This window comes from Podarcis gaigeae (assembly GCF_964106915.1).
Source record: "Podarcis gaigeae genome assembly, chromosome: 3".
Classification (NCBI taxonomy): Eukaryota; Metazoa; Chordata; class Lepidosauria; order Squamata; family Lacertidae; genus Podarcis; species Podarcis gaigeae.
In genome coordinates, this window is record NC_139680.1 from 101,879,767 (window position 1) to 102,081,701 (window position 201,935).

Below are 201,935 nucleotides of genomic sequence, written 5' to 3' on the forward strand. Positions count from 1 at the left end.
CAAAGTATTAGTGGGGGTTGCGATGATAAGAGGGCTCCATGTGATGAAACATGCCAGATGAACAACTCTGCTCTGAATAGTGTTTTAAAGCTGGGCTCCCAGCTCCCATCAACCCCAACCCTTGGCTGCCCTGGCTGAGGCTGATGGGAGTTGGAGTCCAACAACATCCATGTTTTTTTACGCTGATCCAGCAAGACTCTTCTTATGTTCTTTTTTCTTTTTAAAAGTCACTTAATGGATTTGCAATTGAAACATGTAGACCAATGAGTGGGTAAGATCGCACAGTCATATTTACTCACAGTTGGAGCCAAGGAAACAAAAATGGTAGCAAACGAGGGGGGCGGGAGAGAGAGAGAGAGAAAGAAAGCTACCTAATTTCAAACTGAACACCACAGCTTGGAAGAAAAGAAAAACACATTGAGAAACAATAAGTCAGCAAAAGCAGATTGGGGGCAGCCAGTGGTACCTGGCCAAGCTTCTGAAGAGGAAAAGCTTTGAAGTTGCAGACGGCCAATAAAAATGCAGCTGGCACTCAAAGCTTTAACATCTCCAGTGCCGTGTATCTGTGTGTGTGTGTGTGTGTGTGTGTGCGCTCGCGAGCGCGCATAGCCAATCATCACCAAGCTCCAACCCTGGTGTTGTGTTTTGCCCTTACTATTAATAACATAGGAGGAAACACTTTATATGAGTGAGACTAGGTCTAATATTTACTAAGAGTGTAGCACTTTTCCTTGTAGGTCAATGGACCGTTTTGAATAGACGTGTAATTTTATTTTATGTCCGGAGTATGCCCATTTATGCTTTACTTATGCTTTGTGTTAACTTTCTTTTTAAAAAAGAAGAAGAATATCATAAATAGCTTCCTTCCTGTTCCTGGTAATTGTTTCATTACGAAACTGTCGTATGACATAACATATAGAATGCATTTACAGACAGTGTCTGCTTTAATGCTGAGAGCAAATTCAGCACATCAAGCATCCTTTCCGACTCATCTCATTTAGTCCTTAATGATGCAACATCATTGGAGCCTATAGGCAAATACAGCATATTTTTCTGTATCCAACTGGCAAAGAGGCATGTCCCATGTTAATGGACCCAGGCCCAGGGAAAGTAGCGACGCCTGCTCTTTCTACTTTCATCTTCATATGTACAAAATTTCAGTGTTCCCTACAGATCTGACAGAACACTTCCTGCTGAAGAAATAAATGTGTCAAATGGTTTCTCGATTTAACGTGATGGATCACAGTGGTTTCTTTGGGACAGATGGGGTTCTATTTCTCATAAACGGCATGCACCCTTCATTACCAGAACGCAAGTTTGTTTGCCCCCCCCCCCTGCCAAATTTGCTCTTACAGAAATTTATTCAGCTGCAGCTTCAGAATGCAAATCTCTTATTTGCGTACAGTGGCACCTCGGGTTACATATGCTTCAGGTTACATATGCTTCAGGTTACAGACTCCGCTAACCCAGAAATAGCACCTCAGGTTAAGAACTTTGCTTCAGGATGAGAACAGAAATTGCGTGGCGGCAGCAGCAGGAGGCCCCATTAGCTAAAGTGGTGCTTCAGGTTAAGAACAGTTTCAGGTTAAGAATGGACCTCTGGAACAAATTAAGTACGTAACCAGAGGTACTACTGTACTGCCAAAAATAGAGAAAGAAAGCTAATCAAGAAACAAGCTCTTAAAACAAGAGAACAAACATTTGTGGTGCTTATGTTGAAAAGAAAAAAAATCCCTCTGTGGATGACAAGCAAACTCCCCTAGGGGAACATTTCATAGCCAAGGGGCAGATAGATAGAGGGCAGGCACATGGTAAAGATATATACAGGAGGAGGCATTCTGTTAAGCACCAAACTCTCAATTCATTTAGTGCTTTTAGCATAAATTTAGCATAAATTGGGCCCTTCAAATAAAAAATTAGTAGAATTGGAAGGGACCAATCTAGTCCAACCCTCTGCAATGCAGGAATATTTTGTCCAACGTGGGGCTCGAACGTAGGAGCCAGCTCCTAGGGGTCAAAGTCCCCCTAAAATATTTGAGGGGGCGAGGTCTCCCCTCCAAAGTTGGTGGGCATTGCCATTGTGGTCGATTATGTGGTTGGGCTTACCTGTCTCTCCCCCAATATTTTCTTCAAGTTGGCACCTTGGGCTTGAACCCATGACCCTGATATTAAGAGTCTCATGACTGAGCTATCCCAGCCCAGTAAAAGCGTCTGTGTACCATGAATGCTTGCATACACCTTTACCTGCAGAAGTTTAGAAGTGAAGCTAATGAGGAGTGATGGGGTACTTGGCTGGAAAGATCAAGGTTGCAAAAGAAGCAACAATAATCATGTAATATAATATAATAAGTTGTCATGCTTTTAGTAAGGAATAATAAGACCAGGGCTGTACGGAAGTGAGAGCTGGACCATAAAGAAGGCTGATCGCCGAAGAATTGATGCTTTTGAATTATGGTGCTGGAGGAGACTCTTGAGAGTCCCATGGACTGCAAGAAGATTAACCCTATCCATTCTGAAGGAAATCAGCCCTGAGTGCTCACTGGAAGGACAGATCCTGAAGCTGAGGCTCCAGTACTTTGGCCACCTCATGAGAAGAGAAGACTCTCTGGAAAAGACCCTGATGTTGGGAAAGATGGAGGGCACAAGGAGAAGGGGTCAACAGAGGACGAGATGGTTGGATAGTAATAATGTTCTCGAAGCTACCAGCATGAGTTTGACCAAACTGCAGGAGGCAGTGTAAGAAGTGCCTGGTGTGCTCTTGTCCATGGGGTCACGAAGAGTCAGACACGACTAAACGACCAAACAACAACAGTAAGACCAGGGAGCTTTTCACTAGCCCGCTGCCTGCAGCCTAACACAGTGGAGCACATTCAGCCACTGAATACTTTGGGTACTCTCCGCAGTGTAATTCCTTCCAGGGAGCAGAGGAATCAAGAATCAGCTCAGGACATAGAAATAACTCAATTATGGCATTGCCAAAAATAGCTTAATTACAAAAGATGGTGGCATACCTATTTGAGATAATGAACTAGTCTACTTAGTAGTGTGAATCCCTTTTACGCAGATTGTCTGTTGAAATGTCCGGCCCTGCAGTCCATGAGAATTAAGGGCCTGACTCAAAACGCTCTCCCCACCAGTTCTGTGATATTTGCAGAAAACAGCATCTGTAGCACAGCTGGAGCAGCTGTGTTGGAAAATCAATCATTTTCTGGCAACTGAATAACTGATTTTCCATCAATCACTACATGAGGCTTTCTGTTCGCTTTATAAAACACATAAATTCTGCAAATGCAATAAGTGGGCTCAAACTGCTGCAGCAAGAGATAAAAGACAACTCTGAAAGCTGCTATCAGAGTTCATTTGAAATACGCTGTATTTATACACACCTGAAATTCTGCATTACAATAATAAACAGATGAACAGCTCGCTGTGATTAGGATTTCTGTATTTTTTCTTTTTAAAAAAAATAATGTTATGGGATAGGCAGTGCCAAGAGAGAACCAGAAACGAAGGCTTTTCTCCTCCATTACAAACATCTTGTGCTACATGACTATGTAATTTCTCTTCCTGATAAAACAGCCATTCATGGAAACAGTTGTTTCTGAGCGTGCCAAGTTCTCATAAATTGCCCTGCAAATTCCTCCAGCTTAGGCTGTTTCTAGTGTTTTATTGGCCTATCTCATCCCATCAAACTACACTGCAAATCTTATCATTCTGTTGAGATTACACCCGCTAATGTAATAATTTCAGATGTCTTCTTTTTCCTTCTCCTCCTCCTTCCCCTTAAAAGGAAAATAAATGGTTTCTTGTTGCACAGACTTAAAACGAGGATACCCAACTAAGTCAATATCAGTGTAGACCCTTAGATTTCAATGGGTTGACCAACATTGGCCATCACCCAATAGTTTAAATCAGTTGGTGCTGTACGTCTGCATAAGAGACAATGTAGGATTTCAGCCTTTGGGTCACACTGGACTTCCAGAATGTTCCGAAATCCTCAAGATGGCCAAGGGACAGAGAAGCAACACTGGAATCACCTCTTCACACTTCCCAACCTCAGTGAGCCAGTGTTTGCTAAGGTTCAATTCCGTAGTTCAATTCTTGACATCTTCAGGTAGGGCTGGGAAAGACTTGTGACTAAAACCCTTAAACTACTCCCAGGCAGTGGGGAGCAGGAATTAGGAGCCAGGTTTTCCTGATGTGAGCACCATCGCCCATCAGCCCCAGGCTTCATGGCCAATGGAGATGGCTGATGGGATTTGTAGTCCAACAAAGACTGGGCATAGAGGACCCTGAACTAGCTGCACTGATAGTATGACTTGAAATTGCTCTCCTTTCCTATTTTTCATTTGTGATATTGTAGGATATATCTAATGAAAGTTAGCAGACAAATGTAAAATGAACATTGACAGGAGTATAAAAACTCAGGCTGTATTCAGGCAGAACTTTGTTCCGCGTACCTATATTTTGATATAGTTCCAGAAGTGGCTTACATCATGTGAAAGCTCAGATATAATGCAGAAATTGACAGTTGGAGAAACATTGGGGAAATGGAATAACTTGCCATTTGAATGCAGCCAAAGAAAGGCCCCAGGAACAACCTCTGCCATTAAAAGTAGCACTTGGGAATGAGAGCTTCTGTGAGTCACAGTAGACCAGAGGCAGTACATCCAGCCAGAGGCAAGCACATTTGAGGAGATGACTTTGTGGCAGCCCCAAGGGCCAAATATTGGCAGTCATATCTTGTTCAAACTTCAATTTTCTTTCTTAAAAAAACCCCACAGCCCCACAGTCTGTCTCCAGTCTTGGAATATGGTGGAGATGAATGATGGAATAATGAAATCTAAGGCCTCAAATAGGGACGCAGGTGGCGCTGTGGGTAAAACCTCAGTGCCTAGGACTTGCCGATCGTATGGTCGGTGGTTCGAATCCCTGCGGCGGGGTAAGCTCCCGTCGTTCGGTCCCAGCTCTTGCCCACCTAGCAGTTCGAAAGCACTCTTAAGTGCAAGTAGATAAATAGGGACCGCTTTCTAGCGGGAAGGTAAACGGCTTTTCCGTGTGCTGCGCTGGTGCTGGCTCGCCAGCTGCAGCTTCGTCATGCTGGCCACGTGACCCGGAAGCGTCTTCGGACGGCACTGGCTCACGGCCTCTAGAGCATGCAACCCCAGAGTCGGACACGACTGGCCAGTACAGGCAGGGGTACCTTTACCTTTACCTTTAAGGCCTCAAATGCTGAACACGATGCACTTTTCCCATTGAGTGCAGATCTCCATTTGCAATGGCACAGCCCAGAAGGAGAAACTGCTGCCTTAGTGACTAACTGTAGCTTTCAGAAATTCAGATAGCAGGTCCTTCCTGCTCTGCAGAAGACACACAGAACTGTAAGGGCACATTTTAATTACCTGTCAGGGACTAAATAAAAGATTGGTTTTATGGAATTCTCCCTGGGTGCGTAACACAACTATGGAAACAATCTGAAAACCAATTGCCTCTTTATTTACAGGCTCCTAAAGAGCTATTAAAACATAAAAGTGAACTATATAAAACCTTTTTGAAGTTTTAATTTTCTCTAATGTTGGGGGATTTCTCCTCACCTGCTTGACAATGGTTTGTGTAAATAGATATTCACTGCAGCTTGATGAACTGTGACATTTGGGACCTGTTTTTCTTTCTTCCTAGGTAATATTTAAAATTATAATGTAACAACAATTTGCACCAATGATGGCTCTTGGCTAGAAGAGGCCTGTGAGCTAACAAGGGCAGGTCCCTTTTAGAGGTATTCATTCCCTGACACTGGTATTTTTTTCATGTATTTGTTAACTTTGCCTCTTGATCCACCTGTCAATCCTATCAAACATGGTGTCACCATGATTTTTAAAAATTTAATTTTGCAAATTGCAATACAATGAAAAGCAAAAAAAAAACACCAACCCCAAATAGTTATAGATCTTTCATGCATCAACATTATCATCATCATCATCATCATGATAATCTTTGAGGGCCCCTTCACACATTACATTTTCTAGAATATATAAGCACAACAACAAACAATACGACTGTGTTATCCTACTGCTGTGTTATCCTACTGCAGTCCAATAGTCCTTCATTTATGAAAGAGTCTTTGGTTTATGGGAAACTTCCATTGACAGAGGAGTAGAGGACAATGTCCACTGGTTCCCCTTTCTTCCTGCAACCCATCATATCCTCCCAGGGGAAAAATTGCTCCAGACGGTTAGGAGACCTTCCAGAAAAGGCTTCCTCAACCTCGGCTCTCCAGATGTTTTTGGCCTACAACTCCCATGATCCCTAGCTAGCAAGACCAGTGGTCAGGCATAATGGGAATTGGAGTCTCAAAACATCTGGAGACCCAAGATTGAGGAAGCCTGCTCCAGAACAATGCTGAAGACAACAAAAGGGTGGTTGAATCAGCAAAACCCGCAACCCTTGTCTTTCACTAGCTAGTGTCCATGAACAGAAGACAACAACTGAATTCAAAATCATTGTGGCTTTTTTCAGTCGGAACTTTCCGGAACCTCTCAGTTCCACCACTCAGTTCTCAGGTTGGCACCTCTTTTTTCTAGAAAAATAGCACCGGTCATCATCATCATCACATAGAAAACATAATTTGTGAAGAAATCCTAACAGAGTTACTAGCTTGAAAACCCAAAATGTACTTCTTGACCACCCTAAGAAAACATTGCCCCTTACTTGGCTTGAAAATTTCCCTCTCCCTCCCTGCCTCAGCTGCACAATTGCAAAATGTACCCAAGGAAATAATTTGCACATCTCCGCGTTCACATGTGAATCGGGCTCCCTCCCCCACCCCGCCCGCTGTGCATAGGTAAATACGTTCCCACAGAGACCCTGATTATCAGATTATCTCAAAGATGCCTCGTTTTTAATTTCTCTCCGTTTCTTATAAACTCTGCTAATAAAATCCGCAGCCTGTGGAACCCCCTCTGCTCATTAGCTATTATCCACCCTCCAGCGACAGAAGTCTGTTTACATTACAAAAGAGATGATAAAATATGCTCGTTGTCAGCCAGCCTACCCCGGTGGGAGATATACCAGGAGACTGTCTAAGTATCTCTTCACCTGACTCCCAGCTGCCCCGGGATAGGTTTCCTTCATTTAGCTCGTTCGGACTTCTAACAAACCACTACAACTACCTTAGATCAATTTCTTAAATCACGGTTTAATTATTTAAAGGGAGCCGAGCTATTGCTATCACAATCCCTACCCCCCACAGAACAACATTAAATCATTGTTTAATCCTTATTACAGCCTTAGGGCTCCTTTGCCTACTGCCGCACTACAGAAACTTAATTTCAATATTTACCACTTAGATCACTTAAGGGCTGTCAGCTTTAATAACATTTTATCAATTGGATACTTATATTATTCACAGTTTCATAAAAATAACAAGGCTGGGCTCTGCATTTCAATCACATCCGGGCTAACTTTGTTGACTGCTCGGGGAATTTATTAACGTTTGTCTGTTAACGTGAGTGTTTTTCTTAAGCAATCTGTGTAGGACAGGATTTACCAGAGAGTAAATTAGTGTTGTGGTTTAAGACGACAATGGCAAAACACAAGTACAAACTCAATCATTTCTGCAAAGATTAATCAAGGCTGTATTGTTATGTCATGAGCCGAGTACCATTCAAAGGTATAGGATCTACCTTTCCATTTCCGTCTTGATCTAAACACTGCATTCCTCAGTGTTACAGTGCACAAATAGCAAAAATCACCTGGGATACTGTGAAGTCAGGAGAGGCATCTCTGTCCATTCCAGTTGCTACCATTTTCTCATATTTGCTATCTTGTTCAGTTCTCCACATTTACTCAACAGTTTGCAATTTATTTATTTTTTGCTTTAAAGTCCTCATTTTAAAATTATCAGCATTTCACTGCACATTCATCCTTAAATTCATTTTTCTAAGTACCATATTTACGTGAATCTAATGTGCCATCATATTTAATGCACACCCTAATTTTCACGACATAATTTTACCCAAACGGGTGTGCACTAAATACAGTAGTTTTGCCTAATACGCCTTTTTGCAAGCAATGTTGCTTAAGAGAATGCAATTTTGTATTTTATTTTCATTTATATATGCATTTATTTTGCACGCTTCACCATAGTAAAAGGCAAAGGTAAAGGACTAACTGGGTGGTTAAATCCAGTTGAATTTGACTATGGGGTGCTGCGCTCATCTTGCTTCAGGCTGAGGGAGCCAGCTTTTGTCCACAGACAGCTTTCCTGGCCATGTGGCCAGCATGACTAAACCACTATTGGGGCACGGAACACCGTGACGAGTGCCAGAGCTCACGGAAACGCTGTGTACCTTCCTGCCTTAGAGGTACCTATTTATCTACTTGTACTGGTATGCTTTCAAACTGCTAGGTTGGCAGGAGCTGAGCCACAGCAATGGGAGCTCACCCTGTCACACAGATCTGAACGACCAACCTTACAATCAGCAAGCCCAAGAGGTTCAGTGGTTTAGACCAGAGGCACCAGCTCCCTCCCAAAGCCACACCTCCCTCCCAAAGCCAGCAGAAGCTTCCCAGGTTTTGGAAGGGAGGCGACAGGGCTCTGATAGGATGCTAGAGCTTTGCTGCCTCCTCCCCAAAGCTAGGTGGGCTTTGGTAAGATGGCAGAAGGGCTATTGTACCCACCAGAGCATTGTTCTTCCCTCCCTATACTGGGCAGAAGCTTCCTGGGTTTTGGGAAGGAGGCACTGGGGGAACGTTTAGGGAACTAGCCTAGTCTCCCTTACCTCCTCCACTGACCGCATGCCACTGGTTTAGACTCCAGTGCCAGCCGTGTGCATCTTTGTACACATTACTTGACTGGATAATCGCATTGCAAAATTCAGAAGAATGCACATTTTGATGGAGGGCTGGGAATGGTTTGGGTATTGTTTCTGAAAGTAGGAATTAGGTAAGTTTGCTTTTAAATGTGAGCCAGTGCTTTTTTTCTATTAAAAAAATGTTTAGGGGTACTCTCATTTCCCTAATCATATTGAAATATGGCCCCTCAATGAGGTCAAACTTAGATTCACAAAATGTTTAGGGGTATGCGTACCCCAGCGTACACCCAGAAGAAAAAGGACTGAATGTGAACTGATCCCACTTCCTGCTCCATTCTTACTGCAAAGCTTAGCTAGGACAAATTTATTTGCTCCTGGAGAAGGGGGGTGGGAATTAAGTCAGTGGAATACAAACAAAGCGAACCAATACAGTGGTACCTCGGGTTACATACACTTCAGGTTACATACGCTTCAGGTTACAGACTCTGCTAACCCAGAAATAGTACCTCGGGTTAAGAACTTTGCTTCAGGATTAGAACAGAAATTGTGCTCCGGTGGCGCAGCAGCTAAAGTGGTGCTTCAGGTTACGAACAGTTTCAGGTTAAGAACGGACCTCCAGAACGAATTAAGTACTTAACCTGAGGTACCACTGTATCTCCATTGGGGTTTTTTTTTTGCCTGGTATACTCCAGCATGTCCTTGAGATGTTGTTGCGCCGGCTGTCTGCTTTCAGAAAGCTGTGAGTGCACTGTGTACGAAATCTAAGTGCTGAAAACAGTGGTAAAACTACCGTATTTTTCCATGTATAAGACGCCCCCATGTATAACTGAGATACTTCCTTAAGAGTCAGACAGAATTTTGACAATCTGGCAAAACTTTATTGACTACAGCAGAAGTGGGATATTGCCAGTGATGAATTATGGATTTGCATTGTTCTAATTAGCAAAGACTATATGGTATGAGAGTCTCTTTGCAACAGCAGGCTATTTATAATTACCTCTTAAATTGAACTGCATATATTACGGTGTGCATATATATTGTCTTAACTTGTAGTTTTCAAATAAAGTATTTTAAAAAGGTGGTTCTTGTTTCAAAATGGAATTTTATTTTATCCTTTCCTGCTGCTTCTGTCTTTGTGCTGAGCTGCTTTGGACATTGTTCCTTTTTTTCCAATATAATTTTTACTAGTTTTTTTTAACATATCATTTTCAACAGTAATTAAACATACTTTTACATCTTATTCAAATTTTTGACTTCCATCAATCCTGTCTGAAAATTTTCCAATCTAATCTCTCAGTATGCATTTATTATCTTCCCTATTACATTTCAAACTTATAACCAATATCTCTATCTTTTTATACTTTGTAACACTTCGTATATTTCTCCTTACAAAACTTCTTGTAGTCCTACTAGCGTAATTTGTTCATTACAGTTGCTCTTCAAATAATTCATATACCTCTTCCAATCTCTTGTAAATCTGTGGTCCCACAGGTTTTGAATCCTTCCTGTCATTTTGTCCAATTCTGCATAGTCCATTTATTTCGTCTGCCATTCTTCTTTCGTCAGAATTTCTTCTTGTTTCCATTTCTCGGCTAATAATACTCTTGCCGCAGTTGTTGCATATAAAAACAATTCAACATCTTGCCTATTAATGGCTTTGGACATTGTTCCTAACGCATCCCAAGAAGTGCAGCTGGTGAGAAGTCGCACTTCCCAGTAAAAACCAGTAAGCAACCCCTCCCCAGAATACTTCTGCTGCTAACTCAGTAGGCACCCATACTCCCAGCTTCACTCACCTGTCCCTGCAGTTCCAACTTGGGGATAATACTCTCCTGCTTCATAGAGCCGTTGCAAGCATTATTGAGATGATATCTCAACATTCACTGCTGCTGCGCTTCCCCCTTGGGTCCAGGTTGTTTAGGTCTTTGTGAATTAACAGGAGAACCTTGAACAACAGCCTCAAATCAAGTTATTGAACAAGACAGAAAGTAACCTCAGAGATACATTATCTCCTTGATCAGATTCATCTGGGGCAGCATCCTGTTTTGAAAAATGACCATCTAGAGGTGAGATCTTCTAATGTTTTCAATCATTTTCTGTACCCCCGTGGCTCAAGGCACTGTGGTTTGATTAAAATAGATATTTTTTAAAAAAATCCATTGCGCATTTAAGCAAAGGGACTGAACCACATGTCGGTAATAAAGTACTACTGTATCAAACTTTTTAATGGTCAGTCGGACGAAGGAGAGGAGGCGGCTCCATATGTTGGTTCGCAAAGCAACCCGGCCTTTAACAAAAAGCAGGTGCTTCCAGGGGGAAGTCGTGTAATTTGCTGGTTTATTCATGTCATGCTCAATTCCCCTCCATTTTCTCAGAATGCACCTCCAGCAGAGACCGTTCATGTGGCCTAAACTGAATGCAACAATCCAGATGGCACTCTGGCTAGCCTGCCTCCCATCAACCAGAGAGTTCTGTTGCTCAGGTTTCCTGCTTAAGAACATATTAAAAAAGGAGCGCTGTGCTGTGTAGATTGGAGCGCAGAGAGTGACCTCAGAAGTTGACACTGTCCATGGGCGTTCTTTGCAGCCTCCTAAGGAATCTATCTTAAGGATGAAATGAACTCAGCAAGAGCAAATTAAAGGCATCAAATAAATAGGGAATCGGCAGGAGGAGGATGGCGGGTATGCGAGTCTATCAATCTGTTCGGTGTCAGGGCAGAACTCCCATCACAAATATGCTTATGAAACCCTGCAGGTGGAGAAATGTAGTACTGTCTGCACTGTACAGTGGTACCTTGGGTTACATACCCTTCAGGTTACAGACTCCGCTAACCCAGAAAAAGTGCTTCAGGTTAAGAAGTTTGCTTCAGGATGAGAACAGAAATTGTGCTCCAGCGGCGTGGCAGCAGCAGGAGGCCCCATTAGCTAAAGTGGTGCTTCAGGTTAAGAATAGTTTCAGGTTAAGTACAGACCTCCGGAACGAATTAAGTACTTAACCCGAGGTACCACTGTACTGACAGTGACTCTCCAGAGTTTCGGACAAGGGTCTCTCCCAGCCCAACTTGGCAATACCAGTATCTGCACGCAAAGCAGATACTCTCCCACTGCTCAGGGAGCAAAGGCGCACAAAAAAACGCACAGCCAGATACTGGAGGGTATTATAGGCCTGCCCAGGCAGGGCTGGGGGCAGCCGTATCAGACTTCAGCTCTGGCTGACTTCTTACTGCCTGAGAACTAGTTCCCTGGGTGTCTTGAACCCAAAGTTTTGCTCTGCCGTGTTGCTGCACGCTCATCTTGTCAAGCCAAGGGAGGGATGAGAGACATTTGGCAGTCCCAGGTTTGCTTCCAATGTGCATTGCAGAAGAGACACTGGGGCGGGAGGGAAGGGGTTCTGCTCTCCCCCCGTCACTTAATAATAATAATAATAATGATAATGATAATGATAATGATAATGATAATGATAATAATAATAATTTATTTATTTATACCCCGCCCATCTGGCTGGGCCTCCCCAGCCACTCTGGGCGGCTTCCAACAAAATATTAAAATACAATAGTCTATTAAACATTAAAAGCTTCTCTAAACAGGGCTGCCTTCACCCCTAGCCGTTTTCCTCTACTTGAATATGAAACCTCACACTCGGAGCCAGGCTGGAGGAAGGAAGCAATGGTGAAAAACATCAGACTAGGGAAGATTCAAGCACTCCTCTGCCTCCTCCATTCTCCCATGCAAATTTCTTGGTGTTCCCACTTTGCACAAGTGAGCTTCCAAAAACACGGAATTCTGGTTTCACACTATGTTAGTCTGTGTGTGTGTGCGTGTGTGTGTGTGTGTGTGTGTGTGCAGGGCCAGATTTAGGCCTGATGAGGCCCTCAGCTACTGAAGGTAATAGGGCCCTTTATATGTCCAGCTGTCCTTTGTCAACAACAAATTGTTGCTGTTTTTTGTGTTGAATATATGCTATATGGTAATTTATGGACCTAAAGCCATTTGCACATAACAAAATATGTATTTTATCAAAGTAATTGTTGAACCGAAATATAATTACTTACATCATAGGAGCCCACACAACACAAAACACTGTTGCTGTTTGTAGGTTTTATTTTATTTGTTTTTTTATCTTATATTTTGGAAATGTACATCCAGGTTTTTTCCTTTAATTTTTGTGGGGGCCCCCGAGAGAGTGGGGCCCTAAGCTATAGCTTGTTTAGCTTATACGTAAATCCGTGTGTGTAAATTTTGATTCTCATTATTCCCAGAGCTCCTGTAAACCTGATAGCTCGGTTGGTTAGACCATGGTGCTGATAATTCCAAGGTTGCAGGTTCGATCCCCGTATGGGACAACTGCATATCCCTGCATTGCAGGGGGTTGGACTAGATGATCCTCAGGGTCCCTTCCAACTCTACAATGTCGATTCCATGATCTTGCAGAAAACAAACAGAAAGGTCAAATAAAGAAGCCTATGCAGGGGAACACCATTAAAACCCCCGAATCAAATTTATACTCCCTCTCACTTTCTGCACAGACATCTTTAGACGGGTCATTGATGCTTATTTAGCTAAGATGAAGAAAAATGTCTGTTTATGAGCCTGCATCTGATACAGAGGCAGGAGCTCCAAGTAGCTGTCCTATCCTTTGAAGAAGCTAACTCTAAGCCACTTTCAATATGTCTCCTTTTCTTAATTTAATACCCTCGGAAAGACATAATTGGGCTGGAGGGGAGAGTTCCCCCCCTCAAACTGTGAATTTCCTCCATAAAGACGAAACACGAAGGCAAGCTAATACAATGAGGGAATATGGGATTAATTTTGAAATCGTCTGATTAGTGAGTTGCTGCCCATCAATAATTGCCTTACATTTTCCCAAGGCCCCGGCTTTATTGGAATCTGGCAACAGCATCTGCCTACGGACTCACTCAATCAGTCCTTGCAGCTGGGAAGCTCTTTGGAGAAGCCGCAATTGCCAAGCCCACGGGGGCAAGCAGTTACACAAAGCAATATAGACCAGGCCTGCGAATCGGAAGGCGCTGCACGACATGCTGTTGTCGCTAAACTCTTTCTTCCCGGAGACGACGGCAGCCGGGGAGGTTTTCGCCCTCTCTAAACGGAGGGCCGCTATCACTTTTGCAATAAATTAACACCCAAAGTTGTGATCCCGGGGTATCCGGTCACATCCCAGCCTGAACGTACACATCACCGTGAGTTATGGCACGTTCGCTTCTCCCGTGGTCAGACTGATTCCCTTGGGGCGTTGTTATCAGGAGCAAGCAACAGCTAGGATTTTACAAGCTGCGCTGAGGCCAATAGGAGCATAAAACAAAAAGCAACCAGCAAGCCAAGACTCCATGACGTTACAGAACAGCCTGGTTTAAGGGCTAAGCCATGCCCTGGGTGACTTAGAGGAATTGCCCTCTTTTTTTAAAGAAGTTTTGGTTCTGTGCAGGGTGTATTTATTCAGCTCCTGGTCGACTGGGCTACTCTTCCACCAAGGCCCCATTGAAAAGAATGGGAACAAAACACAAGAGTAGGAAGATACACACACACATACACACTAGGCTGTACCCGCTATCTGGCACTGTAGTGCCCTTTTCACTATTAATTTTTAAAGCAACAAATGATCATCTGACAATTGCCTTCCCCACCTGCCACCTTCTCAAAATCACTATCTCCCCTCTTCCTTCTATGACAACATTCATTCATTCATATGGTGCTTAAAAATAAATAAATGTGCAGAACTGGAGTTCACAAAGGAGATCACATTTAAATCTGGGTCCAACTATCTCATTTCATTTCACTTTTAATTTGCATGCCGCCTTTCTATATTACTGTACACAAGATGTTTCACGGCAACAAAATATACAACCAAGATGCATTTTGTTCTTTGCTGTTACCCAAGAGGAGAATCAGGAATAAGTCTGAAGGGGCCCTGGGCTCTGTGTCCTCAGTGACCTCTTTCAGTAATCTCCTGGTGCTCAAAACTGGTCCCCAAAACTGAGCTCACCAAGGTGGGGGAGGGGCACAGCAGCAGTCACAGTGGGGACAGTCAGTAGCATGCTGCCAGACATTTTAAAATAAAACCATCAGGTGAAACGTGAGCAAAGCCACCATTTTATTTCCCCCAGAATGCCTCTGGGCCATATGTCAGGCTTCTTTGTGGCCCTGTTGGAATCCAACGCCCATCATCACCAAACAGATACACCCAGAAGCAAACTAGGGAAATTGGGTCCTCCCTTAAAGAGGGCACGTATTGCAGTGAGACCTGGAAAACTGACACCCTGTGTTGTGGGTAGGATTGGTCAGCCACAACACTGATTGGTAGGTCCCTCGAAGCTGGGTGCAATCTGGCCAATGGGACGCAGTCCAAACGGTTCGAGGGACCTATTTATGCCCATGACCCAGAGCTTCCTCTTTCGGCGCGTGCATTCGGAACACCCGCTCACCTCTCCCTACTTTTAGGGCTTTGCACTTGACCTTGCTATGCTGTTGTGTGTCGTCTGTCATTGGGACAGGGGCACGGCAGGAATTTCCCCACTTGGCTGATTGGTTGTTGAAATTTGGGGTTTGCCTGCTGCGTAGCAAATTGTCACAACTTGTAAAGTTGCAGATAGGCTCTGGTTCAGGTGATAGGGATGGGAGAACGTTCTCGCCATCCCTATGTGAAGGGTATTCTGTTAAAGGAATCCAGGGACTCGATGGTTTGGTCAACCCCTGAGAGGGGGTTGTGCCCGTGCCTGAGTCCAGGGGGACATTTGGGTGGTGGAGTTAGCCCGTTCCCGGCTTTCTGCTTATCCAGGTGTTCACCCTTGGCTGACCTATGCTGGAACCCTGGGTCAGCGCTACCTGTGTGGCAGGGAGCTAGTCAAACCAGAGGCTATGCAACCAGTCACTTGCTGTAATCAATAAAGTTGTGGCCTAAATTCTGCCCAAAACCAAACTTTGAGCCAAGTGTGAATTTATTTAGGGGGGATGTTTCTGGGTCTGAACACACAAATAAAGATGGTGCTCACTGTTGTGACGTGGGGTTTGTGATTTCAGCTCTCTTGACATAATATGCTGGAGACAGTTCTCTAGTAACACTTCTTTATTAAAGCAAACAAGACTGAGACTTGAGGAGGAGAGAGCTACATTTATAGGGACAGGGAACAAGCTAGAAAGGATACATTTTGGAGGGAACAATATCAGGCAATCACAGTCCTGCCTTTTGGAGGCAACCAATAAGACAGAGGATCCAAATACAGCAGCTTAAATGAACCAATAGTAGCTGTACCCTCTGGAACCAAAAGGCAGTTACTTTACCCTAATGCAATACAGACAATAATAATACAGATATAAAATCCTTTGACTCAATACACAACACTCACTCAATGCTTCTCTTCAGAGTTCTGGGTTGTGAAAAAGAAAAAGGAAGCTCAACTTAAATAGAATAAAAGAAAGGACACCAGAGTCAGCTGTGGAAGGCCCTTTTGGGCTGATTAGGCTTAGTATTTTCCCCATTGTGCTGGGTACCAATGCCCAGGCTGGACTTGTAATAGAAAAAAGATGGTCCATTGTCTCCACTTCATGTTCTTTCCCTGAATTGCGCTTGTTGAATGATGTTTTCCAGCCGCTGCTACTACAAGATAATTATACTTTAAAGACAGTAAATAATTATGGAACAAACATTCCTGCTCCTCCTTATAAATGACTTACAATGGATGCAATGTGTATCAAGTAAAGAGCTCTCCCGAAAGAGACAGAAGGAGCAGAGACACACAGAGATGAGCCACATGCATTCCATTTATTTGTTTTAAAAAAGAGGCACAGGCATATGTTTTTCGCTTATGTTAAATGCCCTAAAATAAATGATATCATTACTTGCTTCGCACCATCTCTCCCAGGGGAGGGGGAAACGCCAAAATTCAGCCCTGAGAAAGCTTGCAAAATGTTAAGCTGCAACATATCCTGGCTACTTATTTGCTATCAGCAAATACATCCATATTACAGTGGTACCTCTGGTAGCAAATGCGATCCGTTCCGGAGGCCTGTTTGCAACATGAAAAGAACACAACCCACAGTGGTGTGTCTGCGCGTGCGCGGGTTGCGATTCGCCACTTCTGCGCATGCACATGATGTCATTTTGCGCACCTGCGCATGCGCAAGCAGCAAACCCTTTCCGGTACTTCCAGGTCAACACGGGACGTGTCCTGAAAGAACGTAACATGAAGCAGACATAACATGAGGCATGACTGTATTTGATTTGAAGACTGTATTTGTCGGACACACTTCAAATGTGCTTCTAAGAGTGGAATTGCAATGATCAGCCCATTGGTCCACCTAACTCTGTATTGTCTGCAAACACCAGGGGGTCTTGTCTTTATTTGAGCCTGTGTACACCTTTGCAAACTGGAGAAACTGATGTGGACACCACAAACACCTCTTCATAAGCTATTCTATATTGCCTATAGCTGAATGCTTCTTTCAAGCCGCATTTCAGTTGGGGGAGAGGCCTCTGTGGACACACGTGTGCCCATTGTGGGAATGTTAAGGATAGTAGAAGAGAAGAAGAGTTTGGATTTGATATCCCGCTTTATCACTACCCGAAGGAGTCTCAAAGCGGCTAACATTCTCCTTTCCCTTCCTCCCCCACAACAAACACTCTGTGAGGTGAGTGGGGCTGAGAGACTTCAGAGAAGTGTGACTGGCCCAAGGTCACCCAGCAGCTGCATGTGGAGGAGCAGAGACGCGACCCCGGTTCCCCAGATTACGAGACTACCGCTCTTAACCACTACACCACACTGGCTCTCAGTAGGGAAGGATATATTGAATAAGCATTATCCTTCCTTCCTTTGCTTACGCTAGTAAGTGATGTAGCAGAGCACATTCCCCTCAATACAGCTGCAAGCTAGTTTGTAGATTCATTTGAATCTCTTAGTTAAGATTATTTCCTGGTGTCCCCTTTAATCCCTCTTAAAAGAATAAAGACATGAGAGTCTTTCTGAGTAAAGTAACAAAACGTTTACTCACATTTCAGTTCACGATTTGATCCCTGAAAGGCAGGCTGTGAGTTTATCTTATATGGAAACTGAACTCATGTGCTGCTGGCTGAGATCCAGCAGACAGCAAAATTACATTAAGATAACAAAATGGCTGCATCTCCCAGATCACATGCAGGGGGAGGATGCTCCAGACCAGTGGAACAGGAAGTTACACTGACTGGATGTCCCCCTGCTTGTGCCCACTCTAGGGACACCGTTATGAGTGCCAGAGTGCACGGAAACACTGTTTACCTTCCCGCCACAGTACCTATTTGTGCTGGTATGCTTTTAAACTCCTAGGTTGGCATGAGCTGGGACAGAGCAATGGGAGTCACCCTGCCGCGTGGATTGGAACCTCCGACCTTCCAATCGGCAAGCCCAGAAGGCTCGGTGGTTTAGGCCACAGCACCACCCAATAGCCCTGTATGCATTGGTATATTTATATTGCTGCCATTTCCAGATTGGTACATGGAACTGCTTGCAGGGGAGTGGTTGCGCATCTGCTCTGGGTGCAGAAGGTCCCGGGTTTGACCCTCAGCATCTCCAGGCAGGGAAAAGACCCCTCCTTGCAATGCTAGAGAGCTGCTGTCAGTCACCGCAGAGAATAGTGAGCTGGGTGTGTCCCGCTTCCCCCTCCAGCCCCCAATTTCAGTGCCTCCACATGCTTCATGGATTGGCTGCTCTGTCTCTCATTCAGATCCTATTTGTTCTTCAACGGGTGGTTTTATCCTCTTAACGGCATACTAAATCATTGCCGGGGATGGTGAGCACCAGGCAAATTGATAGAAGCTGTCTGAAATTGCCCGAAGACAAGAATAAAACCAAACCAAATGGCTACTTTCAACTCATGGCTTACATCAGACGGAGTCAGGAATGCAGGTGCCATCCTGTTTGGTCAAAGGCATTGTGGGGGTTGGGTTCCTCCTCCCCCCCCCCACGTGCCCAACTTCAAAAGAAAAAATAAATCTTTGAAAGGTGTTCTTCTCCCCTCTGCCAAACTTGTCCACTGGGACAGCGAGAGATAGCTGGGAGCTCTGCCTTCTGATTTTTCACTGGAAGGGGGATGAATATAAGGGAGGTACCATTTAGGGGCACCTTCCTGGGTCTTAGGCCACATGTGCTCATTCCTCAAGAGCATCCTTTTGCTTCAAAGGCACTGGCTCTGTGTTGGGAAGCATTGAATTAAGGTGGATGCTGTTAAATTTATTACCCGCCCTTCATCAGCAGGTCACCAGGTGGGTTACAATGATTTAAAATTCAGAATTTAATAAAGGCACTTCCCCATTTATGCACATTCAAGGCATGCATGGCCAGACACATGTAAGGTAAAGGTAAAGGGACCCCTGACCATTAGGTCCAGTCGTGACCAACTCTGGGGTTGTGGTGCTCATCTTGCTTTATTGGCCGAGGGAGCTGGCGTACAGTTTCTGGGTCATGTGGCCAGCATGACTAAGCCGCTTCTGGCAAACCAGAGCAGCGCACGGAAACGCCATCTATGTTCCCGCTGGAGTGGTACCTATTTATCTACTTGCACTTTGACGTGCTTTCAAATTGCTAGGTTGGCAGGAGCAGGGACCAAACAACGAGCGCTCACCCCATCGCGGGGATTCGAACCGCTGACCTTCTGATCGGCAAGTCCTAGGCTCTGTGGTTTAACCCACAGCGCCACATCACCGCAAACCCGGAAGTGGCACAAAAAGGGGCAAAAGCGGCCCTAAAAGTGTGCAAAAATGGCATCTTGCAATCCTCTGTGGTTTAACCCACAGCGCCACATCACCGCAAACCCGGAAGTGGCACAAAAAGGGGCAAAAGCGGCCCTAAAAGTGTGCAAAAATGGCATCTTGCAATCCCACAATCCTTTGCAAGTGCAATCCCAGGAGCCCTTGCACTGACCTTTGAGGCCTGTGGAGAGTCAGAGTTTGAGCAAGGAGGTTTGGAGGGAGCAATGGTGATGTTGTCAGGCTTTTTCCATGGTGTTCCCAATATATGCGACTTTACTTAAGCACGTGGTACCTTGGAATGTAACCCAAGCATAAATGGGGAGTTGCCTGTACAGTTAATAAACAGACTGTCACAGAGTGGATGAAATTTAAAAAATATTTAGCCAAATGTTGTAATATAAGATAATTAAGAAGATATGTGAAAGAATTAAACAGGCCTAGGGTTATAATATGAATGTTGTATAGTAAGATGGATTTAAGACAATGAGAAAAGAGATGAAGATAGTAAATGGAAGGAACTGATTGTAATAGAAAGAATGTTTGGGAGAACTGTTACAAGGGAACATAATGAAATTCAGTTAGGGGAGATTTGAGGAAGTCACGTAATAGTGGAATTTAGAAAGAATATTTGTTTTTGTTTTTATTTTTTGTAGTATTGCAGTGTGCGTTTTGTTTTGTATGTTTTATTCATTATAGATGTAAAATTTTTTACATCTAATAAACAGACAGTCGCACACATCTCAGGTGTCAAAGTCCAGAGTAAACAGGTGCATCTTCCGTATTCTCTGAAAGCTGTGTGATGAGGTTGACAGGTGTACCTCTCTTGAGAGACAGTTCCACAGCATAGAGGCGGGCATGAAGAATCCCCTCTCCCGGGCCAACACCACCATCCCTGAGCTTCTGAAGGTGGTGGAGCCACCAAGAGCGCCCCCTCTGCTGATCTTAACAATGAGGGGGTCTGTACGGAGGAGTGAGTCTTTCAGCTATTTGGACCTACGCCGTTTAGGGCTGTGAACGCTAACATGAGCACTTTAAATTGTGCCCTGAAATGAACTGGCAGTCAATGCAGCTGTTTTAGAACATGGTTCGTCTAAGTTCTAAAGGTTAACCGCGTCTGGTAACGTGGCCACTGCCTTTTGGACAAGTTGAAGTTTCCGAGTCGTCTCTAAGGGCAGCCCCATGTAAAATGCATTGCAGTAATCCAGTCTGGATGCTAAAAGCATGGAGCACAGTGGCCATCTCTGTCCAACAGGGGGCATAACTGGTGAATGAGCCATAGCTGCAGATAGGCACTCCTAGTCTCTAAGGCCAGCTGGGCCTCAAGTGATGATGCTGGATCCCAGGGTATCCCAAGCTATGGATCCGCTCATTCCAAGAAAGGGCAACCCCATTCAGAGGGTATCAATAGGGTAACAATGGCTACCAGTAATGGTGGCTTTATATTTTCTCCAGCATCAGAAGCAGTTTGCGTCCCCCTGGGTACTAGGTGCTGAGGAAAGATGCTGAGAGATGGTTCTTGTCCTCATGTTCTGCTTCTGGGCTTCTCAGAGACATCTAGTTGGCCATTGATGGGGGGGAGGGAATGGCAGGATACAGGATGAAAAGCCTTTGGTCTAAGCTGAGAGGCTCTTCAAATGTTCATATGTTCAGAAGGTAAGCATTTATTAAGTATGAAACAGCTAATGCTCTTAACACACACATTTATTTTGTCACAGGGAGCCGAATTTTCTATCATTAAAGCAGGGATATTTAAGAGACTCCTTCCAACAAGGAAAAAGCATTGTTGTTTTTTCCAAATCCACACCACAAGGGACCACACAATGGAAGGAGCTCCCAGCGCTTATTGGAAAAGCATCTGGTGCAATTGCTCCTTAAAGCAAGAGAGGGAAAGCACAGGCGCACAAGCGACTGTAATAGTCAAACTATGATGTCAGGAACCCAAAACCACAATGCCTAAAGAGGAAATTGATTGTGAAGAGAATAGAAATTTCCCGTTTCCAAACCTTAAGCCAGCATGGAAAAACAAGATGTCTGCTTTGGAGGGTTTAGTGCAGAGAGAAGGGGGGCATTGCCAGGGGATGGGCGACATAAATCATTTTCTGAAGCTCTGAGGTCTATTTTTATGACTAACTGAATGTTTGCTAGGAGAGGAATTGCAGGAAGTTCTCAGGTGAGGGATGTCAGCAAAGCTTGTCATGATTATGTTTGGGGGTGCCCTTCTAGGGTTTGTAAAGCATGCCTCAGAAAAAGAGCTCCTAAGCTCTGCTCCAGCCTGATTAAAATCTCCCCTCCTGGTGTTCCCAACAGCCTACTTCGATCATCCATGCTTCTTCCCACCAGTTCTCCAAACACCGTCCTCCTTAAGGACTAGAATTTGGAGGCAAGGCCTTCTTGGAGAAAACATCTACTTTGCACCGAAATGACCTCTCTGGGCCGCATGCCTGAACAGTGTGTACAGGGGTTCTGGCTGCTCAGACGATAAGACCCCCTCCTCACTGATGTGGTCCAAAGAAAATACATTTTCATGTGGCCCAGGCAATACATTTGGCACCAGCCTGGCTGCAGGAGTTGCTGGAAGGAGGTATACAAGGCGCCATCCAACCATTTTAGGGACGCCACTCTAGATAAGGTTATCCCTTAGCCTTTTGTTCTCCCACAAGGCAGCAGAGGTTTCGGATGGGAGTTTTCCTTCTGAATGGACTACCTTCCCAGGTTGACAAAATTAAAAGATTTTGAGGGCAAAATTACATGGTGTGAAAATATTGGCTGGGTTCTAACCAGGGCTTTTCTTCAGGCAGAACTTACCAAAACTCAGATCCAGCACCTCTCAGGTGGGTGCCTGAACAAGGGTGAGTTGATGGTGAGTTCTGGCACCTCTTTTTCTAGCACTAGTTCTAATGTGCTAATGTAACTACGGTACTTTGCTGCATGGAGGTTTCACCATCAGATTTCTAAATAAGTAAAATCAGGATGTGCTTAGGATGAATTAATTAGGTTAGAGGTCAGGGATAAAAACAAGTTGCATGTTCTTATACTGGCAACATAAAAGGTAAAGGACTCCTGAAGTCCAATCCAAGGCAACTATGGGGTTGCAGTGCTCATCTCGCTTTCAGGCCGAGGGAGCCGGCGTTTGTCCACAGACAGATTTCCGGATCATGTGGCCAGCAGGACTAAACCGCTACTGGTGCAATGGGACATCATGACAGAAAACAGAGCACATAGAAACACCTTTTACCTTCCCACCGCAATGGTAAAAATAATATTTTTTATTAAGATTTTAAAAGAAATTTAAAATATTTAAGAAACTCAAATTACATTTTACATACTCAATATACGACTTCCCTTTCTGGTTTAGAGTGTATTCTTCTTGTTCTGCATATAGTTTTGTATCCCTTCTATGATAAAATAATTTCTTAATCTGTACTTAGTCTCTTAGTCCTTATTTGTATTTACTATTTGTATTTGTCCATTGTAAGTGTTTTACTCAAATATTGCAAGTGAGTTCATTTCAATGTATTGTTTCTGTATATATATCTTAAAAGGTTCCCAATCCTTTCTGAAGTCATTATTGTCTTTATTTTTAAGTCTCTCAGTTAGCTTCACCATTTCCACGTATTCTATTAAACTTTTCTTGCCGTTGTTCTTTTGTTGATATTTCATCGTTTTTCCATCTTTGAGCTAATAGCATTCTCGCAATGGTACCTATTTATCTACTTGCACTGGTGTGCTTTTGAACTGCTAGGTTGGCAGGAGCTGGAACAGAGCAACAGGAGCTCACTCCATTGCAGGGATTCAAACAGCTGACCTTCTGATCAGCAAGCCCAAGAGGCTTAGTGGTTTAGACCACAGCGCCACCTGCGTCCCTCTTATACTGGTACACACATCCCGTGAGACTGTCTAATTTGACAACAGTAAATTCAAATGACGTCTTTGCCCAAGGTACTGGAACAAGGCCCTGTGAGGAAACATTTGGGTCTTTTCAGTTCGGAAAAATAAGGGGGAACATAATGGACATGTATAAAATTCTGCATGGTGTTGATAAGGTGAACAGAGAATGGCTACATTCTTGGTTTTTCAGACAAAGCTTAAAGTTCCACATTCTCCACCCCTCCCACTGTAGTCCCATGGAGAAGTCCCTTACGCCCAGTCCAGATTAAAGATTGCAAAGTACGGGGGTCAGCAGCTGCCAAGGTGGAGTCCCTTAATTTCCAACGGCTTCCTTCCCATGCACAGCACATTTTCAAATAAAGCAAAGGCTGGAAGTTATAAACACTGACTTCACCGTGGCTACTTTTCGCATCTTGCCAGGACGGCTGCAATTTGGCCACGTGAAGTCAGAAAGTGCTTTTAGCAGCTGTAGCTAATTAGGCAGCAGAATCAAAGGCAAATCCGAGAGACTGTGCACAGTCAACCGAGGTGGCGTTGTGGATATAGGCTGTCTAGTGAAAATGATATTGTATTGCCGAGGTCATCACAAATGCACATTATCCCTCTCCCCTCCCCGGGGTTCTTTGTTGTCTGAATTTAGCTCCAGCCAGCTTGTCTTCAGCCAACCGATGATCTCATTCGAGGAAGGAAAGAGGCTCAGCAACGATAACAGCAGGTGATGTCAAGGAGTGTTAAATGTGCTGTCCCTTACGGTCGCAATATCTGTCCCAGATGGAAGGAGTGAGCGAGTTTGCCCCGATAAAATTAGCTGTCGCCCAGAAGCTGGATGAAGCTCCAGCCACCACTAATGGCAGCCCCACAACCTCACGTCCTCTCCCCAGTTGGTGCTTCGCTATGTGTCGCACAATGTCAGGGTGCACCAAGTTTTCCCACCACTGCAAGAAGCTAGGTGAGGAAACAGGAGTGAGGTAATGACATCATGGGATGTTTAGTGACACTAGGCACTGCAAGGTGAGAAAGAAGAGATGAAGGGCTAGTATTTTCACAATTTGTGCTTCGTGTTCAGGATTCTAATCGATCAGATGGTATGGGGATTGAGAAGGAATTATTAGCACCCTGCAACTGACTGGAAGGACCATGGTGGTATTTATTTGTTTATTTTTATTTACCGTATTGTTCGCTCTATAAGACGCACAAGACCATAAGACGCACCTAGTTTTTGGAGGAGGAAAACAAGAAAAAAATATTCTGAATCCCAAAAGCCAGAACAGCAAGAGGGATCACTGCGCAGTGAAAGCAGCGATCCCTCTCACTGTTCTGGCTTCTGGGATAGCTGCCCAGCCTGCATTCGCTCCATAAGACACACACACATTTCCCCTTTTTAGGAGGGAAAAAGTGAGTCTTATAGAGCAAAAAATACGGTATTTCACAAGGTTTATATGCCTCTTGGTTGTAGGGAAAGCTCAACACAATTTGGTAGAGCATCAGCTTTGCATTCAGAAGGTTCCAGGTTCAATCTTCAGCATCCACAGGTAGGGCTGGGAGTGCTTCCTGTCTGAAACCCTGGAGAGTTGCTGCCAATCACAGTGTAGACAATACTGAGCCTGTCTGGCTCAGTGTAAGCCAGCATCTTACTTTAGTTTTCCTCCACTGTGTCCAGGAAACAACAGCACAGTATGCTGGCAATAGAGGAAGCTGACCATCTGGCTCCAATAGTCCCTCTACACCAGAGTTTCCCAAACTTGGGTCTCCAGCTGTTGTTGGACTACAATTCCCATCATACCTAGCTAGCAGGACCAGTAGTCAGGGATGATGGGAATTGTAGTTCAAAAGCAGCTGGAGGCCCAAGTTTGGGAAACCTTGTTCTACACAGACTGACAGAAATTTTCCAGGATATCAGATAAGAGACGTTTCGAGCTCGACCTGGAAACTTTTTTTGCATGCAAAGGATGAGCTCTTCCACTGAAGAGTTGCAACCCTCTGCACACTTGCCTGGGAGTAAGCCCCACCGTGCTTCGGAGTCAACTTGCACAGGACTGAAGCGTTAAAGACAAAGCCAATATTTTATGGCAGAAGCCAATTTTGTTTCTTGCAAAGCCCAAGAAGATGGCTTTATCAAGCTAAATGCTGTTTCAAACACCTTTCTTCCAATAGCTCCAATAAACCGATGCCTAAATACTAAAATACCACTGGCAGATCAAAGGGCAACTATTTCTTCCAAGTTTATCACACGTTCAGATGGCCTCACCGATCAAAATCCAAAAACTTATAATAAGTTCTTCCTGAACTTCTTTTTACTAATCTTCTATGGTGGAGGGAAGAGGAAGGGTTAAGTCTACAGACCGAAGACATAGTCTAGCTCTGACGGAAACAGTTGTTAATTTTGCATCCATTATGGAATAAACATATCAAATTAAGGATTCTGAGATGAGAAGTTAATCATCTGGGTAATGCTCCAAACACACATTTCTTTGTTGTGTTTATATAAACGTTTTATTGCCTGGTATAAATTACACAGAACTCACCTGTCTTCTTATGAAGCAAATCATGTGTTCTCAGGTGCAGTTTTCCATTAGCTCTGAAAGGGCGAAGGACTAGCAGAACCAGTTCTTTTATTAATCTTCAGCACTGGCAGTATGTTTTTCACACTATCCTGCTAATCATGACTGCAACCCTAATCTAAATAGCGTATCCCAAAAATATATGTAGGGTGGAGAGCGAGACATAATTTATACCGCTTTTCCTGCGGCACAGATTTTGGCAGCCATCCCAGTTCATTTAGAAATTTATTTCCACGAGACAAAGTGCTTAAAACAAGTCTCCCTACTACTTAGAAGCCAATTTATTGCACCTTGCTAAAGCCACAGAGGTGTGTGCATGTGTTATGTACAGGAGTTAAGCACTGCCTTTTGATGAGCTTGCATGAATGAAAGGCTTATTGATTATTTGGCTGTCTCGTCTGATAAGTAGGCTGTGCCTTCTGAAAGCACCTGCAGGCCTGCCCTGACTTTCTCTAAGAGGCAGCCTTCTCAACATAGCCATCTGGCAAAGCTGGCCATCTAGAGATGCTGCAATGGTTAGAGCGTTGGACTAGGACCTGGGAGACCAGGTTTCAAATTCAGCTATGATGCTCACTGGTGACTTGGTCAGTCGCCATGTCTCAGCCTTACCTACTTCACAGGGCTATTGTGAGGATGAAATGGGGGGGGGGGGAGAGCCAAGTACACGCCAGGTTGAGCTCCTTGGAAGAAAAATGTGCTATATACCAGTAAATGAAACAAACAAATTGCTGAAGCAGATGGAGGGAAACACTCAAGCAAAGAATAAAGTTTATTTTTTTTTTAATAAAAAGATTTTCAAAAGACATCATTGGACAAAGTTTCTCGTCTTGATGAAAACATTTCCATATTGTTTGTCAACAAAGTAAATTAAAAATTAATTATTATATCCTGCAGCTAAAAATATATACAAAAAAAATAATAAATCTGCATTTGTTGGTTACAAATCCCATTTCAATAGGTTGGCACTGCAGTTCCTACAATTATCCTGGTAAATTTAGACAACCTTCCTTTCGCATAACTTCTTTTTAAAAATTTTAAACTAGCAACCACCCACCCCTTGACATCTTAGAAACAGATCCAGGAAACATTCTTTTTTTGAAGCTGAACAGAAGATCGCAATTTAATCTGCAACAAACCAAGCAAGCCGTTGCTTGGAGCGTACATTTATTTTAAGATTCACCTTACTTATAAGAGGAATCCCAAGTTTAATAGGTGTTTGTTCAAGTCTAGGGCAAGTGCTCACTCTGAAGCCACCAAGGCAACCTACCCAGGAATAAACCTCTGCCAGGGTTGTACTACTTCATGTGTTTATATCGGGGTGTGGAACCTTTTTGGCTCCATGGAACTAATCTTTTATCAGGATCAGCCGTGTGGGCCAAATTTGACAGGTGGGCAGGATAACCCCCTGCCAATCACACGATGTCATTGTCGTGTCACATGATACCGTGGATGAGAGCTAGGATGGCCTTCCGACACGCCTTTTGATTACGAGTAGAAAAGTGACGTTGGCTTGAGGAGCAGAAAAGTGTGGGCGATGGGGAGGGAGACTTAATAAGCCTTCCTAATAGAATTGCCAAGTGGAAAAGTGGGACCTGCCAACCAGTTTCTGGAGCTCAATACATTCCATACATCTAAGGCAGGCTTGCTCAGACTCAGCCCTCCAGATGTTTTGAGACTACAATTCCCATCATCCCTGACCACTGGTCCTGCTAGCTAGGGATCATGGGAGTTGTAGGCCAAAAATATCTGGAGGGCTGAGTTTGAGGTACGGCCTGCTCAATTGTTCCAGCGTTGTATTTCTGTCCGCCTCCGCAAGGAAAGACATGCAAGTACAGGAAAGGTAGATGAAACCATTAGAAATCAAGAATTTCTGCTTTAAATGGCTAGATTTAGTAATTTTTCCTCTGCTGGAGAAACTAAGACTCACTTCAGACATTTAGTGGGCCCCTATAGAATCATGTCTTGGAATTCAAAGGCCCCCAGTGAGTTTGCATCTTGGCCAGGGCTGGGAGGAACCACTGCCCCCCATGGGAGGTTCTCCCCCCACCCATTTGGATTTTTCACAATTTTTTACTGGCTCGTACAAACTGCAGTAGCCACATATATAGCCTCCCCCATAATGAATCAGGGATGGCCCTCCAGATGTTGAACTACAATTCCCATCATCTCTGGCCGCTGCCCGTGCTGGCTGAGATGGAGTCTAACCACATCTGGAGGGCCACAGGTTGCTCAACCCTGCCACAAATCATAGCATTGTTTCATACAGTCGGGAGTCTCTGTGCAAATTTCTGGCCAGATTCTGAGCTTCTAGACTCCCCAACGCAGTCTAGGTTGCCGACAGCCTGAATTGGTCCTCGTTTTTCAGCTGCGCTCTGCTCATCGTGATAAGATGGTAGCCCTTGAAAAGTGCCAACAAACTGCTCACAATACACGTATAAGGTCCAGTGTTATTCTGGATCGTGGAATGTCAATTTCACGTACTCTGACTTCAACTTTTTCTCCCGGGCCCAGGCCAAGACTCCTCCTTTTCTTTTCTTTGGAAAGCTTGTCTTCGGTTATGTTCCGAATGGGAATCAATCCTGCTCTGCCAACGCCGATGTCAACAAAGACTCCAAAGAGAGTAGCATTCACAACTCTTCCTGTCAGGACAGTTCCAACTTTTAAGTCTTCAAGACAAACAATGCTTCTCTTGAAATCAGGTTTATCAAAATCTGTGACGTAAAGAGGAAACATTTTTTAAAAAGTTATTCAGGTAAGGTGCATGATGGACAATCTGCAGATGACCATGTGCTTGATGATGGTGATGATGATAATCACAATAATTTTATTATTCATATGCCACCCACCTGACTAGGCTACCCTAGCCACTCTGAGCAGCTTCTGACAGAATTAGAAAATATACTCAGCATCTCTGTTAAGGGCAATGTTTCTTAGGCAATCTGTACTTGAACTTGGTGGGGTGTTTTGTTTTTAAGTTAATAGTCAGCAGGACAGGGTGAGCTGACCGGTACCATGAAATGGAATTAATTCTTTTTGTAACCTTTTGCCCCACCATGCTCCAGACTGGAGTCACCACCTCTCATGTGTGTTACTTGCAATGAGAGGCAAGCCACCATACCAAAAGAAGATTTCCTTCTGTTGTGAATACCCCAGGCACCCTGGGGTGGTTTCAGGGGTGAGTTTAGGGCAGTGTGAGCGGTGCGGTTTGAGACAAAAGTACAGCAGACTATTGTTTTGCTAAAAGTTGTATTTGGTGCTCAAAGTGGTTCACGTTATATGTTAAAGCTAGCATCAAAAACTATCTGGAACTTGGAAAAAACAGGGGTGCAGTTTGGTCGTCCAGGCATACAGCTCTTGTTTGTTCAAGTGTGTGTGTGTGTGTGTGTGTGTGTGTGTATATACACACACTCCTGCTTATAGATGGCTCAAAATACAGCTGTATAATCATAATTATAATTTTAATTATATTTCAGTGCTTGTGGTCTACATAAACAGGCAGTTCACCTAAAGCACTCTGGTGACATTATAAACCAATGGAACACACACCTATTCATACCCCCCAAAATTCAGAGCTGGTTGGCTGCTGCCATGGCTGTACAGTCTGTACATCTCCAAAACAGAAGGTTCCTTAGGGTTGCAGTCCTCAACAAACCTCCTAGGGAGTAAGCTTCATTCAACACCTATTAACTTTTTGGTATATATACATGGGGATTTTATTAGCCGCAGCACACATATTAAAGCCCTGGACAAAATAGCAAATCCTGTTGCTTTAGTGAATGGGGAATTGTAGCATCAAGTCCTTCGGTTTAAGAAACATTATTATAAAAGACAATGGGAATGCACAACAGATATCCAAAAGGGCTCATTCAAGTGTTGGCATAGGTTTAGAATGTGCTAGGATGGCAACACCCAATGTAAAAATACTGGGAAAGCAGGGCTAGAGGTGAAACAATCGGAGATGAAACAGCTCCATATGATTCCAAAAGAAACAGAATATTACCCTCTGACACAAGAGTAATTTCTGTATAATGAATGAATACCTGATGAATATTACTGTTTTATGTATTGTGTAAAAAAAGAATAATGATGATGGGGTTTTTTTGGAAGCCCAGACATTTTGAAGTCAGCCATGTAAAATATAACCCAGACTTTCTTGGTCCTCAAGACACTATCCAGCCTCATTAGAAAAAAAAGCTTTACTCGATTGCCGAGCCAAAAGACTATTATGGTAGTTAACACATAACTAATTAAAAGCTACAGCTATGTTATATGTTGCAACTTAACAGAGGGGGCAGCAAACAGAGCTTCCCAGAATAATTCACTGCTGGAGATCATAAATAAGCGTGGCAGAATCCAGAATAAGGTCTCACTAGTTCTAAAGTAAAAAAAATTCCTTCCAGTAGCACCTTAAAGACCAACTAAGTCAGTTCTTGGTATGAGCTTTCGTGTGCATGCACACTTCTTCAGATACACTGAAACAGAAGTTTCTAGACCCTTCTATATAGTGAGAAGGTGGGGAGGGGTATTACTCAGAAGGGTGGTGGGAATGGGTGATTGGCAGATAGCTGTGATGAGCCTGTTGACGACTCTTAATGACTGCAATAGGTCTTACAGGAAAAAGCAAGGGGTGAAAAGGTGAAAAATGGCTTTGTCATGTATAATGAGATAAGAATCCAAGGTCTTTGTTCAGACCAGGTTTCTCCATGGTTTTAAGTTTGGTGATAAGTTGCAATTCAGCAGCTTCTCTTTCCAGTCTATTTCTGAAATTCCTTTGTAGTAAAACAGCTACTTTGAGATCTTGTATAGAATGTCCTGGGAGATTGAAGTGTTCTCCTACTGGTTTCTCTGTCTTGTGATTCCTGATGTCCGATTTATGTCCGTTTATTCTTTGGCGTAAGGTCTGGCCTGTTTGTCTGTTTATTCTTATTATTATTATGTCCGTTTATTGTTTGGCGTAAGGTCTGGCCTGTTTGTCCAATATAGAGAGCTGAAGGACACTGTTGGCATTTGATGGCATACACAATGTTAGATGACATAAATCGGACATCAGGAATCACAAGACAGAGAAACCAGTAGGAGAACACTTCAATCTCCCAGGACATTCTATACAAGATCTCAAAGTAGCTGTTTTACTACAAAGGAATTTCAGAAATAGACTGGAAAGAGAAGCTGCTGAACTGCAACTTATCACCAAACTTAAAACCATGGAGAAACCTGATCTGAACAAAGACCTTGGATTCTTATCTCATTATACATGACAAAGCCATTTTTCACCTTTTCACCCCTTGCTTTTTCCTGTAAGACCTATTGCAGTCGTTAAGAGTCGTCAACAGGCTCATCACAGCTATCTGCCAATCACCCATTCCCACCACCCTTCTGAGTAATACCCCTCCCCACCTTCTCACTATATAGAAGGGTCTGGAAACTTCTGTTTCAGTGTATCTGAAGAAGTGTGCATGCACACGAAAGCTCATACCAAGAACTGACTTAGTTGGTCTTTAAGGTGCTACTGGAAGGATTTTTTTTTGTTTTGACTATGGCAGACCAACACGGCTACCTATCTGTAACTAGTTCTAAAGTAGTAAGATTGCTTTCTCCCAACCTAGGGTCCTCTCAGTGTTGGACTATAACTCCCCCTAAGATGCCCCCCCCCCCCCAGAAATGAGGGCAGAGAATGCTCAGAGGGCTTGGACTGCTGACTCACTGTTGGAGTAAATCTTGAAAGTTGGTGAGGGAAATGGATGGAATAGAGTATTCTGGAACTGGGCACAGGTGACTGGGATGCTAAACCGTGCAACATTCTGTCGCAGGACCCACCTGTACAGCACAATAAAACTGTGTTTTTAAGGTGTTGCTCTTCAGTGCAAATGGTATTTCAGAATCACATTTGGAGACTTAGGCACACATTAATCTGCACATTCAGATAAGTCACATGGTAAAGGTAAAGGTAAAGGGACCCCTGAAAGTTAAGTCCAGCCGCGAACGACTCTGGGGTTGCGGTGCTCATCTCACTTTATTGGCCAAGGGAGCCGGCTTACAGCTTCCGGGTCATGTGGCCAGAATGACTAAGCCGCTTCTAGCGAACCAGAGCAGCACACGGAAATGTCATTTACCTTCCCGCTGGGGTGGTACCTATTTATCTACTTGCACTTTTGACATGCTTTCGAACTGCTAGGTTGGCAGGAGCAGGGACCAAACAACAGGAGCTCACCCTGTCGCGGGGATTCAAACCGCCAACCTTGTGATCAGCAAGTCCTAGGCTCTGTGGTTTAACGCACAGCCCCACCCGCGTCCCAAGTCACATGGTACAAGGGTACAATTTCAGACTGCAGGATTCGGGTGTCCTATTTCAAAACCTCCCTTGACATGGGGGCCTAACTCATCCACGATGGGATTCCAACCAAGCCCTCTCCCTTCTGCAAGAAGGGTATTTCTCTTTCTTTTCCAAAACAGTACAATCCCAAGAATTGTATATCGTGTGATTTCACGGTCCCAACTGTATGCTACTTTGAGGAAATGCAGAACTTCGCTTGAGACTCCCTTTGTTCAGTTTCACCAAGTGCTTGTTATTTTTAGACCACAATTTTATGCATCTCCCAACACACTGTCACTGTGGGTTTAGCAGGGACATGTTCAAATTTCCCAGCAGAAAAACAACAACTCAAATCCTAAGTCTTGGAATCAAAAGTGATGCACAAAACATGTATTTATTTTTAAATACAAGGTGGTGGCGTCACCTGAAATCAGTGGGAATGTTTCTAATATTTTTGGAAAGCTTTGTGGAAGAAAGGCGGGCAAGGAGACCATATATAGTCAAGGGTAGCCGTAGACTGCATGACATCAAAGTTTCCAGCGAAGGAATGAACTTAATTACTCAACTCCCAAACAGTTAAGCTTCTTGCAATATTACACTATGCAGTGCAGGCACTTTCCAGTGTTTTTCTCCCCCCAAAATAAAAATAACAAAACCCCTAAACCCTAAGTAAATAGTGTTTAATGGTTGTAGCGGAGATGGGCTTAGGCAGCAACTCAAGAGCCACTTATATATATTTTACAAACTGCTCTTAAAAAACAACAAAAAGCTATTCCTGGCACGTCCGAGAGCCACTGCATCCTCTACCCCTGATTTGCTCCAAATATATGATCAGCTGTTAAACATTTGCACATGAAAAAGGTTGTAGTTTTGCTCAGTCCACTGCCTAATTAAAACATAGACTGCAAGACCATATGCTTTATTCCCCATTAGTTTTATTAGTTCTCTTCACTGATGCTGGCAACCCAAAACGTTTTTACTTTCTTATGTTCGGCTAAGCAGATAATTGAGTGTTTTAAAAATATATGGCTTTTACATAATTATGCACAATTGCTTCTGAACTGGGTTATTGGTGCCTAAATATATACCGTGGCAACAGGAGTCCCATTATAAGGGAGTTTGGTGGGATTGCTATTTTTTTGAGGTGCACGGCGGGGGCAATGACAGACAGAAATTGGGTACGTGGGTTTTTTTATTTTAAAAAGTTTTACCAGTTTCATTGGGTTGGATCCAGACTTCCTGTGAGCAGAGTTTAACTCATGGGACACCCTACCAGAGGCAGGAGGAAGACAATTTTCACTGATTCCTCCTTTCCCCATCAGCTCTCAATACTACCTCCCAGGCTGCACCAGAAAGTCCCCAGAGCATTCGGGGGACGGGGGGGACGGGACAGTGGTCTTTTCATGGATCCAACCCACTGTTTCCCTGTTCTTCAGAGTGCATGCTTCATTCTTTATTTCCTAAACAGATAGCTTTCCATTGTAGGAAAGATCTAAGCTCCTAACCTTCAGGAAACATGCAGCCCAGCCTGCCCACAAAAACAGAACGTTACATTTGAGCACAGCACAAATCATTTGCTTCTCAGTCTCACGTTTTCTGCATTATTCAAGCAGGGAAAAGGGAGAAGATTTACAATCCATCTTCAAAGAAGGTTGGACCACTAGAGCTAGCCCAAGCAGGTTAGGGATCGATAAACTCATCCTGTGTGGAAGCATACTAAAGCACTCTGATTCATGAAGACCTATAGGTCTGTCCTCCTAGGGCCTTCAAGGACCATGATTTAGAGGCAGGATTCAAATTTCTTAATTACAAAACTAACACATGCTACCCAACCCACAGAGTAACACAATGCTTTCTTGCCCCGGACAACTTAAGGGGAGTTGTCCGCTCCATCCATCCATCTAAACACGACACTGGCTTAATAAATAAGAACACAAGCAGACAAGACGGGAAACTGCAGATGCCTTCAAATCTCTTACCTTGTCGGATGTCAAAGCCTTCAGGTTGAGTTAGTCCATCGATTATTATTTGCAGTGTTTGCCCCGTTGTATTCAACTTTTTTGCAGTTCCTTCCAGCCCTTCATTTTTAATTATCACATCCACATTTTGCTGCATGGCTGACTTTCCAATATCGCTGAGGCTTCCTCCAATGAGTGTTAAAAACCTTATACGTAAACATTAAAAATAACGGAAAGCAAAGCAAATATTCTATAGATTAGAAACTTTTTGAAGTTCATAATGTTTCAAGCCTGGGGTGCATAGAAATATATTCAACCCCCCCTCTCAATTTGGATGTCATATTTGTGGTGCCCCAAAAACTCCACACCCAGTGCGACCACATTGGTCATACTCCCCTAGGTGCACCTCTGGGTGGACAAGCTGACCACCTGCCTATCACCCAACACAGTGATGATCACTGGGACTTCAAAGTACCACATAGGCCTTGCACAGAGCCCGCCCTGCCCGTGTTTTGAAGTGCTATTGACCCAGGGCCGGCCCAAGATGCACCTGACATGAACCACAAAATGGCCGCCAGGAAAGAAGGAGTGAGCGAAGATCTACATCAGGAAAAAGGGGGAAATTAAGAACTTCATTGTGAACAAGGGTGCGAAGAGACCAGCAGTGCCTCCTATTCGCCAAGAGGCTGCTGTAGATGCAGCATGGGGAGGGGGCTGCTGCTGAGGAGATGACAGATCCCGCCTCCAAGGATCTTGGTGATTGCTTAGAAGCCAGATCTGCTGCCCCTGTGGATCTTGCCACCTGAGGCAGTCACCTCACCTTGCGCCTCATGGGTGGGCCGGCCCTGTGCTGATCGGCAGACATGAAGTAACATCCTATAAGCTGACAGGTGGTGACTCCAAGCCTGCTTTTTACAGGACCTGGAATGCCTATTCCTACATACAGCTAACTGAGGGAAAAAGCATGGATTTAGGGCCTCTTTTGCCATGACAAAAATCCACTCTGCTGTGCTGTAAACTGGAAAAGTGGGGAGGGGAATTTAATTAAAAAACCCCAACCAGTTTTTGCTTAGGTGGGAAGGAGAGCATTGATTGGTTCAGAATGACGCAGGAAGATTCAGTGTACCAGACTTCCCCAAACCTGGTGCCTCTGGAGCAAACCCTATACATCGTATCTCATGAGCACTTTGCAAGACCATAAGAATCCCAGATTTTGAGGGTGTATCCCACAGCAGAAGAGGATGGGAAAGTCTCTTGCTTGAACAGAACTGCAGCACTGGATACAACCCTATATATCTATGCATACATTTTCAACATTAACAGCTTGCAAGACTATAAGAATTCTAGCAACATCTTAACAACTTCCTGTTCACCCCAGAATTATAAATGAAAAGCTATCTTCAAAGAAACAATGTCATTTTCTTGCTCCCTCATAGAGCCTTGTTCAGTCAAGGAAAAGCACTCATTTCCATGTCAACAGTGTCCTTAGTGATTACAGATGTATTCCCCCCCCTTAAAAGAGAGGCTGTTTAATCTGGTTACATATTTCATAGATCATTTTCACCCAAATAAACGTGCTTGGAGGGCACTTGGAACAGAAATCAATATTAAACAGACAGCTCCATCTCAGCCGTAATGCATATTGACCACCTCTATTTTTAAATGTCATTGCTAAGAACAAAGTGAAATGCTTTTGCGTGTAGAAAAACGTCCTCAAATTTACTGCAAGGTCACAGAAAATGGAGCCAGAATAAATGGGTATTGGATGTTAAAAGAAAGGAAGGAAAACAAACTTTGTCACAAGCAACTTCCTCGTCTCCCTAACTCCATTTGGCTTGTGTTGGACTGAACAAAACACACTGGCACACTACATTTAACACTAGCTTGTTAATGGACAACTGTCGGAATACTAGATATTTATTCTGATATATGGGAAGCAGGAGGGATGGGTATATTGGAACTTGACAATGTTAGGATGCCTGTGATAGTTTGTATGTTTATCTAATGCTGCTTTGTTGGTTTTGAATTTTGGTTTTTTTATGTTTAACACACATATTGAACAACAACTTCCAGTTGACTATATTTGGAAAGCATGCTATAGGGCCTACAATAAATAATCAACCCTTCTCCAAGTATTGCCTTTTATTTGTGTCTGTAATAACTGAGGAGGTGCTTGCTAACGACACATTGCAATTAACTGCTTACTGACCACTTGTATCAACACCAACATATTTTAGGAGTATTTATTTATTTTTTAAGAACCCCTGCATTGATTAGTATTTAAAGTTAGCTGTAAATGAACATGCCCTAAGCTTTGGACAAAAAAGTAAACATATACACAAAAGTTAAGAAAGGAAAAATAAACATATATGTATTTCAGTAGATGGAGATAAATGCAGCAAACCCTCTTTCTCTTCCCCTCTTTAAGAAAATGCCAACTAAAATTACGACCAACATTCAATATGTAAATGCAAATTAATGGAGAGAAGGTCTGAAATACATAAGGAACACTCGTATTCCACTTCTTAGCCTATGCCAATGGATGCTATATTCACATTTAGGTTACTTTAACATCCAACAATGATGTTTTACATCAGGGGTGTAATGAATTTTACACCAGGGGTGCCTAACCTGCAGTCCTACAGGTGTTGCTGGGTTACAGATCCCAGCTTCCTTAACCATTGGTCATGCTGGCTTGGACTAATAGCAGCTGGAGTCCCACTACATCTGGTGGGCCACAGGTTAGCCACCCCTGTTTTAGACACTTCTAGGACAAGCCTATGGATGTCTATTTAGAAGTAAGGCCCATCAAGTTAAATGGGGCTTATTTCATTTATATCAAACCTTTCCTCAGGGACATTCTTTCACCTCTGGTGGACCTGCCCGAAAGTGAAGGCCTTTTGGGAAATGATTCATAATGAACTAAAAAAGGTACTTAGATTTACCTTACCTAAGAAACCAAAGGCCTTCCTCTTGGGCATGGTGGACCAGAGGGTGTTTAAGAAGGATAGAACTTTTTTTATGTACGCCACCACAGCAGCAAGGATTCTGATTGCAAAACATTGGAAGACACAAGATTTACCCACACTGGAGGAATGGCAAACGCAGTTGATGGACTACATGGAATTGGCCGAAATGACTGGCAGAATCCGAGACTTGGGAGAAGAAACAATCGAGGAGGACTGGAAAAAATTTAAGGACTATCTGGAAAAACATTATAAGTTGTATGAATGTTAAAAAATGCACCTTTTAGGAAATTCTCGCTTCAGTAATGTTAACCTAAAGAAATGGAAATTAAGGTACAAGAAGTCAGAGATAGAATAATGAAACAACTTTATTGTGTTTAAATGAAAATGTACATGATTTGGGTTATAATATTTGAAATTGGGTAACATGATAAAATGAAAGATACAACAAGTATTGAAACAAGTTAACAAATTGCTGATGTTATGTATCACAGAGAATGCAGGGTTGGGAGGACGCGGGGAAGTCCAGTAGATTTGGAAAAAAGAACAAGAAAATTTGTAATCTTCTTTTTCTACTCTTATAATATGCTCTTTATTCTTTTTTCTGTATTTTATAAAACTAATAAAAAATATTATAAAATATATATATATATCAAACCTTTCCTCCAAGGAGCTCAAGGTAGGAAAAATAGTTCTCATTTTCTCCTCACAAGAACCCTATGATGTAGGCTATGCTTGAGAGATAGTGACTGGTCTGAGGCCTCCCAATTTACTTCATAGCTATGTGGGAATTTGAACCCTGGGCTCCAAGGCTGTTGTCCAACACTGTACTACAAAACACGGGCTTACTCCAGGTAAGTGGGTATAGGACTGCAGCCTTCCAAGGTTTAACTGGAGCTATCAATGTTCACAAGTCAAAATTCATCATATTTTGGACACTCACTGTAACATATATATTGAGATTGGTTTTCATACTTCATTGAGTTGCCCACGTTCTTAGTCAATTCGTTTGAGTTTAGATCTTAAAATGAAAGGCCAATTCAGGTTATAATATTTTTAATGGCGGGTTTTTTAGAAATGGAATATCCACTGGAATGGATGGAAAGGATCATTTCCAGAGAGGTTTCTGAAGGTTAGAGATCTGCCAGCAATGACCATGTTTGTTGCAGAAAATAGGCAAACGATTCTTGCAGTGTACACATCTGAATGCAATTACTACCACACATGCAGCTGAAATGTTAATAAATGCAAACAACTAAGCACAATCTAAAACTTTAGTTCAATACACAGTTTCTAAAACCTTGTTTTCGAAGAGCTATCCAAAGCACAACGTTGTTCTACTGCAGTGAATTGACCACCCAGTAACAGGGAGAATGCAAATTCCTTTAGCTGCATTCAAAGCTGTCCAAGTGGACTCTTGTTCCACCAGGTAAGTCTGATTATGGGGGCTTTCCCACCCCTTCTTCCCTGCTGCGGTCCCTATGAACAAGAAAAGCCTTCTTTGGGGCAGAGGAGACCCTCACAGAAGGTCTAGGGTATGGCACAAGGAGCTGGCATGGGATGGAGCATTACCTCAAATATGGCAGATGTAGCTTGAACAAGCAAAACTCTTGCCAGCTGCCACCACCCAAGTTTTGGTTATCCTTCCCTCCAAATGCAGTGCCCCAGCGCGACGTACCCCATGCTTTTCTAGAGGGTCTCTCAGTCCCCAGGAGAGGGTTTCCATGAGTCATAATTATGTTTGCACAAGAAGTTAAGGAGACAGATGGCATATCATCTCAGTGCATCTACGAATTAGAAATTTTGCAGTTACCAATTAGCCAGACAACCAAAACAACACAGAATTAACAAACTGAACATGTACTTTCTCCCTCACCCAGTTAAAAAGAATAACAAATGTAAACTTGGAAACTCATGAGCTAATGACTGCAACATTGAGTGATATACAGTGGTACCTTGGTTCCTGAATGGCTTGGCTCCTGAACAAATTGGTTCCTGAACGCTGCAAACCTGGAAGTGAGTGTTCCAGTTTGTGAACGTCTTTCGGAAGCTGAATGTCCAACGCGGCTTCCCCTTGAGTGCAGGAAGTTCCTGCAGCCAATCGGAACCTGCGCCTTGGTTTTCAAATGGTTTCGGGAGTTGAACGGACTCCCAGAACAGATTAAGTTTGAGAACTGTATGCAAACTGTATGCTTTGACAATATGAAGCTTTCAATCAACAAGCACGCTTTGCTTATTACTGAGTTGTACCCAATGGTGCTCCTCTGGTGGCAGAAGGCTCTTTGATCCAACGGAAAGGGGGACGAGAGTTATTTTTGGATACACACCCTTCCCGCATGCAGCCCCCATCTCTCCTCTAGCCCCCCAAATCTGCTCAAGAGAGGGTTGGGAGATAAATTGGAACAGCATGCTAGGGGTTGCAAGGGTGAATCAGTGAAAGCAGCCTCCCTTCCTGTTCTGCTGGATCAAAGAACAGTCTGTGAGTACAAGCGGAACCACTGGATCCAACCAGTATTTATATTGAACCATACATAGGTATGGCACTGCCCCAAAGAGCCCATAACAGAGGAAAATATAAAGGAAATGGAAGGAAATGAAGAGAGGGATAAAACTGGTGAAGTATGGCTGTGGCCATACTTCAAATTCAGGATGAAAGGGAGAAACATGCTAAGAGGAAGGCACACTTGGCAAACCCTCACCATGATCAACTCCTGCCCGGAACCCCATGTCCCCACTGTGGAAGGATGTCCAGATCCAGAATTGGCCTCCACAGTCACTTAGAGACTCAATTTTAAAACCATGTTTATGGAAGACAATCTTACTCGGCTAGGAGTGAAAACCAAAGAAGAAGAATATTCCTTAGGATATAGTGGAGAATAGTGGCATGGGAAGAGAAGGAAATACTCCAACCAGATTAACTGGTATTAATGGCACTTTGAGTTGTGCAAGTTACAAAAGGAGATTCCCATATGTGCAGTACTAAATACTACGTATTTTTTTAATAAAAAAATAAGCTATGGCACAAGACCCCCTAAAATATCAATCTGCATGAAATATAATCCATAAACCAGATGTTGCAATTTTGCCACATAATACACATAATCTGCTTAACATCCTGTCTTAATGAGCATTTTCTCTGGGATTTTCTTTTGGCAAACATCGGCATCTAATTAATGAAAACCACCTTACCCAGTAGACTAATGCAATGCAGCGAAGAAGAAAATTATATTACTCTACCAAGATCCCCAAACAGGGAGCTTGGGTCCATTACCTCACTGTAATTTCTAAACGTTCCCCTGGTTTTTCCAGTGCAATTCTTTTGCAGTACACACACTCTGAAACTGGATAGTTTGCCCATGCTGTAATTAATTGTCATAGGAAGATCTGCCATTGCAGCCTGCTTTTTACATACAGACTTCCTTCGTAATTTTAATATACAATCCTAAAATTCCACGAAAATATACTGCCTTGAAAGTGCTTATGCAGAAATCTTTGCTTAAAAAAGGGTTTTTTTTAAGTTCCAGAAAGATTTGTATTACAGACACTTAAAAAACATTAATATGCTTTATTAGAATTCAGAACTATATTAAGTTTCCACAGTGGGAAAGTATTAATACATTTTGATCATCTAAACACAGTCAAATAGACCACAATATGTTTGCTGCATATTTTTTCAATACATTTAAGGTAAAAGGATTATATTCTGCCTGTTGAAAACGTAACTACTATTTTAGATTCCACTGCAAGCTTCTCACCCCTCTTTTCAGGACTTTCTAATTCAACCACAGAAAGTGCCTGCAGATCAAAGTTGGGTAGAACAAGTCACCACTTGGGAGCAATTTTGTTTAAAACCTAAATTTTAATATAAAGATGCTTGGGCTTTAAAGCAGTAAAATCTGATTCAAGTAGGGGACACAGCACTTTCAAGTATTTGGTGGGCTTTTGATACTTCCAACAGTTCTCAGTCTTTAAAACTGGTATTTTTTGGTATGCAGTACATGTATTATATGCATATTTTTATAGTGGATTTATAGCTCCCAAAGATTTATCATGGAGAAGGCTGAATCGCATTTTGTACTTGTTAAGAGTAAAAGTTTTTGCACCCTCGTACTGCTTTGTGCCACACATTTAAAAGAAAGCCCTGTCGCTCTGTGATGGAGTGGATCCTCCCCGTGTAAAAGGGTGCCAGGTTTCATATCCAGAAAGGGCTAGGAATTGCCTCTTTGTGACCCTGGAGAGCCAATGTTAGTTAAAGTAGAGAATTCTGAACTCAGTGGCTCAGTGGTGTGTCTCAGTATAGGGCAGCTTTCTGTATTCTTTCCTTAACATCAAACAATAGCCTGGTGACCTACGCACAAATATTCCACGCGAACCATTGTTGGCTAATGAACATCAGCGAAATTTGGACACCAATGATATACAGTGGACGCTCTGGTTGCGAATGTGATCCGTGAGGGATGCACATTCGCAACCCGCAGCAATGAGTCTGCACACACGCGGGTTGCAATTTGGCGCTTTTGCGCGTGTGTGACTGCCAAAACCCAGAAGTAACCCGTTCTAGTACTTCCAGGTTTCGGCGGTCCGCAACCCAAAAAAACACAGCCTGAAGCATCTGTAACCCGAGGTATTACTGTAATGTCACATAATGACTGCAATCTACAGAACTGGATTGCACGGACAGAGGTCATTAAATCAAATATATGTCCTCATTTTTGTGTGTGTGTGAATGTTTATTTAAATTTCCCTCACTTGTTGTTAGTCTCAATTGCCCTCACTGGCATCAACATGAAGCCAGATCTCATTGATTGTGTCAACTCACATGATGCATATTAATGAATCGAGAAACATGGTCATGCCAGACAATAAGAATTGCCCAGACTTGAGTTAATGCAAATATAGTTGCGTCAGATCCTATTTTTGAAGTATTTTATGTATTTGGCAATTATTAAATGGATATAACGTTTTCCTCCAAGATGTCTGCTGCAGTGATCTCACATGAAAATTCTGCATATTGAACTCCTGCTGGAATTACAGTTTAGATACAAACAGACAAAAGGTGTGTGGGGAGAAATTGTTAGAAAAATAGAAAGGGAACTGCCTACTTCATGTCTGCAGATATGAATGAACACAATACACCACCAAATGTTTCTTGTGCAAATCCCACTGAAAATAATGGATATTGCACAGCAGAAAATGTATTTATCTCCCTCCCTCCTTCAAGAGGACTAATTCTAGTGTTAGCCCCAAGAAGATGACATTGTAGATCCCATTTTAAATTGGAGCTAGCCAGCTGCACTGGCCCCTAACAAGTGACAGACACATGAACTCTGAAAAACGTTTCGGAGGTCACATACTAAAGGTCACATGCTAAAAGTGAGGTCGTCTATGCGGGAATCTTAATGAACTGCTGTGAACCAGATATTGATGTTTAAGATGCCAAGTAACACTTTTTGGGAACCTAGCATGCATGTATGAGAAGAGCAAGCTGGTGCATTCGCAAACAAGGCTACTTATTTGCATCCGATTAAATGAGACCACATTAAACGATTCCAACATTAAGGGGAAGAAACCCACTACGGTTGCTGATACAAATGCAATTTACACTTTAACATTGGTTGCATATAGTGAAAGTTACAAAGACTTGATAGTTGTAAGTGACAAGGAAGGCATAGACGTTGTTCATCTCTGTTGTCTGGGCTTAAATAGTGGCTGAGGACTGGTTAGGCTGCAATCCCAACCACAAATATTCATGAGTAGAATATATGGAAAACAACAAGCCTTAGGGTGAAACTATGCATGATGTTCAATACATTTTTGCTTTTAGGGGGGGGCGTGCACTGCATCAGATGGGAGGAGCCCCTGAAAAGAAAAAGGGATCAGAGTGGGCATAGGGGGAGAATTGTTACCCTTTCCTCTATGGCCTAGAACAGCATTGGCTTTTTTGCTACTGCATCACACTGTTGACTCATGTTAAGCTTGTGGTTCACAAAGACCCCCAGATCCTTTTCACATTTAAGAATGACATTGCCTAGAAATCAATAAGGTTACATCGTCCAGGCTACCAGACAGTTTAAAAAATATATATAGAATGAGGTATCCAAGACCACTTTCAAGTGCCTTTTAATTAGCACTTTCACAGACTAGGGATTCTCTATTTATTCAGCATTCATCCTAATTTGTTTGCCCAGATATTGGCTATTTAACTCACATGCTTCCCAAAGCATCAAAGCAAGTGTTTCTCCACACTTTCTGCTGCATATCCCTGTCCCTTCCCTTACTGCAAAAAGACAAGACACTTTGGGGGAAGTTGTGCAAGAGCACCAAATCAACTTGAATTGTGCTGCCCAAATTTGCTGGTGTGTAACTGAATCCCAACCCAAAATAGCAACAGCCTGGAATAGCCCTTGATATGCGGTTGTGTGTGTCTGTGAGGAAGCGGGTGCCCTTTATTGAGCTTCTGAAAGCCTCATTCCTCAAGGCAGGCTTTCTGTTGAATATGGACTAACTAGGGAGTTTGGAAACGTGTAACTAGAATGTTGAAACAGTAGCTCTGCTAGCGTTAGTACCAGATGTCTACTGAGCTACACAAAAGTGGAGTTAGTTTCTAGTTAGAAGTGGATTTTGCTCTCTTTGCTTAATCTCAGTGCCTACGCCATTTACACTACTCTGAATCCTTGTAAACCAAAAGGTATGGGAAAGGGTTTTTTGGGGGGGGGAGGGGGGCGTAATCTATTAACCAGGCATAGGCTGCTTGCCAGACGTCAGAAAATTCCTAGTTGGCTGTTTCCCAGGCTCCTATTGACCCAGGGCACATCAGAAACCCAGCGGGTGTTGGCAATGAGATACTTTTAGGATTATGGTGGATACGTTAGTGGAAAGGCTTTTACCCACCCTTTCTGATATAGTTAAAATGCCATGCCCATAATGATGTGTCAGGAAATAAGGGGAACAAATGGTTTCTTAAGGAAACATGCAGCACAATCGTGAGTATATTTACTCAGAAGTAAACACATTTGCTTAAGGGGGAATCTCCCCATAGGCGCTAAGGAGGGACCCCAATGCCAATAGTAGCTTCAGAAAAGATTTTCTCCCAATGCAACCACTAGTTCAGGTGTGGACAACTCCCAAGAGACTGTGATCTACTCACAGAATTAAAAGCTGCCAGTGATCTACCGCCTTTTGGGAGGTTCATGTCAAAATTGTTGAGCTTTTTTTAGAAGGGAGGAGAGATCCTTGTTTTGGGGGGAGGAGGAAAGCCCCATTTTTTGGGGGGTGCAAAGTTGTTGAGCTGATATTTGGGTGGAAGAAGGGGAACAGCCTTCTACCCTAAATAAGGATTTATCATAAAAAGCTGTACAAATAAAGTGGAAAAGAACTGGAATTCAAAACAACAGCAGCAATAATATCCCCAACCTACCTGACTAGATAGGGATGCATATCAACAAAAAAACATGAGTATTGATTATTTCCTTTTCTTTTGCCTCCAACTGACATTCTAACATTCTGTGCCTCCATTGTTCTCAACTATAGACTTACCTTATAGACATGCACAGTCTGCCTGACTTCTGGTTTCTTTAGACCCTCTTTATTTTGCCTCTCTCTATAGCCTCAGCTACCACCAGCATACCGGTAAGTTCTTATCAGGCAATTTTGGGCTTCTTGTTAAAATGTGTGTTGTTGTTTTTCTAAATTCACTTCAGTTGAGCGTGGGACTCTTAATCTTCGAGTCCTGTGTTGGGCAAAAGATGCCTTCATTGAATTGTGTTGGTCCCAGCTCTACAATTCTATGCTTCTATGTACCGAAGAAGTACTTTATGTATGTCGAATCAGGTGGCCCAGATTCTCTTCGAAATAGATAGGCACTCAGCCATAAGAGTTCACTGTTACTGGGAATAAGCCACAAAGCCCAAAATATTGCTTGTCAAACTAATGAGTGTTTTGCCAGATTAAAAATAAAAAGGAGCTTTTAAAGCCTCATGATGTTATAGATTCAGTATACTGGGCTATGTGATCTTCAGTGAATGACATACTAGCATACGGCCTTAAAATACCTCTCCTAACTCTTTCATTTCCAGCTTAAGAGTAAAGTGCTGCTGCAGGCAACAGAATATCAGGGCGGCCTTCTTACACCCAACAGGGATTGTGTGCTTGCTTCAGCACAAATAAACGTGGCAATATCCAGCGGCATTAACACTCCACTTTATTTCCTCATAATTGGTTATAAAGAGTTCTGCACCTACTGCTAGCATCATAAAAGCATAATTTGCAAAGGAAATGTAAACATATGACTGGAAAGAAAAGGGAAGTAATAGAGAACTGCCATTAGGCAGACATTTCATTTGCAAATCCTTGTACATTACTTATTCTGCTTTTATCCTGTTCTTCCTTAGAAGGAGGTCTGGGTGGCTTGCACAGTCCCTTGCTGCCCTCTTACATCTTCCCAACAACCAGGCAAGGTAGCTTGTGCTGAGAGCTGGTGACTGGCCCAAGATCACATGGAAAGTCCAGCTGTTTTGCCTGGCTCCACCCACTTTTGCTTTTGGCCCCTTCTACACTTGATGTATGGGCCCCAGAAGGTTGCCCATAAGAGACTGTGGTCCTCAGGCCACAAAAGTTTACCCACTTGTAAGACAAAACACCACTGAATAAGAAAGGGAAATCAGCAAGACACCAATTGCAGGGGGAGGGGGGGAGGGAGGGAGGGAGGGAGGGAGGGAGGGAGGGAGGGAGGGAGGGAGGAAGGAAGGAAGGAAGGAAGGAAGGAAGGAAGGAAGGAAGGAAGGAGAGAGACTTCTGGGTGCAGGAAATATTTCTGTTGCTTTCGTTTTGAACCGAGTCCTTCCTCAGTGACAGCTAATTTCAGTCCAAGTCTCTTCATTTTGTTGCAAAACTGGGTTCAAGTTTATTTTTCTTCCTTTCTTTTCTTTTAGGCTTTATCCCTGGGATAATAACACCTGACACAGCAGTAACGTGCTATGGCAGGGTGCCATTTCTGCACAGATATTACAATCTATGCTTGACATGGAAACAACACAAGGAGCACACGTGTGTCACCGTCCAGAAAGGTTAGCAAGTTATCACTGCGCAAAACAACTTAACATTTAGGAGCAACTTAACATCCATTAGCCCCAGTGAATGTGACAGTTCCAACATACACAGGGGGATTCATATAAGCAGCAACGGTTTCTTTCGTATGGGTGAAGGAATGCCTTGTGTGTGCCAAAGGACGCGAAAACAGAACTGAAGACTTTTAACTTCGCCGTCATTTTAGTACAAGACTTATTAAAGTCAATGTATTGCTCCCCTGATTTTTCCATTATCTGAGAAAAATGACCATTTCCTAAATGAAAAGTTAATGTGCTAACTGTAGACCCATTGTATTATTGCTTACCTCATTGCGATATTATATGATTCTGGGTGGATGCAAGTTTGATCCAAAGGATTTGGCCGTCGAATGATGTTTATTGCCGCTTTGGTTTTCTTCTTACCCTGCTTCTCGTTTGCAGCTGCTTTATGACCCTCAGCTCCAAGCTCACCCTGTTGACTGATGTCCAAAATCATGGAAGAGAAAGAGAAATGTGGAGTTGCCGTTAAAAAAGAGTGTCCCTGAAATGAGTGTTTACCTCCCCCTGTGCTAGCACTACAAGGGGCCAAAGGAAATGTGATCTTATGAGTGAAAGCGAATTTCATAATTAACAAACCTTTGGAAACCCTGGCTAAAGCAAACCCACAAATGTCCTAATCGCATGGCGGCTATTATGTTAGCCTCACTTGAAAGATGTCTGGTGCAAATCTGGGCAGAAACATCATTTTAGGGGAAGTCCCAGTGGGTGAGATCATGCTTTGAAGGTACAGAACGTCCGAGGTTCAATCTACAGCTAAAGGACTGCACCTAGGTGGGGGAAAACACTGCTTTGTTCAACCCCAAGCACCTCCAGGTAGGACTGAGGAAGACCTCTCTCTGAAACCCTGGAGAGCTGCCATCAGACACTAATGAGTTGCACAGACCAGTGGTCTTAGTCCTATGTTCTTTAAACAAGTTTTAAGGACTGGGAAGCAAGCCCTCCACCTAAGTCCTGAAGAACCACTTCTAGCCGGAGTAAAGGTGAAACCAAAGGACCCCTGGACGGTTAAGTCCGGTCACAGACGATGATGGGGTTGTGGCGCTCATCTTGTTTTCAGGCTGAGGGAGCCGGCAGTTGTCCACAGACAGTCATGTGACCAGCAGGACTAAACCATTTCTGACACAACAGAACACCGTGATGGAAACCAGAGCGCACAGAAATGCCGTTTACCTTTCTGCCACAGTGGTGCCTATTTATCTACTCGCGCTGGTGTGCTTTGAACTGCTAGGTTGGCAGGAGCTAGAACAGAGCAAAGGGAGCTCACCCCATCTAGCCGGAGTAGTCATTATTGGGCTGGTGGGCAAAGGATCTCTAAGAGGACAAGTCAGCTTCATATATTTTTAGCAAGCCTTCTAGATTTACTTATTTATTCACCCATTTCTAATATGCATGTTCATTAAAATATATCAGAGTTGTATACAACATATAAGAATAAAATCAGCAGAAAGCATTCATAAAAACACCAGTAAATACTTGTCAGGACTGCCGCTAGGTCCCAGCTCACAGAGGACCAACGCCCAGTGGATATTATATACAAAAGTCTTTATTGAAGTTTAGTTTCCATTTCCAAGCTCTGGGCGCGCAGACCCACGTCTTAACGCTAGACCGGCTAAGTCCCCTCTGACTCACTGCTCCACCCACACCAGTTTAAGATTCTAGCCCGGCTCCACCTCTTGCGCTGCTCTTTCCTGCGTTGGGTCCTTCTGCCCTCTGGGGTTCCCTCCTTCCTGGACTCCTCTGACGCGGAGCCTCCTGAGTCTTGCCCCTCCCTCCGGCGGGCTTTAGGACCTGGCTCCCTTCCCGGGCTCCCCGCTGTGCTGCGCTCCTGTACATTTGAACTTGGCGCGCGCGCCCAGCCGGTGACTTTCCTTCTGACCGTTTCCCCGCTTCCTGATGTGGGTGTTGCCAAACCTGACTCCTCTCCTCCCTCTGGTGGTGAGGACACTGGTCCCGACTCCTGGGACTCCCCCTCCCCACTGCGCTCTGGTGGAGACGCTGGTCCTGATCTCCAGCTGCTGCTCAGGGACTCCCCGCTGGCCCCTCCCTCTTGAGGTTTCTCCCTTGGAATCTCCCTTGCTCTGGCCACCGGCGCTCCCTTCTGTGAGTCCTCCGATTCGCTAGAGAGGCTTGTGGAATAACTCTGGCCACTGTCACTGCCTGCGCCCCCCTCGTACTCCTCCTCCTCACTCTCCATTTGCTCCCCCTCCTGTGTCTCTCCTTCTGAACCCCTGACAATACTGATTGGTGAAAAAGAGAAAATCTGCGCAGCAGAGGCCTGTCTAAACAATACAGTTTGCAAAAGACACCTTAAAGGCGGGAGGAGTGGTTCCTGCTGAACCTCTATTGGTAAGGAGTTCCTAGTCAATGCCAACCAAACCTCAGGGGTGTAGAGAACCACCAAAAATCCTCTATCAGAGGATCTCAGTGATCGAGTTGGAGCATAAGGAATCAGATGGTCCTTAAGATGGAGAACTTTAGCCCAGTTGGCGTCTGTATTAGACATGAATGGATTTTATATATGTGCTGTTGTTGATTTAAACTGTGTGTTTATATATATCATTGTGTTAGGCGTTTTTTACAAATATATATACTTTATTACATTGTAAATCACTTTGGGGTGACTCATGCAAGTGATTCATACATGAAATTCATAATAATATGTTCTCTTGCACTCCCTCAGGCAGTCCTTTCCCAGGAGGTCCTTAGCCCAAATGGCTCTGGGTTTTGTTCCTTGCTTCTTAGGGAACATTGGAAACTGCCTCGTGCCAAGTTAAGAGCTTTTGCCTGTCTGGTGCAGAATCATCTCCACTGATTGGCAGATTGGATTGATCTTTATTACGGCCATTGGCCCGTTACACGACAGTTTCCCATACCAACATATTATACGTAAACCTCCAAATTTAAAATCACCAAAACTTACAAAAGACAAACAGTAACCAAAGCAAAACAAAAACAAAGACCACCATCATACATTACAATAAATTTGTAACTTATACATCGACTGATTGGCAGAGTGTCTTCAGGGTTTCAAGCCAGGGCTATCTCCAACCCTACCTAGAGATGTTGGGGACTGAACCTGGGACCTTCTGCATGCAAAGCACTATTGCTCTTTTGGTTGATCAAAACCTTTCCTTTCCGCACATTTCTTTTTCAGTCAAATTGTTGGCTTTTTGTCTTGATAGTTTGAACAGCTTTAGGGTGTTCTGGGAGCTTTTTGTCCAGAACAATAGCACAGAAAAGCTTGGCTTACTTGAAGAGAAATGTGTTTGATGGCACCTTGAGATTAACCATTAATCATCTTTTTTTAAAAATTAGAAAACAGCATGAGCTTTTGTAGGTGGTTATCTACTACTTCAGGGACGCGGGTGGAGCTGTGGGTTAAACCACAGAGCCTAGGACTTGCCGATCAGAAGGTTGGCGGTTCGAATCTCCGTGACGGGGTAAGCTCCCATTGTTTGGTCCCTGCTCCTGCCAACCTAGCAGATCAAAAGCACATCAAAGTGCAAGTAGATAAATAGGTACCGCTCCAGCGGGAAGGTAAACGGCGTTTCTGTGCACTGCTCTGGTTCGCCAGAAGCGGCTTAGTCATGCTGGCCACATGATCTGGAAGCTGTACGCCAGCTCCCTCGGCTAATAAAGCGAGATGAGCGCCGCAACACCAGAGTCGGTCACGACTGGACCTAATGGTCAGAGGTCCCTTTACCTTTATCTACTACTTCAGATGCTAAGCTACAATTTGTGTCTGAAGAAGCAGGTTGTGACCTATTAAACCTCATGATATTTTGTAATAAAAAAATATTAACGAACTGTTAATTAAGGTAATGTGCAGCCAAACATATATTTCTTCATGATGAAAGACAAACACAGTTTTTCCTATCGCAGCACTTGATTTTATTTCCTTACTATTACTCTGCTACAACCAATGGGTGTGCAACTATTTCCAACTTGCATCCTTACTTAATTTTTATGGCTTCTCACGCGAGATACAAGTCCAATCTGAGATTGGCAGACATGACTGCGTATATTAAACACATGTGTATCGGTTTGTGGGCCAAAGTGTATAGCTCTGGCCTGGCAGTCCCTTCTCCTGCAGAGACTACTCAAATTGCTCCTCTAACATAGATATGGGCTCATAACACAGACCATTCCATCTATAGCGGGTTAGTGCAGCAAGCTCAAAGGTTTTAACATCTAATCTGTGCACTTTGAAGTTGGCCTTCAAAGTATCTTCATGTCTCAGGGTGGGGTCAGCCTTTGGAGTAAGCCCCAATGCTCAGCTCCAGACCGAGTTCAGCCGAGTTGCTATTGCATTACAGCACTACTTAAAATTTAATTGAACTTTCGTTTGGGGTTTCTTCCACTGGAAGGGACGGGGAAGTTTTATTATGACACACAGTTCCAATTTGCCAGAGAATGTCTGCAGCTGCCAAGATCAAAATAGCATTAGAAGGACAGAGAAAGACCCAGGCGACAGGGCCAACAGCCAGAGATTATGGGAGTTGTAATCCAGCAATATTTGAAGGGCCACATGTTCCCCATACCTTCACCAGGCCCTATGCCATATTGTCATTCTATAAAACATTGGCATACTAGTAACATGGCAGTTTCAAAAGAAACCAGGTTGCCCTCTCTCAGGCCATGGGAAACAAAGACTTCCAACTTACTGTCTTACTTTTTATTTTAATTGTACTAAGCTTCTGCCTCCCATTGGAAGATGAGTGATTCTCTACATTCACTCACCATATTTTTTGCTCCATAAGACGCACCTAGCTTTTGGAGGAAGAAAACAAGAAAAAATATATTCTGAATCCCTCTTGCTGTTCGGGATAGCTGCGCAGCCTGCATTCGCTCTATAAGACGCAGACACATTTCCCCTTACTTTTTAGGAGGGAAAAAGTGTGTCTTATAGAGCAAAAAATACAGTAAATGTTACATAAACAAGTAGGTGGCAAATAAATAACTGTAACCTGTTGTCGACATCACACTTTAATACATTACCTGCAGTGAGTTCTGATGTGCTCCTGGTTAATCCTGATAAAGCCAGCACATTGCTGAAAGGATTTTGGACCCAGTCCTTTAACATCCTTGAGCTGCTCCCGATTAATGAACACTCCATTCTTCTCTCGCCATTCAACTATATTTTTAGCCCTGTTGGCATTCAGTCCTGCAATATGTCTAAGAAGGACGGAGGGAAGAAGGTACCTACACATCAATGCAAGCATTGAATCACCTGTATAAGTATTAAGCAATGACTAATGCAATGCCACAATGTGAATTTGTTGTGCAGATGTCAGGGACTGGCTAGACGACAAAGGAGTGGGAGGAGGCACCAGCCGGGGAAATCCCAGAGAAGTAAAGCTTGGAGCCTGGGGGTTGGTGGTGGGACACTGAAGAGAGGTCGGTGGGGGAGGGGGGAGATTGGGAGGAGGCACTGGATACTGAAGGTCCAACAGGGCCTAGTGAGCAGGAGGAACCTGTGACAGGGAGCAGTTCAGATTCCAGGGCTGAAGAGGGGGTGGAGGGAAGGAAGAGACTGCTGTAGAATCCTGGGAGTCTCCCTTTCGGGATGTGAGAAAATCCCCTCTGGTTTCCAAGAATGCACAGGATAATGAGGAGGGCAGAACAGAGACCTGTTTTTGTTCAAAATAAAAATGGCCAGTTAAAGTGTGTGTGTGTGTGTGTGTGTGTAAAAATCATGTTTACCATAGTGAGAAGTTTGGCTCCATGTGAGAAAATAAATGAGCCACAAGAATAATAATAAATAATAAAATTTTATTTATATCCCGCCTTCCCCAGGGACAATATGTGAAGCGAAAACAGATTCTCCCTCCAAATGCAGGAATCAATATGGAAAATGAGCAAACCCACAATGCTGTTGCTGTTGGCATACATGTGCTCAAGAGACGATGGAATGCACCTCCAGGGATGAAGTCAAACAGCTGCATTGGCATCACCGAAATGACCTCTCCAGGGCGGAAGCCTGGACAGTGAGTATGGGGGTCTTGGATTGCCCAGATGGCAAGACCCTCCTCTCGGCCTCACTAATGTGGTCCAAAGAAAAGCAGAGCAATACTCCAGGAAGGAGGCACACTAGGAGCCATCCAACCGACTTAGGGACTCCACTCTGGATTTGTGTAGCGTTTACTCCTTAGCCTTTTCTACTCCTGAAGATGTCCCTCAAGGCAGTGGATATCAACCCAACCCTATTGTAGCATGCAGAATAAGGGATGTGGTAGTGAGTGCAGTCAGTGGGCTTGGGAAAAAGCTCAGAACTTTATTTTCCTCTGTGTATTTTTAAAACAGTGACCCTTTAGCTAGACACAGGGTTGATATTAAACTAAGCTATCAGAGTAGACCCAATGAAACAAAATAAGCACATCAGTTTCAGTTCTACTCTCTCAATATATCCTTCAGACCTCTCAGAATGCAAGGGAAAACGGTTCGTGAAAGGAGAGTTGCACCCACAGAAGAAGAGAACAACTAACGTTCTGTGGACAACAGAGCCTTTCTCTCTTAAGAGTTAAATGTGAGGATTCAAGCCACTGGTCTCATTTGGGAGCCATGGCAGGTTTGAACCTCTGAACCCATTTGATCCAACTCCATGTGGTTACTGAAACACACAAGTCTTCCAAGCTCACCTTAATAATATTTCTGAGCAGATGTTAATATCAACTCCGACAAAGCTGACACATTCCTCCACCACGCTGTCTAGGGTTGCTTTGAGCAGGGTCTGAGATACGTCATGCTGCAAGATTTGGGGGGGGGGGGGAGAGACAAAAAAAATTTCCAACAATAACTGAGCAATATCAAATTACTGAAATACGGAAACCACACAGAAATGAGAATTCCAGAGAATGGCAATTTTAATAAAACATTTGCTGGTATAATATCAACACGTGAAAGAGCCCAGGAGATGCACATCTGATGTACTGCCGCTGCTCGTACTGCAGAGCTAGCGTTATTCCCTTGAATTTATTTTCAAGCTGTCCTTTCCTTTTAAAAACAGTTTGCGAGAACTCCAGATAGGAGCTATGCACATGACAGACAGCCTATCCTATTTCTTCTCAAAACAAAGACCCATTACTGGGCAAGCACTTGCGTGTTTTTCCTCTAGAAATGATATAATGGAAATGAAGAAAGAAGGAATCATTGCAAGAAGGAATTGCTGCAATGCACTGGTTTTACTTATGCCTCCAAATTTTCTACATACTTGGGTAGCAAAATACTTAGTAGATTATTCATTGCAAAACCAGCCAATAAATAATAATCTGCATCTTGATCCAACGAATGGCTGTACATGTGCTTGGGTCGCTACAAGGGGAATTGCATGTGATACACAAATTATTCCCAGCTAGATCAAGCAGCAGGAGCAACTTTGGGGAAGGAGGAATGGAAGATCGGATGCAGCCTGACAGGTGTGATTCCAGCTTCTTTAAAGGGGTTGGGCCACCTGTAGAGTTCCACATGATGTTGTGCATGTATAGTGCAGGATCGGGATGTTGCCCTTTAGTTAATCAACCTATTACTTTTAAATTTAACTCTGCATATCATCAGGATCACAATACAGATACTTCTTTGCCCTACGGAAGGAAGTAAAAGTAAAGGTAAAGGGACCCCTGACCATTAGGTCCAGTCATGACTGACTCTGGGGTTGCGGCGCTCATCTCGCTTTATTGGCTGAGGGAGCCGGCGTACAGCTTCCGGGTCATGTGGCCAGCATGACTAAGCCGCTTCTGGCGAACCAGAGCAGCGCACGGAAACACCGTTTACCTTCCCGCCGGAGTGGTACCTATTTATCTACCTGCACTTTGACGTGCTTTCGAACTGCTAGGTTGGCAGGAGCTGGGACTGAGCAACGGGAGCTCACCCCGTCGCAGGGATTCGAACCGCCAACCTTCTGATCGGGAAGTCCTAGGCTCTGTGGTTTAACCCACAGTGCCACCCGCGTCCAATATAGGAAAACAAAATGGACTCAGACCTCCTTAATTCACAGCCTGGCCCGTTAAAATGTGACACTCCTCCAATTAAATGCACCCTAGTGATTAAGCTGGACAAAGCTAGGTTTCAGTAGGAATGGTGCAGCATTAATTAGTAAGACAGACATAAAGCAGAAGAATATATTAGTATAACACATAAACCATAGCATTAGTCCCACCCCACCCCTGGCAGCTAATTGTTCCCCCTTAAAAGCTACTCTTGAAGCAGCAACATGCTCTGTGATGTGAGTTGCTATGAGCGCCCCTTCCGTGCAAACAGGCCTCTTTGGATCCCAGCCTTTGTGCCATTTTTCTAACACTGTTACCAATTAAATATATGCTATGTTATTGCTTTAATATGTGAGCCACTCTGAGAGTTCTATGCTGAGGTGTGGCATAGCATTTTACATGACATAAAAGGTGGAGGAGGCAGTAAGGGGCCCATTCTGTGTATCACTGTGAGAAGAAAATGTAAAAACACACAGTGGACAAGATCCAAAAGCCCTATTTGCACTCCCAAATGCATTTCACGGGTATGCAAGGGCTTTTCTGATTTCCTCCACAAACTGATGTTCCTCATTAAGCTCATTATTTTCCCTCTCTCTCCACAACTAGTTTTTAGCACGTATGATTTTGTTCTGTATTAATGCTCAGTATGAGACTAAATGGTTCAAGAAGTTTTTCACTCAAAATGCATAATGACCACTTCCTAAAAACACAATAAATCTGCACAGGTACACGAGAAGAGCCCTTCTGGACCAGACAAAAGGCCTAACCAGAACCCATGGACCAGACTCAAAATCTACACCAGATCCTTCCAAACTTGTCATGGGTTGGTGACACTTTTTAGACATATCGTCTTATTCTTTGGTGATCACTTGTAGCCAAGTAAGATGGTCTTCCATGAATATGGTCTTAACTGTGTGTCCATAAGTGACTGTGGAGGCCAATTCTGGATCCACATATCCTTCCACAGTGGGGACATAGGTTTCCGGGCGGGAGTTGATCACAGTGTGGATTTGCCAAATGTGCCTTCCTCTTAGCTCGTTTCTCGCTTTCATCCTCAGTTCATGCTTCTTTGAAGTCCATGATGCCTTTGGTTGAGGCTATTCTCCAATTGGAGCAGTGTTTCCCATTTTCCGATGTTTATACTGCATCTTTTTTAGATTTCCCATGTAAATCTTAGCCATGTATCATTTCGTGACAGAGTAATTCAGTCTTAAAGGTAAAGGTAAAGGGACCCCTGACCATTAGGTCCAGTCGTGGCCGACTCTGGGGTTGCAGCGCTCATCTCGCTTTACTGGCCGAGGGAGCCAGCATACAGCTTCCGGGGCATGTGGCAAGCATGACTAAGCTGCTTCTGGTAAACCAGAGCAGCGCATGGAAACACCGTTTACCTTCCCGCCGGACCAGTACTTATTTATCTACTTGCATTATGACCTGCTTTCGAACTGCTAGGTTGGCAGGAGCAGGGACCGAGCAACAGGAACTCACCCCATTGCGGGGATTCGAACCAGTGACCTTTTGATGAGCAAGTCCTAGGCTCTGTAGTTTAACCCACAGCACCACCCGCGTCCAATTCAGTCTTACTGGAGGTTAAACTAACCCTTTTCCAGCCCTGGGAGGAGCACTGGGAGCGTTTGGGCAATGCACTAACATATTGTGATGCACAGTTTGGAAAGCTCTGGTCTACATGCTGAATGTGAAGGCACGAGTCCTCTGCTGCTGCTGTTCCCCTGCCTCTGATACTGGAGACAATATATAGCCATCATGATTAGCAGCCACTAATAGCCTTACCTTCCATAAATCTGCCTATCCCCCCCCCCTTTTAAAATGTCTGAGTTAGCAGAAATCACTTCATTCTCTGGTAGCGAATCCCACTGTTGAATTATGTGCTGCAAGGAGAACTACCTCCTCTTGTTTGTCCTGAATCCATCTTCATTGGGTGACCTGGGTTCGTGCTTGCTTGCTGTCCCACCTGAGGGCGCTCTGAAGCAGTCTGTAGGACTTTTTCTTCCAGATAGTATCTGAGAGTTGGATTAGCTGGGGTTTGCTTTTGTATGCTACATTTTTGTCTTCCAAATGAAATTAACTATGTCAAGATTTCAGAATAGGGCCAAATAAAGAAGTTAGTACGTTTGTAAACTGTAAAGGTAAAGGTACCCCTGACAGTTAGGTCCAGTCGCGGACGACTCTGGGGTTGCCCGCTCATCTTGCTCTATAGGCCAGGGGAGCCAGCGTTTGTCTGCAGACAGCTTCCGCGTCATGTGCTTCTGGCAAACCATAGCAGCGCATGGAAATGCCATTTACCTTCCTGCCGGAGTGGTACCTATTTATCTACTTGCACTTCGTGCTTTTGAACTGCTAGGTGGGCAGGAGCTGGGACCAAACAACGGAAGCTCACCCCGTCACAGGGATTCGAACCGCCGATCTTCTGATCGGCAAGCCCTAGGCTCAGTGGTTTAGATCAGAGCACCACCCGCGTCCCTTGTAAACTGTACTTAGGAATAAATATACGTAAGCTACGTTTCAGTCCTGCAGCAACCAAAATCTTCCCAATGAGCAGCACTGGGAAGATCAACTAGGCCTTTTGCTACTGTCTCGGCGCCCACTGCTCAATTTTCAGGGTTTGAGTACTTATTCCTGCTTTTAAAAGTTCACCGTACTTTGAAAAAGTTGAAGCGTTTTAAATTTATCTATACATAGTACATGCACTTGAAGCAACAATAATGTCAACTTTACTGCTTGGGCCCACCAGAGCCAAGAAGCCTGAATGCTTTGTAAATGCAGGAGCTAATTCAATCACCATGTTGGCTTAGCTCAGGGGCTCTTATAAGTCACTCATATAAATCTGGGTTGATCTGCAGTGGTTTTGTGATGCATCTGTTCGGGACATCATGCTGGCTTTGAGCCAAGATCCCAGATTATTTCACCCAATAGTTTGTTTTATCTTGTAAGCCACTGAGCGCTTCCAAAGTTATTTTAACCAAATATGACATGCTACCAGCATCAGCCTCCATCGACTCATATTTGTAATTCATTAAATTGTGGTTAATATCAGATTGGTTCCCTAAACTGCGCTCTAGTGAGCCCTCATTCCTTTATCACAGTTTATCAAACTTAAGCATACAATGACCATGATGAACAGCAACATGAGATGCATAAGATAGGAAAGCTTCCTAAGCTCAAAATAATACCCAACACCATTGATGTTTCAAATGAAGATGATGTCATGCAGGCACCATAATCCTCTTCTGTGTATTCAGCTAGATAATCTGATTGCACGCAATAGATGCTGAAGCACAGACACCAAGAACCTGTTTAAAAAAACCTCCGGACATCAAGTATCTGTATTTTATGAAGTGGTATATATTGCTTAAATGTACAGGGATAGACAATGTCATGCTTTCCAAATGGGCTACCATCATCATCCCTGACCATTTGGTCATGCTGGCTAGAGTGATGCAATGATGTTATACCAGCAGTCTCTGCCAGGAATTGGAACCATGTGCCACCCAGAGAACAGCTGCAAGCCATCTGGACTGCCTGATGAGTTTCGTCTACTCAGGAGTAGTAGCTTCCTCACGGGTAACCCCTTACTCTTGAGGATTCCAGCATCTAGCAGCTGACTGGGTCTGCACCTTCAGGCACCAGTGCTTCCCGCGACTTGGTGGCAGTTTAGCTTCTGACTGCGTGAAAGGGCCCTTTATATCTTGTGGATGAGGTTGAGTTTCCCTGACCCCTGAAGGCTCCAGATCATCCTTCTCTGTTTGTCCACTGCCCACTGACACAGCCTGCTTCACTGTGACATCTACTTTGGGGCGTGCCAGATCCTCCTCTGAAGAGGATTCTCCCATCAGGGATATGCCAGTTACGTTAAGAGCGCAGTTTCAGAAGGTTCAGTCCACTATATTGATTCAAAGTGGTACCCAAACATAGACCTACACTTGTTCCGCAATCTCAGGAGCCATCATGCCAAATTTTGTGATGATACCTTAAGAGATGTCCTAATGGATATCGAATGGATAGGCAAATATTTTCCAAAATATTTATATCATCAATCAATCAATCAATCAATCAATCAATTTCTTGTGCGTAGCCAAAGGCCTTTACAATGTACAGCAGAGGGCAAGAGCAAGACTTTCCTCTGAAATCGCACGATATAGATACAGTGGTACCTCGGTTTAAGAACAGCTCTGTTTACGAACTATTTGGTTTACGAACTCCACAAAACCGGAAGTAATGTCCCGGTTTGCGAACTTTACCACGGTCTAAGAACGGAAGCCAAATGGTGGAAGGACACCGGTGGACGCCTCGTTAGGGAAAGCGTGCCTCAGTTTAAGAATGGTTTCAGTTTAAGAATGGACTTCCGGAATGGATTGAGTTTGTAAACCGAGGTACCACTGTATAGATGTTTGCCTACCATGCATTTTTTAGGGCTGAAGTAAAGCGGCTGTAGGTGGTCAATGTAACCATGGAGAACCAAAGCATATACATGTGGTTTGTGAAAGTGAAGTCGAATTGAGAGGACAAGAAAGTGTTGACCAAAAAGAACTATTAGCTACCAAGCACAGCCAAATTTGGAGATGTCTAAAAAACACAGCTGAGATTTGAGCCCCATCATTCAGAAACATGTATCAAGCAATATTTCCTTTTGATGCCATGGGTTTAAAATATCGACATTCACTTAAGGCTTTCATTAAGAAGATTTGGAATGAAAATGTAAAGTTTTCTTCCACTTCCACCCCCTTAAATGATGACTTGACCTAAATCTGTTTAGAAATGATTCTCAGTCCCCCTCCCCAGATGCAGTTGTCAAATGCTACACCAATGTCTCCAAAGTAAAGAGACTTAAAGCACAGGATTCAAAGCTGTCAATGATTAACACAGGACAAAGCGATGGAGAAATTTCTGGAACAAAAATGGCATACCAGCTCCACCCAATGCGTGACGGATAACAGCAACAATTAGGGGAAAGAAAGACATAGCATCTTACAAGGACAGGAAAAAACACAGTCAGAATAATTGTCACACACAGGAAAAACAAGGATATAGTTTGAGTTCCCCACTTGCAGTTTTATAAATCATTTAATGTGTCAACACAAATAGAAGTTATTAATATTGCAGTTGTTGTATAAGCGATTATTATTATGACCGGAATGTAATTGAAACTAATAAAAATTTTAGATTTTTACAACACAGAAATAAAGAAAATAATCAAATCTAGCACACAGACAAATCTAGTATTTTTAAATTCCTGCAACCTGCCTTGGGAACTCGTGGTGAAGGGCAGGTAAGAAATCCAATTAGTACTGCTAATTAATTAATTATATAACTAAATTATATAATTTGGCATTTGAATGATTGGTAATAATTCTATTATGAATTGGCATTGCTATAATGAGGCTACTATTGGATTGTAATTAAAAATGAAAAAAATATTATTATTATTAATAATACAATAATAACAATAATAATACTGTATGTATAGGACACAGGTGGCGCTGTGGGTTAAAGCCTCAGCGCCTAGGACTTGCCGATCGAAAGGTCAGCGGTTCGAATCCCTGCGGCGGGGTGCGCTCCCACTGCTCGGTCCCAGCGCCTGCCAACCTAGCAGTTCAAAAGCACCTCCGGGTGCAAGTAGATAAATAGGGACCGCTTACCAGCGGGAAGGTAAACGGCGTTTCCGTGTGCAGCTCTGGCTCGCCAGATGCAGCTTTGTCACGCTGGCCACGTGACCCGGAAGTGTCTCCGGACAGCGCTGGCCCCTGGCCTCTTGAGTGAGATGGGCGCACAACCCCAGAGTCTGTCAAGACTGGCCCGTACGGGCAGGGGTACCTTTACCTTTTTATGTATAGACAAAGCTGTCAATGATCTTGCAGAACATTCAGTTCCCTGGAAGCAGAAGATCAAATGCCCAGAGCTAGAACCAATCAATCTTTGGAGGGATCTATGGTGTGATGCCCATCCCTCTAGCCACTTATCTTCAACAGGGCTTATGAAGCAGATACAGTGGTACCTTGGGTTAAGTACTTAATTCGTTCTGGAGGTCCGTACTTAACCTGAAACTGCTCTTAACCTGAAGCACCACTTTAGCTAATGGGGCCTCCTGCTGCTGCTGCGCCGTCAGAACACAATTTCTGTTCTCATCCTGGAGCAAAGTTCTTAACCTGAAGCACTATTTCTGGGTTAGCGGAGTCTGTAACCTGAAGCGTATGTAAGCTGAAGTGTATGTAACCTGAGGTACCGCTGTACATGAAAGCAGCGGAAACTGGAAAAATTAGGACTACTAATTAATTTGTGTGTGTGTGTGTGTGTGTGTGTGTGTGTGTCTGTACATATTTGTGTTTTTGTATGGAATGTTTGGGAGGAAATAAGACGGCAAATAACAAATAACAAACTAAATATTGATGTATGTAATTTTTATTTCTCAATTATATTTAGTGGTAGTATGGTTGTAATGTTTTTTGTAACATAAAATCATTCAATAAAAAAAATCTTTTTTTAAAAAAGGACTACTAATTAATTTTAAATCTTCATTGTGGTTGTCATCATGACCTCATTCTTCCAGCATGCAGCACTCTTTGTTGGCAGTCTAATTCTGTGCTACTAAGATGTCTGCAAACATGCTGGCAACATCAACCCCACCTTTCTGGCACCTCTGGCTATACACTATAGTGCTGAAAACTACTGTTATTTTTTCAAGTTATGAAATGTGCTAGGTAGTAACTAGGTAATGAGAGCCAGTGTGGTGCAGTGGTTAAGAGCGGTAGACTCGTAATCTGGGGAACCGGGTTCGCTTCCCCGCTCCTCCACATGCAGCTGCTGGGTGACCTTGGGCCAGTCACACTTCTCTGAAGTCCTCAGCCTCACTCACCTCACAAAGTGTTTGTTGTGGGGGAGGAAGGGAAAGGAGAATGTTAGCCGCTTTGAGACTCCTTCGGATAGTGATAAAGCAGGATATCAAATCCAAACTCCTCTTCTTCTTCTAATCTCTATTACTGTTTGCTTTAATTACCGGTATTTTAAAATGTTTTTACAGTGGTACCTTGGTTTACGGACTTAATCCGTTCCGGAAGTCCGTTCTTAAACCAAAGTGTTCTTTGGCCAGCTTTCCCATAGCAGCGGGGGACTCAATTTACAAATGGAACACACTCAACATGTGCTTATTCCAAGGCGAAGTTCACAAACCAAAACACCTACTTCCGGGTTTGCAGCAGTGTTCTTAATTCAACGTTCTTAAACCAAGGTACCACTGTAATTGCCTTTAACTGTTGTTTTTAATTGATAATTTTATCATTGATTTTAGACCACTTTGAGGTTTTACTGCAATCAAGTGGTATATAACTTTTTATAAACAAATAAAGTTAGGTAACTTTAGATGCCGGGTTAGGGTTGCCATATCCTGAAGAGCATTTGCCGACTCATGATTCACCAGTCATGTTTTTCCACAGGTGAGTCCATGGCTGTGTATGTCACTAAATGCAGCTACTAGAGAGGGAAGCCTAGTGTGATAAACTGCTGAACCAAGCCTTGTACAATTCTGTGCCTTCTAGATACAGGTGTCAACTCCTAGGGGTCCATGTCCCTTCTTTTCTTTGGGGTGGGCTCCAAACTGCAGCCCTGCTTAGGTTTGCAAATGTGCTAGCAGTTGAAGGAATAAATTGAATTATTATGTTCATAGACCAGAAATACGAACATATACAGCAATAGAGAACATGTAAATATACATAGGTTAAAATTAAACTCTGTAAGCTGGAGCACGGTAAATAATACCGATATAAAACTGTTAAAATATGTAGGTTAAGACCTTAGCTGCTAATTTAAAATACAGCCGTACCTTGGAAGTTGTACAGAATTGGTTGCGGAAGTCCATTCGACTTCCGAAACATTCAGAAACCCAAATGTGGCTTCTGATTAGCTGCAGGAACTTCCTGCAACCAATCGGAAGTCGTGGAAGCCCTGTCAGATGTTTGGCTTCCAAAAATAGTTCGCAAACCGGAACAGTCACTTCCGAGTTTGCAGTGTTCGGTAGCCAAAACATTCAATAACTAAGCTGTTCAAAAACCAAGGTACGACGGCATGCATGTTAAGACACTGGCCATTAGATTCTCCTTAGGGTTGAGAGAGGTGATCCTTTAAGTGACACATTTTAACACATTATCCAACCAAAAGCATTAATATAAACTGCAAAACACTGATAGTCATTGTAAAACTGGAATTTTGCCACTTGTCACAATGTCCATCTGCTATATACACTCCTTTATTCTAGTTTAATTTAAAAACCACCTATGGTCTGAGACAATTAAAATGGAAATGAAAACTGTATTATCAGTTTTAATTTAATTTAATTTAATTTAAATTAATTTAATTAATTTTAATAGATATAATTTAAAACTGTATAATCAGTTTTAAAATTATACAATCGCAAACGTAAATACCTAGATCTCATGGTCCATTTGTCTACCTATTGATCTATCCATCATACACTCTCACGCACATAATCTATTTTCATTATTTATTTTTCCCTTCCTCCTTATAACTCTTGTCCCAGTGGCACCTCCCCTTCAGAAGTGGAGCCTGTCGTCTCAATGTGAGGGCTCCTTGTACCTTTCGACTGTGGATCCAATCTCAATTCCTTCGCACTGCTTGCTCACCCAACTGTTTATTTGTCATGTAATTCCGAGGAGTGACTTGACTGTCTGTACAAACAGTCTGGTGAGCAAAGCATGAGAGAGAAGGAACAAGGAATCCTTTGAAAGGAGTAGCTATGTGTATATTTCTGTCTTGCAAAAAAAGGCTTATTAATTCTCCTTGTCAACGTGCTGCAGCTTTGCCCAACAAACACATGCGGCTTAACACCTGCAAAGAGCAGTGCTCTAAAGCACCCATTAAGGAAGAGGCACCCGCAAGATTCTAATATTCAAAAGATAACAGCTGTACCAGATGAAGCGGACATCTGCTGTGAATCTATGCATGCTAAGGGAAGACACAAAACTTGACATATTTATAGGAAAAATAAAGAATCCCCCCTCCTCTCCCTTGTCATAGAGTATAAGTCTAAACTCTGATCACCGAAGCAGTATTTTTGGTCATCCCTATTATAGTGGTATCTCTGGATGCGAACGGGATCTGTTCCGCAGCCCCGTTCGCACCCTGAAGTGAACCCACCCCGTGTCTGCATGTGCGCGGGTCGCGATTCGCCACTTCCGCACATGTGTGTGACATCATTTTGAGCATCTGTGCATGCGCGAGCGGCAAAACCCCGAAATAACGTGTTCCGTTACTTCTGGGTTGCCGCGGAGCGTGACCCGAAAATGCTCAACAGGAAGCATATTTAACCGGAGGTATGACTGTATCTTTCGATTTCAACGTAAGATCATTGGGGATCAAGTTTGTGAATGGCTCAAAATAGGGACACTAATGTGAGTCTCAAGCTACGTTGACACCAAATCAACTTCAGTTAAAAGCACAGGAATGGCATCATTTCTGTCCACCTGGTTAGATATTATTTGTCTGTTGTTGTTTTTAAAAAGGTTGTTCCTTTAGCAAATTTCTGTGGCTCCTCCATTTCCCCAAGGCAATGAACAACAAAAACTCAATGCCCTTCTGTTCCAATGAAACAGAAAGGAAAGGGGGCTATGCTAACTATTCCATTTTGAAGTGACGTCATGTCACAGGCAGACAATCGCAACAATCTTCCCCAATTCCAGATGTTTTAGACTACAACTCCCAATAGCCCCAGCCAACATGGTGAGGGATGATAGGAGGCAGCAAAGCTTCTGAATAACACATGAGTAGGCAAACTAAGGTGTGGGGGCCGGATCTGGCCCAATCACCTTCTAAATCTGGCCCACGGATGGTCCGGGAATCAGCGTGTTTTTACATGAGTAGAATGTGTGCTTTTCTTTAAAATGCATCTCTGGGTTATTTGTGGGGCATAGGAATTCATTCATTTCTTTTCTCCATAATATAGTCCGGCCCCCCACAAGGTCTGAGGGACAGTGGACCGCCCCCCTGCTGAAAAGGTTTGCTGACCCCTGGGATAACAGCTGCTGGAAACCACAGGAGGGATGAGTGCACTTGTGTTCAGGTCCCGCTCACAGATTTCCCTCAGGCATTTGCTTGGCCACTGTGGGAAAAGGATGCTAGACTAGATGGGCCATTGGTGTGATCCAGCAGCTTCTGCTTATGTTCTTATACAAGTTTTTTACAGATACAGTCATACCTCATGTTACGTTTGCTTCATGTTATGTTCTTTCAGGTTACGTCCCACGGCAACCCGGAAGGACCGGAAAGGGTTACTTCCAGGTTTTGCCGCTCGTGCATGCACAGAAGCGCAAAATGACATCACAAGCATGCGCAGAAGCGGTGAAACGCAACCCGTGTATATGCAGACGCGCCGCTGCGGTTTGCGCTCTTTTCATGTTGCGAACGGGCCTCCGGAACGGATCCCGTTCGCAACCAGAGGTACCACTGTAAAACCCTCTTCTATGAAATAATTCCAACTAAACATCCTTTCCCATCCCTGCTGACGAATGATGCATTGGAAATATTTCACATGATCCTTCTTATAGTGCAGCCGGTTTTTTTAAAAAAAAGACAACGTCATTTAAAGAAGTGGGTATACAGAATAAATCATTTTTGTGGAAATCAAGTTTTTCACATGGGTTCCAAGTGAGACTTTTGGCTCTCACATTTTGAGGTTATCGCCAGCGAAACAGGAAGTGCCACAGGATAAAATTAGATCATTCAAATGTCTGGTTACGACTACAGCAATAAAAAATAAAAGTGTTACACACTGTAATTAACCATCAAAGGAACTTCTGATATTAAAATTACACTTTAACCCTTAAGCTTTATAACCAGCAGCTTGTAAACCTGGTTTATACTCATTTCTCCCTTTGAAGTTATTCACTATTCAGAAAAGGGCCTGTAAGGATTTTTGGTTTCCATGGATATTTTCTTTTGATTATTTCCATGACAAATTTGTCAACTTTACAAGTAAAAGGGAGATTATGGAGGCATGCACGCATACCACAAAGCAAGCAGTCATATGGCAATAGCTACCACTGAAAGACAGATACGTGGACGTTCCAAGCATCTTCAGATAAAGTAAAGTTAAAGGGACGCCTGTCTATTAGGTCCAGTCATGGCCGACTCTGGGGTTGCGGCGCTCATCTCGTTTTATTGGCCAAGGGAGCCGGCGTACAGCTTCCAGGTCATGTGGCCAACATGACTAAGCCGCTTCTGGCGAACCAGAGCAGCGCACGGAAACGCCGTTTACCTTCCCGCCGGAGCTGTACCTATTTATCTACCTGCACTTTGACGTGCTTTTGAACTGCTAGGTTGGCAGGAGCAGGGACCGAGCAACAGGAGCTCACCCCGTCACAGGGATTCGAACTGCCAACCTTCTGATCGACAAGTCATAGGCTCTGTTGTTTAACCCACAGCGTCACCCAGATAAAGTACTAAGATGTAATTAGGTAATTTTGATTCTTTTTCAGGTAGGAAAGGCAAAAGGGGGAACCTGCAAAAAAAATCAGTTTGGGGAGCAAAGGAAAGCCTCAAATTTTAGAACTGATTTGTTTCTATTAACCAAAGTTTACCCTGAGACATTTTTTTTCTTAACTTCATTGATTAGGGGCAGGGGTCAGCAAACTTTTTCAGCAGGTGGCCGGTCCTCTGTCCCTCAGACCTTGTGGGGGGCCAGACTATTTTTTTTGGGGGGGGGGAATGAACGAATTCTTATACCCCACAAAAAACCCAGAGATGCATTTTAAATAAAAGCACACATTCTACTCATGTAAAAACACCAGGCAAGGCCTCACAAATAACCCAGAGATGCATTTCAAATAAAAGGACACATTCAACTCATGTAAAAACATGCTGATTCCCAGACCGTTCGCAGGCCGGATTTAGAAGGCGATTGGGCCAGATCCAGCCCCCGGGCCTTAGTTTGCCTACCCATGATTAGGAGTCTTGGAAAAAGCCTAACAGCAGGAGATGAGGGACTTCACACTCTGTGAGGGACTCAAAACGGTGACCATCTAGGATAGCGGATAGCGAACCTCAGACCCTGGTGTGGGAAATGCAGTCCTCTCTATATGGTCTTTGGGCTTCTCCTCAGACTTATGTTCTCAGGTTCCTGACATTCTCAGGACAACCTGAATGTACCTGACTGTTGTTTCACAGGTACAATACATGATACTGCCTCTCTGCAAAAAGACGAAGGTTATAATCAAAACATACAGAAAGGCGCATGTGAGACACAATGCGTAACATCCTTTCATGTGGAGAATTAAAAGACAATCAACATGAGAAAAACACCTTACATCTCATGTAGAAGCCTCTGAAAGTTCAGACCAGAGGTTTTAATCTTTAGCGTCTCCTTTGGAAAACCCCTTTCAATTAGATTCTAAGAACAGAAGCTTAGTCCTCTGATGTTTGATAAAAGAGCCTTACTTCAAGACTCTCTTTTGAAGATTTTTTTGCATGTGGTTTCTCCCTCTCCTCCCCACTCTGGACACAATTCTGGATATTTTTTGTTCTAGTTTGTACTTTTATTTGGATTCATTTCTTGTCGTTTCAAAGTGAAATGCTGTTTGTTTTTAATAGCAATATGTTACCTCGAAATATCCCCAGAGGCCAAATATATATATCATCCCCAAGCAATCAAAACATTTGAAAAAACTGAAAATACCATTACATTTAAAAGTGCATTTTGGATTATCCATCTGTGTTGAATTTACTTAGTCGTTTTTTAAAAAAATCAACAACAATACCAGCCACTGTTATGACTGTTACAAATGCAATGATGTTGCAAAATTAGCAATGGAGTTTAATTTAATTCATGTATTGATAATGCTGATTCAGCCAGTTTAGGACTTGTCCCTAGGAGCTAAAAGGAAGAGAAACAAACACACAACAATTGGTAGTGATGGGGTGTTATTCAAATACTTGCATCCTCGGTACCACATTTCTACTTATTGTAAATCTTTTGGTAGTGTAAGGTATTTGCACAGGCTTCTCATTTGCTACCTGGCTAGGTTTAAGGATTTTGTGTTGCTATACAATGCCCAGAACCACTTCAGCCAGGATACCTTAAGGACCACCTGAGCCCTCGTATCCCAGTTTGATCACTGAGATCGTCAAGAGGAACATTATCCACTGTTCCCCATGTTACAGAGGCCTATCAAGATATGATAGCCATCTTCAAATATCTAAAGCAGGGGTCGGCAACCTAAGGCCCATGGGCCACAAGCGGCCCATGGGAGGTCATTTAACTGGCCCATGGACCCTGCCCACTCTGTTGGCTCCTGTGCGCCGCGCTAAACAGGCACGGAGCAGAGCGGGGACCGCCTTCCACGACACTAGCCGGCTTCAGCCAAAGGGAAGTTGCACACAGTGTGGTGTAGTGGTTAAGAGCGGTAGACTTGCAATCTGGTGAACAGGGTTGGCGTCTCAGCTCTTCCACATGCAGTTGCTGGGTGACCTTGGGCCAGTCACACTTCTCTGAAGTCTCTCAGCCCCACTCACCTCACAGAGTGTTTGTTGTGGGGGAGGAAGGGAAAGGAGAATGTTAGCCGCTTTGAGACTCCTGAAGGGGAGTGATAAAGCGGGATATCAAATCCAAACTCTTCTTCTTCCTCCAAGCTGGAAATAGCGTTTTCTCACACACACACACACTCCGGCCCACCGCGGCGTCTGCAGGACCGTGAACCAGCCCCAGCCACAAAAACTTTGCTGACCCCTCGTCTACTCTGTGTAATGGGTCTACTCTCTTTAGATGCAACTCAGGGTTTAGACTCAAAGACAGAAAAGTCTTCCAAGGAAAAACACAGGAAAGTTAAAAACTGAAAGGATAAATGCTCATTTTCTCTGCTTGCAGGAAAGCACCCCACTTCCATTTGATTGGCACAGCAGCTCAAAAGAAGCCATCCAGGGTTGCATGTGTTATGTTGAATGACCCGTGAAAGACTGAAGGCTCAAAGAAGATCAGAAAACATTTGACATAACAGAGGAGGTGTGAGTTCAGCACCAGTTTCCCTGTGATTCTCCAAACAGAGTAGATAAACACCCATTGTGTTGCTCACAACTGGTACCAATTTCAGCACTGCTCCTTTCGCCCTCAAATTGCTTATATATAAGCAAAAAGGAAAACAAGAGTCACTTGTTTTATGACTGAAAACTATTTTTAATGAGGCATATCTTTATGAGCAGGCCACCTATATGCATAATTAACACCAAGGAAAAGCACTTCCAGAACACTACTGGGTTTGGAATTAAGAGAGTCACCAAGTTTGCACATATCCTTGTTCAGACGTTACAGTGACAAACACATCTATAAGTGGAATATGTCAGGGATCTTTGATCCGCAATTCATTGACACCGCAGGAGAGACTGCACGGTACCTCTAATCACTTTAATTACTTGGGGAAACTAGCAAGACTCACTTTGGGCTCAAATAAAATAAATGTTTACTTATACACAGCAACAAGGTGGCAGTTTGTGATTAAAATGGTTTAGCAGTCAAATGCAGTGTTTATAGAATAAAATTATTAATGCACATAAAGATTGAAACAGGTTATCCAAACCCACACTGCCTGGAAAACCAGATTACATTTAAGGCTGAGTTACACATCACTTTAAAACACAATTAAGCCTAACTATAGTTAAAAAGTGAATGTTAGGGCAAATAAATTGCAGCTACTTGGCTCCTCTCCTACTCCAGCCAGGCTGCCATGATTTCACTGTAAACTTAGAATCATAGAATCAGAGAGTTGGGATTTAAGGAGAATTTACAGTAAATTTAAGGAGAATTAAAAGTTAACACGGTTCCATTTATGTCTGTTCATTGTTTATTGAGTTATATTTAAAATGCAGTAAGTTGCTTTTTCCCCCTACCAAGAAAAAGGCCGTCAAAACAGCTTACAATACAGCTAATAAAACTGTGTGTTGTATCTGACTAAGTCATACTCAAAGTAGACCCACTGAAATCAAGGGACATTACTAACTCATTAAGTATATTTAAAGGATTGAATATACTGTGAATATTGTATTAAAATTATATTTATGCAATCTTATACTCTATGATATAGAGTATAAGGGTGCAGTGGATTATGATGATAATGATAAACACTGTGATATGATGTACAGATACAGGACTGGCATTTTTCTCTTCCTTTGCTTGTGTATATAAATTATTTTCTGAAATTTAATTGGAAAAAACCATATATATATATGATTTTAAAACCAGCAAGTAATCAACTACAATCCTCAGACGGCTACAAATACAAAAACATGTTGGGACAAAGTTCTGCTGGTTAAGTTAAAAGCCCATCTAAACAGCTGTCTCTGTCATCTCCTTTTCTAGAGTTTTCGAGAGAAAACACGGCTTGGAAAGTGTGAGTTATAAATTCACAAAAGATATTCACAATATTCCAGAAGAGCGATCTGTAAAATAGCTATTTTTATGCCTTAATTCTGAAAGCAATCCACACAGCAATCTTACTTCTCAAACTTCTGCAATTTATTGAAACATCTGCGTGAGAGGACACAGTCCCAATTTCTCCACCCCGGCGTTCCCATGTGTGGCTTATTCATTCCGATGCAAAAACAGAGCAGGAAATTCTGATTGAGCTGCCTTTGCATGCACTTTCCCCCATTGCCATGTACATAGGTGTGAATGACTGCACAAGGTATACAGAAGGAGAGAATTAGATCATCACACCCAGCTAATAACCCACAGTGACTTCAGGATGCTGAAGAGTCAGTGATCTAATTAGGCAATTTGTTTCATGAGCCTAGCTTGTGCGTTCTAGTAACATTTTAATTGCAGCAGTCATTAAGCAATGTAATTGTTTTCTAATGGCTTATTTTCTGTTTTATGGTATAATAACATATTTTCTTTTGCTGGTGGCCCATAGGCCTTAGTGGAACCAGGGTGGGCAACATACCCCCTCCAAGCACTTGTATCTCACCTGGAGATGCATGTGAAAACTGCACAGGGTTTAAATGGAGCTGGAGCTTAATCCACCACCTCCCTAATGGTTAAGAATTGTTGGGACAGCAAACAGACTGCTCTGGGAAGTACTGGACTCTCCTATACTGGGGATATTTAAGCCAAGCCAGGATAGATACCCGACTGTCAGGAATGCCACAGTTGCACTCTGCTTTTCAAAATAATTTTATTTAGACAGCTTAAAGGTAAAGGTACAGGGACCCCTGACCATTAGGTCCAGTCGTGGCCGACTCTGGGGTTGTGCGTTCATCTCGCTTTATTGGCAGAGGGAGCTGGCATACAGCTTCCGGGTCATGTGGCCAGCATGACTAAGCTGCTTCTGGCAAACCAGAGCAGTGTACAGAAATGTTGTTTACCTTCCTGCCAGAGCGGTACCTATTTATCTACTTGCACTTTGACATGCTTTCGAACTGGTAGGTTGGCAGGAGCAGGGACCGAGCAACAGGAGCTCACCCCATCGCAGGGATTCGAACCGCTGACCTTCTGATTGGCAAGTCCTAGGCTTTGTGGTTTAACCCACAGCGCCACCTGCATCCCTTCCTTAGACAGCTTAGGCACCCCTTAATTACAGTCATCACTAAACAGTACACAGTGCTATGAAAATAAAAACTGGTTACAACTATACAATCAGAATCCAGTTAAAATGCAGAGCCTCCAAGTGTCCATTTTCCAGGGACAGTCCCAGATTTACAGAAGCTATCCTGGTTTCTGATTTGATCCTGGAACATCCCACTTTTGTTTAGGACATCTCTATTTTAATTGGAAAAATGTTGGAGGAAATGGAATTAGGCAACTCCTGAGCCAAAGAGAAAAGTAACAATAGAGCCTTTAGAAGACACCTGAAGGCAAGTTTTTTAATGTTTCATGTTTTATTATGTTTTATATATATATATATATATATATATATATATATATATATATATATATATATATTGGAAGCTGCCCAGAGTGGCTGGGGCAACCCATTCAGGTGGAAGGAGTATAAATAATAAAATCAACACTATTATTATTATTATTATTATTATTATTATTATTATTACAGTGGTACCTTGGTTTAAGAACAGCTAAGTTTATGAACAACTTGAATTAAGAACACTGCAAACCCGGAAATAGGTGTTTTGGTTTGTGAACTTTGCCTTGGAATAAGAACATGTTTCGCTTCCTGTTGAGTGCGTTCCATTTGTAAATTGAGTCCCCCGCTGCTATGGGAATTGTCTTTGTTGTATGTTTATATTTTGGAAAATCAAATAAAGAATTATTTTTTTAAAAAAGAAATTTAAAAAGTATTTGGTAAGCACCTAAGTTCAACAGGGAGAAAGCCCTTTTGATTTCAGCAGGAAGCGAATTCCATAAAACAGTACTGAATGCAGGGCTTTCGGTGGATGCATGTCATGCACCTGCGCCATGGGGAACCACTAACAGTGACTCCCCCCCCCAAAAAAAAAACCACCTCATTGATTGGACAGGAATATTATGAGGCAGTCCCTGAGGTATCCTGGCCCCAAGTTGGTTAAGAGCCTTTTAAATTAATCCAGCAGCCTTGAATCTGGCCCGGTAACGTAAGGGCAGCCGGTTCGAGCTATTGAGCACTGGAGTTATGTGCTTGTGATATAGTCTGTCCCCATCAACAGTCTAGCATTGCGCAAGGGGTTGCCCTAGATTACCTCCAGGGTCTAAGATTCTCTTTGGAATGCCATCACGCAACTCTGGGGAAACTCTGGCTTGAATTACAATATGCCACAAGCAGAACAGAGGCCAAAGGGCAAATAAGAGAAAGCAACTGAAAAGTTCTTGGAGGAGAGTACAGTTTTGATCAAAAGTACTCAAGTCACAACATTTAATTAACAACAGTATGTTCAGAACTGCAGCTGGAATGCAATCCTCGTCTTTCCTTTTTGCAGGCTTCTGGGTAAGGTAAGATGCTTATTAACTTGAATATGCAGTTTTTTTAGTTTTTTAGTTTTAAATGACTCTCAGCAGATCAGGGTAAACAGACACACACACCTTCCTGCTTTTCGGGTGGAATCTAACCCTTCCTCATTTTTCTGCAGCGAGTTCCAGTGTCATGTCATAACAACTGATCTGAAAAAAGAGCCGAGTTCAAATAATACATCTGAAGTTTGTGCTCAAGTTCCAGCTTGCTTACTTTCAAGTGCAATCTCCTCAAGAACCTCAAACCGCCCCGCTCCCGCAATAGATGAAGCTGCCTGCAGTTCTTGAGGTTTTCCACATAAAAGGAATATAAAGTTCAAATACATCTTTCACTAATTTTTTTAAAATTACCATGGCCAGGATCCAGCAGAGTGTGTGTATGTACACACACACACACACACACACACACACACTCTTTATCTTCAGAATTCAGATTTTCGAAAGGTATTCTTGCAAAATCGCCAAAACAGCTCTTCAAATAGCTTAGAGGATTTTGCACATGAGTCCTAAACAGCAACCAGAAGGGACATAGCAGTGGCAGTATACAGTGGTACCTCGGGTTAAGAACTTAATTCTTTCTGGAGGTCCGTTCTTAACCTGAAACTGTTCTTAACCTGAGGTACCACTTTAGCTAATGGGGCCTCTCGCTGCTGCCGCATGATTTCTGTTCTCATCCTGAAGCAAAGCTCTTAACCCGAGGTACTATTTCTGGGGTTAGCGGAGTCTGTAACCTGAAGCATCTGTAACCTGAAGTGTCTGTAACCCGAGGTACCACAGTATATGGGTCCCACAGACCCACCTTAAAATCATAGAATTGTAGGAAGGGACCCAAGGGCCATCTAGTCCAACCCTGTGCAATGAAGGAATCACAACTGAAGAATCCCTGACAGGTGGTGATCCAACCCCTGCTTAAAAAAAGATTTAACTTGGGGGGGGGGGGGAATCCACCAGTGGCTATGGATTCTGCATAAAGCATTTACCATAGGCACATGCTAGGTGCATGGCTCTGCATATTTAGAAACAGCTCGCAGGTCACTTGTAGAGCACATTCATTTTAGAGTTCGTTCAGTTGCATGCCCAGCGAAAAGGATATGAACTAGGAGAAGCCGAGAAGGCTCTTTGGAGAGCTACAGCAAGCCTGAATAGTCAGACTTGGCCAAGAAGACAGACTTGGCTGCTTTATAGCAAAACAGACCCTTTGTCTACCTAGCTTAGTACTGTTGACAATTAAAAGCTGCTCAGGGCTCATTCAGGCAGGAGTCTTTCTCAGCCCAACCTGAAGGCACCAGAGGTTGAACCCAGGAGGTTTTGCATGCAAGCTATGTCCCTTACCCAATGGCTAGATGGATGGTCAGGCAAATAATAAGGAAATTGTTTAAAAACACAACCAAAAAAATATATATATGAAGCACTCTAAAAGAAATTATCGTTTTAACAGAACCCCCCTTTTCCCTTTCTGTTTTATTTTACATTTTATTATTCATTTCAAAAAGTAAACTGAAGAAGCAAAACAATCTGAAAATGACATTATGAAATAAAAAGGCAGCAGCTTTCCTAATTAGCAGTGGACATAGCAACAGCTTTGTGGTTCTATCATTCTACTTTTTGTGAAGCCCACACTTTTTTACTTATGGATTTAAATTTCTTTTAATACCCTCATCTAGAGACCCAGGTAGCAACACTGCGCTGGGATGTAACCAAATCACCCAGGCTGTCGATATGATGATTCCTTTTCGAACATTAAGAACATGGCATGAGAAGCAGCCACATCCACTTCAGATATACACATATAAATGGCCAAATCCCTCTTGTAAACAATAGGTTGAATCCAAAGGGAGTCTGTTACTCTGCACCATATCCAATAACATTTCGGAATGCAGACAGTGCACCAACCTCTACCATCAGCTCTGCAAGTAGCACAGGAGGCTGAAGGTCCATTTTGCAATTCCTATTTTGTGAGCAAAGGTCTGTTCATGGATTGTTGGATCCAAGCCAAACTGATACAATTTCATATTTTAGATTAAAGTGGAGTAACTACATTACATTAACCCCCCCCCCCAAAAAAAAACAACCAGGAGATATTTGGTCACATTATCTGATTAGTAGTCTTCCATGTATAGGAAGCTCAAAAGTAAGATGATGACATTGATTATAGATTTTATTGATTTAGACTCACAGGTTTATGTTAAAAAATGACTACCAATTTGCCTTGAAAGTCATAAGAGCAGCTAGGCTAGACTTATATTATGCAGCTTTCTCATAAACAATTAGCTTACCCCACAAGCATCTGATAAAAACAGGTTAGCCAGAAACCCTCTCATCCTCTTCCAATCCTCTCAGTGATAAAATTTATGTTGCATTTTCTACTTTAATGATTTATTTTCTTTCTTGCAGACGATGCCTTCAATTAAGTTATAACTGCGCCATCCCCTTTAGGCTTGCAGGTTTAATGTTCTGGAGAGGGAGAACTATTAAAATAGTATTGCAGAAGTTTAAAGACCTGGCAGCTATAGGATATAAATATCTTCTACATCTGCTTCCAAACTCAAATCTGCTAAACTCCAGTAACAGCAGTGAAATTAAGGTAAAGGTAAAGGTACCCCTGCCCGTATGGGCCAGTCTTGACAGACTCTGGGGTTGTGCGCCCATCTCACTTAAGAGGCCAGGGGCCAGCGCTGTCCGGAGACACTTCCGAGTCACGTGGCCAGCGTGACATCGCTTCTCTGGCGAGCCAGAGCCGCACACGGAAACGCCGTTTACCTTCCCGCTGGTAAGCGGTCCCTATTTATCTACTTGCACCCGGAGGTGCTTTCGAACTGCTAGGTTGGCAGGCGCTGGGACCGAGCAGCGGGAGCGCACCCCGCCGCAGGGATTCGAACCGCCGACCTTTCGATCGGCAAGTCCTAGGCGCTGAGGCTTTAACCCACAGCGCCACCTGCGTCCCTCCGCAGTGAAATTAGCCCACCCTTATAGAAAACATAAGATGAAGCTTTTCTGAAGCTTTGTTCAAGGGTTTTCCTAACGCAGTACCTATAATGATTACAGATTGTCATATTGAGACCCTGGAACTCAATGAACTAGCAAATCAAGTTCAGTCCTAAGCATGGCCAGTCAGAAGAAAGTATTCAGTGGGATTTACTCCCAGGTAAGCATGTGTATGATTGCATGTAAATCCTAGTGGGGAAAAACAACCAGCTATCTCTACGTCACAAGTAGCATGAAGACTCTGCTAGAAACACATGCTCACTAATTCAGGAAACTCATGGGTTGACTTGAGTATTTTCAACATAGAAATGTTGAAATACAGTTTTTTGTTTACATAAGCATCTTCATTCATCTAGTCTGTTAAGGAAAGTATGTATTGGGCACACTGAGATATGAATGGTACACATATTTAATAATAAGTGTTAAGGAAACCTGGCATTTCCTTCAGCATTACACAAATACAGGGGGAAATCTAATACAGTAATCTCTGTTTAAATTTGCAAATGATCTGGAACAAGCAAGCATCAAGAGAATTGCTAATAGTTTGGGCCATTTCAACAACTATCCAGGATTTTAATTCTGCAGCCAGTTCCACACCCCCCCCAACACACACTTCTTTTTCTTTTTTAAAAGGGGGAATGTTTTATCATGGAATTTCTGCATTACTCTTCAGGCCAGCATCCAAAGTCGTTTATTCTTGTATTCCTGAAATTCTGTCTACCTGTAGGCAGCTTCTCTTTCTCCAACTTTCCGCCAAGGAAAGCTGAATTGGCTTGAAGCTCCTGCTTGCTCCACTGTTCCATGGAAACAAGCAGTAAAGAGACTGTACCTTTCCTCCCTTTCTTCCTCTTTTCAGGACTGGCTATCTTGGAAGTCAAAACTTTCCTCTCCGGAAAAACAGCTTCAGAAATGCTGATCGCAGCAATGGCAGGCTGGCCGGCTCACATGACCCATCCGCTGAGAAAGGAACTAGGAGAATACCTCAAGCAAAACTTGAGGTGTTCAGCACAAGCCAAGAAAGCCCTCCTATCATTAATTACGGGGGCTTAGCAAAATAGTGGGAGCTGCCATGGTTCGTTTAATGGAGGGAATGGGCAGGCAGAATGAATCTTGGGCGTCTTGTTCCTTTTCAGCGACTTGGGTTCCAAGACTTGGCTGCCGTTACTGGAGAAATGGCTGTTTCAGTAGCACAACCAAAACACAATCATTTACTTTCCAGAGCATGTGGACTTAATATTATGAATGAAAAAGAAGTGCATGGGGTGGTGTTGTACCTTTTCCATTGGCTACAAAGGGCCCATTCATATGATCATGTTCACAGCATTGTTGAAACTACCAAACAATAGCTTGGTAAGGGAATGCCCATAGATTAAAGTTTTGAAAATAGCTATCCTCTTGAGAGGGAACAGCAGAATTGGCAAGTCCTGAATTGGCAAGATGGGTCTCCTAAGTTTGGCTCCCACTGGCAAGTAATAACAGTTAGGTGGTCCAGGATGAATGATCCCAACTGTAGCTCAATGTGTCAGTTTTATGGGCAAGGTCCGCACAGAAGCGATGCCTTGGTTTTTTTTTATTATTGTTGAATTCACAATATAACATGTGCATAACTTGTAAGCTCCCCAAAGTTCTGTGGCACTTTCAAGACTGATATTTATAGTGCAACACATGCTTTCAATGACCACAGCTCACCCTAGTCCACACAAGTTTGCTTCTCAACCTGGTAACCTCCAGTACCTTTTTGGTTTGCTGCAACTGACTGACACAAGATATACTTCTGGAATTCTTAGCCAAACAAACAAAAGTTCCTATTGCCTGCCCCCTGTTCTAACAAGCACCCAATTTCAACCCAGTGTTTCTTTTAATATTTGCTCTGAACAATTAATATTTGCTCTGAACAGCCAAAGTCTGAAAAGAAGGGCATAAATATTGAGCCCCCTTTTCAGTTTCCCCAAGCCTAGTTAGTTTAGCTCTCTCATTTTACAAGACCCACCGTGACTAATGAGCTAACGCAAATCATTTAAGCCAGCATTACACTGACAGCATCTCACCCAAAGTTTCTTACGTTTTCAACAAGTACAATGCATATTAAGGCTGCGATCCTGAAAACCCCTCTTCAGAGTTATGTTTTCAGGCCTATATATAATCTGATTCTTAAAAAATAAACGTAAAAAATTTGCTGAAGTAACTGTGTAGCAGGTAAAAGTTGCCATTTTAACATGAAGGGGAAATATGGTGAAGGAACACGTGCTTCTCTGAAATCCATCAAAACTGAGTCCAAATTAGAAAACCAATTGCTGCACTGAAGGAATGCACTGTTAAGACAATAACAGCCGCTTTTGTTGGCAGGGGAGCTTGTATATTTTGTTTTCCCAGCTGGTGAGAGGATACAGTACCATTCCTTTGGCTGCCTGGAAACCATTCAGCATTTCTCTAATTTTCAAGCTCTAGTGCACTGTCCCTCATTCTGACCTGAATGTGTGTGTGCGTGGCAAGAACTGTGGTGAAGCAGATGCCTTTTGGAAATTAACAGTAGTACCTCTAGGGAAGAGCTCAGTCTGAAACAGGTTGAAATATTTTGCACAGTTGTCTGTATGCAACATGGTGCTGAAGAAATACCCACAACATGGAGACCTGAAACATGATGTGGATGGCTGTCCATTGCATCAACAAAGCCTACAACAAGGGTGGACAAAAGCTCCTGGAAACAGGCATTAGCCACTGAGATTCACTGGCAAAACAAATCTGACTGGTAATAAACTGATTGGTTTGGACTGGACTGGCATTTCAGAGACCTGATTTCACATCTCTTCCAGAATTCACCATGTGATATCAGGGAAGACTGTAGTTTCCAGTTCTCTGTGTGCATACTTGTAGTAAATGGAGTTCAAAGGTCCTGAATAGGACTTCCGAACTAAATTTAGACAGAAATTGACCTGCAGCACTACTGCTGCAACATCTGGGAATGCTCTACAACAAACTGTTGTCCTGTAGTTCTGTGGCCCATACTCCAGCCTCAATGTGACATGTAGGACAGCCCACAAATGAAAAGGCTCTTGCGTTTCATGCCCTGCTTCTGGGCTTCCCAGGCTACTGTTGGAAACAGGACATTGGCTCTTAATAGGGTCATGCGTGTTGACATGAGTTAGTATCATTCCCTCTATTTCTGATTTTCAAGAGTGAATACTAACAATTACGTAGCCAAAGCAGCAGCACCCACATACAAAAGGATAAGAGAGCTAAGAGGGATGGGACCCCACAAACAGCCAAGTGAGGAATGAGCATGCTCAAGAGACTAGGGCATGCTAACTGTTTGGCGTGGGAGGAATGGAACATTGGGAGGCTGGCTGGCACACTAAAGAGGAGCACTGCCATTGCAATAAACTAGTACATTATTGAAAACTGAAGAGAGCGCACTGAAAGAAGTGTCACTTGTGCTTCCTGGTGGCATGTCTTGCAGCATCGAACACAGTGCTCAAAACTCCCTGAGGTGCATTTGGCGACAGGGGATTTCATTAGCGTGAGTAGTTTCTGAGCTCTGGGTGCAGTACTGCGCCTAAGATTTCAGATTAAAACTGCAGAGTGGAAGGAAAGGGCCTTTTTCTGTTTCCCCACTTCCAGCTACTCTCTGAAGACTGGAGAAGAGACCCTCTTAAGAATATTAGGGGGTGGGCAGGGGAAGGACTAGACCATGTGAAAAATGAACATAATATTTTAGCTGCAGTTCATTAATTTTCAGCTTTCTATTCTTGTTATTAAAAACGCGTGCCTATATATTCTGGTTTTTTTTAAATGGATATTTATTAAAATTTTCCACATAATATAAACAACAAAAACAAAAAACAAAAATTAAAAGAACAAAAAACATCAAAAAAGAAAACAATTAAAAAACACATAATATTTAAAAAACCTTTTTTCTTTCACCTTCTTTCTCAGGCCTCCTCCCCCCTCCCCTTCTTGCATTCCAGTTTAAGTTATCCGCTCAACAAGTTCTTATCTTATTTCTCAACCTTAACTTAATAATTTGTTTAATCATGCTATTGTTTTACTATTCTTCTTTCCTCCGTTCCTCGATTTATTTTTAGAAACCTTATTACTATTTGATTTAAAAAAACAATTTTAACTTATTCTTAAACCTTTTTCCTAAAGTCGACCCAAATTTCCCTTCCACGATTTTCCCACATTCCATAAAAATATTCTGTTGTTACGCCCATAACCTAGGTTTAAGGTGCCATTTAGCTCTTAGCTTTCATATCTCAGTTTCTAACACTGATTTAGCATGTACTTACATACACGCAGGCACACACACAACGCTAAAGGAACAATTAAAACGACTGCCTTTGGCACCACAAATACAGCTACACAGATACTAATTATGTGTCAGTCATATAAAGTACAGTGCTTTAAAGTAAATAAATCAAAAGGCATAGATTATTTTTATTTGCTTGAGCTAACTTTCAACATAAGCAAGCAAAATGAAAGAAAACAGTGGTACATAACAGATATCTTCACTTTAAAAGCAAATATCAAGTCACTTTTTCAATGCTTTGACAGGTGACAGTTTAGATGCTGTCAGAGCCACCCGAGGTCCCAGCTCACAAGAGACCAAAATCCAGTCCAAGTTATATACAAAAGGTTTTATTGAAGAACATTGTTGTCGTTACATCCAAGCTCCGTGGCTCAGCATCTGTTACCCTTAGATGTTAGAAGTCCCCTCTGAGTCAGTCCCGCCCCTGCACCAGCTTAAGAGGCTTGTACTGCTCCACCTTTTCCTCTCTTTCCTTTTCCGCAGGGTCTTCCTGCCCCCCTGTGCTCCCTCCCTCCGGGACTCCCCCGAGGCTGAGTCTTCTGCCGCCTGCTCCCCCCTCCTTCGTGCTTTGGGACCAGGCTCCTCCTCAGGGCTCTCCTCATTTCCGCGCGCCTCCACATTTGAACTTGGCGCACGTACGTTGCCTCTGACCTTCCTTTCGACCGTTACGCTACTCTCGGTACTACACTCCTCCCCTTCCGGCAGGACGTTTTGCTCCGAACTCCTTCCCCTCTCTGCTCCCTGTTCTGCTCTTTCTGACACACTGGCAACTCCACCCCCTTCACTCCGTTCCGACGGAGAGGCCGGTCCCGATCTCCAGCCCCCACTGGGGATTCCCTCTTCGTTCCCCTGCTTCTGACTGCCTCCCTCTCTACTGCCCCTTGGCCTGACCAGGGGGGCTCCCTTTTGGGAATCCTCGGATTCACTTGACGGACTCACTGACAACCTCGGGTCGTCGTCGTCCTCTTCCTCGTCGCCCTGGGACCCCTCCCCCTCGCTCTCTGTCCCTGAAACCCTGACAGATGCGTTTACAGCTTTCTACTAAGTTGTACACCAACCTCTTAATTTAAACTTCAAGAATCAAAGCAAAGTCATGAGAGTTGTGAACGTAGCAGTCCCTGGAAGTCGCTGGTTCTAATCTCACCTTGGCCACAAAATCAGTCAGTGACCTTCGGCAGCCCTCTCTCTTAGCCTCAGCACAAACCCCATGCAATATGGGGACACCAATACAGCTTTTCTTATTAGGAGTATTGCAAATTATATATTTCAAGCACTTGAAGCACTTGAAAGCACTTAGAGAAATGTGGTGATGGTGTTGCTGTTGTTGTTGTTATGTGCCAAAGTGTTTGCCCTTCTTAAACAGTACATTGAAACATTTTCATCATTTCTTAGGGCACGGGTACCTGTGCTATTTCCGGAAGTAAACAAATACTGAACACAATAAATGCACACTTCTACAATTGAGGATTTGAAATGGAAGCATTTTTTACACCCAAGGAGCTAGGTGCTTGTAGAAGAGGGTGGAACTGGGATGAAACAATAGAGCTGTGGTCAATGGATTTTAAAGAAACTAATACACACACACCCCAAACAGGCCTTAGTAGGATTCTAACAGGCCGGAAGCCTTTGCAACTCTTAACGCATACTGACTATATTTATTCATCCTGAGAGCAAATACCTCTTAACATGAAAATTATTACACTGACATGTTATCTTCTCCATCATCAGTGTCAAAGTGGTAGCATTCAGATCTGGAATGTGTACTTGCCAGTTTCATTTGATCAACATGTGTTTTAATACCGCCAAATGCAAGGTCACACATCAAAGAATGTAGGTCACACTTGAAAGAGGGGGTGCTGCATCCTGGCGAGGGCTTGACAAGCACAAGACTCTAGGAGTTGTGCAGCATAACTGCCCAAAGATGAGCTCTCAGTAGGGCCTAGGAAAGCAAAATGCCATCCCTGTGATGGATAAACAGAAAGAAGTCACGCAGGAGCTGGTATTATGGATATGGATGCAGAATACATATTGTACTGAAAGGAGTGCAATGTGATTTATAGAAAACAATTGTCCAGGAGTAGCCAATGTGGGAGGGACGCGGGTGATGCTGTGGGTTAAACCACAGAGCCTAGGACTTGCCGATCAGAAGGTAGGTGGTTCGAATCCCGTGACGGGGTGAACTCCTGTTGCTAGGTCCCAGCTCCTGCCAACCTAGCAGTTCAAAAGCACGTCATGTGCAATAATAGGGACCGCTCCAGCCGGAAGGTAAATGACGTTTCCGTGTGCTGCTCTGATTTGCCGGAAGCAGGTTAGTCATGCTGGCCACATGACCCGGAAGCTGTCTGCGGACAAACGCTGGCTCCCTCGGCCTACAGAGCAAGATGAACGCACAACCTCAGAGTCGGTCACGACTGGACCTAATGGTCAGGGGCCCCTTTACCTTTAGCCAATGTGGTGCCCTCCAGAGATTTTAGACACCAGCTGCCATCAGCCTCAGCTAACCAGGAATGATGGGAATTAAGAGTCCAAAAACATCAGTGGTTGCTGATTATATGGATTACAGCTTCTACTACAAACAAGCAAAACAAAGGAAGACAAGAGGTCAGGGTTTAGTGGTTGAAAAGTGTTGAGGGTGTGTATCTCTCTTGAATCAGGTTCTCCATCAGTCAGCCTCTAGTGCCACAACAGTTTCATTACTCAGAAGGTCAGACAGGCCAATGTTTAGGAAAAAGGGGACTTTAGGCTGAAATTTCAGGCTGAAAACCCTATGGAGTCTATGTAAGCCAGCCCAGCTCTTCAGTTGTGTGCAATTTGTCCCCATGTCTTCTGGTGCATCACCTACTTAAAACTGGTACCTGACTTTGGTTTACTTCTGACATATTTTTTGACCTTCTGGCCCTTCTGATCCTCAACTATCTGACTCCAGAGAGTCTCTGGCCCCGTCTATTGCCTCAGACCCATTTTGGAACTAAGGCCAAGGTCTGTTTGAGTAGAAAGGGAGGTGGCAACATGCTACAAGAAAATAGATGCCAGTGAGCTTTGGGCAGCTTGGTTCAAGGAACACTTTGCTGAAGAAACGGATCTTGAGGAGGGTCTTAAAGAAGATAATGTGAGGGAAGAAGAAAACAGCGCCAGACCCAGGGATCCACAGATATGGATACAGAGTTTGAGGCAAAGCAGGCAGGTGTGTGTGTGTGTGTGTTGAGATTTAATGGGTGAGGGGAGAGTAAACCTCAGGACTCATAATTGACTTAAGAACCCAGAACCATGACTGGCTAATCACCATGTCTTCTGGATCCAACAGAACAGAACTCCTATTTGAGGGAGGCAGGCTAAAGATCACTGGAAGCTGGTCCAACAGGGTAAGGGGAGCAACCAAGCTCAGTTTGGCCTCAACCGGACTCTGCTTGTCTACCTCTTTATTTATGAGTTGGGGGAATGGCACTGGCTGTCTGAGTCCTCCTCTTTAGTCTCAGTGTTACCTCTGCAGAAATCAGCAGGGAAGATGAGGACAAGCCCATAATTAGTTGTCCCTGCCTGGTATTGGCTCTGGTTTTACCTACTTTTGTTCTCCCTGCCTTCTGTCCTGGGAGTCTAAATGGGCACCAGTCTCCACTGCTAAAGAAAGCATGAGCTAAAAACCATTAACGCCCACAGCTGCAGGCTGAAATACGTGCAGGTTGCATGAAGCAAACTCATCACTCGCATTCAGAAAATAAACGCAAACATGCCCAATTTCCATTCACCATAAACTGACCGACTGTCAATTAGAAAATACACACACAGAAGCACAAACTTGACTTGCCGGCAGTTATGAAAAGCAAAGTGAAATGCAGCCACCCAAAACCACGGTATAATTATGACCTCAAACAATATGCCACACAATCCTATTAATTTGGAATTCATAAGCTCAGCCACCGTATTGCATTAACGCTTAAGACGGTGTAATGTTAAACTCTCTGGGAAAGAAAAGTGCATATTGTATATCAGTACAATAAAGATAATATTTGTAGAATTCTACCTTTTAAACATGCACGCAGGGCACTGCTATACATCAAGTAAAGGGGCTTGGGGTGCTTAAATTTCTGTTTTGTTTACTTATTCTTACTTCTTTTGAGCAAATAAGGTCATGAATCTGAGATGTTAAAAATATACTTCCATGCATACTTTATTTTGGAGTATGGTAATAGATGCAGAAAAGGAAACTGAGCGTTTGGATGGAGTCCCTCCTTTATACGCTTGACTTTCAAATAGCTGGCAGGTCATTAAAGGAGTGATTGGCAAAGATTAGGAGAAAATTATGATATATTACTCACTAGGCTCTCAGTTTTCAACTGGAAATTAAAACCTAATCACTGCTATGATGACTGGCTAAGATGATTCCCCCCCCCCCCCCTTTTGGTTAGCACCTCAAAAATAGTGGACTGAATAAACAGACGACAGCAATAGGCTTTTTTATTTTAGATTTAAAGAGTTTTGGTGATGTAGCACATTGTAAAAGTTGAAAAGCGGTTTATATATTGCCAATCCATATATTCCATTGCTCAGGAAAAGCATGGAAGAACTACCTGCTAAGCAAAAGACAAAGAAACAAGAAAACTCCATTAAAATAATGATGCAACAAAAAGTTTTCAGGAAGAATATTCATCGAGTCATGTTCGAAAAGACATCAGAAGCACCACTGTTGGAACTGCAGTCTTTCTGGGCTCGGCAGCACTATTAAATTCAGATGCAAGGTTCTGTTTAGGTTGGACAGGCCCCAACAGTAGAACAAAGTCAGTCTGTCTTAGTACCATAACCAAATTCTACAAGTTAACAGCTTTTCATGAAAAGCTGCCATTTCAGAATGTCAATCAAGATGGAATATAAGTGGGAACTCCTGCAGAAATAACCAGCTGCAGGTTTGAAAAACATTTTTTGTTCTTTCCCCTTTCTTTTTCTTTCCCCTTTTTTCAGAAAGTGGAAACACAAAAGATATGTGAATGGGATCTCTTTTCAGTCATGTAACTGTAGACGGCCATTTTCACAACATCAAGGACAAAAACACAGGACGATGTTGCAAACGATGTCTCGAAAAAGGACCCTTTGTGGGGTGGTGAATGATTCCAGTTACAAATGAAAGAATTATTAGCAAATGGAAACTCATTAATATGAGAAAGGTTTCTCTTTTATGAGATGGTCATTGGAGGCAGAAATTTTTTATTACACCTGAACTACGATGATGTATTGAGTGGGTTCTGAACTGGCCTTACATCTTTTCTCATTTCTGTAAATGCAACGTAGTTCATACTGCGATTACCTTACATGGCACATAAAATCATACACTTCTGGTATATTTGATGCCAAGCAATAGTAAACATGCTCAATTACAGTAAGTCTTCAACTTATGTGGAGGTTTTGTTCCAGAAATCGCACCTCAAGCCAAATTTACATATAGTCAAAACCCATTGGGTTCAATGGTGGATAGGATTGCCAATGTCATTCCTCATAACCTTGCCCCTTTTCTGCCACCCCCTTTTGTTTTTGTTTGCCATGAGCATAAAGCTAAATGTGTGCAAGCTGCGAGCTAACTGTATTATAAAGGCAAAATTTATAAATATCAGTTCATTGGGATAGATTCTAAGAACAGTGAGCAGAGCCCTGGTCATATAATATGAATTTCATGTTTTTCCGTTCACATCTGATTCCCTTACAAAGCCAACCCTAAAAGGGAAGGCCTTCAAGCAGAGACAGATGGGGAGAATCCCTGTTGCTGAAATGAGGTGGGGTGGATGCTTTCTATATCCAAAAGCAGCTTATAGCTGAATTCAGGTGCCCAGAGCTCTCCCCTCTAAAGAGCAGTCATGGTACCAAAGGGATAAAGCTACTAACTTATTTTCCTCAAACCAGCCTTTGCTGACATGGAGCCATCCAGATGTTTTGGGTCACAATTCTCACCACCCTCCAGTCAACAAGGAAGACACCAGGTTGGAGGAGGCTGCCTCAGGGCACAGGGTTCAAGATTGTTGTTGTTGTTATTCAGTCGTTTAGTCGTGTCCAACTCTTCGTGACCCCATGGACCAGAGCACCCCAGGCACTCCTGTCTTCCACTGCCTCCCGCAGTTTGGTCAAACTCATGTTGGTAGCTTTGAGAATACTGTCCAACCATCTCGTCCTCTGTTGTTCCCTTCTCCTTGTGCCTTCAATCTTTCCCAGCATCTGGGTCTTTTCCAGAGAGTCTTCTCTTCTCATGAGGTGGCCAAAGTATTGGAGCCTCAGCTTCAGGATCTGGCCTTCCAGTGAGCACTCAGGGCCAATTTCCTTAAAAATGGATAGGTTGGATCTTCTTGCAGTCCATGGGGCTCTCAAGAGTCTCCTTCAGCACCATAATTCAAAACCATCAATTCTTCGGCGATCAGCCTTCTTTATGGTCCAGCTCTCACTTCCATACATCACTAGCTGGCCCCAAATGCACACAACATTATGGTTTGGGGCCTTGGATTGGCTATATCCTAGGCTAGACAAGCAAGACAGAACATGGCTGACGGAACAGCAAGAAAGATGACAGAAGAGACATCCAGATGCCATTTAAAGTACTGGCACTACCGCATCCAGGGGCAGCAGATGAGTGACGGGAAGCTACAGTGTCACCCGGGGGCCCAAGTGGTAGCAGGTGCCAGGGGCCTGGTAGCAACACTATGCCACAACCCATTCAAGCATGATGGCATCCCTGCATAAAAGTTCAAATATCCAAGGCTTTGGGTACATTGTATACAAAAAAACCTGCAATATTTTGTACTGAAGTATACTCCCAAATTTGTAAATGTTGATGATTCGCATCCTGTCAAATTATGTTACTTATTTTGCTAATTTGTTTTGCAATTTCTACTGGACTTCCCATGTCTAAGCCAATACTCATGGGACCTGCAGTCTAACAACATGTGGAATCCAAAGTTTTCCTACCCCCATATGTTGTTGTTGTCATTTAGTCGTGTCCGACTCTTCATGACCCCATGGACCAGAGCACGCCAGGCACTCCTGTCTTCCACTGCCTCCCGCAGTTTGGTCAAACTCATGCTGGTAGCTTCAAGAACACTATCCAACCATCTCGTCCTCTGTCATCCCCTTCTCCTTGTGCCCTCAATCTTTCCCAACATTAGGGTCTTTTCCAGGGAGTCTTCCCTTCTCATGAGGTAGCGAAGGTATTGGAGCCTCAGCTTCATGATCTGTCTTTCCAGTGAGCACTCAGGGCTGATTTCCTTAAGAATGGATGCGTTTGATCTTCTTGCAGTCCATGGGACTCTCAAGAGTCTCCTCCAGCACCATAATTCAAAAGCATCAATTTTTCGGCAATCAGCCTTCTTTATGGTCCAGCTCTCACTTCCATAAATCACTACTGGGAAAACCATGCCTTTAACTATACAAACCTTTGTTGGCAAGGTGATGTCTCTGCTTTTTACGATGCTGTCTAGGTTTGCCATCGCCTTTCTCCCAAGGAGCAGGCGTCTTTTAATTTCGTGACTGCTGTCACCATCTGCAGTGATCATGGAGCCCAAGAAAGCAAAATCTCTCACTGCCTCCATTTTGTCACCTTCTATTTGCCAGGAGGTGATGGGCCCAATGGCCATGACCTTAATTTCTTTTTGGTGTTGAGCTTCAAACCATATTTTGCGCTCCCCTCTTTCACCCTCATTAAAAGGTTCTTTAATTCCTCCTCACTTTCTGCCATCAAGGTTGTGTCATATGCATATCTGAGGTTGTTGATATTTATTCCGGCAATCCCCCATATAAACAGTACCAGTAATAATATGTACACAACTACTGGCTTATACACAAAATTTTCTGCAGTTACTTTTGTAACTATCACCTTTTGTTTTGCTTTTAAAGGCTACCAATTGGCATATGATGGAAACTAAGCACTTCTCTGTATTGGTAAAATTAGAGTTCAACGTAACTGTGCAAACATGACGTAATAAAAAACTGCAGACTGGCAAGCACTTTCTCTATGGAAAGCTGCCTATCTGATTACTATAAATGCATTCTTTTTTGTAAACAAATATTTTATTATATATACGTCTCACAAGAAATAACATCGAAAGGCACACTTACTCCCTCCCCCTTCCCTTTCTTAAAATGTTGGGAGTTAGCAACCATAAGCCAAGATTACTATTCCATTTACTGGGGTGTTAAGAATGCAAATGGTTAACAGTAGTATAAACTCTCTACTCGGTTTAAGTTTGGATGTCTAAAGCTATTACACACGGCATTCATCTGCATTCCCTGTTTATGGGAATGAAATATGTAGTCATTTGAAGTCCACAATATGTATACTGTGTTTGTAATAACTGCAGATTTTACAAGCACATTATTCTTTCCATTAGGATTAAAACCTCACCGAATAGCAATTTGTGAAAGAATTCTAGCAGAGCCCTGAGCCCAGAACTCTGACCTCTGATGAGATGCTTGGCAGCAAGGAACTCTAAGTCTAGGCTAAACATCTGGTTTCAGTTAGACTTCCTAAAAAAATAGCCCCTGTACTGGGGAAACTGGTATTCACTTAGCTTTGTCTATATACTTTGACTGACTTCAGTGCTGCCGCAGAAAAGGGCAGGGGGGGGGAATACCCAACCAGGATGGCTGTCAATCACCGCAGACTTCTTGGTGGCCCATGCAGAGGCAAACGTTTACATTAATGGACACTGTACGCTATTTGTTCATTTTTCTTCTGCGTTTTCCTTCTATCGGGAGTTTACAGCCCTATTGTTTGTTTCAGAAGTGATTGCCAAATCACTGCCTTGCAGTCCAAAATGCATTTTGGTTTGCAAATCTGTGTCGTTCCATAAAAACCCAGATTTTTATCTATTGTTATGCTTCACTCTCTTTTTTCTACTTGTTTGGAATAACCAAATAAATAAATAAATAAATAAATAAATAAAATCCTATTTAAAAATCTGTGGAAGAACTGTGAGTTTGAGTTTACTGTTGAACGTAATAGTTGAAAAGAAAAAAGAAACCCTGTTCACAAAGAGAGAGACACAGAGCAGTGTTAGAAACTGTGATATGAAGGCTAGGAGCTAAATGACACCTTAACCCTAGGTTATGGGCGCAACAACGGAATGTCTAGGCATGCATTTTTATAACAAGAATACAAAGCTAAAAATGAATGCACTACAGCTAAAATATTATGTTTATTTTTCACACGGTCTAGTCCTTCACCCCCCTAATATTCTTAAGAAGGTCTCTTCTCCAGTCTTCAGAGAGTAGCTGGAAGTGGGGAGCAGAAAAAGGTCCTCCTTTCCTTCCACTCTGCAGTTTTACACTGAAATCTTAGGCGCAGTACTGTGCCCAGAGCTCACAAACCTCTCCACTAATGAAATTCCCCATTGCAAAATGCGCCTAGAACAATGGGAGTTTCAAGCACACAGAGAGATGATGTAAATTAGCGGCTAACATATGAAGCTGTGACTCAGAACTTTCCTGGTTCAAATCTTGCCTCTGCCATGAATATACTTACCCAGGTGTAAGCCCCATTTAACTTAACCTGGGGGTAAGCCCCATCAATACAGTCACTTCTGAGTATCAGTCTGGTTGAGCATGGTGCTGATAATGTCAAGTTTGCAAGTTCAATCCCTGTATGGGAGAGCTGATTATTTCTGCACTGAAGGGGGTTGGTTGGACTATATGATCCTCAGGGTCCCTTCCAACGCTACAATTCTATGATTCGATGTATAGAACTACAGCCTAAGCGCCCATAGGTCAGTGATGGCCAAACTTGGCCCTCCAGCTGTTTTGGGACTAAAACCCCCATCATTCCTAGCTAACATGACCAGTGGTCAGGGATGATGGGAATTGTAATCCCAAACAGCTGGCGGGCCAAGTTTGGCCATCACTGCCATAGGTAATCTAGTCTCTCTCTCAGACTCGACAGTCCCTCCATGACCTGCAAAATGGGGGAGATGAAATATGGACTTTCTTTAAAGTATGGGTGAAGTATTAGCCTGTGGTCCTCCAATAGGCATTATTGAACTCCAACCAGCCTCAGTAAGTCTGGCCAATGGTTAGGGATGATGGGAATTGTAGTCCAACAACATCTGGAGAGCCAATGGTTAGCCATCTTGTGACTCCAAGGATTTCTGTAAGGTTTACAACCAGAAAAATGAGTGTTAAGTACTTTGAACACTTGGAAGTGCTATATAAATGCCAGGCATTATTATTAATATCATTTATCATCATTATCACTTATTATTAAAAGCATTGTTATGAAAATTAGTAAGAAGTTTATGAAAAAAATTAGAAGAGGAACAGGGATATAATCTTAAGGTGCAAGTCACGTTTATTAAATCAAAAAGAATTATACTGTAACAGTGCTGCCAGGGGAACACCAAGAATCAAGTAGCAGCTACCATCTTTAAAACAGGGAGATTTTTTTTAAAATCACTATTTCCTTCTCTTTTGGGGGTTTAGATCGGTCTACAAAGTCCCAAGTGCAACAGAATTTGTTTCTCCAAGTCAGCCATAGAATCTTTATATTCAGGTTTTTTCGGTGCCTGAGAAACACTTTAGCTAAAAAGAAAACATGGCTGAAATCTTGTATATCACATCGGATTGTCAAAAATAACAAGGTTTGAGGCTTTAAATCAGATGTCCATTGCAACTCAGTGATTCAGAGGGAAGAATTCATACATACACCAGATTCACACAAGTTTTCTACAGATACTGAGGCGTTACTCACAGGAGCGAATATGAAGATCATAAATTGGTTTCCAGAGGCCTTCCTTAACCTGCTCAAGGACCGACACCCCACCCCACCTCCCGAATCCATCAGTCAGTATTTTGGCCAGCCGTGACTGGGGACAAGAGAAAAATTTGTTTCAGTTCGCTTTTTACTGCACATCCAGAAAAATTCATACTTCCTGAACCAACAGGTGAAATCATGTTTCAAGCCTTCTTTGAGTTGTCTGAAATAATTTTTATTCTGCAGAGCCACCTCAAGACATGTTTCTGCCTGTAGATGTCATCTCCCTCCCAAAAAAATTCATGTGCAAACAGCACTTTGAATCTTACTTCAACCCTAGGACAAGACGGTGCAGTTGAGGGCCGCAGACTCAATGACGGGCCACAGGGCAGTCACTGATGCACAGGCAGTTTTGTCCTCCAAAATTTCACTCCTTTCCCTTGCTTCCCAACATCTATGACCACCACTCTCTGCCTACTGATAGGGCCGATCCTGTTCTCCAAACTTCAAACACTAATCAGCCTAGCCTAGATATATTTGCTGTAATGTATACGCTGTATCAGGACGCAGGTGGCGCTATGGGTTAAACCACAGAGCCTATGACTTGCCAATCAGAAGGTCGGTGGTTCGAATCCCCGCAACGGGGTGAGCTCCCATTGCTCGGTCCCTGCTCCTGCCAACCTAGCAGTTCAAAACCATGTCAAAGTGTAAGTAGATAAATAGGTACCATTCCGGCGGGAAGGTAAACGGTGTTTCCGTACACTGCTCTGGTTCGCCAGAAGCGGCTTAGTCATGCTGGCCCCATGACCCGGAAGCTGTACGCCAGCTCCCTCGGCCAGTAAAGCAAGATGAACGCCGTAACCCCAGAGTCGGTCACGACTGGACCTAATGGTCAGGGGTCCCTTTACCTTTACTATACGCTCGCTGTATCACCATCTGTGCTTTCTGCCATGCTTTTAGACTTCCATATTATCAGTGTATTACACATTACTCTCAAAAGGATTATTCATGGAGTATTTCTATATGCTCAGAACATTATAAAAAGTAGTGCAAGGCCTTTATTTTCACCATTCATGCTAGCTGGTTGCCCGGGACCTCAAGATGCAAGTGAATCAAATTATTTTTCTTTCTTTCTTTTTCTTTGAGTTTGCCAAGAGGTTGTTAGCCTGGAGAAATCTTTTTCAGGTTCACACAGCTCCATAAAACATATAGTGTTTATTACTTTAGTTTATTTATATTTATTTAAGTCTCCGAGGTGAAACTCCAGTGGCGGCAGTGTTACAGTTCAAACAAGCCAAGGCTTAAGTTATAAATGTGCCTTTGTGAATTGGTGGTTGCGTTTTGCATGAATGCAGGGGGTTACTAATCAAGGTCTTGCTATTTATTCATTTGGGGTGGAGAGGGGCGGAGGCAAAAAAAAAAAAAAATCCAATTTCATTCCAGTATAAAATTTTACTGTTAAGGCACAAAATCCTTACACTGGCAATCAAGATTCAATAAACTGGGAAGAGAACTTTAACAAAACAGTAGCATCATAAAGCTTGGCTTTTTCTTTTTTTAAAAAGTATTATGGCCTCAGGGTGTATATTTAATGTAGGTCTTAATATACACCCTCCTAAAAGATATATTTTAATGAACACTAAAGGTCAAAAAGCCTACCACACTTTAAATGTGTATCATGATATCTAAGCCCATTATAGGAGCCTTTTATATTAACCAGGCTCGTAAGTAACCACTTCGTCTGATCACCTGGAATAATTAACTCAGGGGACCTTTAGCAAAAAACATTTCCTTTTATTTCTTGGTTTTCAATTTGTTTACGAGTCAATTAAGTTATTTTACAGAGACAGAGACCTCCCACTCCCTTCCAGGCTTTGCTATCATCACAGTTTGCCTTTACCTCCTAATCAGATTATTGGTTCTAATCTCAGCTCGTTCCATACAGTGAAGATACCAGGTAGCCTGACATCTGGCTGGTTGATAGGGGATCAAATACTTATTTCACTCATTATAATGCACATCAATCTCTGACTTTTGTCTTCTGGGTTTCTGGGAGTTTTCTTGTTGTTATTCTGTCCCTCACAGCTACAATAAACCTACCATTAAAATTATTCCTTTGTCAGAGGGCAAATCTAGCAAATTTAGCAGGGGATCAAATACTCCCCCCCCCCTCACTGTATTATCAGTTGCATCTTTCTGGCTTTTCTGTTAAGCTATAGGGTGGGAAACTTTTGCTCATGTGATTCACAACATAGAATCTTGGAATTGTTGAGTTGGAAGGGATCCCAAGGGACAGCTAAAGATGATCACATGATGATCACATGATTGTGTGTGTGCATGCATGCACAGATCTCTAAAACACAGTATCGTAACAACATTGTTTTGTTAGCCCAAGGACTGTGCATATCCATAACTTCTTCCAGAGTCCTCCAAATCTTTTCTAGGGTTTCCCCCCACCCTCCAGAGCAGATTTAAGGAGGCTTCAGGGTCACAGGGGAAGAAATGTGAACTCCCACTGCACAAACAGCAATTACTGTGCTAACAGAAAAAAATCCTTCCAGTAGCACCTTAAAGACCAACTAAGTTAGTTCTTGGTATGAGCTTTCGTGTGCATGCACACTTCTTCAGATACACACTGTGTATCTGAAGAAGTGTGCATGCACACGAAAGCTCATACCAAGAACTAACTTAGTTGGTCTTTAAGGTGCTACTGGAAGGAATTTTTTTTGTTTTGACTATGGCAGACCAACACGGCTACATATCTGTAACTGTGCTAACAGAACTACTTTGTTGTACGCAGCCTGGAATCTCATTGTCAAATGAACGTGATACCAAAGGAAAAAACTGCTAGTTAGAAGAAGGCCTAAGGTCCACCATGTACATTTGCATAGAAATCATGTTAATTCTGTAAGGTAAGTATATGCAAGTTGTTCCCCTTGTGCTCTGAAATAGTTCTTATTGGAGCCACTGACATTCATTGTTGGAATGATTTAAATCAGGCATAAGCAAACTTGGCCCTCCAGATGTTTTGGGACTACAACTCCCATTACCCCCTGACCATTGGTCCTGTTAGCTAGGGATGATGGGAGTTGTAGTCCCAAAACATCTGGAGGGCTGAGTTTGCCTATGCCTGATTTAAATCATTCATTTATTTGAATTTATTTATTCATTTAAAAGGTTCTTTTCCAGAATTACTTGCTCAATTTACTTTTATAACCCACAGTATTAGAATGGCAGCACATGGGGGGAAAACCCCAATGAAAAACACAAGGCAATGGGTTATATTCAGAGGTTACCTTCTTCCAACAGAAGGCATCTTCTTTCAACACAGAAAGAACTTTCTATGAAAGGAAGGAAACCTTAGGGTCCAACATGTAACATAAAATGGACATACCTCTGCCAGCTTAACACAAATCCCCTCCAAAACAAGCTAAACATTTATCACCCTTCTCAAAAATCCTGAGGCTGAAGTTTTGGTGAGTTTCCTTGTTTAGTCTTGTAGTGGTCCACCTTGGTTGAACTTAACATTGGAGGAAATGTGAAACAAAACAAAAAGAAGAAATTGGCAAACTGTCCGCAGGCATATGATTTTTGCAAAAGTTTGAATGCAGTTTTCGAATCATCATCTGGATGACAGCAATAAAGACAACATTCATCTTAAATAACCCTGAATGTATGCAGTTGAGTAAATTTGAATTTGTTTTGATTTAAGGTCTTCCAAAGTTGAGGCCAACTTGCTGAAGAAAAACATTAAACTATCTATAATCCTGTGTCAACATATGATGCTACTGGGAATGGTAAGTGAATTAATTTTCCAAGGAAAATTAATTACTTATGACTTACAGTTGTAAAAGCAAACAACGTAACTCTGGATTACGGCACATTTAATTTTTGTTTAGAGTAGCGATTAATTTAATTTCATATAATTCACGGCATGTAATGGAAAGCAGAACAAAGATGAAATTTTAGACAATGACTGACATAGAAAAAAGTGTATATTTTTGTTGGTGATCCAAAAATAAAGGTCAAAGATAATAATCACGGTATAATAAAACAAGATATTAGTTTCTATACAAGAGTGTTGTTTTGAGGAGGAGAGTAGTTGCAAAAAGTTGTTAGACGGATAAAATCTAGAAAGTATGAAATTGTAAAACACAACCAAAAATGCACGCTTTATATACATATCTGTTATAAAAAACAGAAAAGAGAAGAACACAATCCTTTTTAAAAATATTGGCTGCATAAAACTATGTTGCTAAAGTCACAGGATGAAGTGGAATATTGATTAAAATTGGGAACAGTAGAGAAATAAAAAGATTAAAGAAGTTTTAAAAATAATCTTGGCAACTTTTTCATGCTAAATTATACAGCTTCGCAAAAGTTTCAAGGAGTTTTAAAACCTCAGCCAGCATCAAAATAATTGTTCAGCTAGTTCTAGGAGCCCAATGGGCCTCAGAGTTGATTTTGTGCTTCTGGAACTTTTTTTTAAAAAAAAGAATTGTACAATCGTAGAAAAATAGACACTACAACAAAATTGTTTACAACCAGAAAAGCAACAGTATTACACTGTTGAATGAAAGGAGAGAAAGCAGATTTTGATAAGACTTGGAGGTCAGCTGTTAAAAAAAATACAGTAAAAAAAACTGTACCAAGCCAAGCACAAGACAAGCCCTTTTAAATGAGTAGGGAGGGATGCTTGACAAATTCTAACTTTCAAAATTCCTACGTACAATGTAATTCCTATATGTTATGTTGAACTGATGCATGTATCCGAACTTAACAGTCTACCAGATTTCACACTTATTTTAATGCTGAAACCAAATTCTTGGCTATCTGAATGTATAGGAACATAAGAGAGTCATACTGAACCAGGCCAAAGGCCCATCTAGTTTGTAGAGCCCAGCAGTGTATAAGAAGGGATGAAGCAGATTACTGGAGCAGGGAATTTGGTGCATGGATGCAGGAGATGCTTGCAGCTAAAGTAGCAAATTCTATCTTGAGAATGTGCAAAGAGCCCTGCTGTCCCTCTAGTTCAGGGGTAGGCAAACTAAATGGCCTCGGTCCAGTATACCTGAAGGAGCGTCTCCACCCCCATCGTTCAGCCCGGACACTGAGGTCCAGTGCCAAGGGCCTTCTGGCGGTTCCCTCACAGCGAGAAGCCAAGTTACAGGGAACCAGGCAGAGGGCCTTCTCGGTAGTGGCACCCGCCCTGTGGAAAGCCCTCCCACCAGATGTCAAAGAGAACAACAACTACCAAACTTTTAGAAGACATCTGAAGGCAGGCCTGTTTAGGGCTGCCTTCATTAAGCTTTTAATGTTTGATGTATCACTGTATTTTAATATTTGGTTGGAAGCCACCCAGAGTGGCTGGGGAAGCCCAGCCAGATGGGCGGGGTATAAATAATAAATTATTACTACTACTACTACTATTGGGCCTGGGGGCCGGATGCGGCCAAATCGCCTTCTAAATCTGGCCCATGGAAGGTCCGGGAATCAGTGTGTTTTCACATGAGTAGAATGTGTCCTTTTATTTAAAATGCATCTCTGGATTATTTGTGGGGCCTGCCTGGTGTTTTTACATGAGTAGAATGTGTGCTTTTATTTAAAATACACCTCTGGGTTATTTGTGGGGCATAGGAATTCGTTCATTCCCCCCCGCAATATAGTCCGGCCCACCACATGGTCTGAGGGACAGTGGACCGACCCACGGCTGAAAAAGGTTGCTGACCCCTTCTCTAGTTAAGCATCCTGTTCTCACAGTGACCATCTAATGCTTATGGGAAACCTGCAAGCAGAACATGAGCACAACGGGTTTCCAGCAAGTGGTACTCAGAAGCACACCACCTCCAATTAGGGAGGCAGAACATTGTGTTTAGCATTACAATCCTAACATGGATAGGAAATATTAAGGTGAAATCCAATGCCTTGCTTTGTGTTCTCTCAGCTTCTGTCCTTATGAAACATTTTTTAAAAAAACAGCAACCTTATGTTTTATTTTCTGACTCACTAGAAACAATGAGGTGTAAAGACTTACAGACATGCTCAAAAGTGTGTCTATCCCCCCCCCCCCCATTTAAAGGAATGTCAGGGACAGCTTTGGATCCAACCTGCCCTCTCGGATGTCCCCTTTTTCGCCCTACCAACATCAGAATGCCAACATTCGCTGGGCCAGGTTGTCAAAGGAACTGTTGCCATCACAAAGAAGAAAAGAAGAAGAAGGAGAAGGAAAAGAAGAAGAAGAAGAGGAGGAGGAGTTTGGATTTGATATCCCACTTTACCACTACCCCAAGGAGTCTCAAAGTGGCTAACAATCTCCTTTCCCTTCCTCCCCCACAACAAACACTCTGGGAAGTGAGTGGGGCTGAGAGACTTCAAGAAGTGTGACTGGCCCAAGGTCACCCAGCAGCTGCATGTGGAGGAGCGGAGATGCGAACCCGGTTCACCAGATTACGAGTCTACCGCTCTTAACCACTACACCACCACTGGCTCTTAAGGGCGGTACCCGATGCCCTAATTCCATTAGCGCAAGGATTTGAGCTTGCTGAATGGGTTTCTCCCCCCCATCCTCCCCCTGCGGATACCCGCCCCAAAATGCTCTGGGTGGTTGGGGAAACCCCAATAAAAGATTTAGGAGACATATGAGAGGAGGAAGGGGATAAGTTCTGTTTCACAAGGGTAAATCATTGCATAAATGGAACAAGAGACTCTGTGCTAATTTGGAGCACTGTCATCTATGGAGAAGGAGGCTCTGACTGACATCAGATCAAGCTTTCCAGATTCAGAACAGAACTCTGTCTCTTGACAGCAAAGGGGTAGTTCTGATCTATTCTATTGCCCCTGGGACATCCTCCCAAAGACCATATCATTGCACCCTAAATCTGTATTCTAGGCAAACTTAAAAAACAACAACCAACCTGTGGATTGTGGAAACAGAATAAAGATATAGGTAAATACAATCAAAAGTGACATAGACCAGTTTGCCCATTGTTTTAGTTGAGTCCAAGTAGGTATTTGGGATCCTGCTCCTTCCTACATTTTTTTTTTTTTTTGTATTCACTAGTGATTCCAGTTACGATTTTAAATGTTCTCAAAATGTTCATGTAAGCACGTATATTGTATTCAATGTAAGGACAAGTAGACTGATTAAGAAATAACCAAAATCCACACGCCTCATATATAACCTTTATCATATATTCCCTGAAGTAGTCAAGCCAGGCTTCCTCAGCCTTGGCCCTCCATATGTTTTTTGGCATACAACTCCCAAGATTCCTACCTAGCAGGACCAGTGGTCAGGGATGATGGGAATTGTAGTCTCAAAACATCTGGAGGGCCGAGGTTGAGGAAGCCTGAGTTAAGCACTAGCTTGAAGGTCATTTCATAGATGCTGGAGTTGCAATCAGAAAGGTGTTAAGAGTGGGTGACCACCACTAATATTATGATTTGATATAATGCCACTTTGTTAAAAGACAGAAGACCAATTACTTTGGGACAAAGGGGCAAAAATGTAAAATAGCCGTTTGGAAGGGGAGGGACTGCACAGTTTAACGTTGACAGCAAAACCCCACAAATCAGACCGCTGAACAATTGTTTCCCTGCAAAATGTGTGGTTTAAGCACATCTAAGCAAATGGCACTCTGCTCTCTGGAAGTTCTGTTCACCTCATAAATTAACCACCTCATTTCCCTCATCACACACACGAAAAGAATACAAAGTCCCTTCATACATATTTGTTTTAATAAAAGTAATAAAGCAAGTCCAGAAGTTATAGTTGTTATGACATAATCGCACCTCAGAGGTTTAAAAATCACTCAGTGGCACATCATCCCTCAAAATCACTTTTTGCAAGCAACTGTCTCAAGACACCAGCCTTCTATTGTACCTGAAATACCCTGCAGTCCTATTCATATATACATTTCTAAGCACTAAGTGGAAAAACACATAGTTTCTGGAAAAACTGATAGTTTCTACTACTGAAGTAAACACAGGGAATCTATGTACATCTTTGCATTCAAGTGTAAAACAGCAGTAAGTTGTAAAGATGAAAGACACTGAGTATCTATTATATCTATGGGTTTGTGTATGCGGAGTAAACATACACATCTCCCCTCGATCCTTAAAGCACAAGATTTTTAGTGTATGAGTCTTTTAGAGGGAAGCATCTAACCTTGAAAAGCTGCCATATTGTGTGGAAATCTCTAAAGGTTGGAAAATTCATATCCTCCTAATAGATTCCTATTCACTGATACTAAAATTTCGACCATGTGATTATTTTGTGTGAAAAGAGTGTTTGTTAAAACTTCCTCAAATGTGGAAAGCTGTACTTTTAGTTTTTGAAAGCTCCACATCTTATCTCAGATTTGTACTTATCGAAGTGGAAAACATTTGAAGTGAAGTTCAGTGTAAACCCACTGAAAATGATATCATGTAATAAACATATGTCCTCTCCATAACTAAAAATTATGGGTGTTTAGAAGTTTCCATTTTTTATCAATGGAAACTTTCCTAGGCAAGGAGTTTCAAAGCCAGGTTGCCAACACAGAAAAGGCCCTCTCTTCAGAAACCACCTGTCTCATTCCAAAGGCAGGAGAACTCAAAGCCCACATAATTCAAAAATATAGAAGTGTCTTCTGAGATAGGCTTCTCATTCTGTAGTGCCATAAGTTCCTTACCCCAGTGTGCATTCTTAAGAGGGTCACAACTTGCATGATAGAACCTTTTTGAACAGCTGCTAAAGTGCAATTCACTTAACCAGGAGTGATGTTATGCAGTCAGTCCCACAACTATCACAAGAGGGATCCCGATATTCCCTTTCAACAAAGCCTGACTGCATACACTGATCATTGGGCTTGGCCCAAGCATAAAAACTGCATACCGAGAGCAGATAGAAAAACATCCACTCTGCTTGCCAGCAGCGAAGAACTGTTGGCTTCCCCATGGGATCCAACTGAGAAGACCCTGCTACAATTTAATGGGCCTATTCATGGCACTAAATGTCGAAAGAATTAGGTGCAAAAACTTAAAAACCCAGCCTAGATTCATATGACAGCAATACCGACAGGACACTTGAGATTATTAAAGGAAATCTCCCACTGTCAATTAAAGGGGAAGCGACCCTTCGTGAAACAGCGTTCCCTCAACTTCCAATAGGTTATTTTAAGAAAATGGTCTCTAGCTCCTTTCTGTCAATCTTGATTTTTTAATTTTTTTTAAGATACCAAAAAGCTTGACTGTAAAATATCCAGTTTCATTTTGGAATGGAAAAGGCCCCAGAACAAAATGTTTGGGAAGAGGAAAGGGGGTGGGGGAGAAACCCGCTACACATTAAACCACCAAGGGAAGAGGAGAAGGCCAGAACGAGGGCAAGAGGAGAAGGCATGGCGTTAGCCGCATTGTATTTAAACTTCACATTAGGTATTCCAATTATACTTTATAAAATCCCTCTTTGATCAGGACCCTGGAGCAATACATGGAAACTAGGGGGAGAAATTAGTTCAACTGTTTTCCCTTAAGGAGTCTACATATAAAAGCATTATTCGCAGATTTTATTTGACACAAAATGCTGCAGTTACATCTGGAACCAAGTATGCTTCCCTTCTGGGTGCTTGAAAAACTATACACATTATCTCTCATATGCTTAAAGGATGTTAATTTCCCAAATGTGTTAAGGAGAGAAGATTTCAGAGTGTAGAACAAGGAGGAATTTATTACTGAAATGATTTTTTTTAAGCTGCGTTCACAAATATGGCTGGTCAATAAAATCTGCAACATCAAAATGGTGCAGATTTTTTACTAATGTTAAATTTGTGGCAAAGGACCCAGTACAGGGCTAATATTTTCTGCTCTAAAGAAACTTAACGGCCGCTGCAACATAAGAAATCCTGGGCTAGGTAGGAGAAGACTGCGCTGTGACTCCACCTCACAGAAGTCTCAACCCATTGAACTGGGGTAATGCTGGCACTTTGTTACCACAGAGAAACTATTAGCCGAGTGCGTTTACTTTTACCCCTGGGTGGACTTAATCCCAAAGGTCTTCCTCTTCCTCCTCTTCCTTCAGCTGTTCAGCTGAAAACAAACAACTATGTACGCTTAAAGGAAGAAAAGTCACAAAAATTTAATCCGCTCCCCTTAGACTTGTTCTGTTGCCGAAGGATAATAACACTTTTGACACACAAGTTGAACAATTTGTCTCCCTAAGTGGCACTGAATGCTCTGGTGATTCAGAATTCCTTTACATCACTGAGCATGCATCTTATATACCTTCTGGGGTGATATTTTCATTTAAAAACTTCTGACAAGAGGTTTTGTCTACCTAAAGGTATTGTCTACTCTCTGCTGTCACTGGAGGAGCAGGGAGGAACCGGCAAGACACACTTGTCATCTCACCCACGCCAGAGTATTAATTTCAGTACCTGGTCTCCTCAACAGGCCTGTATAGCCTTTAAAACACCAGACAGCGCTCTCAAGGGGGTTCATGCCAATGTTTGATCTAGTGGCAGCAACAACAGATCACATATGTGAGGCCCTCCACTCCTTTGATTTATATGCCCTCACTAGGAATGCTGCCAAATTATTTTGATCATGAATTGAGACCAAGATTTAAAAACAACAACAACAACCAAGGCTCCCCTCCAATGTTTAGTTACTAAACTCACTTATAAAAAATGTGCTTAGACACAATTCCTTTTCGAAATGATTTAATTTGTGCTCTCTGATACAATAAGCACGAGGCGTTTGCTTTTTTCTAGCTTTGTGGAGAAACGTCAAAGATCAGAACATGCATCAATAGAAGACATGTGGGTTCTCAGCATCTGGTAAGTAATAGTATTTTTTTTTTAGTATTTTAATTTTTGTATGGTTGTGATCCCGCCCTGATATTATTGTTTTATCTTTTTGTAAACTGCTTTGAGGGTTTTGTTTTTCTACTTTTACAATCAAGCGGTGTATAGATTTTATGCAACGAACAATCAGTGCACCTGACTCTCAAATATTTAGGAGAACTCTAAGTTTGATAAACTGCCTCCTTAACAGTTTCAGCTTAGTGAGAAGGATCTAGAAAATATGAGATTCACTTCCTGAAGTCTGGACATTTTTGAAGGCCTAGTATAACCTAGCACCCACAAACAAGTTGATAGAATTTTTGTTGTTTGGTATTGTGGCTAAAAACCACAGCTGCTCTTCTGCTTTTAAACCACCGAAGGTGACCACTAACACTACTGTAAAAGAAGGAAATACTATTTCCAGTGTTTCTTCCTGCAACCCTCATGCCACTTTCCACACTACATTGGATGGTCCCCCCCAATGAAGGGAAAAAACCATCAGATTTACAGTTCTGAAAACTGGTTTTCATTGCAACGGATTACATGTTCATGGCCACATAGTATTTACACCACTGCCAATTTCAAAAATACTGGAAATTTCCACCATATGCTAACATACGTATTTGCTCAAATGTAATTTTTAATCATTAAAATGTTTCCACTTCATATTTAATTAATTTTAAAGGTATGGGGAATAAAGGCTCCCGGATCAAATAGCTGAAGAAATGTCATAGACAAGGATATAGCCAATAGCCTCTGAGTGGAGAATCAATATCTTATAGTGTTTTCCCAAGAGGGCTTAAAAAAAAAACACCCAACCCATTGTTGTAGCAATGTGAAAGAGAGAAGGCTTTGCAGATCAGGTTACCAGCCTGATCTGATGTTTTTAATAGACAATAAATCTGGCTGCAGCCATCGCTAAGTCTCAGTCGCAATCGTTAAAGCCAGGGAATTTTTAAAGAAAAAACCTGCACCAGGACTTATAAATATTTATTACCATTCCACAAATCTTTTAAAGCAGACATATAACTAGTTGACACTTAATTACCAAGCACTGTTTCAGTGTTCCTTCATATCAGGTTGGATTATACTTAGATTAAAATGATCTGCACTGCCTTACCTGGTACATTCCAACTCCAATGTGTTTGGGCTCAATTTTCACTAGCTCAGCTAATGGGTCCTGTACTCGTCTCGCAATGGAAACTGGGGGGGAGAAAAGGGGGGGGGAATAAAAAAATAAGAATGGTGTCCTGTGAAATGTAGGACTAAGTAAGTACATTTTGTTGCGTCTGTCCAGTGTTGGTAACTTTCATTCTGTGGAGCAAGAAAAATAAAGTTACAGGATACCAGAGGTGGGCGTGGGCGTGGGGGAGAGTTTCACATGAGAAAATGCCATTTTATTGTAAAAATATGTAGCGCATTTTCATCAAAGCACCTCTAGAAACTAATCCCATCATGTAAACTTTTTTGGGGTCTACTTTTTAAAAATGCAAGTAAGAGATTAAGTAAGAGGAGCCTACATGCCTCCGTATTCAGATATCAACACAAACACACCATTAACCAACTTTTGAAGCAAACATAAAATTAGCTTAGGCAAATTACACAGTTAACAAAATTTATTTTACACCACATTTTGAGCTGGAAATCTGGGTAATTTAGTAATTTAGACAATCCGAACATAAAATATCAGTTTACTGTGATGTGTGTCCCTCTTAATCAGTTGCTCACTTTTCTCAATCTCTTTTTAAAAAGAACACTGTTAATATTTTTTCAGTTTGCTGTACAGTACTTTAGGAATATTTCCTAGGAAACTGTTTATAAATCTTTAAATAAAGAAATAAACAAAACTCTATTTCTCATTCAGTAGAATTAATCAATTAATGGATGCTGTGGATAGATTTTGTTAAGTGAACATTTTAAGAAATATGAATTTCAATTGTAGCTGCCCTGTTCTGTGAAAGTATCTGAAGTTATAATTTTACAAATATTCTAGCTACATATCTTAAGTGAGACAACATGTGCAAAATTTATATATCCGAGCTGAAATGGTTGTTTTCAGTACACAGTTTCAAAACATAAACATTATCATGCATCATACATGCTCTCTTATACTATAGTCATCAGTTAGCTCAGTCACATAAAGATAAAGGTTAAGGTATCCCTGACCGTTAGGTCGTCACGGACGACTCAGGGGTTGCGGTGCTCATCTCACTCTATAGGCCGAGGAGCCAGCATTTGTCTGCCGACAGCTTCCGGGTCATGTGGCCAGCATGACTAAGCCGCTTCTGGCGAACCAAAGCAGCGCACAGAAACACCGTTTACCTTCCTGCCGGAGCGGTACCTATTTATCTACTTGCACTTTGATGTGCTTTCGAACTGCTAGGTTGGCAGGAGCAGGGACCGAGCAATGGGAGCTCACCCCATCATGGGGATTCAAACTGCCGACCTTCTGATCAGCAAGCCCTAGGCTCTGTGGTTTAGAACACAGCGCTACCCGTGTCACATACATTGCACTAATATTCACTAAGCTTGTGCATCAACTGCAATCAGATATCTAACACTGTGTGAATGGTCCAATCTTCCTATTGCATTGTTGTTGCTAGTCCTGGATAGTTTATATTGATATACAGTGGTACCTCTGGTTAAGAACTTAATTCGTTCCGGAGGTCCGTTCTTAACCTGAGGTACCACTTTAGCTAATGGGGCCCCCCACCGCTGCTGTGTGATTTCTGTTCTCATCCTGAAGCAAAGTTCTTAACCCGAGGTACTATTTCTGCGTTAGCGGAGTCTATAACCTGAAGCGTCTGTAACCCGAGGTACCACTGTATTTGCATAGCGTTCATTCAAGCACACAAAAGTATGCACACACTCCTTGGCATGTCCTCAAATGACAATACCATAATATCACTGTAACCAATATCTCAACTCATTTCTCATCAAATAGTAACCTGAGAACAATGTTTTCTTAAAACGGTCTATATATCTCTATCTGTATTTGTTGCAATTCCGCAGAGAACAAACATTATTTATTTTATTATTAGAGCTGCAATAGCTAACAGATGGCCAAGCCAATTAAACACTTTTAGTTGACTAACACAGTGTTTCCCAACCTTGTGCCTCCAGATGTTTTTGGCCTACAACTCCCATCATCCCTAGCTAGCAAGACCAGTGGTCAGGGATGATGGGAGTTGTAGGCCAAAAACATCTGGAGGCACAAGGTTGGGAAACACTGGACTAACATACATCACAGAATCATGGAATTGGAAGGGCCTCCAAGGATTATCCAGTCCAACCCCCCTGTAATGCTGGAATCATAGATTGAGGTAGGTAGGTAGGTAGGTAGGTAGGTAGGTAGAGAGAGAGAGAGAGGAGAGAGAGAGAGAGAGAGAGAGAGAGAGAGAGAGATGATAGATAGATTAGATAGATGATGGATAGATAGATAGATAGATAGATAGATAGATAGATAGATAGAGATAGATAGATGATAGATGATAGATGATAGATAGATAGATAGATAGATAGATAGATAGATAGATAGATGATAGATATAGATGATATAGACAGATAGATAGATGCACACTCATACAGAGTTGTCCAATTAAGTGGAAGCATATTTTGAGCTGGATCAAGATTTCACTGCTGACAATGGAGATTTCAGATTCTACCCCTTCCCTTGCAGCCCTCAGTGTACCACTGCTCTGAAGAGTCACCAACAAATTAAAACTGTTACTCCATAAATTGACCTCCCTCCACCTCTGCCAGCTGGATAGCTCTGCTAGATCAGCGGTCTTCTGGGGGCAGAATGAATTCTTCCCTTGGCTCTGCACCCTGATCACACATAGCCATTTGACTTTTTCAAAGCCCACACTAAGAATATCAATGGAGGGTTTTAAAAGCTTAATTTTTAAACTTTTTATTTATTGCATTTTGGGGTGGGGAAATCCCAAAGCCAGGGAGTTGCAGGCCTTTGTTTCAATAATTTGTGTTAATAGATAGGAAGCTGCCTTATACAGAGACCCATGGTGCGTATAGTCCAATATTCTCTACACTGACTGTAGAACTCTCCATGGTTTCAGACAGAGGTCTTATTCCAGCCCTACCTAGAGATAACTGGGACTTGAATCTGTGAAAAGCATGTGCTCTACCACAGAACTACAGCCCATTCAAAGTGCCTTGAATGAGCTGCACTGCTCACTCTGTAATTCTCAAACTGTGTACTATGAGTAATTAAAGGCTCAATTTTGTCCAAAGCATCCACACACAGAGGGAACAGGCAACTGAATCTCTGGACAATTCCTTGTTCTAGCCTTGAATCTTTCCAATCAGTCATTGTGGGTAATTCTTTTTTGGTGCGATGGGACCATTCAATCGCTCCCAAAGCCTAATTACCCATCAGCAAAAGATTCTCCCTGTCATAGCTGCCCGTCACCAGTGCCGGATTACGTATAAGAAACAAGCTATAGCTTAAATGTAAAGGTAAAGGGACCCCCGACTGTTAAGTCCAGTCGCAGACGACTCTGGGGTTGCGGTGCTCATCTCGCTTTACTGACTAAGGGAGCCGGTGTTTGTCCGCAGACAGCTTCCGGGTCATGTGGCCAGCATGAATAAGCTGCTTCTAGTGAACCAGAGCAGTGCATGGAAACACCGTTTACCTTCCCGCCGGAGCGGTACCTATTTATCTATTTAGCTATAGCTTAGGGCCCCACAATTAATATACTTCTTCTTAATTGTATTTCAAGTTCAACAATTACTTTGATAAAATATGTATTTTGTTATGTGCAAATGGCTTTAGATAGCTATTAGGTCCATAAATTATCATATAGCATATATTCAACACAAAAAACAGCGACAATTTGTTGCTGACAAAGGACAGCTGGACATATAAAGGGCTCCATTACCTTCAGTAGCTGAGGGCCTCATCAAACCTAAATCTGGCCCTGCCCAACACAGTCAGGGTTGAGGACTGCATAGGAACACACAAGAGGCAGAAAGACTTCACTGCTTCAGCAAGGTCACACCCCAAAGAGGAAGACATGAGTCGTCCTTCCTGTTAAGCAAGGTCGAACAGCCAACCCAGGTGGGTAGTGCTATTCTGAAGCCTGAGAGTATGTCACTCCAAGAAGGTGTTTGCAGTGTGTTGGTACGCCTGGCATGCTACACCAGGAAGTGCCCATGTCAGCTTTTGGGCCCTGCGGTCTCAATTTCGAATCTGTATTGCAAGTAACAATCTGCTGCATGCGTTTTCCTTCCAAGCCTTTCAAGTTCTTGTTTATGTATCCGCTGCGTGGGTCCCGTTCGTGATACTTTTCAATATTATGGAATGTTCCGAAATTCATTTCTGATAGCTGGGGAGGGGGGAGAAATTTGATATGGTTTGTACTCAAAGGCGAGCTTACCTAATGCACAGATTCCGAAAGAGGTATGCAAACCAAAACACAGCCATTCTTTGAAGTTCACACTTCACTGAATTTTGCAATCCAGTTCTCCAGCCAAGCAATGTGTACAAAAATACTAGGTTAAAAGTGTGCCTACGTTAGTGAAAACTACAAACAAACTGTGTGTATTAGGATACATTTGCACCAAAATGCTGGTGAATTTTCACAAAGACTTAAAAAAAGAATAATATATTGCACAATGATGTGGAAATGTGAAGGAATGGACATAGGTTTGGAAAAATGAGAAACTGAAATTGGAATATTTGCTCATCCCTACTGACAGCTCACCGCATGAGGTGGCTGCGCACAGAACCAAAGGTTCTCAGTTCAAGACCCTGAAACTCCTGTCAATTGGTACAAAAAATTGGCAGGGGGAAAAAGTAGCAGCGTTTTATGGAAGCAACCAGCCCTAGAAATTGTATCAATGCATGCATGTAAGTATTTCGTGCAATTCATATACTGTTTGTTTCCAAAACCTCTCAAAGTGGTTTTACAAAAAGAATAAAGCAATAAAATCAGTAAAAAAAAAAACCTGTTAAAAGCAACTATTTTAAAAAATCAAATAATAATCAAAATAACGATAAGCTAAAAACAGGTGAAAACATTATATGTATCTGGGTAGGCTGGGTAGGCTTGTCTAAACACAAATGTTTTTAGCAGACGCTGAAAAGAGTACACTGAAGGTAGCTTGCTGGAAGTTAACAGACAAGAAGCTCTAAATCAAGGGTCAGCAAACTTTTTCAGTAGGGGGCCGGTCCACCGTCCCTCAGACCTTGTGCGGGGAGGGGGCAACTATATTTTGAAGAAGAAGAAAAAAATGAATGAATTCCTAAGACCCACAAATAACCCAGAGATGCATTTTAAATAAAAGCACACATTCTACTCATGTAAAAACACGTTGATTCCCGGACTGTCCGCAGGCCGGATTTAGATGGCGAATGGGCCAGATCCGGCTCCCGGGCCTTAGTTTGCCTACCCATGCTCTAAATTGTAGCCACTAGAAGATCAAGAAAATGCAGAATACAAGGCACCTATCCTTCCAAGTGATCTCATGACCATTAGCTACAACAGAGTTTCAGAAAACGATGATGTTTACCTTAGCAAGAGAACAAACCCGATACATAATTGTTTACGTGAGATCTCTCCAGTACCACAACACAAAGGCACGCACCTATGCACACCGCAGAGAGCTGCATTCACGGGTCTACATCCCCACCTTCCGATAAAGATGCATAGTTAAGGTTAAGTTCACTGCTCGGTCACGCACAAGTTTTCACATCCTTTATTACAAGTTTTAACATACACCGACAATGGCAGCTCGCAGGCTTGGCTTAGAAAGAACCACACTGGTGACATCCGATCCGCCAGCTTCTATAACAGAGAACTTGTGAATTCAAAGGCTTTCACATATGCCTTTCTTGTCAAAAACACAAAAGGTTAATCAGTGCAAGCAGTACAGCTTAGGAGAGAAATGCTCTCCTATAATAATCACACATATAATTACCAATTGGAGCTCCAGTGGTAAGAGATCAAGAACAGTCTTTAAAAGGCGGTGTTATTTTACCAAAGAAGAATGGGTGAAGAGGTAACAAAGGGTTGGAGTAGATGGTTTTGCTTTGTTTTTGTTTTTTAAAGGAAGAGGAAGACAGGAAGAAAGTTGTGAAGGGAAGCCCAGTTGCAAACACAGCTTAGAACAAATTTATCTGTGTATGTTCAGAGACGCACATATTTATTTGAAATGCAGCCCACCTTTACATTAGTCACGTTCAGAGAAGCCAACACAAATTAAAATAAAACTGCACAAATAAAATACAAGACTGATTCTAACAGACACAATATATGCCTAACATCAAATAATGTAGTGCCATAATACTCTGACGTAAAAATTAACAGCAAAGTTTGAGTCCTCCTTCGGTAGCCAAAACTTTATTTTTCTCTGAATTTAAAAATGGTAAATAGAGGGGTGTTTTCCTTGGCACCACCCTCTGCTGCCAACAATTAAAATTTTCCATTTATTGTCTTTTTTTTCTTTTTAAAAAAGGATTGCTATTATTTTCATTAAACATTAAGAACAGCAAATATAACCTCACAGAATTATTTAAGTTACAAGCTGGTACAAAGCAAAGCACAGATGTTTTCTAGTCTCAGCTTCTGCTGCCAACCACTGACATCCTTGAAAGCCAGCAATGGAGAATAGAAATATTAGAACAGCCATGCTGAATGATGCCATTGGCCCATGTAGCCCAGTATCCCCTTCTCACAATGGCCAACCTATGGGAAGCCTGCAAGCTGGGCATGAGCGCAATTGTCCACTCTTCCCTCATGATTTCCAGCAACCAGTGTTCAAAGGAATACTGCCTCTGGCAGTGGAGAGAGAACATAGCACCCATGGCTCCTAGCCACCAACAGTCTTACCCACCATGAACAGAACTAATCCTCTTTGACAAATCCCTCACAACATTTCCGTGAGTCAGATTAGGTCAAGAGAGTACCTCTCTTCACAACATCATGGGCCAGGATAGCCTTGACCCTGACCTACATGCACAGCGTTATACACCTCCAGCTCTGTTCATCCATCCCCTCCCTTAGTAGTAGTAGTAGCAATAATAATAATAATAATAATAATAGTAGTAGTAGTAGTAGTAGTAGTAAGGTAAAGGTAAAGGGACCCCTGACCATTAGGTCCAGTCGTGGACGACTCTGGGGTTGCGGCACTCATCTTGTTTTACTGGCTGACGGAGCCGGCATACAGCTTCCCGGTCATGTGGCCAGCATGACTAAACTGCTTCTGGTGAACCAGAGCAGCACACGGAAACGCCGTTTACCTTCCCGCCGGAGCGGTACCTATTTATCTACTTGCACTTCGTGCTTTCGAACTGCTAGGTTGGCAGGAGCAGGGATCGAGCAACAGGAGCTCACCCGGTCACAGGGATTCAAACTGCCGACCTTCTGATCAGAAAGGCCTAGGCTCTGTGGTTTAGACCAAGCACCACCCGCGTCCCAATGCACACATAGATGACCCCTTTTCAGACCTTTGGGGGTCTACCAGAAAGATTAGGGTCAGTGGCCCAGCTTCTCACCCCACTTGGCCACACACAAGTTGAACACACAGAGAAGAAGAGTATTGTGACTGGTGCAAGATGAACCAGAGAGCTTCATAGTGGAGTAGGGATTCGAAACTGGGTATGCCTAGTACTATTTTGACACGCTAACCACTGCACCACACTGCTTCTGAACATCCCCAGAGGGACATGGTTTTCGTTCCACAAAAGCTGATATATTTGTTCGTCTTCATGACACAACAAGATTCTATGTTGTTGTTTCTTGCCACAAACTAACAGGACTTATACCACAGGGATTCTTTCCCTGGGAAAGAATAACATTAATAGTTATTATAGACATTTTGAAATAGTCTAACAAAATATTAAAGTGCCGAGTAGAATTATTTTACAACACATTAAAATTAACTGACTTCTATATCTATTTTTGGGAGCAAAGTAAGAGACACATTTCTTTTTAAATGCTTATACTAATATTGAATAGTGTTTTCATTCACAGATATTGGATTTTTCTTTCCAACAGAAAAATATAAGGAGTTAAAAATAAGTATGATGATGATGAGGCTAGAGATTCTGTTTAAAAAGTTTCTTTTAAAGGTCAGCCGGGACAAACATCAAAGCACATTCATAATCTTTAAAATAGTGTTGTCAAAACAAGACATCTGAAGGCTGGAGGTGTGAAGTGAAACTTGTGAAGTCAGACCATGCTTCTTTTAAAATTAAAAAGAAATAAGAGTGATACAGTGTTTTGACTTCTACATGAGGCTGTTTCAGTTTATTGAGGAAACATAACCTGAAGATTCCTCCTGCGAAGCTGAGGCAAAACCTTTTAGGTCATCAATTAGGAATAAAACACGATTGCAACATCTGGCATGACAACAGCATATTGTGCTGTCATGCAGGAAACCCATGTAAAATTTCATGGCTGGAGGGGAGGGGAGGAGCCAGGTGGCAAAGCGAATCTCATACACACACTTTTCACCTCGGCATCTCTGGCATACAATGCAGATGTTTCAGTACGGATACCATCTTATCATCCAGATAGCTTGGGGCGCCTTGCAAAAGAAGTGATTTAATAACAGTTTGGTGGTCTCAGTCCACCTCCATGCTACATATTTGACATGACAAAACCACCGCACAGTTTTAACATTTTTGCCCATGAGCAGTGAAATGTCTTGACAGTGCTGTTGGGGGGAGAGGGAGGAGGCTCTGAGGAGCTCGTCTGAAGCAAAAACCAGAACAAAACGAAAACCACAAGCGAATAATGTCGACTCCTTGCCTGGCTAACAAACTGAGTTACATTCTTCTTCCTCAAAGCACTGTTAATTCATTCCTTCTCAGGAGTGGTATTTATACCCAATTTTTTACAGTACCTAAAGCAGTGGTGCTACAAACACGTTAGCTCACAACCAAAGGATACGCAAGCAAAAGATGTCCACTTACCCTAATGCAAATACAACTGGAGGGATGGTTTCTAAGGCGAAAAGGAAGGAATAATTTTGTGTTGTGATTTTATCTTGTGAGATCTACAGGTATAGGGTGGTGTACAAATTAACAACAACAATTTTCTCTATTATCTTTCCTTATCCCTCCCACTTTTCTTCATGTGTCTCATCTCTTTCCTAGAAAAGGAAGTCTGTTTCTCGGGGAAGGACCTGCAGGCAGGCAGGTTTGGTCACTGTTATTTTGCTATATGCTGTACAAGAGGAGCAAACAAAGTGATGTGCTCCCAATGTTGCTAGACTGGGCACCATGTTGACTACCCCTTCTTTAGGCCTAATGAAAATGTGCCCTGTAAAGTAAACTGGAAAACTGACTGCTTCCTTGACCAGGAAATAGAACACTAGACCCACAGATGGGGAACCTAGGTCAAATTAGAGGCAATAATACTACAGCATATCATTTTTAGGAGTTTAAGCTATTCTGTTGAGGATGAGGAATCATTCTATAAGTTGAGCAGACACAACCAAGAGGGCGTGAAAACACACCACAACGCTATACTAGTAATGCAGGGGGTATTGGGTGCTCACACAGATTCTTTGAACACTCTCGGACATCAATCGCTGTCCAAAGCACACAGACATTGATCAAGTCAACTACAGCTCCCATCATCCCTGACCTGAGCTGGCAGGAGCCAAGGGGAGCTGAAGTCCAAAAGACTGGAAGTAAGCTGTCTTGTGTGGGTTACACCCAAAAAGCAGCCTGAAAATTCATCCGTAAATAAAAAATGGTAATAAATAATAGTGTTTAAATCCTCCTCACTATGTATGGCATCCAGTTATGCAGCTGCCAGATTCAGGCTCCATAGGGAGATGTGCCGAATAATAATAAAAATGTAAACATTGCCACTTCACGCTGAGCGCTGCCATTGTGGGTGGGGAAAACATTTCAGCATAAAGATGGCAATATCTAAAACAGGCTTGAAATGGTTTGCCCATATTTTCAGAATGCCGGCAAAAAGAAAACCATGACAAATTTTAAAAGATTCATCAGAAGATAGATCACACCTAGGAAAATCTTGCTTGGAATACAGGAATAATTTAGAAAGGGGTCTAAAATTTGCTTACACTTTTTGGGACTCGGGGGGGGGGGAATACATCTGGAAAAGGAACAATGAAGAAAATTGTTACTATAGCAGCAACGAGTCCTCTTGGCTTGTACTTTTAAATAATAATATGCATAATAAACATTAAACATGCTTTTTTCAATTTATGTTGAAAAAGTAATAAAATATTACTTGATTTGGCTCGCTTACATCCCTTTCCTCATATGGGGAGATATTTGTAGTGGCATGGAAAGCACTGTTTCATCATATTAACAGGGGCCGCAATCCAGGGAGTGTTAAAATTAGGCACAGAGTTGTGAAAAGGGAATAGGGAGACACATAACCCCAGTGTTAAAATGTTGGAAGTTGGGAGTCACCCAGTGAATTTGATTGGCAGGAGACAAAGTGAAAGCACTCCATATAATTCTGTGTAATATCTTTGAGGAATACGCTGCCATAAGGTAGTGATGCCCACTAGCTTAGATGACTTTAAGCCACCTATTAAAGGAGGACAGGTCTGTTGATGGTTACTAGTCGTGATGACTATAGACAACCTCCAGGTTCAGAGGCAATATACCTCTGAATATCTGCCTTTGGGGAACAACAATGGGAGAGGGACGCTGTTTGTATGTCCTTACTGAGGGCTTCCCATAGGCATATGGTTGGTCACTGTGCAAAACGGGATGCTGGACTAGACAGGACGTTGGTTTCATCTAGCAGGACTCTTCCTAGGTCTCAGAAAGTGTCCCCTTAGAATCCACAATTCTCTCCCTCTCTCATCATCTGAATTCAAAACACACTGAGAATGTACAGATTGGATTTTTCCAAGGGGGAAATGCCACCAGCACAGAAAAAAATCTGTAATTTCTTGGTGGGTTAATCCCATTAAGTTTTGTGGGGCAATGTATAAGACTGGCAATAAGCAGGCTTGGTGGAGGAGTGGCAAAAGTCTTTCTTGCCAAGAAACAGGGCCACCAAAGGCTGACCTGTTCCTCCAGGCCAACAGTGACAATACACCTTAACACCTATCAGTGAAGAGCTGACAGACACTTTGATGCCAAAATTTAAAAGTGCTGTGCCTCAGGAAACAAACGTGCCCGTGACATTGGGTAGACTAACAGACCGCAAGTAGAATGTCTTAGGGTAGGCATGGGGGCCTTGGAGGTGAAACCAGGTGCCAAATGATGGCCAGTAGTAATCACCTACCGTATCCTATGAGCCACACACCACAGGGCTGGCTTTTGTTGTTTAGTCGTTTAGTTATATCCGACTCTTTGTGACCCCATGGACCAGAGCATGCCAGGCACTCCTGTCTTCCACTGCCTCCCGCATGCTGGTAGCTTCGAGAACACTGTCCAACCATCTCGTCCTCTGTCGTCCCCTTCTCCTTGTGCCCGCCATCTTTCCCAACATCAGGGTCTTTTCCAGGGAGTCTTCTCTTCTCATGAGGTGGCCAAAGTATTGGAGCCTCAGCTTCAGGATCTGTCCTTCCAGTGAGCACTCAGGGCCGATTTCCTTAAGAATGGATAGCTACTACAGTTTACCCTAGGGACATGGAACTGGTCTGCACAATCTGTGACTTGCAAAGCCAAATGCAACCTACTAGCCATGTGTGGTTTCTCACCTGAAGGTCTATAAACCTTCAATTTTTGCTGCTTCAAAAATTGGGAGGGATGCCTGTCAAGCATCTGGTGAACTACAATACAGAACTGATGAGCTGCATTCAACTTAGTAGGTCACAAGTTATGCCCTGCCCCACACCAGTTTTGTATATCATAATGGCAGGCTCCCCACCCCCTTTTTTTGCTGCAGTACCAACCCTTTCTTCACAGGTTTCCCCTCCTTCTTGTGGTATTTAAGGCCAAGATAATAGGGGGGAAATGCCTGAGGAAAATAGTAAGAGGAGGAGGAGGAGAATCAGTTTCTCCCTCTTCTCCTTCTCACAGTCGCGGAACACAGATCAAATGTTTGCAATCAGATATGCAAGCTCTTTGCTGGATTCCGTTCTCTTAAACAAACACTTTGAACATAGTTACCCTATAAACTTAAACCACTTGCCAGGCAACATCAACTGAAATGGCTTCACCGTCCTAAGCCAACAAGAACGGTTGTGTATTGAAATATTATGAGCCTTCCAGATGCTAGTGGAATGGGCACGATTTTACAAAATGACCATATAAACAAACATATGACAACCACAAGCTATTAGATGAGGATTAGCTCAACCTCAATCTTCCCATAAATAAGAACATTCTGCTTTTTTTTTTGTTTGAGCCTTGGTCGTTTCTCCGTGTCGAAATGTGCAAGTACAAAACATATGTTGCATGCCTGCAGATTATATTTGCTTTGCTTTAAAAACCCAACTCAACGTTTTAAAATGGTGTCATTAAAAGAATTCTTAATTAAAGCTATATATATATATATATATATATATATATATATGCAGGTTTTGGTGTCCTCGGGTGTCTTCCCGTGTAAAAGTTGGGGTGTCTAGGCGACGTTTCGACGAGGTCTCACTCGTCATCTTCAGGCTGGTGCTTTCGGCTTCTTGTTACTGGAACAGAGCGGGATCTCAATGTTTGAGTTCCTATAAATACTGTAGAGGGGGTGTGGTGTCTAGCCTCCAATGTTCTGGGCAGAGAGGAAGTTCCCAGGCTAGTGTGCCTTTTCTTCTTTTGTTCCTTAATTACTTAATTACATTTCCAGATGTCTGGCCCTCCCCACAAAATTAGCCCTCCCCACAAAAACTGACACCAGATCCAGAGGCACACAGAACGCCAACACCAATCAACCACACCAGACCCAAACCCAGACCCTCTCCACAGATGAATTACTGACACCATCCAGTAGCCAATCCATGGTGGCACCTCCGGATGCTGCACCCCCCTGCAATCCCTACACAGATCTGGCTGACACAAGCCACAAAACCACAGCTCGCCCCTATACACGAAGCCAAGCCAAAGCACAACTAAGTGCAATACAGCCATCTTCTCAGGAAAACTCTTCACAAAGTTCAAGAGGTCAAGACACAAAGACTTTAGCAACTAATCCACACCTAATGACCCACCTAAGTGGTACTCAGGATATCACTCAAGAAATCACTCAAGGTATCTCTCAAGTAATTAAGGAACAAAAGAAGAAAAGGCACACTAGCCTGGGAACTTCCTCTCTGCCCAGAACATTGGAGGCTAGACACCACACCCCCTCTACAGTATTTATAGGAACTCAAACATTGAGATCCCGCTCTGTTCCAGTAACAAGAAGCCGAAAGCACCAGCCTGAAGATGACGAGTGAGACCTCGTCGAAACGTCGCCTAGACACCCCAACTTTTACACGGGAAGACACCCGAGGACACCAAAACCTGCATTCCTGTACCCGTGAAAATCTACGAAAGCATATATATATATATATATATATACACACACACACACACACACACACACACACACACACATATATTAAGGTATTCTGAGAATAGGGGCAAAGTGTGCAGCTGCCATCCTTTTAGGTAAAGGATTTCAGCACATTATCTAACACAGCAATGGGAATTTTTCAACCTACTTTTTGGGTTTGAGATTAATTCTATGCCATAACAACCTTTATAAAGTTATCAACAAATCACCCTACTCCTTTGACATTCTGCCACTCGTCACAGTGACCAAGGAACAGAATTCAGGAACAGACTGTGTAGGAAGTAGTGTAATGGATCTCAATGGCTAAGGTCCAGAGAATTCCCCGGGCTCCTCGGATTTCTGGGAAAAGGGTCTGATATCTCTAGCAAAAGGTTGCTGAACTTCCCCCACACTCAACCCAAGATCAACTTGCCAGATGAAGCTCTGTTATTTTCTACTTTAAAAAAAATAATATCATTTTGGTCCAGTCTTGGTGCTGTTTCCTGGAATGAACAAAGTACAAATTCGTCTCTGGCTCCTTCCAAACTTTCTGTGTTTTTGTATTGCTGAATCGAAAGGTTATTTTCTGAAAGAAGCTGATTTCTGCCTGATAATATGAAAGAACTATTATGTGTATCAATTATTACTATTATTATTATTAATTAAATTTATGTGCCGCCCGCCATCGGACGATCACAGGGCAATTTATAGTAGAAAAACATGAAAATATGTAACACAATAACAAACTTAACAATGCCCCCCCCCCCGAGAGAGAGAGACCAGAACTACAAATACATAAGAAACAACCAAAAATGAATGCACTGCATTTGGGAAGCAAATTAACAAAACACATAAAATCATGAGAAACAAGAATGATGTAAACGTGGTTGACTCTAATTAAAACTTAAGCATGTAGTAACACCTGGAAACACCTGGTGTCATTTATTTATTTCTATACCACCAAAATGGAGGGAAGAAATACCAAAGCAGTGAAGAGAATAAAATCAACAATAAAATTACATTTGTAAGTGCAAAACTGAGTACAGTCAAAAGACAGCAGTCATACAGTCAGTCTGAATGCATTCTCATTTTGAACCACTATGAGTTTATATTGAGTTGTATTAATTGTGTGATGAATTTGTTTGCTTTTCGCCTCATTTATATGCTATGCTGTCCTGATATCCCTATGGTAATTGTAATGCTTGTTCATTTTTATGCTATTTTGAACCACTTTGGAGGCAACATTGTTGTTGGAAAAGTGAAATACAAATATTAAATCAAACCTCTTTACTTTCTGCAACACAATCAAATGTCTGCCATTCATTCCTATGGGGAAATGTAATGTTTGAACAGCTTAGTTCTCGAACCTTTTGGCTCCCGAACACCGCAAACCCAGAAGTGACAGTTCTGGTTTGCAAACTATTTTTTAAGCCGAACATCCGACGGGTCTTCCGTGGCTTCTGATTGGCTGCAGGAGCTTCCTGCAGCCAATCAGAAGCTGCGCTTTGGTTTCCGAACATTTTGTAAATTGAACAGACTTCCGGAACAGATTCCATTCGACTTCCAAGGTACGGCTGTACTGTGAACATGACTACTGTTGTCCATGAGGGGAGAGGAGGAACAGCAAGGAGAATGGCTCCAGGTCTGGGTAGGGAAGGGAAACTGTTGTATAAAGTGGTGGAACGGAGGCAGCCTCATATTAAACTTAGCTGGTCGCCACAGCAGACAAGGACTTCCACATATGCAAGTGAGTAGACTAGCAGAAAAGGAACAGAACTCTCTGTCCCTTCTCCACCAGACCACTTGATTTCCATGGTGGCCTCAGGCAATGGGAAGCCCAACCCTCCCTCCACCAGTCAGGTTTTTTTGGGAGAAATCCCAATCTCCTACTCCTGATTGTTATTGTTGTTTAGTCGTTTAGTCGTGTCCGACTCTTCGTGACCCCATGGACCAGAGCACGCCAGGCACTTCTGTCTTCCACTGCCACCCGCAGTTTGGTCAAACTCATGTTTGTAGCTTCGAAGACACTATCCAACCATCTCGTCCTCTGTCGTCCCCTTCTCCTTGTGCCCTCCATCTTTCCCAACATCAGGGTCTTTTCCAGGGAGTCTTCTCTTCTCATGAGGTGGCCAAAGTATTGGAGTCTCAGCTTCAGGATCTGTCCTTCCAGTGAGCACTCAGGGCTGATTTCCTTAAGAATGGATCAGTTTGTTCTTCTTGCAGTCCATGGGACTCTCAAGAGTCTCCTCCAGCACCATAATTCAAAAGCATCAATTCTTCGGCGATCTGCCTTCATGGTCCAGCTCTCACTTCCATACATCACTACTGGGAAAACCATAGCTTTTACTATACGGACCTTTGTTGGCAAGGTGATGTCTCTACTTTTTAAGATGCTGTCTAGGTTTGTCATTGCTTTCCTACTCCTGATAGCTGATGCTATCCCAAGTTCCCATGCTCTATGGGAGGGGTCAGCAAACTTTTTCAGCCGTGGGCCAGTCCACTGTCCCTCAGACCTTGTGTGGGGGCCGGACTATATTTTTTTTGGGGGGGGGGGGAGAACGAATTCCTATGCCGCACAAATAACCCAGAGATGCATTTTAAATAAAAGGACACATTCAACTCAAGTGAAAACACACTGATTCCCAGACCGTCCATGGGCCAGATTTAGAAGGTGATTGGGCCGGATCCAGCCCCTGGGCCTTCATTTGCCTACCCCTGCTCTATGGCCAGCATGGAAATGCAGACTACTAGCTTATTAGCAGGCTAGCAAATATTTCTCCTTTTAAAAAATAAATAAATACAAAAACTGCAGTCTGGTAATCTTTGTGGTCTTATTTTCAAGGATGGGTGGAGGAGGGATGAAGTGGGAAGAGGATGAAGGACGGGGATGGAGCCTACCCTCTCCTCCTATCTGTAAGATTTGCCCACGATAATATTTACTCAGTGATCAGTTGTTCAGGTTTCTTGTGCCGCAGGAGATTTCTATCCTGTTGACCTGAATTTCACCTTCTAAGTAAAGGATACAGTAAAATATACAGTAGTCTTTGTGTTGAGAATTTGCTCTCAGTAGGGCAGGATTTGTGGCACAAATTTGATTCCTCATACATCTTCTTGGCGGGGTTAAAATGAGACTCATTTTAAGCAGCTGCTCAACAGCTGTACCTCATCCAAAACTCAATTCTGCAAAAGTTGTCAGGTTTTTGTTTTGAAAAGATTAGAGTGTGGATTACTTCTGACACTATAAAACTGATAACCTGCAACATGGCTATGATTTATAAAAACAAAACGACAGTCTTCTGTTAACAAAAAAGGAGATTTAGAATAACTAATTGAATGAATTAATAAAATGAATAAAATGTGGAAATACTTTTAAAAAAACACAATAAGCAAATATATTGTGTAAGCTAGCGGGGGGTGAGGACAAGAAACATGACTCTACAAATGTGTACGACATACTTAAAAGCTAAAACTAAAACTAATTTTTTTAATTACCTTGGCTTGGTAATGAAGCAATTCTGAAAGTAAATGTACAAATTATAAGCAGGGCAATAAGCAACTCAATTTCTAAAAGCTAAACTGTAATACAGAAACCTCTCCTTTAGTAAAGCCTGCATTACCTGTGCCAATTAAAATATCACCTCATTTTTCTGTACAGCTGTAATCCTAAACACACTTATAGAATTGTAGAGTTGAAAGGGACCCCAAGAGTCATCTAGTCTAACTCCCTGCAATGCAGGAATTTCGGCTAAAGCATCCATGACAGATGGCCATCCAACCTCTGCTTAAAAACCTCCAAGGAAGGAGAGTCCATCACTCTCATGCGAGTCTGTTCCACTGCTGAACAGCTTTTACTGTCAGAAAGTTTTTTCCTGATGTTTAGTCGGAATCTCCTTTCTTGTAACTTGAAGCCATTGGTTCGAGTCCTGTCCCCCCAGAGGAGAAGAAAACAAGCTTGCTCCATTTTCCATGTGACAGCCCTTGAGATATTTGAAGATGGCTATCATATCTCCTCTCATCTCCTCTTTTATAGGCTACACATACCCAGCTCCTTCAACTGTTCCTCATAAGGCCTGGTTTCCAGACAACTGATCATCTTGGTCATCCTTCTCTGCACACTTTCCAGCTTGTCAAAATCCTTCTTAAAGGATGCTCAGGACTGGACACAGAGAACAAAAGTAATCCAAACAATCACCACCACCACCACCACCCCAAAATATCCAGGAGATCCTTTCACAGATAGTGAATTAATCTGAAATTAAAACAAAAAAAATTCCTTCCAGTAGCACCTTAAAGACCAACTAAGTTAGTTCTTGGTATGAGCTTTCGTGTGCATGCACACTTCTTCAGATACACTGAAACAGAAGTGTATCTGAAGTGTTTCAGTGTATCTAAAGAAGTGTGCATGCACACGAAAGCTCATACCAAGAACTAACTTAGTTGGTCTTTAAGGTGCTACTGGAAGGAATTTTTTTTGTTTTGACTATGGCAGACCAACACGGCTACCTATCTGTAATCTGAGATTAATCTGAGATTAATTAATCTGAGATTAATTTAGTGTTTCCCCACCCAATGATTTTTGCCATCGTTAACATTTAACAATATTAATCACAATATTTTCCACGATTGCCTTGCAACTAACTGTTGATTTTAGTACTGATTTGAGTCAGATCACTGATTGTTATCTAGATAAAATAACACAGAAAAATGTGTGCTAGAATTCCGCTTTATAGACTGATATCATGGCCTCAATGAAATCACGTTGCAGACTAAGGTAGTTGCTTACAATGTGAAGTATTCCAATGGTCGTGGAAATCTCTAGTATTCTCCCCTTGTGGAATAAAAATGTAAATTGCAATGGAATATATATTTATACCAGTTGTTTGAGGGGTTTTTATGAGATATGAGACACGAAGGGGCTTGTAAAAGTAATAAAAGCACTTCAGGACATTTTAAACAAAGGATATTGCGCCACACATCATTAAATGTGAAGCATGTGAAAATTACTTGTAAAAGATAATAATAATAATAATAATAATAATAATAATAATAATTTGCGCTGCTTACTATTTATTTTAGGGGTCAAGTTCAACCTTTTAAAATTACTTCTATACATGCTTTAGTATCTCTTAAGGAGGCTTAGTTACTTTCCTTTCACAGATGGTACTGTTTCACTTGCCGTTCCTACCATTGGAGGGTGGTCCATTAGGGCAAATGGGGCACTGCCCCACCAGTGTCACCCTGCCTTTAGCCAGCCCCCACCTGCCTGCCCAGGCTGCGGCACTGCCCCTCAGTCTCCTCCTCCTTAATTTCAGGGTCGCCCTTATAGAACTCAGCAGAGAGAAGGATGAGGAGAAAACTAGAATTAGTTGGCTCTCCCTGTCATTGGTTCTGGCTTCACCTACTGTTGGTCTCTCTGCCTTCTGCCCAGTCAGTCCCAAAGGACAATGGACTACCTCTGGTGCCTTCATTTTATTGATTTAGATCATGCTATCCAATGTGCTCACTTCTTAACTATGGTGTTCTATTAATAATATTGATAACTATTGGTAACCACATGCCAACATGCAAAACATCCAAGGAGAGAAACTCATAACACAGGCATATAAAACAATAAGATAGTAAGGCTCCAAGACAAAAACCAACAGCAAAATTCACCTGGAAATGTCAATCTACATCTAGCATTTAGCCACTTGAGACAGGAAGGGGATGTAAACTCAGTGGAGGGGCATTTGCTGTGCAAGCAGAAGGTCCCAGTGACAATTCTTGGCATCTCCAATAAGTATGGAGAGTTCTCTTGTCTGTCAGTGTAGGCAATACTGAGATAGATGGACCAATGGTCTAATTTGGTATAAGGCAGCTTCCTTATGCTTCCTGTATTCTGTCCAAGTTCCTACAGTTTGTGGCTGAGTGCAATGCTAGGATTTGTGGCACCAGTTAGCTTTGACAAACCACTGAACTTTATGCTGACACAGATTTTTCTCCTTTCCTTTCCCCACCCTGCCTTCATTCTTCCCAGCATCTTGGCTACCTCAGTGGTTTCCCAACCAGACCTTGCCAAACAAACAGAACCAATAGAACAATGCAAAAATTCCAAAGCAATGCAGTTTTAGTCACAATATATTTTGGTTCAAAAGTCTTGTTTTCTACTCTCACAACGGGAGACTTGGATCAGGGTTTTGCTTCAGGACTCACATTTATTCCCCATTAAATTTGTCTGAGGGGAGCCTTCCCTATCAAATTTGCCTCACTCGCTTAGCTTTGTAACCCGGGGTCCTCCAGATGTTGTTGGACTACAGCTCCCATCATTCCTGTGCTCTGGCCATGTTGGCCAGGCTGATGGGAGCTGTAGTCCAGCACTTTCTAGAAGGCTACAGGTTAGCCGCCCCTGTTATATACAAATGTACCACAAGTAACTTGAATATATTGTAATATTCCATGGAGTCTTTATATCCTCTGATGCTACATGAAGAGCCAAAGAAATGTATTTCTAGTACGGCAGAAACCGGACACTTGTTTTGATGATGCAAAACTCCCTCAAATACATTGCAGCTTATATAATAAATATAGTGGCCTGGATCCAGAAAGCTCCTTGAAAACATTTCTGCTTATGCAAGGAGAGGGTTCACCGATTCCCTACGAATCTCCCCACCCACAACTTCAGCTGCTTTCACCACTTCACAAGCACACCTGATGCCCTTTCCAATCTCAGGGACATGTTTTGGAGGGTGCAAAGGGTTGAAAGGGCAAGGTGAAAGGCTATTTTGTGCAAACAAAATTCTATGCATAGTGCTGAGTCCAAACTAGCATTATTTATTTAGATAATTTATATACCACACAACATTTTTAGCAAAATCTCCAAGCAGCTTACACAGATCACAAAATATTACAAATATAATGCAAGTTTATATATATAAATACCACCTGCGCAGGATAACTCTTCTAAACATCAGTGCAACCATATGAGTAATCAAATGGGTTTTTAAGAGATATTTAAAACGTTCAACAAATGATGCTTCCCAAATCTCTTTTGGGAGCATATTCCCAAAGGTATATCCTGAAACCCTAGGAATCTGTGAGATTCCTAGGTGGCAATCTGCTAGCCATGGTTCTCCTCTAATGATCACTAGGAGTGGTTTGGTTTGTTGTCAGGGAGGTAGTCTATTACGGTACATATCCTAAAATGATGCCTGATAGCATCTCAGAATAAATCTTGCCTTCCTCAGAGTAAACCTTGCCCATACCCCAGTAGATTTATCTATTTAGCAGAGTAAATAAAAATGGCTCCATTTTGCAGTCTATTGCCCAGTCTGCACTTCCCAGTAAACCAATATTTAATAGTTTACCATGAACAAGCCAATCATGTATGCTTTGCTTCTCCTTGCTAGCGTGGAACAAACTTTTATCCCTGTCACTGCATTCTGTCTAACCTGGGGGTTATGGCCTATTTCACTCCAAACGAACTAAGATCTGTAACTAAGATTTTCTGCTTTGCCCTATGATGGTTTATCTGGGTGAAATATGCCACAAACCCCAGTTCAGACGTAAGGCTAAGCCTTATGGTTTGCTTCTCCTGCGTTTCAGCCAAATGAGTAAAATTGGCAGGTTCACTAGAAGCCATTACGGTTTATTGTAACACGCGAATTAGGCCTGTATCTCCTCTTATCCTCTCCAAGAAACAGCTAGTTTCACACTTGAGCTGAAAAGGCTTGACAGCATATTACACTGACTAATAATAATGTAGCCTTTTTAAAATATGTTTCTAATCCCGAGTTAATTCACGTTGGCTCTCTGTGGTTAGCTGCAAGTATTTTCCACTTAAAACCACCTCTCTCCAGTGCGCCGTTAAGTGTACGACTTTTCTCTGGCAAAGTTTTCTAAAAGTGACCTTCTCTTCCAAAGCAGCCAAAGGGGAACAGTGCTCTTTTAAAGAAGCCGAAGAAATTAGCTCAAGTAGACATAAAGGCACTATGTCCCACACATCTAATCATCAAATGGTTTTACTTTCCCTGAGATAAAGTCAAAAGAAATTATATTGTCTCTGATCTTTACCTTCCATTTGCTGGGCACTGTGACAGCTCTGAACGGTACATCTCTATCTGTAAAAGCACCCAAGGGTATAAGCCCCTGTAGCATGACAGTCTTAAAAGTCTTAACAAGCCCCAAATGCCTAAAAGGCATTCTCTTGCAATGGGAAGTGCAAGTGGTTTGCTGAACTTTGAATGTACAATAATCCAATGTATTCTGCCCTGTGGAGAGAATACAAGCAGATGGGACTTGACAATGCTAAGCCAAGCTGCGCTGTGTGACCTTTTGCTCTCTTTTTCTTTCCCTTCACTCAGGAGCCATCCTTTTACTTATCCAGGCAGCTCCTTTTACCCATAGTTAGTACCTCCATTCAAACACAGGGACGTAGGCTCACCTCTGATGCACCCTGCAGAATACCTTCCCAACCTCTAACCCAGGGGTCTGCAACCTTTAAGACAAAAAGAGCCACTTGGACCCATTTCCGAAGAAGAAAAAAAAACTGGGAGCCGCAAAACCATTGCGACATTTAAAACAAATATATCTCCAGAGCCGCGATCTGACAGCGGGTGGGAAGGCGACGTCGGGACAGTGCGTGACTAACGCACGCACCGCCCCCATGCGACATCACAGCCAGTACAGCGCCCGTCACAGTGGGGAGTGTCAGGGCGCACAATGCGCCTCCTCCCCTCGCTAGTATCCGCCCCGGAGCCGCGGCAAAGGTGTAAAAGAGCCACATGCGGCTCCGGAGCCGCGGGTTGCAGACCCCTGCTCTAACCCAAGACGCATTCAGGGTAAGTCTACACCAGCGCTGCCCCCTACTGCAGTGGTGAAAGTTAATCATTTTGCAGGGGAACACACAAAACAATCTGCTGGAGATGGAGGGCTGGCCTCCAAAAGAGTCACCAAAAAGAGAGGAGCAAAGAAACAAGAGGAAGGGCTGTAGTTCAGTGGTAGAGCATCTAGCTCTCCTGCAAGTAGTTCAGTCCCTTGCATTTGCAGGTAGGACATGTAGTGCCCTCTGTTACTATCCATGGAAAGGATGCTGCCAGCTCTGTCAATGCAGACAGTACTGAGGTAGGTGGACCAATCGGTCTGACTTGGGTAACCGGTAGATTCCTGCGCTGTTTGCTGGTAAGAATTGCTGGAGACACACAAGGACAGATGCATCTGTGACTAAGAATGATGAGGGGCATTTTTCATTCTACCTGGACACTGAGGTCCAGTGCCGAGGGCTTTCTGGCGGTTCCCTCACTGCGAGAAGCCAAGTTACAGGGAACCAGGCAGAGGGCCTTCTCGGTAGTGGTACCTGCCCTGTGGAACGCCCTCCCACCAGATGTCAAAGAGAACAACAACTACCAGACTTTTAGATGACATCTGAAGGCAGCCCTGTTTAGGGAAGCTTTTAATGTTTCATGCATTACTGTATTTTAATATTGTGTTGGAAGCCGCCAGATGGGCGGGGTATTAATAACTTATTATTATTATTATTATTATTATTATTATTATTATTATTATTATCCAAACTCTAAGAAGAGGCAGGGCAGTAAACACACGGTTGCAGCTTGATGCAGCAGCATCCAAACAAGACCCCCAAATTCTGCATGGAAAGGTACTTCCATGCAGGAATTATTGCAAAGTTTGCCTCTTGAAAGCTTTCATTTTTTCCCCTTTGCAAGGTGCTTTCCAGTGCATGCACAAGCAGTGAAAATCTATTATGCATGACTATCTATGGGGTAGTAGTTAGAGTGCAGGACTAGGATCAGGAAGACCCAGGGTCAAATCTTTACTTAGCAAAGAAGCCCACTGGGTGACCTGGGGCCATCAGCATCTCTCAGCATAATCCACTGCATAAGGTTGTGAGGATGAAATAAGGGGAAGGAGAACTATATGTGCTGCCTGGCGCTCCTTGAAGGAAAAGCAGCGTACATTAACAAGCACCATCTACGTACAACTCTTTTAAATAAATTAAAACCAGGAGCCTCCTACTCAGAATTGATCAGGAATTCTAAGAAATCACTGCAGTTTTGAAATCAGTGCCATTTGAAATGGTCCAGTTCATTCAATTGTATCCACACATAGAGGAATACCTGCTCCTGCATCTCAGGCACCATTAAAAAATTGGTTACTATAGATTAAGAGGTGTCCAGATGCATAGTAAGCAAAGAAAATAGCAGTAGATACATGTTTTGCTTATGGAAATGCCGTTCTTTCAGGAAGGAATAGAAGACTTGCTTCTGAGACAATTGGAACTGGGTAATTCACAAGATCAGGACATGGGATATGGGAGAGATTTTTACTGTGTCAGGCCATTGGTCCATCTACCTCAATATTGTCTACACTGACTGGCAGTAGCTGTCCATGGTTTATGGCAGAGGTCTTTTCAGGCGACATTTCGCATTGAACCTGGGACATTCTGCATGCAAAGCCAATAATCTAACACTGAACTACACTCCATCCCTCAATTTCACTATAAATCAGTCCAAGGGAAATTGGCTTGAAGAGACATTATGCCATGTATGGCACATTCTAACAACTAACTTCTGCCACATGGCAAGACAAGAGACAGCTCTGAAGCTGGACACAGGCTCCCAGGCTGCTCTGACTAGCTTTTGAGCAAAGCGAGTTCATCTTGAAGGCATCGCAGTGTAGGAACAAAACCAGAAAAAAGTGTGCAGTCTCTGCTTTAATAGGTGAAACGGAAATTAAAATGAAAGTGTCCCTCTGTGCTTCGTTGCACTAACTTACAAAAGTAATACAGACAAGCTATACTAAGGAGATCTCTTTTGACATAGGCTAGTATAAATGCGCTTGTCGGTTAAGAGGAAATGCCCTTTCCTATCTTATTCCATGTCAGAAGGAATCTTTGTACTGCGGCCTGTCTATATTTCTTTCTGTGAGTTGACGCAATGAAGCACACCGAGTGGCTAGGCTTGGTAAAAGAAGCCTAAAAAGAAAAGTCGGGGGGAAAGACGACATTTTGAAACTTCGCTGGGTATCCCTAAACAGAACTGAATCAACGTAGCCGGTGCCAAGCAAAATGCACGGAGCCAATCTTCCCAATAACTGTATTTCACTGTAAGAGCTAACGCCAAGCTCAGTTTTAAGGAGGCTTATTCTTTCAAGACTTGGCACTTCCACGGTTGCTTCAGGTTAGAGAGAGAAAGAGACCCATTAATTTCAAAAAGGATTTATCTCCTGCAAATGCACCACTTGATCAGTGGTTGTCTGTATAACACAAACAGCCAAGTTAGTTCAGAATGCTTTTTGTTTGTTTCCAACAACATGTTTTCTCCCACGCCTATCATACAAATCAGCACTGCCCCTTGTTGTGAAAGGAATTTGAACAGTGTAATACAGTTTTTAAAGAACCCTAAGAATTGCCTGTGCAGGATCGGGTCTATCTCAGTCAGCACACTCTCTGTTAACAGTGGCAACCCAGATGATATATTGCATTTGCTATTTCTAAAAAACAGATTTTTTTTATTTTTCGTATTAAGAGATGGAACTGGTGCGATGCTTCAAAGTACCACCAATGCACAATGGAGACAATCCAGGCAAAGTCAAGCATGCTTAAATTACATTGAAATCAGCGAGATGAAATTGCACTATTAAGCACTTGAGCCCTATCAATTTCAATGGGACTTGAGCCTGCTAACTTTCTCTGGATTGCACCCAATGGCTGCTGTCCAGAGAAACACAGTGGCAAATCACAAATAGGGGAGAGTTAAAGACAAGAAGCTCCCTTACAAAACTTGATAGCGCCAAGGGATTTCTGAGGAACTTGGCAACTTGACCTGTCATAGGGAACCAAAACACATATAACACTGAACAATGCTGCACAGAAAGTATCTCTAGGCCAGGGGCAGCCAACATGGTGCCCATCAGATGCCGTGGACCCCAGCTCTCATCAGCCCCAGACAGCATGGCAAATAGGGATGATGGGAGCTGTTGTCTGAGAACATCTGAAGGGGCCTGTGTTGGCTTCCCTTGTTTCACTGGGACTCCTGCAATTGCATTAGGCACCATCTGTACTATGCATTTAAAGCAGTATAATACCATTTTTAAACAGTCATGGCTTCCCCCAGAGAATCCTGGGAAATGTCATTTGTTAAGGGTGCTGAGAGCTGTTAGAAGACCGCTATTTTCCTCACAGGGCTACAGCTTAAAGAGTGACTTAACAATCAAGCCTTTTTTCCAGCTTTTGCTGGTGCACCTCATCAGCTGCCCCAGACTCTCTGCTTTAATGCTTCGGAAATGTACGTCTCTAGCCCTCCTAGAAAGGAAGTTATGGGGCAAAATGGGCAGGTATCTTCTAAGCAAGTTCTGTGAAAGGAGAGTGAGTGTGGTATGATCTCCACAATCTGGGCCAGCAAGACATTGCTGACTTCCCATGATAAGCAAATCTCTCTGATTTTGTGCTGTGCCATGCCCACCTCCATACCAGCTATTTTGCAACTGGTACCTCCATCTCTCTCTCTCAAAATGTGCCCACTGGTCCAGAAAGACTGGTTACTTCTGCCTTGCATCCCAACACCAAAAAGGATTGTCTGAGGAAGTATAGAATGTGCTGTGTTGGGTTGCAATGTGGTCAGTAAAAATTCCCAGAGGATTTCTTAGGCAATGATTTTGGCTCTCATTTCCACCAAGGGACCCTTAAAGGGACCAAAATGGACAACAACAACAACAACACCTCCATGAACCAAGCAATAATACCCTGGACCTTCTTACAATATGCAGTCTGGCTGATTGACTCTGAAGTTATTTGCTCAATAAGCACTTTTCTGCAATGTTTCCTTGGTGTATGAATTGCAGAAGCATAGCTTTCACCCCTCTCCCGAATACTATGACTTTAATTCTGAGCTAAAATCCAGTTACCTGAAAAACAGTCAATTAAATCTGTCTTGTCTCATTTCTATTCTTAAGGGTGGGTAAAACTGCTTCCACGCAGGAATCAACTGATTTGGCTTCTAAGTAGTAGCCATTAAGAATCACCAGTGTTTCTCCAGCATCTGGAAGAAATGTGCTGGTCAAGGTTTTTTGTAAGGCAACACAGAAGCAAAAGAGGGGAGGGAATTCCTTTCCCTCCTTCTCTCAAACAGCTGCTCTGGATTATGACACACTCATCTGTGCGATTTCATATTAGTGGGAGATTTCATTCTTTTTCAGAAGTCTACAAATCTGTGAACAAAAACATTTGGGATACACACTGTACTAAAATAGTCATCCATCAAGCCACAGTTGCCTACCATCGCTCACTGAACTCCTTGGCTCCCCCTTTCCTCCCTTCCCTTTCCCAGCTCTTCATCTATCAAAATGTAGACTGCAAGCTCCTCAGGGCAGAGGACTTGTCCTCTTTGCTTCCAGTACTCTACAAAATGCCAAATAAATAGAATTTGTGCTAAATAATTAACATCTCTAAGGAATTTTATGTATGCTCAGTCTCGAGCAAAAGCGTTGGACAGACAATCTTAGTGATTCAACTCTAAGGAGCCCGCTTCATACCTGCCTGAATACATATCGCTTAATAGCTCATCATATGACTACTCAATGTTTTTGATGAGTGTCACCCTGCCCATTCTGCATTTGCAAGGACTCATTCCTTTAGTGCAGCAGCACCCATGTTTTGTAACTTCCTGTCTCTTGGCACTAGGCAAGTACACGCAATACTGAAAACTTTTTTTAGTTTTGGCAATCCTACGCAAACACACAATTTAAAGGTTTTTTTTAATCTTTGCTTTGATGCAGGCAACTTTCTGAATATCTCTTTTTCTTCTGATTCTGTATTTTAGCTGCATTTTATCTATAATTTTATCTGTGCACCCATTTGGAGAATATTTTGTTCACGTGTTTTATAATATAGGTTTCTATCCCATTCTTAAGGAAATCAGCCCTGAGTGCTCACTGGAAGGACAGATCCTGAAGCTGAGACTCCAATACTTTGGCCACCTGATGAGAAGAGAAGACTCCCTGGAAAAGACCCTGATGTTGGGAAAGATGGAGGGCACAAGGAGAAGGGGACGACAGAGGACGAGATGGTTGGACAGTGTTCTCAAAGCTACAAACATGAGTTTGACCAAACTGCGGGAGGCAGTGGAAGACAGGAGTGTCTGGTGTGCTCTGGTCCTCGGGGTCACGAAGAGTCGGACACGACTAAACGACTAAACAACAGCAACATACAGTGGTGCCCCGCAAGACGAACGCCTCGCAAGACGAAAAACCCGCTAGACGAAAGGGTTTTCCGTTTTGGAGGCGCTTCGCAAAACGAATTCCCCTATGGGGTTGCTTCGCAAGACGAAAAAAATCTTGCATCCCCCCGTGGTTTTTTTCCGCTTTTTCCGCCCTTTTCTTAAGCCGCTAAGCCGCTTATCAGCTGTTCCGCTGATAAGCCGCTTAACAGCTGATCGCTGGAAGCCGCTTGACAGCTGTAGCGCTAATCCGCTAAGCTGTCAATGGGCTTGCTTCGCAAGACGAAAAAACCGCTAGACGAAGAGAATCGCGGAACGAATTCTTTTTGTCTAGCGAGGCACCACTGTATAGGGAAGGCACAGCAGATACAGGCAAATACACCTGTGCTGTAAGAATTATACACACATCATATTTTAAAGGTGGCCTAGAACACTAGTGGCCCCTTGAGACAGCGGGCCCTGGGTTGCAATCCACTCAGCCCATGATCTAATCTGGTCTTGCAGGTAGAACTAGGGGGTGGGAGGAAGCCACCCATCTGAATAAATGTTGCCAATTCCTCCAGACCATTACTAGGCTACATGGACCAATGTAGGCCATCACCCGCTATCTGAATTGACCTGAGGCGATGCACTATCTCTCTGCATCAGCTCCCTACATTCAAAATAGCAATAAGAGCAATCTTATTTGGCTGAAATATACAACAGCCAATGAACCAATCAACAAAGAACCCTTTCCCCTTTTGCTGAGACAATTGGATTTTGGTGGGTTTCATTAAAAAAATATATGATATGCTGAACAAAAGCAGAAGCGGCTTTTAACAGAGATTACAGATCATCGGAATCAGAATTATAGATTGTCAGAATCAGAATGATAGATCTAAAAAGGCTACCAAACAGTGCACAACTTCATTTTACAAAAGCCTCCTCTGACTGAGTTTATGTAACTACTCTTTATTAGCAGATACAGGTCTCTTCACTTTATTTTGTCAGATTAATTCCCCCTTGCTCCTCACTATCTTATTTTGTACTGAGTGAAATGCTAAAGTGGCAAACCGGGTTAGGATCACAGCTATCTTGTGCAACGCCTGCAAAACCTTTTATTTTAATTCCAAATGTCACACTTCATCATGCAGCTGTCAGCTGCTGTTGTTGTCTCAATGTACTGAACTAAATCACGCCGGCACAGAACTTGACGTCGATTAACACAATTAAAACGAAAAGAGAAAAAGTCAGATTTCCTTGATTTAAGTGTGACCTCGTGGCCTACTAAACCAAAATGGAGATCCAGTAAACAAGAAAAAAAACAAAATCACCACAGAAACTAATCTCACCAGACTAGACATCTCGCTAAACCTACATGATGACCAGCCAAGTGCTGTCACTTCTCCTGAGAGAAAGGCATTTAATGCCCCCCTAACTATGTACGAACATTTTATTCATTATAGGCTCCCAAGCAACTTGAACAGATTCTATTATTACTTGCCTATAGTATTAAGTTCAGGGCTTTTTCAAATCAACATTTGTCTGCAAACGTAATGATGAAATTTGTTACTGGAAATTGCATTCTTGTAGAGAGCAAGAAATTACAGGCCTTGTGTGTGTGTGTGTGTGTGTGTGTGTGTGAATGTTCAGCCCTTATAGAGCCCCCCAAGTGCTGCCACCAGTTCTACTTCTGCCACCTGAGGCTACAAGGGGCCGGATTGGCTGGTGCCATTTTTGAGATGCACGTTCAACTCTATCCATCTACCTTTTGCCTTGAATATTTGCAGCCACTGGGAGAGAGGGCAAAGTGTAATGTCTGACATGGTGAGAGCATGCAGCTTCAACCTGGAATCACGAGGCTGAATCCAACGAAGTCCTACTCAGAGTAGACCAACGGGCACGACTAACACGGGTCCATCAATTTCAGAGAGTCTGCTTTGAGTCTGACTGTGTAGGCATTGGACCGGGGAACGAAGTAGCAAAGCCAGTCCCAGAGGACTTGAATTGACCACCTATCATTGGATAGGTGCAGAGTCCAAGCTCCACTTTCTGAAGGCGTCAGTTGCCCTATGGGGTTCCCTGTAGAAACTCTGTAAGGCAACTGATACCAGCAGGCTTGCTCTCACCGATAGCTAACTGACCAGAGGCTAGAGCAAGACTCCTTTTTCAATGAACAAACGAGAGTACACGTTAAGGCTCCCGACCGTGCAATGTAATTAGGCACATATAGCACCAGGAAGGTGTGCTTTGGGGAAATATCCTCGCAGGCCAAAGCAGGACCTGTACGGGGTCTACCGTATTTTTCGCTCTATAAGACACACTTTTTCCCCTCCAAAAATTAAGGGGGAACGTGTGTGCATCTTATGGAGCGAATGCAGGCTCCATGGCTTCAGCAAAAGCAACGCGAAGCCTCCGGAGCTCTCCTGGCTTTGCTTTGCTTTGCTGGAGAGGTGCTGCACAGCTTTCCCTCTCTGCGCAGTGAAGTGGGAGGAGAAATGGAAGTGGCTCTGCTTCTCCTGCCGCTTAGCTGAAGGGGTGCTGTGCAAAGAGGGAGAGATTTTTTTTTTCTTGTTCTCCCCTTCTAAAACTAGGTGCATCTTATGATCGGGTGCGTAATTAGGTCAACAAGCTGAAGGTTCCCCATGCCGGGCTTAGCTGGTTGCAACCCATGGATCCTAGCAAAGTGAAGGAGGTAAGGAATAAGTTTCTCTTTCCTCCCCGAAAACTGGAGAAGGACGCATAGAGAATTGTCTTTCCGAAGACTGCCCCGTGCCCACAGGTCAGGAGAGCTGACGGCAGCAGTAGGAAGTAGAAGCAAAATGGCCTTCTCAGTAGTGATGCCTTCCGTGTGTCAAGGAAATAAACAACTATCTGACTTTTAGGAGAAATCTGAAGGCAATCCTGTTTAGGGACGTTTTTAATGTTCAATCTTTTATTGTGTTTTTAATGTTCTGATGGGAGCCGCCCAGAGTGGCTGGGAAAACCCAGCCACATGGGTGGGGTATAAATAATAACTTATTATTACTTACTAACTTACTATTATTATTATAGGGATGCGGGTGGCGCTGTGGTCTAAACTACTGAGCCTAGGGTTTGCCGATCAGAAGGTATGCGGTTTGAATCCCCACAACGGGGTGAGCTTCCGTTGTTCAGTCCCTGCTCCTGCCAACCTAGCAGTTTGAAAGCATGAAGTGCAGGCAGATAAATAGGTACCGCTCCCGCAGGAAAGTACAGTGGTGCCTCGCAAGACGAAATTAATTCGTTCCGCAAGTTTTTTTGTCTTGCGAGTTTTTCGTCTTGCGAAGCACGGTTTCCCATAGGAATGCATTGAAAATCAATCAATGCGTTCCTATGGAAACTGCCTTCAGACCAGGTCCGGGGACAGTCTGTCCCCCGACCTCTTCTGAAGGCTGGGGGTTTTTTAAAATGCTGGCGGGCGGCAGCGAAGGCTTTGCTGCCGCCCGCCAGCATTTTAAAATCGCCCAGGGACAGCGGAGGACTTCTCCGCTGTCTCGGGGCGATTTAAAAGCCCCCGGGAATGCAGGCAGGGGGGACAAAGACTTTTGCCCCCCGCCGGCCTTCAGAAGAGGTCCAGGACCTCTTCTGAAGGCCGGCGGGGGGCAAAAGTCTTTGCTCCCCCCGCCTGCCTTCAAAAGCCGTCCGGGATAGCGGGAAGCGCTTCCCTGCTATCCTGGGCTGCTTTTAAAATGCTGGCGGTGGGGAGCAAAGCCTTTCGGCCCCTGCCGGCCTTCCTGGACCTCTTCTGAAGGCCGGAGGGGGGGAAAGGCTTTGCTCCCCACCGCCAGCATTTAAAAGAGGTCCCCGGAGATTTCCCTATGGGCTTTCTTCTTGCGAAGCAAGCCCATAGGGAAATTCGTCTTGCGAAGTAACTCGCAAACGGAAAACCCTTTCGTCTTGCGGGTTTTCCGTCTTGCGAGGCATTCGTCTTGCGGGGCACCACTGTAAACAGCGTTTCCGTGTGTTGCTCTCGTTCACCAGAAGCGGCTTTGTCATGCTAGCCACATGACCCAGAAGCTGTATGCCGGCTCCGTCGGCCAGTAAAACGAGATGAGTGCCGCAACCCCAGAGTCGGCCACGACTAGAGCTAATGGTCAGGGGTCCCTTTACCTTTACCTTACTACTACTACTACTACTACTACTACTACTACTACTACTATTATTATTATTATTGCTGCTACTACTTACTAAGGGAGGGGATGGATGAACGGCGCTGGAGGATGTCAACCATCACCTCAGGAACTATCACAGCAAGAGCGATAGTCATTCCTTCTATCGATATGGCTGCAGGACTACATTTTACGTGGCTCTCCAAACCAGACTGTAGCTGGTCATGTGAACTCATCCTTGAATTGCAACCTGCCAAACTTTGCACGCGTGCAGTTGCTATTTATTCATATTTTGCCTCCCACCCACTTGACAAAACACTCTGCACATCTCCATTTTTAAGGAAATACAGTATTGATTTTTGAAGATTCTGGGTGCTAAACAAACAGCAAAGGCCCTGCCTACTTCATATAAAGAGCAGGTTTGTCAAAATAACATGGAATTGAAACTCACAACTGGAGGAGATAGAAGCAAAATCTTTCAATAAATTAGAGTGGTCATTGCAGTTCAATTAAAGGAAAGTTAAGGGTTAAGGTTTCTAAAAAAAGAGAAGAATTTATTGAATAAATATTGGCTGGTAAATGTTTCTATAGATAAGGAGAAATAAAAGGAAAAAGCACAGAGATGTGAGACAGAGGAAGAAACATGATAGATTCTGGCAAACGATGAATGAGAAGCACAAAGTCTGATGAGGAGAGAAATCAGAAATAAAAGATAAGCAGGACCTACAGATGAACACGTGAAAAGCCAAAAGTTCCCAAAATTATTATTACATTTTTCAACTGTAGTACTCAAGAATGGACAGATCAGTTAATTTCTAGTCTGAATCAATTTTCCAAGTGTTCTTACCTAAGTCTGCAAAGTGCAGCTTCTGCATTAATCTGTATTATTATTATTGTTATTGTTATTGTTATTATTATTATTATTATTATTTTAAGAAAACCACACAAAGAGGAAAGTTCATATTTAAACCTCATATTTAAATCTGAGATCTTTTGATGAAGGGTGGTATGTAAATCAAATAATCAATAATAATAATATGCATTTATCACAAATTCACGTTAAAGAACATGTTGTAGCTCAGTGCTCACACTTATTCTAAAATATGCATTTCAATGCATTTTGGTACATTATTTTTTTAGTGATGTATCAAAAAATTTGGGGAAATGAAAAATTCAAATGATAGCATTATCCTGTTCAGCACACTAATCTGGGAAGTGCAGATTTGATCAATTTGCATCAATATTCATAGAAATTAAGTTCTTCAAACATCACTAGCAATAAACATAGTTCGTATTATGCAAGTACAGATATGTTTCAGGTCACCACTGGAAACCACCACTTTCCCTTTACAAAGACTGTTAAATTATTGTTAATGAAACATTCCCACATACAGCCAGTATAAAGCACTTCTCAGTATGCCAAGCTGAGATGGCTTGCAACTCCCACAGCCCATCTGTGTCTGGGCTTGTTTTATGCTGGCCACTGTTATGATGGAAGGATAAAATGTCCCCTTTTTATAAAAAATGTGTTTACCAATATCCTATAACTTCTGGAAGTACCTTTGCAATTCTGATATCCCCTGCAATGAGAAACAGGTTTCTTTATCCAGGGAGAATGTGTTTGGACGTAACACTAAACCACAGTTTAGCACTACATGAATGAGCCCCTCCCACCTATTCACAAGAGGAAGCATTTGGAATATTTTGCTTTTAATGAACTCTGTTTGTCATTTAGTCCTATCTGGGCTTGTGGTTAAACACTAACTATAGTTAATTTCAACAAGCTGGCTTCATAACCCATGGTTTGAAGTTGGCTTCTTTTGAAATTAACCATAGTTAGCATTTAACCACAATCTCCAGTTCAGACGAAACAAGATACTGCGGTTATTTAAAGTTTCTAAATTCTTCCTCTTGGCCACGTAAGACAAGAAGATAGACACACAGGGTGAATAAGAGAGCATGAGGAAGATGAGTACATTTCTTTAGTGTTAAACCAAGGTTTAATCTCATGCCCAAATACAGCCAGAGAGAGATAAATTATGTAAAAGCTATCACATTCAGTCATTCCTCGTTTAATTTTCCTATTGGAGCTATTTCTACCTAAGAAGCAGATACCAAATTATCAAGATACAGCCTTGTCAAGCATATGAGATATATTAGTCAATATGTCACATGCCCGTGGCAGTAAGTATACTACATATGGCATTATATAAACGAAAAAATCTGCTGGTTTCCTATCATGTAAATATGAGGGAGACATATTTACAGTAAGTAGAATTCTCAATTTATAATTTGTTTCAAGGATGATGAAAATATATAATGAAAGGAAATTCATAAAGAGTTACGGGTGACAAGAGTACTATTATCTTCTCTTATTTAAGTGGTTGTACATATATATACATTATGAGTGTCATGAAAATACTGAAATGGCCAATAATTACCTGCACTTCGTAGGTTAGGATCTAAATCAGGCATCTCCTTGGTAGCTTCTGGACTAACACTGTATATTGAGGCTCCTGCTTCGTTGGTAATGCTGCAAAACAGAAAGCAAATCATTAAAACCTTGCAACACAAAATGCATTTTTTTAAAATCTTAATAATGGGTATACAAAATATAAAGATACAGGCTCAACGCTTGTAAAATCTGCATCATGCATTATATGAAAGTACAGTTTGTGTGATCTTGGGCTGTGATCCTAAACATACGTTCTTGAACTGAAATATAAGATATTTATTTCAAAAATTTAGGAGCTGTAATATTCCACATCACCTCTCACCCATGCCACCTTTTCCTTTGATTTCAATATGTCACAGGTAAATGAAAAGGTGCTGTTGTTTTTGTTCCCCCTCCCATCTGAAAATTGTATCTCCCTTCTCCATCTTAGGCTGTTTACATATGAACAGGCTCCACTGTTTTCAACAGGGCTTGTGCAAGACTGCATCCTATCTTTTACACTGGGCTTTGTACTCCTCACAGCAATTGTTATTTCACATAAAGCATTCTGAACACATATAAAAATGTGTGTATCTGTCATAAAAGTATCTACATATGCAACTGAATGAGATATTGAGTTGTAAAGAACTTTGAAAACTGGAAATCACTAAAACTATTTTTTCATTCTTTCCACTATAAACTTTATTTAGGGCACATTTTATAAAAAGCTAAGATAACACGAGTAACGAGACATAACATGGCCCACCCACCAGAACTAGAACCACTCAGTTCCTAATTGTAACGCATTAATTCTAAAATTACAAATTGGAAATTACAGCCAACTGGAGTGTTGTCAGCAGTCTTTTTTTTTTCCTTTCGAATCTCGAAAGCAACTTTACTGAATAAAGCAAAATATATAATGTCAGCTACTTCTCTTCAGAGTTCGGGTGCATTTGATGGGCACACTGATTTATTACACATTTCTGTGAAACAGCAGACACATAATTATCTCCTTTTTATTTTGCACTTATTTAATATTTGTACATGGTTCTGTGTATTATGAAAAGTGGCCCTGGAAATTTTATTCAAGTCAGTTGTCATTCAAATGCAAAAATAACACACACACCAGTTCAGTGTGGGGCTACTTACCCCTCCCTCTCTCACACACTCATATACATGCATTTTTCTGCGTTCCTAAAGCACAAAACCAGCTCACAACATTGGAATAAAACCTATCATTTTTGTTCCTATCCTGACTTAACAGAGAGCCCCCCATCTGCACCCACAACCGTCTTCTCTAAAAAGTACCAGCATCACAACATCACATACAAGGCCAGCTTTAAAACCTGAAGTTGCCAGTCCCCAAAAGGCAGAAGTATCACCTTTCCTTTGCTTAGGCACACTTCAAATGTCCCCAAAGTTTGAATCAGAATGAGATATGAAGGTGAACTGAAATAGCGATCAAGGCTGTATCGTATTTGAAACAGGCCAACGGAGAAATCTTGAGGGGAGGATTGGCTGGGAGAAAACGAACTCGTTCCCACCTACTACCGAAAACCTCCAACTGAATACATTGAGAGAGACAATGAGATTTCTGTTCGTAGCAAAGAACCAGTCCCTTTAAAGATCTACAGGTCAGAGGCAATTGGGCTCAATTTTATTCATATATTCAAAGTCCGCGTTCCATACAGCTGCGGAAGTTGCCAAGAAATCACTTATGGAGAAGGAAGCTTTGAGAAGTAAGTAAATAATGATCAAGAGCCCCACCCCACCATCAAGTGTGTGGGTAACTCTACTAGCTTTAGGATGGACATATTACATGGGTGTACCTGGCTGGAAAGGAAGGCAGGCAGGAACCAGACCAATTAACACACTTTCAGAATGCTCTGAATTATAACACTGATCGCTAACAACGCAACTTGAGAATGCAAGCCTCCTCCTCTGATTCACAGGTTTGAAAAATGGAGAGGGAGGGAAGGGGAGAATTAACTTTAGTAGTAGGTGGATGGTTAGTTTTCTTAGAAGCAAATTTGCTTTTAAATCACCTCTCTAACATTTTCAAGACTCCAATACAAAAGAAAAGCCCAAATTGAAACATATTTATTCTGTTTCAAAAAGTCGTTTTTCAGCATTCCATTCATCATTAATGGCATTTACAAGCAACACTTTCCCAGACAAAAATGAGTTTTTGGAGTCTCATTTGAAAATGCTCCAGATTGCTAAAACTGCTGGTTACTTATTCTAGCTGAAATTCAGTGTGTATATATAGACTTGACTGAGGTCAGGCAATAATGCCAAAAGTTTTGCAGAGAAAAGTTTTAAATCATATTCCTTAGGACGCACAAGAGGAATTGCCTCCCTAGTAATTTATCTCAACACTCTTGTCAAACTGCAAACATTTTCACACTCTTGTCAAACTGCAAACATTTTCAAATGTGTATTTTGTCTCTTAAATAAACCACGTTAAAACACCATCCAAGTTAAACACATTTTACTTCACAGTAGCATAAGAATAGGATCAGAAATCTACACAATGACATGATGCCTGGATTTTCTCAAGACCGTCGTCTGGAAGTAATTTTTATTTATTCATTAATGACATAAAAAGCAACTTAACGGGTATCCAAGATAACCGGTATCTTATTGATTTTCAACCATGAATATTTTAAATCATTTATTAGATCAGTGAAGACTGATTATTTTGCTCCTGGAGCTAACCTTGCTGCACAGCACAAGGAAAACTACCAGCTTCTAAATAAAGGATATTGGAGAAATAAATTGCTTAAAAGTAAACAAAATAACAGAGTCAGAAAGGGGGAGAAGCACTTCTGTGGAAAAATGCATTTGCAAGATCTGCATGCCTTTTTTTACATATGCAAAAAATACTTAAATGATATCAAATACAAATGGAGTATGCTCTCAAGCAAAGCGTACAATGTATTTAAAAATTTACAGATACAGTAAAGTGATTTCCCTGCCTGTATGTCAAGATCTCTTACAACCAGTAGAAACGGCACATAAATATATATGACACAAAATACTATCTTGAAAGTTTGTGCTTTCTTCTTTTTGTGGGGACAAAATATTGCATGCAACTGTCAGAAAAATTAAAGGCATTACTGAGGAGGTATTTTCCAGAGGAAAAATCTACTGTTATAATTTTTGCTGAGAATCAACCACACACACACACACAAGCCCAGATGTAATTACACTTATTGTAACTCAAATTGGAAAACTCCCTCACGAAACAGGAGGCAACATGAACAGAGGGGCACGTTTCACCCACTGTTAAATAATAAGTAAGGCTATAAAATCTTATCTATTTCTGAACTGCATACACATGGTTGCCTGTGCAGATTAGGTGAATCTTGTATATTTTATTCTTGGTCAGTTTTGCTATGCTTCATGCCCCGTATGCTGTACAAGGAGCCACAGATGGGGAACAAGTTGTTCTGGGCGGTGTCTGACACGAGATGGAATAAGGCAAGACATCACCCTGTCTATGTCTGCTCAAAAGGACAACCTAAAAGTTTCCCACTTCTTTTCAAGGATGTAACACAGTCTGGTCTAATTTGCAACAGAGCCTTATCTGTGGCAGCCCCCAAATTGTGGAATTCACTCCCCACAGAGACGCATCAGGCACCATCATTATACAGCTTTTGTAATATGCTGAAGACACACTTCTTTGCCACTTAAGAAATAAATATATTTAGGACCCAGCTCTAGTTGTGACTGTAATTTGTCTGAAACTGTTCTTAATGCTTCATTATACTTTATTGTGACTCGCCCTGGCACCTTGTGGTGAAGGGAGGATAAAAATAAATAAATCTCCCTTTCTTTTCTTTCTCCCACTTCCTTCATGTGGCTCTGAGCCACATGAAGGATGAAGGAAAAGAACAGAAACAAAAGGAAGAGGAATATTAAATGCTACAAAGAGCATGGAGATTTTGAGGTTTGATTGTTGGTGACAATCACACCAGAAATGTCTTTTTAAACATTTGTCTTTTAATTCAGCGTAAACAATATTTAAACGGCTTCTTTAAATGATAACAAAACAAACGTCGGCACCACACATCAAGTGTCGTGGAAGGCTGAAGTCACATATTCCCCCCCGTCTATGAATAATAAGGTTATAATTGGTGAGCTGGACTGCCCAGAATGTTGGACTAGTTCCACAGCCGTTAAAACTCATGGGTGATCCTAGACCAGAGCTCCTTGGAAGGGAACCACAGGATAAATATGAACAAAAGGCAACCTCATAATGGCTGTCCCTAGGCTTCGAAATAGTCTGTTCCTGGCGTCAAGATCCAAGCTCAGAGTCCTCTCACTGCAATGTGCATCATCCTGGCTCTATCGGTACAAACATAAACAGTTCCAGCAGATGACTGGAATGAGATAAAGGTAAAGGCCTTCACACTTTTAACAGATCTGTACAAATGATAAATAAGCAGTACCAAATGGCTCGAAATTTTAAGAGCGCTGTTAGAAACAAATTCAGGGGATAGCGTGAGCAGAGTTAAAGTCATCAGGTTTCTAGGATTAATTTGGTCCATGCATTTTCTTCTTTGAAGTTCAATATATGGAAGACAGTGATATTACATAAATTTAAGAAAAGAATAGGGGAAACAGCGTGTCTCATGTGGATTTTTAATCTATTTCATCCCCCCCCCCTTACTTAAAGTCGGGGGGGGGGCTGAGCATGGATTTGGCCCTCTCTGTACATCTTACTCATAGCTGGTTGTCCTCTCAAAATTAAAATATATAAAACAGGCGAAGGAGAAAGTCTTTTACTCCTATTTGTGAAGAATGCAAAATATTCTGCGGCACACAGAATTCACTCCAAAGTGATTAATTTGTCCTGCTTGATGAACAATTAGGTTAAGTACTTTGTGCAATAAATATGTAAAAACGTAAGGTTTAATTATAGGTGATTGAAGATCCTAATTGCATTATCCTGGGCTCCTTCCAAAGGAAGAGGGGTGTAAATTGAAATAAACAGTAATAATTTTATCCAGTGAAAAATGGCAGCATATGGTGTGCTGGAGAGTCACCCTCCCAACACGAGTCGTGGCAGTTTATCTGGACTGGACTGTGGTGGGGCGGGACAGCAGCAAAGCTGGAGCTGTGGAATAACTTCTTCATACAGTAGTATGGAGTTTGCTACCACCAAATGATGAAGATGATCTTAATTACCCACCCTCCACCCTAAGGCCCCAGGCTAGCTTACAACATTAAAACCAGGCTTCCTCAACCTCGGCCCTCCAGATGTTTTTGGCCTACAGCTCCCATGATCCCTAGCTAGCAGGACCAGTGGTCAAGGATGATGGGAATTGTAGTCTCAAAACATTTGCAGCAGCCTTTCTCAACCTGTGGGTCCCCAGGTGTTGTTGGACTACAACTCCCATGATCCCTAGCTAGCAGGACCAGTGGTCAGGGATGATGGGAATTGTAGTTAGTCTCAAAACATCTAGAGGGCCAAGGTTGAAGAAGCCTGCTTTAAATCAACTTTCAATTACAAAATATACAACTCAGGCGTCAAAGATCAAAGTAAAGGGGTGTCTTTGGGGTATTTGCGCAAATCGGTACAGTGAAGTTACCAGAAGCATACTTTTGGGGAAGGAGATCCACGGTTTGGGATGCAGCACAGAGTCCTGCCAACCAGCGTGGAAAATGTACAACCTTTTATTATTAATCATTAAATCCACTTGGAGACGCTTCGCAGGAAGCAGCTGATAAATGGAACGAAACAAATACAGTGGTATCTCGGGCTAGGAACTTAATTCGCTCTGGAGGTCTGTTCTTAACCAGAAACTGTTCTTAACCTGAATTACCACTTTAGCTAATGGGGCCTCCCACTGCTGGTGCGCCGCCGCCGCACAATTTCTGTTCTCATCCTGAAGCAAAGTTCTTAACCCGAGGTACTATTTCTGGGTTAGCGGAGTCTGTAATCTGAAGCGTCTGTAACCCGAGGTACCACTGTAAATAAATCTATGCTAATTGGTGTGCACATTGGTCGACAGGCATGTAGGCCAAAGCTATAGATGCTGTTGAGAAATAAATGAAAGCAAAAGGGAAGGAGGCTATTTCTCTCCTTCCTCCCCTGCACCCCCCCCCCACTAAAATGGAACTCAGAAAGTGGTCAGATAAAACTCACTTGAACACCAACCAACTATTATTCCTTTCTCGGTTATTCTCAGCAACTTGTTTGCTTTGCAGGTCAAATCAAGGAAACCCTCGCGAACAGTATAAATACCATCAGAGCTTATCAGACAGTAGCAAACAGCATGATGTTCATCACCAGTTCTCTAAATGTGTTGCTTTAGCACCATCTGGTGACCGCTGTGCTTACTGCTAGAAATTCTGCAGGGGAATCTAAATGATAATTTATACTTCTTTTAGTATACTGCAGACACACATACATGCAAAATTAAGCTAATAATGTTTTCTCTTTATTACATGTCAAGAACATTTGGAATTATTATTATTATTGGAAGGGTTAGATTTATTAAGCTGAAACCACCCCCCAGGATGATTATCACATGGAACTATTCTGGAGGGGTGAGGGACCCTCATTGAAAAAGGCACCTCCCCTTCCCCCAGCAACAATCTCTACTGGATTCCAGTCCCTTCCACAAGCATTGAAGGCCTTTTCATTTGCAGAAGAGACACTGAATCCAGCCCAGGGAGCTTTGCAACATGCAATACTCAAACCAGCTTTCTATTTTATTCGCACTCAAGAGATGCATTAACCTATCCACACTTTATAGCAAGAGATCACATTTTCCAGTACTTTGCATGAACCTCATTTTTACTAATTAGGATCCATGCTAAGGTGTGGATGCCAGGGCCAGCCCACACATACAGCAACGTGAGGCAACAGCCTCAGGTGGCAGGATCCAAAGGGGTGGCAGATCCCAATGTCAAAGTTTATCCCCTCCCCCTTTTCCCCAATATAGATCTTCACTCCCCACTTCTTACCTGACAGTGGGGTGTGTGTTGTTTTGTGGTTCACCTCAGGCACCAAAATGTCTTAGTCTGGCTCTGGTGGATGCCCTACCTGAAACTGGGAGTGCCCCAACAACTGGTGACATCCCCACCTTCATAGTCTTCTGAATTACCGGACATTATTACACTGGCCCTTTCAAGTAGACCTGCTTGGGTAGCAGCTACCTCGCTGTGGCACAATTCCAAGCCTCTAGGCAGTTTCATCTGAGTTTACCATGAAATGTTAGAGAAGGTAATTAATTACGTCTTACTTTTTAAACACAGCCAGCCTAGCTCAGTGGTAAACTGCTTTTGCTTCACACCCAGAAGGTACCTGGTTCCATCCTCACTACTTCTTATAGGTCTTTTCCACCTGGCCTGAGAGGTGGGGGCCCTGATTTCAGCTACAAAAGCTGAGGCTGCTGAAGACTCTTGGGCTGGGGTGTTGAGGGTGGCTGACTCTTGTTGAGCGTGGCTGCTGTTGCTATTAGGCTTTTGTATCTGTTTAAAGATTTTGTTGTTATTTATGTGGAAATAATTATTCAGTTTGGTTTTGTTTTTTTTAATGTTTTATTTATTGTTTATGACTACTTAGAATTATGTTGCAGCTATGCATTTTGGTCACGCTGTGAGTCACCTTGAGCACTGTTTGAACTGTGGAAAGTTACAAAACTATGTATGTATGTAGAAGAGCTGCAGCTTTTGGAGTTCTCAGAGATCTTTTTGGAGCTCCTCACAATTCTGTTTTTTGTTGTTTTCATCACCCTGGACAATTTGGTTTCGCCAACAAACTCAGACAGCCCATTCCACTGCTCACCGCTAATTACGGATCATTTATGAACAAGTGAAAAAGGACCAGACTCGATACAGATCCTTGGAGGAATCCATGTATTATATGCCTCCTTTGAGAGAACTTCCCACTTCTTCCCACTCTCAGCTTCCTGCTGTGTAACCAGTTCCTGATCCACAAGAGGACCTCTCCACTTATCCTAAGCTAATTTAGGAGTCTTTAGTGAGGGACTTTATCAAAAGCTTTTTGAAACATCTGGAGAGCTATGGGTTCACTACTCAGGCCATACAACATTCATAATTTTACCATGTTCCTCGCTTTACTCCCATCATAGAATCATAGAGTTGGAAGAGACCACAAGGGCCATCGAGTCCAACCCCCTGCCAAGCAGGAAACACCATCAGAGCACTCCTGACATATGGTTGTCAAGCCTCTGCTTAAAGACCTCCAAAGAAGGAGACTCCACCACACTCCTTGGCAGCAAATTCCACTGTCGAACAGCTCTTACTGTCAGGAAGTTCTTCCTAATGTTTAGGTGGAATCTTCTTTCTTGTAGTTTGGATCCATTGCTCTGTATCCGCTTCTCTGGAGCAGCAGAAAACAACCTTTCTCCCTCCTCTATGTGACATCCTTTTATATACAGTGGTGCCTCGCAAGACGAAATTAATTCGTTCCACGAATTTTTTCGTCTAGCGAATTTTTCGTCTTGCGAAGCACAAAATCCCATAGGAATGCATTGAAAATCAATTAATGCGTTCCTATGGTCAAACAAAGTCCAAACAAAGCCAAATTTGGTACAACAAGAGTTTATTAAGTGCTCTTTAAAGTCACACATACTGCAAAGAGCATTTAAAAATTCAAACCCAGAATTTTTTTAAAAAAACAGCAGAGTGGCACAATGGTCACAGAAAATCATAAAAATGCAGGAAAAAAATCACAAGCTTCCAGATTCTTGCAAACCCCTCCCCAACTGTTCCCCCAGCCACCCAGCACACAGAAATTCAAATCCAGATATTTTTTTAAAAAAACAGCAGAGTGGCCCAATGGTCACAGAAAATCATAAAAATGCAGAAAAAAAATCACAAGCTTCCAGATTCTTGCAAACCCCTCCCCAACTGTTCCCCCAGCCACCCAGCACACAGAAATTCAAATCCAGAATTTTTTTTAAAAAACAGCAGAGTGGCCCAATGGTCACAGAAAATCATAAAAATGCAGAAAAAAACCCACAAGTTTCCAGATTCTTGCAAACCCCTCCCCAACACCAAGTCCTTGAATTCCAAACACCCCAACCCAAAATCCAACCCCCCCCCCAAAAAAAAGTTTTAAAAGCTTAACTTACCAAATGGCTGCAAAAGAAGTTTTGGAAAAGCTTCAAAAATCACCAAAGTCTTTAAAAACCTCAAAAAGGGCTACTATGTACACTGCGTTCTATGAGTTGCTCCTCAAAGTCAAGTCGCAACTGTATTAATGGTGTTAAGAAAAAGGAAACAAACTTGCAAGACGTTTTCGTCTTGCGAAGCAAGCCCATAGGGAAATTCGTCTTGCGAAGCAGCTCAAAAAACAGAAAACCCTTTCGTCTAGCGAGTTTTCCGTCTTGCGAGGCATTCGTCTTGCGGGGCACCACTGTATTTGAACATGGCTATCATATCACCCCTTAACCTCCTCTTCTCCAGGCTAAACATGCCCAGCTCCCTTAGCCGTTCCTCATAAGGCATCGTTTCCAGGCCTTTGACCATTTTGGTTGCCCTCCTCTGGACACGTTCCAGTTTGTCAGTGTCCTTCTTGAACTTTGGTGCCCAGAACTGGACACAGTACTCCAGGTGAGGTCTGACCAGAGCAGAATATAGTGGCACTATTACTTCCCTTGATCTAGATGCTATACTCCTATTGATGCAGCCCAGAATTGCATTGGCTTTTTTAGCTGCCGCATCACACTGTTGCCCCAGTACAAACAAAACATCACCATGATTAGGTGGACAGAGCAAAACCACATGCAGATACACAAATTCTGATACGTCCATGCTACCACCCCACCTACCTCTGTTACCGTTCAACAAAGCAACACTTCACTTTTTCAAAACACTGCCGCCACCCCACTGCCAAATCACCAGATCAAGTACAATGTGCTTATCAAGTCTGCCCTTCTGTCTCTAGACCTTCATCAAACAGACACAAGCTCCAACAATCAAGAGGTCAGGAGCTTAATTCTGCTCTTGAGAAGACTAACCCTTCCTAATTTATTCCTTGCGCTCTTGTAGGCTGTGGCACAATTCTAGAAGCATATTCCATGTGTTTGCCAATACAGATGGAATGTAACTCCACCTTGGTCATCTGTTTTCTTCAAGATAGATTCTCAATACATCAAAGTGTTGTTTTTTAAAAGGGGGGGGGCCTTTCCCTCTTGCGAAACAAATGCACTCCCATCTATCCTCTGCTGGATTTAAATCTTTACTTTAGCTCGCTCAACACTGTTCATTATTCTCCCCATAAATGCAGTACAAACATTTTGTAAACAGATACTTTCAAGGTTATGTCAAAGGAAGCTCTTGTAATGTTTGATGAGTGAAAAGGAGATGAATTTGCAACCGTATTTCTGCATGCATACAAGAGGAGGCCTAGTTTTTTCCTCAAAAAAATGTCAACTGGAAGTAGAAAGAACACGAGCACTTATTTCAAACATTGTGGCCTGTCAATGTGAAGAATTCCCCAAAAATTCAAGATAAAGAAACCCTTTCACTATAAACTGAAGCAACACAGTGTGCTTACAATAAAATGCACCAGGTACAATCAGGATTCAAAACATGCCAAGCAAAGCATCAATGCTAGGCCAACAAGTTGGGTAGAAAGAGAATACTATAAGAACACAGCCGGCACCTAATTATCATAGACTTAAGAACTGAATAAGTTGAACTACTGTCAGCAGCCCATGGCAACAGCTGAATTGTGCATGATTCTAAACCACGAATGCTTCTCAAAGGCAATTTCTTGCCAATTTCTCCCTGACAAAGTCAAACGTGGTGGTTTTCTTTCTTTTTTTTTGTACGCGCCCACATGTGCGCTCAGATAAATAAATAAATTCAACTCCAATTAAGTTAGCGGAATGTTGGATTGACAGTTCGCAGTCCCAGAGCCAAACCCAGCCCTAGCGAGAGAGGACCCTAGAGGCAATGGGGCGGCATTCACTTACACCAGGTCCCCATTTGGCAGCTAAACCTGAGAATGCATTTGGAGGCCAGCTACGGGTCAAGAGAGGTGGCATATGTCTCAAAAATCATGCATTTCAGACGGGGATTGTCAGCCTTGCCGTCTGCCATCATCCTTGGTAAATCCCTGCCATGAAAAAATACACGTATTTTCACTTGTGTGGGAGAAAAGCGTCGTGATTTGACAGCCGATTCAAGGAAGGTTGGATTTATGTCCAATTTTATTATTTTGTTAACCTTAGGATCTTTTGGAATAACTCATGTATCAAATACTGACATATTTAATCATTCTCTCACATTCTACAGAGCTTATTGAAACCCTTCTTCTCAATAAATTTAAAGGAGTCAGGGAAAGTTCATGAAAAACAATGTTTATAAGTGGGGGGGGAGAGAGAAATCACAGTACCCTGAAACATGAGAAATTGAGAATACATCGACATAATACAGTATTTCCCCTTCCCCCATCAGACATACACTTTTGATATTCTCTGAGCTACAACTTTATTTGGTGAAAATCATATCGGTTATTCATCTATGCTTAGACATGGTCCAGCAAAACAGCACTAAAAAGAAAGGGCACAAACAATAGTTAGAAAGCTGAAAACTAGCATATAGGTAGAATAAAATACCAATACTATTATGCTAAAGCTCCTACTACATCCCAGTGGAGTTTAAAGTACCGTGGCCGCCACTTCCCCTTGATGGCATGCGTCTTCTACAGTATTATTCCTGCAATAATATGTCTTTCACCACTTACAATAATATTTATTTGACCTAAATCCAACACAGAATTAGGTGTGCTTGAGACCATTTATTTCAATGGGCTTAAGCAAGCTTAATTGTGCAATGGATTTAGGCCTTTATGTCCCGGGCACATGAATTGAGCCATGACAATGGAAATCCACCTTCAACAGCCCACTCCATCAGATTCATCTACTGTGGACCACTACACATGTTGTTTAATAAAGCTCTAAGCAATGACTAGCCTGCAAACTTGACCAAAAATGGGGGGGGGGGGTTCCTTTGAAACACTCTGTTCAGTATGTTTGGCTCACAATGCAGGGATAGGCCATCAGCTGAAAAGCGTTGGCAGGTTCCCTTTGCGTGCCGACTACAAAAAGTGATGCAAACTTGAGAGTGTACAACAGTGCCTTGGCAGCATCAATATCCGCAGATGGAATTAGAGGCGCAGATTTCTGAGTCATATTTAAGGGCTTCAAATAAGTTATTCATTCATCCTGCCCCGCCCTCATGCTTGGTCCAGAAACTGAAGTTAGTACAGAATTACTGCTGACAAGACAAGAGACTCTGCCGGCATGTTAACACCTTTGCTCAGTGATCTTGAACTGGCTGCCAAATTTCACATGGTAAAATTCAATGTGTTTCTATTAGTACATAAACTCCTTAACAGCTTGGGACCTTAAGGATCACCTAATCTGTGACACTGGCACTTTTAAAAATGCCACATAATGCTCATGCCACACTTTCAAGGAATTATATTTTAATGCGGCAACACCTATTCACTGAAACGCCCTGCCTTTCAATATTAGGCATTGTTTTTGACAAGCCCACCCAGCTACGTAATGTGTGTGTTTTCTTCCCCAAAGCAATATTAATGTGCTATATAATGCCCCATTTTCTTCTATGGCATAATTGATTCATTTTCCATGTATATCACTTGAGACCCTTTGGGCAATAAGCGATTATAAATAATTACTATTATTATTATTTCATCTACGTTTTGCAAACCTTGTTTTGCCTACTATTTTTAATGTCTGTTTCATCACTATTTTCCATAGAATCATAGAGTTGGAAGGGACCCTGAGGAATATCTAATCCAGGGTTCAGCAACCTTTTCCAGCAATGGGCCGGATCACCGTCCCTCAGACCATGTGGTGGGCAGGACTATTTTTTTTTTTGGGGGGGGGGGGAATGAACAAATTCCTATGCCCCACAAATAACCCAAAGGTGCATTTTAAATAAAAGCACACATTCTACTCATGTAAAAACACCAGGCAGGCCCCACAGATAACCCAGGGATGCATTTTAAATAAAAGGACACATTCTACTCATGTAAAAACACGCTGATTCCCGGACCGTCCGCGGGCCGGATTGAGAAGGGCCTTAGGTTGCCTACCTCCGATCTAGTCCAACCTCCTGCAGTGCAGGATCAAACCTGCAACCTTAGTGTTGTCAGCACCACGCTCTTACCAACTGAGCTGTTTTACTTAAAATTATTTGATTAAGTGGTATGTAAGCCTTGCTATTAAAAAAAAAAGTCACAGGAAAGAAACTGTTTCAAGGAGGAGGAATAAGATGTGAAGTTCCAAGTACTCAGACAGAAGGCACAATCAAGATACATGAGGATGCGATTCAGCTAGAGTAGCTGTTCTGGGACCTTAAGGTGAAAGGCATTTTCTAGTCCAGGAACACATTCTACACACAACGGTCAGGCTGAGCACTTGCTAAGCAGAGACTGCACCCCAGAAATGGGGGGGGGGGGATGAGGCCTATATGGCGACACCCAAGCTCTTCTCCCCAACAGGAATAGAGCAGCAGCTCGTTCTGAACTGGCAAAAAATGTTATAATTATCTTTCAACGAAAAACCAGAAGCCTACTTACTGGGGAATCACAGACCCAGATATCCCCAAAAAGGCAAAGGAAATTTTTCTATACGCCACGGTCGCAGCAGGAGTCCTCATTGCGACAAACTGGAAAAGTGATAAAGTCACTTCTAGATTAGAGTGGACTCAAAAAATGCTTGAATATGCAGAATTAGACAATCTATCAGAAAGAATAAAAAATAAATCAAAGGAAGAGCTTATTTCAAAATGGGAAGTCTTTAAAATTTATTTGAAAAATAGTAATGACAGTTTAAACCCTGCAGCAGCATTTGAATAACTTCAGTAGGAGCTTCAAGTCTGAGGGGAAACCCATGATAAAATAAATAATATTAAAACCAAAATATGTTATTATATGAACAATTGTGAACAATTGATGAGAAATAGAAGTAAGGCGCAGACGTCAGAAATCAGGTCTACAGAAAAAAGACCATTTTTATGTCAAAGTATCGTGAACACTATTCAACATTATTCACTATTCAATTGTTTCTTTTTTGTTTTGTTTTGTTGTTGTTTTTAGTTGTCAAGTGGTGATGGATATTTGTTTATTTTCATATTTCTCTTTTTGTGATGTATTAAAGTGAAGAGAGGAAAAAAAGGAATATAGCAGCAGCACTGCCAGCTGCACTCTGGACAGTCAGCAACCGAAGCAGCCAGGAGACAGAAAACAAGCTCTGTCCAAGGGGTGGGGAGGAAAAGCCCCAACAACACCTCATTCTCCAGCACAGCCACACTGCTCTCACTGTCAGCCCCAGCACTGTAGCAATGAACAGCTCCCTGCCTAGGCATGGCTCCAGGAAGATGTTCCTGCACAGATAAGACAGGCAACTGCCATCCCCACAGATCTCATCCTCCTCTCCCAAGGCCCACGCCCTTGTTCCCCGGCCAGATGCATTGTGAGAGAGGTGTCCAAGTCACTACAGAAAATCCGCTGTGGCCTTTTGCCTGACAGAGGGGAGCCACATTCCTATACACCCCTTACTCACTTTGCTTGGCAATGTGGTCTCAAGGAGCTCATCGGCATCTGCTCGGGTGGCGCTGTGGGTTAAACCACACAGCCTAGGGCTTGCCGATCAGAAGGTCGGCGGTTTGAATCCCCGCAATGGGGTGAGCTCGCATTGTTCCGTCCCTGCTCCTGCCAACCTAGCAGTTCAAAAGCACATCAAAGTGCAAGTAGATAAATAGGTACCGCTCTGGCAGGAAGGTAAACAGCGTTTCCGTGCGCTGCTCTGGTTTGTCAGAAGCAGCTTAGTCACGGTGGCCGCATGACCCAGAAGCTGTACGCCGGCTCCCTCGGCCAATAAAGCGAGATGAACGCCACAACCCCAGAGTCGTCCACAACTGGACCTAACGGTCAGGGGTCCCTTTACCTTTTAAAGGAGCTGGACTTGTTGCTTCCCAAAGCCACAAAGGAGTGTTGGGGATTATTGCAGGAGAGACACTCTGGAGTTGTCTACTCCTGCAGGCATGTTTTGCCTCACCTCTCCTACCTGCCCTGGCTGACCCTGAATATGGTGTGCTTTATGCCACCTTAGCTTAATATATGCCAGCTTCCTGTGCTTAGAATTGCTCCCTAAAACAAGAATTGGGATTGTTTTTAAGGTTCTGTATTTATCTCTGTCCTTCAGCAAAGATGCTAAGTTGCCTAGCCTGCCATTCTAGGCAAAAATAAAAAATAAAAATTCCCAACACAATGATGTTGTTGCTTCATATGACAAAATCAACTCTGCCAAGCAGTCTTCTATGCCTGCTGTGTGTGGTGCTCATGCAGAGACTTCGGACGGAGCCCTTCAGAAGATAATTGACTGGAGTGGGGTGAAGGATCTGCGGCAACTTCCCCAACACACAATTGTATGGGACAATTTGGATACATGAGTTTGCATCCAATCAAGTTGTCCTGTTCACACAAGGGCTTTTGCTTCCCCTCCCCACGTGCCCCACAATCTGTCCTGGGGGTTCCCTAAACACACACACACACACACACACACACACCTATAAACAAATTTTCAGGAAGGGGAGAAGATGGAAGGAAAATTCCATGGTGCCAACTGAAGTCCTTGTGCAAACCAGATATCTTCATTTGATATGTCATAATTCTGACTATTTTGCAATTATTATAGAAACATCTTCCCCCAGTCCTGGCTTCTTCTAAGGGCACACACTTTTACAGTCATGATGAATTGGTTCCCAGAAAAATCAGTGGAACAGTAGGACGATTTTAGCCTAATAAAATGAAACCTCTCCTATGTTTCATTTGGAAGAGGATATTCCAATACAAAGCGCTACATCTTCCTCTGGCTTACTAAACCAAACGTAGCAAACTGTGCAATTGTGACACTGGAATCCTTTATCCATTCATCTATGAACCATGCCCTCAGCACATCTCTGGAAAGAGAAGAACGATCAGATATCTGTCTTCATCTTGTCGGAAAACGATGACATTTTTCCGTAAGAAAAGGGTCCAAATGGCAGGTGTCAAAGAGCTTTAGCTTCACACGTGGTGCTAGGAGGCAGAAAAAACAACAGCAGCGTGTGGCCATGTCAGAACTACACAGCAGCTGCCGTAAGAATGCATATCTGAAAAGAGCAAACCTCAGAGTCTGTTAAATCAATCTAGTGCCAGATGCTGTTATCAGAAGAAAGCTGGTGCTGGCAATTCATCCCCCAGCAGAAATACACATCCCAAGTCAGTGGCAGAAAGTGAAGCCCTGAAATGGCAGGTCTTGTGATTAAAAAGGTGACAGTTACCTGCATTTGTCCCCCATTGTTTTCTATTGACAGCATGAGAACAGAGTTTCTGTCTTAAGTCATAAAGCTATTGTGACACAAAGCTCCCCTTACTGAAAATAGCACCATAAACATGAACTTCCATAGTCCACTTCCAAATTAATCATCCAGCTAAAGAAAATTCATTTATGCTTTCAGGCTCTACTAAGCAACATCCCAACCCATAGTTTGTGCTAACCATAGTTTAAAAGCCAAATCACAACTAGAGTATGACAGGCAAGCCGTGGTGTAGAGATGCTTGCCTGTTTTTTGTATTCTGTCCTGTCAGCACTCAGCTACCCAAGGTCACTCCCATCTCCATGGCACAAGCAAGCAGCCACTAGAGGTAAGAGTGGCCAAACATCACACCAAACCACGCTTTGTCAGCTCATCTATTTCTATAAATCAGGGGTGGATAACACATGGGCTCCTGACGTTTCTGAACCACAATGTTCACCATTCCTGGTGACTGGCCATCCGAGCTGGGCTAATCGGAGTTGTAGTTCAGCAACATATTGAAGGACACAATTTAGACATCTCTGCCCTCGACAAACTTCAAGGAAGCTGATATGCGGAACTGGGGCACAAATGGAAATAAATGACAAACTAGTCTCTAACCATATGGCATCCTCACAGAGATTCTGCAGGTGTAGAGCCTGTTCAGATATTCTGCTTTTAAGGTGTTCAATTAAGTGTGGTGACGTAAGAATGAACCAAGTATGTGTTGCAAACCCATGCATCTTTCTGCACTCATTAAAGAGTCTAGATTGGCAACAGCTGCCTGATAAAATGTTGGAAAAGGACTTGTTATTGATGCATTTGACTGCAAAGCACTTTGTGCGGCCATTGTTCTGAAAAGCAGCACAGAAGCCTTTTAAGTAAATTAATTAATGCACATATGGGGAAGCTAACTTTGACAAGTTAGCTTGCCGTGTAATGTTTGGAATGGCCTATGCAGGAAAACAGTCAAATAATCCTTCATATATGGTGCCAAGGTAGAAGAAGTGAACCTGAAGCTGCTATCAAGTTTTCTTTAATACTCATGGGTACAGATTTGGGGAAGATGTCATGGGTATAACATTGTTCCCATTCAAGAAAGCGTGTCGCACAACCAAAGTCCCGCACAACTGGTTCCACTTGCTCAGTGGAGCTTGTCAATCAAACAGCAGGGCCCAACCCTGCCAACAGATATGGCAAACCAAAGCACTTTAATAATAATAATAATAATAATAATAATAATAATAATAATAATTTTTTATTTATACCCCGCCCTCCCCAGCCAAGGCCGGGCTCAGAGCGGCTTACAAGCAATAATAAAAACAAGATGAATGATTACAACTTAAAAACAAAAATAAAATACAACATTAAAATAATGGAACATTAAAATATTAAAATGTAGCCTCATCACAGGAGAAGGAAAAGAAAGAAAGAGGAGGGGGGGAAAAGAGAGAGAGAGAGAGAGAGAGGGGGGGGGGAGGGAATCAAATTGGCTCCAAGCCAAAGGCCAGGCGGAACAACTCTGTCTTACAGGCCCTGCGGAAAGAAATCAGATCCTGCAGGGCCCTGGTCTCATGAGGCAGAGCGTTCCACCAGGCCGGAGCCAGAGTTGAAAAGGCCCTGGCTCTGGTTGAAGCCAATCTAACTTCTTTAGGGCCTGGGACCACTAGGGTGTTATTATGTTATTTTGAAGCTCTGGGGAAATTTAAAAACTGTGTGTGGTGAGACATGGAGGCCATCTGTCCAAAGAAAATAAGATTTAAAATAAAAAGTCGCAGAGGGCGCATGCAAACTCTCAGAGACATGGCTAAAGTAGACCACTGGTCCCATACAAACCCTAACAATGTTTATAAATCAGAGCAGGGATCCAATTTGGCTTCCTTATTCTTCAAGGATGCCTGACACATAATTTGAGATTCCTTGTGATGGTAAAATAAGGTTGCTTTGCTTTTCATTAAATGCTTCTATCATTTTATTTTAATTAAAAGAATACCAACTTCAAGATGTCCGGATACTCAGAGAGAAAGTTGATACTCTTGAGAGACTTGGGCTGTAATCGTATGCATATTCACTTGGAAATTAAGTCACCATTTAAATGAATAGAAATAAATTCCAAGTAAATATGATCAGAAGGCTCAGGGTGTGTGAAACAAAGCTCTTGGCCAGGAGTTGAAGGTGAGAGATGGAAAATATGGCAGAATACATGGCTATTTTTCCCAGTATTAATTTTTATTTCATTAACTTTGCTTACTCTTGTATGTTATTCCATATAAGTCAAAGAAGGGTACAAGTTAGTTGGGATTTATACCATCAAACTCATCAAACTCTTTGACAACTACTTCCACTTTGACAAAATTTACATATATTGGCCTGGTTTGCACATAACACTGACCCATGGTTGATTAAACCATGGCTTTGCCTTACATGCAAACTCTGCTCAGCAGCTTAACTACAGCTTGTTTTGGGCAGAAACCCAATAAAATACCAAGAACTAACTTAGTTGGTCTTTAAAGTGCTACTGGAAGGAATTTTTTTGTTTTGACTATGGCAGACCAACACAGCTACCTATCTGTAACTTGTTCTTTAATTGTTAGATTATTCCTGCTTTTGTTTCTTTTCACTGGAAGCCACTTTGGGCAACTCTACGTGTGTGTCAGGGGTGGGAAGCAGGCTATAAAGTTTTTTTAATGAAGAAAAATAAACAAATCTGATTTTGCATCCCTTATTTGTCTTTGCTTATCAGATGCCAACAGAATGATCCAACAGAGCTTCTATCGCTTACGGTATTTGTATGCCAATAACAGACTGCATGGTTTTTAAGAATCCTGCCCCGTCTGTCATAAAGAATATTGCTGTTTGCTGGGAATCAGTAATGGGACTGGGCAGATCCAGTCAATACATTTAACGTCCAGCAGAACAACAAAAAGAAAAGCAGACTCAAAAATGAAATTGCATGTTCTGCTAGAATATATCATTGTGAAGCTAAAGAAAAAGAGAGAAAAAAGATATGCAAGACTACCATTCAGAGCGGAAGAAGCACAAGAGAGCCAAGCCATCCAGCAAAATATTATATGTAAAAATGTATTCTTAAAAACAATTCCTGAAGTGTTTCTCATCAGCCCTAAAGACCTATAGTCAGGAAAAATTATACTGATAGCCACATAGCAACATGAACGGATACCGTGAAATACTCTGAAATCATGCAGTCGTCTTCCTTCAGGCCTCTTTTTGTGTCTTCTATTCATTGCTCTCATCGTCAAGAGTCCTAAAGATCGTTTGTGCCAGATATCGAACACATCTGCTCAGCATCTGTCATCACAGATGCTGATCTGAATCCAAACCAGCTCCAAATATTGGGACGTCTGATCATCACCACTGCTCCACTCCCTCCAAGACAGAAGAGCAGAGATACAACCCTGCTTTCGGAGATCACACTTACTTCCCATTAGAGCAGTGTTAAATCAGCCCAGGGTGTTCCAGTGACATCGTACATCTAATCACTGTAGATCTTCAGACATTGGTTTAATGCAGCTTAGGAAATGACAAACACGGGACCTAGGCAGAAATCTCCTGGGAAGAGATGAACGCTATATTCGGCCAGATCAGGGCGAAATGTGACAGGACACAGGAAATCCACAATTAGGGAACAATTAGAATCTCTGTGGATTTTCATTTTACCAACCAGCAGTCATCATACACAGCTGCTTTGAAGAAGGTACCAGGGGAAGGGGTACTTAACCCTTCTTCCTATGCCATTTCCCCAATCTAAATCTCCCCCCCCCCCATTTGCTATTAAATCTATGTGGGGAATAGCAGCATTGGAAGTGAATTAGATAAGGGATATAGCATCAGAAGAAAAGGTCTAAATAAAGGCCAATGGAAGCACATAGTATCCTCAGGCAACCAAGAGAGCTTAAGCACCCCAGTCAACACCATTGCTGGTGCCAGTCATAGGCCGCACATCATTAAAAATTTCCCACAATGCCCTGGAGTGCCCATAATGTCATCACTGTAGCAGCACTGTAGAAATTTTTAAATGGCAGCCTTGAGTCCACTGATGGCTGTTGTAGGACCCTGAAGGCAAAGGTGGCTTCAGCAGAGGCATAAATGCCCATCTTGTAATGCCTCATAAACGTGCTGGGAGATGCCCAATGTGGCTGCCCAACAAGTGTCGGCTAGGGTGGAGTTAGTGCAGAATGCAGACGTTTGCTGCTGCCCTGGCAGAATGGGCCGTCAAATTTCCAGGACGTGGCAGATTCAGGGAGTTGTAGGCCAAAGAGATGCACACCCTAAGCTACCTAGATAAAGTGGAAGGGTTATGGTTTTTGCTCAGTGAGATAGGGTATTAGACCTTTAAAATACCCCCTTTTGAGTTGCTTCCAATTTCCCCTCTTCCCTTAACATAGAAAGAAAGCATACTGCTGATAAGTTAAAAATGCTTTACAGTGGTACCTCTGGTTATGAACATAATTTGTTCTGGAGGTCCATTCTTAAGCTGAAACCGTTCTTATCCTGAGGCGCGTTTTCACTAATGGGGCCTCCAGCATGCAATTTCCTGGGGCAAAGTTCGCAACCAGGAGCAGCTACCTCCGGGTTAGCGGAGTCCTTAACCTGAAGCGTTCAAAACCAGAGGTACCACTGTACTTACAAACTCTTCAAAGGTCAGATTCATGTGTTTTTTTCATACAGCAGCAAGAAAAGACAGGCGGTATAACTTGGGTTCCAAAATGGTAAGGGTTTCTAAATTATTAAGCCATGTAGTCTAAGCTTAGAACATCCAATTTGGACCTCCTTAGTGGTAGAGTTCACATGGCAGAAGTGAGAGAACAAAGAGTTTGGTAACCCTTCCCCCCAAGGTGAGGGGAGTGACCTACCGGTATTTAAGCCTGCCAAGACAGCTTGCTCTATGTTCTTGATCCCTTCATGCATTCCCAGTCACTCCAATTCATCTCACTACTACAATTTCCCTTCCCTACCCACTTATAGCAGGGTTGCAGGAATCAAGAGAAACATTGGCTGGCTTCACGGTTTTCCAACACGTGATTTTTGCATAGCGCGCACGCACGCACGCACACACACACACAGACATCATGATTCGTTATATATTTCCAGGTCAAAAATTATGAAACCAATATCACAATTTGGACTTCAAACCAGTTTTGGACGATATATTGCCCAGCCCTACCCAATCTATAAACAATTGTTTGAAATAATGAAACACCAAAATTGATTGAACTTGCCACAGCTGACTGAAGAGGGCAGCATAGCAAAATATGTTTTACATTGTAAATTGCCCTGTGATCTTTGGATGAAGGGTAGTATAGAAAGTTGTTGTTGTTACTGTTATTGTTGTTATTATTACTACTGCTATTAATGTTTCAGCCCTAGCACTGCACGGGTGAAATTATACAGAGTAGACTCACCAAGGGAACTGTTACCATTGGTCTCCCCCAAAATTTCCTTTCCAAAGTTCTTCCACACAGCAGTGAGGCAAGAGTGTTCCAGCGAAGGCACACGTCTAAACCATTTCTCCAAAACGCTTCTTAACAGGTTCAAATGTCAAACTACATTTTATCAAATGCTAATTCTAGCGCATTCCAACCAAAAGTACTAAATAGCTTCCGATTTGCAGGCTGACTAATTTGTTTGCCGAATAATTAATTGCATTTAATTAAATGAGACAATTCAATTGGGCTAGAGAGGGAAAAGGTTGTGTTTGGAGGGGGCACTGCACGTCAACTGCAGGAATAATTTCAGAAACAACGAAATAAGAACAGACACCGACATGGGGCGGGGGGGGGGGGGAGAGAGCTATTTTGAATCAGTTATTCAAACCGGCTTGGCTCCTGAGATCCCACAAGAGTTCCTGAGATTCAAAACATATTAGTTTCATAGTGGAGAGACTCAGTTCAATGATAGGTAGATAGGTAACCATCCATTTTGTTTTCCATTTTGAATTAAAGGCCTCAAGTAATAATATATTACTAGAAAAAGTCAATGCTGGGGAAGGCTGTTACGAAGGTGATATCACACACGTCCATTTATTGAAGCAGTTTTAAAATCCTGCCTGACAAAATGTTTAGTAGGTTCCAGGACTTCCTTTTTCCGCTGACTGTAAATAATATTTGGGAGTATCTCATTTCCAAACCTTTAAAATGTCAAAACCCGTAAGAGCACATTTTTAATGCAGGCCGGTATGTAGGGCTGTAACTGATCTCAGCAATTTGTCAGAAGGTCCATGAGGACTAGGTAAGGATTTGCCTCCTAGATTACAAAAGTTGACATGCTGGATTTGCATTAAGAATATCTAATATAAAAGCTTGCCATGCGAGGTAGAGGAGTCCCAAGTCATTCATGAACATTAAGAGCTGGAAGGGGGTAAGTAAATGTGCAAGAACACCCTAATGAATCAGGCCAATGGCCAGTCTAGTCCAGCATTCTGTTCTCACAGTGGCCAACCAGATGCCTGTGAGAAACCAGCAAGAAGGACTCAAGTACAACAGCAACCTTCCCTTCTGTGGTTTCCACCAACTGGCATTCAGAAGCATTGCTAGCCCTCTCCTCCACGAATTGGTCTAATCCTCTTTTGAAGCCATCTAGGTTGGTGGCCGAGAGGGACGCAGGTGGCGCTGTGGGTTAAACCACAGAGCCTAGGACTTGCTGATCAGAAGGTCGGCGGTTCGAATCCCCATGACGGGGTGAGCTCCCATTACTCGGTCCCTGCTCCTGCCAAACTAGCAGTTCAAAAGCACATCAAAGTGCAAGTAGATAAATAGGTACCACTCTGGCGGGAAGGTAAACGGCGTTTCCAAGCGCTGCTCTGGTTTGCCAGAAGCGGCTTAGTCATGCTGGCCACATGACCCGGAAGCTGTACGCCGGCCATCTTGGTGACAGCACCCAGACTTCTGAATGAACTCCCTGGAGACAGGAATTACTTCTGACCACCTCTTTAAAAAGTATATATGCTTTCTTAAGCTTTCCTGGGCCCCCGCCTTTTAACAGTGTTTTGTTCACTGTGAAGTTTCATCTGCAATATATAGTTTTGTTTTATCTTGTTTTTTGGGGAACTTTAGCAAATGTTATCGCAGTATTTTTATTGTTTTATGTATACCGCACTTTGTGGTGTATATTTTTAATCATAAACAAACAAACCAAGAAACCCACTAGATCTAGTTGACGATGCCTCCTGGGGATCTTCTCATGCCTGCCTGGTGAAAACCTACTTCTTCTTCTTGCACTCATTTAATTATTAATACACCACACTGAGAGCCAGTGTGGTGTAGTGGTTAAGCGGTGGACTTGTAATCTGGTGAACCGGATTCGCGTCTCCGCTCCTCCATATGCAGCTGCTGGGTGACCTTGGGCCAGTCACACTTCTCTGAAGTCTCTCAGCCCCACTCACCTCACAGAGTGTTTGTTGTGGGGGAGGAAGGGAAAGGAGAATGTTAGCCGCTTTGAGACTCCTTCGGGTAGTGATAAAGCAGGATATCAAATCCAAACTCTTCTTCTTATTATTATTATTATCCCACCTTTTTTCCATAATAGAACTCAAAATGGCACATATAGTAAATCCCAAGTGGTCTCCCCTGCATAAACGGACAAAGACCTGTATCTGTGTTGCTTCAACCTTGCTACATCACCCATCTTCCAACCATGTCCTAGGACTTGAGGTTTTGCTGTTATAATTTTCAGTGTAAGAAATTTTCATCTTTCACTTGAGAAAGATGGGCTTTAACTTTTTACAATTTTCTTTAAAAAAACAATTCTTCTAATAACTCCCAACTACCGACAGATGAGATTATCTATTTAAATGCTGTGTTATTCATAACAATTTTTTTAAATCATTTTACTAGTTTTAAGAGTATTACTATTACTATTACTATTATTAACAAGAATCAAGAAAGCACTTGCTTACCTGGAATTTTTGAAAGCCAACTTTTCTAGAGGAAGGCAACTAAGAAAAAATCTAAGCTGCAATCCCAAACACTTACTTGTTAATGAGTCACTTACTTGGGAGTAAGTCCCACTGAATTCATTGCGATTTATTTCTGAGTAGGCATGCATCAGGATTGTGGTGCTAGTATGAGTATTAGTAAGTGACTGTAATAATTGCAAAAGTGAACAAAAAGCAAAACAAAACAAAATAAAAATAATCCTGTTGTTCTCTAACGGCCCCCATCCCAACCTGAAACAAACTGATTTACTGCAGCAAGCAAAAGCTTGTAAAAGGACGCAAGACAGCTGAAACATTTGACAGGCATTATTAAAAGCCAGGGGATTTGTATCAGCCATTTTCCTTTAAAAGGTGCTTTGAAGTTGGCTATCTTTCATGTACTTCTTTCATGGCATGTTAACAAAGAAAACCGAGCGGAGGTAAATCAAGTCCCAAGGTCACCTCTAGAGTTACAGCACCCTGGGTACCCTGATGAATTGAGAATTAATGCTGCATGAGCAGCAAATACAATAATAAAAAAACTATGGGCTGTTAACCAATCAAGTTTTACAAGTGGATCTGAACCCTTTTTATCTGCAACCGGAGCAAATACATCTTAATCCCCCCCACCATGGTCTTGAAATATAATTATCATACTGCGAACCCCAAACGTTAAATCACCCTTCAAACTGAGAGTGCTGTGAAGCAGAAAAGTAAATGTAATTAGGCTGGGTGAAACATTAGAAACAGAGGAGGGCAAGGGGACTTGAAAGTGGCAAAGTCCGGAGAGACTAATGCAGATATTTGGAAATGTAACACACATTAAAGTCGAAAGGGGCACGTAAAGGTTTGCACAGACACATATAAAATACAAAAGAACGAGAACCGTAAGCTAAAACTTTCGCCAGTAAGGGGCCCACTTCAAAGCTAGGAAGCGATTCCATTAGGAAAGACCAAAGCGTTTAATACTGATATTTAAGTTGCTTAAGCAATGGAGTAGAATGCACTGGAAATTAGACGCTCAGTGGATTTTGCTTAATCTCTTTCGGCATAGTTAAATGCTCCCAGATGACCGGTGGCTGCAAATACAGTACTACCAATTTCTCGAAAGCTGGAATAGGGAGAAGTGCTTACCCAAAGTGAATGAATAAGCACATGGCTCAAAAACTAATAATACAGGCAAATTTCAGGGAAGACAAGCAGCAGATACAGAAAATCTGTATGTATTCTTTACTTGGTAACACTGTTTTCATCAGCCAGCAGTCAAGGGTGGTTATAGAAGAAGCACTAAGAACACAATCCTACATATATCAATGCAGCAGAAAGTCCATTGAGCTTCATGGGACAACGTGTAGAGGATTGCAGACTTGGTCCATCAAAATCCATTCCATTTCAACATAAACATTTTCAGAGTCATCCCAGTGAGATAAGCTAGAATTAGGGAAGGGCCATGGCTCAGTGGCAGGACACCTGCAGAAGGCCCCAGCTTCAATCCTTGGTATCTACAGGTAAAACTAGGAATGTTCCATGTCTGAAAATTTGGAGAGTCCCTGCCAGTCATTGCAGACATACTGAGCTAGATGGACCAACAATAAGGCAGCTTCCAATAATCTAATTCCATTCAAGAGACGGTTTCAATCTTAACTCCATTTACCCAGGTGTAAGCCCAGTTGCAAGGGACGCGGGTGGCGCTGTGGGTTAAACCACAGAGCCTAGGACTTGCCGATCAGAAGGTCGGAGGTTCGAATCCCCGCGACAGGGTGAGCTCCCATTGCTCGGTCCCTGCTCCTGCCAACCTAGCAGTTCGAAAGCACGTCAAAGTGCAAGTAGATAAATAGCTACCGCTCTGGCGGGAAGGTAAACAGCGTTTCCGTGCGCTGCTCTGGTTCGCCAGAAGCGGCTTTGTCATGCTGGCCACATGACCCGGAAGCTGTACGCTGGCTCCCTCGGCCAATAAAGCGAGATGAGCGCCGCAACCCCAGAGTTGGTCACGACTGGACCTAATGGTCAGGGGTCCCTTTACCTTTACGCCCAGTTGGGTTCAATAGCACTTACAGGAAATGGTTAGGATTTCACTGTTGGGCAATTGACCTCAGTGGGATTTATCAACGTAAACACACAGAAGATTTCAGCCTGAAGCACTTCACTTTCTATTATTAAGATAGGCTGTGGTGCATCTGCAGTGGCACGCCTTCCTCTGCCCCAGCTGCAACAAATCATGTCTCTCCATTATAGGTCTCTACAGCCACAGCAGGCACTACAATCTCCCAACAGTTTTGCTTCAACCCCAAAGATGCACTCCTCCATTGCCTCCCGAGACAGGTGGATGATGACAAAAACATGTCACCTAGAGAATCGTAATTTGTGGTGCATTGCCCAGTCCAGTCAGGAACTATGGGACGCGGGTGGCGCTGTGGTCTAAACCACTGAGCCTCCTAGGCTTGCCAATCAGAAGGTTGGCGGTGTGAATCAACGATACAGGGTGAGCTCCCGTTGCTCTGTTTCGAACCTAGCAGTTCGAAAGCATGCCACTGCAAGTAGATAAATAGGTACTGCTGTGGTGGGGAGGTAAACGGCATTTCCATGCACTCTGGTTTCTGTCACAGTGTCCCGTTGCACCAGAAGCAGTATAGTTATGCTGGCCATATGACCCGGAAAGCTGTCTGTGGACAAACACCGGCCTCACCCAGCTGAAAAGTGTTCCCCATTCCTGTGCTGTGCCGTGACCATAATTAATGGGACTATCAATGAACTGTTTCCTTCAGTTTGTTTCTACAGGCCCTCTGGAGACTAATAATGATGATGATGACGTTCAATGTCTCTTTTTGTTTTGAGGTTTTGCCTGAAAACAGCTGGACCGAGCAGAAGGAGATACATGGGGAAATAGCCATCTCAAAAAAAAAAATTAAAAAAAATTCTTATAGAAGCTACATTTCTACAAAAGCAAAGACCACGCTTCACATATTTTCTTACCAGTAAGTGACATCCAAAGGCGCGAAGTATTTCTTCGTAATCAAGTCAGCAAAGTAAGCTTCTGTTTCCCTACACGCCGTTCCATTCCCAATCACAACAGTGCCGCAGCTTTCAGAGGGAGGGGAAAAAAGAATTATTAAGGTTGAGAAAGTATGACGTCATCATGGCACCATCTGTCCCAGGAGGGGGCACTGTTGCTTCCTCCACCAAGGAGAGAAGGAGATGCACCTGGCTCAACAATATGGTCAACCTACCTGAGTTAACATGAAAAGGCCACCTAACATAGTACATTGTTTCAGATAGTGGAGATGCAAAGAGCTGGTGTTTGTCTGTCTGTCTGTCTGTTTGTTTATAAGTTCATATACTGTATCACCTTAAGCAAACTGTCCTGGAAAACTAACGCCAATTTTTACATATGAAATAAATAAATGAATACAAATGAAATAAAATAAAAGTATTTTTGAATGAAAAAATGTGCAGTTAATTGTGAACTTCTCCTTCAACTCTTTATCCTGCTTCCATTCATGTATATCTATTTTTATCACTTGATTGGATCAGAAAATGCAATGGGAAACTGTAATAACACAGGCTACCGTAAATATTTCATGGGCTGAGAATGTGGTGAGTATCTTCTCACAAGACAATGTTGCACGATTAACATCGATAAGGGGAAGGGCAGCCCTGTTAACCCGAAATGAATTAATGCACAATGCATCTCCCATACATTCCTGAACAAAGAGAGAACTCTGAAAACTCCTTTTCTGTGAATGGAGATGGAAGTGCTGCACACATCCATTAATGAAGAAAGAGGAATGATGCTCCCTGGTCCAGTTGAGGTATCTCAGCTTCACAGCATACCTGAATGCAGCGTGGAAGTATCCCACTAACCATGGTTTCCCATTTCATTCAAACAGGGAAACAATGGAACAAGCCAGACCTTAAACTACAGTTTGAAGCTGGTTTAAGATGAAGTGGGAACCTATGGGTAAAGGAAGGTAATTTCATAATGCATTCAAGTATCCAGAGAAGGAAGCAAGGAAGGTTCATTCATATCTCAGTTTATGAAGCCAGGATATGATTGAGCAAACATGGCCCCTTTCTTGCCACATTGCATTGGTAGCACCATTGCCCGCCCAACACAGCTCAGCAAGACAGGGAATGTTGGCCCTGTTGTCTCAGCAACAGACATGTTCTCCTCTCCCTCTTCCAAATACCCTGCTAATGGTTGAAAAAGGCTGCCAAAAAGCAGGGGAGGCAGATTTCTAGGGCCATCAAACAGGACTGCAAAAAGGCACCCCTTCCATTTTGGTTCAGCTCTAATGCACGGGCAGACCAAAAGAGTGAAGGTTTGTTTAACATACTTGTAATCCAGCAGAAGTGTCCTTATCTTCTCAGCTTCACGGAATCCTTTACCAGAGTGTAAATAGACAACATCAGTATGGAGTATTTGGCCTAAGGTGACAAGAAATGAAAAGCCATCTAGTTAGGAAGAATAAACTTGGTGGTCCGTTTCATATGCAACACTAAACCATGGTTTGGTGATACTGGAACAAATTTCAGCAAGCTTCAGGCTCATGCATGAACCCCTCCTCTCTCTTGCTGTTCTGCAGCTGCAAACAGGAGCTTTTGCTTCCTGTTTTAAACAAACCAGAGTTTCTCACTGTATGCAAAGTGAGGGGACACTGGTTAACTATGGATAGATACCATGGTAAGCTCTGAGTGTTAACAAATGTGGGTGGGGGTGATGTAAGCTGGACTCCAACATCACTTGCTATTTCTGCTTTAAACTATGGTTTGTTGAAACAAGCCAGGATCAAGCCTGAGTTTATGAACCCAGCTTGCTTACAAACCATTGCTTAAACTAACCAGTGTTACCCAGTTCAAACATAACCAGGATCTCTAGTTACTTTAAAACAGGGAGGGGAAGCTTCCAACCTCTGCATAGCCACATCAGAGGAGAAAAGAAACACAGAAGCCCAAAGCGTATTCTTGTAGGGCTGAGCCATAATTCAGAGTTGTATCCAAAACAAGCCAAATCTTTTAGGAAAAGCTTGTAGCGCAGTTTTCAAGACGGCAAAGATTTGTGTTGCATGTCTCAACAAAATGAGTTTGGAGAAGGATTCCAGCTCATTGGTAGAGCAGCTGCTTTCCAAACAGAATGTCTCAGTTTTAGGGCTCAGATAAACTCCTGCTTAAAACCTAGAGAGCCGCTGCCAGTCCGTGCCGACAATATTGAGCTAAATGGACTAATGGTCTGATTCAGTATAAGGCAGCTTCTGATGTTCCTATTAATTCTTGGCATTCAACCATCTTCTTCCAAGTTTACATTCAAGCGTCTCCTTAAACGCATCTGTGTTTTATCCTGGCTTATCCTGAATCACCTTTTATTCTGCTGTGTCTTCCCTTTTACTTTACTGTCCCTCCCTTGTTCTCTAATGTGCCTAAAAGGAATCATGACAATGGAAGGAAAGTGGAGATAGCAGTAACAAAAGACCGAGCTTCTTTCTTTTGAAATTCCCTGCCAAAGGACTAGATAAGTCCAGAATGCATTGGGCTACAAACTATTAGAAATTAAACTACTGTATTTTTTGCTCTATAAGACACACTTTTTCCCTCCTAAAAAGTAAGGGGAAATGTGTGTGCATCTTATGGAGCTAATGCAGGCTGCGCAGCTATCCCAGTAGCCAGAACAGCGAGAGGGATCGCTGCGCAGCGCTCCCTCTTGCTGTTCTAGCTTCTAGCTTAGCCCCTCAGTCCCTTCCCCCACTTCCCGGAAAAGCTCCCAAGAGCCGCGCCCCGTTTAAAGAGCCACACGGAGCATGTGTGCGGCTCTTGGGGGCTTCTCCCTCCTCGGGGAAAAGCCTGCAAGCGCCGCACACACACTCCACGTGGCTCGTGAAAGCATACAGGATGCATATAGGCTCTGCTCAGCGCTCCCTTAAAAGATTTTTTTTTCTCTTGCATTCCCCCTCTAAAAACTAGGTGCGTCTTATGGAGCAAAAAATACGGTAATTCTTCTATGCCTTTGCTTCCCCATCCCACCCCCCATTTGCCTGGGGTTTCCCTCTTCTGCTGAGCAGCCTAAAGCATTAGCTTAGTATAGGGTAGCCTACGTAATGCCTTTCAGATGTTGCAGGATTCCTATGACCCCAGCAAGCATAGCTAATGGTCACAGAAGATGGGAGCTATAGTCCGACACCATCTGCAGAGCATGATGTTAGCTACACATGTCCTGATAACACAACCAGTGCTTCTCACAGCTGGAGCACCACACTTACTGGTTGGTGAAATGATGGCCAGTTTGCAACCATGTTTATAGCCAGGATCAACTCCCATCAAGGTCCGTCCTCTTACAGGGCTCATGAGAAGCAACTGGCGGAGGTTCCTTCCGAACATCATTACAGATTCCTTCTCTGCGTCTGAAGTCAGTTTAGATCTAAGAAAGGAGTGTAGCAAAAAAACAGAGTTATTTCATCACAGGCAGGCAAAACTGCATATTGGCTTCCTCACACCAACACTCCATTGCCCTTTTCCGTTGAGAGCCAGTGTGGTGTAGCAGTTAAGAGTGATAGACTTGTAATCTGGTGAACCAGGTTCGCTTCCCCGCTGCTCCACATGCAGCTGCTGGGTGACCTTGGGCTAGTCACACTTCTCTGAAGTCTCTCAGCCCCACTCACCTCACTTTGTTGTGGGGAAGGAAGGGAAAGGAGAATGTTAGCCGCTTTGAGACTCCTTCGGGTAGTGATATATCAGTAAGCGGGATATCAAATCCAAACTCTTCTTTTCCATGATTTTTCCGTCTCTCCTACTCTTACTTTTTAAGGAGCAAACACTCCCCCCCCCCCAGTCTGTTTTGATGCAGTGTGGATGACTACATACAAATGCAGAATATGCATTTGCTCTGAAAGACAACACTTCATGCTTGTAATTTTTTTAACAAAGTTAGTTTAAAAAGAATGTATAGGAGAAACTGTTCAGGCACTTGAAATTTGACAGTACACTTACTGTGGACTGTGACTCAGCTTTTTCATTGCCTGAGTGAATTACATTTTCAGAGAAAATCTGCTCTTGCTTCAAAGGAAACTTTTGCCTCCTCCTTACTTGCATCTATGGCAGAGGTGAAGAGCCTCTGGCCCAGGGGCCAAATGAGGCCCTTTTTGTCTGGCCTTTGAGACTTGTCACAGGCCATCAGCCATAGCCAACATAGTGCCCTCCAGATGTTGTTTGACTCCAGCTCCCATCACCCCAGGCAGCTTGTCCAATGGGTCAAGGTGAAGGGAATTGTAGTCCAGCAATATTTGGAGGGCATCACATAAGTACTTTATCGAAAGGAATCAGTACAGGCAACTCCCCATTTATGTGGAGGTTGCATTCCGGGTCATTGTGCATGTCTGTGGACAGTGCATAAGTCCTTTCCACTCCCTTTTCCAGCCACTTCCAGGTAGCTGTGATGCGTGCATGCACATGTGTGTCAACCAGGCGCATGAACCGTATTTTTCGCTCTATAGGACGCACCCGACCATAGGATGCACCTTGTTTTAGAGGGGGAGAACAAGAAAAAAAATAATTCTCCCCCTCTCTGCTCAGCGCCCCTTCAACAAAGCGGCAGGAGAAACGGAGCCCCTTCCATTTCTCCTCCCGCTTGGCTGAAGGGACGCTGCGCAGCTCTCCCTCTCTGCTGAAGCCAGGAGAGTCTTGCTCCCCCGGCTTCAGCAAAAGGAACCCGAAGCCTCCGGAGCGCAACGGGAACATGCGCTGCGCTCCAAAGGCTTCAGGTGGCTATCCCTGATAGCGCTCGCTCTGCGCTTCGGAGGCTTCGCGTTGCTATCACTGAAGCCAAGGAGCCTGCATTCGCTTCATAGGACACACACACATTTCCCCTTAATTTTTGGAGGTGGAAAAGTGCGTCTTATAGAGTGAAAAATACAGTAAATTGGTCATTGCCTGTACAGATTTCTCCCGGCTCCTAAACAGTGTTTTGCTTCTACAACTTATTCCTTCCTCTCCTCTCCCCACATGCCCCTCTGGGAGGTCCTCTGGAGCCAACTTGATGGCATGTGGAGGGCTGTAGGGGAAAGAAGAAGAGGGGAACATTTCATTGCGCAACTGGAAGTCTCCTGCTCTATCTGGACAAAGGCACCGGATATCCGTGCGGTTGAACTATTCGTTGTAGATGTTGACTGCTAACTAACAGGGCTACTGTTGAGAATGTAGAAGGTGTTGTTTTTAGAGAGGATGTTTATAGGTTGGAGATCCTGAATGGTGATATTTCAAATAAACAAGAACTCTACATTTTTTTAAAAAGCCTAAAATGCTTTTAATTCCCATTTCATTTCTGCACCGCCAAAACGCCACTTCAGCTGGTTACAAAAGCCATTATATTGTCATTGGTGAAACAGATTGCTTCACAGTCTAGTCAGTACAGCAACCGTTGCAGAGTTGAGCCCAATATTATGACTATGAGGTCGTTAATTTAGGAAGGGGGGGGGGAATGACAGCTAAAAAGATACTTATAGCTAGAGCAATTAGCCTCCATGAATCCCTCCAGAGAAGTATGAGAAATGGGATTAGAGCGACATGATGGAGCACATTACCGAAACAGTGATTGTGAAATGGATACAATAAAACAATTTTAGCAGCATAGCAGTTTGCATCAAGACCATTATAACCATCTGATGTATTACTCAATATGGGGGGCTCACAATATGGTGCTGTCATTAAAAATGTTAAGGAAATTGCCGTTTGCATACACAAACTGTCAAAATTTTCCCCCATTTACAATGCATTTTTTGATCATTAAGTTATTTCCCACCATGCTAGCTGCCAGGGGAAATATGTCTTTCAACTTGCCAAAATTTTTGTGCATATTCTTGTGATCTAAAGAAGAAATCAGGAAACCGTCGCTACTAAAAGAGGATGTGTTAAAAATTCTTCAATTAAATCGATCCTACACAGATCTACTTGGAAGTACAGCTTATTGTTAGATTACTGCAACATGCTATACATGGGGCTGCCTCTGGAGATGGTTTGGAAACTTCAGATGGTGCAATTCAGAGGCCAGGTTGCTCACTGAGACAAAAGAGTTTGAGCATATGTTGCCAACCCTGGACCAACTGCACCTTCTGCCAATGAGTTTTTACCTGCAAAGCCTTAAACAGCTCAGGACTGCAATGCCTCAAGGACTCAAGGATCAAGGGAAGTAATAGTGCCACTGTATTCTGCTCTGGTCAGACCTCACCTGGAGTACTGTGTCCAGTTCTGGGCACCACAGTTCAAGAAGAACACTGACAAACTGGAACGTGTCCAGAGGAGGGCAACCAAAATGGTCAAAGGCCTGGAAACGATGCCTTATGAGGAACGGCTAAGGGAGCTGGGCATGTTTAGCCTGGAGAAGAGGAGGTTAAGGGGTGATATGATAGCCATATAAAAGGATGTCACATAGACATAGAAAGGTTGTTTTCTGCTGCTCCAGAGAAGCGGACACAGAGCAATAGATCCAAACTACAAGAAAGAAGATTTCACCTAAACATTAGGAAGAACTTCCTGACAGTAAGAGCTGTTCGACAGTGGAATTTGCTGCCATGGAGTGTGGTGGAGTCTCCTTCTTTGGAGGTCTTTAAGCAGAGGCTTGACAACCATATGTCAGGAGTATTCTGATGGTGTTTCCTGCTTGGCAGGGGGTTGGACTCGATGGCCCTTGTGGTCTCTTCCAACTCTATGATTTTATGATTCTATGACTCTCCCTATATGAACCAACATGGGCCCTACAGTCTGTAGTTCATTTTTATGTGCTTCATCTGTGAGAGGTCCAGAGGGTGGCAACACGAGAACGGGCGTTTTCTGTGGTGGCTCCCCACTTGTGGAAACGTTCTCCTCAGGGAGGCTTTCTGGCTCCTTTATTACTTATCTTTAGCCACCAGGCAAAAATAATCCTCTTCTCCCAGGTCTAATTAAACAATTGACCTTTTAATTTTTATTTTTTTTTGGGGGGGGACATTTTTTGTCACTATGGTATGTATTTATATATCGTAAACCACCCTGTGATCCTCGGATGAAGGACAGTATAGAAATCAATCAATCAATATTGATTGAAGCAGGGCTTACTTCTGAGTGAGGACTAAGGCATCAAGCGATCTCCTTCACGCAAGATACCGAAATATCACAATGTCTGAAATAAGGATGAAACTATGTGGAGGCACTGGCTGGATTCACAGATTTTCCTGCATCATGATTTTTGCGTAGCGCACATGTGCGCACAAACACACACACATCATGATGCACGATGTATTGCCAGGTAAAAAATTATGAGGGATGCGGGTGGCGCTGTGGTCTAAACCACAGAGCCTAGGGCTTGCGATCGGAAGGTCGGCAGTTCGAAACCCCGTGACGGGGTGAGCTCCCGTTGTTCAGTCCCAGCTCCTGACCACTTAGCAGTTTGAAAGCATGTCAAGTGAAAGCAGATAAATAGGTACCACTCCGGTGGGAAGGTAAACAGCATTTCCGTGCACTGCTCTGGTTCACCAGAAGCGGCTTAGTCATGCTGGCCACATGACCCGGAAGCTGTGTGCAGACAAACACCGGCTCCCTTGGCCTACAGAGCAAGATAAGCGCACAACCCCAGAGTCGTCTGCGATTGGACCTAACAGTCAGGGGTACCTTTACCTTTAAAAAATTATGAAATAAAAATATCATAATATGGACTTCAAACCAGTTTTGGATTATACAGTGGTACCTTCGGTTTACGAACTTAATCCGTTCCGGAAGTCCGTTCTTAAACCGAGGCGTGCTTTCCCTAATGAGGCCTCCCACTACCGGTGCCCTTCCAACATTCAGCTCCCATTCTTAGACCGAGGTAAAGTTCTCAAACCAAGGCACTATTTCCGGTTTTGCAGAGTTTATAAATTAAATCGTTCTTAAACCGGACTGTTCTTGAACCGAGGTACCACTGTATATCGCTATACCACCCAGTCCCGGTGAGAATTGCCTTGCTGTATTTTTTATGAAAGTGCTGCTTCTAAAAATTTAAGCAAATACTTTTTATTTTATATTCCTACATCACGGTACACAAGGCAGTTTACAATCCATAAGGGTGTTGCTTTACCTGAATTCTCTGCAGAGAAGCGGATAAATAAGGCGCTTGTAGGCGTCTTCTGTTGAATAACGTAGAAGCTCCATTAATTCAGGCTGTGCATAGGCCTTTGGTCTCCATCTGTGCACCAAAATGTTTAAAACTAAGATTATTTGGTAACATGTTGCAAGTGTAACCTGCTGAAAGCCATACAATAGCTTCAGCAAAATGGAATCTTAGCACAGGGTTTACAAAGTCCATTACAAATACCCACTTTATGGGACTTGGAAGTCCTTGAAAGCTGCAGACTAACTTCTTCTAAGAATACAGTATGCATACATACAAGGCGGCTAACAAAATCTGTGTAACAGAAGCCAAACAGATGACAAAGACTTGGGTGACTACTATCAACCAAATTTGTAGGAAATTAACTCAAGTGGTGGGACGCAGGTGGCGCTGTGGGTTAAAGCCTCAGCGCCTAGGACTTGCCAATCGAAAGGTTGGCGGTTCGAATCCCTGCGGCGGGGTGCGCTCCCGCTGCTCGGTCCCAGCGCCTGCCAACCTAGCAGTTCGAAAGCACCTCCGGGTGCAAGTAGATAAATAGGGAGCGCTTACCAGCGGGAAGGTAAACAGCGTTTCCATGTGCGGCTCTGGCTCGCCAGAGCAGTGATGTCACGCTGGCCACGTGACCCGGAAGTGTCTCCGGACAGCGCTGGCCCCTGGCCTCTTGAGTGAGATGGGCGCACAACCCCAGAGTCTGTCAAGACTGGCCCGTACGGGCAGGGGTACCTTTACCTTTACCTTTAACAGCTTGAAACAGCCTGGCCAAGTCCAGAAGCAGCCAAGGGCACTTGTCACAATTTAGAAGCATGGTCAAATCTTCATGGTCACAGCCAGCACCTATTGGTTACCCAACGTGTATTTTACGAGCTAACTGTCAAGACTACCAGAGAGATAAATGAAAAACTGGCTACTACTTGCATGCATGCATCAATTCATTTTATGTTCATCTGTTTAAGATCTTCTGTTGCTTTGGATTTCCCAGACAGAACTTTGACTGACTGCTGCTTTGGGTTTTCCCGGAGAAATCTTAGATCTTCTACTGCATTACGTTTCCCCAGCACTTAAGAGTTCAAATAAAAACAGTCAACAGAATTAAAATTTCTGTCTGGGTGGATTTTTGAAATTTGGCACAATACAGTAACCCAGAGGAGAATCACAACACAGCAGCATCTTAAACTAGCTACATACTGTATGAATCCCTTCTCTTGTGGCTGAACTAAAAGGACGCTGGCTCAGCTGCAAGATCTTGGAGAAGGAATCTGGGAGTGCAAGAGTTAACATCCCCGTCTCCTTCAGGAGAGTCCATATGTACATGTAGTTTAATAAATTGTTCTGTGCATGCTTATGTTCACAAAGATGCAAACATGAGCCCAAATACTTTCATGTGGCAATAATACATATTATTATTATTATTTTGTTGTTGAAAGCTAAGAACATTGCTACTAGCAATATATCACAGCTTCTATAGCCGACATATAGTAGGGGGTATTTAAAGTGAGAGTCGTCAAAGTGATTCATAGTTAGAAGTAAGGTAAAGGTAAAGGGACCCCTGACCATTAGGTCCAGTCATGGCCGACTCTGGGGTTGCAGTGCTCATCTCACTTTATTGGCCAAGGGAGCCGGCATACAGCTTCCGGTCACGTGGCCAGCATAACTAAGTCGCTTCTGGCGAACCAGAGCAGTGCATGGAAACGCCGTTTACCTTCCCGCCAGAGCGGTACCTATTTATCTACTTGCACTTTGAGGTGCTTTCGAACTGCTAGGTTGGCAGGAGCAGGGACCGAGGAACGGGAACTCACCCCGTCGCAGGGATTCGAACCGCCGACCTTCTGATCGGCAAACCCTAGGCTCAGTAGTTTAACCCACAGCGCCACCGACATATAGTAGGGGGTATTTAAAGTGAGAGTCGCCAAAGCGATCCATAGTTAGAAGTAGAGTCGGCAAATGTGTCCTCTTTTTTGCTCTTCCAAATATGCCAGCCCTACTAAATCTAAAGCAGCAATAGCCAATGCTGCTCCCTCAAGGTATTGCTGGGTTGCATACAACTCCTGTCAACCCTGATCATTGGCCATGTTGGCTGAGTCTAATGGGAGAGACTCCAACATCTGGAGAGAACCACATTGGATGCTCACTCCCAGCTTAAGGTTTTTAGACTAGTCCAAAAGTGTAGGCCTAACATTTATAAATTCACACCAAGAAGGGAAATGCATTCAGCGAACCCTCATACAGACCTTGCATTTACACACCACCTACAGAATTCAAACTTCACACCGTCAGGAATGTTGACCTTCACTGTCAGGACTTTGAGATTCTCCCCTCGGTTAATGGCTAGAATCTAAACGGCAAATAGAAATGGAGAACACATATGACACACATAACAGGCAGGGAACACCTTCAAAACCACAGTGAATCTATTGATCTAGTGACTGTGCTGACTGCAGGGGGACCCATAGTTTCACTGCTTATAAGGCAGCTTCGTATGTTCACATGTGAAAGTGCTATTACAGCTGTATTATTGTTAGTTGTTCAATGTGCCAAAATGGCTTCCATAGGACCAAAACCCAGAGATGAATGAACTATGTTTTCAGTGGGTTGTGTGTATGGGAGGGGGGGTCCTCAGTTTTGCCCCTCCCCTAACTTAGCAAAAACTAAGTATGCAAATCAAGAGAAAGAATGTATATGTGGTCACCTTGCATAATGTATACAGGATGTAGAATCCCATTTTTGCTAGACCAAGTTATGGATTACCTAGGTGTAGAATTTTAATTTTGTTTTTGAACCACAGGGTATACACAGGCTTGAGTCCTGGTTTGTTTTTATACAGATCAATCAGCTAACTCTGCAATCTTTCTTTGCACGTCAGATGTAGGGGCAGGTGTGCACAGCTTAGCCAAAAGGGGAGACCCAACAGGCCTCATTTTTATTTATTTTACTTAGGAAAATATTTATATACCACTAAATCATAGAAAAACATCGAAGTGGTTTACAATTATACCTACATCTATATCTACAGAATAAAAACACATATGGGTTTAAAATCAGAAACCATCAACAACTATTATGGAAAGATGTTATCTTAATTGCCTGCATAGAAAAGTTTTCAACAGGCATCTGAAGGTTGAAACTGAAGCCACCTGTTGAATCCTTACTGCCAGGACTGGGCCAATGATATTAAAGGCCCTACTTCATATCAGTGTCAGAAGGGCCTCTCTGACTCAAGGGACAAGCAATGACACTCCTGCACTTGACCTCAGTGGCTGAGAAGGGATATAAGGGTTCAGGGAATCCCTAAGGTACCCTGGAGCTAAGTCGTTCAGGGCTATGTAAATGAATACAGGGATCTTGAACGTGGCTCGATAGCAGGTGGGCATTTACTAGGCCTGTGGGCCAGAGGTTCCCCACCCCTAGGCTTAATTAAAAAGTGTATTCAGAGTACATAAGCTCCACAGGATGTTCCAAGTCACATAAACCCAACTAAGCGACTGGGCTGCATGACATCTGGATGGCTGCTAAAATGTATTTAAGTGCTTTTCACGTATTTAAGTACTTCCCCACCTTTCAGTGTGAGCTGCTCTCAGAGTAACAAAGATTCTCCCCTGCCCTGTTTACACAGGGACAGAGAGAGAGAGTGTGTGTGCTTCAAGGCTGTGCGGAGATTTAACAATCCCACTTGACCCAGACAAAATGGTTTGGAAACCCAAAGATCATCTGAGTACAACCGAAAGGGTCAAAGGAACCAGAAATGATTCCAACCAAGGGACCCATCTCATGGATGTCTCACTTGATAACTACCACCCATCTCTCTGACCACAACCCAAGCTCTGGCTTGATCCTGGATTCTCCCACTTCATCCCTTGGGCCTCCAAAGCAAAGGCAACAGCAGACCCAGTAGGAAGGCCTAGGTCAGCATAATAATGCCTGTTTGACTGCGACAACAGGATGTCTGGACTAGATAGGCTAATAGCCTGATCCAGAAAGGCTCTTCTTATGTTCTTATGGAATAATAACATTTCCATGAGATGATAAGTATTCATTTTAACTGTCAGCAAAGGGGGGAAAAACAATGATTGCTATGTACGCGGAAATCCACATGCTCCCGAAAGTTAAGAAAACCATCCATTTCCGATACATTAGACGTGCAGAGAAACCATTAAAAAGCTGTTAAAAGTTGACATTCCTGTGTTGCCGTGCATGTTGATGTATGCTACAGGCCCTCAGCCCTGTCACAAGCAAGCTTGCTGTGTCAATCACGAACTTTAATTCAATCACTAGCTAACTCAGACATGTCACATATGTTAAACACAATGGTCTAAAAATGACCTGGGGGCATCGCACCAATTTATATTCCTCAGCTTTCCCTGTGCTGTTGACATACCAGGCCTGACATATCATTGAACAACACAGCAAATAATAAAAATTACATGTGAAATGTTATAGCATCAGGTACCTTGACTGCCAAAGCAAATGCTCTCATGCAGGAATTAGGAGGGCACACATTTCCCGAACGAAAACAAAACACTTTCATGGTTATTCCACACTGGCAAGTGTGTGTGTGTGTGTGTGTGTGTGTGTGTGTGTGAAAGCTAAAACAGCTATCTGGAGTGAAATCAAAATTATGTTTTTCGGCAAACAACTTCGTCAGATACAGATATCATTGCTCCTGACTCACAGGGGTTTTTCCCGACCAAGTGCCCTATTTCCAAGCCCCTCCAAACAAACTAGCTTGACAAACAATGGCTTGAAGAAGAGCATCTTCTCATTAATAGCCAACCCCGATAAGCCAAATTTAGCTTGGAAACTAAGTATCTGTAGAAAAGTATGCAAGTTGCCATCCCCTTAGGCCAGTGTTAGAAATTAGCCAGGCGCCAGGTGCGTTTTCTACTGGTGTAGATCCAATTGTGACTATGTGGAGATTTCTGGGAGCCAGGTTGGCAACCACAGCTTAAACACCTCTGCCTTAGTCCATAGATAATGTCATTTCCATCTCAACTGGGTGTGTTTCTCCTCCTTCCGTACTGGGACAAGTGAATTGTTGTTAAGAGGAAGCTAGAGTCAAGTAATGTTGAGATCATAGAATCGTCAAACCATAGCATTGTATGGGACCCCCAGTCCAACACCCTGGCGAACAGTCATTCCACTGTGGCGATTTTAACTGATTTTAACTAGGTGGCACTTGGCCCCTAGCTCGTATATCTGAGCTTTCAACATTGCCTTAGGCCTCAGTGAAAAGGGGTTGGTTTCTTCTTTGGTGATCACTCATAGTCAAGTAAGATTGTCTTCCATAAACACGGTTTTAGCAATGAGTCCGTAAGTGACTGTGGAGGCCAATTCTTGAGCCACACGTCCTTCCACAGTGGGGACATTGGTTCCCGGGCGGGAGTTGATCATGGTGTGGATTTGCCAAGCATGCCTTCCTCCTAGCACATTTCTCTCTTGCATCCTGAGTTTGAGTGTCTTCAAAGCCCATGACACCTCTGGTAAAGGTTGTTTTCCAACTGGAGAGCTCGCAGGCCAGCATTTCCCAGTTGTCAGTGTTTACACTACTTTTTTTTTTTTAGATTTGCCCTGAGACAGTCTTTAAACCTCTTTTGTTGACCACAAGCATTACACTTTCCATTTTTAAGTTCGGAATAGAGTAGTTGCTTTGGAAGGCGATCATCAGGCATTCGCACAACATGACCAGCCCAACGAAGCTGATGTTGAAGAATCATTGCTTCAACACTGGTGATCTTTGCTTCTTCCAGTACACTGATAGTAGTTCGCCTGTCTTCCCAAGTGATGTGTAAGATTTTTCGGAGGCACTGTTGATGGAATCTTTCGAGAAGTTGGAGATGACATTTATAAGTGGTCCATGTTTCGCATGCATACAGTTAGGTTGGTAGTACAATAGCTTGGTACACAAGCATTTTGGTTTCCCTGCGAATGTCCCATTGCCTTAGGCCGCAGTGAAAAGGGGTTGGTTTACTCATATAGAATGCTCTACTTGATCAGGCCAATGGCCCATCGAGTTTACTATCCTGTTCTCACAGTGGTCAAGTGGATGCTTATGGAAAGCCTGCTTATGGGAAGTGGATGTTTATGGGAAGCAGGACTTGAGCACAGCAACATTCTCCCCACCTGTGACTCCAAGCAACTGGTTTTCAAAGGCAAACGACCTACAATACTAGATTGGGTGGCCCATCTTTCAGGGGTTTTTTAAGCTGTGATTCCTGCATTGCAGAGTTGGGTCCCTTCTATAGTGGAAAACGGGCAAGAAAAATCGAGGTGCTGCAGATTTGGCTATGTGTAGGCAACCCTTCCTGCGAGTCCTCGCAGGAGCACTCCTGCCCTTGAGAGTGGCCCAGCTGGGGCCTGACTGCCCAGATTAGGAGCCCTATTCGACACAGGTAGTGACTGTGGAGACATGCAGCCCAGCCTGGTTGAGGCAGGTACGAATGGTGCAAAGCAACGTGGTCAAGCAGGGAGAGAATGATGGACCAAATGGTGCAGTTTCCTAAGGCTAGATCTGGTGTATGTGGGTCAAGGTCTGGTGGAGGAATTGTTCCTTTGGGGTTATTGGCCTGATCGAGTAAAGCTTTCTATGTGGGTAAACCAACCCCTTTTCACTGAGGCCTAAGGCAATGGGACATTTGCTGGGAAACCAAAATGCTTGTTTACCAAGCTATTGCACTACCAACCTTACTGTATGCTTGCGAAACATGGACCACTTACAAACGCCATCTCCAACTTCTCAAAAGATTCCATCAATGGTGCCTCCAAAAAATCTTACACCTTTATATATTTTATATAAAATATATTTTCCCTCATCTACTGACTACCAAGGACCCTTTAAAGAACCTGCAGTGTTGATTGGCAAAACACCTTCAAACTCTACAATTCTACGTATGATCGCTACAAGAATTTGTTTAAATTTTATACTGTGAGTGGCCGTACATATGTGGAAAAGTAGGATAAAAATCATCATTAGCAACAACTGGATAACACTTAGAGGAAGCACACCAAGAAAACACAAGGCAAGAGGAGCTTGGAAGGGGATGAATAACAGAGAAGATATGGGCAAAGTGAAGCAAACAACCGGGAGCTGCAGGAGAGAAGAGAGCTGGAGTTCACGTATTGATTGGAAGAAACCAGCAAATTTCTGGCTGCCGGCCAGTAGTCCTTGCTTTTTCATGTACAGGCTAGTTTCGAATCACAGCCCTTGTTCAAATAAGCATGCAGCACAGGAAATCCATTTGAAAAGACTCAGGAGAATTCAGGAGGAAGGTGAAACTCAAGGTTAGCAACAAAATCCTCAAATGGCTTTTTCATTTCTTAGCTAACTGAAGGGCGAATAAAAGCACAGCATGGAATCCACTTCCTCTGAACCACTGCAGATATAACATTTCCCACTCTCCTACCTGTGCTTAAAAAGGTTGGGAGAAACCCACTGGCTCATTCACAACCTCTTTCTGTCTCCTGTGCAAATTTTCCCACTCTTTCCTTTTCAGCATTATCCGTGGTGCGGCTAATCTTTGCGCTAATGTGATGAGCTTCAAACCAGAGTCTAAAGCAAGGATTTGAAGCCTGTTTCCAAAACCCTGGTTCAAGGCTAACCCTGGTGAACATTAACTTTGGTGCAGAGGTGACATTGCATTGCGGTTAACACGGCCAAAGGAAGGCAGGAGCTCATGTGGGAAAAAAGAGGAAGAAGAAACTCAATTTGTTTTGTTTATATATTGCAAGTTGCTTTGAGTTACACCTTGGTGAAAAATCAACTGGTAAATTTAATAAATGAAATAAATTAAAAACCAGTTAAACCAAGCTGGTTCCAGGCTCCAGCGGACTGTCACTTACCCTGTAGTGGAACCTCTCTAACTGGCACCAGGCAGCTGCCATTTTAATTTTCCACCTTGCCCCAAAGCCACACTACCTCAGGGCACTGTTGGAAATGGGCTATGCCCAATTAGCAATGGTGAGCCCTGCTGGGACTCAAGAACCCCATCAGATGCCTATGGGAGTGCTCTGTTAACCTTGCCTATGAGACCGGGAAATATTAGGTAAGCATTGGGACCCTGTGGTGGTTTAGTCGCAATTTAGGCTTTGAAAATCAGTAGGACTAATTTGGAATTTCTGCAAAACAATAACGAACAACACTTAAAAAAATAAATAAATCCCAAAATGCTGATGTTCTTTTTCTTTTTTTTACTTTGACATTGGGAACATTTGGCACACGATGTATATATAAGTTCATACACACACACATATACACGTATTTTAAAAACCTTCCCTTCTTTCAGGTCACCTTTAACTACAATTATTTAACCTTTTCTCGCCACTCGGGACCAATTTCAGCTGACAGGTTTAACGCCGCGTGGCTCAGAGCACTCGTCAATCACAGGGATGTTCTCCAAGCCATTCAGCAGTGCCGCGGTGGCTGACACAGGAGACATGACATCAGACAAGACGTCTGAGGTTAGATTTAGAAGATGGTGGAGCAAAGACTGAACGAACTGGGGCTGAGGGCACAACTCAGAGGAGGGGGGGGTTGGGGGTCAAAGCGACGGAGAGCAAAGTAAGCCTTCCAAACTCCTGCCGGTCCCAGGAGGAAATGATTAAATGCTTCATTCTTCCTCAGCCACTGTCCCGGAATAACAAGGCATGTTCCCTTGTATCTCTGGAGAAACAGTTTGTTCGTACTAAAAGGTCTGCTGCAAATCTTTCCATTGGGCTAATCCGTAATGACCTTGACTCAGTCCAGCTGCCCTCCGCCATCTGTTCAAGGGCAGCAAAGTGCAGGTGGGAAGGAGGGGGGAGGCACAAAAAGAGGCTTGCAAGGATCAGGCCAAATGCCAGTGTAGTCCGGTACGCTGTTCTCATGGTAGCTAGTCAGATGTCAGTGGGACCAGAGTTCAACAACGTCTCTCCTTGCTTGTGATTCGCAGCAGCGGGTATTCAGAAACATACGGTTTCCAACAGCAAAAGTGCGAACACATAGCCACTGAGAGTCACATTCACAGAGGCTAAGGCAGCGGAGATAGCTCAGTTGGGGAAGCATGAGACTCTTAATCAGGGACATGGATTCGAGCCCCACGTAGCGCGCAAGATTCCTGCATTATAGAGGTTAGATTATATTGGCCCATCAGGCTCCCTTCCAACAATTCTACGATTCACTAAAATCATCCAAGATGGTGACCGTCACTTGCCGGAGCGAATTTGACATTTTAAGGCCTGTGTGCAGAAGAACTTCAAAATCTTCCTCTCACACTGGGAGCCAGTGTGGTGTAGTGGTTAAGAGCGGTAGATTCGCTGGGGAACAGGGTTCACTTCCCCGCTCCTCCACATGCAGCTGCTGGGTGACCTTGGGCTAGTCACACTTCTTTGAAGTCTCTCAGCCCCACTCACCTCACAGTGTTTGATGTGGGGGAGGAAGGGAAAGGAGAATGTTAGCCGCTTTGAGACTCCTTTGGGTAGTGATAAAGCAGGATATCAAATCCAAACTCTTCTTCTTCTTCCCTTGTTCGTTTGTTTCAACAATTTGCATGCTACTTGATCACAGTTGTCTCTAAGTAGTGTAGCCTTCAGATTTATTTTTTTTAAAGCCCTCAGTAAGAACTGGAAGTTCAACGGTGGGGAGAGGGGAGCTGTCTGCCCTCAACTGGAGGGGAGCTTCACGAAATTGGGCCCACCATTTTGAATGCATGGCTCCTTGGAGATAGGAATTGTGTGTACAGGCCAATAGGGGATCACCAAGAACAGCTCCCCCGTAGACCTCTGTGATTGGACAGGGAGCTAGGAGATAAGGCTGCCCCCCTGAGGTATCCTGGGCCCAAGTTTACAGGGCCTCGTAAATTAATAAATGAACCTTGAACCCAGTCCAGTAGCTTCTGATCACTGGAGTTATGTGCTGGCAACCATCTGTCCCCATCAACAGTCTAGCCACGGTGCTTTGCACCAGATGGAGCTTCTGTGTCAGGCACAAAGACAGCCACCACACAGATCACCTGCAAAAAACCAAGCTTTGAGTTTACCTCTGCATGGATCACCATAGCCAGATTATCCCTGTCCAAGAACAGCCATAGTTAGCGTACCAGCCAAAGCTGATAAAAGGCACTAAGGCTATCTGAGCTTCCAGTCATGAGGAGCACCCCCAACGTCCGAACCTCTTCTTCCCCAGAGAGTGCACCCCCTTCGGTGCACTGCTTTCAAGGTTTTGTGCTGCTAAATGGTCTACAAATTTGTTTAACAGATAAACAATATTCTATGCAGCGGAGGGGCGATCATTAAGCACCTACCTGGTGATGCTGAATATTCTTTATATTGCAAGAAAAATTCTGGTACAGGTGAAACTTGTTGACATCTTTTTCATTGGCCTTTTTTGAGGTCACTTTTGCCAAGGATGACTGAATACAAATGTACTTTCTTTGGCATCTATATTTTAAAAAAAATGAACAGAATTCGAATAGAAGTCATGCTAATGTCATTACAAGGACTGATAGTGACTTGCCCGTTATTATCTGTAGTGGTTCTAGGGGTTGCTCGTGCGTAAGTTGCCGCCACTCCTGGCTAGGTTACCTGGGTGAACCCTTTCTGTCTGGACAGCCCTTCACTTTGTGGCTGTCTCAGTTGCTGGCAGAATCCGTCAGCGGGCGTTTCTTGAACTTCTTCCAGCAAAGAAGTTCTTTGACGCCAAGTCACCTCCTACTCTCCCTGCGCGGAAGTCTTCTGCGCAGGGAGGGTGTGGGCAGCGGAGGACCCGTGCTCTCCCCACTGGTCTCCGGTGAAAAGTCCTGGAGCCTTCTCTCCGATTCCCCCATCTGCCCCCCTTCACCCCTGGTGTTACGCTGATTTCCTTCCCCAGCAGATGAGCTGCCTCTCTCCCTGCTGGGACCCTCTCCAGCATCGCTCTGGAGCCCTCCCTCTGCCTCTGGCTCCGATGGCAGTTCCCTGACATTATCACACTACGTTTTAACAAAACAAACAATTTTCAGAATTAAGGAAGTATCCCAATAGCAAAGCAAGACAGAGCAGAAAATGACAGAGGCTCTTGGGCTTGGGTCTTCCAAAAGAACAGGATGTTGCACTAGATGGGCCTTTGGCCTCAATCTTCAGGGCTCTTTGCATGCTCATATGCCAAGCGGCCAAAGATGGAATCTGCTACTTTGGCTGCAAGCAACCCCAGCGTCCATGCCCCGATTCAGGTTTCTGCTTTGATCCTTCCTGTTCACTGTTGGGCCACAATGGATTCCAGTTCCAGGGGTTTCGCGCGCCCCCCCCCCCCCATGGATGACCAAGGTCTGATTCATATGGAGTAACATTCGCTTCATGCAACATGCAAATCTGGAGCACTGGTGCTGGGCTTCCCTATATTCTTCTAAGCACACAAATGCCTGGATAGCTCTGCACATGAAATCCCTGGTTTATGCAGAAGATGAAAACCAGCTGGATCACATCAGAGGTCCAGGGGCGGCTCCCTTTTGCCTGCCCTGAACCACACTCCACTGCCACCCTCCTTGTAAAGGACAGGACTTGGGAGCTCACTCAGTGCTGCTACACAACTGTCTGCAGGTGGTATGCTGGCTAAATAAATAAATAAATAAATAAATTTTATTTATACCCAATAAATAAATAAATAAATAAATAAATAAATAAATTTTATTTATACCCTGCCCTCCCCAGCCAAGACCAGTCTCAGGGCGGCTGACACCAGGTATAAAAACAATTGATTGAAACACAACTTAAAAACAAGATTAAAATACATTAAAACATTAAAATGCAGCCTCATTTCAGTAGGAACTCAAATCGAAAACTTTTTTTGGGATGTAAACGTCAAGTCTTCACCAAGGCCAACTATCCAGACTGGTCCTATGTGGGCCAGAAAAAAAGCTAGGGAAGTCCCCAAATAGGAGTTCCATCACAGAAGGAGAAAGGAAAAAGGAAAGAAGGGGAGGGGATCAAGTCGATTCCAAGCCAAGGGCCAGGCGGTACAACTCTGTCTTACAGGCCCTGCGGAAAGAAATCAGATCCTGCAGGGCCCTGGTCTCATGAGACAGAGCGTTCCACCAGGCCGGAGCCAGTGTTGAAAAGGCCCTGGCTCTAGTTGAGGCTAATCTAATTTCCTTAGGGACCAGGACCTCTAAGCTGTTACTATTTATGGACCTTAATGTCCTCCATGGGGCATACCAGGAGAGGTGGTTCCACAGATACGAAGGTCCTAGGCCGTGAAGGGCTTTAAAAGGCTTTAATGTGGCCAAACAGGAAGGCCTTAGCTGTGCAGTAGAGGAACTGCTTTCTTTGCAGAGCTTCAAGCTCTGGGTTCTCCAGGTAGGGCTGGGAGAAGCCCCTGTCTGAAACCCTGAAGAACTGTTGCCAGATGGTCTACAAGACAGCTTCCTATGTACCTAAGGAGTGTTGTTTTCCACCTGAATCCATACCTGATGAACCCCTTCCACTGTGCCTATGAAGACAGTCAGAAATGAATGCATAAAAGCTGCAAAATAAGAATTTAAGTGGCCTATGATAAAAGCAAACTGCCTGTGACAACAGCACTTACAAATCTCTGATGAAATCCAGCGTCTCTTTATCTTTAGCAATCATGTCAGCCAAGATGTGCTGCACTCCAGATTTTACTTCCTCAACCGTGGAAAGACCTGGAAGAAAATATATTTGAGCCTTGTACTATTCATTTCATTCCTATATTTAATGCCCTGATAACGTCCACAACACTGTGGATGTGCTCCAACATTTAGGAGCTATATTTATCTATCAGTCCTGAGTAGGGATAATTTGAGGAGCCTTACTTACTTTGCTGGACACTCTCTAACAGATTCAAATTTAGAACCTGTGCTTTAAAAAATGCTCAATTAATCTTTTTTAAAAAAAAAAAACCAAGAAGAAAAACGTCTCCACAGATGAACTAGAAAAAAGTATTTACTAGCTTCTCTATAAGAATAATATAAAAACCAGCCCGTTTTATTGTCTAATATTGCCCCCTACAGATTTATCTATAATTACACTAGGAGACACATTGCTAGATATAGTTGCAAGCTTTTGGTTTTAAAATTGATGTGATTTTCAGCATGTCTTGGTATTAATTTTTTAGAAGGGTAAGAAAGGATATTTTCTTCTTCTTGTATTGTGATTGGATGAAAAGTCTTCATATTATGTGAGTTTTTACTGGTATGGGTGGGTGTTTATTTTATGGCGTATCTGCATTTTAAATCTTTGCAAGTCACTTTGAAAGACAGATACATTCAATCAATAATAAAATATACAGAATTTGTGATTTAACAGGAGACTTTTAAAAAACACACATTTCAATAGCAATTTTCTCCTCTTCAAAAGCAGAATATTATTCCCATCCAATACTGCAATACTTCCCATTCATTTCTTTATATCTGCCTCTGAAATTAATAGGGACCTTATTCTTTGTATGTTCTGTTTTAGCAGGTCTGTGAGAATACAATAGATGGTTGACTGGTGTTTTATTCATTCTTACTGTATTATTATTGCAGTTATACCCACTGCCTAGTGGGACAACTTCAGGAGAAGAAAAGGAGTAAACCCTACACAAATCCACAGTGGAGTCCCTAAGATGGTTGGATGGTGTCTTGTTGCCTGGGCAGCCCAGTCCTGTTTTTGCTAACGCAGCAAAAACAATGCGGGAGGCAGTAGTTGCATGTTACTGGTCTCTCCAGCCACAGCAGGTGCTGTGATTCTTCAGCAGCTTGATTTTTTAATTTTTAATTTATTTAACATAATTGTCACAAGATATAAGCAAAATATTGCAAATACATACATACATACATACATACATACATACATATTTCAAATAAGCACAAATATATGAAAAATGAACAAAAGAAAAAAAGAAGAAAAAATAAAGAGAAATGAAAAAGAAGAAAAGTTGGAAGAATTTCTTCCAAATTTATTCTACAAATATTGAGATATTGAGGTTCTTCAGCAGTTTGATTTCACCCCTAGAAGCACACTCCATTGCCTCTTGAGGCAGATGTATTTTTTAAATATAAATCTGTATACCACCTTTTCCTCCAAGCAAATCATGGTTCTCTTACTCCCCATTTTATCCTCGCAACAGCCCGGTGAGGCAGGTTAGGCTGAGAGAGGGTGGCTGGCCCAAGGTCACCCAAGTGAGGAATTAAACCCTTGTCTCCTAGGTCCCAGTCTGCCACTCTAACCACTGCACAACACTCTCTGCTTCAGTAAAGGACGTCCTTACCTTCGACACTGGACTTGACATAAGAGTGTAGGTTGAGTTCTCTCGGGTTCTCAATGAGCAAATTTGCAGCATGGTCTAATCCCAGTTGCCTGGCTCTTTGTGCTTTAGTTCCTTTGCTTCCCGTTTTATACGGCGCATACTAGGATAGAGAACAGAGGCTGGATGTAAAATGCATGTGGCTCCACACTCTACAGAATATCACAGAGCGTTGGTGACTTCAAGGCTGGATTCCTGCATTGTGCTCTATGTAGTGCTTCCCTTGCCCTCAATCTGGAAGCTGTAGTTAAGTTCAGAATGCTGCAGCATAGTTGCTGACAGGAGTGAGACCCTGTCAGTCTCTGCACAGAGATCAGCACTGGTTGCACATTTGCTACGGGGCCATGTTCAAGATGTTGGCATCTGAACAGCTTGGGAACAGCTTGTTCATGTGATCACCTGAACCCACATATGCCTAGTCTGCCCCTTCAGTCTGTGGAACTAGCACTATTATAGGAGTCACATAACATTTGTTCTGTATTTGTAAGTAATACATATTTTTCCATGGTAGAATCTGCACTCTGGAACTCCCTGCCTATTGACATCTTTGCTCTTCTCGTTTCGGCACCTGGTTAAAACATTTTTGTTTAGGCAAGCCTACCCAGACACACATATAGGTTATGTGTCTTTCTACGTGTTATGTGTTTTCTAAGCTAGTGTTAATCTTAATAATCTTTTGGAGATTTTAATACCTGTATTTAATGAATGATATCAGTATTTTATTTTACACTTTTGTAACCCACCTAGAAAGTATTTTTTTAACAATCAAATTGTATATAAATTTTGTTAAAGAAAATATTTAAAAGGGCAGTGACAAGAAAACAGGCATTTTCTGCCATTGGCCCTACAATCTGAATGCCCTTCCCTCCACCATATTTTTTTTATAAAAATATTATTATTATTAAAATTGGTACACCACCTTTCATCCATTGATCTCAGGGCAGTTCACTGCTTATGACAATATAAAAACCACAGAAAAATTTGTGAAGCATCAACCATCAGTTACTTCAGATCCTTGTACAGACTCATATTGTTGCCCAGGATTTCCCTACCTTGACCCATAAGACAGGACCTTGTTTTATACAACCCCTGAATTCCTGTTTTATTTGTTTATTGCAGGTTTACACTGCATTTTTGTTTCAGTTATAGTTATATATAATATATAGATAGTTATATATAAATATGGGATGCGGGTGGCGCTGTGGGTTAAACCACAGAGCCTAGGACTTGCCAATCAGAAGGTCGGTGATTCGAATCCCCGCGATGGGGTGAGCTCCCATTGCTCGCTCCCTGCTCCTGCCAACCTAGCAGTTCGAAAGCATGTCAAGGTGCAAGTATAATAAATAGGTACCGCTCCGGCGGGAAGGTAAACGGCGTTTCCCGCCGCTGCTCTGGTTCGCCAGAAGCGGCTTAGTCATGCTGGCCACATGACCCAGAAGCTGTGCGCCAGCTCCCTCGGCCAATAAAGCGAGATGAGTGCCTCAACCCCAGAGTTGGCCATGACTGGACCTAATGGCCAGGGGTCCCTTTACCTTTATATATAAATATATATATTGTTATACAATGAAACGTCGGTTTTCAAACGTCTCGGCTGCTGAACGTTTCGGAAGCCAAACGCTGAAAACCCGGAAGTGAATGCTTCTGTTTTTGAACGCACCTCAGAAATTGAACGGCTTCCGAGGTGCGTTTCTCAGTTTTCTCCATTCATTTTGCCAACAGCCCTTTGATCCTCGGTTTTTGAATGCTTTGGAAGTTGAATGGACTTCTGGAACGGATTACATTCGAAAACCAAGGTTCCACTGTATATTTTTGTTTCACTTATATATATGTGTGTGTGTATGAAGAGAGGGGGGGTACACCAGCTGGATATTTTTATGTATCAATTCATAAATGCTTTAAATAAATATTTACTTTGATTTTTTTTCTGCCACCAATTCTCATTATCTTTTTGCACTTTACAAGGAGCGTTCAAAGCAAAAATCACAAGAGGTACGCAGAATGCTTTGAATAACAATTCTATGAAAAAGGACACTCTGAGCCTTATAAAAACATTCTTCTAGACAATGTTGAGCCAGATGGTTTGACTTGGCATAAGGCATTCTTCCTATGTTCCTAATTGAGAATGCACCCTAGTATTCACCCCCATAATCCTCTGCAATGAGGAAGAGGTTCTCAGAAGACAAAACATTTGTGGATAGGGGCATGGATGTTTGATGAAACACTGCTTTAAAAGAATCTAATGGATTTACATTTTAAAAAGAAGATACTAACCACGTGGTCCAACTCCTCCAAGGTTCTGCAGTTTAATAAAGCAGTCAAAAGGCTTTCTGAGAGTTTTCCTTCTTTCTTAAGCTTCTGGATTGAAGCATGAACTTTTTTCACAACAGTCCTAAGATTAAAAAGAAAAGGAGGTGAATGTCATACCAATTCATGCACATGTAGACACACCACTCCTAATTCTGCAGGCATCTCCTTGTGTGAAGAAAGAAATTTGCATGGACTATGCAACTGCAAAGGACATAGTCTTACATTTACATAGTGTCCCACTTCATCGACAGAAAGGGCAACTTCCCAAGCCAAGGAAATGTGTCTCAAACTGGAGTTAATTCATTCAGCTCCACCAAAACTTTGGAGTGGACTGTAGCATCTCAGACAGGTTCTGCAATCCACCCTAGACAAACTGGCAGTGGGCAAGCCAGCTCCTTAGAGATTAATGCATTTCCTATATTATATCTCTCCCAACCTAAAGGCCTGTAGGAAGGCAATGTAACAGAACATCCTTCTAGGCAGCCTTTCTCAATCTGTGTGTCCCCAGATGTTGTTGGACTACAACTCCCATCACCCTTACCTAGCAAGGCCAGAGCTGAGGGATGATGGGAGTTGTAGTCCAACAACATATGGGGACCCACAGGTTGAGAACCACTGTTAGAGCATTGGGAAAGGGCCACAGCACAGTGATAGAGCAACTGGTTTGCATGCAGAAGGTCTCGGGTTAGGTCTTCAGCATCTCCAGGAAAGGTTAGGAGAGACTCCTTCCTAAAACCCTGGAGAGCCTCTGTCAGTCAGTGTGGACAATACTGAGCTAGATGACTGACAGCCTCTTACGTACCTTCTGCTCACCTGAAAACAAGTTCTAGGTTTAGGGGAAGCACATCCTTTCCTAGAAACCAATTCCCTTAGTAACATTTCTCAGACATCCATTTGTGTCACCTTGAAAACTTGGACAAAGTTTTTTTCATTTTTTATAAATTCATGATGATGATGATTAATCCAAAATGCAGCAGCTAGACTGGTGACTAGGAGTGGCCGCCAACCATATAACACCTGTCCTGAAAGACCTACATTGGCTCCCAGTACGTTTCCGAGCACAATTCAAAGTGCTGGTGCTGACCTTTAAAGCCATAAATGGCCTCAGCCCAGTATACCTGAATGAGCATCTCCACCCCCATTGCTCAGCTGAGGTCCAGCACCGAGGGCCTTCTGGCGGTTCCCTCACTGAGAGAAGTGAGATTACAGGGAACCAGGCAGAGGGCCTTCTCCGTAGTGGCGCCTGCCCTGTGGAAAGCCCTCCCATCAGATGTTAAGGAAATATCTGACTTTTAGAAGACATCTGAAGGCAGCCCTGTTTAGGGAAGTTTTTAATGTTTGATGTTTTATCATGATTTTAATATTCTTTTGGGAGCCGCCCACAGTGGCTGGGGAAACCCAGCCAGATGGGCGGGGTATAAATAATAAATTATTATTATTATTGTTATACGCATTTAAATACTCTAAACAACTCGGGTTCAAAATATCTGAAAAGCCTTGTCCTTCTCTACAGGCCCTCTCAGCAGAAGGGGCCATCTCAGTAATTCTAACACTCTTGTGGTGGGGGGCAAGAGAGGATATTCTCTATGGTAGCCCATAAGTTGTGGAATTCCCGCCCCACAAAAGTGTGTTTGGTACCTTCACTATACAGCTTTTGGTGACCAAGGCCTACCCGATTCCTATGACTGCAATCTGTTTTGACTGTTTTTAATTTTAAACAGTTTCAACCTGCCCTGCCCTGGGACCTGCAAGTAAAGGGCATGCCGTAATTTAAAACTTATTCTTATTATTATTATTATTGACTTTTTATGTGTCCTCTGTCCCTTTCCACTGCCACCGCCCTCCACCACATGGCATACTGTAGTTCTTCCAGCGTCTGCTGCACTTCACGCAATGCATCGGCCTCCATGTTGTTTATAAGCTCTTTCCGATAGCGGGCAATGAAGGGAATAGTATTGTCGTCGTTGAAGAGGCGGATTATGTTCGCACACACCCATTCTTCAACGCCAGTCCTTTGCGACAAGACCTGAAACAGTAAATAAGAAGCCCAGCAAGTCAATTGGGATTCTCACAAAAGTGGGTTGTTGTAGTAGTGTGGTACCTTGGTAGTCAAACGCCTTAGTTGTCGAACAAATCACCTCCCGAACGTCGCAAAACCGGAAGTGAATGTTCTGGTTTGTGAACATTTTTTGGAAGCCGAATGTCCGACGCGGCTTCAGACTGGCTGCAGCCAATCGGTAGACGTGCCTTGGTTTTTGAACCATTTCCGGAGTCGAACGGACTCCCAGAATGGATTAAATCCAAGAATCAAGGTATGACTGTATAAGCTTGTGTAGCCCAGTACAGTGGTACCTCTAGTTACGAACTTAATTCGTTCCAGAGGTCCGTTCTTAACCTGAAACTGTTCTTAACTAGAGGCGTGCTTTCGCTAATGGGGCCTCTTGCTGCCGCTACGCCGCCGGCACACGATTTCCGTTCTCATCCTGGGCAAAGTTCTCAACTCGAGGTAAGTCTTCCCAGTTAGTGGAGTTTGCAACCTGAAGCGTTCGTAACCTGAGGTGTTTGTAACTTGAAGTGGGAGAGGGCAGGCTGCGGTGAGGCAACAGAGGCAAAAGAGCTCCTTCTCTTTTCTCCTGGCAGTGAAGAATAAACCTAGCAATCCCCCAAAAAATCTCAATCTCCAGCCGCCAAGGCCAGCTCACCCAGGAGGCAAGGTGAGGCAATGTCCTCATGGCAGCAGGCTCCAGGCAGCTGGGAGGGCTGTCAGATCTGGCCTCTGGCAAGCACCTCTTGCCACCCCCTCCCATCAGATGTCAAGGAAATAAACAGATGACTTTTAGAAGACATCTGAAGGCAGTTCTGTTTAGGGAAGCTCTTAACGTTTGATGTTCTTTATCATATTCTGTTGGGAGCCAGATGGACAGGGTATAAATAAGTTAATATTTATTTATTTATTGTTTTTATTATTATTATTGAAGCCATGTTGATTTCTTATTGTTTTTAAATTAAATACCTCAAAAATTACCTCAGAGCAGCTAATGCTTAAAAAGAAATGGGGACATAGGAAACTGCCTTACAGTGGTACCTTGGGTTAAGTACTTAATTCGTTCCGGAGGTCCGTTCTTAACCTGAAACTGTTCTTAACCTGAAGCACCACTTTAGCTAATGGGGCCTCCTGCTGCTGCCGCGCCGCCAGAGCACGATTTCTGTTCTCATCCTGAAGCAAAGTTCTTAACCTGAAGCACTATTTTTGGGTTAGCGGAGTCTGTGACCTGAAGCGTATGTAACCCGAGGTACCACTGTATATAGAGTCAGCTCATTGGGTCAATTCACCCCAGATGTGTCTACACTGAATGGCAGCATCTCTCCAAAGTTTCAGGCAGGGGACAATCCTGAGCCGTACCTGGAGATGCCAGGATTCAACCCAGGATCTTCTGCATGCAAAGCAGGTGCTCTATCACGGAGCTACATCCATTCCCAATATAAAATACTGGGAATGAGAATTAACTGCCTATAAAACTGGTGTACTTCTTTTATGAATAAGCTTTAAAACCTGTAAACCAGAATGAAGGTGAACAAGATACACCGTTCTTTTTTAATTTTTCAGTATCTCCCTACCCGTGGAGCTTGTAACACCAGGTTCAATAGTTTGAAAAACAGAAACTTCCTATCCCACCCCCGCCATTCTGTTCACAAATATCTGAATGACCTCTTTTTGATATTCCCTCATGAAACCCAACACTAATTGTAACCTTCCTGCACCATTGCTTACGCTCAGGGTAGGTTCTCATTAGAAGAGGGGAAAGTATGCAATTTATTTTATAAAAATAAATAAAGGCTAATTTGCTTCCTGGAATACATCCAGCACTGCTATTATATACAACAGAAACCAAATTTATATCTCAGTCCAGACCACAGGCTTTCTTTATGCTGCAACAGGTTTATGTGAGCTTTGTTATGAAAGGGAAAAGATCTCATACCTGCACAATGTCCCAGTTCATTTTATGGTCTTCGTCCAATTTGGCACTCGCCGCACATTTCACAGGCTTTCCCTGAGGACATGTGGCTGAATTTGTTTTTTTTAAAGGAGGCTCGTCAAATGTAAAATCTTCTTCCGACTCTTCCGACTTCACTTTTCGTTTCATTGCGGCGGCACTTGTGGAGGGTCCTTCGGCGTTCTCCAGGCTGTGGGCTGGGCGCCCTTTCACGGGGAGCTTTTGGGCTGCAGATTTCGCCTTGACATCTTCCTCTTCCTTAGGCTGCAGCAGGTGAAACGCACCTTCGTTCCCTCCAGGAGCTGCAATAGGCACCGATGTGTCCTGCCCAAGGCACCAAAAACACATTTAGAATGCACGTTGATGAAAATAAGAGAGATTAAACGTACAGACAGCATCTTAAAAAGCAGAGACATCACCTTTCCAACAAAGGTCCCTATAGTTAAAGCTATGGTTTTCCCAGTAATGATGTATGGTATGGAAGTGAGAGCTGGACCATAGAGAAGGCTGATCGCCAAAGAATTGATGCTTTTGAATTATGGTGCTGGAGGAGACTCTTGAGAGTCCCATGGACTGCAAGAAGATCAAACCTCTCCATTCTGAAGGAAATCAGCCCTGAGGGCTCACTGGAAGGACAGATCCTGAAGCTGAGGCTCCAATACTTTGGCCACCTCATGAGAAGAGAAGACTCCCTGGAAAAGACCCTGATGCTGGGAAAGATGGAGGGCACAAGGAGAAGGGGACGACAGAGGACGAGATGGTTGGACAGTGTTCTTGATGCTACCAGCATGAGTTTGACCAAACTGCAGGAGGCAGTGGAAGACAGGAGTGTCTGGCGTGCTCTGCTCCATGGGGTCACAAAGAGTCGGACACGACTCAACAACTAAACAACAAAACGTACTGATGTTGCCCGGCCTAGTCACATGATGACACCAGTTTCAGCCTCGCTCCAAGAGTCATAAACGGATATGCTGGAAGCTGCTTTGGATGTAGAACTGTAGGGTTCTGGCCATTCCATAAGCATAACCTCAGAACAAAAATGCATCACTAATAATAATAATAATTTATTATTTGTACCCCACCCAACTGGCTGAGTTTCCCCAGCCACTCTAGGCGGCTTCCAACAAAGATTAAAAATACATTAAAATGTCACACATTAAAAACTTCCCTGAACAGGACTGCCTTCAGATGTCTTCTAAATGTCAGATAGTTGTTTATCTCTTTGACGTCTGATGGGAGGAGCGGGCAACACCACCGAGAAGGCCCTCTGCCTGGTTCCCTGTAGCTTCACTTCTCACAGTGAGGGAACCAGAAGACCCTCGGAGCTGGACCTCAGTGTCTGGGCTGAGCAATGGGGGTGGAGATGCTCCTTCAGGTATACTGGGCTGAGGCCGTTTAGGGCTTTAAAGGTCAACACCAACACTTTGAATTGTGCTCACTAAGTGAATGTAACTTTGTTATTAAGTTGTTTGAGTTTAAGTTTTGCGAGGTAAAGCTTTTGAACCATATTTTTAGACAGAATTATTTTTTTATTTCAATACAAGACTCAGTTTTGTTCATCTACAGCACGCATGTCCAACTCCCAAGAGACTGCGATCTACTCCCAGTACAAAAAAACTACCCATTGTCATTGGCAAGAACTTGTTTGGGGGAGCTTTGCCCAATTATTGATCTTTCGGGGGGGGGGAGTGCAAAAAAAAACAAACGCTTGCACAGCACTCCACCCCCCTCCTTCCTTCCCCCACTCTGCTGCCATCGCAGGGAATACAAGCTTTCCCTGCGGTGGTGGCGTCTATGGAACCTAGCACCAGAGGGCACGGACATTCATTGCCCACTTTTTAAAATCCAATGATCGATCAGGAGCACCCAGGGGATCACTTTATTTAATCCCACAATCGACCTGGAGCACCACGGTAATCCATCTGTCGATCGTGGTCAACCGGTTGAACATGTCTGATTTGGAGGCGCAAAATTAATAACTGCAAAACAATGGACACCAACTTGGGTGGCTTTAAAAGAGGACTGGACAAATTCAAGGAGAAAAGAACTATTGATAGCTACTAACTGCAATGGCTCGGCTCTGCTGGAAGCAACAGGCCCTGCCTTGAGGGTTTCTCACAGGCTCTGGGAGCAGGATAATCGACTAGATGGGCCATTGGCCTGATCTAGCATGCTCTTATGTTCTTCATGTGTTCAGAGTCTTTCCCATTCTCTTCCATAAGTCATGGATTGTGCTGTCCGCGCGACATAAATTCATCTGATGCCCAGAACAAAATGAAAGGTCGGATTCTGCTTGCATGAAGTTCTGTGTGCACACAGCAAAGGGTCTGCACAACTTTAGACTGTGGACTCAGTAGTCTTTTACCACTGCACTCCTGTACATCTTTACTCAGAAGGAAGCCCCATTGCATTCAGTGGGACTTTCTCCCAAATACATAAGTATACAGTTTACAGAGAAGAAAAATTCCCCCAGGCACCTGTGAAAAACCAAACTGGGTATGAGGTTCTCCAAGTGTAGACCCCTGCTTCCACAGAAATTTATTTTTACAAGGACACGGGTGGAGCTGCGGTCTAAACCACTGAGCCTCTTGCGCTTGCCAATCAGAAGGTCGGTGGTTCAAATCCCCACAAGGGGTGAGCTCCTGTTGCTCTGTCCCAGCTCCTGCCAATCTAGCAGTTCGAAAGCATGCCAGTGCAAGCAGTTAAATAGGTACCACTGTGGAGGGAAGGTAAATGGTGTTTCCGTGTGCTCTGTCATTCGTCACGGTCCTCTGTGCATCAGAAGTGGTTTAGTCATGTTCGCCACATGACAAAAAAGCTATCTGTGGACAAATACCGACTCCTTTGGCCTGAAGCAAGATGAGAACCCCATAGTAGCCCATGACTGGACTTAACCAACCAGGGGTCCTTTACCTTTACAACAATTGTTATACACTCTTTCCAATGCATTGAAAAGTAAACTGCTTCCTAGATTCTATGACTTACCAATTCCTCTTTTACTGCCACCTTCTTGGTCCTTTTCCTAGGCACAGCTGGTTTCTTCTGGGCAGCTACAGTGGGTTTTTTTGCTCTCGACACTTTTGTTTTGGGCGCACTGGCCTTCCTTGCGACTTTCTTTTTTGGTTCCCATTCATCTTCGTGCGTTTCCTCTTCCGATTCTGAAGATCTAAATAAAGAAGGAACTGACTTTAGAGAAGCTATATGCGATTCTGTCATGTTAAAGAAAGGGGGAGGAAAAAACAAATATCAGTATTTGAGGCCAAGGGGCATGCAAGAGATCTCAGAGGCAAAATGGAGGGCAAGGATGGAGGTAAAAGCAACAAATTGCTGCTGACTCTTTCTGAGAAGCAGGGTGCCCATCATGAGTAACTCAGGATCTTGAAATTGTAGTCCTATCTTTGTTTTAAATTCAGCTAGCCGACAGGTAAATAGGCAGAGGTGTGGCAGAGTGGCATGGCCTTTGCTGAGGTAACATGTGCTCTGATTGGTGTGTGATTCTGAGGAAAATTTTATGCTTGGTTGTACGTCTCTCTATGTACAAGGCGTGACCTAAGAAAGAAAAAAACCTTTCTGTTACATTTCCCTCGAAATGTACACAGCTTTTGTTCCATTTCCTCAGCAAACTGTTATCAAGATTTTTCTCTTTGGACTCCATCTGCGTTACTCAAGTGACTTTGCCAAAAGAGGAGACCTATACAAAGAGTGAGCAACCAAGCCAAACACTCACGCACCATATATTGTGGTCCACTAGGCCAGGGGGAGGCCCTCGACTCCACACAAACACACTTGGCATCATTATAGGTGTGGCCTACAGCAAAAACATTAACCCTAAATTATCGGTGGTTACAAGCTGCTCACTACAGTCATACTTTTGCTTCAGGTTAAATCTTTTCAGGTTGCGTCCCACAGCGACCCAGAAGTAACGGAAAGGGTTACTTCCGGGTTTCGCCACTCGCGCATGTGCAGGCGCTCAAAATGACATGCGCAGAACTGGCGAATCGCGACCCGTGCACACGCAGACACGGGTTGCATTCTGCTCAGGTTGCGAATGGGGCTCCGGAACGGATCCTGTTCGCAACCAGAGGTACCACTGTACTTCAATCAAGGATGCCCTGACACAGTGTCACTCCATGTCATTATGGGATGCGAGTCTTGTGGGATCTGCTCCCTGCCTGGCAAGCAGGCCTCTTCCACCCAGCCTAGCAGGGTGCGGCCATGGCTGACTGTAATGTGAAAGCTGTGGCGGCTGAATAGACCTCTGGTTTGGGGCATGCCGTTTTTAGTTTTGTCACCATGACCTCAATATTTAAAATGTTTAAAACTGTTATTAACTTGTATGTGTTTAAATCCGGGGTTCTTTGTGGGATGTGCCTGGGAAGAGGGGGAGCAGAGAGAGTGGGGAGGGAATCGCGGTGGTTCAGGGTGGGGGGGGGAGGTATGGTGTGGGAGGTGGGGCAGGCCAGGTAAGGGGCACAAAGCACAGGCAGTTGATGACTGTGGCCTGTGCCAGCCCCTTCTCCTACCTGGGGAACTGTGGTTGTCCTTCATAATACAGCGGTACCTTGGGTTTTCAAACGTCTCTGTTGATGAACATTTCAGTTTATGAACGCCGTAAACCCAGAAGTAAATGCTTCGGTTTTCGAACACACCTCAGAAGTCGAACATGCCACATGTGTGCAAGATCCTGAGGCCCAGCTGTCGGCTGTTGAGTTTTCGGTTTTCGAACGTTTCAGAACTCAAATGGTCTTCCAGCACGGATTACGTTCGAAAACTGAGGTAACTACTTAAATTCAGAATGCCCCAACCATCAACCAATGGGTGGAGGTGTAATCAAGTTATTTTTAATACATGGTCAGTCCAATTGAAATTTAAACTTAGTTTTAAAATTTGTCATTTGTTCATGAGCTATTGTTATCCAAACCAAGATATACCATATTTTCCGCTCTATAAGACACACTTTCCCCCTCCTAAAAAGTAAGGGGAAATGTGTGTGTGTCTTATGGAGCGAATGCAGGCTCCATGGCTTCAGTGAAAGCAACGCGAAGCCTCCGGAGTGCAGCGGGAGCGCTCCCTCTGTGCTCCGGAGGCTTCAGGCAGCTATCCCTGAAGCCAGAAGAGCAAGAGGGGTCGGTGCGCACCAATCCCTCTTGCTCTCCTGGCTTTGCTTCACTGGAGAGGTGCTGCGCAGCTTTCCCTCTCTGTGCAGCGCCCCTTCTGTGAAGTGGGAGGAGAAATGGAAGGGGCTCCGTTTCTCCTGCCGCTTCGGTGAAAGGGCGCTGCACAGAGAGGGAGAGATTTTTTTTCTGCATCATTTTAGATGCAGCCAATTTATACAGTTTCAATTTATTCCAATGTATGATACAGTTTCAATTTATTCCAATGAATTATATCTGTATGTATACCTTTTCAAACCATACTACAGTTAGACTGATGAAACTTGTTCCAATTATGGGTAATTTGGATTTTAAAAGTACTACACACAAATTTCAACTCACGATTTAAGGAAGGAAGGCAGCTCATCTTCTGGAATCCGTGGTTTTGGTGCAGTTCTAGTTCTTCTAGGGAGAGCCGACATCTGAAAGGTGAAATATCCAATATCAAAACACTGTTTCCCACTTCAATCAGTTGGTGCAAATATAACGCTTTCAACTGCTTAACTGTGACTCTGGATACTGACAACAGAATAGCAGGATATTAATAATAATAATAATAATAATAATAATAATAATAATAATGTGTGATTCAGTATTCCAAATCAGGCCATAGGATCCTGCGATCCTTCTCTCATCCTTTTCTTAGGAGCCCACTTTCTCCTTATGGGGATAAACCACACTTAGCCGTTTACTTAAGCAATTTTAGGAAAATCTTATCTCACCTTAAGAAGTCAAATTATACAATAGATATTTGGCCAGATCAACAGCCCCCTTTAAAAAATCTCTCTTGAGCTGAGCCAACAAACTAACCAGGAACTCTTCCACTAGCCATAGTTTCCTGTTTCATCTAAACCAAGAAACTATGGCTAACAGGTTCAGAACAAGTAGGCTAGGACACCAAATTTAACCCATGGTTTCATATCCCACATTGTTCTGAAGCCATAGCCATTTCTTGGCCACTTGTCACTGAGTTATACCAACCTGTCACAACAGTGTTGAAACAACCCAGCTGGGCTAGTTCTGGATTTGAACAGAGCTTCATCATAAGGTCATCTCTCTGTAGTTTACTTGGGTCCCTAGCAGGCAGGAAGCAGTTGGCCAGTTTAGCCTCGCTGTTTGCATAAAGAAGCAAATATCCAGAATGCTAACAGCAATCTTATTTGTATTGATTTACAAAGCCCTGAACAGCTTATGTCCAGGGTATGTTGGGGATTGTCTGAACCCTTGTATCTCAGCTCAGTGACCGAGATCATCTGTAGGGGCATCACTGGCCGTTCCTCAAGTTGGTTTGGCTCATTTGTCAACCAGAAACCAAGCCTTGAGTGTCACTGCCCCAGGCAATAGATTTGAACTTAAAAATGGAAAGTGCTGGTGGTCAACAAAAGGGTTTGAAGACTGTCTCAAGGCAAATCTAAAAAAAAACCAATGTAGTATAGACACTAACAATTGGGAAACACTTGCCTGTGAGCGGTCTAATTGGAGAACAGCCTTTACAAAGATGTCATGGGCTTTGAAGACACTCAAACTCAGGACGCAAGGGAGAAACGTGCTAAGGGGAAGGCACGCTTGGCAAATCCACACCGTGATCAACTCCCACCTGGAAACCAATGTCCCCACTGTGGAAGGACATGTGGATCCAGAATTGGCCTCCACAGTCACTTACAGACTCACTTTTAAAACCGTGTTTATGGAAGACAATCTTACTTGGCTACGAGTGATCGCCAAAGAAGAAGAAGACGACATAGATTCAACAGGTGCCTACTGAAAACGTTTCTACTCTACCGGGGCCTATGCAGGCAATTAAGAATACATCCGTCCACAACAGTTAATTGATGCCTGACTTTTTATATGGTTTTTACTGTACGGTTTTATCTACTTTTGTTGTAAACCACTTTGATGGCAGCATAAAAATATTTTTATAAACATAAATTAAGGTTGTGCAAACAAGCTACAAGCAGCTATAAGTGAAAACAGCACAAAAGAAAGCAGACATGATTGAGAAACCCTAAAAATCCTCTCTATTTCTTTTGTTTATCCATTAAAACAAAGGAAAGCAGATGATTGGATGCAGCGCTTCCCTTCTTTTAAAAAACGGAAGTGCCAGGACACCTTGCATGTCCATAAGGAGGAATGGGCAGATTTTTGAGGGGGGAACAATGGAGGAGAATAAACACCAAGCCTGGGGGAGTAGCATAAAGGTAAAGGTAACGGTTCCCCTGACCATTAGGTCCAGTCGCGGACGACTCTGGGGTTGCGGCGCTCATCTCGCTCTATAGGCCGAGGGAGCCGGTGTTTGTCTGCAGACAGTTTTTTCCGGGTCATGTGGCCAGCATGACTAAGCCGTTTCTGGAAAACCAGAGCAGCGCATGGAAACATTGTTTACCTTCCCGCTGGAGTGGTACCTATTTATCTACTTGCACTTTGATGTGCTTTTGAACTGCTAGGTGGGCAGGATAGCATAGTACAGTGGTACCTCTGGTTACGTACTTAATTCGTTCCAGAGGTCCGTTCTTAACCTGAAACTGTTCTTAACCTGAAGCACCACTTTAGCTAATGGGGTCTCCTGCTTCTGCTGCGCCATCGCCGTGCGATTTCTGTTCTCATCCTGAAGCAAAGTTCTTAATCCGAAGCACTATCTCTGCATTAGCAGAGTCTGTAACATGAAGTGTCTGTAACCTGAAGCATATGTAACCCGAGGTACCACTGTATGGTGCAAATTACACAAATTACACACCAACTTCATGTGAGGCAACAAAAAGGGGGGAAATCCTGGGAAATAATAAGGCTGATCTGAGAAAGGTCAGGACAAGCAGCTGTCAAAAGGGACCAGCAAAAAGTGCATTTTGCTGCTGAGTCTCAATGAGCCCACTGAGGACCTGCTGTGGTTACACAAGAGCAAGGACAAGACATGCCACATATGCACAGCACATGGGCACTCATATTATGAATGAACAGCATTCTTTGCCAGCCTGGCACCTTCCACGTGCTTTGGAGCACAACTGCGCTGGCAGTGGCAGATGGGAATTGTAGTCCAAAGCACAGGGAGGAGAATCAGCTTGGCAAAGCCTGCTGCACAGAAATAAATTAAAGTTTGCCTCCACGGCATATGGCATTTGAAAACAAATGTGACCAAGCCTTTTATGGTGAACTGATATGGGGGTTTTTGTTTTTGTAGGAAGGCGACTCCGGTTGTCACTTGCCCTTGTATCATCACAAACGTGCAGCGATCCGACAGCCCTGGCGTTGCTTGGCTGCCTGCCTTCTTCACCTCGCCCCGTTTTTATTCCAGAACCCACCGGGCACTCGGGAGAACCCCACACGTCTGAACGCAGCTCCCCGCTGTCGCCCCGTAAGCTCCCGAGTTCCCCGCATCCCTCCCGCTACACGCTCCTTGTAAGAACACTCCACACTCACCTTCCCGTAGCGGGTGTTTCCCGGCGGCGCCAAGAGCCGGGTGTTTTGTTTTTGAAGGCGACGCCTTCTCCTTGCGCCCCTCCAATCGCGGCTGCAGGCTCGGCGTTTGAAAGCGGCGCGCAGCGCCACCGGAGCCTGCGGGGGAAACCCAGGCTCTCCAAGACCCGGCAAGGCGAGCGGCGAAGGGGAGGAGCAGGAAGTGATTGCTGCGCGGCGCGACCAGGCCCCGGAACAGCCCCGGCTCCAATCAGGAAAGGAAGCTGAGTGCGCTCGGCTTTACTTCGGGAGCCAAGGGCGGGGGAGGGAGGGAGTCGGGAAGGGGGATCTTCTTGTTCCCCAGCTCGCCCCTTGCCAAGAAAGAAACCCAGGCGCGTGCCTCTGGTGACCTGAGGATCCATAGCGATCTAAGGATGAGGTCTTGCGCACGGCGCACTCCCGTGCGTAATTACGCGCGTTTTGGCTCGCTGTGCTCAATGGGAGTTTCTCGCTTGGGTGGGGAAGGTGAGACTCCGCAAGGTGTTGCTGGACCATAGCTGTCAACTTTTCCCTTTTCTTGCGAGGAATCCTATTCGGAATAAGGGAATTTCCCGTAAAAAAAGGGAAACGTTGACAGCTCTGTAGCTGGACTGCAGGTCCCCTCACCGCGTGGCTGGCGGTCAGAAAATGATGGGAGTTGGGGTCCAAGGACATTTGGGGGGCCAGAAGGTGCTTGTCCTGGGAAATGGATTTAGCAGGGAGAACATCACACTTAGAATGTTGTTTAGTCGTTTAGTCGTATCCGACTCTTCGTGACCCCATGGACCAGAGCACGCCAGGCACTCCTGTCTTCCACTGCCTCCAACAGTTTGGTCAAACTCATGCTGGTAGCTTGTATCAAATTCCACAGTTTAACTGTGGATTGAGCTGCCCCCTCCCCCGCCCCATTTCAGTTAACACAGGAAGAGCTGGGCATGGACTTAAGTCTTTTCCCCCTCTGCATTTTAAACCTTAACAGTGAAATCCTGTACAAATCTTCATCCCGTTTTGTTCAATGGGGCCTACTCTATGGAAAGTGGATATAGGATTGCAGCCCAATTGTCCCCCAGTAAATCACTCGCTTTAGGTGTTCTTTTACTGGTT

General features: G+C 43.0%; 1 protein-coding gene across 1 annotated transcript; it reads right to left on the bottom strand.

Annotated features, from left to right (window-relative positions):
* Positions 1 to 28,046: 28,046 nt before the first annotated feature.
* Positions 28,047 to 201,626, bottom strand: SRBD1 (S1 RNA binding domain 1). The gene is made up of 21 exons (XM_083733186.1): positions 200,817 to 201,626; positions 197,745 to 197,824; positions 195,235 to 195,415; positions 192,235 to 192,573; positions 190,114 to 190,280; positions 188,219 to 188,336; positions 185,912 to 186,050; positions 184,226 to 184,322; positions 181,968 to 182,103; positions 173,928 to 174,031; positions 171,667 to 171,774; positions 166,844 to 167,001; positions 164,927 to 165,017; positions 163,566 to 163,673; positions 136,305 to 136,396; positions 102,233 to 102,315; positions 52,997 to 53,103; positions 51,357 to 51,533; positions 46,625 to 46,777; positions 34,289 to 34,473; positions 28,047 to 28,707 (listed from the first exon to the last, which is right to left on the bottom strand). Exons 2-21 carry the CDS (start codon positions 197,822 to 197,824, stop codon positions 28,418 to 28,420), a joined length of 2,913 nt encoding a protein of 970 aa, XP_083589312.1. The 5' UTR covers positions 200,817 to 201,626; the 3' UTR covers positions 28,047 to 28,417.
* Between the last annotated feature and the right edge of the window lie 309 nt (positions 201,627 to 201,935).

Coding starts and splice junctions, on each gene's coding strand:
- SRBD1 (XM_083733186.1), bottom strand. CDS start 197,824: ATGTCGGCTCTCCCTAGAAGAACTAGAACTGCACCAAAACCACGGATT. Junction 195,416..197,744: donor CTGCCTTCCTTCCTTAAATC/GTGAGTTGAAAT, acceptor TTCTTTATTTAG/ATCTTCAGAATCGGAAGAGG. Junction 46,778..51,356: donor CACATCAGAACTCACTGCAG/GTAATGTATTAA, acceptor TTTGGACATCAG/TCAACAGGGTGAGCTTGGAG.